A 284,109-nucleotide genomic window follows, 5' to 3' on the forward strand; every position below is an offset into this window, starting at 1 on the left:
TCACAAGTAGTCAGAGAAGCAGGCAGAGAGAAAAGGGGAAGCAGGCTCCCTGCTGAGCCGAGAGCCCAGGACCTGGGATCATGACCTGAGCCAAAGGCAGAGGCTTCAACCCACTGAGTCACCCAGGCGCCCCTGGAATGCCACTTTTATCAAAAATTCTCAAAGCAAACAGAAGTCGGTTTCTGGCCTTGGTTCATATTCTGACTTCACGTGCCTTTCTCCAGCAACGGCCACAGAAATGCACCTGGCCGTATTCTGTGGGGGCCTGACAGTGGCCACCTGGAGGACTGGAGGATGCATGCGCAGACTGCCCCCTGGGGGCTGCCACCGAGATCCACTCCGCTGTGATGCAAAGATGCAGGCCTGGTGTGGCTAGATCTTCCAACTTTTCCAGAGATATATGTGAAACCTGGTTTTCTAGAGTGATGGTGGTGATAGTTTTCAGTTTCGCACATGAACTACATTTGCATGCTGCAAGCAGCTGGTGGGACCCTGGAAGCTTCTGTTCCAGATGCTGAAATGCAGAGTAAGGCCACAGCAGGTCTCAGTGTACACCTCTAACTCTTCTCCCACCACCAGCATTAAGAAGGAAAAGGGGAAGGAAGAGTGGAGATGCAGCAGCTGGGGAGACCTGGGTTCTCTGCAGCCCCTCCCTGGGACAGGCGGGGGACGCTGTGCCTCATCTCACCTCTCCCCTGCCCGGGTCCACAATGCGGTTCCTGGTTTGCCTGGCAACCACGAGGCAGTAGGTCAGCAAGAGTGTTGGTAACATGAGTTGAGCTGGGCCTCCCAGACCCTGCCAGGGTGAGTAACAAAGGAGCAGTGCAGAGTGAGGTCCCTGCCAAGGATGGAACAGGATTCCCCCCCTCCCCCGGAACAAGTTGGAAGGTGCTGTCACCTCCTTTCTAATAATAATCATGTAGCCTCCCGGTACCACTGTTTAACCAGCAGAGGAAGGGCAGAGGCCTCCAGCTTTCGTGTGGGGGATGGGCTCCGCTGGTAGCAAGGACAACTAACTCAGCGTTTAGACAAAGCCCTTCCCACATCTTCTCTCTGGTTCTCACAACACCCTGTGAGGCAGGCAGTGTTGTCCCTTCTGTGGGTAGGGGTAGGTACTGCCCCTTATGGAGGAGGGAACTGGCTCCAGGAGTGATCAGAATGGGCTTGAATGGCTCCAGGATACGCAGGAAGGATGCACGGGGGAATAAAGACCAGACCCCTCTCCTTCCTGTGGTCACCTCTGCAGAACTATTTGTTCCCATGACAGATCCTCCCAGAACATCTCCAGTGGGCTAGGCTTTTGTCTCGGCCATGGGAACACAGCAGAACCCAGATCCAAGGCAGTGTCCTTCTCCTTTTCCAGGTCAGCTCTCCTTACCCTGAACCATGACCCAGACTGGCCCTTGCTCTAGTCTCCTCTGGCCAGAGCAGGGACATCTGGCCCATGTTTGCCCTTTGCTCCAGAGTCCCTGGCGACTGGTCACTTCCTGGAATGTACTGACCCGTTCCAGAAAGACATGCTTTGCTATTCTTAAGGCAGAGACAACTGGCAGACTCAGACTGAAACCCTAGCCATGTCTTAATTCTGGCCAACTTTTAAAGTACGTTCCAGGCAGGTCACACCATTCCCTGCACATGCTGTTCTGAGAGCCGGGATGGCACCTATGGTATTTCTTGAAGCAGGAATTAGAGAGCAGGTGCTGAGGTGGCCAGTCCCCAGGGTGTGCTGGGTCAACATCTTCTCTCATGACTTGTCCTTCATCTCCATCTTTTCCTCTGTGCCCTGTCTTTTCGGATATTGTCTGAGGAGCAGGATTTGGCAGAAGGAATGCGTACTAGAAATAGGGAGGGCACCCCCACCAGCTTCACTGGTAAGACCCCATCAGTTCACGTCCTGCAGGCAAACACACTCCGTAGTTCGTAGAACTCTGTCTCCCAGAAAGTTATGCCCAGGGCCAAACCCCTAGTACCTGAGACTAGGGAAAAGTGGGGAAAGTGTCTTTGTAAATATAATTTAGGGGAGGCTCCCGAGATGAGATCACCCTCAAATGGGGTGGGCCTTAAACCCAATGACATGGATTTGGTATCCAATGGGTCCTTCTAAGAGACGGAAAAGGACAACACACATGGAGACCCACAGGAAGATGGGGCAGAGACTGGACTTGTACAAGCCAAGGATTGCAAGCAGCCATCAGAGAAAGGCCAGAGGCACGGAATGGATTCTCCTTCAGGGCCTCCAGGAGAGGCAGACTCTGCTGACACCCCGATTCTGAACTTCTGGCCCCAGAAGGACGAGAGGGTAAATTCCTGCTGTTCTAGCCTGCCAAGACTGCGGTCCTTTGTCATGGTAGCCCCAGGTCACAGACCTCACCAGGTTTGCCCCTTCAAGCAAGGACTTCCATGGACAATTTGACTGATGGGAAGGTCTACCCTTCAAGCTCCTTTCCCCAGGGAATTTGGTGGTAGTTCCCCAAGGGCCATATGGCGCCCACTCGGCAGGTGCCTGGTCACCAGCAAAAGAGACATGGGGCCCCCTGTGAGGTGCTGGGCTCTGCTGCTTCTGGAGTGGTGGGATCGAGGTCCTCGTCCACATCAGATCTGTCTGCTGCAACCTCAGTCCTTTCTTCCTGCCCCATCCAAAGGCTACTCTCTAGCTGTTCTTCAGCAATTTCCAGCTCCTCTTCTGTTTGTAAGATGGCCACAGTTTCCCGGGGTAAGTGCGAAGAGTACAGCCCGAGTTTGGCCTTAAAACCAAACATTGCCTCGTATGGACTTCGCTGCAGGGACACGTCAAACAGCTGATTCCTCGCCATCTGTACGAATCTCAGGCCTTCAGCCCAGCAACGTGAGCGGTTACTCTGCATCCAGGCCCTTACCATGTTCTTGACATCGTGGCTGACTTGCTCCAGGGAGCCTGGGCCCTGGCCAGGGCGCTGTTTACCACAGGCAATCTTTAGGTCTGGCCATACCTCACTGAGCTCATGCACAACCTGGTTTGTGAACTCCACGCCACTGCCAGAATCTAACACACGAGGTGTACCAAGAATCGTGAAGATGTCCAAGAGGACAATGACCACCTCACGGGCCCGCTTCGCTTTCAATGGCCGTAAAATAATAAACTTGGTTAAGTGGTCCTGGTAATACAAGATAAACTTGAACTCACCGTCGGCATTTGACTGCATGTCCAGGACCTCAACTTGGCACCTGGAGTCAGTGTCCTTCGAAGGCATGGGCTTGGGGGCAAGACCTCTCTTGGGTACCGGGTTCTTCTGGTAGCACTGTTTACAGAGCGTCAGGTACAAGACGATGACTTCTTTGGTGACATTCCCGTACTTTCCTTGTAGCTCCTTGAGCATGCGTGTCCGCCCGCCGTGCCCAATGTTGAGATGTGTATCATGGAGAATGTCAAACAACTCTTCCTTATGCACGTAATACCGAATTCGGTCGCGTTCTCCGTGGGTCGCCTCAATCAGTTTCTCTGTGCCTTGCACAGAGATCACGTCGTATTTTGCCGCACGGCGGTAGTCACGCGAGGACTTCTTCCCCTTTTCCTTAGCTTCTTTGACTTCCTTTATCGTTTGAAAGTACTTTTCTTTGGAAAATACCTTACTGTTGTAACTTTTGCTTTCAACTAACTTGGTCACACTTGCAAGAAACTTTTCTCTCATGTGACATATCTCCGTTTCCGTGTCACTTGTAGTGGACACATGAGGAGGGTCGTTTCCAGGTTTCTGGGGCATCGTGGACAACTGTAAGAAGGAGCCTAAGACAGGGAAAGAAAAAACAGAGTTAAAATCCCCAATATTCCCTCTGGGAGACTTTCCCTGCCAGTTCGTCATTTTTCATCTGATTTTTGAAGACCACCACAGAAAAGGAAGATCACAGAGGAATAGTATAAAAGCAGCAACAGAACAAAGCAACTAGAAAGCAACCAAGACTGCTCAAAACCCGAGTGTGTCAAGAGAATTTAAAGTTACTAAGATATATATAGAAATATGTAGTAATTTTAGACTTTAGGCAAACAGAGAGAATGAAACTATTCGCTCATAAAGTGAAACCTAGTTAACTGGTCTTTATTTATTAATGAGTAGGAGAGAGGATACATGGAAATGCTTCAGGCAGTAGACAGACACTCTCCCTCAGTAACTTTTAAAATAATATAAATAAATGGGAGAATGTTGCTGGAAGGCACCATGATAACCGCAAACTTGAACCTGAAGTTAGCACCAGGAAGGGGCTTTTTTTTTTTTTTTAAAGATTTTATTTATTTATTTGACAGATAGAGATCACAAGTAGGCAGAGGCAGAGAGAGAGAGAGAGAGGAGGAGGCAGGCTCCCTGCCGAGCAGAGACCCCGATGCGGGGCTTGATCCCAGGACCTTGGGATCATGACCTGAGCCGAAGGCAGAGGCTTTAACCCACTGAGCCACCCAGGAGCCCCAGGAAGGGGCTTTTTTAGCTTTTCCACAATCAATGTAATCGATTTCTTGGGGCCGAAGAGTCTGTCTGCATTTTAGGAGAATCAAGGAGAAAGTGCTGGGAAATTTTTGAATGACAGTTTCCCCCTGGTGACGGCACACAGGAGTAGTGAGTGAAGACTGAGTCCTTACCCTGAGGGACCACGTTCTCATAACCGTCCAGCATCGTGTCCATGCAGCAGGCCTTCCCAGAGGCTCTCAAACACTGGCCACATTTGGCGTATCCTCAGATGTTGCTACCGCTTGAAATGACACCAGCTGGTGCCACAGGGACCATTCTCGGGGCCTGGGCTAAGGAGTGGCTGCAGCAGGACTGGGGGAGACAGTAGAGGGTACCAGGAATGAAAGCACGCCAGCATCAGTGACTCGGAGTGTGATCATGTGGCTGTTACAAGGAAGGCAGAAGAAGTAATAAATGGTCTCCTATCCAATCAGAGGAGTCCAGTTTCGTGGGTGAGGAAACAAGTTCTGCCCTCCTGGGAGGTCTGCAGGCCTAGACTAGTTTTGATTCTGCCTGAGCTGAGGCCCACATATTTCCAGAACAAAGGAGAAAGTCCAAATGAACTTGGGCATTCCAAGACCGGAGACCCCTTCCAGTACGGGCTTGACGGCTCTGACTAGAGGCAGCAGGGTCTGTCTGTTTCCAGAAATGGAAAAACTCTACCTATGTGCAGAGAGGTCTGTCAGGGGCTCGTTATGCCAAAAAGAGGTACTCCGGTTGGTCCACACCCCTCCAAGATGGGAGAATTCCTCAGGGAGAGAACTTGAGAGTCAACTGAGACTCCTTAGAACCACTCCGGGTTGTAGGATGGCAATGAGGCCAGGGGAAGAGTTCACGTGATGATAACAGGAATAATGGCAATAGGGGGGAAAATAAAATCCATGGGATGCCACCATCGGAGGGAGAGCCGAGAGGCAGGGCAGAACCCTGGAAAGCAGAGAAAGTTGAAAAGTCTTCAAAGCTCTGAGCAACAGTCTTAGTTAAGCTGAGGTTTGGAAGGTTCTCCACTAAAAATGCTTCAAACTCTCGTGCTCAGCATCACTGGCTGACCACAGAACATTCCTGATTCTAAGACTCTGCTGACTACAAAACCACTGACTTTCTGATGACTTTTTTTGAGGGGAAAAAACAGAGGACCTACGTTAAATGAACACATCCAGATTAATATATGTGGAAAACATACATTTCAGTGTTGAAGAAATAGAATGTTTGCAAATGCTGTTTAAGTGTGAGCTCAAGATCCTCAGTGTAAATGGACATTTTAAAGGCTCAGAGGGGTACTTGGGTGGCTTAGTTGATTAAGCGTATGACTCTTGGTTTTGAACTCAGGTGGTGATCTCAGGGTCCATCACGTGGGTCTCCGCAGCAGAGTCTGTTTGAGATTCTTTACGTTTGCCCCTCTCCCTGCTCACAAGCGCCCACTGTCTCTCAAATAAATCTTTTTTTAAAAATAAAAGCTCTGAGAAGTTCTGCAGTACATAAACCAGTTTGTTTCATCTACTAGTCACACTTATTTATTTATAAGATTTTATTTATTTGACAGGGAGAGCACAGCAGGGGGAGCTGCAGAGGGAGAAGCAGGCTTCCAACTGAGCAGGGAACCCGACGTGGGGCTCTATCCCAGGACCCTGGGATCATAACCGGAGCTGAAGGCAGATGCTTAATGGAGTGAGCCACCCAGGTGCCCCTACCAGTCACATTTAATCATTTAATCACGTTTAAAAGGAATATGTTATCATCCCACAGGCAAAGGTCCTCAGAAGAGACCACGAGATATTCAGCAGGATCCAGGAAAGCACTTTCCAGACTCCTCCCTGAAATCAGCAGCTCTAATTGAGTGGCTGCCCTGGCTGCTATTTGAGGCCCTTCAGGGGACTGCAAGGGAAGTAAAAGCTTCAAATTCATCCTATAAAAGAATGAAGACAGGTTGGAAGTAATTTATAGTGAAAAGATGCAAAATTTCAGCCTTTCATCTGAGATACGGTCCTCACAATATGCTAGGAAACGCCATATTTTGCGTTATATATATATATTTGCGGACCTGTTTTGGTTAGTCCATCAGTGTTTGTTTTTTGAGAAATGAGAACGATTTACCTATAGGTACAGATGGGATTTCATAGAGGAATCTTGGCTGCCCTTCTTGGAAAAGGGGATGATCTGGCCATCCTGGGAGCTTGGCTGCTTGGCAACAACTGGCCGCAGGTCGGGTTAGAAGAGCTCGCACTCTCCTGTTCCCAGCATCCCTAAGCGCTCTACTAACGTGTCCAACTTATCTGTCCCTCCCTGCGGTCGTCTCGGTTTTCAGCACCTGTTCCACAGCAGCAGGAAAGAACCATGTCGAGCTTCCTGACGCGGTCTGTGACGGCGGGGTAACTACGGATATATGACCTTGGTTAGGGAAAGCTGGAGCCATCTCCCGTCCTCACCCACCTGTGAGTCTTTGCTTCGGCGTCCCAGACCTGGAAGGCCCTTTCGTTGGTCTTGTGAACTCAGCCGCCTTCCTGATGCGTCCAGCGACTCCAGCCGATTGCCACCTCTCCGTTCTCTGGACAGCCCGGTCTCTGGAGCACTTGATCTTGTGTTCGTCGTCGACTGGTTCGGGCGTACACAACCTCGCAGGTAGGCGCTGATCCCTCTACCGGGCGGTATTCCCTCAGACGGCCAAGGATCCAGCGAGACAAAAGATGCTCAGAGGACGGTAGGCAGACGCTCCCCGTGCAGGTGCAGGGGCGAGGCCGGCAAGGGGAGGGCTGAGGGGTGTGTCCCTGCCCCGGGCGGAGTTACTGGGCTTCAGCTCCCTCAGCCACAACAGGGGGACGTACTGGTTTCCTGATGCAGACGTGGGGATAACGCAGGTGAAGCACTTAGCAGAGCCTCCCCGCATCCCCGGACAGACGTCCCGCCCGCTCCGGGAGACCCGCTGCGGGCGCCACCTCCCCTGCGCGCGTGGCCTTCCTCCCTGTACTCCCTCCCGCTCGGCCCCCTCCGCCCCGCCTCCCAGGCTCGTCTGCACTCCCCCAGCCCCGCCCACCGATCGCCGCCCCCGACCCCCGGGAGGACGGCGAGTTCAGGGGTGAACCAATGAGCGAGGCCGGGAGACGCGGGGAGGATCGACGACCGCCAAACCCAGGCCGGAGGCCTCGGCTGTGAGGGGGATGCGCCGGGGGCCCGTCCTCCCCTCCCCCGCCGCCACCGCCGCAGCCCGCACCGGAAGCCGCTCCGCGCCGGCCGGAAGCCCCGCCCCCGCCGGGCATCTTTTCAATTTCCCGGAGGGACGGGGTAGCGCTAGGGGTTTTCGCCGCCTGTCCTTCCGCGGTCCCTGGGGCTGGGGGTACCTGCGGCCTGCCCACGCGTGACCTTGGCAGAGCGAGCAGCTGACCCTGTCCCTCGCGCTGTTGCAAAGCCCGCGGTCTGGAAGTGAAAGTGAGCTGCATCCCTCATTCTGCATCTAGAAGCTTCCTGGGAAAGGAGCAAGGCTGGCGCCTCTTCACGGAGCCCCGGGAACCAACGTTTCACAGGAACGTTTACTTCGAGCTGCAACGTAAGCATTTGCGCTCTGAGGTTTTGGCGCGTTGGCACTCCGAGTGGCACCAGCGCCTGCGAGATTACGGTAAAGGATGAGCACAGCTGGGGGCAGTGGCTCCTCGCTTGTACCCAAGCCCCAGCACGTGAGCAGTGTCACTTACATGCAGCACGCCACAAGCACACCTACATAGTCGTCGCCCAGCAGCAGGGAGATAGCAGGTTCGGCGGTAGCCCACAGGTCTCTATCTGGGCTTTCCTCAGTGAGCCATGATGCCCCCCCAATTACTGCCTGCTCTAATAAGGGAGACACCCCCACTATGTTAGCGGAATCTCATTACTCTCGGTGACTAAAGAGTTGGTGCTCAAATGGGAAAACCCCCTCTACCTAGATAGTATTTTTCTTTAGCACAGTCAAGGCCCAGGATGGGGGACCTGCCTCCAGTAGCAAATGCCACCCGACTTCCCGGAAAACCCACCGGCTGGCAGGGGGGTGTTATCCCCAAGCCCCACACAAAGCAAAGGCTCTTCATTTTAACAGTTTTTATTTCAAGTCAGATAGAAGACTACTTTACTCCTGCATCTTCTCAATTGTTTCTTCCTTGTATTTGCCCTTTTCCTTTCCTACTTGGCGAGATTTGGCTTTCCGTTCCAGGATCTTTTTGCGGTCTTTGTCCAGTTTTAGTCTAGTGATAACCACCTGCAGAGAAACAAAACACTTCTAGAGTTACCAGCTTCACAAGCTAATCAAGTCATACACATTGATGTTTCTACCGTAACTTGAGAAACAAGTTGGATTATAAATGTAGCTTCACAAAACCAGAGTATAGATTCTTCTTGAGACAAATCTAATAGTTAAAGGTCTCCAGGTGATGGTAAATTTAGGTCTTGTGAAGGAAGGCGAGGAACAGGGGCAAAGAGCACTGAACCAGGTTTGGGAACACAGCAAAAGCACCAAAAAGAAATCTCTGCCATCACAGAGCCTGTACTTTGATATGGGGAGTGAGAAAACAAAGGACGTGGATATATGTCAGACTTTGATATACAGAAGTACAGGTAATATGGGGGAGACTAATAATATGCTGGTGAGCAGGGGCTAAATCCTATAGGGTGATCAAACAAGGCCCTAAAGTTAGGCTACACTCAGACACCTGAAACCTTGAGCACATTATGGTGAGAGACATCAGACAGACCAATACTGTATGATGGCAGGGATAGGTACTATTGTAAAAAGTCAACTTTTGACAAGATTAAAATGGTCAGCCAGGGATAGCAGACAGGACAGATGTTAAGGTATAAACTTACAAACTGGGGTGCCTGGGTGGCTCAGTGGGTAAAGCCTCTGCCTTCAGCTCAGGTTGTGATCTCAGGGTCCTGGGATCGATGGGGATCGAGCCGCGCATCGGGCTCTCTGCTCAGTGGGGAGCCTGCTTCCCCTGCCTCCCACCTTCCTCTCTGCCTACTTGTGATCTCACTTTGTGTGTCAAATAAATAATCTTAAAAAAAAAAAAAGCAACTTACAGACTTTTAAGTCCTACAGATATGATCAGCAGTAGTGATATATACACAATATTGCATCATAATCACTAATCTTGCTGAAAGACTACAACTCTGTTACTCCCACTACTAAAATGAGCAACTGGGAGGACAAAGCTGCTGTGTTGGTGGCAAACCGTGGACAGAATCATAAGTCTGAACACATTAGGTTTGATGTTACCCATCAGAAATTCAAGCTAAAATGCAAAACAGGCAACTGGGTGTTGAGGTCCGGGCCAGAGTCCTCTGCCTTTAGAGGTCTGAAGTCCTTAGACTGAAATAAAGAGATAAAGACAATCACCGAGCCCCAGTGAAGGAAACTTACATCCTACGCTGTGCTACCTGGAAAAGACCAAAAAGCTATCACTGGGCTGGTGACCTGGATAGTAGCTGATCTACTGGTGGGACAGACACAGGACTGGTGAAGGCCAGAGAACAGCAAAGTCCTTGCTCTCAAGAGACACATACTAAAGGAATTAGAGAGAAGCATCACCACAATGATAATCCACTGGGGGTAGGGAAGAGAGGTAAAGAAAACACAGGAAAACACTAATAGTGAATTCCAAGTGAAAGAGATGCAGGAGTATTGCCACACCAATCCTTCCAACTTTCCTGTAGTTTGGAAACAGATTTATGGCAGCATCATAAGATCTTTTAAAAACCAGAAGCAAGAAATTACAGTATCCGAGAATTCACATCCAAGTTCCCGTGGGAACTGCACAGGAAACAGACCAGATTTTCTATGCTGGCTCAGACACTACCACTATCCATGAGATCTTAGCTTGTGGGCTTCGGTTTTTTCCCCATTTGTAAATGGCTTAATACTTTACAGGGTTGTAGAACTGACATCCTGTTTACCCAGTGTTATTTACTTTTTAAGATTTATTTATTTATTTTAGAGGGATGGGGGAGAGAGCGAGCAGGAGTGAGACAGTGCGTTAGTGAGAGGGGCACAGGGACAGGAAATCTCAAGCAAGCTCTACGCTGAGTGGAGAGCCCCACTTGGGGGCCTCAATCCCAGGACACTGAGGTCACGACCTGAGCCAAAACCAAAAAGTTGGACACTTAACTGACTGAATCCCCCAGGCGTCCCTGCTTACTCAGCTTTAATACTGAGAATGAACAGGGTATCAGCTCCATTTAATAGAAAAATTACCCTATTTCCTGGATTTTAAGATTTGTTCACCATAGCTTTTGAGGAGAAGATACATTAAATATACATCATGACTGGTCAAGATGCCTTGATCTCATAAAAAATTTCAGCCTGATTTCTAGAACTCCATTCAAATACTGTGTTGGCTTTTAAGACTGGTTTCTAGAACCTCTAAAATCAGGGATTCTATTTCTCTGGGAGGGCCCTGCGAACAAACAACCACATTTGCCAACACCTCCTGTAAATTCCTTCTCTTCTCTCGGGCACTCTCAGAAACACCTACCTTGCTAGGGTGAATGCCCACATGGACGGTTGTGCCATTCGCCTTCTCTCTCTGCACTCGTTCAATGTAGATGACGTATTTCTTCCTGTAGACCTGGACGACCTTGCCAATCTGCTGACCTTTGTAGTGTCCTCGCACAACCTAAACGTTATGTTCAAAAATAACAGAAATATTAAGATTAACCTTTGGGGGCCATCTGGGTGGTTCAGTTGGTTAAGCCTCTGCCTTTGGCTCAGGTCATGATCTCAGGGTCCTGGGATCGAGCCCCACATCAGGCTCTCTGCTCAGCTCCCTGCTCCCCCACCCCCCGACCTGCCTCTCTGCCTACTTGTGAACTCTGTCAAATAAATAAAAACAAAATCTTAAAAAAAAAAAAAAAAATCAACCTTGGGAACTAGGAAAGCTACAGATCACTTAAACGTCACTGACTCGACCAGATCTGTGAGACCTTTCAATTTTCAAAGACAGGACTGCTAGCGGAAACGTGCCAATAATTCTCTCTGGCTTGAACCTGCAAATAAGCCATGTCCCCATATAAATCCGGTGATGGACAGCACATCCATCAACTGGTGGTCCACAAGCAGCCGCGGGCTTGGTAAAAGGTTAAAACACAACCCCACTTTGGCTTTCGTAGCAGGTGGACAACAAGGAACTTTACTCCGCGTCGAAGGAGGCAAGAGGCCACAAGACTAAATTCACAACCCATTAACGTGTCCAACCCAGTGTCAGGGCAGGCAGCAGCAAGGATGTGTGGGAACCAATTCTTTCCCAAAGTCCAGTTTCCCACCCCCGAGTCCCAGTGATGCTCAGTCACTCTGGAAGCATCCCAAAGTGCTTCTGCACAGATGTTTCTTTCCAGCTGCAGATTTTCTCACATTAAGAGACCTTGAGGGGTGCCGGAGTGGCTCAGTGGGTTAAGGCCTCTCTGCTTTTGGCTTGGGTCATGATCCTGGCGTCCTGGATGGAGGCCCATATTGGGCTCTCCGCTGAGCAGGGAACCTGCTTCCCCCTCTCTGCCTACTTGCGATCTCTGTCCATCAAATAAATAAATAAAATCTTTAAAAAAAATCTTGAAAGCCAAGACCACGTCCTGAAAGCACTGACAAATCTGGCACTAGTACAGTGGTAACCAACGGTGGGTGTCAACCCACACGGCCATCTGGAGACTGGCCTTTTACCTAAACGCCCGATAACCCCATCAATACTGGCGACAGGCACACGCTGCTCTAGAGCTGGGCCTCGATCCTGTCATCCCCAGCTGCAGGTTACAGCTAAGCAAACACATACAGAAATTTTCACTTGAATCGACCTGACAAGGTGTCCACAGGCAAACATAAAACCACCACGTAAAACTACGGTCCAGGGAGGGCTCCCCTATCTGGGCTTTAACTCGGACAGAGCCCGAACTGGTCCTCACACGCATCTCTGCTGACCAACCGCACCGAGAAAAAGCGCCTCACAAAGTAGTGCGTTGGTTCGGAACCACTTCCCTTCTTCCGGTTACTAGGCCCAGATTCTGGTGCTTGGGCCGACTGACACGGTTTCCTGTTTGACTTTACGGCTCCCTCCTGCCCTCCTGCTCTGGGAGCCACGTCTCAGGCGCATCGCGGCCTGAGCGCAATCCCTCTCCCGGTCCCGGCGTGCGGGCTCCGCCGAGACCCCCGCGCGCTCCAGACCTGCACTTCGTCGTCTTTCCGGATGGGCATGGACCGCACGTTGTACTTCTGCCTCAGCTCCTTGGAAAGAGGGGAGGACATGATCTTCCTGCGAATGTGGGACGGCGCATTGAAGTGCCGCTTCCGGTTCTTGCTCCGGTCGGAAGTCACGAAGGGATTGAACTTCATCTCGGCTGAAGAGGAAAGTCAGAAGCCGCGTCAGCCCTTAAGGGACCACGGTCGAGTCCACTTTCCAAACCGGTAACGGCACCACTGCCAGGTGGGCAGGTCAGAAACCCCGGGAACGATCCTAGTCTACCGCGGGATTTTCTGTATTTGTTGATGGGATAAAGAATTCCTGAGAGCCCGGGGTCTCCGTCCCTTAGGCATCCGCCTTCGGCTCAGGTTATATCCCAGGGTCCTGGGACGGAGCCCCGCGGAGCGCTCCCTGCTCAGCGGGGAGTCTGCTTCTCCCTCTGCGTGTGCTAATAAATAGTCTAAAATAATAACGATAGTAATTCCCCATCAGTAACACACCTGCTTCAGCTCACACCCTCCAACTCCTGCATCACCGGGTAGTCAAGACGCGACTCGCACCCCTGATGCGTGAAGGCAACGCAGACCCACAACTCACTCAACATCACACTCTGCAGACCGACCACCGTCCACCCACTACAGACCCGGGCGCGAGCGCGTTTAGCTCCCCACAAAAACCCATCGGCTCCTCCGTCCCCAAGTCTGGGCAGGGCTGCGCATCTCGGGTCCAAAAAGCCTTCTCCTGGGCGAGCGCGGCCTGCTAAGTTCCCTGGCTTTACCAGGTAACTATTTCCAGACCATCTCTAAGCAACTACACCTAGTAGACTTGCCTCCATCTCCAGAGAACGCTTCCCCTCCAGGAGCCGATATGCGGGGATCCCAAACCCCCCGCTCCTCCTCCCTTTCCAAGCTCGGCGGCCCTCAGGCTTGTGGGAATACAGATGGAGACCATTACGGCCCCTTTCCCTGGGTGCTATGCGTCCGCCGGGAGAGTATCGGACCCCCGGGGTCAAAAGACATCGCGCCCGCCAACGGATGGCCGTGGATTTTCTCGCGCTTACAAGGCCAAAACTCACCCACAGGAGCCTCAGCGATGGCCGCAAAAGGGAAGAGATCTACACGTTATTTCCGGTTCTGTAAGTTGCCGAGAGATCTCGCGAGACCGATCATCTCTTGGCGCGAGAGAGGCGCGGGGTTTGAACGGGTGGAGGAAACTGGGAAAGAAACTGATGACTAGTGCATCCCGGCGGCTTGGAGGGGAACTGCAGGGAACGGCAAAACCGCCTTCTCCAGGACCTGGTGCCTCCCTTGGGAAGTCTGGGTTCTGCAGGTGGGTGCTCCGGAAAGGGTCGTTCGTGGGCGGGTGGTGGCGGGGGCTGCTCAGGGTGTGGCTGTTCCGGTGCGTGGTGAAGGAGCCGGCGCCTCATTCGCCGGGAAAGGGCAGGTTTTACTAGTGGCCGCCAGGTGGCGCTGGGCCTGCGTCCGCCGGTCACTCAGGTTCCGCGCGTGCGTGGGGGCTTTGGAAGAGCTCCACCGCCCAGCCCAGCGGCGGCCGCCCGCCTTGCGGGGGCGGGGACCCGAGGTCGTCCCCGCCCCGCGCCTGGAGTCTGCACCTGCGTGTCTAACGAGCTCGCGGGTGATGGCCCGGGTTCGGGTCCGAGACCGCACTTGGAGGGAGGCCTTTGCAAGCAGAGGGCTGCGCCCCTTTCCGATCGTTACTGCCCGCTGCCCTGCGGTCTGGGGTCTGATGGAAGCGGGGGCGCGGGCCGGGGTCGCCCGCAAACGGACGCTAGGGCAGGCTGCGGGGCGGGGCGGGGAGTGCGGGAGGGCGGTGAGCTCCCGCGGCTTGCCTGGCGGCGCACCTGGTGGGGGATCCGTTTCTGTCGGATGAATAATGCCTTGTCCTTGGCGGAGCAATGCGGGGTCCTGCAGGCAAAGACACGCACGTCGTTGTAATTCATAAGACAGAGGCAGAGAGAGGCAGGCTCCATGCTGAGCCCATTGCTCGGCGGGATCTCATCATCCTGAGATCACAACCCGAGCTGAAACCAAGTGGTAGCCACTAAACCGACCGGGCCCCCCAGGTGCCCCGCCCTTGGTGCTTCTGTGTGGCAGGAATAGCAGAGAGCTTTGGGGTCAGGGAACACTTCTGGGGTGAGATCACCCTTGGCTGAGTTTGGAAGAATGTTAAAATTAGCTCCATGAGGCAGTGGGAATCGCTGGAGGGAGGGCTTGGAGATGGGAAACAGCTTGACGTAGTGTTTCCAGGAGCCAGGGCCTTGCGGCTGGAGGGAAGAACCTTCAGGGAGAAGCCCATGGGGCTCCGGGCTGAGCTGAATTCGCTTGGGTTGCTAGAAGTTCCAGGGAGCCGCTGAATGCCCCTGCCTTCCTAACCTTGTCTTCCTTTCTGGTCCTCGCAGACTTATCCTCTCTCTTGTTCTTATTAGTTCCCCCAACCCCCTCTTTTCTTTCTTTCTTGCCTTTTTTTTTCTTCTTTAAGTTTTGTTAAAGTAATCTCCGCATCCCACGTGGGGCTCAAACTCACAACCCCAAGATTAAGAGTCAAGGGTTCTTCCGACCGAGCCACCCAGGCGCCAGCTAAGCCCCTCTTCTAGGTCTCCCCTATCCTCTTCCTCTCTTCCCACAAAGGCCTGCTCTGTTCCCTCATCCTGCCCATCATTCTCTGTTGTCACCCTTCCCTCCAGAGGACTCCTGAGCTCCCTCCCCCATGCAACACTGAGTCATTGAAATTAAACCTCCAGGCCACCATTTGGAGAGCACAACCACTTTATACGGTGTGAAGATTGCCAGGGTACAGATCGTACGCACAGGTGCAAAGTATGAGTAGCCTCGTGGAGTTTTTACCGGCATAAAATGTCTGGTCTCCGTCCTGCGCGACCCTTGGGCCACCTAGCCGGGCTGCTCCCTCTCTCTTCCTTCCGTGCCTCCTACATGATTTGAAACACGTCTTTTTAACTGGACTCCTCGGGGTTGTCTCAAGGCTGGTCTTTGTGAAACCCTAAGACAAACCAGCTGTTCCACAACCTAAGTCCCTCGGACTCAACTTTGTCCCTGGCCCCCAAACCATCCCATTTGTTTCTTCTTTCCTGCTTGCCCGCCTTCATGCAGGTGTTCTTGATATATCTCTCCAACTCTTACTCGTTACCATATCGTAGGCCAGGCACTGAGATCCAGAGATCAGGAAGATCTAGCCTCCCCCTGAAGGAGCACAGTGTCTAGAAGGGAGAAATGGCTCCCTGGACAAATAGGGATAGCAAAGTGTCACTGGGAAGACAGCGGGATGGGTCAACTCTGACAGCGGTGGGGCATGGGGAGCTCTTCACCGTTGAGCCTTGAACTGCTTCTGGAAAGCTAGGGAGGAGTTCTCTGGGCAGAGATCCCCCCAAGCCAAGGCCCAAAGGTCTGTACCAGCACCACCTGTTGGATCTACAAAGAGTTTGTGTTGAGAATTATTTCGTAGCAGGTGAAAGGAGGATGCGGGAAAGTGAGGATGGGACCCTGGTATTCTGTGCCACAGCGGGACGCTTGGGTGGCTCAGTTGGTTGGGTGTCTGCCTTTGGCTCAGGTCATGATCCCAGGGTCCTGGGATCAAGTTCCTAATGGGGGACTCCCATCTCCCTCTGCCTGCCGCTCCCCCTGCTTGTGCTATCTCTCTCTTTCTCTCTCTGACAAATAAATTAATTTAAAAAAGAAAAGGTTATTGTGAGGTAGCAAAGTGTGTGTGCATAAGTAGCATGCCCTTGGACAAGGGGTGGAAGAGAGGAGCAACAGTTCATGTTTAATCCCAGGCTTCCGTCTGTCTGTCTCTCTCTCTTTTTAAAATTTTAATTTATTTATTTGACAGACAGAGATCTCAAGTAGGCAGAGAGAGGAGGAAGCAGGCTCCCTGCTGAGCAGAGAGCCCAATGCGGGGCTTGATCCCAGGACCTTGAGATCATGACCTGAGCCGAAGGCAGAGGCTTTAACCTACTGAGCCACCCAGGCACTCCTATTTGTCTGTCTCTTGATGAACGGTATCTTCCTGCAGTATCATGATGTCAGGGGGGTTGTTTAAAGTAAAAGCTTTTACCTGATGAAGGAAAGGAAGGGTAGAGAAAAACCAAAACTATCCCATTAAATGATCGGCTCAAAGAGAAGTCCAGAGGAACTGAGAAACCCTGAGTCAAGTATTAAGCTTTCTACCTTCCTTCCTGGTGTGCCTGTTCAGCAGACGATGTCACACCACTAACCAGACAAACCAGCCCCATCGAGCCAAGAGCTGACACTCTCAGCACGATGGGTAGGCGGGCAGCTCCCGAATGTTCTTGGGGCCAGAGCCTCACAGGGCAACAGGTGTGTTCACTGAAAATCTCTTTAGCATCTAATAGCATTTTTCAGTTTAATTTTTAAAAGATTTTATTTATTTATTTTCGAGAGAGAACGAGCACAGAGGGAGAGTGAGAGGGAGAAGCAGGCTCCCTGCTGAGCAGAGATCCCGATGTGATCCCAGGACCCCGAGATCATGACCTGAGCCAAAGGCATACGTTTAGCTGACTGAGCCAACCAGGAGCCCCTTCAGTTTAATTTTTGAACAAGTAGGATGTTGTCTTGTTTCAAAAAGTATCAAGGGGAAGGGGTGCCTCGGTGACTTGGCAGGTTAAGGGTCTGCCTTCTACTCAGGTCATGATCCCGGGTGCTAAGATCAGGCTTAAAGTTGGGCTCCCTCCTCAGTGGGAAGTCTGCTTCTCCCTCTCCCTCTGACCCTCCCCCATCTAGTGCTCTCCCGCACTGTCTCTCAAATGATTTTTTTTTTTTTAAGTTTCAAAGGGAAAGGGAAAATCATCCCCGTTCTGTCCCATCAGTTTCTCGTCTCCTTACCCGGTTAATCACTGTTACTAATTCTTTGCATGCTCTACGCAATTTCTTAATGCATACATAAGCACATAAGAACGTGAATTTTTATTCCCCCTCCCTTCCTCAATGTACCACACCACATTTATCCCATTGGCCGTTGTCTCTTGGAGACGTTCTGTGGGGATATACGCACGTCTATCTAGATGATACATTTTTAGGACAGGACTTGCTGGATCAAAGTGGAAGTTTTGATCACTAATGTCAAATTTCCCTTTGTGGGGTTTTCCCCGTATACATGCCCACCACCTCCCCTACTTTCCCTCAGCTTTGGCACCAGAGTGGATTTTGAATCTTTCAGCGTTTGAGGTGAAAAGAGGTGAAAAATGGTATACCCGCAGAAGTTTTAATTTGCATTTCTTTCACAAGTGTGACTGGCGAAATGTTTAAGACCCATTTGCCTGTGTCTTTGGGAGCTGTCTCTCCCATCGAATGTGAATTATCCAGAATGTCAGAGCTCAGGGCTTCCCACGTGCTTTGGCGATGTCTCTGGAAGCTTTGAGAAAATAGATAGCTTTATTTAAAAAATAGCTGCTTGGAATCTTTTGAAAATAAAAGAAGTACCATCTACAGGTCACTGCCGGACAATATGGAAACGCTGCAGGACTCATTCGAGTCTTTGTAAGTGTAACATTTTTAGTCCTTTGTAAGTGTAACATTTTAGTCTTGTAATAAATACGTTTTCCACGACTCCGCCTATATTCACCCCCCCACCCCCCAATAGTACCGATGGTCTTCTCTGGTCTTAAAAAGAGCATAAAGAAGTCCAGAAGTTAAGTGTTTTAAATCAGCCCTCCCTGGGTCTCAAATATCCCCTCCCCCAGGGGTCCCCAAATGCGCACCACTACGGGGGTTTGGGAAACAGCTAAGAGGCAAGGCCCCCCCGGGGAGGTGGTGAGAAACCACCTATCTGAGAGAGGAGTTGGACGTTTTTGTCTGTTTTTTTAATCCCAAAATAAAGATTATGGACCTTCGCGAACAGAAAACAGCTGTTGGCAAGTGACTTGCTCCCCCAGGTAAGACCCAATCCGAGGCTCTTTGAGTGGCCCTCCTCACCTAGCCCCAGCACCGTCCAGGGCGGGGTCGGCAGGACCTGGGGTTCAGCCTGTGTGGTGACAGTGGCGTCCCTGACAAGTGCAGCTGTTTCCCTCCCCACCCGTCCTCGCCCAGCCCAGCTGGGAATCCGCCCCGGGGAAACTGGCCCAACTGGTGTGACCTCTAATGAGTGGTTGGGTTATGAGGAGGAGGAGGACCTGGGCTGGGAGGGAAGTGGGAGCCCCCAGGGCTTAATTGTGCCCACATAGTTCTTCACTGACTCAAGTCTCGGCCATCAGGCTCCCCCCTGACGCCCTGCCTGCTGGTGCATCCTTGAGAACCCAGGACTCAAATTCTCGACCATTCCTTGAGGCTGGGGGAGACCTCTGGCTCTATGGGCCACTTTGCTAGCCTCAGCCCTCCGTTCCCCAGGATGACCCTTTTCCATTACGTCCCTCAGAGATCCTGGACCACAGCCTCTGAGATCAGCTTCTCCCCCAGTGAAGACCTTCCAGGCTGGTGACTTGGGGGTGGGAAGACATATGCTGGCCCAACAGTGAGGGTCGTGGATGGTTGCTGAGATCACGGGCAAGGGGCTTTTGGCCCCTGAGCCGCCCCTTTTATTCGTTCTGGAGAGGCAGCTAGAGAGGCCTGGGTGGGAATTCTGACCTGGATGAGTCCTGCTGTTGGGCCCCCCTCCAGCCACAACAGAGCCCCACCTGGCTTCAGGCAGGTCACCCAGCAGATAGGGATGGCACCTTGGGGCTGGCGACCCCACAGGAAGGAGGGGACCACCCAGCTTCCCACCTTGCTCAGTTCCTGCCTGGAGGAAGATACCAGCCCCTCTAGGGCAGGGGCACAGCTGTTGCTTCTGAGGGGGGGAGGGCACCCCATTTTCTACCGTGGCCTGGAGTGTAGAGTTGGCGTTTGGGCCCCGAGCTCAGCTCCACCGCAGGGATTGTCAGCCCCCAGCCTCCCTGACCTGACGGGAGCCGGCAGGTGGAGTGGGGGGTGAGGACACCGTCCAGGCCGCCTGTCCCCGGGGGCCTCACCCCTCCCAGGTGCTGCCCCGTACCCCAGTTCAGCCCAGGGCGGCGCTCAGGCCTGCTTCCTTACCAACAGCACCCAGGGCAGGATGGCGGCCACCACAGCCACCACGGCGACAAGGGTGATGAGCAGCAGGGCCCGCGAGCGGCAGCAGAAGGCCCGGCTGGAGCTGGGGGCCGGGGAGGCCTCGGACAGCTCAGCCAGGCTGCGCCGTGGCAGTACGCTGTCCTGCTCCCCCAGGGGCATCCCATGACGGCTGATGACAAAGATCTGCGGCTCCCGGGCCAGGCCCGGTGGCAGGTCCAAGGGCAGCGGGGTGCCCTGGCTCGGGGCCGGCCTCCACACCTGCTGGGCGGCAGCCAGGGGGTTCGTGTGGCCCAGGGTGTCGGGCGGGCCCACCGGCACAGCCAGGGTCTGCGAGCTGCGGTCCAGCATGGAGGGCCAGCGGGAGCTCTTCTTGCTGAGGAAGGTGACGTAGCGGCAGATCGGGCAGACGATGGTTCTCTGCACTTGGCCGTCCACGCGGGTGGAGAGCAGGTACTTGACCAGGCAGTCGTGGCAGAACACGTGGCCGCAGCTCAGCGTGCGGCTGGCGCCCTCCAGGTCGCGGAACTTCTCGTAGCACACGGGGCACTCGCTGCCAGAGCTGTCCTTGCTCTCCCCTTCCGACATGGCCACGCTGCGAGGGCCCTTCCGCTGTGGGAGGAAAGGGCGGTGAGCCGTGGCCAGGCCGTTCCCTCCTTCCCAGGGCCTTCTGCACCTCCCATCTCCTGCCTCCCTGCATTTCCTCCGGGGGGCCTCCCTGACTTACACCAAGACGGGGTCCCCTGGGCCCAGGCCCCTTGGGAGGAGATGAGGGGGTGTTTCTGGAATGGGGGTTGGGAGACCGATAAGGAGAAACCCCTCTGAGACTCTAGATCGAGGCGCATGGAATGTGCTGCAGGTGTAGCCTGTCAGATACCCTCCCCTCAGCCGTGATAGGGACTGCTGGGTGAGGTCACCACCTCGCCTCTTCCTGCTTTGATGCCGGAAGTGAAGGCGGGAGGACCCAGGTGTCCCCACCCACCCCACCCTGGGAAGCAGGCAGCTAAGCAGATGCTCCCCTAGACTCAGCCTGGTCTCCAGTGTGAGTCTGTTTGTTTGTTTTGAGAGAGAGAGAGAGAGAGCGCACAAGAAGGGGAGGGTCGGAGGGAGAAGCAGACTCCCTGATGAGCTGGGAGCCCGATGCAGGACTCGATCCTGGAACTCCAGAATCATGACCTGAGCTGGAGGCAGTCGCTTAACCCACTGAGCCATCCAGGTGCCCTGGAGTAGTCATTTTCCAGGAGATTCTCCGCTCCTCCTCTATCTACCTCCCCCCAATCCTGACTCAGGGACTGGCTGGTCCATTGGATGGTATCCAGCCGTGGATCACATTCCTCTGTGCTAAGCGTGGCCATAAAGCAATGACTTCTTTGAAAACAAAGCTCAGAACTTACACATCCAAATGCCTGCTGGCCCTCTGTGCAGTCACGGCCGAGAGCTGTGGGCTCGGACCTCCACCTGCCCCAGCTGGCTCATTCTTCAGATTCTTACTGGGTGCCCAAGGCTGATTAACCTTGGTAAAGGCAGATTTTCATCCTTTGAGGAGATGTCTGGTGTGCTGGAAATGGCCCAGGTCACTTGGAGCCAAGCCTGGTGAGAAAGTTACCAGGTGAGTGTTAAACATGATCGGGGAGCAAACGAGTGACCCCAAAGATTTTCTCAGCAAGGGCAGAATTGTTGGATTAAGTCCAACAGTTTCCCAAGGAGTTGACTTTGAAGGCAGACACCTGCTTGGGAGGTCCAAGTGTCCTCGCTGAAAAGTCCCCCATATCAGGGTGCCTGGGTGGCTCAGTTGTTAAGCACCTGCTTTCGGCTCAGTTCATGATCCCGGGGTCCTGAGATCGAGTCCTGCATTGGGCTCCCTGCTCAGCAGGGAGCCTGCTTCTCCCTCTCCCTCTTCCTGCTGCTTCTCCTGCTTGTGCTCTCTCTCTCCCTTAAATAAATAAAATCTTAAAAGTCCCCTTTATCACAACTGTGTGGCCTCAACTCCTCTAGATCAGACTCTTTAGAAGGAACAGTGATCTCCTGTCACTGATGTTCTCTTCCATCAAGGAGGTAGACAAAAGACCCCTGAGCACGAACAGAAATCTGGGCCAGCCTCTAGACCCAAGAGATGACCCGATGGGAACAGGGCCAGTTACTAGAAAAGACCACAGCTTCTCAAATCATAAATTTCCTGGAATCTCTCTCTTCTCTTGGCTTGGTTCTCAATGCATTTTGCCAAGTTGAAAATGTCCCATAAGGAATAAGGAGCAAAAATATGGAAAGGTGGGGATAGCGGACCTGGGACCCTGGAGGCAAAACCAAGAGCTTTTCAAGCTTTGGTCACTGGGTGATCAGTGTGGCCCTCCAGGCTGGGGCTGAGGGTTTCAAGGGTTCAGACTCTGGAAATGGGTTCAAATCCTAGATACACCCATTATCGTCTGTATAACCTCAGGCAAATTATTTAACCTGAGCCTGTTTCCCACCTTACAGGTGGGGTTAATAATATCATTTTCCTCTCAGAGTTGTTCAGGGTATTTTTAAAAAGATTTTGTTATTTATTTGAGAGAGACAGTTAGCACGAGCAGGGAGAGGGGCAGACAGAGAGGGAGAGGGAGAAGCAGGCTCCCCGCTGAGTAGGGAGCCCGACACGGAGCTCCATCCCAAGACCCTGAGATCACGATCTGAGCCGAAGGTGGGTGCTTAACTGACTGAGCCATCAGGGGGCCCTGGAGGTGTTCAGGCTATTAAATGAGCTAATTTAATTTAATTTAATGAAGGAAGAGTCTGGCACACAGTACATGCTCTACAAATGGCAGGTATCACTGTTAAGACCAGCCGAAGCCTCTCCCCTCCTAGCATTCACCCCCCTCTCCCTCCCTCTCCTTCCCAGTTGTTCCTTATTATGTAGATAACTAAACACACACACACACACACACACACACCGACAGAGGGCAGCTCCCGTCGTATTAGAATAACTATACAAGATGATGAAGATCTGTGGCTCCTGGGGCAGACTGGGCAAGAGTTCCAAGGAGAGATTAGGTAAGCGATGGGCAATAGACAACAATTAAGATGGTGATTCCAAGGTTTCTGTCATTTCTGTTTCATAGCACACAGGCAGGTGTCTCAGCTAAATGGGGATTTTCTCAAGGAGACCATGATTCTCTTAAGCCAATGGCTAACATGTCCCCCTGCATTTCAGTGTCCCACAGGCATATGGCAATTCCACCCATCCATCCGTCCATTCACCCATCCATCCATCTGTCCATCCACCCATCCATCCTTCCATCCATCCATCCATCCATCCATCTGTTCATCCACCCATCCATCCATCTGTCCATCCATCCGCCCATCTACCCATCCATCCTTCCATCCATCCATCCATCCATCCACCCATCCATCCTTCCATCCATCCATCCATCCATCCACCCATCCATCCTTCCATCCATCCATCCATCCATCCACCCATCCATCCATCTGTCCATCCATCCGTCCATCCACCCATCCATCCACCCATCCATCCATCCACCCATCCATCCACCCATCCATCCTTCCATCCATCCTTCCGTCCATCATCCACCCATCCACCCACCCTTTCATCCGTCCATCCATCCAATTATTCAACAGATAGTTATTGAGCTTCTGCTGTGTACTAGCTACTAAACTTTGACATTGGAGACAAGCAGTTTTAGAGCCTAGTGGACATGCGCAACTGTTTTCAAAAAAGACATTTTTTTTTTTTAAAGGAGGAATGGTGGTTAGTAGCTGAAGTCTTTTGGGTAATTGAGAAATAGGTATCAAGGTAGACAAGAGAATTAAAGCAAATAGTTAACAGAATGCTAGGGGAAGGAAGGACTTTGGAGGTCATTTAGTCAAATCTAGTTTTATAGGGGAGCAGACCCACCAGGTCCAGAGAGGCTTGATTGAGGTCACCTGGGAAGGTGACAGAGTGGGAGATGGCAGAGAGAGAGAGGGAGAGAGGAGATTTCATAGGTGATGTAGAGAATATTAGAAGAGTTGTGGGTAGCTATTTAGTTGAGTCAGGGAACACTACCCTCCTTGGGATGAGCAGGGGAAGGGGGAGCAGAGCCTCTCATTCTGGAGGTGGAAGAAAAGTAAAAGGGGTCCAGGTATGCCGAAGACATCCCAGGTCCCTCCTGGTGGCCTCCCTGGGCAAACCTTTCTTCCTCCTGTGCTTTGGGAGCAACATGTCACTCATGCCTGGACAGTGTCACCCTCCCGCACCTTCCACTCACCTCCCTCTCTCGCCTCCCTTTCTTGGGCTTTCCCTGCCCTCTCCCTCCTGGCGTTCCTTTCTTTCTCTTGATTCCATTTCGTTCTTGATCCTTGAGATCTTCTCATGGGCCAGCCTCTGTCTGGGGTGCTGGTGTGAGGGCAGCAGGAGAAATGCAAGGAACGTGCTCGGGCTCGGGCTCGCTCTAGCTCAGTGACAAAGTGGACATTATGTGCTGAAAGGTACACCCCCACTGGCGCCTTGGGAAACTGGGAGAGGAGGCCTGGAAAGCCTTCCTAGCTGAGGTGGGACCAGAGTCGAGCTAATAATAAATGATTATAACAGCAACCATTTATTGAACACTAATTATGTGGTTGGCATCCTTCCTCATAAAACCCTGACAACAACTCCGGGAGGTAGATATTATTCCCATTTTACAGATGAGGGAACTGAGGCTCGGGGCTTAAGTAACTTGTTCAAAGCCGCACGGCTGGGACAGGGGAGACCTAGGGAGCTAGGGACCGCCGCCTCTGGTGAGGGTTTGGATGTGTCTCCATGGAGGGTGGTCCTGACCTTGGTCCCTGAGAGCAGGACGCTGGAATAGGAGATCCCAGCCCCCATACCTGTGTGGAGACACCGATTCAACAAGCATCCATGGGGAAAAATACCTTACGGGAGCTCCAGAATCCAACTAGATATGCTAAATTTGTACAGCTTGCCTTGTGAAGGGGTTTATACATGTATATAAAAAAAGGACTACGTGAAACTTGCTTCACCCTGGTCGGGTCCCTCTTCAGAGTGACAATAAACAGGGTTGTGACTACAGCCACCTGGGAGGCAGGGGGACGACCAGGCTGGCCCAAGGTGGGGGGCTGACCTCATGAAGCCCCCAGCATGGCCCCCCCCCCGAACAGTAGCCCACCGTGAGGACTGGTTAGGGGGTATCCGCAGCCCAGGCGGTTCCCACCTCCTTCCCCCTCCCCCCCACCCGGGGACAGAGAGCCCCACTGGGCAGGGACACTTCTAGGCAGCTGGGCTTCCCTCCTGGGTTCCCAAAGCAAGGCCCCATAGCTTCGGTTGTGACTACTCCCCTAGACACCACACACACACACACACACACACACACACACACACACACACATCCTGTGCCACTCTGGTTTCAGCCAAACGCTGGTGGGATCCCGCTCCTTCCCCGCCCCCAGCCAGGCCCCCAGACTCACTTTGGATGGGACCAGGGAGAGAAGCATCCACCTGGCCGCCGCGTCCTCCGCGGAGCAGGTCTGAACCGCCCACGGGTGCTGGGCAGACAGCACGTCTTCCTGCTGCTGTCACCGCGACAGCCGCCGCAGAGGCATTTCCTAATGACTGAGCTGGTCGGGAGGACAGCGAAGGGAAGTGAATGTCGCCCAACCCGTTTGAGGTCAGGAGGCTCTTGGCGTTGCCCAGGGGTTCGGCGGCTGCTGGAGTCAGGTGATCTTGACTGGGGATGCTCAGAGCGAGGCCCCCTGCCTGAGGGGGAGCCCAGGGATGGGTCTCCCAATGGAGTCAGTGACCCAGGACCCCTCTGAACGAGGCTCCCCTCAGGTGGGTCTCCGCATTCCAGCAATAAGAAAGCTAGCCTCACGTCCTTAACCTTCTGGGACTCATTTCAGGGATCCTCCCCCTACACCCCTGCTCCCCTGCCATGCCCGGGGGGAGGGGTCACATTACCCTCAGCGAGGCTACGGCACCCAGCGTCGCATACCAATATTTGGGTGCTGTGTTCGCGTGCATTTGCCATTCCTCGAACACCCACAAGGGGCTCAGAGCTCCCAAAGACCAAACACCATGCGGATAAAGAACAGGGCCGGATTAAACCAATGAATTAGAAGCACAGACCCGCCTGGAAAGAAATCCCTGACATCATGGGATATAGGGGTAAGCTTCCAAACAGTCTGTAAAATACGATCCTATCTATGGAAATTACACAGTCTTTTGCAAGAGAAAAATCTGGAATAAGACACATCAAACTGGTAGTTATCTCTGGTGGGACTTTCTAACTTAGACATTTCTGCGGTATTTGAATTTTCACTCTGGATGTGTGCATCTTTATTTTTTTTTTATATTTTATTTGTTTATTTGAGAGAGAAAGAGAGAGAGATTGCCCAAGCAGGGAGGAGGGGGCAGAGGGAGAGGGGGAAGCAGGCTCCCCGCTGAGCAGGGAGCCCCCCGATGCGGGGCTTGATCCCAGGACCCTGAGATCATGACCTGAGTCCAAGGCAGACGCTTAACCAACTGAGCCACCCAGGAGCCCCTCTGTGCTTCTTTGTGATCAGAAAAAAATAATCAAGAATAAGGCAGGAACAAAGAGGCAGACAGTGGTAGGGACAATGGGAAACCATTTGAGGGATTCCCCTCCCAGTTTTCACATGACTGGAGGGCCAGTTCTCAAGAAGTTGGTTTTCTTCTGAAAAAAGGAGTTCCTGATCCAAGGCACAGTCAGGCCTGAGTGTGACTCAGTAGGGTGCCCCAGGATGGCCCCTCTTTGACCTGTCCCGTCGTGGCCTGGCTCCAGGGGCACCCTGAGGCTGGCCGGGGAGGGCAGTCAAGGTGGTGCACCCCGCCACCTCACCCAGGGACACGGGCACGGCTGAGTGCCAACTGTCGGGACAGTCTCTCGTGTTCTTTCCCCGGGAGCGGAAGGGGAGGAGTTCCAGGCAGTCCCAGATTTAACAGAGGGAAATGCAGACTGCCCGGGGCGGGGGGGTGGGGGGGGAATTTGTATTTCAGATAAGTAACAAAGAGTTTGAGTTTAAATGTGCTCCGTCTAGTAATGGGGACTGACGTACTAAAAAATGATTCGTTCTTTATCTAAAACCCCAATTGCACTGGACATTCTAGATAGTTCATTCTGCCCCTCCAGTCTCAGAGGGCTCCCCGGATTTCTCTCTCTTTCCATCAGCACTTCGAGGAGCCGTTCAGTAGCTTGGCTCATGACTCTGCCTACGGCTTTTAGGGGTTCCCAAAAAGGGGACTCAAATACGGGTCCTCCATACCCTGGGTGTCCCCGGGGGAGGGGACTGACCCAGGCGGGGCTGTCTTTAGACTAATGTGATGTGACCCTGGGGTAACGTTTAGTTCCCGTGTCCCCCGGATCTCTTCCACTGGACCTGCCATGAAGCTTGGCTTTGAAGTTTACTTTGAATGTATAGATATTTATGACCGTAGTCTCTCATGGTTTTATGTTCCAAAATAAGAATTCAATTTTTAAAATTCCATACACCTGTGTATACATAAATGTGTATATGCACGCATGTACACACACACACACACACACACGCCTGGGAGAGTAAATGTATCAACCAGAGAAACGTGAGCTCTACTTTCTTAGGTTGGCTCCAGCTGTCTTGCCCCGAGAGCGTGGGACATAGGACTGTTAAGTGTTGATGGGGAGGGGGGAATTAGGCATCAGGAAAGACTGAGATCACAGGTGCATGAACCAGAAGTATCTGCACTGTAGGATTTGATAGCAAGACCACTGAGAAAGAAAGACCACTCCCTCCACAAGCATTCATGCTTGCTCTGGGTCCACCTAGAGAGCATAGCATGCGCTATGTACCTTTGAGTAAGTTGCTTAATCCTTTGGTGCCTCAGTTGCTTCATCTGAAAAATGGGGATAATAGTACCGATTCTGTAGGATTGCGACGATCAGTGAATGGGGGCAAGTGATGTGCCTGGAACCACGCCTCTTGTATGTTACCTCCCACTATCATCACTGTCACCGTCCTAGCAAAAGGAGAAGGCTGACGAGGGGTGAGACTACATGAAGACTTCCTACTTCAAGGTGCCTGGTCAATCCGGTCCTGCCAGTCTCGCCACCCCAGTTTATAGTGTCCTGTCCTTCTCAGCAGAGAGGACAAAGGGAGATGAAAGGCTGGAAGGCTAGTTTTCAGCTCAGGGAGGGACGGAACCGGTGGTCTTCACTCCAGTCAGGCCACACTGGAGAGTTGTGTCTAAGTCTGGGGCCACACTGTGGGGGGGTGTGCTGGGGGACTGAAACGTGTTCCGGGGAAGAGCCCCGCTGGATGGGGTGATGGGTCTGGAGACCACGGTGGCCCCATGAATGATTGGAGGTATAGTTCTTGCAGGAGATGAATGGCTGGTCCAGGATAGAGGCTCTCCAGGGGCAGAATCACCTGGAGAACTGATTAAAGACACAGATTCCAAAAACAATCTGAGGGTTTTGAAGGGGTGGGAGATGGGAGGTTGGGGGAGCCAGGTGGAGGGTATTAAGGAGGGCACGTATTGCGTGGAGCACTGGGTGTGGTGCAAAAAAGCAATGAATTCTGTTATGCTGAAAAGAAACTTAAAAAAAAAATAAGAAAGAAAGATACAGATTCCAAGGTCCTGCCTTGAGATGTAGCAGGTCTTGGGAGGGGCCTAGGAAAATAGAGTCTATAATTAATTTTTTAAAAGATTTTATTGTCTATTTGGCAGAGAGAGACACAGTGAGAGAGGGAACACAAGCCAGGGGAGTGGGAGAGGGGGAAGTGGGCTCCCCGCTGAGCAGAGAGCCCGATGCGGGACTCGATCCTAGGACCCTGGGATCATGACCTGAGCTGAAGCTTAACCAGCTGAGCCACCCAGCCCCAACAGTCTATATTAATTTTTAAATTGGGTGAATAGGGTGGTGGCTCAGCCATTAGGCAGCTGCCTTCAGCTCAGGTCATGATCCCAGGGTTCTGGGATTGAGCCCCACATCAGGCTCCTTGCTTAGCAGGAAGCCTGTTTCTCCCTCTCTCATTCTGCTTACTTGGGTTCCCTCTCTTGCTGTGTCTCTCTCTGTCAAAATAAATAAATAAAATCTTAAAAAAAAATTGGATGGATAAATGAGTGGATAGATAGAACGTGTGGATAGTGCGTGCTGATGGTGGGATCTAGGTATTGTGTGTATGGGTTCTCCGCAAAACTCTAACCTTTGCCATACATTTGGAAATTGTCATAATAAATGCTGGGAAAAGTATTTACTTTCTTGAGTAAGTAATATATTCAGATGATTTAAAAAATGTGGGGCGCCTGTGTGGCTCAGTCAGTTAAAGCATCTGACTCTTGGTTTCAGTCTGGGTCATGATCTCATGGGTCTTGGGATCAAGCCCCACGTCAGACTCCATGCTCAGTGGGGAGTCTGCCTGAAGATTCTCTCCCTCTGCCCATCCTGCCCCTCCCCCGCTTGCTTGCTCTCTCTTGCCCTCCCTGTCTCTCTAGAATAAATAAATACATATTTAAAAAATCAAAAAACAAAAAAGAAAGAAAAAGTTTAAAGTCCTGCTGTAGAGATTCCCTCCCCTCCTTTTTCCTTTCCTGACTGACCATGTTCTGCGTATCCCAAAAGGTAACCACTAACTTGTACACATTAGAGTGGCTGTTTTAAAAAACAAAACAAAACAGAAAACCCAGAAGATAACCAGTGTTGTCGAGAATGTGGAGAAATTCAAACGTTTCCGCCCTGCTGGCGGGGGTATATAAGTGGGGCAGCTACCACGGGACACATTATGATGGTTTCTCAAAAAATTAAATGTCGACTTACCATGGAAGCCTGCAATCCCACTTGTGGGTCTATACCCCCAAATAATTGAAAGCAGGGACTCAAACAGATGTTTGCACACCTGTGTTTAGAGTTCACAAGAGGGGCGCCTGGGTGGCTTGGTAGGTTAGAGCCTCTTCCTTCTGCTCAGGTCATGATCTCAGGGTCCTGGGATCCAGCCCCGCATCGGGCTCTCTGCTCAGTGGGGAGGCTGCTTCCTCCTCTCTCTCTGCCTGCCTCTCTGCCTGCTTGTGATCTCGGTCTGTCAAATAAATAAATAAATAACATCTTTAGAGTTCACAAGAGCTGGAAGGTGAAACCAACCCATGTCCCCCAGCAGCTGAGTGGTTATACACAGCGTGATACCTACATGAAACACAGTATCAACCTTCATCAAGAAGCACATTCTGCCCCACGCTCATGGGTGCACCTTGAGGACACGACGATGAGTGTAATAAGCCAGTCACTAAAGGACAAATACCGCAGGATTCCATTTATAGGAGGTTCCCAGAATCATTGGATGCACGGAGACAGAAAGTAGAACAGTGGCGGCCGGAAACTAGAGGAGGGGGAATGGAGTGTCATTTTTTAATGCATCCAGAGTCTCAGTGTGGGGAGAAGAAAAATGTTCTGCCCACGGACTGTGGGGTGGTCGGTGGCATGGCAGTGTGAACGTGCTTAATGCCGCTCAGAAATGGTTAAGATGATGAGTTTTATGTCTTATGGGGTTTACCACAATTCTTAGAAGAGTTGACCCCTGTTGTTAGTGGTTATTCTTGTGAATCCTCTTTATCTTTATGCCTACGTGAGCAAATACAGAAATTGATTTGTATCCCTTCTCTGTCCCTCCCCCCAAATGATAGCGCACCATACACAGGCTTCTGCCTCGTGCCTGTCTTATCTGGATCTACATCTTACTTCAATCTGCAGCTCCACAATCATACGTGGACAGTGTGCTTTTGGCATCCAAGAGCTTAGCAACTTCCCCAAGGAATGTCGGGGACCCTCTGGCTTGGGAGAGGGAGGCCAGGGTCCTGGGCAACTTGGAGCTGGGCTCCCTCCTTCCTCCAGGCTGGATGGACAGGGACCGGGAACAGGGGTGGCTCTTTCAGAGACGCTCCTCCGTCCCCATCATCCCTCCAGAGCATCCCCAGGGGACTGGGATTCCCGAAGGTCCTGGCTCTCTTGCTCCCCTGGAGAGATGTCAGGTGTCCAGCAGCAGGGGCACACACAATCTCTCTACCTGCTGTGGGGATGGGGTTGGGGGGCACGAGGCAGGGCCCAGCCTAAGAGGATGGGGTCACTCCTGCCATTCAGAACCTTGTGCTGGGGCCAAAACTTTGATAAGAAGAGTAAAAGTGAGTCATCCCAAATATTGAAAGCCAAAAAGGACGGGGGATGGGCAACGGGGTGGCAAACTTGGAGCGAGAAACTGCAGGCTGCATCCTGAGGCCTTGGCGGGGTCGGGGGGAGTGGAGGGGGTGCAGGGGGAAGGAAGGAGGTGATCCAGGCGATCTGTGCTGGGGCAGAGGCTCTTGGACTTGCTAGCACTGCTGTCCTGAGAGAAGACACCTGACAATGATCATCCTCCGCTGACCATGCTCCTGTGGGGGCCCGTGAACTTGCCATATTCTGGCAGTGGAGGCTCTGGGTGAGGCTGGGGCAGGGTGGAGGATGGTGGGTGAGCGGGCTGTGCCCTGTGCATGCTCATGGAGGTTGCAATTAAATGATGCCTGTGGGCCAGGAAGGAGGTAAGTATCTCCTTACTTTGCTTGAGAGAGAGAGAGAGAGAGAGTGTGTGTGTGTGTGTGTGTGTGTGTGTGTGTAGGACCTTGGACCCTCCTCCCGCTCTGCCTCCACTCATCAGCATCTTGACTGGCCTGAGGAATGTGGGCAGATGGGAAAGCCGAGCCAGGGAGGGTAGAGGACCCCCGAAGTATGGAGCAGAGGAGCCTCTGGTCCCCGGGGAAGCTCACGCAGAGACTAAGGCATTAGTGATCCTGAGGGTGCCCTGCTCCCCTCCCCGCCACCAGCCAGCAGAGTCCGGCCACATAGGGCTCCTCAGTGAGGTCACACCCCCCACCATGCAGCCCAGGGAGGACTCAGAATGGGGTGCAGCCCTGATGGTCTCCCCACCCCTGTGCAATCAATGGTGGGACCCTGGCCTAGTTTCGTGCTGGCCAGCTCTGGGACCTGCTTTGGGGTTTCCATTTATTCTTGCTCCTGTACATTTCCTGGGCTCACCTTCTCCCCGCAAGCCCGCCCGGGGCCTCTGAAATCTCTATTTCCCCTTTTCCCTTCATCACACCCCTTCGACTCTCCCCATTTACTACATAGTCTGGGGCTGCTGGTAGCACAGGCGAAACCTGGGGCCTTTGAACAGAAAACAAAGATGCTCCTTGTCCAGTCCCCTGCCAGGGCCCCAGGCTTGGTAGGTGGAATAGGGGCTGCTTTGCATTCCCAGCTCCCCCGTGGGCCCTCAGCCCCCTTAGCCCCACTGCAGCATGGTAGGCAGCAGTCACTGAGTGTTTTCACAGGTCTCTCCCCATCCCTCCTTCCCACCCTCCCTCTGAGGTCTTCCGTGGCTCCCCACTGCCCTCCGTGCAAAGCCCGCGCTCAGCCAGCCCACAAGGCCCTCACTGCTTTTCTCCTTGGCTTTCTCATACCATGCAGCCTGGCCATGAGGCCGCTTTCAGTTCAGATCTCTTGAGGGCCTTGGGCCTTGGGGGCTCTGTGATTTTTTTCATGCTTTTTTTTCCTTCCCAGTGTGAACATCTTTCTCCTTCATCACCTGCCGCTCCCACCTGCATCTCTCTCTTTTAAGACCTTGAAGGAGGAGGTGTTGGCTCCTCTCTGTAGCCCAGGGGCCCCGTATCCTTCAAGCCCAATAAATCGATGTTTGTTAATGAATAAATCTACCTTCACAAGCCTAGCTCAAGGGCATGGGGCTGGGGGCTGGGGCGGTGTTCCAGGCAAGTTCAGGAAACATGGTTTTAACACTCTCTGCTCGACACTCCTTTGGAATCCACACGGAAGTCCCTTCCTCAAAGTCATGATGGGCTGAGACCCTCCCATCTGGCTGGAGACAGGTGACTGAGCCCACCACAGGGGGTCAGAGCCTTACTTTAGCCACTGTTCACCAATGCTGTCTTTGGAAAAGCATGGTCTCGAGCAGGTTCTGCAGGAGGTGAGTCTGGGAAGGGGAGGGATGATGGTCCGGGGATGAGGGAGGAAGGCTTCACTATCTAGCATTTTGTCGTCAGTGATTTTTGCCGTACCAAACTGCCCCATGGACAGCCGTTTACTTGATTTGTCTTGAAAAAAGAGAGTCACATTTTAAAAAAGATTTTATTTATTTGACAGAGAGAGAGAGAGGGAGCACAAGCAGGGGGTTAGTGACAGGCAGAAGGAAAGGGAGAAGCAAGCTCCCCACTGAGCAAGCAGCCCTATGCGGGGCTTTCGCCCAGGACCCTGGGATCAAGACCTCAGCAGAAGGCAGACACTTAACCTACTGAGCCACCCAGGCGCCCCTAGAATCACATTTTAAACTTAAATATAGACTCTTGCCTCCTAAGCACCCATGCCCCTGAAATCACACTTCTGACACTCTATCCTGTTTTTTGTTTTTTTTTTTTTGAAAAAAGTTTTTTTTTTTTTTAAAGTAATTTCTATACCCAGCATGGGGCTCAAACTCATGACCCAAAGGTCCAGAGTCTAACGCTCCACGGACTGAGACAGTGGGGCGGGGGACCCCACAAGTTTCTCCTTGCATGCCGCCTGAACTCATGCACATAGATAATGATGCCCTGAGACGGGGCAGAGATGGTGGCCTGGCGGGCGGGCTGGTTGGGGGCACGGGATGGGCGGGCAGGGGGAGACAGAGGCCTGAGATCTTAGAGCAGGAAAGAGGCCGCCTCAGGCTGGGTTCAGCCTGGGTTTAAATGCTTGAGAGCCCTTAGGCCCGGAAGCCACAGAATGGAATCAATGAAAAGAATCCTGAGAGGAGACACCTTGGATACGAGGATGAAACTGGCAAGGACAGGGGTTTGGGGTGAAAGGTGCCTGTGGAGGAGAAGCAGGGGTGGGGCAGCGGACTAGGCGAGCAGGAAGGCTGGGAGGCAGGCCCCAAAGGGCTGCGCTTGCGCACGAGACTGTGCACCTGCCAGGCACCTGTTCTGCGAGCCCTCCCGCCCCCTTGCCTCTAGCAGATGTGAAACTCACACAGCTGCCTTGCGGGGCACGAAACTGACACAGCTGCCTTGCGGGGCACCGACCGCAAGTGCGCAGGCGCTCTGGGACAGGTGCGGGAAGGGCGCCCTAGGTGTAAAAGAAACCTCTCCCCACTTCCTGGGGGCGGTGGCAGGAGAAAGAGAGCTCAAAGGGAGGCTTTGATGGAGGATCTGCTGAGCCTTTGCACTTTATCTCGGAACTTAAAGCCTCCCTGAGGGTTGGGAGTCCTCGGGACTTGAGAAAGGTAAGGCCAGAGTCAGGGACAGAGTCGGGAGTGAAAAAACTTCACATTTTTTTCTGATTATTAAAAAAAAACACAAAACTTGCCATTGGGGGAAAAATGTAGAAAATTGATAAAAGCGCACATGAAGAAGAAAAACATTAAAGTCTACGCCACTTCTCCAGGGAGAGCCCATAAATGTTTTAGGGTTTGTTCTTCCAGACTATTTGTATGTAATATTTACCATATATGGTGATGTTGAAATAGTGATGTATTATATAATATATGATTATCATAAGATAATAAGTGGGATCACATTGTATACTTTTAGGACCTGATTTTCTTTGGTGGTTACCTTGTGGTCTCCAATAATCTTTTATGCCCCCCCTTTTCTTTCTTTCTTTTCTTTTCTTTTCTTTTCTTTTAAGAGAGGAAGGGAGGGGTGGAGGGACAGAAGGAGAGGGAGAGAGAGAATCTTAAGCAGACTCCACACCCAGTATGGAGCCTGAGGCGGGGCTTGAACTCACCACCCTGAGATCATGACCTGAGAGGAAATCAAAAGTTGGATGCTTGACTGACCGAGCCACCCAGATGCCCCTATGTCCTCATTTTTGATGGATGTAGTCATTTATTTAATTTATTGATTGACATTTAAGGTGTTTTCAATTTCCCTTACTATAAAAAATTTCTGCAGGAAAAAATTTTCTTTCAAAGATTTTTTCTTTTCAAGATATTTCGTTTCAAGGTTTATTTATTTGAGAGGGAGAGTGTGTGTGCATGAGCAGGGGTGGGGCAGAGGGAGAGGGAATGGGGAAACAGACTCCTCAGTGGGTGTGGAACCCATCACCAGGGCTCAATCCCACCAGAGCCGAAAACAGAAGTGGTCACTCGACAGACTGAGCCAAACAGGTGCTCCAGGCAGTGTTTATATTGCAAAATCTTGGTGCTGTTTCCTTAAAATAGTTATTGAAATGGAATTGATGAGTCAAAGTATAATATGATTTTTCAAAGGATTTTATTTATTTATTTGACAAAGACATCACACGTAGGCAGAGAAGTCGGCAGGGGGTTGGGGGGAAGCAGGCGCTCTGCTGAACAGAGAGCCCAGATGTGGGGCTCAATCCCAGGACCCTGAGATCATGACATGAGCTGAAGGCAGAGGCTTAACCCACTGAGCCACCCAGGTGCCCCAGTATAATATAATTTTAAATACTTGTGATAAATGTTGTCAAATTTCATTCTGTAAATGTACCAGTTTAGACTCCCTCCAGCAGCATATAGAATTGCCTTGTCATCCTCACTTACCTTGCCTTGTCTACTATAACTCTATCTTTATCAAAAAACAAAAAATCTGAGATTTTCTACCTCTGTTGCCACTGTCAACATCCTACCTCACGACACTATCAGTAAGTTGTTCAGAGCCCTGAAAAATAGCCGCTTCATTTCCTTCCTGCTTCCCCTGCCCTCCCTCACCTAGCTCCACATGGTCATTGTTCCACAGAATAGTCCAAATTATCCTTTTTTTTTTTTTAAAGTAAGCTTCATGCCCAACATGGAGCTCTGAACCCACGACCCTGAGATCGAGACCTAAGCCGAGATCAAAAGTCAGATGCTCAACTAAGCCACCCCTGTACCCCTGAATTATTCTTTTAAAAAATGTGTACTAGTTGACTTTTGGTTATGATCAAGACAGACTGACTTGTGTCAGACCAGAATTCCTTTAGAGAACAATGTAAAAATTAGATCACTTGCATAAGCACCCATGCTCACCCACACTGATACACACAGTTGTTTTAGGACTTCAGAGAGTAGCCAACATGGACAGAACTTAAGTAATCAGGATCCTGTAGAGAAAGAAAACACTTTGAGGTGAGGGGCATCGTCTCTACTGCTTTTCTTAAAGAAATTCCTTAAGGAATTTGCTGATTTGCTTGGGAGGCATCATGGATGAGCAGAAAATGGTGGTCTAATGTCTTGGCATTGTCACAGTGCTCAAAATTTGGAGTTCAGGAACTGGCAAAAAGAAGAATCTGGTTGACACCCTGGGGTTTCAGTTGAGATGTCTGCAGGGCTATGACCTAGAACTAAGGACAATCCAGACATCAGCCAGTCCATACAGAATCTGGAAGTCTCAATCCTGATCGGATCAAACAATTTGACCCTACTCTAGCTGCCTGAAAAAAATGCCAACCAGAAATGTACATGTCTTCTGGAAAAATAACATCATTCAGAGACTTTGCAATTTCTCATTCTACCCAGCATCCAGCATTTAACAAAAACTAACAGATACACTAGAAGACAAGACTATATAAACAAAAACCAAGGGAAAAAATAAGATGGTAGAGGCAGACCCGAAGGAGAAAAAGTTAGTATTATTATACATAGACTCCGATGTATTCAAGAAAGTAGAAGATTAACTAGAAATAGTTAAAAAATTTTTAAAGGTTTTGGTAGTCCCATTTGTATGTATGTATGTATGTATGTATGTATTTTGAGAAGGAGAGAGGCAGAGGGAGAAAGAATCCCAAGCAGTCTCCATGCCCAGTGTGGTGCCGACCATGGGGCCCATACTTACCACCCTGAGACCATGGCCTGAGCCGGAATCAAGAGTCAGACATTCAACCGACTGAACCACTGAGATGCACCTAAAAATTTTATCTTAACCTGAGTATAGTTGACACACAATGCTACATTAATTTCAGGTGTGCAACATAATGACTCCACTTATCTATGTGGTATGCTACTCAGCACAAGTGTAGCTACCACCTGTCACCATACGATGTTGTTACAATGTCATTGACTATTTATTTCCTATGCTATGCTTTTTATTCTCATGACTTATTCACTCCATAGCCAGAAGTCTGGACCTCCCACCCCCTTCACCCATTTTGCCCATTCCCCTACCCCTACGAGCAATTCTTTTTTTTTTTTTAAGATTTTATTTATTCATTTGACAGAGATCACAAGCAGGCAGAGAGGCAGGCAGAGAGAGAGAGAGAGAGGGAAAAGCAGGCTCCCTGCCGAGCAGAGAGCCCGACGTGGGGCTCGATCCCAGGACCCTGGGATCATGACCTGAGCCAAAGGCAGAGGCTTTAACCCACTGCGCCACCCAGGTGCCCCCCCTACGAGCAATTCTTAAATTGAGTGGAAAACTGAATGGAAATTCTAAAACTGAGATATACAATTACTGAAATTAAAAAAAAAAAAAAAACTAGAGATGAGTTTAACAGCAGGTTAGATACAACAGAAGAGAGGATTAGTAAACTGAAAAATAGGTCAGTAGAAAATAGTCTGGAGCATGGTGTGGGGAGAAAAAAGATGGAAAGTAAGAAAAGAAAAGAGCATCAGAGAATATGCAATGTGGTGTAAAGTTCTAAATACATTTAACTGGAGTCAGTCAAGTAAAGGAGAGGGAGTGACCGGTTCAGAAGCAACAGTCGAAGAGTTACTGATTACAGATTCTACGACCTTAATGAAAGACATTAAATCACAAGTTCAACAAATGACACATCTCAAGCAAAATAAATATAAAAAAATCCCCACATAGGCACATTGTTGTAAAACTTCTGAAAACCAAAGATGAAGAGAATTTTTAAAAATTGGCTGAGAGAAAAAGACACATCAGTTTTAGGGGAGTAATAACACTATTGATAGATCATTTGCAAGACAGGTGATGGGATCCAGGAGACAGTGGAAGTCAAAGCTATGTGTTATAAGCTTTAAATGAGTGAAGGAAAACAACTGCCTATCTAGAATTTTATATAGAAAAAATATTCTTCAAAAATGAAGAGGGGGAACAAAGAGGTTTACAAATGAAAACAGACAGAACTCTTTGTCAAGAGAACTGAAATAAAAATTAAAAGGACACTTTTTATGCAGAATAAAAATGATCCCCCTGGGAGCAAAGAATGAAGGGATGAATGAATGACAAGAGATAAACGTGTAGAAAAAATACATGAATACTGACTGTGCAAAAAACCAATATCTTAGGAGTTTAAAAATATGTGAAACATTAAAATACCTGACAATAATAACCATAAGGCAGGAAGGCAATAAGTAGAGTAAAATTGTAAGAATCTCAGTTTGTCTGGGGAGTGGGAAAAGCAGAAGTTATAGTGGATTAATAATTCAAAGATGCACATAATTTCTTGATAGCAATTAAAAGAATAGTAAAAGAATGTATAATTATGAAACTAATGGGGAAAAGAGAATCATTTTAAAAATCAAATTTAAGAGGTGCCTGGGTGGCTCGGTTGTAGGCGTCTGACTTTGGCTCAGGTCATGATCCCGGGGTCCTGGGATCAATCCCCATATTGGGCTCCCTGCTCCGTGGGAAGCCTGCTTCTCCCTCTCCCACTCCCCCTGTTTGTGTTTCCTCTCTCGATGGCTCTCTCTCTCTCTGTGTCAAAGGAATAGATAAAATCTTTGGAAAAAAAAAAAAAAAGAAAGAAAAGTTGGGGCACCTGGGTGGCTCAGTTGGAAGAGCGTGTGACACTTGATCTAGGATTCATGAGTTCGAGTCCCACCTTGGGTACAGAGATTACTTAAATAAGCAAATAAACTAAAAAAAAAAAAAGAAGAAGAAGAAGAGAGAATGTAAGAAGGGTTTACCTATTTGTATTTCTATTTACCTATTTACCTATTTGTATTTCTTCTGCTATGATCTTATCTATATCTTTTGCCCAGTTTTCTAGCTGGATGCTTTCCTTTTCTTACTGATTTTGGACGGATATAAATACAGGCAAATAGAAACATATGCCTGTGAATATTGTGAATACTTTCTGTTTTAAATCTTTAAGTCTTGCTTTAAGTCAAGTTTTAAACCTTGACGTCAGAACACTAAGCACCTGTTTGGACCACTTGTTCTGATGTTGGGGAGAAGAGGACTGGCCGATTGAAGTCAGGGTTTTCACCCAGTAGGAGCTCAAGAAATGTCTATTGGTCAAACATGGGGTACTGCATTACTGCTATGTACAGAGTGAGGAGTTATCTGAACTGGTGACAGGAGTAGTGAAGAGTAAGTAGTGAACAGTGGATACCCCAGGCGGGCAAGAACTGAGAGAAACATGGAGAAAGAGTTCAGCCAGGGCTGGGGCTCGTGGCCAGGATGCTTGGAGCAGAAACATAAGCTCATACCTAAGCAGAGCCAGCAGGTGGCGCTCTAAAGATGCGCTGTTGCCCTCCAGACTTGCAGGGGGCCAAGACCTTGATCAAGCACCTAGAAGTGGAAAGTGAGGCATAGGGAACTTAAAGCCCTAACTTTTTTGTTCTGTGCTTCCTCCAGAGGTGAAATCCCCAAGATCAAAAGCCCCGTGGGTTTTGTTTTTCCTATGATTGCTCTCCCTCTGGGTGCCTGTATAGCACATCTATTCACTTCACTTTGGACCACTGTGCGTCCAAAACTTTGATGAGCAAACCAATGACTTGGGTCTTTTGTGAAAATGCAAGTTCTGATTCAGTAGGACTGCGGTGGGGCCCGAGCTTCTGCATTTCTAACCAGCTCCCTGGTGATGACTCGCGCCCAGCCGCTCTCAGTCCCATTTCTAGGAGCAGGGGGAGGGCTGTGCCCCCAGAGCTTGCCAGCTTCTGGAGTAAACTCTGGCTGAAGTGTTTCCAGTGCAAGTTAGAGAGAGCGTGGGTCCCCTCGCTGGGGGACCTTGGGCAAGCTGTGTGACCTCTTGGGGTCTCAGTTTCCTGATCTGCAAAATGGGAAGTGGGTGCCAGCCTGGCTCAGTGGGAAGAATGTGCAACTCTCGATCTCGAGGTTGCGAGTTCAAGCCCCATGTTAGTGTGTAGAGATTACTTAAAAGCAACAACTTAAGAAAAATGAGGAGAGTTACAGCTACTACCTTAGAGAGTGGTTTGAAGGTTAAAGCAACATTTAATATGGTGCCTGGCACATAGTAGGCCTCAACAAGGCTTGGGGCATGCTTAAAGGAGAAGCCAGGTGGGCACCCTGGAGGAGTGGCCGAGTGGACAGAACAGTCTTGAAGAAGGTGCCATCGTCCAAAAAGGAGGAGGTCAGGGAGGTGAGGGCAGAGAGCCAGGAGGAGGGCAGGTCTCCTGATTAGGTGCCAAGACTAAGGATTGCTTTTGAGGGAGGTTTGAGGTTGCAGCAGGCTAAGCAGGGATCTTTCTGGAAATGGTGAGAGTGGGTGGGATCTGGACTGCCAGGCATGACAAGTGTGCCTTGTTGCAGCTTTTTACATCTTTGGGGATCTTAGGAGGTTGTGATCAGAGCTAAGAGGAGCCAAGGCTCACCCTGGCCCTGCCTTCATGCCAGGCTTTGCCAAAGCCCGTTTAGCCTCCTCCCACTGCGATGGTGTCCTCAGCCCAGGCTCTCGTGCTTGCCTGTGTGCTCTAAACAGGGTAGTGTTTCCCCAGCATCTCGAGGGCCTGAGCACATTTATGGACTAACTTCCGGTGCTCTGCTGAACATTCTGGGGACACAGAGACACAGCCTCCACTCTCCCTGGGTGACCCTGGGGAGGTCGCATGTCACCACTGGAAAGGAATGGTCTGTGTGGGAACTCACTGAAGCATCCACAGACCTGCCAGGCCGGTACTGGGGTCACCTCCATTTCATCAAGGGGCAAAAGGAGACCCCAAGCAGCTCGTTCCAGTTTCCCAGCCATAAAAGGGGTGGGCAGTGGCCTTCTGCCTTCAGTTTCCGGGCAATGCCAGATTCTAGGCAGCTCCCGGCCTCGGTGACAGCTTTGCCCTTGCCCTTCCCCTCCGCATACAAGGACAGGGGCGTACACACACACAGTGACAGTGGGGAACCTTGAAGGTCTGGCTCAGGAGCCAGGACAGTACCCGATTTCTCTCTTCCCTTGCTTGGCACTGAAGGAATCGTTTCTCCTCTCTAGCCAAGCGAGGAGGCTAGCGGGTTGCCTCACCTCTAGATCACGGGGTCCCCTCCGCCTTCGCGGCCAAACCCACTTCCTGTCCTTGTACCTCTTTTGTCATATGGTGATTCTCACATTTCCTGTTGACTTCCACTTCGTTTCAGCTGGTTCAGGGCCAGCAACCGTGGGGGCTGCTGTTGGTTTGATCAGTGAAGCCCTGGACACAGGAGCAGGTACAACGGGATGGTGGCGGGGGATGGGGGAGGGGTGGGTGGTGTCCGATTCGACGTCTGGGCCAGGTGAGGGCCAGCCGGAGGCGCCCCAGAGCGGGAGGGCTCCCGGTGGTTGGTGGACCCTTTCTCTGTCCATGCGACTGGGGGCACCGTCAAAGGCTGAGGTCAGTGTTGTGAAGTTGGTTATGTCCCTGTGGGGGGGGAACACCAGACGTTGCATTGATGGTGGCATCCTGAAACCCCGTGGTCTATCCCCATCTCCCCAAGATCCCATCACCCTGATTTGTCTTTCCTGGGTACCAGATAGCATTTTCCAGGCTTGCAGACAGGGTCTCTTGGGTTCAGACAGGTTTATCTCATGTGATGCGTAACATCGCGCTGAGCTGACCAAGTTAGGAGATTGCCACCAGGAGTCCCAGCTCCTTGTCTCGTTCATGGGCAAGTCACTCCCCTCTGAACCTATTTTCTCATCTAGAAAACGGCACCATGTCTCTCTTTCGTGGGACTTCTTGTCTTAAGCAAGACAGTGATTATGAAAGTGTTTTATAAACTATAAGATGGTATCTTTTAGAATTTGAGATTAGTTTTATTTCATTTTCTAAATGGAACACCACTTTTTTTTTCCTGGTATGGTAGTTGATAGAAACCCCCCCCCCCAATACAGAGAAAGTTCAAGTTTTTGCATGATTTCATCCACGAAGATTACCATGGACCCTTGACGTACAGATTTCTAGACCTCAAAAAATTTTAAAAACGTGTTGTGGTAAAATATACATAAAATTTACCTTAGGTCCACAGTTCAGGGACACCAAGTGCGTTCACATTGTTGGACACTCATCATCGCCCTCCGGTACTAGAATTCTTATCGTCTTGCAAAACTGAAACTCTGTCCCCACTAAATACTGCGTCCCCACTCTCCTTTTCCCTAGCTTCTGAAAACCACCATTCTGCTTTCTGTTTCTGAGTTCGGCGACTCTAGACACCTCATATAGGTAGAATCACATGGTATTTGTCCTTTCATGGCTGGCTTGTTTCACTCAGCATAAAGGTCTCAGGGTTCATCCCTGTTGTCACAATTGCCTTCCTTTTTAAGGCTGAACACGATTCTGTTGTGTGAATAGACCGCGTTCTGTTCCACCGTCTGCACGTGGGTTGAACACTTGAATTGTCTCTACCTTCTGGCTATTATGACCCTGAGTTCAGCAATATCTGTGTGAGCCCCTGCTCTCAGTTCTTTTGAGTGTATGTCCACAAGTAGAATTGCCGGGATCATATGGCAATTCTATTTTTAATTTTTTGTGGAATTGTCTTACTTCGTACATAGCGACTGTGTCATTTGACAACCCTATGGTAGTGTGCGAGGGGTCTGATTTCTCTACATTCTTGCCGACACTTGTTACTTTCTGTGTTTCTGATCGCAGCCATCCTGATGGGTGTGCCCTGGTATCTTACTGCAATTTTGACCTGCATTTTCCTAGTAATCAGTGGCGTGGAACGTCATTCTATGAGGCTTATTGGCCATTTGTATACTTCTTTGGAGAAACGTCTAATCGAGTCCTTCATGCATTTTTCAATCGAGTTGTTTGTTGTTGTTGTTGAGTTGTAGGATTCTTTATATATTCTGGAAAGCAACTGGACCTTTCAAACAAATATTTCTTATGTAAAACTCTGTCATTTAACCCTTTTTTACTTGATAATATCATTTGAGTATCATCTCTGGTTAATTTATAAATATCTCCCTTGTCTTTCCTTTTTAAAAGATTTTATTTACTTATATATTTAAGAGAGAGAGAGTACTTGTGTGTGTAAGAGCACAGTGGGAGGAGGAACAGAGGGAGAGAGAGAAGCGGGCTCCCCTCTGAGCAGGGGGCCTGACACAGGGCTTGATCCCAGACCCCAGGATTGAGGCCTGAGCCAGAGGTAGATGCTTTGCCACCCTATCCTTACCTTGTCTTTCTTAACAGCTGGGTAGTATTTCAGTGTATAGGTATACAGAATTTATTGAACCAGTCTCCTACTGATGGGTGTTTAGGCTGTTTTGACCGTATTGCTATAATAAACAATGCTCCAGTAAACATCACTAAATGCACGTCTTTGCCTACTAGCCCTATTATTTCCTTAGTGTAAATCCTTACAAGTTTATTGCTGGGTGAAAAGTTATACATCTGTTTACAGTCTTGGTACTTTTGTCTAAATTCCTCGAGTAAGTATCATACTTTTTATGTGTTTCAAATTTCACATCCACTTTTATTAAAGCAACACAGAGCAACACAATGAAAAATACCAATTCCCCATCCCATCTTCCCACTTCCAAGTTTTCTTTACCAGACACAAACACTTTTTTTTTTTTAATAAAGATTTTATTTACTTATTTGACAGACAGAGATCACAAGTAGGCAGAGAGGCAGGCAGAGAGAGAGAAGGAAGCAGGCTCCCTGCTGAGCAGAGAGCCCGATTCGGGCCTCAATCCCAGGACCCTGAGATCATGACCTGAGCCAAAGGCAGAGGCTTTAACCCACTGAGCCACCCAGGTGCCCCGATACAAACACTTTTAATTATTTTAGTTGTTTCTAAAGTGACTGGATGGCTGGTTTTTTTTTTTTTCTATTTTAGTCATGATCTATTGACTTTTTATGAAAAGGAAGGATACATCACCCTATCTATAGTAATGCCCCCCCCGCATCTTCCCAGTCCTTCCTGATAACAAATTTTGCTTAAATCAGTGTTCATGTTTGTGTTACAAAAGTATGTTGAGCTGTAACTATGTAAGTATTGCTCTCTGAGCGCTCCACTTCACTATTATTCTTTCCTTCCTTTTGTCTAATTTTTTTCCCCCGGAGTTGATGGTTGCCTCAGGTTTTCATTTTCTTAGCTTTCACCCACATATCACTGCTCTCCAACAGGGCTTTTAAATTTCTCTCAATAGGATCAGACACATCAGATGATTTCCCAGTTCCCATCTTTATTTCAACTGTATATTTTATTTTATTTTTAAAAAGATTTTATTTATTTGACAGAGATCACAAGGCAGAGAGGCATGCAGAGAGGGAGAAGCGAGCTCCCTGCTGAGCAGAGAGCCTGATGCGGGGCTCCGTCCCAGGATCCTGAGATCATGACCTGAGCCGAAGGCAGAGGCTTTAACCCACTGAGCCACCCAGGCACCCCTAAATGTTCATTTTTATGATCAAGGAACTAGACGCTGATTGGAGGCTCTGGAGGGGGCAGGCGGAGGGTCTTGCTGGCTGTTGGGCTTCTCTGTGACTACTCCAGATCAGGCCAGTGGTTGGGAGACTCTCTAGATCCAGTTGGGTTCAGCTGAGAAAAACTCTCTGATCTCCTGGCTGGAGCGTACACGTCAGGCTGTAAGCATTCTGGGAGGCTATCAGGAGAAGGAAGGTAGGATCTCTTCATTCCATACACAGCCTTTGAAGGATCTGCCCTCCCTCCATTCCCCTTCTTTTTGTAGTATGGTGACTTAGCCTTGTCCTCTGGGGTGGCCCAGTGTGCCCTAATCTGGAGCTTTTCTAAACATCCTCCTCCTGCTGGGGTGGGAGAGAGGTAAATACCTTGGCTTGTCATTTGCCTGAGCTATGAAGTCAGCCTCTAAAATGCTTTGTAAACATAGGGTAGTTTCAACAGATCTTCCTGTGTTTGGCCCCGCCCCGTCCCGCCTTCCGTCCCAGCCACCACCTCCCGCTGGGGAGCCTTCTGATCTGCGCTGCTTGCTTCTGGGGGACACTGAGTCTCCTTTCCAGCCTTCTCTGATCACCCCATCAGCAGCCACTCAGTGATCTACTGTCCGTTTTACAAGATTCTGTTGACATCTCATGTCATCATTATCTTTCCTGCACTCTGTCCTCCTGGAGTTCTGCCTTTTAGAATTTTTTTTTTTTTTTTAATTTTATTTGACAGACAGAGATCACAAGTAGGCAGAGAGGCAGGCAGAGAGAGAGAGAGGAGGAAGCAGGCTCCCCGCCGAGCAGAGAGCCCGACGCGGGGCTCGATCCCAGGACTCTGGGATCATGACCCGAGCCGAAGGCAGAGGCTTTAACCCACTGAACCACCCAGGCGCCCCTAGAATTTTTTTTAAAGATTTTATTTATTTATTTGACAGACAGCGATCACAAGCAGGCAGAGAGGCAGGCAGAGAGAGAGGAGGAAGCAGGCTCCCCGCTGAGCAGAGAGTCCGATGCGGGGCTCAATTCAAGGACCCTGAGATCATGACCTGAGCCAAAGGCAGAGGCTTAACCCACTGAGCCACCCAGGCGCCCTGTCTTTTTTTTTGTGGAAGTGAGGATACAAGTACTCAACCCATCATGGTAGCTGCTGTGGTTGTCACGCCCGCCCTCTGACCAGCGGAGTACAAACGCACTGACTTCCTCATACCTCTCATAGCACAGAGCAGGATCATTTATTTTAAACATAGCTAATCTGATAGACAAGTTGTACGGCATTGTTATTCTAATTGACATGCTCAAAACTCATTAATGATATGGCCGAGTATCTTCCTACATGTTTATGGGCCATTTTTTGTCTTTTTCTGCAAACAACTTACTTTTACCCATTGTTCATTTTTTGAGCGGGGTAGGAAAAGTGCTACACTGGGATATGTGGCCAGCTCTGCAACGAGGCATAGGGTCGATCTCTTATTTTCTTGTAGATTCAGTCTCAGAGCACAGGCTTCAGAGAACAGTGGATCTTAATGACTATGTCCACATTTTTGCATGATTTTTTATTCCCTCCCTTGGATTAAGAAAATAATCTGTAGGGGTGCCTAGGTGGCTCAGTTAGTTAATTAAGCGTCCGACTCTTGATCTCAGCTCAGGTCTGGATCTCAGGGCAATAATAATGCCCTGATCTCAGGGATGTCCATTATCACCACTGCTATTCAACATAGTACTAGAAGTCCTAGCCTCAGCAATCAGACAACAAAAGGAAATTAAAGGCATCCAAATCGGCAAAGAAGAAGTCAAATTATCACTCTTTGCAGATGATATGATACTCTATGTGGAAAACCCAAAAGACTCCACTCCAAAACTGCTAGAACTTATACAGGAATTCAGTAAAGTGTCAGGATATAAGATCAATGCACAGAAATCAGTTGCATTTCTCTACACCAACAACAAGACAGAAGAAAGAGAAATTAAGGAGTCAATCCCATTTACAATTGCACCCCAAACCATAAGATACCTAGGAATAAACCTAACCAAAGAGACAAAGAATCTATACGCAGAAAACTATAAAGTACTCATGAAAGAAATTGAGGAAGACACAAAGAAATGGAAAAATGTTCCATGCTCCTGGATTGGAAGAATAAATATTGTGAAAATGTCTATGCTACCTAAAGCAATCTACACATTTAATGCAATTCCTATCAAAGTACCATCCATCTTTTTCAAAGAAATGGAACAAATAATTTTAAAATTTATATGGAACCAGAAAAGACCTCGAATAGCCAAAGGGATATTGAAAAACAAAGCCAAAGTTGGTGGCATCACAATTCCGGACTTCAAGCTCTATTACAAAGCTGTCATCATCAAGACAGCATGGTACTGGCACAAAAACAGACACATAGACCAATGGAACAGAATAGAGAGCCCAGAAATAGACCCTCAACTCTATGGTCAACTAATCTTCGACAAAGCAGGAAAGAATGTCCAATGGAAAAAAGACAGCCTCTTCAATAAATGGTGTTGGGAAAATTGGACAGCCACGTGCAGAAAAATGAAATTGGACCATTTCCTTACACCACACACAAAAATAGATTCAAAATGGATGAAGGACCTCAATGTGAGAAAGGAATCCATCAAAATCCTTGAGGAGAACACAGGCAGCAACCTCTTCGACCTCAGCCGCAGCAACATCTTCCTAGGAACATCGCCAAAGGCAAGGGAAGCAAGGGCAAAAATGAACTTTTGGGATTTCATCAAAATCAAAAGCTTTTGTACAGCAAAGGAAACAGTTAACAAAACCAAAAGACAACTGACAGAATGGGAGAAGATATTTGCAAACGACATATCAGATAAAGGACTAGTGTCCAAAATCTATAAAGAACTTAACAAACTCGGGGCGCCTGGGTGGCTCAGTGGGTTGAGCCGCTGCTTTCGGCTCAGGTCATGATCTCGGGATCCTGGGATCGAGTCCCGCGTCGGGCTCTCTGGTCAGCGGGGAGCCTGCTTCCCTCTCTCTCTCTGCCTGCCTCTCTGTCTACTTGTGATCTCTCTCTGTCAAATAAATAAATAAAATCTTTAAAAAAAAAAAAAAAAGAACTTAACAAACTCAACACCCAAAGAACAAATAATCCAATCAAGAAATGGGCAGAGGACATGAACAGACGTTTCTGCCAAGAAGACATCCAGATGGCCAACAGACACATGAAAAAGTGCTCCATATCACTTGGCATCAGGGAAATACAAATCAAAACCACAATGAGATATCACCTCACACCAGTCAGAATGGCTAAAATCAACAAGTCAGGAAATGACAGATGCTGGCGAGGATGCGGAGAAAGGGGAACCCTCCTACACTGTTGGTGGGAATGCAAGCTGGTGCAACCACTCTGGAAAACAGTATGGAGGTTCCTCAAAATGTTGAAAATAGAACTGCCCTATGACCCAGCAATTGCACTACTGGGAATTTACCCTAAAGATACAAACGTAGTGATCCAAAGGGGCACGTGCACCCGAATGTTTATAGCAGCAATGTCCACAATAGCCAAACTATGGAAAGAACCTAGATGTCCATCAACAGATGAATGGATCAAGAAGATGTGGTATATATACACAATGGAATACTATGCAGCCATCAAAAGAAACGAAATCTTGCCATTTGCGACAACATGGATGGAACTAGAGCGTATCATGCTTAGCGAAATAAGTCAAGCGGAGAAAGACAACTATCATATGATCTCCCTGATATGAGGGAGTGGTGATGCAACATGGGGGCTTAAGTGGGTAGTAGAAGAATCCATGAAACAAGATGGGATAGGGAGGGAGACAAACCATAAGTGACTCTTAATCTCACGAAACAAACTGTGGGTTGCTGGGGGGAGGGGGGTTGGGAGAAGGGGGGTAGGGTTATGGACATTGGGGAGGGTATGTGCTTTTGGGTAAATTGGAAGGGGAGATGAACCATGAGAGACTATGGACTCTGAAAAACAATCTGAGGGGTTTGAAGTGGCGGGGGGGTGGGAGGTTGGGGTACCAGGTGGTGGGTATTATAAAGGGCACAGCTTGCATGGAGCACTGGGTGTGGTGAAAATATAATGAATACTGTTTTTGTGAAAATAAATAAATTGGAAAAAAAATAATAATGCCCTGATCTCAAGGCAATAAATTTAAGCAGCTCTATGCTGGGTGTGGAGCCTACTTAAAAAAAAAAAAAAAAAAAAAAGAAAAGAAAAAAAAGAAAGTAATCTTTGTTCACTGCAGCACGTTTGGAAGACACAAACAAGCAGAAAAAAGAAAATATAAATCACCTTTTCAATCGTTACATACCTGTGACAGTAAGAGTCATTTTAATTTGTATTCGTGCTTTCGACTTACTAATCGTAGTTCATCCTCCTATTATTATACACTGTTGTATGACATCATTATTCGTGTTAACGTGGTATTCCGTTGCGTGGCTATGCGATCATTTATTGAGGCCGTACCCTACTGACCGACATCTTCGTTCTTTTGGATTAAAATCTTCATTAACAAGTTCCCCTTCAGATCATGACCCCAGGTAACCTTGTTTCCACTCTGTTAATCTGTTTAGCAATCTCTTTTTTGGGGGAGGGGAAAGGACAAAAGTCATACTTTAATCCTTTTCTGGTTAAATTGTTACTAATTCCAAAACAGCGAAAACAGACTCTCAGAAATTTTCTAGCACTTTCTGTCTTTCTTTTCCCCCTCTGTGGTTTGGAGGAAGATGGAGAAAGGTCATTCGGGGGTTCACCCTAGATTCCTCCACGGCTTTCAACCCTGGGTGGAAAGGATGGAGGGCCAGAGCACCAGGGCGGAGGGATGTTTGTAAAGAGGAGGAAACAGGGGCGCCTGGGTGGCTCAGTGGGTTGGGCCGCTGCCTTCGGCTCAGGTCATGATCTCAGGGTCCTGGGATAGAGCCCCGCATCGGGCTCTCTGCTCAGCCGGGAGCCTGCTTCCTTCTCTCTTTCTCTGCCTGCCTCTCTGTCTGCTTGTGATCTCTCTGTGTCAAATAAATAAATAAAATCTTTAAAAAAAACAAAAACAAAAACAGGAGGAAACAGAAGCAGATTGGGCAGGCGTCCGAAGAAGTTACCCCAGAAATACTAGCTTAAGTGCAAAAATCAGAAAGAATGAACTGTCCCTGAGTCTGCCATTGACTGGGTGTTCTCTGCAGGAGTCCCCACTCAGGGGGATTTCTAAGTTCCCTCGTGTCTTCCAAGGCGCTCTGAACACAGACTTTGTCACCCCTGCCTTGTGACCCGGACAAGCTGCTTGATTTCTCTGAGACTCGGTTTTCTCATCTGTAAAGTGGGGACACGAAGAGCTACTTCATAGTGTTGTCATGAACGAGTGTTTGGTAAGCACTTACCCGAGCCCTGACCCACACTAAGAATCCAATAAATGAAAGCTATTTTTATTGCGTGCCGATTGTTATGTAAGACAAGGATAATGATAGCATCCCACACCGTGTGCATGGAAAAGGACTCTGCCTTCTCAAAAGTGGTTTTCAAAGCTCAGCCTGCAGCTGGGACAGATGCCAAGGAGAGCTCAGTACAAAGTCACCACTGGCCACTGACCCTCCCTTTTGGTTCACTCTTCCCTGGGGCTTGGACGCTGTCCAGATGCAGGCCAAGTAAACATGCGACTGTTTAACACAGATAAGTGGGAGGCACGAGTGTGGGTCTGTCGGGGGAAGCAATAGGAAACACCACTTTCTAAATATAAAATATCTGTGAGCATAGCAGAGGGGACCTGAGCATCAGCTGGTTCGAGTCGCCGGTGCAGGGATGCCAGGAAGAGACACTGACATGCTGTCAAGTTGTGCCCAGTGAGGACGGAGCTGGGGCTGCAGTTTTGCTCTTTGCTGCTGTGCATTTTTGGCCAAATTACTCTTTTCTGTAAAACTAGCAGGCTGGATTCTATTTTTGTCCCCCAAATGCTGGCCTTGGTACTCCCGGAGGCATGCAGAGTGATGTTACCCGGGACAGGCATGGACAGTTGCCATCTTAGTAGTTATGGATTTACTTGACGAAATATTAGGGAAACTAAAACTGGTGGTTCATTCCAGGAGTTCATGGATATGATCGTTTAAGATGAGGCTAATGAAGGATGTAAGTCTATTTAAAAAAAAAAAAAGCAAACCAATTCAGGGGCGCCTGGGTGGCTTAGGTGGTCGAGAGTCCAACTCTTGATCTCAGCTCAGGTCTGGATCTCAGGGTCATGAGTTTGAGCCCCGGCTTGGGCTGCACACTGGGCGTGGAGCCTGCTTCAGAAAAAGGGAGGGAGTCAATTTAAAGAAAAGCTCAAAGATGATAAGGAGAAGTGGCAAATATTGTGACAGGGGTAGAATGAGCACATCAGATATGGTAGGCAGAATGATAAGCCCTGGAAGATGGCCACACCGTAACCCCCAGAGCCGTGAGCGTCTTCTCTTACGTGGCAAAAATGGCTTTGCAGAGGTGGATCAGGCTTTATTTATTTATTTTCTTTAATTTATTTGACAGAGATCATAAGTAGACAGAGAGGCAGGCAGAGAGAGAGAGAGAGAGAAGCAGCCTCCCTGCTGAGCAGAGAGCCCTATATGGGGCTTGATCCCAGGACCCTGGGATCACGACCTGAGCCAAAGGCAGAGGCTTAACCCACTGAGCTGCCCAGGCACCCCTGGTTAAGGCTTTTGAAATGGGAAGATTATTCTGGGATATCAGGATGGGCTTCATATATGGAAAGGGTCCTCCTGAGAGGAAGGCGGGGGTCAAAGTTAGACCGAGCAATCTGACACCAGAAGGGCTGGTGGACAGAGGCGGCTGCGAGCTAGGAGCCCCTGGAAGGGGCAAGGAGCCTCCTGCAGGAACCAGCCCTGCCAACACCTTGGTTTGGGTCCCTGTGAGTCTCATTTCGGACACCTGACCTCTAGAACCTGAGGAGGATACCCTAGTGTTGTTTTAAGCCACTCAGGATGTGGATGTGCTACAGCGGCCCCAGCAGACGAACACGTGGGATTTTAGATGCTCTTGGAAGTGGTCCATTCTGCACGTTCAGGGCTTCCCCAGGGCAGAGCAAAGCAAGCTCTGCCAGGGTAAGATGGTCCTCCATCACCCACCCTCACCACCCACTGAGGAGGGGCCTGACCTTCCCATGACTGTAGGGCAAGCTGGCCCCGGAGAGGCAGGGACCTCAGCTCTCCCCGAAAGGGTGCTCGGCACCCAGAGGGCAGGACCAGTCCAGACTCACAGGAGCTGCTAACAAGCTGCTCTTTTTACAGAGGAAGAAAAGGAGATGCAGAGAGGGGAAGTGATGGGCAAAATCGCCTATTGATGGGGCCCAATGTGGCCGGGAAGAAATTCCTAAGGCGGTGGGAGGGAAGGGCTCCCCGGGGCGGAGGCTGACTGCGCCCTCACACCAGGGTGGGGAGCCCTGAGAAGGGGCGTAGCTCTGGCTGGGGGTGGAGGGTGGGTCTTGCCTCCCTTTGATCACCTCGTCTGTGTGTTTGGGCCTCCTGCTCTCACAGGGCTGCCTTTAATATCTTTCTATCATGGTCTTCACAACTGTGCTGCCAACACAGGACTTTTGGAAAATCGTTGAAACAGCAACAGGCTTGGAGAAAGGGCTTTCCTGATCCCCTTCCCCTCACTCCTCCCTGGGGTTCTGCCACTGGCACTTAAATCAATGCCTGCTCCCCTCCAAAGGGACACGTATTTCCTTTGTATGGAAGGGGCATTTCTACTGTGATTGACATGACCCTTGGGCTGTTTTTCGTTTCTGCACTTTAGCCTTTTACGAGTCAAAATTGGCCTCTGTGGAACATACAGTCCTAGAAAAAGCCCGATCCGATTTCGAGCAGAAATTGTTTCTCATGCACAGCCCACAAACCCCTCCTCTGTCATTTTCCAAGTGGACATTGGGACCCATGCTGTATTATACGGTGTAGGAATTGACAAAGGCTTGTGGGCAATTTCCTCCAAGATCCCGCAGACTCGGGCTAGGTTGTAAGCCCGTTAGGTTATGATTATAAACGGTCAGGGTACGGCACCCCTTACTGAATCAATGGTCTCCACATGTGTGACATCCCCGCTATCCCACTGAAAAGCAATCCCCATTTTCCAGGTTAGCTATAGTTGACGTCCAAGGTAGTGACACCCAGCCTCCTACCCCCACCTCCTTGCTGTTCTCTTTGGAACGCTTTTGATTAGGAGCGAGCTGACGATGACATGTGTGTTAGTCACCTTGTAATTTTAAAATTTGTCAGCGGCTGCTGCTTGCTCATTCTGTTTCATTGGAGAGGTCTTTACTGGAGTTTGAATGATAAAAGTGATTTGATGAAAGGAAGGAAAAAGAGGGGCGCCGGGTGGCTCAGAGGGTTAAGCATCCGACTCTTGATTGGCTTGGGTTGTGATCTCGGTGTCATGAGATGGAGACCCGCGAAGGGCTCCACACTCAGCAAGGGGTCTGCGTGAGCTCTGTCTCCCTCTCCTTCTGCCCCTCCTGCCGCTGGTGCTTGCGCTCTCTTTCAAATAAATAAATAAAATCTTTAAAAAATATTTTAAAAAGAGGAAGGAGCAGCTGAGAGCCAGGGAAATATCTCAGAACTTAACAAACATTCAACACAAGGCATTTGTTTATGCTTCATGTCCGGTGCTGCCCTCCGTGTCCCCCAAAATACAAAATATTGAAATGTCTTGGCTTCTTTGTTTCTTCTCAGTACTTAACACTACTGGATGGGCTAATGTTTCCTTCTTTTCTGTTTCCTTTCTTCTCTGCGAGCTCGTGTCATTAACTGCTCTGTTCCTGGAGCCTAGAACAGGGCGGGCACTCAAGGCGATTTGTTGAACGCCTGCATGAATGGTCGTTCAGTCCTGTACGTCTGGTAATAGGAATTTGCCTGAAATTGCCCGATACGCCCAGCGCAGCTCGGAAGAAATGCTCCATCTCTTTCCAGCCTTGTCAGTCATCAGAAGGGTTTGGGGGTGAGCAAAACCGGTGTCACCTTGTCTCCGTGAAGGTATGGAGCAGATCTTGCTTTGGTCTGGGGACAGTCATGCTGTTGATGTAGGTATGATGGCAACTGCCCGTGAGGTTGCCAGGTGTTAACCAAGCCAACAATTAACAGTGCGGAGCCTTCCTTTCCTGGGGAGGCAGCTGTCACTCCGGGGCGTGGGTAGTGACACAGGGCTGGCTGGGAGCCAGGGCTGACAGGGAAGATAGAAGCTTGGGGGAGTGGAGGCTTTGAAGCCAGGAACACCACGAGGCTGCAGATAGTTCCAGAACGGGAGGAAGCCCACAGCTGAGGTGGGTTGCTGGGGAGGAAATTGGGGCAACTCCAAGATTCATGGGAGTGCTGCTGGGTGTCAGTTTCCATTAATAGGGAGTGGGCAAAGGCTGAGCAAAGAGTCTTAAGCCTCAGTTTACCCCCCGGATAAGGACAGGGTGGGGCCCTTTCCTCCCAGGTATGAGAGCAGCACTCTGACAGGGAGGCCTGTGATGGCTTCAGCTTGACTTGTCCTCGTTCTCGCCTGCGAGGGCTACTTCTCAGCAAGCTACACCCTAGTCCTGCCATGGAAGGATCCGGAAGCCGGCAGCGTTCTCAGACAGACACAGCGGGAAGGGAAGGGACAGCAAGGAGGTCTGGACCCTTCTGGGTCATATACCCAGCTCCTGGCTTTCTGTTGACTTACAGACCTCTAGAGTTTGGGGATGGAGGGGATAGAGAATCTGACAGGAGATGGGGTTTAGAAGGCATCGAATAGCTTTGAGCAGTTTGCTGTACTCAGTTTGATCGAGGAGCTGCTGAGCAGGCAACACAGACATCAAATGGAGCTCACCATCTCTTTGGGGTGGCACTGGGTTCTGCTCGGCTGTTCACGGCTGTCTGGCTGTTCACGGCTGTCTGGCTCAGGGGTCGGGGACCAAGCAGCAGGGGGCATTTTTTAAAATATAATTTTTATTTTCTTATTAACATATAGTGTATTATACTGGGGGTGTTTTGGAATCAGATACGAACTGGCTACCATTCTTTATCTTAGAAGGGGGGAATTTATCATCTGGTTGGAGGCTGCGCATTTTGTAGACCACACAGCAAGCCCTTTACCCAGCTGATTTTTCGAACACCCACTCTATGCCCGGCACTGTGATGGGAAGTAGGATGAGCTTCTCTGTGTGAGACACTGGCACGTATTACCATGTTCTTAATTTCACATCTCTCTTGCATTTTACATAGCAGCCTTTATCATAAGAGTCCTGACAATTTTATGGAGGAAGACAGTCGCTCCCGTGACAAAGCCTGATACTCAGGGAAAACTCTTGCCATATCTTATCCTCTTGCTCTGGGCAGATTCCTTCCTTCCTTTCTTTCTTTTTTATTTTAAAGATTTTATTTATTTATTTGACAGAAAGAGATCACAAGTAGGCAGAGAGGCAGGCAGAGAGAGAGGAGGAAACAGGCTTTCTGCCAAGCAGAGAACCCTATTCAGGGCTTGATCCCAGGACCCTGGGATCACGACCCGAGCCAAAGTCAGAGGCTTTAACCCACTAAGCCACCCAGGCGCCCCCCTTCCTTCCTTTCTAAGATTTTATTTATTTAATCAACAGACAGCACAAGCAGGCCAGACAGGGAGGGAGAAGCTGGCTCTCCACCGAGCAGGGAGCCTGATGTGGGGCTCGATCCCAGGACCCTGGGATCACGACCTGAGCTGAAGGCAGCCCCTTAAACCACTGAGCCATCCAGGTGTCTCTCTGGGCAGGTTTCTTCCTAGCATCTATCATGATTGGACAGAAAGACATTTATTTGTCTATTGGCTTATTATCTGTCTTCCCCATTAGAAGATAAGCTCTACGGGGGTGGGGTGCTGTGACTGTGATGCACTTGAATCCCCAAGTTCAAGAACGGTGCCTAGAACTTAGCAAGCGCTAAACTCACAGCTGGAGAATGAAAGACTTCGTTCTCTCTAGAAAACCACTTCTCACCTCAAGTTCCCAGAGCATAATTTTATCCCTGCCAAGAATAATTTTTAAATAAAAATCCCTATTTTTATTATAACTATTCTTTTTTATTTATTAAAAAAATGTTATTTATTAGAGAGAGAGAGCACACAAGCAGGGGGAGGGGCAGAAGCAGATCCCCCCACTGAACAGGGAGGCTGACGCAGGGCTTGATCCCAGGACCCTGGGATCATGACCTGAGCCAAAGGCAGAGGCATTAACCCACTGAGCCACCCAGGTGCCCCTGAAACACGTTTAACTGACTTTTTGCTAAAGATCTGTTGCTGAAGAATAGTGGGACAGTCAATATCATCCCAGTGCTCAGTGAGATTTGGTTCCTTTGTGGGGAGCCCAAGACACCTCCTTGACCAAAAGGCCATGTTCAGTAAGTCTGTGAACTATGCGGGGTTCTGCTTGAACTCAGAGGAAGGAACACTCATTTGGGGGCATTAGGTATCGGGAAGGCTTCCTGGAGGAGGTAGCATATGAATGAGATTTCCAAAGGCAGAGAGGAAGGTGGGTTGGCTGGGCTCAGGGAGCAGGTATGGGAGTCAGTAAGAGGCCCAGAGAGGAAGGGAACTATGTAGGGGACACAGTGGAAGGTCCAGGCGGACCCAGATTGGTGAACTGTAGGAAGTAGACTGTGAAAATGTGTTGGAGTTGCTTTGGGAGGGCCTTGAATGCTAGGTTTTGTAGTTTGTATGTAATCACAAAGGCAACAGGATGCTGAAACAACTTTTGGAGCAAGTGATGCTCTGTACACAGAGGGATTTTGGAAAGGTTATCCTGATGGTGGTGTGGTCTGCTGGGCTGGGACCAGGAGGAAATTCAGGGAAAGAAGTTCGGAAAGGGAGGGAGAGAGAGATAGGAGACTCTGAACTAGGGAGATCCAGGAGGAAAATACTGGGAAAATGGATTTGAGAGAGTTTTTGATGGGCGGGTCTCTTGGGTTTGGTGACCTTCTAGAGTGAAATGAAAGCTGAGGGAAGGAGATAATTAAGGGTGGCTTGAGGAGGCTTTTGTGCCTTAGTAACTAGGGGAATGACAGCATCTTTGTCAGAAACACGAAGTCATTTTTGGAAATTTCAACTGGGGTAAAAGGAGGATTTGTTTGGGGTTCACACATGAGATGGAGGTGGTGGTGGGACCCCTGGTGGAGGTATCCAGCAAGACTCTAGTGACCAGCCAGCCTTTGGGAGTCCCTTTGCCAGCCTGGGTACAGGAGATCTATGCCCCTAGAGATGGGCAGAAAATACCGGCCACAAAAGATGCAAGGCTGAATCAAACCTTTGCTTATCAGGTCTCTGCTCGCCTGTTTCAACAGAGGGTTCCATGGGCCCCACATCCCCTTGGAGTTTTCGAGGCAGGCCTGTGTGCACCGTGTCACCTTCCATGTGTGATGTGGCTGGAGTCCTGCGTTCTTATTAGCTTGCGCTTACATTAGTGTCCAGACTTCTTGTAAGGCAGCTGGTCAACCCCTACCTCCCAGTGGAGACTGGCCTCTGTTTCCCAAGTCTCTGTGAGTTCCTGCCAGGAAAGGTGGGATGCTTATGCCTGCTCCCAGGGAATGTGATATTGACCTGCTTTGGCTAGATCCATTCCTCATGGAAGCAGAGGAGGTAGCAACCTCTTTCATCTTTGTTAAATTCCCAAAGCCGATTTTGCAACTTTTGTTTCCCTTAGAGGCTGCTTTCAGGTCTTACTTCCACTTTACTCCCCCAAGATGGGCAGGGGAGTGGGGCAAAGGCTGTTCACTGTTACTTGGGAGAAAGCACAACAGTGCAGAGGAAGGAGATCAGTCGGGGGCTTTGCTGTTATTAACAGCCTTGCCAGGCAAAGCCCATTCATTGAGATGGGGCCAACGCATGGAGTCCAGACTGGGTAGGGGGTGTGGTGGGGCCTGGAAGATGACGCCAGCATTTTGTGCAGGGCTTGCCCTGCCATTAGGTGACTCAGTGTATTTCCCAGGACTTCAGCCAGGAGGCGGGGACAAGAGTTGCAGACTTTGTTTTTTCCTTTGGGCTGGGACTGCTGGGTCTTGGCAGGAGGTCCACAGGAAGACCTCCCTGCCTAATTACCTCTCTGTCTGTGATCTCATCTAACAGAGCACAGCTTCCTGCCAGGGAAGCAGAGCCCCAGATCCGGAAAGAGCTTCTGCAGTGTCCCCCAGGTCACTGGGCTTGGACAAAGACCTGCTTGGGTTAAAATTCCAGCTCCTCGGGGCCTCGGTTTTGTAAAAGTGTATTACTCGAGGTAATAATTGTGGCCTCACAAGCTGCTTGTGAGGATTGAAGGAGGTAATTTAATGCACCTAGCATGGTGCTCTAGCCCCCAAATATTGTTAATATTAATTAAATTAAATAAAATTATTAATAGACCCCCTGAGTGACAGTATAGTAGTGGTGAATAGCGTGGTTTCTGGAATTAAACCATCTAGACTAGCTGGATTTGGATCTTGAGTCCACTTTTTTCTAGTCGATTGACCTTGGGCAACATTATTTTGCTGACTCAGTTTCCTCACTGGTGAAATGGGAATTTTAACAGCACCGATTTCCCAGGGTCGTTTCGTGGATTAAATTATGCAAACCGAGCATTTCTCGTAATTGCCAGTGCCTACAGATGGCACAACAAAAGGGCACTTCTTTCACTGTCATTATCATGATCTTTTCAACCCTCTTTCAGAGTCTAGCTCAAGGTGCCATCCTTCCCGCAAACACCGTTCATCATGTTTCCAATTTTTATTGATTTGGACACCTATTACAATTCATTTTGCATTGTTCCCACATAGGTCTATTTCCTCAAAAACGTGACTAAACCTCCCAACCTCACCTTGCTTTCACCTTGAAGCCTGTCTTTCACATGATTATCGCGTCCAAAACCCCCACAGACCCAATCCCGAGAGCGCTGACATCAGGGGTAATTACACGGCACATTGTGCACTCAAAGTTCCCAGAGTTGTTTTCTAAAACAGCTCCGTTCTAGCTTCCGCTTCCCAAGCCGTTGCTCAGCCTCATCTCTCCCCTTTCTGAGCTGAGCACCCCTCGGCCCTCTTCCCTCCCAAGTCACCTAGGAGGCCAGGCTTCAGGGGCCCCAGGGCGATACACCCCCAAATAAATGTACGCTCAGATATGCAGAACACGTAAGTGGATGTTACTTGTATTCCCCCCAGCGAATCCATTCATTCCAACCAACAAGTATTTGAGCGCCCACTTAGTGTGCCAGCTCCCGGGAGGGAACGAGAAAGACCTGGGGGGGTCCTGCTCTCCGGGCACTTACAGTCTGCGGGGGAAGACAAGTCCAGGCACACAGTGCCCGCCGGAGGGAGAGCGCGAACAGCACGCAGATACCCGTGGGAGTGACGAGGGGGACGGGGATACCCCTGTTACTCTGCAGGGTGCTCGGGGGTGTGCTACGGGGTGGGATCAGACCCGAAAGTCACGCTACGAACGGGCGCCCGGACACACGGACACTCGAAGGACCTCGGTGGCTGAAAGACGCGGAGGCCAGAGGGTATCACCCCCAAACCCCCTCCCTGGGGCGTCACTTCCCGAACCCGCTCAGCTGTTTTGGGGGAGCCGCGACGACTGAGGGCGCCTGCGCAGAGGCCGCCGCCAGCCTGACGTCAGCGCGCCGGGTCCGGCCCGCCTCCCTCCCCCCCACTTGACGCCATCCCCGCCGCAGCCCCGCCCCGGCCGCGCGCGCGCTCGCGCGCATGCTCCGGGCCCCACCCCCGTGCGTCACAGAATGGCCTCGGACACCAAGGCGGCCCCTGACGTGTCGGGGAGGAGCCGGGCGCCGAGGTGCGCGGAGTGGAGCTCTGGGCTGCGGAGGGGAGCCGAACCGAGTGGCTGGGCGGGCCTGGCCAGGCCAGCGGAGCGGAGACGTCGGTCGAGCGGCGGCGAACATGCGCTTTTGACACATTGAAGGTGAGCGGGCGGTGCGGGGCCGCTCCCGAGGGGGCCGGGCCGGGTGGCGGCGCCGAGGCCTGTCCCCGGGGGAGCCCGCTGCGCCCGCGGGCCGGGTCGGGCCCGGGCTCTGGGGGCGGCCGGCCCCGGGCGACTGTTCCAACCGCTCTAACTGCCCCCCCAACCCCTGCTCGCCCGGGTCCGAAGTGTGGCCCAGGGAGGGGGTGGCCGGGCCGCCGGGGCGAGGGGTGCGCGGACGCAGGCCGGGACTTGGCACCGCGGGCCAGGGCGCTGGTGGCCGCGGCGCGCCCAGCCCTACCCCGCCTCTCCCCGAGCGCCCTCGGCGGGCAGGGCTGTCGGCCGGCTCGGATTCCCAGCTCCCGGGGCTTCTCCGCGCTGGGGGCGGCAGCGGCCCACGTCGGGCTTCGGTGGCATCCCCGTGACTCCCCGTCCTTCCTGGAGTTCGCAGAAGTGTCCCCAGACGGGTTCGGGTTGCCTGTCTGCTCGCCTTTTTTTTTTTCCCCTTCCTTTTTTTTGGCTGGTAAGCCACGAAGTCACCTTTTAAGTTTTGCCGAGGCAGTGCGGTTCCTTCGGTGTTGATAATTACATTCTAATTCGGCAGCGCCTTGACGCATTTCAGAACGCTGCTTTCTGTCTCGGGAGCCTCATCTCCCTGGGTGGTGCCTGATTCTGTTACCTCCATTGGACGGATGGGGAAGTTGAGCCCAGGTTGGGTGGGTGGAAGGAGGAAGTGATCTACGCCTTAGTTTGGATTTTCCCAGTTGGTGAAAGGCTTCGTTTGGATCAGAATTTACGGTTCTAGCCTCGACGTTAAGGTGTGTGTGTGTGTGTGTGTGTGTGTGTGAGATTTTTATACCCTATTCAGCTAGAAAGCACAGCAGAAAATTTGGCTTGCCGAAAATACGCCAGAAGCTAGTAGGGAGAAGATGCATTCGAGTATTTTTGAGCAGACGTACTCAGGATAAGAACTGCTAGTGGGGCGGGGGCGGAGGTGGGGGGAATGCCTGGGTGGCTCAGACAGTTAAGTGTCTGCCTTTGGCTCAGGTCGTGATGACAGAGTCCTGGAATCAAATCCTGCGTTGGGCTTTCTGCTCATCGGAGACTCTGCTTCTCCCTCTCCCTCTGCCACTCCCCCTGCTTGTGCTCTCTCTCTCAAATAAATAAATATCTAGAACAAAAAACCAGAAAACTGATACTGGGTCGTTAAGAAAATCATTCTCTGTCTGAAACGTTCATGGGTCGCTGGCTAATTGTTCTGTCTGATGAACTGTGTTGCTCTTAATCCACTTCTGAAATAGGGTAATGGCTTTGCTAAATCGTGCAGCACTAAGTCATGGGTTGAAGAGAAGTAAAGGGGAGAGGAGTAAGATAGCTCTTCTAAATTTTTTTTCCCTAAGATTTTATTTATTTATTTGACAGAGACTCCAAGTAGGCAGAGAGGCAGACAGAATGAGAGGGGGAAGCAGGTTCTCTGCTGAGCAGAGAGCCTGATGCGGGGCTCTCCTGAGACCCTGGGATCGTGACCTGGCTGAAGGCAGAGGCTTTAACCCACTGAGCCACCCAGGTGCCCCGGGAGATTGTATTTATGATCAGCTTTGAAAAGGAAAGAATTCTGTAAATGTCACCTTTGGGAGAAGTAGATTTTGTTCAAAGGCACATATCACCTACAGTGAGTTCCAGAAGAACTCTCTCAGTCTCATTAGTCGATACTACAACTTCTAATAGGATGGCAATATCATAGGGGATGTATATATATATATTTTTTACCATTGCACAAAAGTAGCTTCTGGGTAAGTGTAGCATTTTGCACAGGCTGTTTTACACCCAAATGAGTTGATTTGTCAGTTGCTGACCGTCTGAAGGTCACCTACAGTGTGATGATGCCCCATGTAGAAGTTGTCGTTACTTTTGAGATCCATCCTCCCATCTGTATGAGACACGGGATGGAGGGAATGTTTGGGTAGCAGGGGAGAGTACATAATTATCTGCTTTTATTTCAGCCTCACAAGATTATCGGTGTATCATTAAAGCTTTTTTTTTTTTTTTAAGATTTTATTTATTTATTTGACAGACAGAGATGACAAGTAGGCAGAGAGGCAGGCAGAGAGAGAGAGGAGGAAGCAGGCTCCCTGCCGAGCAGAGAGCCCAATGCGGGCTCGATCCCAGGACCCTGGGATCATGACCTGAGCCGAAGGCAGAGGCATTAACCCACTGAGCCACCCAGGCGCCCTCATTAAAGCTTTTTAAAGAAAATTTTGAGTGGTGAATTTTTCCATATTGGCTAACTTTCTGTAGCCTTAGTATCTCCAGTTACATAGTTTCAAATAACGCAGTGAACACATCCTCCCTCTGTAACCCGAAGCAAACTGAACAGACTGTCTTTACAGGCTGGAGAAGGTCTTTTGAATATCTGCAGCGGTGGCAAATTTTGTCATTTGCAAAAATTCTGATTTTTGGAAAGGGTATTCCTTTTTAGTTATTATTTTAAGATTATTTATTTATTTATTTGACACATAGAGATCACAAGCAGGCAGAGGGAGGGGAAAGCAGGCTTCTTGCTGAGCAGGGAGCCCGATGTAGGGCTCCATCCCAGGACCCTGGGATCATGACCTGGGTGGAAGGCAGAGCTTTAACCCATGGAACCACCCAGGCACCCATGGAAAGGGTATTTCTGATGAATAAAATCAGAGTGATAAAGTGGGATAAAGCAGTCAGGAAGCAGTAAGAATGAGGTGTGACCACAAAGAAATAACCCCCCCCCCCCGTTTTTAATTTTGTTCTTCAGGGCTGTTCCAAAAGAGGTTTTAAAAAAGTGTTTTCAGGAGTGGTGGTATCACGGGACTATGTGCAGCCCTATTTAAGAGATTGACTGCTGAACTATTTTTTTTCACAATTCAATAGAATTTATGCTGCATACACTATGTGCCAGGCTCTGTACTAAGTACTTTACAAATACTTATTCCCCTAATCTTTTCCCTAATCTTCATAACAGCCCTATTTTAATTATTATCCCCATTGGGCAGGTGAGGAAGAGGGGGGCACAGAGTGGTTGAGTAACCTGCCCAAGGTCATCCAGCTAGTGAATAGAGGAGTCTGGCTCCAGGGTCTGGGCTCTCCACTGCTATGCTGTGTTGCTTCTACCCGTTGTTTCTAGGCTGAATGTCTTTAATTGGTTTCTTCTGGAAAAGATGGTCATTTTAGTAAAAGGTTTCCGTTGTAAATTATACTGTTTACGGGACCAATAAACAGGTTGTAAAAGTAGCCTGTTAATGGGAAAAATTGGCGTCAACATTCGGTTTGCGTAAGATTCAGCAAGAAAATAGGAGATGCACGTGTGAAATAACACACATTAAAGTGGTTTTCCTGCTGTTTCGTGGCATCGAACTAAGGAGTTGGATAGGCAGGACACAAGAAATGGAGTTAGATACTGAAAAAGCTTCGCAGGAAACTCTGTTTATAACCCAAGTCATCAGGGAATGCCGATGGCAATGTTGGTGATTGTGTTAAGAATGTGGCCCCATTTAAGCAACAAAAATCAGGAATAAATGGATACTTTATAGGACACCCAGAAGTGTAAACAGATAGATTCCGTGGGGAACACAACTTAGAGTGGCCTCACCCAGAAAAGTTTCACATTGGGCGTGTGAATGATAAGCTGGAGGCAGTCCTGCTACAGATAGTTTGTTTGTAGAAGGATTGGCTCCATGTTAAATCCATTCAAATAAATATTAGGTGCAAGGACGGCATCTGATAGTCATTATGAACTTCCATAAGGACTCTGGGCCATGGACCACACGACCCCCCACGAGCAGTTGCTGCCTACTAACAGGAAGAGTCCTGAAAACTTCAAAAGTATCCTACCTGTGAAGAAAATGTTGAAATACCGAAGAGGCACCAGTCACCCAATTCCAGAAAGGCATACATGTCACCTAGATAAGGTGCAAAGCATGACAGCGACATCCCTGTGGGACCAAGATGGCTGCCAGGTGACTGTAAGCTACAAAGTAATATATAATCAGCAAATTAAGAATTTAATTTTTAAGTAATCTCTATCCCTAGCAGAGGCTTGAACTCAACACCCTGAGATCGACAGTCACACAGCCTCCTGACTGAGCCAGCCAGGTGTCCCCCTTGTGCTTTCATCACAAGCTCACATGGATCCCGTTTCCCAGGCTGCCTGTGACACGGGACTCCTCGTTTCCCCCGGTGCCACCCATGTAGCTGAGCGGGGGCCGGGTTTCATCTGGGGCCTTCTCTTCCTCGCGGTCCTGAGTTGGAGCCGCTGTTCCTTGCACCTGGTGCTGCCCCGGCGTGGTTTTCTCCGCCTTCTGTAACTGTCTCAGGAAGTGTGTGGGAGGTCATCCTCCTGAGTTCTTGCAGGAGAAAAAAATTCTCTCATTGTCTGGATCACCTGTTTCCGCTCAGTTCAGTAGCTCCTAGGATTTTCTTGTGTTCCTGGTTCTTCTCATTTGTCTGGTGTTTCTTGGTTGTCCATTTCTATTACAGACCGAAGGGCTGGATGGTGATTATTTTAGATAGCAAGTGTGTGGCTGTGGCTCCCAGGCTCTGCCCAGCGAGTCCCCTCTAGCCCCGTTCTTTGGGGCGGAGCCTGTTTGGAAATTGTACGAGGCTGTGGACATGGTCTGGTGTGCGTCAGACTGGCCATGTCTAGCAGGCCTGATGGAGTATGTGGTGGTGCCCCGTGAGGCAGAAATAAACTGCTCACAAGTGTTTTTTTGCTTCCACTATTCCCGAAATAGGAATTTAGGTCTTCATAAAGGAAAGCAGTACTTTAGAAAGTAGAGAGGGACTAAGGAGAGGAAAGGTATAAGTCATTTCAAACATTTGTTGAATTTCTCCCATGTTCTGTTTAATAAATCCCTGGTTCTGCCCTCAAGGAACCAGCTGGAGAGACTTCCCTTTCATTAAAAAAAATATATATATATATATTTCTTATTTGAGGGAAAGTAAGTAGCAACGAACTTTGCTTCTTGCATGCCTATGATCTTCGTAACATTTTACAAAGCCATAATTTATTGGAGTGTGTATCAGCCTCTGAGTATCATCGATGAACTGCTCATCGATACATCGTTGCCAGTGTTTGATAGGTGGTTGGAAGGATACAGTGTTGGAAGGATGAGTGGAGGACCTGTACCCATGAGGTTCTTCAGGGCTGGATTCATAGATTTCAGATGGATTTCAGTTTTGGGAAAGACCTTACAGAGAGCGTTCAAGGGACACACTGATTGTTCCCTCACCTTGAGGTGCTGCTTTGTGCAGTGATTGTGTCTTGATCTGGATTGTTAATATGCAATCTGCCCCTTCCCTCCACGAGACGGGAGGCAGGGGTCCTCAAGAGTTGTTGAAACCACGGGGTGAATATCCAGGTTTTTGGATATTCTTTTGAAGTACAAATACTTCTGTTCCTCACTAACCCCTTACTACAAACTGTAGCTATAAATAAGATCACCCCTACAGCTGGGGACATGGAGTGCGAATGGGGATCTCTGATGAAGGGGTAGGATTGTAAAATTGATCCGTAATATTTAGTAGTCACTGTGCAGGCTTGAAGAGACCTGTCATCTGCTCCAGACTCTCATGAGAGGAGAAAACGGAGACCTTGAGGGGTCAAGCGGACGGCTTAAGGAGTTGAATGGCAGGATCGGAACCCGAGAACCCAGTCCGGGCAGGCCTCCCCCTCCGTGAGGTTTCCATTTTCATGCGCTGTGGGCCCTGAGCGCATGTCCCAAGAGTGGAGTGGTCCAGCCAGGGGTGTGCCAGTGGAGGGCTGACGGCGCTGGAGGAGGCCCGCCTGGGGTGCCAGGTACTCCTCCAGTACCTCACCTGACACATAGCAGTAGATGAGTAAATGCTCAGAAGTACTCGTACTTCTCTGTGCCAGGTGTTATGCCTGGTGCCATGAGGCACACAAAGCGTGGTCAAGAACCCATCTCTCTTTTCTTTCTTTCTTTCTTTTTTTTTTAAAGCTTTTAATTTTATTTATTTATTTATTTATTTTTAAAGATTTCATTTATTTGACAGACAGAAATGACAAGTAGGCAGAGAGGCAGGCAGAGAGAGAGGGGGAAGCAGGCTCCCCGCTGAGCAGAGAGCCCGATGCGGGGCTTGATCCCAGGACTCTGAGATCATGACCCGAGCCAAAGACTAAGGCTTAACCCACTGAGCCACCGGGCATCCCAAGAATCCATCTCTTTTCAGAGAACTCAGACGGCTTGGTAATTTCGAGTAATTGGAAGATTGGCGAAGATGCCGAAAGTCAGAGAAGGTGGTGTGGTCGGAAAGATGTGGCTGCAACAGAACACGCCGGTCAGCCTCCAGCTAAGTGTGTTGAGTTACGCGTTTTTTATCACTCAGCGAGACATCACTCTCGTACCTCTTGGCACACTCACCCTGAAGCGGGAGTTTCTGGTCTGTGACTTCTTGCTCAGCCTGTATGAGTAGCTTGTGCTGTGTGAACTCTGGGTTTCTCTTAATTTACTTTTAAAGCTGCTCGTTAGTTCTTGCTGCCGAGTGTGCATTAGGTGGATTTAATTTTGGTTTCGTTTAGCTGATGTCACTGAACATCTATTGTGCAGACCCGGCCCTTGGTCGAAATAAGAATGATACACAGCCTGATGGGGACACAGGTTTCAGCAAGTGCTTTACCATGTGATAAGTCTCGCCAGGAAAGCAAGTGTGGGGTATGCTGTAAGCAAGAGCATGGCCGATTTCAGTGCTGTCTGAGGGCAAGAAAGGCTTTCTGGAAAAGATGACAGCTAGGTTTTCAAGGACACATAGGAGCTTTCCAAATGTACTAGGGAGAGCCCTTCCAGGCAGAGGAAACAGCCAGACCTGAAACAGAATGTCATGTTCAGACCATTTTGATCAGTGTTGCTGGAATACAGAGCGGGATGTGTGGGAAGGGGGTTGTAGGAGGGAGGGCAGGCATTTTGCTCCAGGTATGAATGTAGAGTGAGCCCAGTGTCCGTGGCAGTTCATTTTCTGGCCAGCCAGTTGGGGTTTTTAGGCGGTCAGTCCAAATGTGACATCACAGATATTCTCCACCCCTCCATCCCCCATGCTTTGGGAGAGCAACCAAGATGAGAGAGCGTTAAAGTTGGGGATGAGTGAGCTCGTGGAGGAAGCTTTGGACATCAGATAATTAAGTTTTTAGAACTGTAATAACCGTGAATTACTGAGAACGTGGTCCCTGACTTGCTAGTGCATCACCAGGCTCAGGCTCTGCTAGGTCTCCTGAAGCGGTTGTGCGGCAGGGAGGGACGTGCAGGGGGAGCGTCAGCTCGGACAGTGACCTTGTTTCTGTCATCTGATTCCTGAAAGACCGGCTGCTGGGGCCTGGGGTACGGGATCGTCCTGTGGGGCCGGTTCACTGGGAGCTGGTGCCTCTACCCAGAGTGCCCCACGTGCCTTTCCACCCGACCACACTGCGTATCTCCTGTCCTGATGTCATCTGTGGGCCTGGTGGGCCCTGAGTGTAAAGTGATTTATGTGTCTGACTTAGAGTCGTTATTCGCTCTCAGAACCTGTCGTGTTTACCTCCCTCCAGAATGCTGATTTAATGTCCCAGATTTTAGACTTTTAGATTCCTGTGTTCTCTCTTTGGAAATTTTTTCTTATTTCGTAGGATTTAATTTTTAACAGCCGTCATTTATTGACTGGTTGATTGTAAGCTCTCCGTGCAGTGCAGGGCTTGACACGCCCCAGAGGTCAAGAGCTGCTGCCTCCGCCACCCGAGAGCCAGGTGCCCCTGTTCTCTGTTTAACGTCAAAGGTTGTCTTTAATATTTCACAGGCTTTCTTGATCATGGATGGTGAAGATATACCAGATTTTTCAAGTTTAAAGGAGGAAACTGCTTACTGGAAGGAACTTTCCTTGAAGTATAAACAAAGGTAATATTGGAAAGCATCCTGAAAATAGGGGAGGGCATTTAGAATATGCCATTTCTAGCCAATGGATTTTATTTATTTATTTATTTATTTAAGCATAAAGCTGAATTTAGAGTTTCAGATTTAGGTTTGGGATTCTGGAAATAGTCATAGCATTGCTTTATTTAAATAGTATGAAAATGCCATAAATCTTTATTACTCAAATTTTTGTTATTATTTTAAGAAATATTTTATTTATTTATCTGGCAGATGGAGATCATAAGTAGGCAGTGAGGCAGGTACAGAGAGAGAGAAAGGAGGAAGCAGGCCCCCTGCCGAGCAGAGAGCCTGATGCAGGACTCTATCCCAGGACCCTGAGATCATAACCTGAACTGAAGGCAGAGGCTTTAACCCACTGAGCCAGCCAGGTGCCCTTATGACTCAAATTATTAAAACAATAATAAAACTTCATGTTTGTGATTTCTTTTGGTTGTTAACCTCCTTTTGTGCTTACTGCGTTTGGCCATCCTGGGCCTGCTGTGTCTGCCCTGATTCCGCCGCCTTGTGCGGTCTTTGGAGATGCCAGTGGGCTGTGTGGGGCACGCACAGCAGGGTCTAATTCTCTCCAGGCAAGCATTGTCAGTGTCGGGAGCCAGCAGAGCTGGGAAGGGGACGAGAAGAGTTTCAGGGGTATGGAGCATTTTATAAAGTCTCACTTATTTTAATTAGTTGGGGAAGCTTTACATAATGACCTTTGAGCACCAACATTTGTCTTAGATTTCTTTTTAAAACATCCTCTAACATACACACACGTTTTCCTGCTTTTGTTTACAGAGCTTGTTATCAAACTTTTTACCACTGGTTCATTGTTATTGTTGAAGGCTGTTCCTGTATTGTGCCCATGGTTCTAGAAGGCTCTCTCTGTGGCAGGAGTTCTTAATCTTTTTTATGCCATAGGTGCCTTAATAGGCTGGGGAAACCTGTGGACCCCTTCTCAGAATAACACTTTCAAATGGGTAAAATTAAATCATAGAGGGGCTCCTGGGCGGCTCAGTCAGTTAAGTGTCCCACTCTTGGTTTCTGCTCTGGTCACGATTGGGTCATGGGAGTGAGCCCCGCGTTGGGCTCCATGCTCAGCGGGGAGTCTGCCTGGGACTCTCTCCCTTCCTCTCTCTGCTCCTCCCCTCCCCACTGTGGGCACTCTTTCTCTCTCTCTCTCAAATAGAGAAAAATCTAAAAAAAAAAAAAAAAATTACAAAGGAGAACAACTGTATTGAAAAACATTACCTAAATATTAAACTACTCTGTGGTGTAGTGTATGTGTTGCTTTATTTATACCTTAAATAAGAAGGATCTAGTTGTGAGTATATAAAATGTAAGTCCTCTGGGCCTTTAAAACATTTTTAAAAATTTTTAAATTTTCTAAAAAGCCTTTATTTATTTGAGAGAGAACCCAAGAGAATGAGCAGGAGCCGGGCAGAAGGAGCGGGACTAGTAGACCGCCTGGCTGAGCAGGGAGCCCAGCGTGGGGCTTGGTTCCAGGACCGTGACCTGAGCTGAAAGCAGACACTTAACCGACTGAGGTCCCCAGGGGCCCTCTTTTGGGCCTTTTAACTCACTTTCACTGAACCCCCGAATACAGAGTCAGAACTGCAGAACAGGTTGTCCTTACTGTGTAGTGTAGGTTACGGTGGTGCCAGCGCCCAGGTCACATTCTTGAACTGGTGGTGATCATCTTCGGGCTGACTCTGCTTCCTGCTCTGACTCCTCATTCCCACGTGGTCTCTGATCAGCTTCCAGGAGGCTCGGGATGAGCTAGTGGAATTCCAGGAGGGGAGCAGGGAGCTGGAAGCAGAGCTGGAGGCACAGTTAGTACAGGCCGAGCAGAGGAACAGAGACCTGCAAGCTGACAACCAAAGACTGAAGTACGAAGTCGAAGCGTTGAAGGTAACCGCGGGGGGGGGAGCTGGGGTCCCGCGGGCCGCTTGCGGCAACCTGGGAAATAGAGCTCTTTTCTTGGTGGAGCCTCCGAGCGGCCGGTGGCAGGAAAGTAGCGAAGGCTCAAAGTCAAGTTTTTTTTTTTTTTTATGATCCACAGGTTATTGTTCTGCCTTTATTTATTTATTTTTCCCAATTTATTTATTTTCAGAAAAACAGTATTCATTATTTTTTCACCACACCCAGTGCTCCATGCAAGCTGTGCCCTCTATAATACCCACCACCTGGTACCCCAACCTCCCACCCCGCCGCCACTTCAAACCCCCAAAGTCAAGTTTTGAAATAAACTTTTCCTTTCCTGGGACCAAAGACAGGTGGCTTGGCATTGAGGCGTTCACTTAGAAGCTCTGTAGCTGTCCGTTTGTGCGTTACATTGCTGCTGTAGTATTGTATTGTAATTCCCATTGCTGTCAGAAGTGGCCCAACATGATAGATGGCCTCATTCCAGGTCCCTTAAAATTGTATTTGTATGAATTACACCTTTGTTTCATTATTGTTCATAGTCTCTCTATAGTTTTGAAGTTCAGTTGGGGTTAAAAAAAATTCCTTTTAAAAAAGGGATTTCCACGAGGGAAAAAATCAGCCCCGTTTGCTGCTGTTCAGCACCGGCCTTTGCCCAGCGCTTGAGCTGTCTCTGGGCCCGGGGGGAGCGCGATCTAGGGGAAGGTAGGGAGCTTGGAGCCGTAGTTAGCTTGCGGGGTTCTAAGGGCAGGAGTCTCAACAGTTGTACGTCTTTTCAGACATTGTTATTCGATTTCTTTCTGACAGGAGAGTTGTTGACTCTCGAGATTTATGAGTTAAGATACTTTGAATGTGGGTTTTGGATTTTTTTTTTTTTTAGTTTTAAATGTTCTAAGGAGGAGAGCGCTACTTCTCCCATCAGCTCAGATGGGGAGTGAGTTGCTTGGGTCTCCCCCACGTCCGTGTCTTGGGTTACTTCTTTGCTAAGGAGAGCTGTGTTAGTGACACCCTCGCCTTCCTGTGCCCGCACGTCCAGGAGAAGCTAGAGCACCAGTACGCGCAGAGCTACAAGCAGGTGTCGGTGCTGGAGGATGACCTGAGTCAGACCCGGGCCATAAAGGAGCAGCTGCACAAGTACGTGCGAGAGCTGGAACAGGCCAACGACGACCTGGAGCGCGCCAAGCGGTGAGTGGGACCGGGCATCCGGCTGGCGGCTGCGAGGCAGGTCTGGGTCTCTGTGCTCGGCCTGTCCCCTGGGTCTTGGTTCCACAACATCGCCCTTTGTGGTTTCACGCCCCATCACGTCAGCGCTCACCGCAAATCCTCATGTCCCCAGATGGGATCCTTTGAGGGCTTTCTCCCACTGCCCCCCGCCTCCCCCCTCGTTCCTGTTGGTTTTCCTCTGAAGCCTGTGTCCTCCGTTCCTCTGTCTTTCCCTCCGTGTTCTCAGTCTTCCCACGCTTGTCGTCGGCCCTGCGTCTGCTACCTGAAGTCTGTAGTTTCTTCCTCGCCCATCTGTCTGTCCATCCCTACTCCTCTCTCTCTTGGCCTTTCACACCAGCACATGGGTTTTTCGTGGGTGCTGCTTCCCTCACGGTCGTGTGGCGTGGCCGGAGCGGCTCCCCTGGGGTTGGAATTCATTGTTTCTTAACCATCCAAACTGAGTTCCTTTCACTGTACAGTTGTTGATACGTGGGTGACTCTTCAGTGCCTGGCCTGGTGCTAGAGGGGAGGCTGCCTTGGGTGTGACAGGTGGGGACGTTTCTCATGACAACTGCTCCAGCAGGGAGCGCATGCAGGTGGCTGTGCAGCGCGGAGGACGGCGCCAGGCACGTCTGCCACTGGTGTTGCAGCTGCCCCTGAGTCGGCAAGGAGGAAGGAGGCCAGGCGGATAGAGAGAGGGATGTGAAGGCCGAGAGGCAGGAAGGCTCGGGAGCTGTGTGTTATTTCACTTTGCAGCGCATGGAGACGGTGTGGCTGACCAGGATGAGGCTGGAGGGTGGTCGGGCCAGGGTCGGGAGAGCCTTGTCTGCTCTCTCCATTCTGGAGGCAAGGAAGGGCTCTTTGAAGAATTTGTTAAGCCAGGGAGTAGCATCAGATTCTGAGTTTTGAGAGGATCATGCTGAGGCATTGGAGGGAGGAGGACCATTTAGGAGCGGTCCAGGGTTGGGGGTGGGGGCGGTTGAGGAGCTAAGCCAGGGCAGGAGGTTGGAGGAGAGCAGGTGGAGTTGAGAGACATTTTGACAGTTGAAAGCATTTGGTAAAGTTGGCCAGAGCCTTGAGTTCAAGCTGGAGGTCAGGGAATGATGTTTCTGTAGCAAGCAGCACGTAGTGGGGTGGGGTGTGTAGTAGGTGCCCGGCAATGTCTGTTGTGAGTAAGCTGAGGGATGCAGAAGGACGAGTTGGTAGGGACCTGGGACTTCATGTTTTAAACAGATTCTTAGTTAATTCTTAATGTTCTCTAAAATTGTTGAAAAGTTTTCTTCCTGAAAACATGTAAACTTCAATTGTTCTGTGTTTAAAATCCAGTGGGGAGATACAGTGTGTAATAAATGCCTGCCTTTTAAGGAACTTGCGATGAATTTTGGTGGGAATTTAAGAGAATATATTGAATGGCCCAGACTAGTGGCAGAAATACTAAATGCTGCCAGAGTCTGGAAGGGACTGAGATCCGTTCTCGTTCAACCGGGCCAGGCTTTCTAGGTCAGGAAATGCCATGAGAGAAACTGACAGTTTCCTTTTGTATTAGCTATTTGTATGTTATTTATTTAATTCGTGGACTTCAGTTTATTTTATTTTATTTTATTTTAGGGCAACAATAGTTTCACTGGAAGACTTTGAACAAAGGCTAAATCAGGCCATCGAACGCAATGCATTTTTAGAAAGCGAGCTTGACGAAAAGGAATCCTTGTTGGTGTCTGTCCAACGGTTAAAGGATGAAGCAAGAGGTATAATTGACAACTGAACTTTTATCCTTTACCTTATTATCCCTAAGCCCAAGGGCTATGCTAGCTTCAGGATTCGCCTTGAAAGCTATGTACGTTATCTACTTTCATCAAGCACTATGGCTAAGTGCTTTTTAGTGTCTTAATGTCTACAGCGTCAACTGTAAGAGGTAGGTAGTATTATCCCCATTTTATAGGTCAGAAAACGGAGGCATGGAGAGTTTGAGTTTTTTCCAGAGTCTTAGAACTTTTTGGTTGTGGGGGGGCGCCTGGGTGGCTCAGTCAGTAAGTGTCTGCCTTCAGCTCAGGTCATGATCTTGGGGTGCTGGGATTGAGCCACCCAGGCGTCCCTATTGTGTGTGTCTTGACTGGTTTGTTTAGCTTTCTCCTTTTCGCTTATATGTAAATAATTTTGTGTTAGGCACATAATAGTAACACTGTGTCTGTGCACAGTGTTAAACCATTTCCACAGTGTAGAAACCATTTTCTTCTTTATAATCTGCATTTTACCACATACGAAAAAAAAAGGGAGGGAAGAAGAATTTTATTCATTTATTAAAGATTTTGTTTATTCAGTTGAGAGAGAGAGAGGTAGAGAGAGCACAGGCACAGGAAGAGGCTGAGGGAAAGGGAGAAACAGTCTCCCTGCTGAGCTGTGATCCCAACCTGGGGCTCGATCCCAGGGCCTGGAGATCATGACCTGAGACAAAAGCAGATGCTTAATCATCTGAGCCACCCAGTGCCCCAGGAAGAATTTAAAGGAAAGCGTATAATCATCATAGGCATAATAGTGTGCAGCAGTCTCTCTCTCCTCTTCTCCAGCCCCTGGAAACACCCTTCCCCTTTCTGTGTCTTTGAATCTGACAACTCTAGGAACCTCGCAGACGTGGAGTCACACAGTATCTGGTCTCTTGTGACTGGCTCGTTTTCACTTAGTGTAGTATCCCCACGGCTCATCCGTGTGGTAGCCGGGGCCAGAATGTTCTTCCTGTTTGAGGCTGAATAAGTTCACATTACATGCATGTACCGCATTTTCTTTATTTATCCATGGTAGACATTTGGATACATACCCAGAAATGGGGCAAGTTTGTATCCTTTTTTAACATGAGTGTTCTGTACATCAGTTGTGTAACTGGAAGAGAAAATGTTAATTTTAGCTTAAAAATTCAGTATTTGAAAGCAAGAAAAAGTTGCAACTGTTTTGAATACTTCCTTTCTAAAACGAAATAGTGCATTTTGATAATAAAAAATACCAACCCATTTAAAATTACAAAAATGAACTTCATTGATTTTGCTGTAATCCCCAAAGTGTACATCATTTCAGAATAAAAACAAATGCGGTGGAAAGAGTATTTAGTTTTGTGTTGTTGCAGGCTCACTGTGAGTTCTTCTTTGGACTCTGCCCCTCATTTTTTTTTTTTTTTTTTTAAACATATGAGCATAGTTAACTGTTCTCCTAGGTAAGAGCATTTGTATTTGATCTTAGCACTCTCAACCATCATTTAGGCAGTAGAGTTATCATTTTTATACCCCAACAAATAAAAAGTGTTCCATAGGAAACACTTAATTTATATATATTATAACCATAATTTAGGAAGGACGTCTTTATGGCATTTCAGAGGTGACTTTGCTGGATGGATTTGCTTCCTCTGGTGAGTTTTGTTATCTGTGCCCCATTTTGCAGATTTAAGACAAGAACTGGCAGTCCGGGAAAGACAACAGGAGGTAACCAGAAAGTCGGCCCCCAGTTCTCCGACCCTTGATTGTGAAAAGATGGACTCTGCGGTCCAGGCATCACTTTCTTTGCCAGCCACTCCTGTTGGCAAGGGCACGGAGAACAGTTTTCCTTCACCAAAAGGTTTGTGATGTTTTTTTTTCCTGAATCTGCGGGAGGTTGTCCAGCCCGGGAGGGTTTGCTGGGGAGGTGGGGCGAGGTGCATTTGAGGTTTCAGGGTAGAGTCGCGCGCTATGAGGTGGAAGGAGAGGTTGGTTTCCGGGGCCACAACCACACGGGGAGCAGGGCGACAGTGGCCCTGTGTAACATGAGTGCATGAGTGGCTCGGTCAGTTGCGACGTTAAAAAGTTGAAGGTTTTCAGGCAAAGTTGATCTTTTGATGCTAGCAGTCATCCACAGTCATGTCGGAAAATGGAAAAAGAAGAAAGAAAGTGGCCTTTCTGCTGTCTTACCCTGGAGGCTGACTACTGTTAACCCTGACTCTGCCTGCCATGAGAACGAACCGATCTCGGGGACTAGATGCTTTCACACGCAGCCTACCAAGACGAGTCGAGCTGCCCTTCACGCTCGTAAGACTGGCCCAGGCAGACTCGGCTGTCCTCTTACACGCCCCCGTGGCTGCCGTTTTCAGAGGTGACATTTGGCGTCATTGATGACTAGTACATAAAGAATGTTCTTTTGCCATCAGCAAAGGTGTTTTTTAAAAATCTAGATAAGCAGAAAAGCCATTTAGCAGACACTGCGTAGAACCCTAGAGAGGAACCCGGAAGCACTTAATTCAGATTTATTTCATTTTTCCAGCTTATAGATGTTTCAGCCACTCCCACTCCTTTCATACTTTTTTCTTCCCAAAATGAAGCTCTCTTTTCCCTTCTTATTTATTTATTTATTTATTTTTAGAGATTTTATTTGTTTATTTGACAGAGAGATCACAAGCAGGCAGAGAGGGAGTGGGGGAAGCAGGCTCCCTGCTGAGCAGAGAGCCCCATGTGGGGCTTGATCCCGGGACCCTGAGACCATGACCTGAGGTGAAGGCAGAGGCTTTAACCCACTGAACCACCTAGACACCCCCCCTTTTTTTAAATAAAGAGTTTTATCTTGCAGAATGATAGGTGAAAGTTTTGTCTCCAGGCAGATAGTGACCTTCTGTGTCTATGCCAGCCCTTCCCGTAGCCACTAGCCACATGCGACTGTTTACATTTTTATTAATGTAATCGAGTTAAAATTGGAAATTCAGTTTCTCAGTTGCACTGGCTGCATTTCCGGTGCTCTATAGCCCTTGAATAGATAACTCACGCTGCCTTCTCCTAGTCCTAAGGTGACATTCGGTGAGAAGTGTGGCAGTGCTGTATAGTGCTGGGTGTTGCTGTGTGTCCTCGTGCTGTTTGCTGCTGAGGACCTAGAGCAGGTCGGGTATAGAGGACGACAGTCACCAGCAGCCCTCACTGTCCATGTTTCAGAATGGCTCCTTAGGCATTTGAGGATCTCAGAATTCCTAACATTTGAGATTTAACAAAGGTTTGCTTTTAGGCGCTAGTTAGAATTCTGCAGGTAAGTTCTGAAAATGCGTTAGTCAAGCACGAATCAGTATAGTGTGGAGCTTCACTCGAGGTTAATCCCAGAGACGTGTACATCCTGTAATAGCTCATTATAGGTTTAATTCAGGGACTTGGTTCCGCTGAGCCGGGCGAGGTCAGTGGGACGCAGAGCTTGCTCACTGTGGCACAGGATTAAGATACGTCAGCCCTAAGACTGGAGTCTTGGTCCGGGCAGACACAGTTTTAGCTGGTGGCAAGGACTTTCACTAACCTGAGAGCTGCTGTGCGTTGGCTCCCGGCAACTGCGTGACGGAGAAGGCGGCACAGCGCTAACGAGAAGCAGGAGATGAGAGAAGTCAGTGCGAGACTGAGGGGCTGAGCTCGGTGGTCTGCCTGTAACTGTGTTTTACTGGTAACAGCGCCTGTTGCCAAAAAGCATTTAAAACAACTCACCATAAAAGCACAGATTTCATAATTTGAGGAGAATAAGGGAAGAAGAGATCTGGAAGTCCCTGCTGAGAAAAGTACGGCAGCTTCTGTTTATCCCGTCGAGCGCCGGTTGGATGCCACACGTTATTCTGGATGCCGAGGGGCTCCTGCTAAATTGGGCGAAGGTGCTGCCTTCAGGGTGATGATACTCTGGAGGCCAAGGACAGCGAACAGCCACAGCAGCAAAGTGACTACGAGCTGATGAGACTCTGGAAAGTGGATGAGAGAGTAACAGCTGCGTGAGAGCTTGAGTACTTACGGTGTGCTAAGCATTTAACGAGTGTATTGACGCATTTAAACTTCACAATGACTTCATAAGTGTTGTTACCAGCCCTCTTCGAAGTATGGACCACTTACTAAGGCTCCCACAGTCTATAACTGGCAGAGATGGATTTGCCTCTTAAAGTTTAGCTCAAGAGCCCTTACCCATCGTGTACAGTACCTCAAAAGTAAATTGAAAAAATGTGCATGACCGAAAACCTTTGCTGAGGGGCGTTCAAAAAGATGTGACTGTCACCTTGGATAACCCCAATTCTGAACGGGAAGCCTCTTACAGTAGCCATTATCTGCAAATCAATCAGCAATTTAAATTTCTTTTTTATTGTATTTTTAAATTTTTTATTTATTTGTTTTTAGCAATTTAAATTTCTAATAAAAGTCAACACAGGGTTTTTTAAGTTGGCAAGTTTTAAAGTTACGCTGAAGAATAAATGTGCCAAGGAGAGTTTGGATTAGCTTAATAACAAGAAGCTTTCTCCTTTAGGATACCACAGGCTATTTTAACATTGTAGCAATGAAAGCAGCCTATTTCCGGTGGGACAGACTAATAGTTTAATGGAACTAAAGTATATTGGGAATTCATGTAGGTGAAGGGTCATTTCAGCTGAGAAGAGTGTTCACGACATGGTATTAGTACAATTGGTTATCCTTTTGGGTGAAAAAAGAATTAGGTATTTGTTGAATTAAAAGGATCTAAATGTAAAAAAAAAACTAGGAAAGCATTAGGAGGAGATAGGAGCAACATTTTATAATATTGAGGTGAAGAAGCCAAAACTTCCCCCGCCTGTAGAACAGAAAGTTTGAAAGGTTAATACCACGCTGAGAAATTCAAGATCAAGGAGAGAAAGGGGGGCCATCTGTGGTGTTCAGCGCCCTTGCCCGTCGATTGAAGGAAAGACAACCCAGTATCAAATCGTAAATCATAAACATGACTTCCTGAAGAAGAGATTCAAATGTCTAGTTATTAAGGAAACAAAAGAGAAAACAAAATGACTGTCAAATTGACCAAAGAAAAAAAAAGATCACATCTAATATTACTGAGGGCATGCCGTACAGATCACTGACATTGGCATGACCTTACCAGCATTTTGGCAGAATCTCTTAAGGTGGATGAAAGGCCATATCCTCTGATCCAGCAGTTCTATCCATTTTTAGGAATCTCTTCTCTGGAAATACCTGTCTAGATGTTTTAACGATATGTGCCCTTTTAGCATTATTCGTGATGTAAAATTGGAGATCGTCTCAATAGCCATCAGTTGAAGGAGACAGTTTATGGTGTCTCCGTTTTATAGCTCGTGTCCCCAGTTTGAACACCGTATTGACCTGTCCCTGAGTGTATCCTGCTCAGGGACACCCAACCACAAAAGGGAAAGATGCCTGCAAGTGTAATCCTCCCCCTTTCCTTTCCCTCTAGCTATACCAAACGGTTTTGGTGCCAGTCCGCTCACTCCTTCTGCTCGGATCTCCGCACTCAACATAGTGGGGGACCTCTTACGGAAAGTCGGGGTGAGTATTCAGCCCTTTAGCCTGAGATACTGCCCTGGTTTTGAATTCTGAATTTGGGGCGAGAGAAGGAGAAAAAGTGTTCCTGTGTGTGGGGAAAGCTGTGATGATTCAGAGAGGCAGGAGCGTGCAGGGATCCGCTGAGACGGTGGCAGATAAACATGCCAGGGCGCCTGCAGGAGGCCCAGTGCGCTGCGCTCTGGAGATCCCTGGGGCTTTCTTTGGTTTCCCCTTGGCTCTTTCTGCCTCATGACTCCTCCATCTTTTCCTAAGGTAACTGGTCTCTGGCCTGCTGTGTTTTATCCCACTCTCGGGTCCTGTTCTTGCCGCAGGTCGCCCTCCGCGTGGCCTCCCCTTGAGTTCTGTCCCCGGAGAACTTTAGCACTGGCCCTTGGACAGGACTTTGTGCTCTTAGTCACGCCTGTCTCCTCGCTCTTGGCCGCTTCAGCTTCTGTGCTATCTCCTTGGCTCTGACCTTGGTTTCCAATTGAGCTTTTGAAGTCTTCCACTTGTTTTTCTGCTTATTCAGTTTTTGCTTGGTAGAATGCTTGCTCTTTGACCCCATCAGCAGTGGGACTCTGGGTGAGAATGAGTGAAAGCCATTCTTGCTTTCATTTCTTCCTGCTTGTTGGTGACCCTGCAGATGGCTTCCTTTGTCACTGACGACTCATGCTCTTTTTGGCCGCGGAGGAGACCCGCGGTCTGGGTCAGTCTGGCCGTCGGTGTTCGCCTTCCCTGAATCTGGATTGCAGGAAGCAGTTAGATAACTAGGGATTCATGCCACCGTGAAGTTAGCGTCTCGTGCGTGGGCTCCCTTTCCTGTTTCTCTGGGCAACTTTTACCTCTCTCTTCAGTAATTTTCCCCTGAAGCTGCCCGCTGTCTACCGCCCCTTCACTTACTTGTTTGTGAGAGGCATTTTCTGACAAAAGCAGAAATTGGATTTTACTTCACATAATGAAGAAACGGGAGGCCTTTTCTGGCTTATAAAATTATTTTCTGACCATCACATTCATTCTGAATCTGTGTTTCAAATTTGCTATAGAAAGCAACATGCAGGGCGCCTGGGTGGCTCAGTGGGTTAGGCCGCTGCCTTCGGCTCAGGTCATGATCTCAGGGTCCTGGGATCGAGTCCCGGATCGGGCTCTCTGCTCCGCAGGGAGCCTGCTTCCTCCTCTCTCTCTCTGCCTGCCTCTCTGCCCACTTGTAATCTCTCTCTGTCAAATAAATAAATAAAATCTTTAAAAAAAAAAAAGAAAGCAACATGCACAAAGTCCATAGAGTAATTTTCCCTCCTAGCATAACCATTTTTAAAAATCCTATTTGCTGTAAGAGTTGTGGTATTTGGCCCCAGAGATCAAAATAATATGCTTATTTTTTGGTATCTTACCAGCTTCAAGCAGTAAGATGAAGAATTTAACTCGCATCTCCCACTTTTTAACTCTTTGTTCTTTTGGTAATATTGAAACTTTAAATGGCATGCTTAAACCTTGTTTCTGAGTTTATTAGACCGTATCTCAGCTCCTTGCTGCATGTGTCTTTCTCTCTGTCCTGTCATGAACCCTCCATTAGTTGGCTCTGAAAAGTAACTGAAAATCATTGAGCGGCTTCTCCGGTACTCTGCTCGTGTATGGGTTGTAGGCTGCAGAATCACAGAGAGCCTGGGCTCCTGGGTCGTTTATCTCTGTCACTCAACAAATGTTTCAGGGATTTTTTTAATCGTTTACTCAGAACCATACCACATGTTTTCATTTTTGTATCAGAGCTGACTTGTATGTTTTTTCCTTCTCCTGGCATTGTTACTTACCTTCTTTTTCTTGGGGGTAGAAGAAGCCTGTCCTTTCTCAACTACGTCTCATGTCTGTAGCTTCTTACTGGTGCCCTCTCTGCCGGTGCCCTGAGGGGTGCTGCCCCAGTTCTCTGCCTGGATTACTTCTGCCCGTTCCCGGGCTTCATGTCCGCAGCAGCTTTCTCTGGTCCTTGTTTGTTTTGCTTATGACGTTACATAATTTGTTCAGAAATGGTGCAGAAAGGTGACCTTGGGAGTCCCTGTGCGTTGGTCCGTCTGGCTGATGGTCCACTTTCCGAGAGGCCGCTGGGACCTCGGGCATGTGGTTCCCCGCCAGCCCCGCGCGTTCTTCGGAGTTTCCCTCCCTGCTTCTCTGTCCTCCTCTGTCTGCTGCCTCGAGCTGGAGGCTCCAGCCCCTGCCCTGTATCCTCTTGCACTGAGAAATCAAGGCCATCTGATCTCCACCTGTCTATTCTCTTTGACTTCTGTTATTACTCTCCTGTTAGTAACTGTTTATAGCCATTCTTCCTCGTTAGCGCAGCGCTTCAAGGACCATGTTCCTGCCCATGGCTGACTTTGTCCCTCTGTGCCTTGGATCCCTTCCCTCCCTGCCCTCTCATCAGTGTCTCCTGTGCTTTTAGCCTCTTACCGTGTTTCAGTATCTGTGTGTAATCTTCATGGATTGCCACGTGTCACATGTAATATCTGTGTATTTCAAACTGCCTAATTTTTTAATCTTAAAAAGCAAAAGTAAAAAGCAGCAATTTTTTTTTTTTTTTTTTACCCTACATCTGTCTTTAGCTGTCACCCTCATTCTCTCTTCCCTTCACAGCCAAGCTTTTTGAAAGCAGGCCTCCGTTTATTGTTAGCATGGGTGACGATGTGCCTCCTCCCCAGACATCCTGGTCCGGACTCTGATTCCTGCTCCCTCCCCAGAATTGCTCATCGATGAGCTCAGCACTGTTGAACCCAGTGGACGCTGTTCTGCCCTACTTTTGCTTGGAACATTCAACACTGGCTTTTTTTGTTTTTTAATGCTTTCTTTCCTTTGCCTCTCTGATGCTGTGTCACGTCTGCCTCCTGCCTTTCTGCCCATTCCTCTGTCATCTGATTGGGTCTTCATCTGCCGCACCCTTCCCGGGTTGATATTATTCAGAATTCTGTCCTTTAATTCCCCTTTCACAGCCCTGACTTTGTCTGCTACTTGGTGTGACATCTTTTAAGATTTCATTTCTAGACCACTCTCACTCTTTTCCCCAGTGCCAGACCCAGGACTTGCCCTTGTGCATCTGTCCCACTGAGGCCTCGGACACAGTTCGGGCCTGCTCTGTGATCACGCTCAGCAAGTATTTGAATGAATGAATGTTATGAATAAGGATATTAGGGGCTTTCTAATAGTCCCCAACTCAGAAAGGGTCAAGAGACCTGGGATCTGTTTACTTGTGCCACATTTTGCTTAGTTGGAAGGTCAGGCTTATATCCGTGTTCGTCAGTAATACTGAGAGGAGTAAGTGCATTGTTCTGAGGTCCTTAGTTGGCCGGCAGCATGAAATTCCCCCTTTCCATCAGAGAGGTGATCGATTGTGGCTTGAACGGCTACTGCGATCAACAGAGAGACTGTAATTTTAATCTTGAAATAGAAATGGTTTGAAATGCAGATTTTTATGTACAGCTACTGTTTTGACAACCAAATCATTCCTCCTCCTTTCTGTAGGCTTTAGAATCCAAATTAGCAGCTTGCAGGAATTTTGCAAAGGACCAAGCATCGCGGAAATCCTATATTTCAGGGAATGTTAACTGTGGGGTCATGAATAGTAACGGCACGAAGTTCTCTCGATCAGGACATACGTCTTTCTTTGACAAAGGGTAAGTAAATCCTGGACATTATATATTTTTTAAATTTTTTATTTATTTTAAGATTTTATTTATTTGACAGATGGAGGTCACAAGTAGGCAGAGAGGCAGGCAGAGAGAGAGAGAGGAGGAAGCAGGTTCCCTGCTGAGCAGAGAGCCTGATGTGGGGCTCAATCCCAGGACCCTGGGATCATGACCTGAGCTGAAGGCAGAGGCTTTAACCCACTGAGCCACCCAGGCGCCCCAATCTTGGACATTTTAAATGATTTTTCTTTTTTTTTTTTTTTTTTTGAGTTAGTAAAGTCGCACTTTAAGTGAGCTTATTTTACTTTGAAAAGGTAAACTCAGTTTGATAAGGCTACGTGAAGCGGTATCATTGAGGTCTTAGGGGACATAAATCTGTTGTCATCTTCTGGTCCCCGTGGAGTCGGTTGCCCCTAGAACTCTCATGCTTCTGTCTTGGGAAACACTCTTGCAAGGTAGCTGTGCTAGGCTCTGGGAATTAAAGACGATGTGGTAATAGTTCTTGTTCTCAAGGCGCTTGAAGGCTGGTGGACTTGCCTGGCCGATATTTGTAAGGGTAGAAAACACCATGACCATGTGTGTGTAGATTTTGCAAGACACCTGCTGTCTGAAGATTTTGGAAAAATATGAAACAACTGGATCAGATACAGTTTAGGGGACACAAGTTTTGTATGATATGAAGATGTTTTCTGGGGAGTTGAGAGTGTAAAAAAAAATGGCATAAGATTGAAGCATTGGTATGTCCTTAATGCAAAAAAAATTTCAGTTGGTACCGCTATGTAGAAGTGAAGAGTAGATGTTTTCTGTTTTCACACTACTACATCCTTACATGTACTCTCTCAGGCAGGTAAAATCACATTTTTACTCATCTGCTATACGCTTTTAAAAATTTATGGGAATAGACTTTGAATCCGACTCTGCAACCCAGCCCCCATCATGACTTACAGGCCAGTATCTTCCTGTCCGTGCAGCTTTCTCCCTCAAGTCCAAAAACGACACTGCGTGGTTATACTTGATTGAAAGCTGTCCTGTAGCTAACGAGCGGTCAGGACCCCGTGGTTTGGCTCTGCCAACCAGGTTCCACGAGGTGGCTGTTCTTGGAACAGCATCTAGGCACCAAGCTCCCTTGCCCGGTCCCTGTTTCGAGTGGTAGAGCCCGTCTAGTCCTGTTCTCTGCATGCAGGACAGAAATGAGTCTAGAGAAGTTTCAGTTTCTTACGGGAGCTTGTATTTTCTGCTTTCCTCTGTAACCGTGGCACATTTCTGGAGGACTTGACCCGGCACACAGGCCGCTCTGAAAAGCTTCTTTATGGCCGCCCTTGTGGAGTGCGGTGTTCTGGTTTCCCTCTCTCCTTCAGGGACTTCTACCCTGAAGGGCACATGCTTCATTAAGGAGCACGTTCTGAACTGGCTTTAAGTAAGTCAGAGCTTCATTCTGACCGCTGGGTTTCCTCGGGGAGTCAACATAAAATCAGTTTTCCTCAGGTTTAGGAGTTTCAGGAAACCTTGAGGAGTCCCTATCTTTATATCGTAATGGCAAGTGGAATAAATAGATATTTCACATTCAAGTTGCCATTTCTCCCGAATAACACAGGGAAAGTTGAGGGGCAGATGAGCATTGAAAATAGTACCTAATTATTTTGTCCAGCTTGTACTTTTTGTGACGTCTAACTCACCTCCAGTGGGGCAGTTACAGGTCTGTTTCGGGAACCCTGTTTCTTGCCTCAGGTGCCCTGTAACGTGATAATGGGCAGGAACCAGAAATGGGGGGGCTGGGCCGATGCCTCTTTTGCAGTCCTCAGAGCAGTCACGGCGGGGAGGGACCGCTCTCCGGGCAGGTCCCTACTCCTGGCTTCCATGTGGCCCCAGCGTGGGGCACCTGGGCGCGGCAGGCCCAGAGATGGACCCTGTCTTAGGGGGCTGTGGAGGGCACAGAATCGCCCGGAACCAGGAGCTTTGGCTTCTGTCACGGAGTGCCTGTCCCCTGAGGAACATTCTAGATGCACGCGCAGGCTTTATTTCCTGAACCGGGCCTAGAGACGGGCTTCCTGAGAGAAACAGTTGCAAATGATACATCTAGTTTTGCTTGAAGTAGTACAAGTTTTCAACTGTACTGTGTCGGTTAAGGATTTAATAAATACACTTTTGTGGGCTGGCCTCTTCTCACGGGTTCAGGTCACAGCGGAGTAGATCGTACATCCACATTGTAGCATTGACCTTCATGAGCCACGTGTCCGGTTGCCACGTGCCCAAGGCTGGCTGGTGGCTTTGCGTGTCTGTGGATCCTTGCCGCTTTGCTTTGATTCTGGCTTCCTTCTGGCCTGGCTTTGAACTCTGGCCTTTCTCCCCGGTGGCCTGCTGACTAGATAGTCACGACGGCGTGCACCAGCCGCGACAGGAAGCGGGGGAGCGTCCCAGCCCCCACCTCCGTTATGGAGCCTGGCAGGTAGAAGTCAAAACACCATTTCCAAGTGTCCAAGCGTGTAGCTTGGAGTTGTAGCATGAGAGAAAATTCCATTTTCAAAAGCCTCCAGCTGGAACTTCCCTGCCCTGCCTCCTGCTCCCGAGGAGTGTGTCTGCAGGTCCCTGTGTTTTCCCCAGCTGTCCTAGAGACCTGGGGTGGGGTGCTCCTTGGGGGAGGTGTGCACCCCCAGGTCCTGTGACGCCTTGAGGCCTGACCTTTCCCACCAGATGCTGCCCCTCGGTAGGTGTCCGTACGTGTGGCCTGAAAACACTCTGGATGTTCTGGTGGTTTGAGGACTTCCTGCAAACAGGGTTTCCTCTAGTCTGTGCTGGCTTTTGCCAGGTTCTGGACCTCTTTCTTGGCGTTGCTCCGTGTCCTTCAACCACCGACAGTCCCTCGTGCTTGTCATCTGAGTCCCACATGTGGTGTGGTCACTGGACTTCTCTCAGACCCCCTCTACTTTCGCTGTCATTTTCATTCAGCCTCTTAAGTGTCCCTTACCCTGATTTTGTAAGCCAGTGAGGTCGGTGGGGCTGTGTGTAGGGGGGCGTGGACCAATTTTAGGGCAGGCTGTGAAAATAGGACTTGTATTACTGTTTAATGTTTTTTCCTTTTTTTTTATTAGGCAAGAAAAGGTCATATTTCCCACGTTGTTCATGGGTAACTGAATTTGTTTGCTGTGCTCTTTCTGCTTCTCTCTCCATCCCGGTGTGCGGTGTAGGACCCACTAACACACTCGTTTCACTAACGCATGGGGCTGACTCTGCTCTAACCGACTTACAGCCCCCGAGTGAGCACTCAGGCTCCGGTCCGAGCCGGCTCCTGCCCTTGTTGGTGCTTCAGCCACGCAGCGCGAAGGCAGCTCGTGGTCATGGGCCCCGGGCAGGGTCGGGGCGGAGGTGGGGGTAGCTAGCGGGCTTGGCAGTGTTCCTGGTCCAGGGTCAGCGCTGTAGCGGTGACACTGCCGGGGGTCTGGGTGTGGGGATTGTGCGTTGCTGTCAGGCCCTGGAATCCTATTTGGCTTGACGTCCTGGGAGACAGGGCTTCTTCCTGCCGTCCAGAGTCTTCTGTTAGGTCAAGGTGGGCGCCGGTGGTAATGGAGCCTCACCGCCCCCCAGGGACTCTGCCCTCCTGCTCACTCTTGGATGCCCTGCGTACAGCGGGAGGGTAGAGGGAGACGTGTGTGCATGTGTGTGTGTGCACGTGTGTGTGAGAGATCTGCCCTTCCAGGAGCGCGCATTTCCGTCTGCAGCATGGGCTGGAGCTTGTCTGAGCATCCGCTGCTCCCATCTCCCCAGGCCGGCAGGCTGGGAGGGGTTCTGCCAGTGCTCCCCACGCCTGCTCTGACCTTCTTGCGTCCTGTTTGGGCCACACTCAGCTGCACCGGCCCTTGCTGCTGGGCGGGATCTCGTCTCTGTGCTCTGCTCCGGCACTGAGGCTTCCCGTTCCGCAGACAGCTCTGTCCCGCTCTCCACATCATCTGCCGTGTCACACAGACCGCAGGCCCTGTGTGTGGCTAGATCTGCTACTTTTCAGACTTTTGAGGTAGATTTTGATGGTAAGACTGTGACATTTCTGGAACCTTCCTGCATAGATGATTCCCAGATCTGTCTCTCCCTCCCTGCATGTTCTCTCTCCACTCAGTCCCATGTCGTCCACCGGGACATTTCCCTGTGGCTCTCTTGCTGTCCCCTGCAGCCCACGTGGGGAGTGTGGCAGCGTTGCTCCTCTGGAACCCCTTCCCTGTGGCACAGCTTGGCCGTCGCGGGGAGGGACCTCACCAGACAGTTTCTCGCGCCTGGAGAGTCAGCCTTCTCCCTCTGGCCTTTCCCGTCCCACTTCTTGCCTCAGGAGACAGGTGCTGGGTGTGAGCCTGGTGGGTTTTGCTCCCCGGGCTGCATCTGGCATTCACTTGAGGAATTCTCATTTCGGTCCACGCGGGGAAATGGCCCGTTGAGTTTCTTGTTCTCCTTTTCTCTGCTGGTTGGCACTGCTGTTTGTCCCCTTAGAGCCGAGCCGCGTCAGAGTTACCGCAGGAGTTGCGGCTCGTGGAGGGCTGTCAGGTGTCCTCCTGCAGGAGGAGCCTGGGAAGGGAGAGGGGCCTGGGCACCCACTGACTCGCTTGGGGTGAGCCCAGGCTGGCATTCGCTTGCTTTGCTCTCTCCGGCCGCAGAGTGATAGGGACAGACCGTGTGTTCAGGTCTTTCCAGCTTGAGACTGCAGGGGTCCCAGCCCTAAAATCTGCGTGCGGGGGTCCTTCTTGTGGAGCTCTCGCATCCCCTGTGGACGGGCGCTAGCCACTTCCTGGTGCCAGTGGGGCTCGGCCTGATGGCCGGAGTGTAACATCCATGTTTCTGAGGCCAAGGCTGTGCGTGAGGCCTGCCTGGTTCTCGCTGAGGTTCCAGGACTGTCCAGACACATGGTGGCCGGGGGCCAGTGCCGTGAAGGCCGGAGGGGGTTGCGGGCACAGGCCTGGCCCCGGGAAGAGGCCCAGGCGGTTGTGGAGGACAGGGAACAGATGATTGAAAGGCCCAGAAAGAAAAGGGACGGTCCTGGGTGCACATCTCGGGGAGGAGGTTGTGCAGCAAGAAGTCTCATGCCTGCGGGCTGTCCTGTTGCTCTTGGCCTGCGCGGGGTTGCTTGTTTTCAGACTCACTTCTGTCCTCCGGGGTCAGTTACTTCGGACCTTAGCCCTTCGTAGTCGTCAGCTGGTTCTTCGTCTCCCTGCATGCCGGTTCTCTCAGGTCACACTTACTTCCGCAGCGCGTGAAAGCATTGTCTTTGTGGGGAATGTGTTTCTGCACCCCACCCCCCCTTTGGTTTGGTTTGTTTTGTCTTTTAAGAGAGCCTCTCTCCTTGAGCCTATACTCAAGGCCCTGGCCCCTGCCGCTGAGCAGGTGGGGGGACAGCGATGGCCTGTGGGTTTGGCGCAGCCCCCACAGTTGCCCGCACCTCCCGTATTGCTGCCAGGAGGAACCTTCCCGGGAAGGGTGATGCGTGGAAGGCTGGAGTGGCTTCCCTAGAGAGCGTCCAACACTGTGCTTTCCCCCTCTCTGCTTCTGGTGGCTGTGTGGGGCCGGCGGGTGGGTCTGGGGTGGGAATAGCAGGCTGGGCCAGGGCCTGAGGGCGGGGTTGGGAGGCCCTGCATCCTTGCTCCTGCGTGCTGGGGTCGGGCTGCGGGCTCTGGGCTGGGTGGGGGCCGGCGGGGTGGGCCCCTCACATCCACAGACACACCTACCCATATTGTCAAACAACTTAACAGAGTTATTTTTTTCCCCTTTATTAAGATATTCATGTACCTTGTAGAAGATTTGGAAAACAATAAAAAGTGGAAAGTAGTAAACAAAATTATCCACCACCCAGATGGAGGAAAAGTAACGGTTGTTAAATTTCCTTTCTAGAACATAAATGATTTTATATACATGTATGTGTGTGTGTGTGTAGCCCCCACATTCTGAATTCAGCTACACAGAAGTAAGGTCCATAAAAGAGGTTGTATGTTAGAGTCTGGAATGTCTGTCACTTACTCTTTTCCTGCCCGGCATTGAACCTATACAGTTTGGCGACTTGCTGCTTTTCCCATGTAGCATCAGTTACATTCTGAGTATTTTCCCGAGCGGTTAAAGAACTCTGTGGAGTGTGTTTAATGGCTGTGTAAACTGTAAACTTCTCATTTAGTTGTACCAGTATTTATTCAGACAGTTCCCTTTGGGCAGACATTTAGACCAGCTCTGCAGGGGCAAGTCAGGGCTGTGGTGGCGGCGGCCGGCAGGATGGAGTTGTTGAGGAGGAAGCACGCGAGCGCCTTGCTCTCCATCCTCCGATGCTGAAGTCTCTGACCCGCTGATGCCTTCCAGTCGCCACCATTCCCGGGGCCCCCGTGATTCCACCCTGGGCAGGAAGAGGACTGATTATAGAGAGCAGGTACATTTCTTGTGTGTCGAGTGATTTTAAATGACCGTCTCTCTCTTTCTCTCTTTTCTCCCCTCTCTTCCCCTCTCTGCTCTGGTCACCCCCACAGGGCAGTAAACGGCTTTGACCCAGCACCGCCGCCTCCTGGTCTGGGCTCCTCGCGCCCGTCGTCAGCACCGGGTATGCTGCCTCTCAGTGTGTGAGTGCCCGGCCTCCAGGTGGGGGATCCTGCCCTCCTCCAGCAGCCCAGGACACCCACGCCTCACCCCTCGGTGCCTGGGCCCAGCGTGGGCCCCTGCGTCCGCCTCCCTGTGGCCGGCAGAGGGCAGGCTGCATGCGGTGGCGGCTGCCGGGCCCCGCCCAGCCCCAGGACTCTGCGCGCTATCAATGCTGGCTATTTTCTCTTCTTGCCGTGGTGCCGTTGGTTTCACATGATTGCACTTTTGTGGGTCACAAGGTGATACGTACGTGTATTCCTTGGTCACTGGATGCAGAAGTACCCATTCGTCACACCTGCCTCATAGCTCCCACCCTGCTGTACCGATAGGATTTAGTTGTGTTTAAGACATGGCAGACCTTCTAGAAGTTCTCCCCCAGATCAGGTCAACACGTGCCCTCCTCCTGAGCTCCCGCCCAGGCATCTTCAGTGCTCACGATCATGTGTCCCCCAGACCCACTCCCCACAGTTTGGCCTGTTGCTGGCACAGAGTCAGGAAGGTCACTGAATTCGGGAACATTTTCTGCACCTTCTGATTTTAGTTTAGCAGTTACCATTCCATAGACTTGCCTCCTGGAGAGCGAGACGCCCATCTGATCCACAGGGAGCAGGAGCCTCTGGGCCGGGGCGCCCACGGTGTGGGGCCTCTGTGCCGTCTCCTCCTCTGTGTGGCTCTGGGTGAGGGCGGGGGCAACCTCCTGGCCAGCTTTCTGGTCCTTGAGTTAAGTGACATCTTTCAGAGCGTTTTGTTTTGTCCTCTGAGGGCCTGCGCGGTTGTGTTAGGAAAGGTCGCGCGCCCGAGTCGAGGCAGACCGGCCGCCATGGTGGTTCTGTGCGTCCTTTGGTTCCTCTCATGCTGCATTACTGTTTACATTTGTGTTACTGTACATAGGTTTGTAAACATTACCGCCCGAGGTATTTGTATATAACCTGGGCTTTGTAGCTTTTATTTATTCAGAATTCATATGGCATGTTAACGACTGACGCTGTCCGACTTGGGCGGCTGTATAGGATCATCATGTGGTTACAAGAGAAAACAAGAAAATACTTCCCCTCAAAAAAATCTTTTAATGTGGAAACAATAAATTTCACAGAAAACAAAGGATGGAGGTTGCTTTCTTGGATTCCCGCCCACCTTCGGAAGATGTGGAGTTCCTGAGCCGGGTTCCGGCGTCTGTGCTCCCGCACCGGTGGAGTGGGCACTTGGTGGCCACGAGCCGGGGCAAGGAAAAGCCTGGCGGCCTCGTGAGGAGGCGTCTCACGGCCAAAACGGGCATTCTCGGCCAGACCCTTGGGGCTGGTGCCAGGTGTGCGGTCGCAAAGGCACAGAGTGACCGGATGCAGGAGTGGCTACACTGGGGGCGTGTACGGGTGCATCAGATTCTGCACCCCTCTTCTGAAGAGTGTGGTCTGTCGTTTTAAAAGTAGAAGTAAATGAAAAGTGAACAGATTTGGCCCGGAGACCTCTCTGTGTCTGAGCCTTGGCTCTGTCGTGGAAGCAGAGCTGCTGCCATTGATGCAGGACGAGTTCTGGGCCTGACTGCTCGGCCCTGGCCCTCAACAACTCCTCAGTTGCTCCCCCGCTGAGCGCTGCTGCGATCGGCTCGTGGACGTGTGTGTCAGCCGATGGCCGGGCCGGGCTGGGGCCATGGCTGCAGGAGCCCGTGTGTGGTTCACCAGCCGTCGCCGCCTCTTTGGGCTCAGGACACCGCGGGCCAGGTCCATGCGAGGGCGGCGGTGTGCTGTGGGCTTATTCCTGGGCTCCTTGCGGGGGAGACCTCACAGGTTTGGGGGGGGTCTTCTGTAGCTGCAGCAGGCCCTAGCCTGTTATGAGAGCCTGAGGAAGCTGGCTACTTCCTGGCCTCATCTTCAGCATTTGGGATCCTGCAGTGCAAGTCACTGCTTTGTACTTGCTCACGTAGGGCCCTGGGCCACCGGGCGTGAAAAGTCGCCGCAGGCTGTTTGCAGGTGCAACCTCCTGCCTTGGTGCACGTGTTACCCGCCGGGCTGCCCGGTGCCCAGGTTAGCCCTGCGCTCATGGAAACCTCCAGGAACGTGCCCGTCCCTCAGTGGGGTCCCCGCTGTGCTCTCTCCTGGTGGAGGGGGTGCTCTTGCAGGAGCCGAAGGACTGCCCTTTGCCTCCAAGTGTTTCCACCTTGCCCCCCCGTCCCCTGCCCCCCCCCTTCCCCCATCTCCACCCCCCCCCCCCGCCCCGACCCCCTCCCTGCTCTGGAATCTTCCTGCAGGAGGGTAGGAGCCAGCGCTCCACTTCCTTTCAGCCCAGAGTAGCCAGAAATGGTGCCCCTCGGCTCAGGAGCGGAAGCTGAGGTGGGATGTCGAGTCTCATGGAAGGATGGGACTTGGGGGGCCTGGGAGCAGGAAGAGCCCACTCACCCCAGTTTACGGGAGGGAAGGTGGGCCCAGAGTTTAAGGTGGCCTGAGCTCCCCCAGCGAACGGACGGATGAGCCAGGATCGGACACCAGCTCGGGTTCGTTTCCTGCGTTATGCTCCACTTCTCCAAACCTGAGGCCTCGCTGGCCTGGACTCTGTTTCCTGCCTCAGTGGATGAGCTGCTTTGGGACCCTTAGAAATGACGGGCTACGGGGGCTGGGGCAGGGCCGTCCCTCTGTAGCAGGAGGGACAGGCTTCGTCTGCCTCTGTCTTCCGGCCTTGACTCTGCTGCTCTCAGCTGTCCCCAGGGCGCCCTTAGCCTCTCCTGAGAGCCACGTGGAAACTGGCGTCTTCGGGGAAGGGCGGGGTGTCTGGGGCGCAGCGGCGGGCTTTCCCCGGGGGGAGGGGGGCGGCCTGAGGCCACGTCTGTCCTGCCAGGCCAGTGACGGGAACAGGTCCAGGAAGATCTCAGGCCTTTTCCTCATTGCGGCTTTCCTTCCTGGCGGCTCTCCCGTGTGCATCTGCCCTGGAGTTGGGAGTGGACGGCGGGTGCTAGCGTCACTGTCCAGACGGAGGCGTGTTCCTGGGGTCCTAAAAATGGGGGCCAGCCGAGGAGGCATCTTTGTAAATCACTTTGCTATGACTTGGAGCATCTTCTCTGAAAACTGGTCCGTGACTATTACAGATGTGCTCTGTGAGCATATCATAGCCCTTCTCTAATTTTAAGGAAGAACAGTCCTCTTGAGTGAATGGGAACATAGTGACTTCCTTGGTGAAATGGTGCATCTATCTCACCCTTCATCCGTCTGTCCGTCTGTGCCCGCAGGAGTTAAATTGGGGTTTCCTGTCAGCCCTGAAGCCTTCCCTGAGGGAAACCAGACGCAGATTGAACTGAGATGAAACTTGCTTGTATAGCGGATGTTTTCTAAGAGATGGGTTTGCTGGCCCCATCCTGCCTGGGTCATGATCTGCAGGTGGCAGGCCTGGGCAGTAGTGGCCCCTGGGCATGTGCTTGGATTAACGGTCAGGTGACAGAGGTCTGGATGAGCCCAGAGCCCCACTGCGCCCTGTAAGAAGATGGTGGGCTTAAGCACTGTTGTTTATTTGCAAAAAATAATGATTGCTTTAGCCAGGGAAAAAAAATGAGCAAGTTGCACTATCATCTAGAATTTAGGGAAATAGGTACACTTTTACGTTCCTGGTGTTGCTAGATGATTCTCGGAGTCTTTGCTCAGCATGACAGTGCGATAAGCTTTGAAAACTCTTCTCTTTCTCCTTTGGGTAGAAGAGCCCATGGTAATAAGGCAAATGAAATAATCTCGAGAAAGGAACGAAAGGGTCTCACAGCCGGGGAGCGGTGGGATGACTTCGCCGCCAAGCCACTGTGGCACGGACGTGCTACTACACGCGAATGGGAGCGGTCGGGGGGAGATGGTGGGCACAGGCGAGCAACTTTGTTAAAAATAGTTAAGATGCAGATAGTTTGTGGGTTCTCTAAATTTTTGTATAAAGTTGCCCAAATTAATTTTTTTTCCCAAATTCACTGTTTAACATGGAAGTAATGAAACCATTTTTTTTTTCATTGTCCCAGTTGGCCCAAACCTGGGCTGAGAGGCTCAGAGGTTCGAGCCAGTAGGATAGAGCAGGGGCTCTCCAAGCTGCGGGATGACCGGCTGTCACCCTTGAGGAAGTTAAAAGCTGGGTCCCCCCCGGGCTCCACCCTGTACCGGCCCAGTGAGGGCCAGATTTCAGAGACTCAGACCCAGCACTTCCAAGACATGCCTGTCTTTCGCGAACCATTAAGAAAAATGTGCCCCTTAGAACTATGGAACGCTTCTCGTGAGATGTTCCATATTTACTGAAAGAACTTTTTTAGACTTTAGACAGATTTCCATATCGCACTCCAAAAATAAATAAAATGTAAGAGAGATTCGTACGACTTGGCACCATGATTCGACGCTCTGGCTGGTCTTGACCCGGAGTTGTCTGTGTTTTCCCAAACTGTCTTCTGTGCCGTGGTAAGCGCTTAGAACTTCTGAAAAGCGGCTTCCGTTGTTGGTTCCAGAAGCTGCTTCTAAGCCGCTGGTACCCATTCTGTAGGATCTCACGTGGGGCTCTTGACCTTGCTGGGAGGAGTCTGGCAATGACACCCACGTCACCATTGCCTCGTGCTGACGGCGACTGGGGGACGCGTGAGATTTTACACCTGCACGAACATGGGCATCGACGTACCGGGGCGGTACGTCGAGGGAGGTTGTGCTGTGCTGGGCGGTTTCCCTCAGACCTGGTGTGTCCTAGTCTGGTGGCGTCCCAGGACATCATTGCGTGTGGTTTCGTGGTGTCACTTGGCAGGGGCAGAGCCATTAGGCTCCTTTGAGAAAACAGACGTCACTGGCATAACAGATCAGATACGAATTTCTAGTTTCAGCAAGGGTAGAAGGACGTGATCCCACTTTTTGCGGATGTTAATGTTGGCCTCAAACGCTGGCATCGTCGTGTCAGTACACCCTTATTGAGAGTTTGATTTCCAACAAGCAGCACGGGGACACGTCGCACGATTGGCTAGTTTCCCAGATGGCAGCCGGCTGCCCCTGGAAGTGGAGCACCCGCCTGGTCCTCGGAGCCGGCACAGGACACAGCATCCCAAAGTGGGAAGGTGCTCGGTGTGGCGTTGTCCCTCCCAGAGTGACAAGAAAGCCTGTGTGTGTAGGGACTCTCCTCTGGTCTCAGCCCCGCCCGGAACTCTTGGAGATACGTCTGCCTCTGTGTGTTCCTAAAGGCCCCCATCCCATGGCCTATTCCAGCATGGCTTTTGGTTTAGGGAGGTGGTCGGGTTCCACTGGGACAGGGTGTGGTGTTTCCTGGAGTGGGACACCCATGAGCACTTTCTTTCCCCGGTCTTGACCCAGACACCTGTGTCCCGCCAACACCACCTTCAGGATGAAGGCACGACAGGAGAGACCCAGAGCCAGGGGACGTTTCCAGGGGTGGGGACGACTGATGACAGGGCTCTAGTGTTTCTGATGGCCGGGCTTCAGAACTAAGATGCTTCTAGCCCTGCTAGGAGTGTGCGTTACCCCACTAGAGCAAATGAAAATCATCCCCGGGATGTCTGCATCAGACAAACACCTCTGGGCAGGGGCAGGCAGTTTGGTGTGGGCCTGGAGGGACAGCCCTAACAGAGCCTCACTGCGTGTCCACTGGGTCTGTGTAGAGGACAGGGATTCCCTGCGCCTGGCTGGAGCCCTTCCTGATGAGGAACCAGAGTGCTGCTGGGCAGAAGCTGGCCCGCTCCTCCGAGTCGCTGATGCACTTGAGAACCCAGCACCCATGAACCCTCTTCCTGGGGCTGTCCATGCCCGGCAGAGGTTTTAAGAACCGCCTTTCCTTGGACGATGAAGCAGTGGTTTGTCGAGTGGAGGAAACTTACTTCTGATCGGTCTTTGTGGTGTCAGAACTGCAACCAGCCCACGTAGCTTAGGTTTCTCCTGATGAGGCTGGCCTGGGATTGCTGGGCTGGGGGGAGACTGCGTGGATGTTAACGCCAGTGAAACCAGCCAATGGAGAAGAATTTTTTTTTGAGAAGCTCCTCAGTTCTGCTGAATGCCAGGGTGCAGACACGTGAAATGTGACTGGCACTTCTGCCCGTTTTGCTTGGCCAAGCAGAACCGCCCTGGCCCGAGAGTATCGTGGAGTATGTGTATATATGAATCCGCGCCGTCTGCGGGATCGCGCATTCTCCTGGCGTTTCATTCCAGCCTGTCCGAACTGGCCGACACTAGAGAGGCTGCCGTTGGAGCTCCCTGAACCCTCCCGACAGCATCTTCAAAGTGCGTCCTGCCCGAGAGTGAAGGATAAACCAAAACCCTCTAGGACCGTCCCAAGCTGAGCTGGCTAGTGAGCAGAGCCCTCCCGGAGGCTTCATCCTGCCTCCCTGACCCGCTCTCTTGGCCACTAGCGTTTGGGTCTCCAGCCCCAGCGGCCCTTTCCCTCCCCGCACGTGCATGCAGAGGCCAGTGTGCCAAGCAGGACACAGAGCCAGGGCCGCCAAGGGCTACCCCATCATCCACCGGTTCCTGGGAGCACAGCGCCCCCCTGAAACCATGGGCCTGGCTGGCCGCGTTTCCGGTCTGGGGCCCCCCCAGCCTCAGACAGGCCACAGGCGGGACACAGAGAACAGAAGGTGAGAAGACAGATTCCATGTTGACGTGACTTCGTGTTTATTGAGGTGTGTTTACTGTCAACGGGTGCTTTCTCCTCCCAGTAAACAGAGCAGGCGTGAACATCTATAATGAATAAATTTATTGTCTTACAAAAATCATTGTCTAGAAATATGGGAATACAAGAAAAAAGATATTTGCAGTCAGGTGTCTGGTGATAACAGCCAGTACAGTTCATTAAGGGGAAAAGCAAAGATTCCAAACCCACGTGACATTTCTTCCTAACAGATGTTAAAGCTTTTAACCCAAAAGGTTTGTGTTTTCAAGCACATCGCAGAGGATCAAGGATTTAGAATTAACACTGATTCGCTGTCGCTGAATGTCTCTAATACCACTTTGACTGGAGAGGTACATGATACGAAGCACGGTCAGAACTTATACGTTAAATTGTTACAGAGGCAAATCATAGGTTTAACATTGTCTTAGTACTGTAGTGTCTAAGGCACTTTCTGTAATGTCAGTTTGCTTAACTATCAACCAAAACCAGAATGCTAGATGGTCACTGTAACACTGTCCGGGGAGGGATGGGAGGAGAAAGGAACAAGGATTCACATCCACTGGCGTGTCAACATTCAGGCAGATGGCGTCGGTTGGGGAGGCTCCGCGAGCCTCCCGCACAAACTTGGAATAAATCTGGGACACAAAACCGAGATTTCCATTTTGGGCTCAAAGCAGCGGCTGGTTTGCAAGGTCAGCATGCGAGCCTGGCTGGCGAGGGAGGGCCCCCCCGCGGATCGCCGCGAGTGTCTGCTGAGCCAGTGGGCCCACAGACCGGCCCCGGCCAAGGAGAGTTCACGGGGAGAGACGCGGGGACGCCACCAGCTCAAGGGAGAGGGGCGGGGGATCCCAAATGGGCGTGGCCTCCCCCGTGGCCGCCTCCCCCGTGGCCGCCCCCACCCCCATCTTGCCATAGCCCCTTTCACAGTTTGCGCACTAGGTTGTGCTACTCGTTCTCAGAGGAAAGATGGGGTTACAAGTGCAGTTCAGGTTCCACAATGTTCTAGGAGACTCGATGTGGCTGAGTCGTCGGGGGCCACACGGACACGGAACGGAGTTACCTGTCTGTAGAGAGAGCATGCAGAGCGACGGGCGGCCACCACGCGGCGGCCCTGGGACCCCCGCCACCAGCGACTGGTCTGACAAATGGTTCTCTTCTCACCGTGAGTTTGAAATGGTCTCGCGAGGACTATATGGAAAACAGATGCAATGAGGAGACTCTGTTTAACGGGCACGTGTCGGGTGTGTATATAGAAAAGGGGCGCGGTTGTACTCAGATGTGACGTGGGATACAGTAGGGTCGGCCGGAAGCCTTAAGACACGGTTGATCTTCCAGGAAGGAGTCCCAGGTGCGGGGGCGGCCCCCGGCAGGCGGGCTCGGGGGCTCATGCGTGTCCCACTGTATCGCCTCCCAGGCCTCCCGGGCTCTACTCGGACTGGGGCGGCTGTGTCTCGTTGACATCGCTGGTCTTGCTCTCCGTGTCGTCGTCCGACAGCTCCAGGGAGGCCCCCTCGATGTGCAGCTGGCGCCGGCCCGATCGGCTGGATGAGAAGCTGATGGGGCCGCCTCGCCTGGGGAGAAAGGGGAGGACGCACAGGGGTGAGGCCGGGAACACACGCGGCTCTCCAGCCGCTGAGGACCGCACCCTTGCAGCCTTTCTGCGCGTGGCTGGGGGCAGAGGCAGACGTGATTTGGAAGCCGCTGCGCTTTGCCCCTGTTCTCCAGGCCCCCTATGCAGGCCTGGTGCAGCCCGCGACCGTTGCCGTAGAAACAGGGCAGCGGGTAGAGGCCAGGTTCCCTGTGCCCAAGGGGCAGCAAGTCCTTATGGGCCGGTGGCTGGGCCAGCCACATGAGGTCTCTGTGGCACATTCCTCGTGGAATGTGGACTTACTAACATACTTCGTAAATGTAACAAGGCGCATAGCGCACTGAACAAGGAGCGGGCATACGCGGCGTGGCCCCCGGGCCGCTGTCCCCCACGCCCCAGCTGACCTGCTCTGTGGGAGGGAGCGTAGCTGTCGCCTCCACCTGCTCGGCCTCTCCCTGGCGCCAGCCACGTCCCGTGGGCAGGCGGGGGTGGGCAGCACTGGAGCCCCAGAAGCTCCTGCCCTGCTTTTCTGGGCAGCAGGTGCCTCCGCACCAGGGAGGTCCAGCAGGGAGCGAGTGTCCCTCCTCCATCCTGCTGGAGGATGACCACGGCCAGAACCCCGAACGCGCGAGTGCAGGGCGACTGCCACTGCCCGAATGGGACGCTCCCTCTGGACCAAACACCGAGCCCCTGCGTGCAGCTGTGCTTGCAGCTCTGGGCACAACCTCCGAGCCCCTGCGCCTTGTGCCGGCAGCTCCAGGTCGCTCACCTCAGCCGGTTCTTGAGTGTGCTGACCTCGCGGCTCAGGCCCTCGTTGGCCTCCGTGGCATCGTCCAGTTCCCGCTGGAGCTTGCGCCGAGATGCGTTGGCACGTGTGGCCTCCTCCTCGGCCTCCTCCAGCTGCCGCTTGAGCTGTTTCATCCTGGCGGTGGCCTTCTCCATCTGGGGGATGGCACCGAGCCCGTCAATGCCAGCCCGGCCAACTCAGTTTCAGCATGGCTGCGTCCCCAGTGTAGCATGGCTTGGGGCCCCGACGGCCACACGAGCGAGCGCACGCACGTGCACATGTACCTGTGTGTGCACACGCCCGCCCGCCTGCGCAGTGGCCCGTCAGTCACCCTGCCCCTCTCACGAAGCCCGTGTCTACAAAGCCAACTCTGCTAAAGGACACTGAATGGTCAAATTCTGTTTTCACCCAAGTTTTCTGTAGGAGAAATGACATATTCAGCACCTTCCCGAGTGACCCAGGGAGCATGAAAAGGAACGGCTGTTCCTGCAGAAACAGGAGAGCTGACAACGGGGACCGTCTCCAGCCCCAGGAGCTGGTACGGTTGGTTTTGTGCCCCCACTCAGCATGGCTGGTTTGGATGTGACGCTTTGATTCAAAGAGTGGACACTGGCCAGCCAGCGCCTCGTGGGTCCGGCTCACAGCCACCCAGAACCGCCATCGGGGGCGCTCGGTCCTGCGGGTGAGGGTCGGGAGAGTGGGTGCGCGTCTGAGTGACCTCTGTGTCCCCAGCACCCCAGGAATATGAGAGTGAACATCTCAGGTAGCATTTTCTTACTCTTGCTGCTCCAGTGGTCGCGCTGGGCTCCTCCTGCCCCAGTGTCCTTGCTAAGCAAAGCATTTCTGGGGCAGGAGGCGTGGTCGCCATGCTCGGGCTGCGCCCCTTACCTGTTCCTTATACTGGTCCGCGTGTCGACGTTCGTCTTCAACCTGCATGAAGATCTCTTTCAGCTTCTTCTCGGTGCGACGGACTAGTTTGTTGGCGGCTGCTCGTTCCCTGTTAAAACAACCCGTGCATGAGTTTGTGCAACTCTAGGAATGATCGTGGAACGGGAACAGGATTTTGTAAGACCTTTTTCTCCGGAAGAGGACAAGTGCTCGAGTGCCTCCCAAGACCTGACCAGAATCATAGAATTAACACGGCCCAGAAGCTTTTCCCTTGTGACTAAAATACGGATTATCCGTCATCTGATGCTGACAGACAGGAGAAGTACATTCATCATTTCCCCCCCATAGATGGTGAGCACGCTGGCGATCTTCTGATCGGAGCTACCTGCCCCAGGGACACTGGGTGGCTCAGTTGGTTAACCGGCTGCTCAGGTCATGATCTTGGGGTCCTGGAATCGAGCCCCACACTGGGCTCCCTACTCTGCGGGAGGCCTGCTTCTCCTCCTGCCCCTCCCCACCCAGCTCATGCTGGCTCTGTCAAATAAGTTTAAAAAAAAAATTTTTTTTTTAAACCACTTTCCACATATATTGAGTTCAGACTTTTTGAAGACAAAAACCTCAGCTGGTTATTTTGATTGGCTAACTTTTTAGCTGGGAAAACAAAACCAAGACCTAATTTATGAATGAGTGACTGTTTTTGATGTAAAATTTACTGACTGCCCACCAAGATACTGGGGGCTATTGCAGTTACTGGTGAAACAGACAAAAAGAAATCCCACACTCCCCCTTCAGTTAGAGCCAAGCATGTCGCCCTGCTGGCAGACAGGGTGCTGAGCCTCGTTGAGAACATAAAATGTCCTTTTGTTCCTTCATAAATGTTATGCAAAAACGGGCATCGAGGGAGTTCTTCCCTGAGAAGATCAAGTCATGTTAACTACAACGAATGCGAATAAGCCCTTCGCTTTGAGTGCAGCGGAGGCTGATAAGTGGGAGGTTCTGGGAGGCCGTGTCTGGCAGGAGGCCGCGCTCTGAGCCCAGGCTCCGAGGGCGGAGGCGCTCGCTGGCCCGGGCGGTCTGGGACGCGGAGAGCTGTGTCTGCATCATGCGCAGTCCCCCAGTGCCCGGCCTGCTGCCTCCCGCACAAGAGAAGATGCTGGGCTGCCCTCTGCTATGGGAGAAGGAGAGCTTTTGTCAAACCACATTTGTTCTCTGACAACAAACTAGCGTTTCATGGGACGCCGGCAACATCAACTACGGCACCTGGGAAATCATGGGGACGAGAGGACCCTTGAGTCTGGGAAGGGGCAACAGGCGAGCCCAGCCGTCCCCAGGGCTCGTAGCATCTCCCGGTCCCGCTCAGGTCATGTGTGCATGGTCCTCGCCTTCCGTGGCCTGGAGCCCTCGTGGGGCGGGCCCAGCCCGGCCCCAGCCTGGCCCTGGCCTGCAGCAGAGACGTGGGCCACTGGGGTCCGTGGCAGCAAACCCCTCTTACTTGGCTTCCTGCTCGAGCTGCTCCTCCAGCTGCCCGATCTTGGCCTCCAGGGCCGAGATGGTGGCCTTGAACTTGGACTTGACGGCGCCCTCCAGCTCCTGCAGCTTGGCCTTCAGCTCCTTGTTCTGCCGCTCCAGCTGTTGGCGCGCGTTGTCGCTCTTCTGCGCAGCGCTGCGCTCGGCCGCCAGCTCCGCGTTGAGTGTGTCCACCTGGAGTGGAGGGGAGAGCTGGGTTCAGTGGCTCGGCCCGAGGGGCGGTGCGGCCCGTCCCAGCGACAGCGCGGCCACCTGCAGCGTGGTCTTGCGGAAGCGGTCGTTGAGCAGCTCCATGTTGCTCTGCTCCTCTTCCAGCTCCTCCTCCAGCTGTGCGATCCGCGCCTCCAGACGCCGCTTCTCATCCAGCAGCGCAGACCTGGCCGGGCCGGGGAGAGGAGGGGAGGTGCCGGCTCACCTTGGGGCTGCACGGCCCCGGGACACGCGGGCCAGGGGGCAGCTCCCCACCCGGCCATGTCCTCCTCTGCCGGCTTTGTCTGGCTGCCATCCCCCAGTCCGCCAGCAAGTCCACCCCGTCACACTTCACACTTGCTGCCCTTGTCCCCCCATCCCTCCCCAGCCCTTGCCCGATCGCTGTGCCCCTGCCCGCTGGCAGCACAGACGGCAGCCGGGGTTCCCTTCTGGAAGGGTGAGACGACCGCGCGTGCCCTAGCTTGGACGGCGTGGGTTTGCCAGCGCACTGCGGTCAGATGCCCGTGCGCACCAGGATCTGCCGCAAGGCGCATAAAGCACCGTAACTGGGAAAAAGGGCTTCCTGAAAAACGCGCTCAGAGAAGAGCAGGTCTTAAGAGATCTGCTTGATCCAGAATTGAGGACTCGCATGGCAAGGTGGCCTGCAGCCTGCGGAAACTGGAGCTTCCAGACGGCTCCTCCACACCAAGTGTGGGAGTGACCGACGTGGTGGGGTGGCACAGGCTGCGTAGTGCGGCCGCAGGGTGGTGAGGCAGGTTGGAGGCCCGGCGGTTTGCGCTCACCTTCCCAGACTCGGAACGGGAGCAGATCAGCCCCTGATTGCCAGATGCGGGACGTTGCGGCCTTCCCTGGGGATGGGGTGGGCCCCAAGGGGGAGTGGGCCACAGGTGCCTGAGAGGACCAGGGCAGTGGGGGCGCTGCTATTGGTCTCTAGCCCAGCTGGCCACCTGCCTCCAGGAGACTCACTTGCCAGAGGCGCTGTTGGCGATCTCGTCTGCCAGCTCATCTCGCTCCTGCTCTGCATGGCGGCGCGCTCGCTCGGACGAGGCCAGTTCCTGTGGGAGGTTGTATGCCATTAACCATTTCCCCCGCGGTGACACCGGACTGCCCTGCTGTCCCACAGACAAGCTGGAGACCCGGGAGCATCCGGGCCCCAGGGTGCGCGGCAGCTGGGGTGCGCTGTCCGGTGGGGGGTGGGGGAGAGGCAGGGAGGGAGTGCTTGGGCTTGGGTGGGAAGCAGGGCTCTTCCTCAAAGGGGCAGGGAGCACGGCCATCCAGGCCCTGTGGCCGCGCGGGCAGCTCCCGGCAGACCAGGGCAGGGAAAGGGACAGCGCCGGGCTGGCCACTCCTCTGCAGAAGAACTGCCTCATGGCAGCTCTTCCGTACGTTTCTTTGGAAGGAGGACTTGCTGTAGGAAGCAGCTCGGTGCATTTCTTACCCCACATGGGTAAAGATGGAGAGGACAGTCGCGCTGTGTCCTCAAGGTGTGGAGAAGGGGAGCTGCCAAGTCCTAAGGCTGGTTGACAGAAACCCCAGGTTCTAACTCCTCCCGGCCCAGCCGGCTCCACGCTGCTGGCGGAACAGGGCTGCTACAAATGAGTCTGCCCGTGCGCCTGGCACGTGTGTGCACCTCTCAGGTTACTAGCACACAGGAGGCAGGTGAGGCCTGGGTTCGAGCACACACAACCCTCACACATGGGACAGGGTGAGCCCCGCTGCGAGGGCAGCCGGCAGAATGCTCTGGGCCAGACCCAAGGGCCTCCAGTTCACAAGCACCGGGTCAGCGTCAGCTCCAGCAGTACTGGCCTCTGCTGCCCCTGCATCCTGGGCCCACGCGGGGCCCTTCCTGTCCGCTGGCTGGGTGCACTGCACACAGGCTGGGGGACCCATGGGAGAAAGGGGAGGAGCCTGGGGCCTAGAAGCCGAAGAACAAAAGGGGTGTGAGGGGAGGAAAAAGAGCGGAAGGGCAGGGCAGGCCCTCTTCTCCCTAATGCCATTGGCCCTTGTCTGAGGGTCTGAAACACACACTTTCTGACAAGGCTGGGAGGGCGCCGGGCGGCAGGTGTGCACGTGGGTTGTGTCCTGGGGCCCGGATCCTGGAGCCCCAACACCTTTGGTCCGAGCCCTGTCAGCTGCACGATGCACCACACAGGTCTTGAACAGCTGCGTCCCTCAGAACCACATGCATGTTCTTTTAAGCACACCTGGAACATTCTGGAAGACTGCCTATGCCCGGTCCTGCAGCCCAGCAGTCCTAGCCACGACGCAGCAAGACCGAAATCAAGGGCAAAAAACAAGACCCCCCCCCCGCCAACGGAAAACCAAGAATCACACATTTGGAAACTTAAACCATACTTTGAAAAAGAAAACCATCACTGAGATGAGAAAAACCAAGAACCAGGGGGCCCGGGCGGGGGCTCAGTTGGTTGAGCAGCAACTCCCGGTTTCACCATAGCTTGTGATCTCAGGGTCCTGAGACAGAGCCTCGGGCTCGGCGGGGAGTCGGCTAATCAGGATTCTCCCCCTCTGCCCCTCCCCACTCTGGCATGCTCTCGAGAATAAATCCATCTTTTAAAGAAAGATTAGAATTTAAATGGCAACGCGAGCCCAGATTTTGCAGGACCCAGCGAACACAGAACTTTGAGGGGAATTTGGTTTTCTAGAAGCAGAATCAGACAAAAGAAAAGTGTGAAAAATCAGGGAGTGTGCAACTTAAGAAGTCAGGAAAAAAAATCCACAGGCAATAAAGACCAGAGCAAAAGAAGTCAGTAAAACGGAGACCAGAGAAGGCTCAGCAGCAGGAACGGCCCCTTGGAGGAAGCTCAGGGTCCACTCGGCGTTACCCAGCCCCCAGCCCTCCGCCGCCCCGACGCCGAGGGCTTCCCCTTTCTCTCCCGCCAGCCTGACCCCACACCTACGGCAGCCTTCACCACCACTGAAACCCGCCTTTCTAGGGCGTGGCATGTGGGGGTTTCTTTTTTTCTTTGTAACTGGTAACAGCGTGACCAGTTGAGGTTGCTGCTGCCTTTGAGGTTGGAAGAAACTCTAATCATGTATGCAGAAACGGGGACACACTGAGTGCATAGTCAGGTCTCCGTACAGGAGTGACACCATTGTGTGTGTGTGTGTGGGCGTGCCCACCATGGATGGAACCCCAGACCCTTCGTCAGTCCCTGCTCCTGAGAACTCACTAGAGGGACTGGAAGCATTGCCCACAAGCGGATTCCCCAAGGAGCTCAATGAGACCTACTCGTCCCCTGGGAGGTGTCCCCTGCTTGCTCCTGTGGAAGACTAGGCAGCCTTAGCACAGTTGGGTTAAATGACCCTCATGCTTAGCAACACTGGAATCTATGGCCTTTTCTGACGTAGGAAATGAAGCCTGGAAAGTCGCCTGGAGAATTACTAACCGCCCCTTGGCCTCTGGCCAGCTGGGGGACTGGACCCACGAGCCGCAGCGGAGTGCGACCGGCCTGCTTGCTGCGCTGAGGTCGGGGGCGGGCCAGTGCCTTACTAGACATGGTCATGAACTTAGGCTGGCTACCCCGGCAGCAGCACACCACTTTGACCTTGGAGAGATTTCAGGGGCGAATACTGAAAAGGCTGAGTAAACAGACCTCCTGCAGCTGAAGGACTTCGGCTTCTAGACTCTTCAATTTCTTTTCACTCTCCTTGGACTGAGCAAAAATTTCATCCCGGGACGCACGCGCTTCTTCTAATTCACGCTGGTAGTCCTTCATCTGAGCCTAAGTCAAGAATATGAAAAGGTTTTAGAGCGGTTTGCGTTATTAGTTCTTCAAACATGTATTTTTTCCAGATCAGAAAAGTCCTATCCAGCCACCAAAAATGTAAAACTGTATAGAAGTGACACAAAGTGCCACACGAAAGCATTTAGGACAATGTCCCTTATGAACACAGATGCAGAAATCCCCAACAAACCCAATGACGAATTAGGAACATAGCAGCAAACTGAATCCAGCGGCACGTAACAAGAATTAGACACCAGTAGATCCCAACACCCTGGTGGGATTTACCTGTGGAAGACAAGGCTGACTGGAAACCCCAAATGAAGGGCTATGGCCGTGGGACATCGCGATAAAGGCAGACGCAGCAACGGACTGAATCTGACACACTTTCATTATAAAAACATTCAGAAAATGAACAGAAAGAGACGCCTCCACTCTGGTAGGCGGCAGCCATGAAAACCACAGCGGATACCACGCTTCATGGTCCAGAGATGGGCTGCCTTCCCCTGAGGCCACCGGCGAAGCAGGAATGTCTGGCTTTTTCCCCTCTGTTTAACACTGTCCCGGTGGTTCTAGTCAAAGCAGTTACACCAGGAAAAGAGCAACAGAAAAACGACATCCGGATAGGAAAGGCTTTAAGCAAAGACAACCAGCGGTTCTGCAGACAGTGGGATCCGAGGTGCTGTGCATCAAGGGGAATCCACCCTAAGGATAAAGGATTTCTGCGGGTTGTAAGACACGAGATAACACACAAAGCGAACTGCACTTCTGTGCATTATGGACATTCCAAAAATTAGGGAAGCAATTACCCTTGTGAGCATCAAAAACAATAAAATATTTAGGCACAAGTTTAGCTTAAGTAGTATATGACTTGAATGCCAAAGCTATAAAATAAAGTATCACTGAAAAAAGAATTGCTAATTAAGTGGAAAGACTGTTGTGTTCGGGACTGGGAGCTAACACCGTCAAGATGGCGGTCCCCTCCACACTGTCTCCCCAAGTCAAGGCTATCGAGACTCAAGCCGGCCGCCCCTCCCCCCATGACAGAAATTGACCAGTTGATCCTAAAATTCATACGAAATTGCAGGGAACCCAGAATAGGTAAACAATCTCAAAGAAGAAGAAGAAAGCTAGAGATTCACACTTCCCAATTTCAAAACTTACAAAGCCACAGCAATCAAGACTGTGTGATACAGGCGTGAGGAAAGGCATTAGAGACCAACGGAATAGACGGAGTCCGGACACACACAAACCCACAGTCCATGGATTCTTGACAGGTGAGTCCAGAAAGTCAACCGGGGATAGAATGGTCTTTACAGCTGGCGCTGGGACAACTAGATGTCCTTGTCTGGAAGAACAAGGCTGGGTTTACACACCAAAAAAACCACACCATAAAAATGGACTCCATGGACTTAAATCAGAAAGTATAAAATTTAGACAACACAGGAATAAATCTCCATGACCTTGGATTGGGCCACAGTTCACACAGATCTGATCACCAAAGCACAAGAAACAAAACAGGAAATAAGCTGGACTCCATCAAAATTAAAAAATCTGCACTGCACACAATACCATCGAGCATGTGGCCAGAGTAGAGGATGGAAAAGATATCTGAAAACCTGTCTCACAAGAAGCACCCGGAACGCACAAAGAAATGTCACAACTCTGTTATGAAAAAGTTTCCCCAGCTGAGACGACAGCCAATGAGCGTGTGAAAAGACGTTTGTCACTGGTCATCAGGGGCTCCGGCAGAACTACAGTGAACTGGGACGTCACACCATGGGTGACTACGGAAGAAGGTAGTGGTGAATACTGGTGAAGACGCGGAGACAGCAAAATCCACATGCCCGGCTGGTGGGAACGCGAAATGGGACCGTCGCGGCGGGACGGTCTGGCAGGTCCTCCCCATGAACCAGAGCGAGCGATGAACCCGGCATCCTGCCAGCGGGTCCGCGTGGACCTTGGAGCTGAAAGCACGCGTCCACACAGGCGTCCAGGAGCTCTCGCAGCAGGACCCCCAGGGGCTGCCGACCACCGGGTCATGCTGTGGCGTGGAGATGCCCTGCAAACATGGACGGGGAGGAAGCCTGCCGCAGAGCCACCCCGGCTGCTCCCCGTACCCGACACGGCTGGCAGAGGCAGCGCTCCAGACCCTGAAAGCCAATTCGTGGGTGATTTGCGCTGGATGGAGCGGGGGGTGGGGGGTGGTGGTGACAGCGAACGGGGCACGGATTCTTGTAGAGGGAACCACAGTGTCCCAGCTTGGACAGTGGTGATGTCTGTACACCCTGCGGCTGCATGAAACACTGAAAATGCTTTAAAGCAGTAAGTTGTGTGGCTTGTGAACTGTGTCTCCGTAAAGCCGGGACATACCCAAAACCGGTGTCCTGGACATTCTCCACAACGTGCCGCGTGGCCTTTGTAATTAGCTCGTCAAAAGCAAAAGCTTTGTCCTTAGCTTTTTCAAAAAGTGTAAGGGGGGGGCACCTGGAGGGCTCAGTGGGTTAAGCCTCTGCCTTCAGCTCGGGTCATGATCTTGGGTCCTGGGATCTAGCCCCGTGTCGGGCTAGGCTCTCTCGGCGGGGAGCCTTCTTCCCTCTCTCTGCCTAATAAATAAATAAAATCTTTAAAAAAAAACTGTAAGGGAGCAAATATAAATTACTCCTAACCCTATCCTGCAGAGCTGACTTTCCTTTTACCCTTTCTCCTGAGTACGTTGGGCTACCGCAGCTGCCCGCACGGTCTTCCTCCCTCAGGCCCTGTTGTCTCCCCCCCTCAGCGTCACCAGCCGGTGGGCAAGCCACCCTGCAGCTCTAAGCTTGCATCTCAGTATTTCTCCTCCTCTCTGAATTTTGTTTGAACACATTCTTAAGGTACGGAATCGCCACGGTCCAGGGAATGGATCTTTGCTGAAAGCTTTTGTCACAACCAACCGATTTCCCCCGGGGAGAAGTTGTGCCTACATGGAGAGGGCCCACGACGGCTTGCCACCAACCATGAGTTATTCTAGAAATCCCGTGGACACAGTGACAGTGATGACCAGCCCATCATCTGAGAACAAGTACCGATTAAATCAGATTCAAGAGAACAAAAACCCGGCCCTGCACCGGGGTGCCCAACGCCCCCCTCCTCGTGGGTGGCTCCGGGCTAAGCCAAGCGTCCCCAGAGGCTGTCAGCCTGGAGAGCGTGATGGCCCTGGTGGATGCTCCCCTGCTGACCACGCCAGCACCGTCCGGGACGCAGGCGCATCCTGTAGACACAGGAGACACGCATGGGCCGTCCTCCTGCCTGACCAGAGCCCTGGCCCGGTGACAGCCCCACAGCCCCAGGCTGCTGTCCGTGGGGCCAGAGGTCACCCACCTGAAGCTTCCGGAGCTGCTTAATCACTTCATCCCTCGCTTTGTTCGCCGCCTCGATCTGGGCTTCGAGGTCCTTCAGGTCGATTTCCAGTTTCTTCTTGGAGGCCACTGCCAGCGCCCGCTGCTTCCGCTCATCCTCCAGCTCCGCCTCCAGCTCCCGCACCTGGAGGACAGCACTGGGTTAGGCCTGGCCAGACCCATGTGTCCCCTCGCAGGGCCCGGCGGCCTGCTGTCGGAGCCGGGATGCTGGCAGCTCTCTGGAGCCCAAGTGTGTCCAGGGAGGTCTTTAACCGTAATGCCCTGCAGGCACCTTCACTCTCCCAGACTACCGTGAGGGCCCATGGGAAGGCGGAGTCCTTGACCTCGAGCTTATAGCCAAGATGACGGACACAGGGGACAACCGGGAGACATCTTCTGGCAGGGACACTCAAGGGCTTATGGAAGGGCCCCGTGGCAAGAAGCCGAGGTCTCCCGCCAGGACCCTGGGCTGCGGGGGGCAGCCAGCCCAAGTCGGGCCTTGAGAAGGTGCAGACAGATCGGTTCAGAATTCAGACCCACAGAAACTGGGAGCTAAGTAAGTGCTGTTCTCAGTCACTGAGTCTGAGGTCATCAGTCATGTAGCAAGAAACGGCAAATACACGAAGTGTTACTGCCCTGGGAGTAACCAAACAGGACGGGCCCAGATCCAAGACTGGACCCCGTGAACTCCAAGGGACTGTCAAAACACAGTTAGTTTTGAAAGTGAACTTTTAAGTTAGAAATCCGACATACGTTCAGAAAAGTGTACGAATCCTAAGTGCCCAACAGCTTTTTAAAAACCAAACAAAATCATCTGGCTTTCTCCCCTTTCAAGCCTGGTGTGGTGAGGGCGCGGGGTTTGAACCGCCAAGTCCCCTGCGGACGGCTCCTCTCCTTCCCATATGTTTAAGTCCCACTGAACTCGAAGCCGCCCGCCGTCGGCTACCTAGTCACGGAGCAGCGTCCCCGCTCGTGAGCAGCAGCGGTGGTGTGGGGGGCGCAGGAGTCAGAAACAGGGACATGAACCTCAGACAACAAATACCCAGGGCAGCTGGCTCACCGCCGCTCGCATGCTCTGACCCAGCGCTGCGCTCGGAGACCAAGCGGCTCCTGCCCACCAAGACCACGCAGCCTCTGACCCACCTGCTTCACCAGGAGCCGCTTCTTCTCCTCGTTCTGCTCGTCCCTGGTCTGCAGGTCCCGCTCGAACTGGGCCTTCATGGCCTGCATGTTGACCTCCAGCCTCAGTTTGGCGTCCTCCGTGGCCTGCAGCTCGTCCTCCAGCTCGTCCAGCTGCGTCCGCATCTCCTCCACCTGCTGCTCCAGCGCCCGCTTCGATTTCTCAAGTTCGTGCACCTGCAGCACACGAAGTGGCGGGAAGAGGCCCCCGTTTGGCACGAAGGCCCCCCGGTTCCACCCACCGTGACGCCGCTGCCCCCCTCACTCCAGAGCGTGCCATCTACACGGGACGGAGCTCCTCACTGATGAGTGCCCCGGAGTCACCAAGTTATTCTCCAGTGCCTGTGAAGCCGAGCAAGCTTTGTGAGCCCAAGAGCAGGGAGTGAGCTCGGCGTCAGAGAGCTGCTCTGGGGCCCGAAGTGCACGTGGCACCTGGTGTGTCCAACGACGTGCTGGGGCTGGGAAGTGGGCTGCTGTGGGACATAGGCCTCACCGCTCTCTGGACAGCGGTCCCCGTCCCAAACATCCACCTCATTCTCGGGCCAAGTGCATCCATCCCATGGCCCCTGTGCACTCCCCTGAGACACCCCACAGGTGCCATGCCTCCCCTCTGGGGCACCCCAGGACAGCGGGAGGCCAGGTGCGAGGCGGCCCCGGGGTCTCCACAGCATCTGGTGCTTCTCAGGCTCAGAAGCAGCGTGTGTGGAACGGATGTGGGGCTGTTGACTATTCTAGCGAACGACTAATGTGAACAAGTGGACGGGGCGCCCGGTGTGACTCCTGATCTCTGGGCCGGGAGCTGCAGCCCTGTGCTGGGTGGAGAGCTTATTTGATTAAAAAAAAAAAAGAAGAAAATGAAAGCAACTGCGGGGTCCTTGCTCTATGCTCTACTGTGTGACCACGGCCGCTTCAGCTCTAGGAGGCCTCTTGCTGCTGGGGCCAATCCCCTTGGGTTCAGTGGGCTGTCAGACACCCAGCAGGAAGGTGGGAAGGCCTTCCCTCCGCCATGATGGGGCCGGGCGCCCACATCCCACGATAAACGAGACTTGAGCTTTCCAAAGCACGTGCCGTAGCCTCATGAAATGGGAGATGTGTCCTGTCCGTGACGGAACTTGGGCTCAAGAGGAAAGAGGCTTCTTCTGCCGAGAACGGAAGCTGGGGCAGAGCCGACCCCCACGCCTGGCCTGGCCACCATCCTCTGCACCTCGTGCCCTGGGGGGCAGGTGCGGGGCACGTGCAAATCATTGCCATTCACATGCTGTGTGCATGTGGTAAAAGAACAGTATCGCAGAAATTTCTAGACCGTGAACGAGTTCCCAGAGCTTTTGAAGCCTTCTGGGAAGACCAAGGGTCTCAACTGGTCAGGGAGAGCGGCAGGTGCCTCTGGCCCCCCGCCAGGGTCCCGCTGCCCCCAGTCCGAGGGGCCCTAATGGTTCTTGTGTTTGGTGACTACCTGTGACTCGGGGCTGAGGACATTGCCCATTCAGCGCTCCCCACCACGACGCAGGGAAGGCCGGGAGGGCCCATGAGGGATGCCAAAAATCGAGGCCTCCCTATCTACGAGCGCTGCCACGAGGACCCAGCAGAGCCTCTGACGGCTTCTCTCCAGGCACGTCATCCTCTCATCACGCACCGGCCGAGACACCCCCGGACCACTTTGTGGCTGGGTGAGGCTTCCCCGCATCCTTCAGGCGCTTGTGGGGTGGCCTGCCCCGCGCTGCCCCGCCCCACCCCGAGGACCGCTCCCGGGCGCTACTCACGCTCTTCCCCACATCGTCCTTGGAGCTCATGACATCTTCCATGTCCGCCCGCAGCTGCCTGTTCTGCCTCTCGAACTCCTCCTTGGCCTCCAGCGCCTCCTCGAGGGCTCGGGCCAGGGACAGGGCCTTGGTCTCCTTCTCTCTGGCCTCAGCTTCAGCGCGGTCCCGCTCCTCCGCGTAGCGAGCGGAGATGTTCTTCTCCTCCGCGAGCAGCTGTGCGGGGGGCGGCACCGGTTACTCGAGATGAGGTTTCAAGAGCCATGGAGCCACTGTTCCCTCTCCGTGGCTCGGACTTCCAGCTGAGCACAGCCCCAGGAAGGACGGATGGTGTCCCTTCATTTCTGCCTTTCTCCCTTTCCAACCCTCTACAGGTAAGTGTGGTTTTCGACTAAAATTGCTTTACTCATTATTTTATTGTAAACCATAAACCGCCAACAGCAGGGCGCTGCTGGGAGGAGACCGTGTGGGTTGCCGGGGTTGCGCCTGGGACGCGGGGCGCAGGGGACCCACCTGGTCGAACTTCTTCTGCTTCTTCTCCAGGCTGGAGGCGATCTGGCGCTGGTGGTCCAGGTCCACGGTCAGGTCGTCGAGCTCCTGCTGCAGGCGGTTCTTGGTCTTCTCCAGCTTGTCGTAGGCCAGAGCCTTCTCCTCCAGGCGCTGGCCCAGCGCCTCCACGTCTTTCAGAAGCTTCTTTCTGGCTTCTTCCAGACTCTCGATTGTCCCCAAGTCATCATCTACTTTCTTCTTGGTGTCCGTGAGCTAGGTTTTACAGGAAGAGAGATCCACGTCAGACCACCGCGCTGGTTTTTACAGGTGAGGCATGGGGAGAAAGCGAGTTCCAGATCAATACTGCGTGGCTCTGAGCAAATGAACCTTCGCCTGTCACAATTTCTGAGCTGGAAACCCACATAGGAATGACTGGGGGCAAGCGCGGACACGGCCCTGGGGCTGTTTACATGCTCCCAGCACCGTAACCACCAGCGTGGTACCACCATGGCTGGGTCAAGGGAAGGACCCCTCCTGGGCTTCGTCTAGTTCAGCCTAATTAACTGTCCTGAACGCTGAGGGAAGGATGTGACGTGGCAGGGACACGGGGCCGGCGAGGCCTCCCAGGGGGACGCACATACCTGGGACTGCAAGGCCAGCACTTGTTTTTCCAGGTTCTTCCTGGCCTCCTCCTCCTCCTCCTGCTGCTCCTGGAGGCTGTTCTTTTCCTCCTCCAGCTGCCGGATGCGACTGCTCAGGTGCAGCTTTTGGCGGGTCTCCTCCTGCAGAAGCTCCTGTTGGCGGGAAGAGGTCAAGACAGAAGCCACGTCAGGCGCCGACACAAAAACGGCTGTAGGTCACGAACGCCAGAGCCCCTCCCTGGAGGAGTGACACCTGGGGACACTAGGACACGGAAAGGACTTGGAAACGCACGTGGTGGTTTTATAAACGCCCCCACCGTAGGTACTGCAAACCCTCCGCTCTGCTCCCCTGCCCGCCCCCGCCCAGGGTCAAGTACTGGGTGTTTCTCACTAGGATTGCCCATAGGATGGGGCTGGCCCTCCACTGCCTGCCCTTTCTGCCAGACTCCTTTTCCTCAAATGTCAATGCAAATGTGTCTTTCCCTTGACTTTCAGACTAGGAAGTTCTCAAAGGCACGGATGGAGGCTTTCTGCGCTGACCAGGATGTGTCTCAGCATAGCGTGAGCCCCGTCACGCTGATGCTGCTCGCCTGACGTTTTTACCCTGTGTCCGTAGCACCTAGCAAATACACTAGGAAGTTAGAAAATTGAATCCAAAGAAGATGGAAAACTCCTAGGAAAAAGTGCTACGTTATTTTCCTATCAGAGTTATTATCCTGACTCCTCTCGGACTTGAAGACGTTCCCGAGAAATGTTTCGATACAAGATTTAACGGTAGGATTTGGTGAGCTTCAACCTCTCCTCTTACGGTAGGGCCTCTGTGAGGTCAAGGTCACGGAATTTCAGCCACAACAGAACAGTCCTGGTGCAAACGGCCAGCGATGCTTGTGCGTGCAGACGGCCACCTGAAACACTTCCCAGGAAGGACCTGTGTGCGAGTCCGGGTCCCCACCCAGGCTGCCCTTATGCCCACCAGAAAGGGACCAAGGGCTCTGCATCCAGGTGCGAGCGTCAGCGATTTCCTGAGCAGGATGATGGCTCCAGATAAAAGTGGAGCGCAAGCCAGAGGTGATCGGAAAGCTATTCTGGGACGCCAGACACGGCACAGCTACCGTCAGGGGCCCTGACCCCCAGATTACCTGCGTGTCCTGTAGCTGGGATTCGAGACTGGCTGCGTCCTTAGCAAATTTAATGCCCTTCTTCTCTGCTTCTTCCAGGAGACCCGACACGTTGTCCAGTTCATTCTACGAGTACGAGATTCCGTGCATCAGTCCACCAGTGAGCGGACAGGAAGGGCTCAGACTCTCCACTTGTAAATGCTCATAAACAGAGCAGTATTGTGCGGAGAGGGTGACCCTGCAACTGCCAAGCCCCGTTAAGGCAGGCTTCCCTCACGGGGGTTCTGCTGCCCCCCCTTAACAGCACTGGCTGCTGCGGGACAACGTCTGAGTCTCTATTGGACAGATGGGGAGGAGCGTAACAGTGGAGGCCACACGTGTAACGGGGTTCTCCTGACTCCTGTGTGCCCCCTTGTCATTTTATCCTGAAGGGACAGAGGGAACACTAAATCCTCCGGGTTAAGGTTTTGCTTTGCCGCGGGAAGAGGCCCAGAGATCAGCAGATGCTGTACTTTTGGTCCTTTTTCATGTGAAGGTGCATTAACCCTGTGTCAGAGGGTCCGGTACGTTCAACGTTCCTACAGAACTTGAGAACTTTATTATAGAGATTAAATAAATTCAACTCCTAGTATTTAGTCCTTAGTACTTTTTAGGCTTAAAAATCTGGCAGTATATATTTATCAGGTCTATTCAGCTATCTCTTATGGTCAGATTTCCTGACTAACCACCCCCCTCCAGTCCCCATGAAATCTTTCCTCAGGGACAGCGGGGCCCCCTTCACTTGGGTTTTTCCCTTGGTTATATTAGCAAAGGGGAGGCGTGCAGAGAACACGTCAATATACGTGACTCAGGCCAATAACATTTCTATTCCTCTGGAGGGCCCACTTATCTGCAGTCTTGGCAACAGCGTGGTATGGAGAGCTCTGGACTCAAGAGAGACCACCAGCCTTCAGCTCTGGCTCTGTGAGCTGTCAGGGGGGTTCCCAGAGGGTGGCCCGCCCCTAGCGTCTCTGAGGCTCCCAGATGCCCTGGGGCAGCGTGAGCATGGGAGGGGAGAGCCCGCATAGAAAGCCGGATGTGTGCCCAGCTCGCCTCCCTGCCACACAGCCAGGAACACGTGACGACAGTCACTAACACGGTTTACCATCTTGTCTCTCGAGCACACACCGTGCGGGAGGACACGCTCGTGCAGGGAAGAGTTAACTGAGGAGGCTGCAGACTGCAGCCTTTACCAGGGCCCGTGGCTGGCGACTTCCAGAAAGTGCCTACCATTCCCTAAAATAGAGAGGCTCACTGTGCCGAGCGGGCGGGTGTAAACACTGCAGTACACGGGGCACCGGCTCCCCTGGGATCTGAAGCGCTGGCAGGCAGAGGGGCCAATGGAACCGGCCCCCCAACAAGCCGCTGGGCAGAGTCTCCGCGAGCTTCCCGAGACAGCACTCCCCGCACACTGTCCCGGCTCACTGCTGGAGGAACGGGGTGCCGGAGGGGGGGGGCGAGGAGGCTGTCTGCGAAAGGACTGCTGGGAGCTTGCACTCGGTGTCCTCAGGGCCCCCCACCTCTCCCCTTTACTCATTTGCTTTGTATCCTGTCACTGTAAGAACCGTGGCTGTGGGCAGGACCACGCATGGCGTCCCGGGAGTCGGCCCGGTTGAGTCGAGGACCTGCGGGCAGTCCTGGGTGTCTGACGGTTGAGGTTCTGGGACTGGTTTTCAGCAACAGAGTGTCCATCTCCCCCGGCAATGACAATGTCCAGCTGCCGGATCATTTTTCTTGACTGCATATGAGTCCGTCCTGACCCGAGCTTACCCCGCTGAGCCACCAGGCACCTGATTCTGATTGTCTTTAAAAATAGTATTTATTGATTTTAAGTCCTCTCCACACCCAGTGTGGGGCTTGAACTCACGACCCCAAGACCAGGAGTCACGTGCTCCTTGCGCAAGCCGCCGCGCACCCTCTTGCCGTCTACTCAAGTACTCGTGATCTCACAGTGGCCCAGCCGGGCCGGGGTTCTGGGGCGTGTGCCTGCCGCGGGGGCCTGCCCTGGACTTACCTGGAGCTTGCTGGCTTTCTCGGCCAGCTCCACGCGGAGCCGGTCCCCCTCCGACACCTTGGCGTGGAGCTCCTGCACCTGCGCGTCCAGCTTCTTCCTCTTGTGCTCTGACTCCGCCTTGACCTGCTGCAGCACCTTGACCTCGCACGCCAGCTCCTTGTTGTCCGTCTCCAGGCCCTGCTTGTTCTTCTCCAGATTCGCTTTGAACTAGGAGGCGAGGGAAGGGAAATGTGCTATTTTTAGAACATTCCATACAAGGCCCTGCTTTTCCTCTCGGTGGGGTCGCGCCCGCTGCGTGGTCGGAAACCTCCCTTCTCCTCAGAGGGTGAAGTTTCTAGAGCAGGGACCCCCCGGGGCACACTGCCTAGGAGAGGAAACCCAGATACCTAGAGGCTCACTGCGCCGCAGACTTTATCCTTGTTGGTGTTGGGAGGTCGACACGGGGCGCCTTGTGTCCCACGTGCCACGGTTCATGACCTGGGACTGGGGACTGGGACTTCAAGGCCGCACTCCGGGGTTCAGTGGGGGCTCCGGGGCTGGACTCCCCGGGTTCCCTCCCCCTTGCCGCTTACTGGCTGTGCGACCCCCTGGTAATCTCTGTACCCCGCGGGCAGAGGCTACCCCACAAGGTGGCAGTCAAAGGCACTGCATGGCGAGTACTCAGTGTGACGACGGATTCATGTGGATGTCGAGGCCGTCGCTGCTGCTGTGAACGCACAGATCAGCAGGCGGCCGGGCAGGGGAGGAGGCTCGGGAAGAAGGAGGAAGAAGACTCGTCTGCCCCGGGAGGGTGGGGGGGAGTTCTAAGGGTGGAGGGGATGCAGTGTGGTCAGGACAGAAGCCGATATGAGACAGAGGGGACAGCGACAGGCATGGTGACACTGTGCACAGTGGCCTGAGACAGAGCAGGGGTGAGGAAGGGTGGCTAAGCGGCCTGGGGAAAGACAGCAGGACTCGGGGACTGGCAGCATGAGAGACTTCAGGCCACTAGAGGCTTCCAGCTCAGTCGTTGGGAGGGAACGCTGCCGGAGAGATGCCCGGGGAGGAACGTGGGATGGGGACGGCAGCCGGATGGCCCAGTTACTCTGCGCACCCCCAAGCCCTGGGCGCGTGGCTCTGGGAGGGGGCGGCCCTGCAGGGCACGCTCACCCGCTTGGCCTGCTCCAGTTGCTCGGACAGCTCCTCCAGCGCCGTGGCGTGCCGCTGTCGCATGTCCTGGATCTGAGCCTCGTGGTTCCTCGTCTCCTCCTCCAGGGCCTTCTTCAGCTCCGCGACCTCCTGCTCCCGTTTGGTGCTGCACAAACGCATTTTCAGAGAGAGCAGCTCAGGACCAGCCAGCTGACTGGACCACTTATTTTTTAAAAGATTTACTTGAAAGAGAGACAATGAGAGAGAGCGAGCAGGAGCGGGTGGAAGGGAGCAGCAGCTCCCCGCTGAGCAGAGAGCCCGATGGGGGGCTCGATCTTAGGACCTGAGACCATGACCTGAGCCAAAGGCAGATGCTTAACCCAGGGCCACCCAGGCGCCCCTGAATTAGAAAAGTACGTCTTTAAGGTGCTGCATTAGTTTTAAATGTGCTCCGTTCTCCCCAGAGCTGATGGATGTGGGCTCAGTTACGGCTCTTATGGTGCCAACTCCGGGACCTTGAACACCTGAGCTCTCCACCTCGGTGTGTCCATCTATACACAAGGGTCACCAGAGCACTGGTCTTGGGGCTGCTGTGAGGCTCACCCAAGGGAAGCACCACGGTTTGGCCCGTAACAGCCTATAACAGCCCTTGGTACATCTGGGACGTGGTTAGGGTCACAGAAAACAGATTACATGAATTCCCATGAGAGAATTATTTGACCTATTACGTTCCAGAAGGCTGCGTGCCCACTACTGTGAGAGTGGAAATCCTTCTAGAATGAGCCCAAGCGCGGCTCCTGTTCCCTGTGCGACGACGGTCACAGTGTGACACCTCTATGGGCCTAAATTTGGACCGTTCTAGGCAGCCCGGTGGCCTGCAGGCCGGGACTTGCTTATCGTGAGGTGCCACACAGGCTGCCCCAGCACCAGCCGACACCGCAGCGCAACTGGAAAAGGGGGTCCCGAAGAGGTTTCAAAAGCCAAGGGGTGGTGAGGGCCCCAGGAGTCAGGACGCTGGTCCCGACAAAGGCGGGACGGCACCCAGCCTGGGAAGGGACAGCTGGGGCGCTCCCTCCCGAGACCTCCTCTGGAGGCGGCTGAGGCTGGGGGCGGAAGGACGCTTGAGTTCTGAGGCAGGCGGAGGAGCCGCACCCCTGGCTCAGAGGGTGTCCACACTTCAGAGGGACAAAGCCCGGGCTCTGAACGTCCCAAGGTGAACTGAGGGCTCCTCTAGCCTGAACCTGGGGAGCAAAGGTCACATGAAAGTACCCTGTCTTTACACAGCTTTCCAGCACTTTCACGCTTTGCCGTAATGTGCACAGGGTGAGCTGGGAGATCAGGCAGCTCTGCTGAGACGTCACAATCTGTCCATGTGGGCACATGGCTTGGCGGAGCCCGAAACTGGCCAGGTGAACCCCCGCCTGCTCAGGGCCACAGGACGTCAGGACGGTGACTCGGGGGTGGACCCTGTGGCCACATCCGTCTCCCTTTCCCAGTGGACCGGGGGGCCCGGGGGCTGAGGTCAGCTGTGCTGAGCGGCCCGGCGCCAGCTCTGGGCTCACAGGGCAGCCGGACAGAAGGCATCAGCGAAGATTCTGTGGTCCAGCTGGGCTCAGGCTGGTGGGGCCCTGTCCCCAGAGTCTCCTTGAGAGAAAGGGACCGGCAGAGGGGGCAGACGGATGCAAGCACTGGTCCAGAGAGACGGACACCTTCCATCTGGTGACTTCAGCTCACCCCAGTGAACGACCAGCACTTCCAAGGATGCGACAGCAGCAGCAGCTCTCCTCCCGCACGTCATGTCTGGGGAAGACTTCCGCTCCTAACTCCTATGTGACACCCTGTCCAGGAGCCCTTCCTTCCCTCCTCCAGGCTCATCGACCCAACCGCCCCCGGCTCTCCAGGCCAAGTCCTACAGGCAGTTCCGTGCCGAGTGTGTGGGAGGCGCTGGGCGAGCCGAGGCTGGCCACTTTCACGTGGACCCCAGCACTCACTGCCTGGGAAGAACTGGCGGGCAGGCAGGCAGGGGGTTCTCGGTGAGAGTGGCGGGCCCGGGGCTAACACAACACAGCAGGGGCCGCTATGAGTCTCGGCACAGCAGCCCCCTGGGAGCGGAGCCCCCTCCCCGCCTGTTTGAGCACAGCCGTGGTTAGATAAATACACATGTGTGCTTTTTCCTTTTTTTCTTTTTTTTGAAGACTGAATGGAAGAAATGATCAAGGCCTTTTTTCCTATTGTGGCCAAAAGTCCAGCTGAGAACAGCTATTTCAACAAAGTCTAGCTCCGTGGTTTCCAGGTTCTGAAGTTTGGACGTTTCACGGGGAAGGCAGGACTTAACGTTGCTGGAAGCAGAGCTGCTCTGCTGCTATGGGTGGGGGGAGGCGGGCCTGCCTGGCTCAGATGGGCTGCAGCAGAGGCCCCCGGTTTCTCGGGGGACATGACCTCCATGTGCAGCCGCAGCCGCGTGCATTCACGGCAAAGCCCCTGACACACCATTAGGAACCCCCACCTCTGCTGCTTCACCACTGATCGCCCCCCTGATGCCCATAACCTGACCTCCACCTCCTGGGCAGAATCGTGACGTCACTCTCTAGCCACGCCCCTGGGAGAGCCCACCCTTGTCCTCCAGAGAGCACCCCCACACTTCTCTCCCCGTGGCTCTGTGTCATTTCCTACCTCTCTGCCCACACCTGTCTTCCTAAGTGATTCCCTTTCTGCCCTACCTGCTTTATTCCAGGCCTTTCCTGAGCTGCCACCTCAGAGTGAGGACAGCCTGCAGCAGCCCGGATAGGTGTGTGCGCATGTGTGTGCGTATGTGCACGCAGCCAGCCACATCTCACAGCCATGGCACCTGGGGGGGCCCTCCTGCCCTGGCACGAGGAGGCAGCAGACAGGAGGCCACGGCCCCGGCAGCCACGTGGGAGATTCCCAATTCAGGGCTCACAGGAGCCCCTCTGCCTGGCCTGCTCCCCAGCTTGGAGCTCTAGCTCTCCTGTGACCTCCACAGGGCTGCTGAGCCGAGGTTTCGGCGCAAGAATCCTCTCCGGCTGCACGTGCCTGTGCCTGCCGGTTGGCTCACTGGTCCCACAGCGCATGCCTCTGCCCAACGCGCACTCCAGTCCGGGTCCCTGCCCTCGCCCGTCTTTGCAAGGTGAGCATGCACCTCGCTTCTCATCTGTCCACCTGCCGCGGTTCACACCCGCTGCCGCCACCGGCTGCAGCCTAAGCATGCCCGATCCCACCCACGCCCCCCACCCCGGTCCCATGCCTGGCCACTCCGACTCTCTGTGGGGTGCACCTGCCCCCCGTGATCCCGCTGTAGCCTGGACGCGGCTTTGTTTCTGACCGCGGCTGTTTTGTTCCCCGTCCACCTGCCGGTGTTTCCAGGAGGGTGAGAAACACCCAAAATGCCAGCACAAAGGCAGGCCCCCAGCCCATCCGGAGCGCTTCTGCCCGCCGCTCACCGGAGCTCCTGCTGGGCCGCCGTGGTGTCCAGGGTGTCCTCCAGCTCCGTCTTCAGCGCCTCCAGCTCCTCGCTCAGGTCCCGCTTCTGCTTCTCCGCCTTGTTCCGGGAAGCCTTCTCCGACTCGAAGTCCTCCTGCAGCTCAGCAATCTGGGCCTGCAGCTCCCGCACCGCCTTCAGGGCATTGTTCTTGTGCAGCGTCTCATCGTCCCCCCTGCGGAGACACCCGAGGGACCATGTCTGGGCGGTGTTCCCTGGCCCCCAAGAGCCAGGAATGGCAGAGCCCACACCGGAACCAAGCCAGCCCCCTTGCCAAAGGGTGACGATTCTCTGTTAAAAGGATGGACAGCTCGTTTTCACGATCGGGACAGAAACAATCTCCTCTCAAGCGAAGCGTCAGATCGAGGCCACCGCTCAAGGTGGCCTCCAGCCCAAACTGTCTGCCTCCCATGATTCCAGGGACGCCCCCGGAACGCAGGGGGAGGCCACCGTCACACCTGCGGTCCCCTCGCTCCCTCCTGCGGCGCGTCCCTGCGCTCCCGTGCCCGTGGACCTTCTGACCGAAGGGGTGGGGGTGTCTGTGGGGAGGGAAGGGGCGCCAGGGGACGGGACAGCCTGTGTGGACAGCTGTCCTCCTAGATTCTAGCTCTCAGCTCTGAGAGAGAACACAGATCATCTGGCCAAAGTAAAACCAACTGAGACAGAGGACTGGAAAGAACTTGTTAGGAGATCTACTGCCTTGTAATAAATTATAAATGAAACTTGAAGATCCCTGACCATGCAGCCAAACGGTTATAAACCTCCGTTCCATTAAAAGTGACGCTTTAGAACCGAAAAGCAAATCACGCTCTAGGTGCGGAGGTCATCTCTGAAATTTCTGCTCAACTTCTGAAACTCATCTCTGCTGCACAGAAACCAACACGTGCCATATGGGAAACTAGTTTCTCCTGGGATGGACTCCCAGGGACCTCAGGCCATGACTCGGGATCCTGGCGTGTGAAGGCCCAGGCTGGTTTACGTGAGCTTCCTGCCAACCTAATGCAAACCGGGGACTCCCGGCTGCTCCAAGCGCCTCGTCACACCCCCAGCAAGGAGAAGACGTGGCCTCGCCCTGGGTTCCTGTCCGGCCCCAGACGTGAGACCCTGGGTGAACGCGCAGCCCGCGGTGGCGGGAGGCAGACCTGGCCAGCGCGCCCTGCAGCTCCTCCTCCTTCTTGGCCAGCTGGACCTTGAGTTCATCGATCTGTGCCTGGAGCTCAGCGATCTGATCCTGCAGGTCAGTGGTCTCCCCGTCTAGCTTTCTCTTGGCCTTTTCCAGCTCCTGACGCGTCTTCTCCTCTTTCTTCAGCCTTTCTGCAGGGGAAGAGGCCAGAGAAGCGCTTTGAAACCCATGAGCGGGTGCCAGACGAACAAACCCAACATGTGAACTGGCTGAGGTTGAACATTGCCACTTGACTCAGCAGCATGCCGCTGCCTCGATGGCCCTGGGCCCAAGGCTCAGTCATCGACACCCGTGAACATCAAATCGAAGGTGAGAAAAATCAATGGGAGGATGAATTTCAGGGAAGAAATTGGGGGGGGGGTGGTGGTTTCTAATGATGTCCCTTTGCGAGAAGTGAGCCCACCTGCCTGGAGTGGAAGTGACCCGGCCCCTCTCACTGCGCCCATCGCTGGGCAGAGCACTCGTGTGCAGAGGGCTCAGCAGAGGCGAGGACCGCATGTGTCACTGCCTATCACCCCATGCCCCTTCCTGGGAATCCCTGGTTGGAACCAGGACCACAGCTTCCAGGCAGCGGGGGAGGGGACGGGCAGAGGGTCCTGGGACTCCCTCACCTGGCCAGGGATCCTCCCCTTCCCGCAGCGGCCCTCACAACACCGTGCCCTGTGCGCCTTGGGTTCTCCCACATGACCGGCACGTGGAGATGTGGGGACAGAGTGTCACAGGCCAATCATGCAGGTCCAAAGACTGGGTGCGTGTGCCTTAGGCCCCCCCCCCCCAGCAGAAGAACCCCACATGGGCCAGAGAGACCCTCACACAGTGCCTGGGCATCGAGGGCTGTGCCTCTCCCCCCTGCAGTGCAGACGCTGGGGTCTGGCTGCCCATCCCAGGAGAGGCTACGTGCTCTCCCTGAGAGCCACCCTCTCTCTATCTCTTCTGCGCAAAGTTGGCCTCTGTTTTGTAAACCTCCCAGGATTTCCCGACACTTGTTTGCCGTCCGCATGCACTATGGCTGCCCTCGGTGGTCGCGCCAGTCCCTGCCACGCTTGGTGGCAGTAGCGGTCCCTTTGTGACTTCCCGTCACTCACGCTGCTCTGAGAGCCACGGCTCACGAGGTCCAGCGGCCCCCACAGCTCATGCCATGGAGGGCCTGGCCGGGTCCGCCCCGGAGCATGCCTCACCCCGGGAGCCAACTTAAGTACGATCCTGCCAGTGCCAGCCCGTCGCGAAAGCTTGCAGACGAGGCAGGTCACGAGAACTGCAAACAGGCCTGTTGTCACACCTGGACCCAAGCAGCTTACCTGGTGGTGCGCCTCCTACCTGTCGGCTCTGACGTCGGCGGCATGCCAACACCCATGGGTTCCCGGCCCACGTTTCTCCGAACCCAAACACTAACCTTCTAGATCCGAGATCATCACTTCCTGCTTATTCCGGATTTTGGCCAAGTTTTTGGCCTTTTCTTCCTCCTCAGCCAGCTGGGAGGAGCACTCCGCGATGCGGTCTTCCATGAGTTTCTTTTCCTGAGAAGAAAGAACCGCGGTGTTGGAGAAGGCTTCCAAAGCACACCGGAACCCTGGTCTTCCTCTGAGCACAGGCGCTCGGGTCCCCATCCACTGGCCCCCGCAGGGGGACAGTGGGCCTGCACGGACGGGTCCTGGTCACTGAGCGGGGATCAGAGCGTGTGAGATGCGCACACCAAATGTCTATAGGATCAGAAGGCTGCTTGGCAGATTTCGATTACTACATAGTTTCTGTCTTTAGAGATTTACACAGTTAGAGCCTCAGGAGAGTAAAGTACGTAAGTGAATCCAAATTCTTGAGAATTGCTCTCTGGACGCCCCTTTCACGGAGTGCATCAGCTCCGTCATGGAAATATGCTCTTACTTTGATAAATTTGGAATTCTGGTCCTCGAGGAGCAGGATCTCCTCTTCCATCTTCTTGATTTTGGCCTCGGCGGTCACCTTTTCCAGCTGGAGCTTCTGGCGCGCGCCTTCCTCCTCGTCCAGCTGCTCTTCCAGGTCCTGGGGAGCGGAGAACACAGTCAGTGTCCCCCGCCTACCGTCGGACATGTGCTCACCGTCACATGCCAACGTTTGCTTTTCAAAGTGGCAAGGACGTCCTGACGTGTCACGGCGTGAGCCCACCCCTGCCGGGTGGGGGTTCAGGGTTTAGAGCCCATGTGGTCGTAACACACCTTGCAAGTTCCCACCCTGCCTCGTGTCCCGCAATAACCAGACTCTACGGAACAGGGTTCTTTCTATACAGAGATCAACGTATGGCCAATTCCAGAAATTCACCCTGGCTGATTCCAGAATGAAACCCATGTAATGATCAACGTTACTGTGAAAAGCCCCGACAGACGAGCCAGAGCACAGAGTAGCATGCAGAGCCCAGCGTGGACGTGGCCAGGGACTCTGCCCGGAGGAGTGCTGACTCCCTCCACGTGCCCCCAGCTCCCCCCACCCCCAACTGCCGGGTCATCTTGAAGCAAATCCCAGACCTCCTGCTTTCTCTGTAAAACCTTCCAGCTGTCCCTCTGAAAGATGCAGACCTCCCGCAAATACGTCTGTTCGCCTGTGCGTGAGCCCAAATAAGGTCCACAGACGGCGACGGAAAATCCTCCAGAGACACCTTCATCTTCTAGGCTCCCCTGTGTCCCTCCCTCCCCCGCTGCTTGGTTGTTTTGAAAAAAATCCAAACAGGTCCTTTGTCCTACAGTTTCCCACAGTCCGCTGTCAGGTGGCCCCCCGCACCACACGCTCCTAATTTCACAAAAGCAGTGAACCTAACAGCGTGTTTAGTATAATGTCTGTTCTTTGTAAAGATGTAAGAGAGAAAAAGAGAGAACAAGCAAGGGTCAGAGGGAGAAGGAGAATCCCAAGCAGACTCCTGCTGAGCACAGAGCTGGAGAGGGGAGGCTCGATCTCATGACCCTGAGATCACGACCTGAGCCATAATCAAGAGCCAGACGCTTCCCTGAGCCACCCAGGTGCCCCTGTAATTTCCATTAATAAATAAATCCACGTACTCTTCTTGGAAATCTACATAAGCAGACAGAACAGCATTAACGGTGGTGATGCAAGTGAGGAGATGGGGAGTGCTGTGTTCACTAGGTTTTCTACAATAATCATTTACTGAAACTATAATTAGAGAGTTCATCTTAAAAACAAAATCACACCAAAACCAGCTCCACTAGTTCTGGCTGCAAAGGATATAGATCAGAAGGCCCTCAAAGCTGCACAGGTCAGAGAAAGGACAGAAGAGGGACCAATGAGGCCGACTTATCCCAGGGGTCGTCTGGGGACTATAGGGCTTACAGGAGCCTGACTTCTGATACACCTGCTTTCCTTGGATTGAGGTAAAAGGAAAAAAAAAAATCACCTATTTTTAGAATGTGTCTGAATGAGTTTATATGTCACAGAAAGAGATAATAAGTTCAGACAGCAGTGCCAAAAACAAGAAGTTAAGAGAGTCTGGTAAGGAATGAGACAGAAAGTACTGGAAAGGCAAAACCCAACGCAAACTTTGCACTGGTCTACGAGTACGTCCTCGTTTCCCTAAATAGACTAGAAAAATGCAAGCCTGGGGGGGCGCCTGGGGGGCTCAGTCGGTTGGGCATCTCACTCTTAATTTTAGCTCAGGTCATGGTCTCAGGGTCATGAGATCGAGCCCTGGGTCAGGCTCCGCGGTTAGCGTGGAGTCTGCTGGAGGTCCTCTCTCTCCCTCCCACCCATTCGTTCTCTCCCTCAAATAAATAAATCTTAAAAACAAATACAAGATGCAAGCACTTCCTGTGAGTGTACTAAAACTGGAGCATAAGAAACGAGGCTGAGGACACCGGAGGGGACTTGGGTGCCCTTGACCCACAGGAGTCAGAGGTTATTTCTGAGATGAGCACATGCCCTTCAAGAGGAAAGAAAATCACAACTGTGGATCATGCCCTATAAGGAGTGGTGGTGAACATTCTGGGTTCACGTGTGCTCAGATACACAGTCACGCACACGAACTTCTATGTTACAGGAATGTACTTCTACTTGGATCTTACTCTGTGTCTGCTCCTTTGCGAGTTAAGGGCTCGCCATGGAAATAAATCTTTTTATTCCGATAATAACCAGCTGGTCTTACCGTGGCTTACCAATTCCTAGCTATTAAATGGCTCCCATCGACTTATGCTTAACATGAAGCCCCAGAACTAGATTCGCCAAATGAACGAGCACTTTTTATGGCTCTGGGCTATGGCCACCCAGCGGGAGGTGTGCTGGGGAGCGGCAGGTCTCTTGCTGGCTTAATGCTGGGGTATTTGCCCAGGGAATAAGGTGGTACCTTTTGTGCTTTTGAGAAACGTCTGGATCACCCGCCTGTTGCCAACATAAGCTACGGGATGAGAAAAAGTTCAAGGAGAGACCTGGAAGGAAGTTCGATGCGGGACCCAGGAAAGGGCAGTGGCCGTCGGGACACCTGGACACCCAAGAACGTAGTTGGGACGTGGGGTGTGGGAGACCACGATGGGGGTGCATCCCGGGGGCTGCCAGGGAAGAAGGGTCCACACCGCGTGTCTGGGCGTTCAACCAGGCTGTGACTGACGCGAGGACAGCCCATGTCCCAGAGAGACAGCCTGGAAAGAGCTAAGTGTTTATTCTGACTCCCAGCCGCCTCCTGGGTCAGAGCCCGGCATGTCCCATGAGTAACGATAACACAGGCCGAATGAGGTCCTGGCGTGCTATAGACCCCGCGATGTTCCTACTCCGAGTCACTGTGCGTGCCGTAAGAGGTTACCCCGTAAAATCACAGATCCGCACTTGAAGATAGTCTATTCCTCGTGCTCTGTGCTCTGGGACTCCGGCCACGATCCCATTCCCCAGCTTCTACTCATCGACCCAGCAGACCCACTTGGGAAGCCTAAAACATAACATACCCACCTGAATATGTGCTTGCATTTTCTTCTTTTCGTTCTGGAGGATTTGATTTCTCTCCTCTTCTTCTTCAACCCTGGATTCCAAGTCATGGAGAATCTCCTCCAGCTCCTGCTTCTTGGCGGCAAGCCTGGCTCGCATCTCCTCCGCCTCGGCAAAGAGCTCCGTCTCGGCCTGAAGCTGCTCCGTGAGGATGTTCTTCTCCTCCAAGAGCTGCAATCACAAAGAGCGCCCGGCACGGTCATGCTGCCCCTGGGCCCACAGCAGACAGTCACCAGGACAACGGGGCCAGCGCTCGACACCGAAGAAACTGAGGGTTAAAAATACGCAACGTTGCTGGCAAAACTCTCAGATGGTCTGTAGCTACAGCCCAATGAGCCAGATGAAAGCGTCTGTGGCTGCTTCTATGGTCTCAGGCGACCCCGAATGACCCTCACTAAATTCAAACTATTTCAGAAACTCTCCTTCCGTGCAGATAACTGACAAAGGGGAAACAAACTAATTCAAATGTGCTCACGGTGACAATAGGCAGGGGGTACTGAGGGACAGTCCAGCCTCCGCCACTCATCGTCCTGGCCCTGACACTACCGTTCCGTGCTGGTCTGCAGAACGTGGCCTGAGGCCTGGCTCTGTCAGGGAGATGTAACCACGGGGACGGGACAGAGACTCAGGACCCGTGGTGGCCGCGGGCGGTCTCATTCTTTTTTCCCTCGGGGTCCCTTGCAAGCAGTCCCAGGGAGGGGATGCTGCTGGGAGCCTCAGAGCAGGCAGGTGTCAGACACCTGCCCCATGGCAAAGGTGACCAAGAAAGACCAAGGCAAAAACACAGAGGCCGGCTGACTTCAGCGTCTACAAACCCAACTGTGTGGGGCCACGTATCTGCTGCCCCCTTCCCAAATGCCTGTGCTTTGGGGGAGCAGTGAGGACCCGAGCAGGGTCGGAGGCCAGGGCGGGGGACGGCCCAGGTGGGACAGCATGGGGCGCGGCGGCTGCGGCACGCACCTGCTGGTGCTTCCTCTCCATCTCCTCCAGCTCGCCCTCCACCTTCGTCTGCCTCTCCTTCACCTTCAGCAGCTCCTCGTCCTTGGCCTGAAGCTCCTCCTCCTGGCGGGTCACCTGCAGGAGCGGCTTCACCTGCGGCAGAAGCGTGCGGTGAGAGTGGCGGGGTCGCGCATCCGCCGGCCTCCCCGGGCAGGAGCACGCGTGCGGGGCCCACCTTCGTGAAGACGCGCCACCACTGCCAGTGCCGCAGCTTCAGGTAGGCCGCGCAGTTCCGCTGCAGGACCTTCAGGGCGCTTAGCTGCTGCTGCTTCTTGGCGAAGGCCCTGCGGAGCCCACGACAGTCAGCGTGGAGAGCAGGCAGAGCGGGGGCGCACGTGGCTCGTGACCCCCTTCCCCGATGCTGCCGCGGGGCACCCCTCGGCCGCCGGGGACCCACATTCACTGGACCCGCGTTTGCAAGCAAGTGTGTGCTCCCGGCCACCAGTAAGCCCCGGCTTCCCCGGGGTGGTGAGGACGTGGTGAGGACAGGACCGACCTTCCCATCCTCCCTTTGCTGGCAGGCAATAACCTTCAGGAGCGACCGCTTTTCCTGCACGCCCCCTGCCCCCTTTCCCAGGTGATCTCCCTCCTCCTCCCCCGACTCTGTAGGGCCTAGGTCCGGTTAATGCCTCTCCTTTACAGACAAGGGCCCAATAAGTCAGGACGCAGATGCTTCTGGAACCCCGGTCTCGTTGCCAGGTCTGGGATTTCCCATTTTCCCACCTTCCCATGCTGCCTTCTCAGGCCGTGGGACCTGAGACCCCCTTGTTGAATTGTCCAGAATCCAGCATTTTCAATTTCTCACTGGCCTTGGGGAACAGAGCTGTTTCTGAAGCACACCCCCCCCCACCAAAACAACCCCCAAGGGCCCAGCCAAGTTCGCTGGACTGCCCCTCCTCCTAGGAGGTCACTAGTTTGTCTATGCACCATGGCACTTCCAGGGAACACAGGCTCCCCACGTCCTGCTCCCTCCCCGTTTGGCTCTGTCCCCCCACCTGGGTTCACTTGAGCTGTCCCCTCTGCCAGGTCTGGTTTGCCTGTGGGACCACATGCTACTTAAGACATTCAGATCGCCTGGGTTTCGGGGCCCTTGGGTGACCTGCGGCATCCTTCACTCTCTGTCGCAGTGAGCATGACCCAGGAGCTCTGTGGTCCCAGCCTCCAAGCCTGTGAGCGACATACTCAGGGCCCCTCAGAGTATGGCTGCTGGCAAGGAACTAACACCTCTAGGCCTGTGACGGTTCCTCTCACGACCTTCCCATAACACCTTGCGAGACTGGTGACAGGGTTCTCCCGGGAAGAGAAGTGCTTGGCGGAAATGGAGAAGATGGTAAGAATCATTTACAATCGTCCTTTCGCCGCAGCAACGACGGGTATGCACTGCGATCACGGAGGACAGTCTTCGGAACGCAAGGTTCCAGGTCTAGGGCACAAACGGCAACTTTTCACCCTTCTGCTGCCTGAAGGTCATGTGTCCTCGCAGGAATCCCAGAACTTCCGTGTTGCCCACTTGCTGGTCAGAACGTCCTCCAGCCCGCCGCGCAGCTCCCTACAAGGCCTTCGTCCTTCTCACAGGAGCCCACCAGCCGGGCAAGTTCGGGTGAGCCTGAATCACAGTAGTTTCTGCTATAAGAACAATAGTTTCAAAGTATGTTTTTTGGGGCTACAGAATAGCTTCTGCCTCCCAGTTCTCCGAGAACACTGTCAGCATCCTCCTTGCTGACAACCGCTGCCCGGTGGCGTCCGTGCGTCTCCGGGAGGAAACGGTCAGAACAGGCCAAGAACATGCCAGTCACTCGTCCGAATGAGGCAGCTGGATTTCCTTCCCTGCAACCCTCACATGAACCCGAATGCTGGCCGGGCAAAGGGTGCCACCCCGCTCTGTTCACAGCGGGGCTCGGTGACCCGCGTCTGGTACTCAAGTGTCAAAGTCACCTGTCTCCTCCCACATCTCCTGGCGGCTCCCCCGCACCTCGACCTCAAGTTCATGGACTCCTGGGCACATGCCTGTCTCTCTGCCTACTGTCAGCACGATGCTGAGGGTTCCCCGCTCTCTGCTGGCTCTTCTGAGGAGACACCTTCATTCACTGCCGGACCCGAACCCCAAGTCCAGCCCAGCACACACTTTGTGGGACCGACGGGCTACAGGCACCGAGCCACCCCTTCCTCAGCGGTAACACAGGCGTACCCGTTCTGAGTCGTGAGATGAGATCTCTGGTTCTGATGACTGGTCTCCACATGACTCTCACAGGGCTCAGATTTCAGTGAAAAGGCCGCACACGCTTTCACCACGTACGTAGTTCATTCCCCGCGCTTCGGACAGTTCTGTTTCTGGTTGCTGTCAAAGTGTTACCTGGAGGCAGCTGGCTGTGCCCCCTCACGTCCCCGCAGGCACCCGTGGGCCGCGGCTCTGCTGACAGTTACCATGCTGTCTCCCAAGGCTTTTGCTCCTTCTTGCCCAAGTGTCCTGGCGTGAATCACTGAAAATGTCACATTCTTCTTGGGGTTTCCGCGCCTCCTCCTTAGCTGGGATCCTGTTACGTGTGGGCACAGACTCACAATCTCGCGTCCACCTCGTGGGGCAGAAGCCCCTCCCGGCACCATGGGGCAGACCAAGCCCCGAGCTGTGGACCGAAGCCTCTGGGCAGACGCCGCCGGATACAGGGCCCCGAGAGCAGACTGTACCTCCTTCCCCAGCGCCGGCCCCCTGTGGGAGGAGGTGAGGAAAAGCCCATCACCAGACCTAGGCCCTTCTGATCAGATCTCGAGTCCGGCAACCACTCTCGGTCTCCATCACCTTCCTCAGGCCAGGGAGAGCCGTCTTCCCGGCATCACCCCAGAGCTGCCCACGTGGCCCACCCGATGGCCCCACTCTAGTCCGTTCTGCCAGCCGGGTGATCCGGAAATCCCAGCTTACCCGGCCATGCTCCCCACGCTCCTGCCTCACGGGGCCACAGCACCTGCTCACAGGATGGCGACACGTTCCAGACTGTGCCATGCTCCCATCACTGGAAGGCTGCTCTGCCCCCACCCCCATCCCAGGGCCACGACATTCGCGTTCTGTGGGTCTCACAGCCTCAGAGCAACCTTCACCGAGAACCTGTGCTGAAGTGAACACCTGAGCCCTTGATCTTCTGCCTTGGCCCCTTGTTTCTTTCCTCAGGGCAACGTGTCCTTGGGTGGGACATCCAGGCACGCACCTGGACGCCCATGCCGTGAGGACACGATTCCCACAGGACGGGGACCTCATGTCCCACAGTGCTCGGCAGGAGCACGTGCTTGAGGAGCATCTTGTTCGTGACCCCCACTTACTTCCTGGCCAGGTAGCCGCGGCAGACGGCCTGGAAGAAAATAATGATGTCGGTAATTTTCAGGTCCCTTTCTTCCTCCAAGTGGGCCAAAACGCCAGCTCTGAAAAATATCTTGCTCTGTCCGATTCTGTACAAGTTTGGGTCCAGTTCTAAAGCCCGGATCTGGAAAGAGAAAGAGCCCATTTACTCCTGGCCACGGGACAGACTGTCGGCGGTCCACAGAGCAGAGAGGCCCCGGAAAGCTTACCATCCGCTCACACGCCTGTTTGCCGTCCATGAAACCCTTAGGGATTGCATTGGGAGTGAGGATCTCGTACCTGTAGGAAAACCAGCCCAAAAGTCTCCTGTAAGAATCTGTGGGAACGTATGCCTCCTAACCGTGAATTTGGGTTCTCTAAGAGGCGAGGATGGGATGGGACATCATGTCACATAAGAGCCAGGACGGGACAGGTTCCTGATCCCAGAGGATGGGGGTGATGGCCTGAGACTTTCTGCAGGTCTGGCTTCTCTTTCTTACAACAGGAGGCAAACTGGTGTCCTGGTGGCTCTCTTGCGCCTCGACCTCAAGGTCAAACACCGGGTTCCCCAAGGACAAACACCGGGTACCAGAAGGTGTGGCAGAGTCAAGGCATGGTGTTTGAAAAAAACCTTACTTGTCATTTTCCCCCAGATGTTCACAGGCCTTTTAAAACACGAGGAGAACGTGGCCCCCTGTGTGATGTGTGGACGTTCACTATGGAACAGAGTAACACCCACAGGCCTCCACTTCCAACAGCAGGAGGAAGCAGGGGGTGTTCAGCACAGCACTGGTCCAGGCGTGCCTGTGCTCGCTGGGGTGTACATATAAGATCTGGGCACTCAGGTGGGTTGTACCGCAAGAAAATCACATTTTAGCAAAAAAAAAAAAAAAAAAAAAAAAAAGCATTTAAGGCATGAGTCCTGGCTGTATCACTCGGCTTCGTATTCTGGATGCCAGTTAAAGTGCTCTTTCTCCTATCAACACAAAGCGAAATTCTACCGTGTTTATCAGACAGTGGGGCCATGGTTAAGGCCTCCCGAAACCCCTAAAGACGGGAATCGTTTCTCAGCTGGGTTCCATCTGGAACGGTGTCAGAAAGCACCTTTCCTTGACCTGCGGACTTGTTTCTAAGATGGAACAGCCAATGCGGTCAGAATTGAAAATCTGATTTCCAGGAAAAAATGGAAAAAAGCAAATGGCACAAATACCTAAGGATACATAAATTATACAATACATATAAAAAAATCAATTTCTCCTCCAACTTGGAGGTCCAGCTCCCACCACCGGGAGCTCCCCTGCCACACACCCTCAGCGGCCTCTGTACAAAGACAGCGCTTGACAGTCTTGGCCACCGACATGGTAATAGTGACAATAATGATAATCATCATCATCCCTTTCCTATGCGAAATGGCAACCGAAACCATCCAGGAAGCGAGGAAATAGTCTTCCCTGTCAGCTCCCTGTTCTGAGGTATCAGGAGCAGCTCTGAAAACACCTGGGAACAAAGTCAAAGTCGGTGGTACCTCTGCCGGAACTCCTGGAAGACGATCCGGTTGGGGAAGCCCTGGCGGCAGATCCGGATCCCCTCCAGGACCCCGTTGCAGCGAAGCTGGTCCAGCACCAGGTGCGGGTCCAGTTTTCCAGCCTGACAACCAAGCAAACGACAGTCGGACCCCTGAGTCGCCGTGGCCCGACCCGGGGCAGCCGGAAAGAGCCGCAGGCGCCTGGTGGGACACGCACCCGCTTCTCGTGATTTGGGATGATGCAGCGCACGAAGTTGGGGTTCGTGTTCCGCAGCGTCGCCATCAGCTTGGCGAGAGACTCCTTGTACAGCTGCCCGACGGTCCGGAACATGCCCTTCTTGGTTTTGTAGGCAGAGCCAAAGGCCGTCTCCGTCATGCCTGTCACCTGGTCCAGACCCACGATGCGGTCCACTGGGGGGAATAAGAAAGGGACGGCAAGTAAGGCCTCAGGGACTCTTCTGCAGGGGCAGGAGACACAGCGATAGTGCAGCAGCACAAGCTTTGTGGGGCGGATGAGAGGAGGTGCCGTAGGGAGGTGAGGCAGTCAGCGAAGACACCGCACAAGCCGTGGGACCCACAGCCACACGCCCCCATGGCAGGGTACCGGGTGCTCCAAACCCCCTGCCAGCAGAGGCCTCCCGCTGACGGACGCACGGGCTCTGGGAACGGCCTGCCTGTGTCGCGTACCAGCGCGCAGGAAAGGCGCGGTCGCCACCGGCATGATTGATACACAAAGGGACACTGGGACAGGTCTCAGGGTGGGAAGCGGCCTGTGGATACACGCGCCTGCACCTGCACCGAGCAGAGCCCCGTAAGGAAGAGGCTCCGGTAGGGGGTGGGGGTCAGGGGGAGGGACCAGGGTCCTCTCTCCTCCGTCACCAGACTTTCGTGCCAATCACTCAGGTTTCAGGAACAAAGGGGGGAAAGCCTGGAGGAGGGACAGGTGTGCACCAGCTCCGTCCTCCAGGCACGAGGATGCTCGCAGCGGAGGAGCTCCTGATGGTGATGAGACCAATCGGGACGCCTCACTCTGTGGGCAGCATGGACGTGGCCGGGGACCCAAGCGGCCCTGACCCTTCTGAGCAGGACCATGTGCATAGCCGCCTTGTGGGGCATTGCGTGCGGAACGTGTCCTCACTTAAAACAGCCGTGAAGGACAGGAAAAGCATGCAAGTATCCGCTCAACGCTACACACTGATGCCCGGCCAGTCCTAACGACCACCTCCATGTGTGCGGTTTGTACCCTAGACGTGCAGCACGTGGGGATCCGGCCCTGGGGAAGAACTTTTGTGACTAAGACCTTGCTCACGTCTCCACTCCCAGTGAGGCTCTCAGGGAACAGGACACCCTGACCCTGGAGGGAGGTCCCCGAGCCCACGGGGCAGACCTTCAATGCAAGCCGGGGAAACGATGGGCTTCGCCTCCAACCCCATGCACACACCGTCCTACAACGCTGGTGAAGCAGAGCCACCGGACTTGGAGGGGGTCAAGGCTCCTCCTGCCTGTGCCCCCAAGGCAGGCCACCATCTACCTCAGAGGCTGCCAACTGCCATTCCTTCCTGTGCCTCCAACCTGTCGCTCCTCACTTGTTCCGGCAGAAGACAGCCCAGCCCTACCCCTGCACGCGCCACCATTCCGTGAACTTCCCTTGACCTTGGGTCTGCCCACTTCTTGGTCTCCTCCATGCCAAGCTTCCTTCCAGAAGAGTTCACACAGTTGGTACCCCTGTGCCTTCCACGAGTTCTTGCTCCCTGGGCACCTGACTGGCTTCCAGTCTGCCCTCCTCCCCCAGCCTGATGCCACGCAGGCAAGGACAGGCCCATGGCCAGCTGCAGACACCGCCCAGTGCCAGCCTGACCTGGGTGCGTCTGCTTGTGGGACCAGCCTCTCTCCACCCCTGGCTTCTCCTCTGGACCCCATCCCCCTCTGCAGCTACTCGGGTTTCCCGGAGCACTGCGGCACTTGCTGGGGCTCCGAACTCCACCAGGCCCTGAAACCCTTCTGTGGTAAGGCAGCCATGAGGAGAGGCGCATGCTACTTGCCCTGCTTTTCTCAAGGCACATTCTTGTCCGGGGGCCTCTCCTTTGCGACTTGAACCAGCTTTACCTGACGACCCAGCACCAGAGCGCCTCTGTCTTCGCAGATTCCTAAGTGCCCAGCATGACATCTGCGTCTGGCCTATCGCGCGTGTTGGTGAATCAACACAGCAAATGCTGAATACTGTGACAATTACTGACAACAAGAACATCACAGAGAGAAAAGATGCTGTGAAAGACATCGGGTCAGAGATCTCTCTGGAGAAGCTCTATTTACTGCCCAATGGGAAAGAATGAGCCTGTGGAGAGAGGATCGTTCCAGGCAGCGGAAACAGCATGGAAAGAGCAAGGACAGGACTGACAGCAGCCCGTACCAAGGACGCACGACACTTGGGGAGGCGTGGGGCGCCCAGTCTGGCTGTGGTGCACAGGACCGGTTGGGGAGGGGTCACTGGAGACGGAACGGCTGTGCTGGTCCAGGCTCTGAGTGAGATGGGAGGGGGGGGCGGAAGTGGTGATTGCACAGGAGAGGGAGAGAGGAGATGCGAGACATCTTTCCGTGGGAGGACTGACTCGCTCTGATGATTAAGCTGACGTGGAAAATACGACAGACGCGTCAAGAATAAGTCCCAGGGTGCTGGCTTGAGCAGCAGAGTGGCTGAGGGTGCCGCTGCCAGATGGGGGAGAAGTGATTTTTATGAGCAGGAAGACAGACTCCAAATCCTCTACGTTTGGAGCACGTAACACACCAGAACGTTCCAGCCTGTTGCTAAGAAGAAAGGACTGCACTAGGAAGGCGGATGTGGGAGCTGCCGACTCGGAGAGCAGTCACTGGACCAGATGGGCCAGCTCAGGGTAAATGGCGAGGGACAGGGGCCTGGGACCAAGCTGGGGACAGAGGAAGAGCCAGACGGGAGAAGGGGGGAGAAGGAGCTGGAAGCAGGAAGGGCGGGAGGTCAAAGTCCTACAGTGGAGAGCCTGTTCTCTGCCTCACTATCCACCTGGATCCACCTCCTCTGCCTCCCCCGGAAGGGGTATAGAGGCCAGAGACTGGGAAGAAAGAGTGCCTCGACTGCCCTATACCAGCCGCTCACCAAAACTGGTCAAGCCAAGCCCCCAAATGTCTTCCATCCATCCCTCGGTTCCATGGCCCTCGTGTGGGCTCTCAGCCCTCCCCTGGGTTCCTCCCCTGCAGTGCCGTCCAACCTGCTCCTTCCTCTTCTCCCCGAGCCACCATGCTCTTCCTTCCAAGGACACCTCTGGTTCCAGGATCACGATAACCGGTCTTTCTGGGAGACCCAACCGAACAGGTTCTTTAATCTACTGAGCCACCCAGGCGCCCCCGAACAGGTTCTTTATTCCCATACTCCAGACCCTTCCACGTCTCCTGCAGCTTGTAGGGCATGGTCCACATCCCCTGGTCTAGAAGTGTACCCGGCAATGCAGAGCTCGGTCCTGAGCCAGGGACCCCTGCCCTCACGAGCTGTGCGATCGGCTGCTCCAAGTCTCAGTCGCTTCCTGAGTAAACGGAGCCACTGTGACTGAGCTCAGAAAGATGTGAGGTGCCTGGAGAACGTTCTAGAACTCCATGAAGGGACCCCTGGCCACTCTGCCCTCCCCGGCAGCTCCATCTACAAACTGGGTGCATTTTCTCAGACACCAGACCCTCAGGTCTTGTCTTTTTCTCCCTGCCCTGAACACCCGCCCCTCCTTCCAGCCATCCTGGCAAACACGTCTTGGCTTTTAAATCCCTACTCCGTGACCCAGCTACCTCTTCTGAGGCCCCCGTGTCCACCCGGCGGCGTCCAGACTTGGTGGGCCCCTCCCCTCTCTGGGCTTCAGATCGCCGAGGCCAGATCCCGGGACAATGCCCCCAGCACTGTGTGTTCCTATTGCCTGGGGCTCCCCTGGGGACAGCTCTCCGGCACCGGGCACACGCACACACGCCCCAAGAGCTGCGGCCTGGGGTCTCTGGACCCTTCCAACCACTAGCTCAGACCATGTCCTCTGCTTTCCCACCTTGGCCTCCACATGGTGCCCAGCATGCAGGAGCCACATGATGACCTCTCCTTGGTGAGGTCACCCACAAGAATGAGTCACCTCCAAGGCCAAGGAGGAGGGGTGCCGTGTGAGGGCGGTCCTTCCCCATGCTGTCGGCTGGTGACTCAGCCCGCAGCCCCGAGTCTGGGCTGCTGCTTACACCAAAAATGGAAATCCCATCACAAGGAAACAGATCCCCAAAATAAGGGAACCCAAAACGAGGTATTTGGATTTTGAAAACATTAACGCTTTGGACTTTCAGCCTTTTTTGTTTAAAAATCTAAACGGGGCGGGGGGCGGGGGCGCCTGGCTCAGTGGGTTAAAGCCTCTGCCTTCAGCTCGGGTCATGATCCCAGGGTCCCAGGATGGAGTCCCACATCGGCTCTCTGCTCAGCGGGGAGCCTGCTTCCTCCTCTCTCTCTGCCTGCCTCTCTGCCTACTTGTGATCTCTGTCAAATAAATAAATAAAATCTTTAATTTAAAAAAATAAAAATCTAAACGAGGGTTCAGTTCTAACAATGAGCAAAACTATGTTGTGGGTAAAAGACACTTTGAGAACTTCTTTAAATGATCAAGGCCACACTAGTAATGTAGGATTTCACTCCAAGGCCCAGAAAAACCTCTATTTAAAAAGAATATTTTCTTGGGGCACTTGGGTAGCTCAGCCAGTGAAGCCTCTGCCTTCAGCTCAGGTCATGATCTCAGGGTCCTGGGATCGAGCCCCACATCGGGCTCTCTGCTCAGAGAGGAACCTGCTTCCCCCTCTCCCTCTGCCCCTCCCTCCATGCTCACATGTCCTCTCTCAAATAAATAAAAAGAGTATTTTCTTGTTGAGGGGCGCCTGGCTGGCTCAGTCGGTGGAGCGTGTGACTCTCCATCTTGAGGTCCTGAGTTCGAGCCCCACACGGGGGGTAGAGATTACCCAAATAAATAAAATGTAAAAAAAAAAAAAAGAAAAGCAGTTTCGTCTTGAAAGTGGCAAAAGCAGGTACAGAGAAAGGCAGAAAATGCAAAGGTGAGATTCTAGCAGCTCCTTGAAATGAGACCTGCTACGGCTACTTCATCCTCCCAGTGCTGCAGAGCCTGTGGCTCGGGGTAACAGAGGGTTTGGTTTGCCCCCTCTCCCCCACTGCCGACTCTCCCATCTGCCGTGTTAGGGAAGGTAGGCGAGCATTGCTGGTGGGCAGGATACATTATCTGGTTGCCTACAAGCCTGAGAGAACTTGAGTATCTCATGCCGACAAGTCATTCGTCTAAGAAAACTTAAGCAGAGGGGCGCATGGATAGCTCAGTGGGTTAAGCCTCTGCCTTGGGCTCAGGTCATGATCTCAGGGTCCTGGGATCGAACCCCGCATTGGGCTCTCTGCTCAGGGGGGAGCCTGCTTCCTCCTCTCTCTCTGCCTGCCTCTCCACCTACTTGAGACTGAAATAATATCTTTTTTTTTTTTTTAAAGATGTTATTTATTTATTTGACAGAGAGAGATCACAAGTAGATGGAGCGGCAGGCAGAAAGAGAGAGATAGAGGGAAGCAGGCTCCCTGCTGAGCAGAGAGCTCGATGCGGGACTCGATCCCAGGACCCAGAGATCATGACCTGAGCTGAAGGCAGTGGCTTAACCCACTGAGCCACCCAGGCGCCCGAGACTGAAATAATATCTTTAAAAAAAAAAAAAAAAAAGACTGAGGTCCTCATTTAAAAAAAAAATAAACTTAAGTGGACAGTGACCAATAAGATGAGTCCCACAGACCTAACACCTGTAAGGCACAGTTAGATTCAGAAGAAAAATGCAATTTGTAATCATTGGTCTCATAAAACAGCTATGAACGGTGTTTGTTTTTTTTACCGAGGAATGCTGTTTACTGCCAGAACGCTTGGCCGCTCTCGTCTAGGAGCCAGGCTCAGGGTGCAAGAGCTCCGTGAGATTTTTCACGTTCCTCTCGTCTGCAATGGCCAAATCACTAGCGCTACTGCATCGCACCGCCGTATTTAAGCTGCTTCTTCGGACACTTTTTGGTAGGAACCAAAAAAGGGGGACAGACATATCTGAATGTTCGTTTTAACAGCCAGATGATGAATGAAAACTGCATCGAATATTCCTAGAAAGGCCTCTAGGATCTGGCACTGGGCCAGACACGCAGCACGTTTTTAGGACTCCCGTAAGCAAGTCAAGACAGTTCTACTCGGGCATACAGACATGTCGCGGCCAGGTCAGCACAGGTTGGGAAATACGGAAGTGCTCTAGACCCCATATATCCCCGTCACGTGGTGGTAACACGCAGGCGCTGCTTCCACTCCTGGGCAGGGGACCAACTTGCTCGTTGTTCTGGAACGTCTGGAAATTCTCAGAAAAATTTGAGCAAGTCCCCAGGTCGACAGGGAGCATGTGATTCTAAGCATCTTCCTCCGGCTCTGGAACTCTTCTTGTTACTTCCTGAGGACGCCGGGCAACTCAGCACACCTGCCCCTCAGCTTGGTCCTGGCGCTCAGGGAACCTGGGGGACTTGCACCAACTCACCGCCAAGGACACAGTTGCTGATTTTCTGGTTTTCGTTATTAGGGCAGCATCCTCACAGCCGCGGCCAGAGGCAGGCTCACACTCACACTGGGAGGCGTGACGCTCACAGCCCTGGCAGCAAGTGTCACTGACCCCATGTGACCTCAGGGACTCACGCAGCAAAACCCGGAGGCTGCTTCTCTTGGCCCTCCCAGCTCTCAAGATTAAAAACAGAAACAAACCAGGACAAGAATTTTCCGCACAACAAAACCCTCCATCCGCTGAGAAACCTCCGTGCCGTTTAGCTCTGCACACAGACAGCGTCCAAACCGCCTCCCAGGTTCTAAACCAGGAGAGATCGTGGCTGATGGGCAAGACTTACAAGATTGAAGACTGCCATCTTATCAGTTCTGCTACCCGGTTCTACATGGAACCTTCTTTTGTGACTTCCTGGACCCAAAAAGGACCAGTTTAGCGTTTTTGAAACCAGAACATTGTCCTCTCGGTTGGAAGCATGGCTAAGGGGAAGCTTCCCCCTGAACTGTGACAAGGAGAAAGGGAAGAGCTCAGTGGACATCAGAGATGAAGGGAAACCCCCCAGGAGCCTGTGACAGACACGAAGCCCTCCTGCATGCCGGCCAGCCCCTCCCCGCTGCGTCTAAGTGAACTGGGCTCCCGCGTTCAAGGGCGCTTCCGCAACAGATTGGAAAGGAGCGGGGCTGGTGGGAGGGGTATCCTCCAGCAACTGCTCAGACCGGCTCTGGGTACCTCTCGTGTTTTCTCTGGTGGAGCCCAGCCTTCCAGAGCTGTCAGGGGCCATCTCGCACTTGTGGTGGTTCAGAAGGACATGGCAGGTGCAGGCTGGGTTACAGCCAAGGACACGCAGCCGCCCCGTGGTGCAGACACCGTGCCTGTCGTCCTGCACCCTGGTAGCCCGAACACACTGCCTACAATTTTGAGGTTATGATCCCTCCTCGCCGGCTCATTGCTAGTTTAGTTCAGAAAGTCTGGGCTTTCAAAGCAGATCTGGAAGAAAACAGACCTCTGGCTTACAGTGGAAACGTGAACGACTCCCTATTCCCTCTCTGGGGATTCCTTCCTCTCGCACACTTGTCCTCTGATGCTCCTGGAAGCCCGTCTTTCCTCCCGCCTCTCACCCTTGTCCTCAGAGCCTGCACGGCTTCCCTGCTCCACCCCTAATACTCCGCGGGAGCTTAGAAGCATAGGGTCACAAGAGCTCCGCGCCCTCACGTCTAGAGGGACACGCACTAAGTTATCGCTGCACTTAAGACAACAGGTTCACAATCTGGACACCTAGAAATCCCTTCCGCCGCCGTCTTCGGAGAATTCAGTGCACATACTAAAGCCCACATCTTTGTTTAACGCTGGCTACGCCTCTCTGGGGCTGGACTCCCTAAGCACACACTGAGGAGGAAGACCGTTTGCGGGAGACCAGACGTAGCCACGGCGGGTGGAAGACCTTTTAAGAAGGAGAGACGGAGCCCGGACACTTATTCAGCCAAATCACTCAACAGAGGACACCTCTGGCGAGGTGAGGTCATGGAGCTCAAGGAGTTGGCGGCCTGCCCGAATGACATCATCCAGGAGGGGCTCGCATGTGCTGCAGGAGCAGAAACACACCTGCTCCACGTCGTGGGGAAAGAGCCCATGCGCCTGCGCCGTGGGAGAGGTGAGGGCCACTGTGGGGGCGCTGGACAGAGCCGCCGCGTCTGAGAACTGGCTGTGGGACGCCCACCCTCTGGATCCCTCACTCAACTGCTTCCTTCTGGGGCACCGATTTCGTGCCAGTGCCGGGGAACTGACGGCGAGCCCACACTGGCCCGTCCCTGCTCTCCAAGAGCTCCATCTGGAGCGCTCTTAAGAGTTCAGACATCCAAGAGTCCCAGCGATTAGTTTAAAGAGGGCACTGGCAGAAAGTCGAACAGAGCCAGCGTTGACTCTGAACAAAGCACACGTCTCCGGCAGCCCCTTGGCTGGAAAGTCCTACCTACTTGTCTGTCCCTGTCCCCACGTCCTCGACCCGGGCCAGACTCCCCACGGGCCACGGGGGCGTGAGTCACGAGTTCCTTCTCGGGCTTCTGTGCGGCATGTGCTCCAGCTCGTGGGACCCTCCCTGGCGTCATCCCACCCGCATCCCAGCTCTGCCAGCGTGCTTCCTCCCCAGGACGAGGCCTAGAACTGAGGCGGGGGTACTTGAGTGGAGACCGGCACGCTCCTCTTCTTCCTAAGGAAGCCTTGGGATGGTCTGAGGTCTCAGCATCACTGGATTCCAAAAGTCAGAAAGGAAATTTTGTCTGATGAATCTGACTTTGTCTCTGAATGTCACATCTGACAATTTCACTACATAATTATCAAACTGGCTGATACATTCTTTCTTAGGTCGGGCTTTCACGGGGCCTTTAGTCACGTGTAGGCCGTATTTAACAACGGGGCTAGGGCCTCAGACCACAAGGTTCCGTCGTGCGGGGCTCAATTTCGGGTTCAGGGTCTGAATTCGACCCACACCTGCACCTCTGAGCCTTGTGGATCGACTCACGATCTCAAGCTCCAAACAAAAAGCCATATGACTCGATACCCACCCACGTTCCAAACCAAACCTAGCATGAGGAGACCAACACGGGAGAGAAAGGCGGAATTATCTGCTCTCCCAGCATGCAGGACTTAAAGCAAGAACCACCCCTCCCTGGAACTCCTTGGCCTCGAAAACGTAAAGGAGACCCAGAGACATGGGAGACCCTCCTTCCGCACATCCGTTCCCAGCATTCCTTTCGGGGCCCGTGTATCAAAACGGCACCACTGGCAAAGGTAGCGACGTTGCCTTTCAGTAAGCAGTGCTGTGAGCGCGGAAGAGAAGAAGCGATGTGTATGCGGTAGCGATTCAATTGTGGATGCGCTCAAACAGCTGCCTCGGAGGACAGGGGAGGGAGCATGAAATGAAAGGTTCATGCAGGTCTATGAGCGAAACAAAAACAGGAACCCAGGAACCAGCACCCCCGCCCCTGCCCAGCCTACCCCAGGCCCCTCCCAGCCACCCTGCAGCCCCCCCCCGCCCCCCTCCCCTCGAGCTCCTCCTGGGGGCTTATGTGCTTGGAAGACCTACAGGCTTTGTACATTCACCTGGTGGCTCATGAAGACCAGAAACACTGTCATAGAAAGAAGCTCTCTGAATATTCTGAATCTCTACAGCAGAGACACAGCAAAACAGGACAGAAGAGCAGATACACAAACACGTCGGTTAGTGTGAGAGACATTGGACATCACAAGTCAGCTCTGCAGTCGGGCTGCGACCCTCGTGAGTCGGGGGGCAGAGCCCATGCGACATTACCGCGCAGATGACTGCGCACACTTGGACACAGGTCCTCACTGAGTCAACTTACGTGGACTCAGAAGAGCCCTCCCCGCAGCACGTGTGAGCATGGGTTCGAATCCACACTCCGTGATCGCCCGCCCCCTGAAAACCCGGGAGAAAATTTAAGGGTGCTCAGGTGCTACTGGCGTTATCCTTCATAAAATTATCTTGCAATTAGCACATCAGGACGAGACTGAGCAAGCTGGGGCACTCTAGTGCGTGCGTTAGTGGCTTTTACAGTCCAAATTCACACTGCTGTCCACTCGGGCGTCCAATACAAATTGTGGCAATGTAATTTACTTCAAATAGAAATTAGGAACAGAAATACGTTACATGTTAATTGAAAAAAGAAAACCAAAACCATGAAACAAATAATACATTGTATGTTAATTTAAAAAAAAAGGAAAAAAATTAGTAACAGGTAACTACCTTTAAGGAAAATAAAATTCAAATTCTGTTGCAGCAAAATGTTAAAACAACTGTAAACCATCGGGTGACATGTGAATGATCACACCCTTTACCCATGAATATACCCGAGGAGGCACTTTTACATGAAAATGCAATTGTTGGCTTCCCCTCCCCCAGATAAGACCCAGGGTGCATCGTCTGTGCAGCTGGTAGAGAAATCCCAGAAACATCTTTTAGCAAAAAGTAGGGCACTATGAATCTCTAGGGCAGGGCTGCCACCAAAAATCTTAACACTCCTGGTTGGGTCTTGAGAGAACTCCATCAAACCCCTCAGAGTCTGTTTTAACACAAAATGTTTTATACCCTGGGGACTGTGCCTTCGCAGGCAAGTTAATCCACGCAGCCTACTCTCCTGGTCAACCTGTCATTTCCTGCTTCTGCACTGCTGTGGCTACAAAGAGAGAAAAATAAGGAGGTGTTCTTCCCAGGTTACTGTCTTTTCCTAAGGCCTGGCCTTATCCCAAGACTGAGCCGTGGTGAACTTTCCTCCTAGACCCCCGGCCACACTCCGTGCCTGCCGCTGACTCTCCAAACGCAACACGCGGTCCCGCAAACCGGGCAGACTGCCCTGGGCCCCTTTCTCCGCGATCCTGTCACTCAGATGAGGGAACTGACCACCTAAGCCAATGGGACTTCTGCCCATGGTAGCAAGCTCGTGGGATTTTTCCAGAGCAGAAGTCAGCATGGCTCAGTCACATTGGGGGCAGGTATGGACAAAGGGGCCACACTGGCCTCCCAGCGGCTCCCTGTAGCAAGTCCAGGCCATGCAAACACTACTGTGCGGGGGTCTGAGCCGCGGGCTAAGTTCAGACACACGAGGTTCAGACCAGCACCGGGGAAGCCTGTGAGGCTGCCGGCTGTTCTCTAAGTGAGTCAGTAACGCAGGGTCTCTGTGGACACGGAAAACACAGGAAGGCAGGTCAGGGACGCTCCTGACGTGGTCCCACCTGTCAGACAGCTCACCTGGGCTACACGGTGGGCATGGACCCCTGCGGCCCATGCCCACCCCATCTCACCCTCTGAAGGCTGACAGCCCGCCGCGGCCGCGGGCTTCTCTGGTGAGGCATGGCGGCAACGGAGAGGGATGGAGGCAGGAAGGCCGGGAAGGAAGTGGGGGGCCAAGACAGAGGCTTGCCTGTCCTACTCGGGTGTCCTGAGTCTCCCGCTGGGGGGCCAGCTCTGGGGGGACCGGAGGCACATCCCGCATCGCTGCTCAATGGACCACACATGTCACGACCACGGTGAGACAGAGGCCAGATGGCCCCATGCCAATGGATCAGGGCTTTCGCACAACATCATTTTTGGTGAAGAATTTAAAAAAGCAGTCAGAGTGGTTCAACCACATCAGAACCAGCGTTTTAGTCCAGACTCTCATCCCTTTGGTAATAATGGCCCTTTTCTTTCTCCAGTACCTGCTTCTGCTCTCACACACAACAAAGAGAGAATCCATTTTTCAGGCTTCCTCTGACCCCTGCTCCGTGGGCATTTCTTCAACACCCGCGGCCTGTCTCTCGGCCACCTTGCACTTGGTCCCCCATTTCTAGGCCCTTCGCCCCGACCCAGCCCACCGACTGCTTTCTGTCCACCTTCCGTGCCGCCCGGGGCACCGGCATGGCTCACACACCTGCTGCAGCGTGACTAGCAGGCGGGCTTCTCCAGCCTGGCTGGACCCCCTCGCTCCCAACCCTCGCTGGGCTCCCTGCCACCACCCTGGGCTCACTCAAACTGTGGCTCGGGCCCTCCTTCCGAGCCATCCTCACTTCGGAAAAGGCTCCCTGCTTTGCAGCAGCTCGTTCATGGACTCCTGCTCCCCCTTGGCCACGTGCGTTCCCAAGTCCACGCCGGGACCCCGCCTGGCACCTGGGACATGCTCGGTCAATGCCAGGCTTTGCGACTCAACAAACTGTCATCCTTCAAGGACCAGGCGACTAACTCTGTGTCCACAACCAACTTCCTCAGCTCCCTGGGCCAGAGGGCCACCCTTCCTCTAACGCATATCTTTGAAGGCTCATTCCGCCCCATCGTTGGGGCACCCATCCCAGCTGCTGCAGGACTCAACAGCTCGTGCGCATTTTCTCTTTCCTGTGCTTGGAGGTCTGACCGGAGCACCAGGTGGAAGGGAGGGCCCAGGGCTCCGCAAGTGGCAGGGTTGTGGCGAAGGGGACCTGTCCCTCACATGCTCCCCCCTCACACTGTCTGGCACTGTGGGCCCCGTGCCAACCGGTGCTCTGAGTGGTCTTGTCCACTCTGGTTCCACGTCTCACATCCCCATGCCACCGCTTCCTAGTGATGGACTCGGGGGCCCTCGTGTATCCAGCTGCCGCCAGCTGCTCTGCCCAGAGCTCAGGGAGCCCCCTCGACTGCCCGGCTCATCATCCTGACAGGGGACATGCAGCATCTGGTTGGAGACTCTTGTGCGAAGGCACAAAAATTACCAAGTCTTCCCAAGTCCCTCCTTCTAGGGTCTCAGGTGGACCATCCCTCCTAGGAACCCCGTGTGCCATGCCACCTCCCCGGCAGGCCCAGCAGGTACGCACGACCACTCTTGACTTGGGCAGCCCTTTGCCCTCCTGTTCTCAACACTCCCTCTGCTCTGTCCTTCTGCCTCCACAGCCCTCACCCCTTCTCTTTTCCCTTCCTGGGCCTCTTTGTCCTCTGAGGAGATGGCTAGGTCACAAGGTCCGCAGGTGCTACGGGAAAAGCAGAAGCGAGCCAGGCTCCCAAAGAGGCCTGACCCGGGGTGGAGGCAGGGGCAGATTCAGGGCGGATAGCCCAGGTGGCCTGAGGCTATGCGAAGGACACAACCAGGATGACGCTGCAGTGAGCGACAAACGCCAGGAGGCACGGCCTCCCGCTGTGCGTGGACTCCCGGCTGTCGTTCTAGTCCTAGCAAACCTTCCAGTCTATGACCAAACGGCCAGACCCTGCAGCTGAGGGTCGTGTAAAGAAAACCACTACGGGGGCTGGTGGAAAGAAAAGATCATCTCTGCGCGGCCTTCTCGAACTTATTTGGCAGCCGCTCCGTGTGTGAGCAGGAGGCCTGCCCAGGGCAGATGCTGCTCAGGTGAGCCACACAGCAAGCCATGGAGGGGCTTCTCTGGCCCCGTGTCCGGCGGCCCTGGAGCAACCCAGCCGGGCCCTTGAACAGTCCCTAGAACGGTCCCCACCTCCCGCAGCGTCTGACTGAGAAGGCAGGGTCGGGGGACCCAGGCGGGGTACCAGGCGGGGACTGGGTCTAGCGGCAGCCCTGCTCTAGGGAGAGCGAGTATTCCAGTAAAGTCTGCGGACACAGATCTACGTGGACCAACCACCTAGAAGCCGTAACCGGCAAAGCTCCCGGGCAGGCGTCACTGCAGACGGGGGCGCGTCCTTACCGTCCTTCCAAAGCTCCGCCACGAATCTGTCTGACGACTGGTGCAGGAGGGTGGCCACGTTGTCGTTCAGCGGGTCCATGTTCTTCATCAGCCACTCGTCCGCCTTGTAGTCCACCTGGCGGGCGGCGGGCCACGCAGGAACACACACAAACACACACAGGGAACGCTTTCAGCCTTCCGCCAGAAAGCTCGCGGGCCCGCCGGCCGGCCGGACGACGCAGGGGCCGTGCGCCGGGCACACTCACGACATGTGCACGGCACACTCACGGCACGGAGACTCGCGCATGACACGGCAGGGCGGGATCGTGCGCGCGCATGCACGCGTCTCCGCACGGCCGTCCCCGGCCTCGGGGACACGGCAGGATCTGCCGGCGTGGCCCGTACCTTGCCCGCGTAGTGTATGATGCAGAAGTCCGCTTTGTCCTTCAGCTGCCGCGGCTTCTGGAACTTGGAGTGGGAGCCTTGCTCCTGAACCAGCTTCTCCACGAAGGTTTTGTCCGTGGCCTTGGGGAACCAGCACTCTTCATCCAGAAGGGCCAGAACGCCGGGGGGGTTTGCCTGGTGATGAGAGGCAGCCACTGAGGGACCCCAGCAAGGGCCGGGAGCTGGGGCCACAGAGCGGGACGCTGACTGCATTCAGGGGCTGGCAGGGGACAGGACCCTAAAACCTCCACCAGAACAAAGTGTGGTTGCTGGGGGGCAGGGGACGCATGAGAAAGGGGAATTTTTTAAAATGAAAGAAAACCAGAATAAATGCACCCCTCAACTGGGTGGAATGCTTCCAACACCTTACACCCTAAGTGATTGCAGTTCCTATTTAAGGGACCATGAAATAAGACGCGTCCCCTCACGCTTGGCCAACACTGTAACCAGAATCCAGCAGAGAATATGAAAGTTGGGGTGAGGATCCATCAGCTGAGCGTCTGGATTTATTCCAGCCGACACTCGAGAGCCAGGCTGTTTAGTTTTGTGGGGTTGGGTCCCTGCAGAAAGGCCCAGAAAACATGGGAGAAAGTGGACCCATGCCACGGGGGGTGGGGAGGGCCCGACATCCCTGCCCAGGAGGACCAGGACGTGTGAGCAGGCGGCAGACTTGAGAACACGTGGACACCAGTGAACCAGGCCTAGGCCACTGGACTGCAGGGCCTGCAAGTTATGGCTCCATACGGAAAAAGAGCGCAGAGCCCGTGCAGGGACTTCCCTTTTGGAGGCAAGTGGGGGACGCGTGACAGCGACACAAACCGTTAAACTGTCAAGGACTAGGTCTCTGCATCCGGGTCAGCCCTCACGGTCACCCCACAACTACGGCCAGTCGGTGGGACAAGCCTCCGGGTACGCCTATGAAACCGGCCGTCTTCTTGAGCTCATGCGGACTTGGCGTCCACTAGGGAAAGGCCAGCTGTACACAAACATTGCTTAACGCTCCCAGGAGTCAGTGTGACCATCAGCCGGAAGGCCATGGCACACTGCACACCAGCAGGCAGAAGCTGTGTGTGTGGGGGGGTGTCCCTGCGATGAGCCCCCGGCAGCCAACTGCTTTAGGGCTCCTCCACCTACAAGAACCCATGGGCTTAGAGCAGCTCAAAGAGCAATCATCAGAGGTGGGCAGGACTAGGTGCCTGCCAAGCTGCCGAGATTAGAGAGGTAGGTCACTCAACGGGCCCCGCTCAGCGGACTCTGAAGATCTGTACTCACACTAATGAGGGCTCATCCGTCTTTCTAGCATGATCCTTACATTTTAATATCTTCCAATGAAAATATCCTTAAGTTCTGAAATAGGATTCTGAATGTAATTTAACCTTTTTTAAACGGCTCGGTGACAGCGTCATTATGAATGTCCCCAATTGGTCTTTGTATTTTTGCTACTTCATCCTTCAATGTCAAGCAGTGTTACCGTGTCTCCTTTCGCTGGGGATTTCTACAGAGCTGGAAGTCTGGGACAAGGTGTCTATCTGAGGCCACAGGCTGTATGGGGGTGGGGGTGGGGGACAGGTCTGTAAGTGCCTTGCTGAGCTTCCCTTCCTGACCGCCAGGGAATAGAGCCAAGTCATTAATATTTGCTTGGGATCATAAGTGAATAAGTTCTATGTGGTCCAATGTATTTCTTTTCTTTTCTTTCCTTCTTTTTTTTTTTTTAAGGTTTTATTTGAGAGAGAGAAACAGAGGGAGAGGGGGAGGCAGGCTCCCCACTGAGCAGGGAGCCTGATGCAGGACTTGATCCCAGAACCCAGGGATCATGACCTGTAGCTGAAGGCAGATGCTTAGTGACTGAGTCCCCCAGGCTCCTCAGTCCTGTCTATTTTTGCGTTAACACTAAACCAAAGGGGAAAGAACGCCTGATGCTTGCTAAGAGTGCTGTATAAAGTACACCTGCCCAGTGAAGCATCTGCCTTTGGCTCAGGTCATACCTCAGGGTCCCGGGATTGAGTCCCGAGTCAGGCTCCCTGATCAGTGGGGAATCTGCTTCTCCCTCCCCATCTGCTGCCACCCTGCTCTCTCTCTCTCTCTCAACTAAAAAAAAAAACCCAAAACAAAACCAAAAAACATGGGCCCAAAAAACCCCCAAAACTTCAAATTAGGAAAAAAAAAAAAAGAGAGAGAGAGAGAGAAAACAAAACACTGCCAAAATAAGAACAGCTTTATGCTCCCAAGGATAGTGATGTGAAAAATGAGTCTGGATGCCATGTCCTGCTCCTGGCCAAGGGCGGCGGCCTGTGTAGCCCTGGCAGGTGCGTGTAGTGGGGATAGGGGGGCAGAGCAGGGAGGGGTCGGGGAGGGTGCCTCGAGAGCGGTCTACAAGCAGCAGGCTCCCCCACACAAGGGCTGAGGGAGGGCCTGCCTGGCTGCATGCTTGCTTTTTAAATAGTTCTTTTTATTAAAGTATCACCTTCCTACATCTTTTATGTTAAAAAACTGTCTTAAGACTGATTTGGCCGGGGCGGGGACTGAGGGCTGGCTCTGTCCGCGGAGGAAGTGACTCTTAATATCGGGGTTGGGGGTTCGAGCCCCACGCTGGGCATGGAGCCTACTTAAGACAAGGAAAAGCCTACTTAAGACAAGAGCACTTGGGGGATGAGCGGCGGCAGAGCCCGGAAGTCCCGCACGGGATCGCGGCCTTACGGGTCTCTCGATGAGGTCGATGCAGGGCTGCAGGTCGAGCCCAAAGTCGATGAAGCTCCACTCGATGCCCTCGCGCTGGTACTCCTCCTGCTCCAGCACGAACATGGTGTGGTTGAACAGCTGCTGCAGCTTCTCATTGGTGTAGTTGATGCACAGCTGCTCGAACGAGTTCAGCTGCGGGCGGCCACCGGGCAGGGCGAGAACAGGACCTGTCAGCTTCTGGGGAACCCACGGGATGCCCACCCCGCGCAATCGGCAGTCCCCGTGGCCCAGGCTGGGGACATCAGCGACACATGCCGAGGAGGGAAACCAAAGGCCCTGAGCTCGGTGTGCGATGTGCGTGACCTACGCGTACAACAGCCCCGCACCTGGTGCTGAATGGTTCCGGACAGAAGCAGAGGAAGAAGCGAGGAAATAAGAGGGAAAAGGAAGGAAAAGCAAGTGGCTGCGTGGGGTGTACAGCCCTCGGCTGGGAGTGGGGAGACCATGGTGCGCTTCCTGTCCCCTTTCTCCTCAGCCATGGGCTCTGCGGCAGCTGCAGGAAAGTCCTCTTGACCTCAGGGGTGGCTGCTGAGATCCCGTTCAGGCCCCACACGAGCCCTCTGCACGTGGGAGGCTCCAGGCCGCCTCTCTGTGCGTTCCCTTCCCTTAGCAGTGTCCCTGCTGGATGGTGACAGAGGATGACCACGTTCATAGCGGTGAGCCTGGAGACGTGTACATACATCGCCGTCCCCGTTCAGCCTGCTGTGTTCACTGTACTTCCGCAGAAACGATGCTAGCGTGCTGCCCTCAGCCCGAGCAGCTTCCCCGTGTGACAGACACTGCTGTTTCCTCCTGTCAACCCTGCCCACTTCTCTACTCTAGTGGAGGGCTAGAATGGGGAAGGGTGGAGGGCTGGAGGGCTGGAGAGGTGGGAGGGTGCAGGGGAGGAGGGGTACAGGGGTAGAGGGGTGGAGAGGCAGAAGGGTGGAGGGCTAGAGGGGTCTATCTTTCACAAGCAATCACCTTACGTAGTAGAAGTTCCCAACCTTCGTTCCCTCCTCCACGCTGTCCCCGCGTAGCAGGTGCCCATGAATAACGTCTTTCATTAGGAAAAGGGATCTTCAGTTAGGGAACATGTAATCCATCTCTGAGGAACGGATTTAGCCATTCCAACTCTCCCCCCTCGGGGTGCTCTCCTGTTTCCCAACAAGGTTGTGCTCGGAGGGCAGACGACCTGCCAATGGCAGTGAGGTCTGGGCACAGAGGCCAGCCCGCTGGGGCCGACTCACGCGGAGGCGCGTGCATCGAGGATGGGAGATCTGACTGCCCGGTTTGGCCTGGGCAGTTCTGTGGCACAGCACTTCACCAAAAAGGATGTTTCTACTTCTTTTCCATGGAGCCGCTAATGGCATTTTTCTATCATCCATTCCCACAGTAGTAACGCATGGCACAGAAGGACGGACAGACAAAGAGCTGTGTTGAGAGGTCTCACGATGCCTGCTTCTCCAGACCCTTCCAGAGAGGTCTGTGCACCCAGATGTGTGCATGTCATCTTGACTTTAAATTTGTCACTGTGTCTTGATGTCTTTCCACAGATCGGTACTTTGCTGTATGCTGGGATTCAGTGACTCAGTTTCCTAACGGTGGACATTGAGGCCTTTTCCATTCTCTCCACAGGACAAAGAATGCTTTCTTAAATAATCCTGCCTTTCTAGCTTTTTTATATTTTTCTACTGTCTGTCTATTCATAGGTCAAATCTGCCCTTTTTCAAGTCCTGCAGTTTTACCGTGTTTTGTATCTTTTTAATATCTTTTTCATTTTCCAGAATTTTACCATTATTTTTCATTAATTCACTTGTCAAAAATGCCGATCCACGAGTTTTGAACACATATTGAGAGATAAAGTGGAGGAAATTCACACCTTTATGGTGCAGGCTTTTCCCATCCAAGAACAAGGCATGATTACCCATTTGTTCTTCTGTTTCTCACGGGAGCACTGGGAAGGCGCCTTCTGCTAAACTGTGCCTATTTCTTCTTAAGTGGATTCTTCAGAATCTCATGTTTTTGTTGCAATTGGCACTGGGGATCTTTTCTTTCATTGTATCTCCTGACTGTTTGTATAGGGGAAAGTGACAGACTTTTTTTTAACGTGACATGTAGCGGGCCACCATCCATGATTTCTCAAGGTTTGTTTTTTGTTTTTGTTTTTTTTTAACAGATCAGTTCCTCTTAGCGCAGTCTCTCCCAGTGGCAGCTCAGCAGGTAAGACTGCTTGGACCGCTAACATTCAGATCTCATCAGGAGAGACCGAGCATTTTAAAGTTCCTTTTCAAGCAAGACGGCTCACCACCCAGTCGCGGCCAAGGGCAACACGCATCCCCAAAGTGTGCGATTTAGTATTTGTACCTGAGCATCCAAGAGACACGTTTTTAGGAGATCAAAACTACCGTCCTTCTTGCAACTTTCACAGACGTGGGTCTCCACACCCGGGAGGGACGGATGCCGAGTGTGTGGACGAACCCATTCAGAGCGACAGTGAGAGAGACAGACAGCACCGTCAGACGCTACGGCTGGATCTCTGGGACACAGAGCACAATCTTCCGCGGTTCCTCGTCCGTGTCTGTTCCTCCTTGTCCCTCCCGGCAGCTGTGGTCTGAGCCACGCTGGCTTTCTAGCAGTTTCTAACACTTGGCGATTCTCTCCCCTACAAGACCACTGGGCTCGCTCTCATCATACTGGGGGCTTCTCCTCCTCCAAGGGTCCTCCCCTGTTAACTGCCAAGACCCCTCCCGAGACTCCGCTTCTCAAGCGGCGCCCCCTCTCCCTCCATCCCCCAGGTCTTCCTCACAGCACCCCTGCTGGACTCGACTAGAAAGGCGGGGACTGCACCAGGGTCACAGGGGCTGGCATGAACACAGACTCAAAGAGGAACAGATAAGACAGCAGGGGGAGGGGAGGAAAGAGCGAGAGAGACGGAGACGGAGAGACATACCTCAAATATCTCGAATCCAGCGATATCCAGGATTCCGATGAAGGATGCGCCCTGACGCTTGGTCCTATCTAGAGCTTTGTTGATCCGGTGAACGAGCCAGCGGAAGAGCCGCTCGTACGTCGCTTTTGCCAAGGCCTCTACCGCAAAATCCGCCTGTGATCAGACGACACCAACCTTTAATTCTGGAAGCGATCTCAACAACGCAGTCCTAGGGTCACCTGGAGTTTCATGGGCTCCCCAAACCCAAGAGCATTTGCTACCAAATCTCGTATCACTTTCCCGTAGCACCGGGGGTTTTGGTACAATGAAACTGGCGATAACTGGTTTTGGGGATGGGCGAAGGTGCCCGGGAATAAAGAGAGCCCTCACGACGCCCACGGGGGTCTGCGAATCGGCCCCCATCTGAAAGGAGCTGGCCATGAAACGGGTGCATCCAACCCCCAAAATCTTGGCGCTGGGCCACTCGCATGGGGGCCGGGGAGCCGAGAGCCCCCACTGTGGCCGCGCCCCCAAGGCGGACGACCGGTTTCCCCGCGGGAGCCCAAAAGCGACATTTCACATTTGCTTTTTAAACAAACAGTCCCTTTAAAATGTTTCTGAAAAAGAGGAAAGGGTACGAGAGCAGGACGATACATGGCACCAAGGAACACCCATGATCGGGAAGGTCTCCAGGCAACGGTGCGTCTTTCAGACAGATGTGTGCCCACAGCGGGAGCTCACCTGCTCCTTGGTCTGGGCTTTCTGCACGTAGTCTCGGCCGACCTTGATTCGGGGCGTGAGGATGGCCCGGGTAAACTCCATCACGTTCATCCCAAGCAGATGACAGAGCTTCTGTGCAACTAGGGCGTGACAAATCTCCTAAGTACGAAACCTTCACCTGGGCCTAGTCGCGACCTACTCAGTAAGAAGCCTTATCCGGACACGGGCTGAGCAAGGCTTCACGAAGGACAAGGTTTGGGTCTGCGTCCTTTCCAGTGAATCCCACTCAGTCCGAGACAGGCCGCAGATCCTTACTCCGGGCTGCTTAACTAAGTCCCAGAGCCTCGGAACCCACGGAGGATGCCCAGGCTTAAAACTGTGTTTAACATGTCAAAGCTGGAGATCTCATTGTAAAAGATAGATTTCCTTGAAAAATATCAATATTTGGCAACATGGGGCCTCTCTTCCCAGCAGGGGAACAACGGGCCAGAACTTGTACCTACAGTCCCGTTCAGATGAGCTGCGTGGGGTCTACAGTATATGCTGTCCTGGCCCCAGTACCCTACATTCCCCCCGGCCCCCCACCCAGGGCTGGGACAGTGTGTCTGCTGCCACCCCAGCTCCTCCCTCACTCAGGGACTCACTCGGCGGACGCTCCATTCCAGACGGCTCGGAGGAGCGTTGCACAAGCTCCTTCCCATGCAAACCGCCCACATGCCCAAAGGACAGCACGACGGACCACACGACACGGCGTCACCACAGGAACGCACCAGAAACAAAACCCGCACTGGTCCACGAACCTGTATTTTCCGGCATGGACGCTTGATCCGTATTCCGCTCCTTTTTGAAAGAAATATTTCCGAACTGTAGCACCGAAGACACTACTTTAAGCATTGCTTTATATGGATGTGAAAAGAAAAAAACAAAAATTATTGCTTCAAAATGTAGCAGAGACAGATCCTCATTTATCTTGTGCTAAAAACAGCTACACAGAACTTTTCGGCAACGTGGGTCCCGTAGGGAATTTGTAGGATCGGGGCGGTTCCTGTGATTCGCTTGGTTGTTTTTGGGGCTATGTCCCTCACCCCCCGTGGGTACGTCTCATCGAAGGGGCGGCAGCCTGGCAGGGAAAGCCCACATACACAGAATCTCCTCGTGAGAGAAACCCATGATGTGCATTGCCTCCATGGTCTCCTGGAAATTATCCTTGTCTTGCTGTCCCGGGATGGGGATGTAGCCATTCGAGAGGAATCTGTAGTTATTAAACCCTTCCAGGAGCAAATCCGCTGCAAGGAAAGAGAATGGGATATGGTGTACATCCCCCCTGCCCCAAGGAGCCCATGGCCGGTCACAGGGAGCAGTGGCTCGTGTCCTCCCCACCAACACACATACTTCCTGCCATGCTTTTTCTCTCTTCGTAGACGCATTTCAAAACCACACAGTTGGGGCGCCCAGGGTGGTGGGGGCTCAGTCATTAAGTGTCTGCCTTTGGCTCAGGTTATGGTCTTGGGGTCCTGGGATCGAGTCCTGCCTTGGGCTCCCTGCTCAGTGGGAAGCCTGCTTCTCTCTCTCCCACAACCCCTGCTTGTGTTCTCTCTCTCACTGCGTCTCCCTCTGTCAAATAAATAATCTTAAAACACATAGTTCTCCAACATCTACGTCAGAGAGGGAAAATAAGGGGGTCAGCTAAAAATTGCAACCGGGAGTTTTGGGGATGGTGGTTTACAGGCTCTATGAAATCGGCAGCCGGAAGTGATGGCTGTCTGTCGTCCAGACGTGGAAGGTACAGACCCAGACCACTGGCCCGACCAGCGCCCCGAAACTCTTTCTCCAAGCCGTCTGTCTGGGGTAAGTTTGCCTTTGCGAGGGCCACACAACCTGTGTGTACAACAGACTATTCTAATGGCTGCTGCATTGATCACTTGCGTTTTAGGGACCGTGGATCAGAACAGAACGCTCCCTTTCGAGAAGTGTGTTTCTCGAGAGGTGGGTGTTTCTCAGGGGGGACAGGAACAGACGGGCTCCTGAGCCCCACCCTCCATGTTCCCACGTGCTCTCCTGCAGACTTTCTGCCAAGCAGACCTTTTGTGGCTCATTTTTTCCCTGCAGGTCTCACTCTCGTTTCTGGGCTGAATGCTTTCGCAGGTGTGTGTGGTTAGCAAGAACCTGAGCCCTGGGTGACAGATGGGAGTACGAGGCCCATGTCTGTTGGGATCCCTGGATAACACACGTAATGGTCACATGGAACAAGCCCTGAATTCGAGACTCAGAAAAAATCAGGAAGTTGTACATCCTCCCCTCGCCCTCAAAGACCTCTGATCCAGCAAACTTCTGATCGGGAACTTGGCCCCCACCGGGTCCCAGAGCTTCCAGTCCTCAGGCTTCGAGATAAAATAAACAAAAGTCTACTCTAAGTTCCTTCTGGTACTTGTGGAAGCATACGTAAGTGTTTAGTTGTAAACCTGGGAATAAAAATATTTACTGAACGTAATTTTATTTGTTCTTACTTTTTATGCTTACAAATGTTGAAACAGAACTCAAAAAAAAATTCTTTGTCTAATTTAAAGCTTCTAATTTTGAATCTTTATTCATCTGAGAGAGAAAGAGAGAGCACAAGCAAGGGGAGGGGCTGAGGGAGAGGGAGAAGCAGGCTCCCTGCTGAGCAGGGAGCCCGATTTGGGACTTGATCCCAGGACCCCAGGATCATGACCTGAACCGAAGGCAGATGCTTAACCAACTGAGCCACCCAGGTGCCCCTAAAACTTCTTTTAAAGAAAAAAAACATATAGAAGCTAAGGTAACACCGCCCACAGAACTGCTACTTAAAATTGAGTATCTCTCGCATGGCATGGAAGTTCAGTCTCATTTCCATTTTGCTGTGTGGGATTTCCTCAGTGTTTCCTTCTCTAGTTTGCTTTATTGTAAAGAATAGAGCATATGACATGTAAAACACATGCTAACGGGCCGGTTGTAGGAAAGCCTTCTCCTCAACAGTTGGCTACAGGTAGTTAGGCTGTGGGGGAGTCACAAGTTACTTGTGAATTTGTGACGATGGGGGGTGTGGTGCCTCCAGCCCTGTCCTGACCAAGGGTCGGCTGTACCGTTTCCCCAAAACGTTTGCTCTCTTTCAAAAAAACTTAATATAAAAAAACATATTCCAATAAATAGAAAATAGTGAGAAACTTTGTAACTTACACTTTAGGTGTTCTCCTGCTCCGGACAGTAACTGGTAAAAGATATGAAAAGTACGCTCATCTTTTGCTTGACGAACAGCACGAGATTTTTCCAGAAGGTCTGAGCAAAGATGGTTAAGGATCCAATTGCAGAGGTGGCCAGCCCTCTCTCAGTGTCTACACAAATTTAGGTTGTAAAACACTTTGTTGGATATCTATTAGCCCTCCTGCGATGAACCATTCTGAACGATTAAAACTTGTGAGTGAAAAAGGAAAATGACGCATTTACGTCCCTTCCTCATCTCTGAGGATCGCAGAGGGAGGAAACTTAAAGGTCAGGGTGCTGCCCGAGCCCCCCTCTGCCCCACCGGCCCCTAATCTGGGTTATATTCAAAGAACACAGCACCAAACCAGGAACTCTAAGAAGTTTCTATGAAAGGAAGTAGAGCGGCTGAAAGCAGGAAAGTCTTCCAGCAGTTTATACAATCTCAGGAACAAGGAAACCAAAGCACAAAGGGGATTAAAATAGCACAGTGGCAGAGTCAGGAATCAGAGCTCGGTTGGACCCCATAACCCACACAATTGACCCTGCGTTCTCTGAGAGCCCCTCTCGGAAAGCCTCACGCTGCGGGGGTTGGGTGGGTGGGGGGGGAGGCCCTTGACAGCCACAGTGTTGCTCGGACTTTCCAAACACCAGAGATAGCCCTGACCCAATCAGCTATTGGCCTGCTCTTGCTGCTTCTCCAGAGCCGGCTGGGAGCAACCCCACCTGGGGTTCCCACTCGGCACCTGCTCACCCCCAGCCCGCTCCTGCCACCCGCACCACGGCACACCTGCCTGGGCACCCGGGGCGCGGATCTGAGACTTCACCAAGTGAATTAATTCTATATATGCCATACAGCTAGATTTTCAATTAGATCAACCCAAACACAGCCTCCACATTTGGCGGAACATACGTCTGCACGAATGCCTTAGCAGACCGATGCGAAGAAAACTCCCAAATCCATACCCGTCATTTCGCAAGCGATTTTTCTGTTTTCTAGCTCTGAGCGTATTCAGAGACGTAAACTACAATTCTGAATTAATGGGAAAACGTTGATCTCTCCCTTATCTGAGGGACTGAAACATGTATGTCTATCATGGGATCTCTCATACTTGCCAGAAGGAGCAGAGAATTGTCGCCTGGATCCTTCCTAACCGATATACCATCATTCAGAATCATCTGTATTATTACTTTACTCAAATTGATTCTATACTGAGTTACCACTCCTGAGGTCCGCTCTAGGCCTGTGACATTTCCTCGGATGATTCTATGTAGTTGACATTTGTTTTTCCTCTGGTTGTCTCCTGAACATTCACTGAAATGACTTGAACTCTGCATGCTCGTGGGGCTTGTTTTGGGGGGCACATGCCCATCCCACGGATACCAGGAGCAGACAGTCAAAAGGGGCCACCCCCTCACCCCACTGAAGAGTGGTTCTGTAGGATGGCATGCACCGGAGTGCATCGTAGCAGCCTTTCCTGGCTCACGAGCAGGCAGTCCTCAGCTCAGCGGGACTCTCCATGGCCCTGGCCACGTGAACAGGGCAGGACCCAGTGTTCAAACAACCACCACCAGCAGAACAACACCTGGGAGTTAACACTGAGTACCTGACTGAGTCATGACCTCTTCAGGCTTCCGTCCAATCGTCTGGGAGACCGAAGGGATATACAGGGGCTCGCCCCAAGGCTGGCCAGAGAGGGCATCACTCTTGAGTTTGGAGGATGCCGTTACGAAAAGGATACACGTTTCAATATTGGCCCCAACGATGTACCCAGTGACATCAAAGTTGATCCGAATAAACTTGCCCTGAAAAGAAACCATAACAGTTAAAAACAAGTAAGGACACAGAGAATATAAACAAAGTGACAAACCACTGTGCCCCGCCAAGTATCTGTGAGTTGCTTACAAAAATGGGTCGTAAATATCACCCCAAAGAGAAAGGGAAGGAAAATTTCCCCAAATTTCTGTAAATTTCCCCAAAGCAGCAACAAGACGGTTACCTTCCTGGGCTTTAGTATAATAAAAATGAGACCCTAATCATTTCGAACTCAGAAAAAAATTCTTTTACATAATCTGAGATAAGATTTCGCAGCATTGAAGGAACACTGTATCTGGCCCTATCATGACAGGCTTGAAAAAAACCGGAATAATAGAATTTCCTAGGAAAATGGAAATCTATTCAAGGAAAAAAAAAAAAGAGAGAGAGAAAACTTGAATAGATCATAATCATTAAAAATGAAATATAATTACTTTTTCTAAAATGATGGATTGGTCTGATGAAACAGTTTTGCAAATTCCTAAGAAAAATTTAATGGCGTGACTAAATATAACTATTCTAAAGAAACAGAAAACAGTGATTATTTCACCGTTCATTTCATAAAGTTATCGTAATCCTGAACACCAAAACCAGTAAAGTGATCATAAAAATGAAAAAGCAAATAAAAACAAGTATCTCATGAATTAAATGTCTTGCAAAACCACAAACCTGACAAATGGCGACAAATGGTTTATTTGCTGGCCTCTATGCTTGCTTGTTACAGAACGGTCAAGGGACTGAAGGGCTTTCCTTGGGCCATTGGACAAGCTGATTCAAAGATTTACAGGGAAACGGAAAGGACCTAAGAAAGTCACAGCGGTGTTGAGAAAGAGGAGCAGAGCCTCAAGGACTCACACCACTGGATTTCAAAAAGCTGTAAGTTCATTAGGACAGGTTGGTTGGTATGGGTAGGTCCATAAGGAGATACGGATCAGAGCATCGGAAGGGAGTCCAGAAACAGAGCACACACACACGGTCAATTTGCCTTCAACAAAAGGTCCCAAGATAATTTAACAGAAAAAGGACCAAGCTTTTCCCAAAATGGTGCCTGAAAAATACACAGAATGAAATCAAAAGAACCTAGACCCTTCCTCACACCATATAAAAAGTGAACTCTTCAGAATTTTAGCCCTAGAAGCAGGAGCTAAAACCAGAAAACTTGCAAAGGAAACAGGAGAGAATCTTTATAATCTTAAAGTAGAAAATAAAAAACTTCTTAGAAAGAATGCAAAGAGATGAACATTTAGAGTTCAGCAAATAGAATCTGATAAAGTGGATTTCATGAGAACCTTAAGCTTCTGTTTTCAGAAGACACCGCGAAGAAAACGAACAGGGAAACCACAGACTAGCAGAGAATATCTGCAAAGTACTACCTGGTAAAAGACTTATTCCCAGAACATATTAAAAAAAATACTCTTACAATTCAAGAACAAGACAAGCCAAGAAAAACACTGGGTAAAATATCCAAAGAGATTATTTCATCAAAGACGACAGGTAAACAGTCGTACAGGAAAGGATGCTCAGTGCCAAGAGTTATTAGAGAAATGCAGAATGAAATGAGCATAAAGAGACACTAGTACATACCCTGCCAAAACAGGCAACATTTTGAAGAAAGACCAGCAATGAGACGGAAGAGCTAGAACTCTCCCACGACCCCAGTAAGAAGACAAAATGGCGCAGCCACTTTGGAAAAGTCTGCGGGTTTTGTGTAAGTGAACGGTATGTTACCATATGTGCCAGCGATCTCTTTCCTGGGGAGTCACCCAAGAGAAGCAAAAGCACGTGTCCACATCGAGACTTGCACGCGAATGTCCAAAGCCACTTTATTCGCGATGGCCCTCCAAGGGCAACAACCCAAAATGCCCACCGGGTGGTGAACGGATAAAGAAACTGCGGTACGGTCACACGGTGGAATTTACTGAGTGATATAAAGGGACCAGAGAAACACCCACCAACGTGGATGGGTCCAAAAACCCCACAATGTTGTATGAAAGGAACCAGACATAAAATGCTATGTATTCTGGGATTCCATTTATTGGACGTCCTAAAGAAAACAGACCACAGAGCCAAAACTGATCAGGGGTTCCCAGGGCTGGGGCAGGCGGAGGGACCAGACGACATGAAGGTGAAAGGAAGGTTCCTGGAGTGAAGGAAATAGTCTCCCTGGGCCACGGGGCTGGCTTCACTACGGAACACATTTGTCTAACCCTAACTGTACACTTAAAAGGGTGAATTTTACTGGATGCAAGATTTATCTCAGCCTTATTTTTATAAATAAGGATCTCTTAGGATCCCTTGGATAAACACCAACAAAAAAATATAATTAAACATCATTCCTCCTATTTCCTATGAACAGATTACACACGTGGGCTACACTCTCTGCTGGGTATCCAGTCCTCTCTCCCAGCCTCTTACACGCTACGCCCCTTTATATCCTACATTTATTGCATAAATACGTGCTTTAAGTACATAAACGGAGCCGTCAGTATTGGGATGCCACCACAAATTCTGGACAGTATGGGCTGAGTAATGCTGCGGTAACGCTGACTTTTGGAACTAAACACAAAGGGAGAATTCATTAAAATCAATACCTGATTACATTTTTTTGTTCCAGATGATGATCGTTCATAAAGAACTCACCCAATTTTCCAATTTTGAAAACCACAAACTGAGCCAGGAAAACCAGGACTAGCAACGAGAAGGCACGTGGGGCTCCTGGGTAGGGGGGGAGGTACCCTACCTCATGTGACCCGAAAGCCTCACTTTACATGAATCCTATGACCATGGCCTTGAGAGAGGCTGACCTAATGCCCCCTGCCTCCAATGGAAGCAGACTCGGGAGGTCGTGCTCTTTTGACACCTGAAGGATGCCGCGGTAGGGCACCTCTAGAGGGCCAGCAGGGGCCACGGGGACACAGAGGAAGTCTCAGAGGAGGAGCGTCACTTGAGCTGAGGGAACTGACAGCTTATGAGCCGGCTGCCAGCTGAATGGTGACTAAAGGGAGGTTCTGTGCTCGTTTTCTTTAACCTCTTGGAACCAGAACCACCGTGAGCGGCAGGAGCCCGTGACACATCACAGTGGGATTTGCCCTCTTGGCCACAAGAGAAACCACGCTGTGATTTTCAAGAGACAGATCCTTCTGGCTGGCGGCAACCTGAAGTGGCCCCTGTCGGCCCCTCTGGGGGCAGCTGTTGCCCAAAATGAGAAACCCATTCGGGAAGCAACAGGCTGGCTTTCACCCAAGGCCAGGTGATGGGTGTGCGTCTCCAAACTGCACCAGAAGCTTCTATCATGAGCAAAGCAGGTTGAGGGAAGGGGTCTCGTTCCTTAGAAAATGGATGTGAGGATTGCTGGGGTGACAGGGACAGACTGGAAGTACACGGACACCCCCAGGCTGGTGTGAACAAGGTGCTAAGACTCTAGATAGGCCCAGAGGCCACGGGGTGTGTCGGGAGGGCTGCCTCAGGCTCCAGGTGATATGGCCGCGTGCCTGTTTCCTGCTGGAGGCCACACTCAGTCTCTGACACGGTCACAGTTCTTCAGTTCGGGGGGGTCTTACGGGATGAGCGGGGACTGTGTTCGGCTTTCTTACAAAACTGTTCCGAGGGCCTGCTTGCTAACGAAGGCCGGCGAGGACACAGGAGCGTGACCGAGCTCTCCTGACGCAAAAGTGCACGATACGGGCGACCGCCCAAGTGACTCCACTTGGCGGGAAAATGCAGAATGGCCAAATACAGAGAGGGACTCCCTGGCGGAAGACGGGCCCACCCCTGCCGGTCAGAAACCGGAGCCCCTGCTCTCAGGGTTTCAGGACAAGAGCTAGCTCACTTGACGTAAATCTCCCATCTGGAATGCGTGTGGCTTCCCCAGAAACACAACGGGCCTAACTGGGAACGGCTCTTTCCTGAGGGTAAAGCTCTCCTTGGAGTCCCCTCTAACACGAACCAGATGCCCGCATCTCTGAAAGAAAAGCTTTTTCAGGAAATGATTTGTCTCTACGAGATCAAAGGAATGGCAGCCAATGGATCCGAAAGCCTGCGGAGTTGATGGTTTCAAATACTTTCACCGCAAGCCTGTGTCCTATACAAAATGACTCCACCGGCTCCACTCTACACGCCCGTGCTTCTTCTCGGTGGCACTTTTCCCTCCCAGTCTGATGTGGGATGCCACTCCCCAAACCCTCTGTTCCCCGAGGAACAGAGGGTCTGGCCCACGCAAGACGCCCTGAGCTCAACTGCACAGACCCGGATGAAGGTGGGCTCCACCAGCAAGAGTGGAGGGAACCACGCGGTAACATAAATATGCGCCTACTGTATACTTACACGCTGTAACATAAATATGCGCTTCCTGTATACTTACACACTGTAACATAAATATGCGCCTACTCTATACTTACATTGATGAGTATATACATTGGCATGGTGCCAGGGACTAAGGACCCAAAGAGCAGGGAGATGGGCCTGACTGTGAGAGGCATCACACGCCAGCAGGACAGGGTAGAGCTCACCCACAGACTGTGAGGAAAGGCGAGAGGACGCTGTGCACAGAGAAACTACCTCAGATGGGGTTTTAGACCCACTGGGTATTGAGGAGAGACAGGAGGAGAACCGTGGACAGATCTGAAAGGCATTCTAGAAGCGTGGCTGACAGGATTCGCTCCAGTCTGGACACATGCCACAAGGACAGGCTGAGGACAGGAGGATACCTAGCTATTTTATTCCTCTGGGTTTCTGTGGCTTTATTTCATCTCATGCATGCACAACTGGGTGACCTGCTAGGACCACGTCCTGACAGAAGATGGAAGGAACAGATTTTTGAATAGAAAAGGTCCCACTGGAACGTGTGAAATCTGAGAGCTCCATTAAGACATCCAAATGGAAAGAACGTGAGAACCACAGTGCCTGGCAAAGGACAGGAGCTCAGTAGTTAACTGAGGGGCCTAAGAGCAAAATCTAAATTCTAGAAGATGTGACGGAAAGATGAGTCCACACCAGTTACCCTCGAATGCCTGAGAAGCAAAGTGTTGGCTATACCCACTGGGACTTGCCAAAGGGATGCCCGCAGCCAACTGAGTTCCTGTCCCCTGGCACAACCGATTACCTCACCATTTTTTATGGAACCACTAAAACCAACTACTTGCTGTGGTTTTGTGCAGTTAATGCCTCAGGATGGGTTAGTAGCTAGCTACTGCTATCTCTTTAAAAAAAATCCTATATAGCGAGGCACCTGGGTGGCTCAGTGGGTTAAAGCCTCTGCCTTCGGCTCAGGTCATGATCCCAAGGTCCTGGGATTGAGCCCCACATCAGGCTCTCTGCTCAGCGGGGAGCTTGCTTCCTCCTCTTCCTCTGCCTGCCTCTCTGCCTACTTGTGATCTCTGTCAGATAAATAAATAGAATCTTTAAAAAATCCTGTATAATGATATAAAGTTGACTTGAAGTTGACATAAAGTTGACTTTCTAAGAGCCCACAATGATACCTTTGTTTCTCCCGTTGAACGACTAGCTCTATGAGAACACTACCTCAGTGAAAAATCTTTTCTTAAAGAAGATTGACTTTTAACAGATTAGACTGAGTATAGTTGAGACTGTAATCCAGGAGCACAAGTGCTCCAGCCGAAACTGGGTTTATCGAGGATCTAGATTAGATGGGAGTGCCTCGCCGGAGTCGATCCTGCTAGAAAACTAAGAAATTAAAAAAGAAAGAAAACAAAGAAATTCTTCCTGCCAGTGGGACACAAAATAGGTTCCTACTAGAATTACTTCTATCAACCTTGGGCAGAGGATGTGTAAATAATAAGCTTGAACGAGACTCGTGGATAGTAATTACTTTGCAAATAAATTCCAAAAAGTGATGATCCTGATTTAGACTCCAATTGAACTGAGGTTTCTCAACCTCGACAGAAATGGCATTTTGGGCTACATAATTCTTGGTCACGGGGCCTGTCCTGTCCACTGTTGGATGCTGAGCAACTCCGGCCTCTACCCACTAGATCCCAGAGGCGTACCACTACGGTCACCTGAACCAAACCAAAAATGTCTCCAGACACTATCAAATGTCCCCCAAGGGTCTCCCATTGAGAGCCACAGATTCACAGTAATGCAAATTACAGCTCACAGCCTGCCTCTGTCAATATGGAAATCTCTCTAATGATCTGTGGTAGCCAACTTCCAAGATGGCGCCAATAATCCCCAATGTCCGGTGTTGCCGTCAGAGTGCATTTGTGCAGTCCCCTCCCACCGTGTATCAGGGCTGGTCTTTGTGATCAGTAAAATCCATCAAAGGCTTGGATGTACCAAGGCTTAGATGACTTCCAAGGTCATAAAGAACACCGTGCAGCTTCTGTCTTGCTTTCTTGGACCACCTGCTCTGGGGGAACTCCAGCTGCCACGTCAGGAATGGGCATCCCTCCAGAGAGGAACCAAGGTTCCTTGAGGTGAGGAACCAAGGCTTCCTGCCAAAAGCCACCTGAGTCAGCTCAGAAGAAGATCCTCCCGCCTCACAAGCCTTCTGAGGACTGTAGCCCCAGCCAATACCACCTTAGCAACACCTCCATGAGGGGCCCCGAGTCAAAACCACCATCTCGCAGACACTCTGAGGTGATACAGGTTTCAAGTCACTGGGCTGAGGACAACTTGTTACATGGCAACAGGGAACCAACACGGAATTATTTGTCCATCTGTCCCAAACACGACATCACCAGCAGGTAGATGGATCCCGACCACTCAGTAACAGACTCGCAACATTCTTTACCAAAGGGCTAGCTGCAGTTTATCTTTGCCGGGCAAAGAGAAGACCGTCACAAAATGCTTTCTCCTGAATTTCAAGTGTGGCTCGGGGCAGTGGGGGTGGGAATAGACTGGTAACTTGATTTATGTGGTAAAATAAAACATTTTCCACTCAGAATCCTTATAAATCCTCACAGAGATTCACATGCCAAAGCTGGTAGCTCGCCATATCTTCAATCCCACAACGTGGCCACCAAACACAAGGCTTTCAGAGGCAAGAATTTAGGATTTAAATGTGGCTCAGGCTCAGTGCTGATGATCTAGGAGATAAAAACTCTACCAAAGACGCATGGTGTCCCAGATCTTTTATGAACCCCAAAGTCACAGCCACGCTTCCTGCCGACACAGGTATATTTGTCATCTCACTCAGTATGTAAAAAGCTAAAATCATTACCTAACGAACTTGGGTTAAATGAATCTTCAAAATTTATCTTACTTATGAGATATTCCAAACAAATAGATCCCTATTTTGTACCTAACTTGGGAAAGCCTCTTGTACTTAAAATTATCTCTGAGGGTGTCATGGGCTGAGTCACATCCCGCCCTGAATTCTTATTTGAAGTCCTAAGCTGAGTTCCTGTCTTCAGAACAGGACTATATTTGGAGACATGGTCTTTAGAAAGCTAATTAAGTTAAAACGAGGTCACTAGGGCCCTAGTCCCACATGACTGGTGTCCTTACAAGAAGAGAACAGGACATAGGCGCACGCAGAGGGAGGTCTGTGTGGCCGTCTACAAGCCAAGGAAAGAGACCACAGAGAAAACCAACCCGGCCGCTACTTCAGTCATGGACTTCCAGCCTTCAAGACTGAGAAAATCTAGCTCTACGGTTCAGGGCCCCCACTCTGGGGTGCTCTTTATGGCAGTCCTGGTAGGCTCAGACAGAGGGTTATGTGGCTACCTGTGGGTTCACTGGGTCCTCTGTGAGCCCGTATCTGGTAGCTTCCACTAATCACCCATTCTGTGCCACCAGAGAGTCAACGTGAACGCCATGACTTCACATTCTCAGAGTTAAACCGTATATCCCAATGGTACTAGATTCTCCCCAAACTACCCATCAAAGAGTCATCAGAATAGAAGTCTCTGGACTTCTACAAATACTTCTAATATCAGGAAGGACAAAAAACAAAACAAAACAAAAACAAACCCAGAGAATTAACTCTCAACGATTTAAGTAGAAATAACTGAAATTGAAGACCCTCTCCGATCTCACTGTGGAAACAGTCATTACATCTGGAGGACTATAATTCAGGGTAAAAGATGGACGGCAGGGGGGCCCCGTTTTGCCATATATGGCTCTGGAGGGAGGTCTGCTACCGACGTGTCGACTGTGAGTGGCTGGACGGGGAGTGCAGGGTCTCTGCAGGAAGGCCGATCTGGCCATTGCCTAGGACAGCCTCAGGTACTCTGGGACTGATGGTCCAACAGATGGAGAAAGGGACGCTCTCCAGGAACTAACAGAGCCCAACAGCTAAGAAGAATTTTTACAGAGAAGGCACAGTACTGATCCAATATTCTGAGTCCCTATCCTGAAGAAACAGCGAGTATGAACGGGACAAGTGACTACACTGAACACCAACGCTGTCTGGGACCCACGGACACCCCAGTGCTGTGCACTAAGTCCCCCACACGCCTCTCATTTTGCCGCCACATCAAGCCCGTGACAAGCATTACAGATCAGCCCTGAAGGCAATTATCCGTACATATAATTATATACAGTAAATATATCACTACAATCACTACTGGAAAATTGAAAATCCCATGCGACTCGTCACGTTTCTACCAGGCAGTACTGGTCTAGCCTACGTCTGTTAGCCTCTCCCTAAAATCCAGGGAGAGGCAGTACTCCAGCTGGTTAATCACGTCAGACATCTACCCAGACGTCAGAGAAATGAAAAGGTTTCTGGTGCTTTCAAACTTACGAAGCGAGATGAATTATCATTTTTCACAGTCTTCGCATTTCCAAATGATTCCAGAATTGGATTTGCTTGCAAAAGTTGCCGTTCAAGTTCCCCCTAAAAGACATTACACATATACACATACACACACACACACACACACACAGACACACAAAGCAGATGTATGTTAATCTCATGTCTACACTCCAATCCTCAGCAGAAAATACGAAACAAAAACTTGTCTTATTCTCCTCTGTTTCCATTGTGGGTGCCACCTGTAACCTTCTTGGCTTTGTTCTTGGTCCCATGAGCTCTGCTAAAGGAAAACAATTAGCGTGTATAAAGCGATCAGAAGGAGAAAGAAAGGTCACATGGAGCACAGGAGAGAACTCTGAGGGCAGGGCACATAATCTACGTGGAGAATTTTTGAAAATAAAACAAATGGGTTTTCATGAAATGAAATCTAGCAGGACACTGCGATGAAGACAGTAATACTTACACTTCTGTTCCTTTCTACTCTGCCTTGTTCCAGGGAGGCAAGGCAGCCAGTTCTAATAATAACCACTAGGGGCGCCTGGGGGTTCAGTCCTTAAGCGTCTGCCTTCAACTGGGGTCCTGATCCTGGGATCCTGGGATCAAGCCATGCATCAGGCTCCCTGCTCCATGGGAAGCCTGCTTCTCCCTCCCCCACTCCCCATGCTTGTGTTCCCTCTCTCACTGTCTCTCTGTCAAATAAGTAAATAAATAAATAATCTTCAAAAGGCTAACTATAGAGTCTGTGATAGGCTCTGTGCTTGGCTCTGTGTCTTTACGCGCAAATCTGGCTCTACGACAGATTTTTACAAACAAAAGATGTTAAGAATATTAACAGGTGCGTTGATCATGACCCGTGACAGGAAACTGTATAAGAAAGCCTGATGCTAGTTCTGGCCACGAAAAGCAGGAGAAAGTGATGCTGTGTTCCCGGGATGTCATGTTAGAACTGCACCGCAGGGCTTAGAGAAATCTGTGTTTTACAAACACGGCTATTACCCCGGGTGTTTCCAGATACCACGGTATTCTAGACCTCAAGAAAGGATTACAACGCACTACCAAATGTGATTTTCTGAGCAAAACAGGGTCACAAGGACCCTCCCGTGGGAGTCTTAGATGGACGGCCAGATGCTAAGTGGAGCACTGTATTGGCAGATCCAGAAAGAAGAACAAATGTTTGCCATGCACACAGGCTGGGGTGGGGGAGGACTTCTTCACACAGTGGAAAGGGTGGGGACGTGCTCGGGAGGCACGGGACACAGGGAGGAACACTCCCCACCCTCCAGTGGTTAGCTGAGCTGTCCAGATCTCAACACGGCTCAAGTCCCATCTACGACTGTGCCAGAAACTTCCTTTCTCAGCATTAGACAATATGCCCCCCGCACAGGGAGTCTTCCGGTCATGGACGTCAAAACACCAGGTTATTTCTGATGTAGATCCTTCTAAACATTAGAGGCTCCCCAGATTTTTTTTTTTAAGATTGTATTTATTTATTTGACAGAAAGCACAAGCAGGCAGAGCAGCGGGCAGAGGCAGAGGGAGAAGCAGACTCCCCACTGAGCAGGAAGCCTGACACAGGACTCGATCGCAGGACCCTGGGATCATGACGGGAGCCGAAGGCAGACGCTTAACCGAATGAGCCACCCAGATGCCCCTCTCCCCAGATTTCTTAAAACAGGATATCCTGGTAACCAATTTTAACAACTAAGAGCCATCATTAAAGAACAGTAGTTATGGGGCGCCTGGGGGGCTCAGTGGGCTAAAGCCTCTGCCTTCGGCTTGGGTCGTGATCCCGGGGTCCTAGGATCGAGCCCCGCATCGGGTTCTCTGCTCTGTGGAGAGCCTGCTTCCTCCTGTCTCTCTGCCTACTTGTCATCTCTATCTATCAAATAAATAAATAAAAAAAAAAAAAAAAAAAAAAAAAAGAACAGGAGTTACAGGCATCTGAGTTTAGCTCAGGTCATGATCCCGGGGTCCTGGGATCAAGCCCCGCATTGGGCTCCCTGCTCAGTGGGGAGCCTGCTTGAGTTTCTCCCCCTCTGCCCCTTGCCCCCACCCTCTCTCTCCAATAAATAAAATCTTTAAAAAAAAAAAACAAAACTTAGCTATCATTCTGTAATCCAATAGAGGGCCTTTCTCCTGGAGGTCAGCACTTGTCTTCATCAGTGTGGCCATGACCAACACCTTGTGAACCCCTTGGTGTCCTATCTGCAAACACTGGGCTCTAGAATCCTCCTTACCTCACTCAGTCTGTGGGATCAGAAAGCGTAACTTGCATTTTCATAAATGGGGCATTATCTTTACACTAAACATCCACTGTTAGATCAAAGATCTAGAATAGAGGGCGCCTGGGTGGCTCAGTGGGTTATAGCCTCTGCCTTCGGCTCAGGTCATGATCCCAGGGTCCTGGGTTCGAGCCCCGTATTAGGCTCTCTGCTCCACCCCGCCCCCCGCCTGCCTCTCTGCCTACTTGTGATCTCTGTCAAATAAATAAATAAAAATCTTAAAAAAAAAAAAAAAAAAAGATTGAGACCAGAGTTCTTAAAATCACACACTATCTTCCTGTCCCGTCATAACAAAAATGCTTGACTATTTTACTTTTCGAATGTTTTCCTAACTTGGAGGGAAAATGTGTCCTGCATACCCTGTTTTAATACTCCCTAGACGTGGATGCAAGGACTCTCTTCTTTGTGTCAGTGTATGTGGGCGTGCTTATGTGTGCAAACTCAGATTCTGTTCTTTCTCCTGCTGGCTCATAACAGCTGGTTGTATCCCCAGGACCTGTGTGGGTCCATGTGAGGTCAGAAGGATCCCCATGAGTGTTTGCTGAAGGAATGCACAATCAGAGGTCCCCAAACTGCTAGAAGTGAATGTTAAGGGAGGGGCTGTGGGTGAGCCCAAGGCAGTAGTAGGAATCCTTGCTCTCCCCATAGGACCTGCAGACTGGGGCATGCCTAGGCCTCTGCTGTTGGGGCCACGAGGTTGACAGGGTTGTGGTACTAACTTTTCTCCTAAAGGACCGGTGACATCATCGAGACCAAGTAGAGATCTCAGTAACTCAAGAACGAATCACAAAAAGCTTGACACAAAAGCTAACATCAGAAAACACCCCAAAAGGGTCTTACATTGAGAAATTATCATGAAATTTGACCATTTTGGTGTCGTACAATTTCACATTTTGACTGAACAGCGCTAACATCACTCAACCAAATTATGAAGTCATTTATAAACCCTCAGGGGACAATGACTAAGCGTTAATCTTTCCGCTAGAATCAGATGGGAGATGTCCCCTGTTTCTAGTCTATAGGACAATAAGAAAAGTCTTTTGGGAATGTGGGGGTGGGGGAAATTAGCATTAGCTATTGAAATTATTTTCGAAGTTTGAAGAATGTAGAATTATATGATGCTTTAAAGGATTACCAATCACAATGAAAACCATACCCTTGTGGATATGGTAATACATATGTCCTTGCTGTGTAATACACGTAAAAGGACTCTGACATTAGTAAACCTCCAGTTCAGCCAGCAATGGGATGTGGGCTGGGATCGTGCTGGGCTTTGCGGGCCAGGCTGGTGGAGCTGCAGGTGTACCCACTCCCCACAAGAGGGCTGAAAACCGGTGGGAGCCCCTCACCAACGGTCCCAAGAACCAGACTTAATCTCCATGGGCAGACTGTCATTTCCATACGTGCTACTTGCCATCTGTCACCAGCCTGTCTTAGTTCAAGGTCGTTTAGGCCAGTAGCTAGGAAGTCACCCCGAAGCTGCCATCCGGATGTGGGTTGAGTCGAAAGTGGGCTGGGGAAATGGGCTGGCCTGAAGACAGTCATCCTTCAGGGACGGTCAAGTTCTAGAAATCAGCTGTTTTCAGATCTGCTCTGAACTTGGCCTGGGTTCAGTGGCCTGGGACTCTGTCAGACTGTGAGGGCCTGTGACAGCAATCTATAGGGAGGGAGCGTGACCCCCAGACCACATCCAGCTGCCTGGGGGACAAAGCCAAGCCAGCCTTAACCCCGTTAGAAGTATGCCTTGCATTTATTTATAGGTCAATGTTTGTCACTGCTTAATACTGCGACCTTCCTTTTGAAAATTGGTTTAGATTTGTTTGCATTTCCATCATGAGGATTAAGTGTTAAAGGCAAGCACGAAGGCCTGTGGGGACAGCTCAACAGAATGAAGGCCAACATGGCGACAAGATGGGGAAACTGACACCCTTGTAAATGGCTGGGGGGGGCAGGGGGTGGGGTGCAAAACAGCACCATCACTTGAAGATCAGCAGGGCGGGCCCTCAAAACATGAAACAGAACACCACCACGATCCAGCAATGTCCCAGGCGCACACCCCGGACAGCGGGAAACACAGGTCCACATGAACACTTGTACACAAATGTTCACTGAGGCATTACTCAAAGTGGTCCCCAAATGGGACCCACTGGAATGCCCATCAGCCGGTGGACAGGGAAATGGAACGTGGACTTATGCATGGTACGACACAGATGAACCGTGCAGACATCACACTGAAGGGAAGAACAGCCCAGAACGCCATGTTCTCTAGCGTTCTCTTCGTATAAAATACACACAGCGGGCAAATTCATAGGGACAGAAAGTAGTTGAATGGTTTCCAGGGGCTGGAAGGATGTGGAAGGGGATGCCTACTGGGTTTCTTTTTGGGGTGATGAGAAGGTCTTCAAGTGTACTGCAGGGAAAACTGCGTAACTCAATGTACTAAAAATGGCGATGTGGGACTGTAGGAATGCATGAATTTGATGGCATTCATTAATTAAATTAATTAATTAAGTGGCATGAATTAAACCTCAATAGAGCGGTTTAAAAAAAAACAAAAAAGAATGAGCCAAGAGACAGATAAATAAAGGAGCCTCGAAATATCTTCCCCTTTGTCCTGACGCTTCATGCTACTTTCTGGGGACAAAACACCAGAAACACATCCAAATGGTTCCTGGGACCCTGAGCGAGCTTTGCCCGTCGAGCTCACTGTAAATACACAACCCAGGGATGTCAAACCAAAGGAGACCCTCGCCAGGTAAAGGCCTGCAACACAGAGACTACTCTGCGGAGGTGACTCTCAGAAAGGGGTTCGGGGTCCCTGGGGAGGGGAGGGAGGGAGGGCAGAGATGGATCCTCCCGACACGACCCCCTCCAGGGTCGCTGCCGCTCAGGAGTAGCTCCAGTTCCTTGAGCTGGGGAAGCAAAGCTGAGAACCGGCACTCTTCTCAGGTTTCTAGAAACAGAAGCACGGCTGGCGCTGGGCTAGACAAGTGGGAAAACACACACGGGGAAAAACAGCATGGAAGCTTCTAGGCTGGGAGTTCATGCAGAAGGACATGCGCAGCAGAGAAGGTGCGGGAAAACCTGCTCCCCGGGGACTCCTGCGACCCAAAGGGAAACTCCCGGGTCGGCATGCGACTCACACACAACGGGGATCCACGCTGTAGTTTAAAATGACATCGAAACAAAATGTTAACAATAAACGATGCGCGAAATTCCACATCATGGATTTGGAAAACCCAAGTGTGCCCGTTAATCACTTCGCACCGTTTCACGAGCGACCAAAGGTCTACACGTTCAAAGGTCATGTTAGCTTGTGCCTCAAGGGCACCAAGAAAAGCTCATTTCGGGGCTAGAGGTTCCTTCTATAACTGGCAAAGAGCCTTTCAGGGCTCTCTAGGATAACGATGACTTCATTACCCCTTCCAATTTGGGTGAGTGTCTGCTCTTGCTGAAAGGACAAAAGGACATCACAGGCCTTCACAGGCAGGGGACAGCTTTGCTGTCTGACAACTTCAGAATTTTAAGAAAGATACGTGAAAATCCAGGTATCTAGGACTATTCCTGTAGATACCTATGATCATTTCTTTATATTAATAAATCATTTCTATAACATTATCTTTCCTTGCTTCCTATTTGCTCGAAACCATTCCAGTGCCGGGGAAATGTTAAGTCCAAGACAGACGTCCCTTTCCGTCTGGGGCTTCTGGCTTGGGGGCCGCCCTTCCCTCCCAGTTAGCAAGAACTCTCCAGTTAGCAGGAACACTCCGGTGGGCCATCTGTCCGTTGTTATGCTCTGGGGGACCAGCAGGGGGCGAGTTCTCTAATCGGGAAGAACGACACTCCTCCTCTACCTGCCCCAATACAGAAAATGCTAAGGAGGGCGCCTGGTGGGTGCTCAGTCCTATAGCGTCCAACCTTCTGCTTAGGTCATGATCCCCGGGGTCCTGGGATTGGGCCCTGCATTGGGCTCCCTGCTCAGTGGGGAGCCTGTTTCTCCCTCTCCCCTTGCTTGTGTTTCTTCTCTTGCTGTCTGTCAAATAAATAAAATCTTTTAAAAAAAGAAAGAAAAGAAAATTCTACCTTCATCTATTAAATCATTAAAGCTTTTAAGGCTAAAACACATAGGAGCCATAAAACATTAACTAATTAGAAACACGTTAACCCCAAAGTCACAAGTCTTCAAATTGCAGCCCCAGACTTGAAATTTAATGTTGGCACAATGCCGGCCTTCCGTGTATTTAAGGAGAATCGAAATCATTCTGCCTGGTCTCTGACACTCGAAACCCTGAGGGTTCAGGCTTCATAAACATGTGATTCAATGTCATGATAAAGGGGTAAATAAACATCAAAACTCATCTAGAAAACAAATTTGAAGCGAGGGGGCATGCTGCTTGCCAAAGAACACGTCCCTAAGCGACAAATCTGCAAAAGGAGGTGTTCACAGGGGACGTCACTCGGGACTAACCGTATCTGCTTCTAACAGAGACTCAACCTAGAGACAGAAATCAGTGCGAGCATTCAAGACTCAGAAGTGTGAAGAAAAGCACTTGCCTGATGTTTCACTGGCTTAGGCGACTCCTGCTGTTTGTTACAAACAGATAAATGCAAACGTTAGCGAGTCTGGGCCATTCAGAGCAGGAAGCCACATCCACAGAATCAGGTCAACGTGCAGCTCAGAACCATGAGAGCAGGTGTGGCTGCATCACTGACCCCTCCTGCAGATCTGCAGATGAAGGGTAGCGGGACTCTCCTGTTCGTACCCCTTTTCTATCATCAGCGGTCCCCAAATTTCTATCTCCATCTCCAGCTGCCGCGGACAGTTAGCAGCAACAGGCTGCCGTGCCACTTTCGGAAAGAACCGTTAAAGACACTTGAGGACCTTCCTTTGGTGGAATAAGACATCTTGGGAAGCAACACTCATCATCGTTAACAGTTCTTCCCGAAGCTTCGGAGAGGGATTAGGCTTCAAGCTACCACCACTAATTCCACTTGGCCTGTGCGAAAGACCTAATTAATAGCAATTTCCAGGTCAACCTGCTCCCTCCCAAGTGGAGGAAGTTTCTGGGTAGGGGGTGGGAGCAGACAAGGGAGCGGGTTCTCCCGGCAGTGTGCCAGGCTTCCTGACGCTGGCTTCTGAAATTATGAAAGAACAGCCCTGAGACACAAACAAACCAGAGAAGGCAAACTTACAGGAATATTATGGTCCTTCCGTCCTTTATGTGAAGAAGCGACGTGCGCGAGGTACTGAATGACCTTCTTCGTGTTTTCTGTCTTCCCGGCACCCGATTCACCCCTGGAAGAGGAAAGAGCACAGGCCGACTTAAAGAAAGCTGAGCTCACATATTCCCAAATTACAACGGACACAATTAACGGAGTTGGAACAAGAATTGGTAGAAAGTAAAAAGAGTGTAAGTAGGGGGGGAACCTACTAGCAGAAGTTAGAAAACGTTTTAAAAATTTAAAATAATTAAATTAACCCAAACTTTTTTTTTTTTTTTTAAGGTGCCAGTAAGACAAAGGATAGAGTCATAATGCGGTTTTTTTCCTTGGAGTTTGGGAACTCTACCAGAGAAGTGACATTTTTTATAAAAGTTCATGAAACAGGGCACCTGGGTGGCTCAGTTGGTTAAGCAACTGCCTTCAGCTCAGGTCACAATCCTGGAATCCTAGAGTCCCGCATCAGGCTCCCAGCTCCACGGGGAGTCTGCTTCTCTCTCTGACCTTCTCACCTCTCATGTTGTCTCTCACGGTCTCTCTCTCAAATAAATAAATAAAATCTTAAAAAAAAGTTCATGAAACAATTCCTCAGCCCCAGGAGCTCAGCCAACACTGGAAATAGGACTCCTAAAACAGTGAAGATGATTTTATCTGAAGATGTGGAAAGGACTCTGCGATGCCCACTGATGCTCAAATTCAAGTCCAGGCAAGGTTTTCTCAGCGCCTGCCCCCAAACCAGCTGCCAACTGCTCCTTTCCCAGTGCTACCCGTGCAGAAGTACACACCTTGTTGAACCTTCTCTCGCAAACTGCGGGCTTCGCACCCTGGGCTCCCGGAGTCAGGGAACACAACCCCGTGCAAGTGTTTACTATGTGTTTGTGTTTGTGTTAGCTTCTTTTTTAATCCATGTAACCTTGGGCAGTGTCGACACTGAGCCAGTGCACAACTGGTAGGGAAAATAAACACTATGAGTTTTGTTACAAACTGGGACAAATGTCACCGCTTCATGTTTAAAAACAAGGCTGGCACATTTTAAAGGCAGCTTTTTATTTCTACTCAAGGACTAATCTTGAAATTCAGGTAAGCTGCTAGGCACAGGGATACCTAAGTTATGGTCTTTCTGTTCAAATATCAAAGGCTTCCTAAGATCGAATTCAAAGCGAACCTATCTACACAATCAAAATCTCAATTTGGAATAAAAGAAAAATCTTCATATGTGTTTGGATTTTTCATTAAGGAAGAGAAAAAGCCCCAGAAAAAAACAAAAAACCCCAGAAACAGAAATAAAGCACCAGAAACCCCAAAATATTATTAAACCCATGGCTAGCTAATAATCCTCTAAGATTGTTTTATCCAAGGCTTGAAAGTCTAATTTTTCTAGTAAACTCTGACCCTTCCCTGGAAGTATACTCAGGATTGTACTATGAACTGGCCCCAACTTAAATTTTTCAGGTTTACTGCTTGCATTATTATCTTAATTCTCTGCACCTATACCTACAATCTTAATTGCAGAGGGTTCGGGCAAAGGGAGCCAACAGACCCACTAGTCCTATGGCTTTGAGTAAGGAAACCGTCTTCTCCAGGCCCTCACGCCACCCTCTGCACAAGGTAGGAATCATGTTAGAACCTTTCTAGATACAAGACTTGATTCTAGAAACAACCCACTTACTGGTTTATAAGCATATTTTATATATGAAGCTCCTTAACCACTGTCCATTGTTCTACAAAAAATAGTTCCCTTGTGTGTTTTACCATCTACAAGTTTTGAACTGTAGGTACTCAACAGACCTAATTCAAGGGTTTTTCTGCCTGCTGTTTGTGCTTAAAAAGGCCTTTCTTGCACCAGAATGATACCCATCTATGTTCTCATTTTTATAACATTATTATTAAATCCATCTGTATTTTCTTCAAGAACTTTGATGGTTTCACTTTTTATAATGAAATCTTTAATCCATCTGGAAAAAAAATTATAGTTTGGGGTAAACATATAATCAGATTTTATCCCCAGATGATTCAGCCCACATCCCAGTATCAATGGTTTGGCAAAGACACTCATTATCCCGTGATCTGAACTATTATCTGATATTTACTTCTACATACAGCTTAGTCTAAGGCCAGAAACGTACTGCAAGAGTTTTGAAACAGGACGAGCCACAGCAACCCTCAGCACTGGTCTTCTTTAAAACAAAACAAAACAAAACAAAACAAAACACCCAAGTAGTCTCTGAAATGTATTTTTTCAGATAAACCTCAAATAATTTTGTTCTGCTCAAATAGTTTTGTCCCTCACCTCTTCCCCCACAGATAAAAAAATAAAAGGTGGCATTCTGAACTAATATTAATATGCATGCTTTTTTTTTTTTTTAAGATTTTATTTATTTATTTGACAGATAGAGATCACAAGTAGGCAGAGAGCCCGATGCGGGACTCGATCCCAGGACCCTGAGATCATGACCTGAGCCGAAGGCAGCGGCTTAACCCACTGAGCCACCCAGGCGCCCTTTTTTTTTTTCTTTTTTAAAGGAGAGAGGACATCTTCATCTCTAGCTCTCGGGTAAATTTTGTGTTCATGACAAGCAAGCAGTGTATCTCTCTTATCATCGATCTTTGATATTGTAGGGTCCAGCACAGCAGGGGCCGAATGAATCAATACAGGTCCTACACGTTTCAAGTTTATTCCTAGGCTCTTTTTAATATTTTTTATTCCTGCTGTTAACATCCTTATATTTTCTACCTGGCTTCCTCTGGTGCCTGGCTAAGGTAGTAACTGCACTCACTCAACAAATACTTAACAAATCGACCAGTCATTCTTCTGAGCACAAGAGCCAGAGCTGTGAACCTTTGTTTCCATCCTTGCGGAGCTCAAGTTCAGGAGAAGAAAGAAGATAAACCACAAAAACAAGCAAGAGGAGTGGGGGACATGAGGAATGCCTTTAAGGCATCAAGGAAGTGGCTGGGGGGAGCAGGGGGCAAGCAGACAGGAGCGGAGGACACCGGACACCTCCCTGGAGACGCGATGTTCTGGGGAGAGCCTCCCAAAAAGGGAGAACACGCCAGGGAAATCAGGGGGCACCACGATCAGGCAGATGGAGAGACGCCAAGGTCTTTGCCAGGAACCAGGGCGCAGGTATAAACGTGGGGCTGGAGGCAAACCAGCAGCGAGGCAGAGAGCTGCAGGGACTCTGGGGGGCAGCGAGAAGCTCCCCGAGTCCCGGGAGAAGATCTGCATTTTATTCACGCATTAATTTCTCAAGAGCGAGCGTAGTGGTTTTTCTCCGTTTTGTTAACTTTATTCAAAATACTCTGTATTTCAAAGCTAATCTTGATGTTGGTGGTTGGCTTCAAACAAGTAATTTTTCTGTTAGGCGAGGAAATGAGCCTCTCATTTTGACTATGATGACTTGTCTGGAAAACAGTTCTGATTGTTCCTTTTCTGCTTAGTTGTGTCTCTGTGGTTTCTCCGCTAGCTCCGCTCCATTGGACCCGCTTCGGCATGTCCTTAACACGATCTACCCCCTCCCTGTCACACTCACTGCCAGTGCTTCAACAATGCTTACGATCTCAGCCACATTTCTGTACATTTCAGGTCTAAGGGGACTTTGACACAGAGGACATGACTGTAAAGACAGAGGTTACTAGCAAGCTCCCGAGAGGGGAGATGGGGAGCCGCACATAGCCCGTCTTAAAATGTGGCCAGTACCTTCTAAAACAGGAGCCCGTGGTGAAGAAAGAACACGGGCCATCTGAGGCCCATCATCACCGCCCAGTTACTGTCCACTCACCTGCTCGCCCACCACTCAGGGAGGGGGCACCTTAGGTTACCAAGCCCCGAATTATTTTACGAATCCATAGCGCTTGCATTAATGGCTAAGAATGTGGGTTATGGGGTGGGGGTGCCTGGGTGGCTCAGTGGGTTAAGCATCTGCCTTCCGCTCAGGTCACGATCCCAGGGTCCTGGGATAGAGCCCCACATCAGGCTCCCTGCTTGAGAGGGAGCCTACTTCTCCCTCTCCCACTCCCCCTGCTTGTGTTCCCTCTCTCGCTGTGTCGCTCTCCCTGTCAAATAAATAAACTCTTTTTAAAAAAGAAGAGTGTGGGTTATGGTGTCCAGATGACCTGCCTAGATTGAAATCCCGTCCACCGCTCTCTAGCTCCGGGCTTCAGTTTATACTCCTTTCAGTGAGAGACTAAGTACTTCACAGGCCCCGGAGCACGCCTGTAAGGAGCCTAGCTCTGCCCCCGGCCAGAAGGCTCTCGGTGAATGGCAATAATGCTAATAAGTAGGTATGAGAAGGATGAAGGTATTAACAGCAGTAAAAAAAAAAAAAAAAAAAAAACCCTAATCCCCAACGTGTCTTTGAAAGAGGTGGCAGGATCAAAGGCATAGAGTTAGAAATCTCGAAAATAATTTTTTAAAAGGGCAACAGCACGTCCGTCCCAGACAGAGGCAGAGAAATCAAAGCAGCTTGGACAGAAGTAAAGACGGGAGGGAGCCCATCAGAAAGCTTGGCAGGGGTCTCACCGAGGAAGCAGGTCAGGAGAATTCTCAGAGAGCAGAGCGACAGAACAAGACCTCGAAGCCAGGAGGACAAAGGGATCTGATCTGGTTTCCACCGAGGAGACCAGACCCATGGACGAAGGCGCTCTACACGGGAAGGCTGCTCCGTCAGTGCTGGTCCATGCACTGCCAGTGTGAGGTCAACGAGGAGGGACAGTGAGCAGCCTGCGTCTCGTGCAGGACATCAGGACACAGAAGGTCAGGGGTTTCTGGCCTGGAGGTGTTCTGGTTCTCTAGAGAGGTCTTTGGCCCTCGGTGGCTTTGCGAAGACGTGCGCAATCCCAAATACAACGTAAAAAGCAACAGCGCTAAGAAGGGGGGAGGAAGAGCGTTGACAGGTGATTGATTCCAGGATCTTTCCTGGAGACCCTTCTGGACCCTGGGTATGTTTCCCCAACGAGAAACTCCTCACCCAGATCTGAACGGCTTCTTTTCTTCTTCTGTGGATACATCAACTTCAGTGTAGTTTCAAAAACCCCCTCTGCCCCAAGGTCTCGCTTCAGATGACCTCCGTTTGAACACTAGCCACACATGACATTAGCTGATGACTGCCGACAATTTCAAAACTCTGTTAGAAAGCAGTTTATTCGTGAGAGCCAAGGTTCTGTGGTCAAGACGAGCCTGGGGTGGGTCCTCCATCCCATGAACACTAGGGTCAGCCTTGGCTACCATGGAACAGGACGACCACAAAGATTCACGGAGGGAACTCTTGCAAAGAGCTGAGTCCCTTTCCTGGCACACTTGCCAAGAACATTTTAAATTTCTCTTCACCAGCTGATCTGATACTACTTTCTCCCCTGTAACTCAGCTATCATTCAGATATACCTATCAGAATCCAAAAACTCCCCCAGTTTTAAGACTTGAGCACTTTTAAAGCAAGGACCATCTGAAAAGCAAACGGTGGTCCAGAGAAGCTGACGGTCTGGCCTGGAGTCATGGAGCTAGCTCAGGGTGGACGAGAAAACTCCAGACATCTACCTGACACCATGACGCCTTTTCGCCTACACCACACTATTGCCTTAGATGTGTGTTTTAAGTATTTTTTTTTGGAAGGCAGTTTTAGAGATGGAGAGGAATGCAGAGGTTTCCCAGCTACTCTCTGTGCTGGCACAGGCACAGTCTCCTCCATTATCAACATCATTAAAATGGGACATTTTTTTACCAAGACCCTACGTCATGATCGCCCAAAGTTTGATTAGGCTTCACTCCGGGTGTGGTTCGTTCTGTGGGTTTAGACAAATACAAACACATAACGGCGCATATCTATAACACTATATGGGATAGTTTCAGTGCCCTCAAGTCGTCTACACTCCGCCGGCTCATCTCCCCTCCCTCCCACACCCCCTGTGCTCCCTGTCTCTACGGCTGGAGTCAGACAGGATGGAACCTTCTCAGATGGGCTCCTTTCACGTGCTCGTGTGCCTTTAGCGATTCTCCAGGTCTTTTCATGACTTGAGAGCTCGACTGTTTTCAGGCCCAGCAAGACTCCATCGTCTGGACGTACCAGCACTTATCTATGCACCCTCCAGAAGGATATCCTGGCTGCCTCCTAGTTTGGGTAATCATGTACAAAGCAGGTCTTCATGTAGGCGTAAGTTGAAACCCAGTGGGTAAATACTACGGAGTGTGACTGGTGGGTCATGGTAAGAATATGCTTAGTTTTGGGGCGCCTGGGTGGCTCAAGTCATGATCCCGGGGTCCTGAGATCGAGCCCCGCATCCGGCTCCCTGCTCAGCAGGGAGGCCTGCTTCCCCCTCTCCCACTCCCCCTGCCTATGTTTCTAATTTCGCTGTGTTTCTGTCAAATAAATAAATAAAATCTTTTTAAAAAAAGCAAACGGTTCAAAATCCAGACGAGTTCAGTCAGCACTAAAATTAATGGATTTCTATAGGATAAAATTCCCGAAGAAAAAAAATCTCATCACATCTTGACAGAAGGCTGATGTGAGGCAATCACTGTTTTACAATTGTTATGTGATTAAATGCACTTAAAAGGAGAAAGACTTGCATTAACCGGCAGTTAGAAAGTTATAAATGTAAACAGATTATTCTTTAAAAAGGGAGCTTAGAGAACAGAATCATTTCCTAACCAGGGTGATTGCTCTGTAAATTTCAATTCTAATGAGAGAAAATTCAACATAAGAATACATTCTTAATAAGATTTCACTGCCCATGACACAGGATTAAGAGTAGAAAACATGGCTTTCTCGTGGTAAAGGAAACCCTGCAAGTCCTCACCAGAGGCTCTGGCAGCACAGGAGTTCAAGGACCCTGCAGGGGGCTGGACCTCTAAGTGGGGGTCCACACTGCCCAGCCTGGATCTGCAGAGGGAAAAGCTGGGTGGGTAGCAGCAGGCAGAGGAGACCAGAGGGGAAAGGAAGATGTTCATCCATTTGGAGGAAAAGTAAAGAGTAAGTGATTAAAATAGAAAGCTTAGAGAGAGGCAATCCAACAACCTAAATATATATATATATATTTTAAAAACACTGCTTCCGGGAAGCCTGGGCTGCTTAGTCAGTGGAGTGTCCAATTTTAGTATATTTGCTGCTGAAACGAGTACTTGGTAGAGTGTCCGATTCTTGGTTTCAGCTCAGGTCGTGATCTCAGGGTCGTGAGATCAAGCCCTGCGTCAGGCTCTACACTCATCATGGAGTCTGGTGAGCTTCTCTCCCCCTGCGCCCTGCCCCACCCACCGCTTTGCACTCTCTCTAAAATAAATTAATAAATCTTTAAAAAAAAATTGTTGCCTCCAACTGTATTTTTCTTTGTGATACTATGTAATAGTATCACACTATGTAATAGTATCACAAAGAATACTATTAATAAAAAATAACTACTATGTAAAATTGAGTAAATAGTTAATGTCACACAGGAAACTTAAGCAGCTTGGTTGTGTGTTGGCTAAAGTTGAAGAAATCCCAGTTATAACATTCTTGGACTTCTTTGGTGGCTACTCAAAGACACCACAGAACGGATCCTATTCTCTCAAATCTAAGATACATTGTTTCACATTTTCCTACTTCTCAAGTCACAGTGTAGCTTCTAATAGATATGAACAAGAAAAATGTTATTAAATATCACAACCAGGAGCATCCAAGAATTAAGAAAGAGTGCTGAGGCCAAAAGATCTACTGGGGAACTTTCTCCCAGGGTGACTGTAATGTTCCCCATCACGACAGAGATTCTGGTTACACAAACAGCCCTGCAGAGGTGTATTTAAGATTTGCGTAGTTCATTATACACAGATTTTAGCTCCAAAGAGAAAGATGTAAATACTGGACTTCAGTTAATGTAATGTACACTGAAGTGCTTAAGGGGAAGGGCACCAAAGTCTGTAATTGAACTTGAAATAAAGTTCAATAAACTTGAACTTGAAATAAATCAAGTGAAGGGACTGACATCTCATCAAAGCGGTATAAAAATTACTTTAAACTGAAAATATCAATCCGCAGCCATGGAAGGAAACATTACCTAACCTTAAGCACAGCCTCCTGAAAATATAGAGGCCATTCATCCCAGGGAGTGTCCTGACTGGGAAAAGACAAACCCACGAACTACAAAGTCAGCCGTCTGTCAGTATGGCATAGCCCGACAGAACCCTCCACGCTTTCTCCTTGAAGCCCTACTCTTTCTTTTTGGTCAAGCTTAGCATATAAGCCTTTTATTTCTGGATACTCAGCAAATGCTCCTCATGGAGTACTCCTGTGTGTGTGCAGATAATCGTAGTCGTTTCTCCTATTACTCTACGGCCAGTTAATTTGCAAAGCCCCAGGTGCAGGACGCAAGGTGGAAAAGGAAAAAAATTCCTCCCAGCACAAACAATAAAATGGATCAACGGATGGACAGAGGAGGAACACGGCAATATATCATATAGCAAATCCAGTGAAATATTAATGGTGGAATCTTGCTGGAGACATATATGGGTCTTGACTCAAAATTCTTTCAACTGTGCTTTATGCTTGTAAATATCCACAATCAGATGACCAAACAAGTTAAAGGAAAGAGAAGGTACTTGCTGACTGCCACTTTGTGCTCAAGAAGACAGAAGGGGACTCTCCGAGACTCACTTCAGAAATCTGACCCTATTAATTAAGGACAAAGGAGCCTAAAATTACCCTAATTACAAATGCCTGCAGAGGTCACTTCTGGGGACAACAGTAGATCAGTGTTCTCTATCTAACCTTTCATTCTATCAACAGCACTCATTCCTTCCCTGAGTGTTTCCTACATCCCAACCTTTACCAAAAGTCCTCAACAAAAATAGTCAACCCAGGGCACCTGGGTGGCTCAGCTGGCTGAGCTGATTTCAGCTCAGGTGGAGATCTCGGGGTTGTGAGTTCCAGCCCCGCACCAGGCTCCAGGTTCAGCGCAGAGTCTGTGGGAGATGCTCTCTTTCCCTCTCCATCTGCCCCCTCCTCCGACTCGTGCTCAACATGCACTCTCCTGCGCTCTCTTAAATAAATAAATAGATACATCGATAGATAGATAGTAACCCAAGCTCCAGAACCACCTGCTTAGGGAGAAGAGGTCTGCGGAGGTGCGCGTCCTGCCCCTGGCTCCCAGATTACTGGATGTGGGGATGTGGGGTACTGTCGCCAGACAGCACAGACTGGCAACACACATTCTCTTCTGCCCTCACTCATGAGCAGAATGTAGCTCGTTTATCCATTTCACGGAGAGTCCCAATGCCTAGATTTCCGTGTGACGATTAACCGATGGTGTACGATGAAGGACGTGGGTGGTCCTTGTCCCTGGTTCCTGGGAGGGAGCCTCTAAGTCCTTGGAAAGTCTCTGTCATTTATGGGGGGCCCTGAGAGCTTGTGCCAACGAGGGGACTCATGACAGGCCCCTCGATAGTTCCAGGATGGGCAATGGCCACACTGGAAGACCAGTCCAGAGATCAGAGGTTTGGGCACTTAGTCAAGGAAATCACCCCAATATCCCAGGAGGGGAGAGGGGCTGGAGGCAGAATTGAAACCCACGGCCCATGATTCAATCACTCATTCCTGCTTGACAAAACCCCTTAAAGACTGCCTGGGAGGCTCAGTGGGTTAAAGTCTCTGCCTTTGGCTCGGGTCATGATCCCAGGGTCCTGGGATCGAGCCCCGCATCGGGCTCTCTGCTCCACGGGGAGCCTGTTTCCTCCCCTCTCTCTCTCTGCCTACCTCTCTGCCTACTTGTGATTTCTCTCTGTCAAATAAATAAAATCTTAAAACAAAACAAAAAAAATGACTCTAGACTCTGAAGCACGGGGGAGCTTCCTGGCTGCGGATAAACATCCATGTGCTAGGCAGGGAAGTGTCCAGAGGATATGGAAGGTTTACAATGGGGACGCTCCCAGACCTCACCCTCGCTGTCTCTGCTTCTGGCTGGATCTGATTCGTCATCCTCGTGAATTATCAAACCCAACAGGGCAGTGACCCCCAAATACATAGCTGGCTGGTCAGAAGTGCGGGTGGCCCGGGACCCCATAAGCTTAAGGCTGGGGTCCACAGCACGAGCACTGTGTGTAGGAGTAGGCCCTGGGTGGGCAGGGTCAAAACTGCATCACAAGACACTTGCAGATCAGGTTCTAAATAACTTTAAAAAAAAAAAAAAAGATTTTATTTATTTGACAGAAGAACATAAGCAGAGGGAGAGGGAGAAACAGGCTTCCGGCTGAGCAGGGAGCCTGATGTGGGGCTCAATCCCAGGATCCTGGCATCATGACCTGAGCCGAAGGCAGACGCTTAACGACTGAGCCTCCCAGGTGCCCCAATAACATTTTTTATTAAAAAAAAATAATAACTTTTTTATTAAAGAACACCAGCCAATAAGATAAACAACAAAAGAAAGCAAAAAGTTAAAGATTACTCTAGAATACAGAATTGAAATGAAGAGACCTAAGGCAAGGATCGTGGATTTTAAAAACGAGAAAAAATATGTTAGAGGGGCGCCTGGGTGGCTCGGTGGGTTAAAGCCTCTGCCTTCAGCTCAGGTCATGATCCCAGGGTTCTGGGATGGAGCTCCGTTGGGCTCTCTGCTCAGCAGGGAGTCTGCTTCCTCCTCTCTCTCTGCCTGCCTCTCTGCCTACTTGTGATCTCTGTCAAATAAATAAATAAAATCTTTTTTAAAACTGGAAATCGGATCCTACATCAGATACTATAGAACTGATGTGGACCTTCTCAGCGTGAGGACAGCCCGCAGTTACGTGGGGATGCCCTTGTCCTGGGAAGTCACTTGAAGAATCCCAGGGTGTCAGGAAGTCTGCAATCCAGTTGCAAATGGTAAAAAAAAGAAAAAAAAAAAGCTTTTGCACATAGAAAACTGACAAGGTGAAGGGTATGCAGCCATTTAAAGCATCATTCTGTCAACCTAAAGTAGGTTTGAATTTTTTAAAAATAAAAATGTGGGGAAATGCATCAGCAAAAGTTTTTAGAAGGCTAAAAATGAAGAAAAGTGGTAAAAAAAAATTTAAATCACAGAAGCTCGGTGATGGGCATACACAGCCCACGTACCATTCTATTTCTGTGTAGCTTTTAAGTTTCAAACTCAAAATGCCTTTTAAAAATGGTATCAGGAAGGTTTTCCCTTGAAAACATACAGTATCACCAGTAATCCATACTTCAGCCTGTTGTCTTGGTTCCTACCTCATTGAGATTCGTGCTTCTGTTTGCCCTTTTATCTGTTTCTGAAATATGTTCCCTGTTCAGAGCAGGGTGCCGGGGTCTCTGAGGTTATTAAGACCAGTCGATGTAAGTCACAGTCCCCACCCTTCCGCCTAGTTGTAAAGCATGGTCTGGGCGACCCAAACAAGGAACCAAGGACGACAATGGATATAAAAGAGGGTTGGGGAGAGAAAAATCAGTGTGTGTTGGAACCTGTCATACAGACGGGACTCAATTTGAGGAGATTTCGGTCCCCGGAGGGAAGATGAGGGTAAAGGCACGAAGCCAGCCGGGATCCATAAAGTGGGCCAGACCAGAGCTATGGGACCGGCTAGGACCAGACAGAAATGTCCGACAGCGTGCCAGAAATGGGGGCCTGCAGACAGAGGGGCAAAGGACACGGTGAGATGCTGGGGCTGGAGCCCTGAAACACAGGAGCGGATGGCAGAAATCAGGAAACTAGGTGATGCACAGCACCGTAGGTTAATTGTTCCGCACGCTGAGTTCAAGCTGCCATGTGTTCCTTACTTCACACCGTATGCTGCGCTTGCACCAAAATCCTTGAAAACTGCCTGATGCCACTCCTCACCTGATGTCCTTCGTGCCTACAGGCTTCAGGGCACCTCCCTTGTCCACCTAGAACACCGATTCTTCAGGAAGCCATCAGGGAGCGTGAGAAGAATCAGGGTCTAGAAACTCATCCAGCTGCAAGCCTGGCCACCTGAGCTAGCAATGCACTGGGATCTGGAAGTACCAGGCACAGCCACTGCCCACAGAGGCCCAAGCCCCCCATCCCACCCCGGAACTCCTGGGAATCCTCCGGGCTCACCGCCCTGCCATGCTCAACCCTGCTTGGTGCCCAAGACATCGTCTCCGCGGGTCGCTTGGCATTCTCACCGTCTGCTCCCACGCTGTCCTCTCCCCCCATCCAGAACCACAACCCTGTTTCCTCTGCACACCCCGGACCCCCCTTCCAGAGGGAGCAAAGTCCCCCACACCTGCCACCTCTTCACTAAGCAGTCCACGGACCCCCCTTCCAGGTGAGGACCACCCCCCCTCCCCTCCGCGGTGCCCCCAGACCTGAGCCCGGCGTCCTGCTCGCTTTCCCTTATGGTGTCTGCAGACCCTGGCATGGGAAGGAGCCCCCAGTCCAAGAGCCCACAGCCCGCCCCACCCCTCCTCTCCAGTGGTCCTGGACTTCTGGATTATTCTCTCCCAGGGAGATCATTAAGAACAAAACCTCTCCTCTTGTTTCCAAAAATTAGGCACATTTTATTCCAAAAGAGTGGAAAGGATATGATCTTGGAACGAAGGACGCTCCACTAGGTGAAAACCTTTAGCCTTATGAAGGGCTGATGACGCTTTAGCACTCGTGACTGTGTGTGCATGTGTGCATGCGCGACTGAGCCCCTCCTCTCTGCAGGTGAGGGACACATCCCAGACCCCGCCCCTCAGCACCCTCAATTCCAGTGAGCTCCTCTCTGCCCACCGCCTCACTGCCCGCTCTTCCTGCTCTGCCTCCAGGATCCCCAGCATCATTGGTTCTACTCCATCGAGGCCCCTACGCTGTCCTGACCCGTCTACTCCCTCCCAACAGTGCGCTCCCCTCTGCCTGTGCCCCATGGGACAGCTTCTCCGCCCCATGTTCTCCGTTCCCTTGCTCTGCGCCGTCCCCCACTTGCTGCAACGGCTCCACCTTTTGATGGACGGGATCTGGTTCCACTCCGCCGCTCTCCCGCGGAGGACAGACCACAGCGATGGCCCCAACCGTCTCCACTCTTCGCTCTATCTGCTCCCCCCGCCTTGGCCCTGTGTCACCTCCACAAAGGTGACAGGAGCAGGAACTCGAACGAGGCTCATGCACTGGGGCTCACTGTCTTGCTGCTCCTGGAACCTTGCCCCTGGGGTACAGAGCCTGGCACCGCCGGCTGGAGAGCACGAAAATACGCAGAGGTAAAGGCAAGCCCCCCCTCCACAGCCAGCAGTCTGCACCCCGCACCCCCCAGAACCCGCAGCAGAGACAGGAGCAGCCCCAGTGGTGGAAACACCAGCTGAGACAACCTAGTTGCAGGGAGGAGGATTTTAAGCCATGATGTGCCAGGCTGGTTGGCTGTTCAGGAAAAGCTCACCTGCACAACCCCAGAGGCTGAACAAGGCTAGGAGAAAACGTAGGCAACAAGCAGACAGACCCATGCCTGCTACCTCCACCTCTCCTCCCCTGGCTTATATCAGATACTGGAGCTGCGACATCAGGGAAAAGAGAAGTTAGAGACGAGAAGGTTCCAGCCCCTCATTCAAACTCGCCCACGGTAAACGCTGGACCATGGACGGCAAAATTCGGTCAGTCTCCAACAACCACCCTTCACTCTCCCCCACAGTTTGAGAGCAGCAGGCCTACACCTGCGGTTTGGGATTTTAACTTTTCCACTCTTCCATCCTTTCTCGAGTGTAATCTGGCCTCTGCCTTCATCTCAGCCCCTGGTGCTGGATGGACAGACCTAGGGCCCCAGTCTCTATGGGGCTCACCCTGTCTCCAGGCTTCAGCGCTGGCAGTAGCCACGGACACACACCCTCCTGTCTCCTCAGCCTCCCTGACCTCTGCCTGACTCCTGCCTTTCCGCGGGGCTCCACACTCGGCCTTCTCTCTCCCCTCCTCTGGAGGCAGCCCCTCTCACAGGCCTGCACCTGGGGCAGCCCTCTCCTGAGCTCCACATCCAGGCGGGTAGTGAGAGAGGCCGTGCGCACCGCAGCCAGGTCCTCCCCCACACCAACTGCCTCCACTCAAGGCCTGCACTTCCCCTACAGGCCGCCAGACAGACACCCCAGCCCCTCCAGTGACTCCCCTGCACACTTGGCACAGTCACACCTCCAGCTTTGGCCTGCACCGACCGACAGCCTCCCGATCAGTCTTCCAATGCCTTTCCTGCCCACACTGAAGCCAGGCTGGTCTTTCTAGCTAACGATCCTTTTCTAAGCCAATCTAATGGCGCCCCGCCGTGGATACGGCTTCATTCACTCCCGGCGCGCGAGCATCCAGCACAGGAGGCACGTGACCGTGGGTAATGTGGACGCGCTGCCGACATGTCCAGGAGCCCACCAGGTGCACGCGGAAACTAGAGACGTAGGTATCCCAGATAAACACTGGGAATGTGGGAGACGCCCGGTGTGACCACCAAACAGCGACCCCGGATTTAAGCAACCTATACCATCTCAGTCTTAAAATGGTCACTGTAAGGTTTACATCAAATTCTTAAAATTACTGCTCTACTCTCCCCCTCCCAGACCAAATAAATAAATAAATAAAAATTTAAAAAAAAAGCAAACAACCAAGAAACAATTGCTTTAGTTTCCAACAGAGTCACAAACAAGTCGGAAAGCTCAATATTTACTTACGTGCAAAGAATTGACTGGTCTTCGCGATCTAGAAAACAAAAAAGAACACAAAAAAACAAAGTGACCATTTGCCTGTTTTTTTTTTTTAAAGACCTGATATAACAAAGTTGCAGTCGTGGCCCACATCGCGCTGGGGACTCTGCATCTCTCCCGTAACGCTTCCCTGCCCCTTCCAGAGCCCTGAAGCTGGTCTCTTTGGCCCGTGGTAATGCCAGGTGCTCAGGGGATAAACAGCGGCCCCAGCTTCGGGGGCTACATACCCTCATCAAGCCTGATGCGCAAGCCCAGCTCCGTTACTGGTTTCACCTGAGAAGTCCTGTAAACATGTGACCCCGGCCCCTCCCTCACAGAATCAGTTTCAGGCCAGCAGGGGCTGACCCGCCCCTCACCCTCTATAAAGAGGAACCCCAGGTGATTCTGACGCAGGGTCAGGTTTGCAGGGTCAGGTTTGCAAACCGCTGCCTTTCAGAACACCCACCACCGGAAAGGAACTGGATTTAACTTGACCTTAAAGGAGGGAAAAAAAAATCATCACACACTAAGTAAAGAAGGTGGAAGGGGGACAAACACTGGTGAGTCTAATGGCCGTCTCCAGTCCAAGTGGCATGTCTTCCAAATGACAAAAGAACATGCCACGGGGGAGGGAGGGGGGAATTGAACGTGATTTTAAAGTGAGGCGTGATTTGAGTCTTCAGCTAGGTTTTTCAAAGGAAAGTGTGAAATTCAAACCCACGTCCAGCCCACGGACGAAGCCGCAGTGTGGGACGTGGGACCTCCAATCACTTTCGAGCCTGCCTGTGTGCTGAACAGGTGAGAAATGTTCCTGGAGCCGGTGGGGGAGTCCGCCCACACCCCACGGCCGCCAGGGGTGAGCGCTGGGGAAGCTTCCCAGACCTTCTCCCTCTGGGTCCTCGATGCGTCCTTCTTTTTTTTTTTTTTTTCAATTTATTTATTTTCAGAAAAACATTATTCATTATTTTTTCACCACACCCAGTGCTCCATGCAAGCCGTGCCCTCTATAATACCCACCACCTGGTACCCCAACCTCCCACCCCCCCGCCACTTCAAACCCCTCAGATTGTTTTTCAGAGTCCATAGTCTCTCATGGTTCACCTCCCCTTCCAATTCTTTTAACCCTGTTCTGGAGTTAGACGATACCACCGGCTGCCTGCCCCCTAGAACGAGCTGCCCAAGTTCAGGCTGTCTTCTGTTCTTATTCCCACGGTGACAGTTAGCCTTGATTAGGGTGGCTGAATGCAGGGCACTGGACCCCTGGGTGCTGGTCCCCCTCTGTTGCAAACTCACCTTGCATCTCTAAATGTGGCACCGACACCTGCTGGCGCCAGCGCCTTGACCTAAGATACTGGGATTTTATCAGGTCCTTGCTTATTCACTGCGAGCACGAGCCCCAAACCCCCCAGAACACAAGCCCCGAGCCCCCTAGCCTCCAGGTCTGCCTGAGCAATTTCCATAGAACTCCATGATGCCATGATTTTTACGGCTTTTCCAAACTGGGTCTCATACTACAAACATCAAAATGCATATAAATTAACCAAAATCCAATTGCCTCCTAATTAGTTCAGATGGCTTTCTTCCTTCCAGCTGGAGACCTGCACAACCACAGCCCACCCTTCAATTCTGCAGCATCCTTCACTCCCCATGCTTCTCACCCCCCGGCCCAACAAAAACCAGAACAACGCTGCTGGCCCCACTTATTGGCCCTCTGTGTTTGTCCGTCTGGTCTTGTATGGCTTCGGGCCTTAGTTTCCCTAGCTGTGCAATAAGGGTATGGGTTTGATCACCTCCAAGATTCTCTCCAACTGTGATCCCAATATCCCTTTCTTCCTTTTCCGCATCATGAATCCTCGTTATCCTTCAAGGGCCAACAAAAGCACTATAATATTGCACAATGACCTTGACCTCTTAAAAACCTGTAAATGGAAACAAAGCCTCCCCCTGGTATATCCGGGAAACAATTTCACTTTTAAAAATGCAACTAGCCTGCTGAAGATTACAGACTCTTTTCCTAGCTCAGTGCTTTCCAAAGCAACCCCAAGAAATCAAAGAAATGGGAGCAGGAAAAAGAAAAAAAAGGAACCAAATTCTGGATCTTAAAGAAAAATCATACAATCAAAATCATACCTCTAGGTAAACTGATCAGGAAAAAGACACAAAATACCAATATCTGAGAATAACTACCCCAAATCCCAGCCTGACAACCAGGATGAAAGGGACAATTTTTTTAAAAAGATGAAATCTGCTAAGGCTCATTCCAGAAGAAATAACTTGATTGGCCCTGAATCTATTAAAGAAATTTAATCTGTGGAACTCATAAAATGTCCACGATACCTCAGTTAAAAAAACAACAGGATGTGTAATTAAAAACCTTACCACAAAGAAAACATACTTCACCGGTGAATTCAACACAACATTTAAGGAAAAAAATCTTATCAAACTTTTCAGAAAACTGAAGAGGAAGGAGGAGCTCCCAACCCATTCTCAGAGATAAGCCTCACCCTGACACTGTGACTACAGAAACATGATAATACAAAAAAATGGCAAATATCTGTCATTGGCAAGGACACAAGAATTCTTAACATGCTAGCAGATCCATTCCAGCAATATACAGAGAGGAACACAGGACTAACAGGTGACATCTGTCCCGCAAGGCAACATTAGTTCAGTGTCCAAAGGCACTCTTACTCACTGTATCCACAGGCTAAAGAACGTCACCTAGTCATCCAAACAGACGGAGAAAAACATTGGACAAAACTCAACATCCATTCAAGATTTAAAATGCCTGAGCAAACCAGGAATACAGGAGACTTTCACAAATTTGGTTAACGAGCAGCCTTAAAGGCAGAAAATGGAATGCCGTCCGTCCCCGAGACCAGGAACGAGCCCAGGATGTCTGCTGTCCCGTCTATTCAACAGCACGAGGCCCGAAAAAAATCCAAAGTGTAAGATGGGAAGGACATGGTGATGTCTCTGTTGGCAAAGGACACGATGGTCTCCACGGGAAATCCCAAACACTGGACCCCAAAAACCTTCCAGAATAAGTGACTTTGCCAGGTTGTAAGATACAAAGCCAATACATGTACTTAGAAATATTTCTATGTATCGACGCTGCGCAACTGGAAATTTTTAAGTTTAAAGTTCCACTTAGTTCTAAAAAACATGTAATGCCTACTTACATTAAGGTATTATTTTATGCAGGTATAAATCTAATGAGAAAGGAGTTTGTGATTTCTGCCATTAACTTTGTGTCCGAGAACTCTACTTTCATTCATTCATTCAATGACTGTTTCTTGAGCACCTACTATGTGCCAGACACACTCTGCATTTTATTAATACAGAATCCCCGAGAATCCAAACTTAGGGAAAAAGGTAAGCTCTCTTCTGTTTTTGTGCATTAAAGCAGCAACTGATTGGTGGGACCCTATGCTCTGAATCCTCCCCTGGTTAGCAGTTTTGCTCACATTGGTAACTGGAAACCTACGTGAGCAGCTTTGGTAACTACCGTGAGCCATACTTTGATGAACGTAGCATGTGTCCCAACCCAACTGTGTTATGTAGGTCATTGGCCTGTAGCCCTGACCTACAGAGTGGAATGCGATGGAATTGTTTAGAAGGGGGTTTTTGGTTAGTATTTTGTGTCACACTTTTCGATTATTATGTAATCAAAGCTATCAACTAATCCTTTTTTTTTTTTAAGATTTTATTTATTTATCTGAGAGAGAGACAGTGCACATGCAAAAGCAGGAGGAGGGACATAGGGAGAGGGAGAAGGAGACTCCCCGCTGAGCAGGGAGCCCGATGTGGGACTCAATCCCAGGACCCTGAGATCATGACCTGAGCCAAAGGCAGACACTTAACCCACTGAGCCACCCAGGTGCCTCTTTTTAATTTTCATATCGAATTTTATTATGGTAGAAAAGAAGATGTCCCACTGCCTTGGTTTTGAACCCTAGTTCATTACCTCTTACTACCTACATTTTCTTGGGTCAAGTTTTTTACTTCTTTGTGCCTCCATAAAGTACAGACAGCCAATTCTTTTGACTTTAGACAATGGCTGTTGTAGATTACATCATACACATAAAACGTTTAGCCCAGGGCCCGGCACACAGTAATATTCAGTAAATGCTCATTCTGGCATTGATGATGGTATCAGTGATAATGTGATATGCTGGTAAGCTACACTCTCCTTGCTCCGTAGGCATGTGGCTGGTCGGGCAACCCAGTAGTGGGACGTTAACATTTAATCACCCTTAACTATTTGGTCAGATTCAATTTTCCCATTCAACCTGTCAAGATCACTTGAAGAATTCTGTTTCTTTTCATCAACTGTATTTACTACATTGAAGTTTCACGTTATCTATACATTGTACGGCAGGCATCCTGCATCAAGTATACGGATAAAAATGTCCCAACGGGATCCTGCCGGCGGACACCCTGACAAACTAGACAGCTTCCGTCTGCAACTGGCACCTCCGGGCACCCTTTCCAAAACAGCCACGAGGATGTCACAAAAGACCATGGAATGGCATGGGGAAGTCCCGATTCTCTCTTAATACTGTCCCCTGTAATTTCCCTTCCCACTGAGCTAAATGGGGCTACAGATTCTAGAACCTTCCCTGGCAAGTATGTGAAGCTCAACAACCTGAAACTTCCTGGCCTTTTGAGAAGTTAGAATGGTCACGTGACCACCACCTCCCCCGCCCCCTACCGCCTTCTGGAAACTCCCCTTCCTGATAAACACGTCAGGGACCAGAGAGGGTCAACCATCCCAACCGGGAGAATGGACTCGTTTCAATGGGAAATACGGACTCAATGAGAGAATGAATATACTTTGTCCAGTTTCTTCTCCCCTGTAAGGCCAAGGCTGCTCATTCCTACAAATGCTTTTCTGCGTATATAAGGCTTCTTCTTCACGCAGACACAGAACCGAGAGCAAAGCAGCTGACCATCCTCTCTCCACGATCAGCAACTCCCCATGGCTGTGGACCTTTCTCAGGACTCTCTGGCCCTGAAGCTAAGAAAGAGCATTAAACGTCATCTTTTTTCAGCCTGAGCGGATTCTGGATATTCCCCTGTCCTCACCCATGGATGACGCTCTCCTAGGTTTGAAGTACTTCTGTTGGCCAGGGGTCTGGTCTCATGCACAAATGAGCAGTGGGGGATGAGCAGTGCACTTGGTGAACGCCCTCACACTGCCCTTCAAATTCAGATCCAGCCTCCGCGACCCGCAAGACGGTGACATGCTGACATGCGGAAGCAACATATCCCGTTCCCAAAGATGACCCAACTATTTTGTAAGAACCGATAGATCTGAGACGCCTGGGTGGGTCAGTCGGTGAAGCGTCTGCCTTCGGCTCAGGTCACGATCCCTGGGTCCTGGGATCGAGCCCCATGTTGGGCTCCCCGCTCAGTGGGGAGCCTGCTTCTCCCAGTGCCTCTCACCCCACTCTCTCAATCTCTCTCAAAAGCATAAATAAAAAAATCTTTAAAAAAAAAAAAAAAAGAACCAATAGGTCTTATCACACTTTATTCAGTTTCTTTCTGAAATGATGAAAGGAGAGGGAGCGTTACTACAGGAGAACTCACACGACACCAGGAAGGCCCACGTTTAATGCTGTCTTTTCAAGTGATAATATGAAATGTGTTCGAAACTGCTACGTTCTGGCTTCCAGGAAAATGTCCCCCCATAAACATCGCGTCTAAAGGCATGATGCAAATGAATGACTCTTCCCATGTACATTTTATTCTAAATCCAAAGGGGAACAGTCGAGAACAACCGACTTACCCTGTGCTTTCTAACTTTCGCTGTTTTAAGACAGAAATACTTTATAACCTTCCTTTCCCCAACGCGGCCTCTACCTTTTCTGTTATTCCTCCCGTGGCTCTTCCTGTGGGTTCTAATTCCTAGTGCAAGAGAGCTCTAATCACACTGGCTTGCGCTGGTTGGAGAGCAAATATACACAAAAACTAGATGCTTTTTCATGAAAAGACGAACATGGCGTAGTTATGATGGCAATCCTAACTTCCTCCAAAAAATGACCACGCTGCCCGTTCCAATCTTAAGAATTCAAAATTTTTCTACAATAAACATCTGTTACACTTTTATTTATTTATTTATTTTAAGCTGAAAGCCCTTTGGAGAACAGATTGACACACACACACGGAAAACCGACCTGTCCTTCGAAACTGTTTATCTGGGCCCCGGACGCTCCCACTTACCCTGCAGCATGCACCTGTAAGCAGATTCCGAGATTGCATAGATGTGTGGCGGCATCTCGTGGCGTTTCTTCCCTCGGTACATCTCAATAATGTTCTCAGAGTAGATCGGAAGATTCTTGTAAGGATTTATGACTACGCAAAAGAGTCCAGAGTAAGTCTGGAAGAAAAACAAAATAGTGTTAAAAAAAGAAAACCCAAAACCCCTGAACACATCAGACAGCCAGAAACCACACAGCACCTGGAGCAGGGGCCTTTGATGATCTGAAAAGGTAGTTAGTAGAGAGATTTGCAAAAATGTTAAAACTTCTCTAAATTTTTTGCTTCGGAAAATATAGGTTTTTTTTCATGAAAGATAAATTACTTATGTTACCTTTGTCATACGTTTGTTTGAAACGCATTTATTTAAAGAAAGCAATGGTTTACTTTTTTTAAGTGAATTTGTAAATATGTTTTAACTTGACTATCATTTCGAATACAGTGAGTACTGATGAACATAACCCACACGGAAGCTCTTTGGGGAGAGCCTCAATTGTTATTTTTTTTTAAGGTTTTGCTTTTAAGTCCTCCCCACAGCCAGCGTGGGGCTCGAACTCACAACCCTGCGATCAAGAGTCATGTGCTCCACCCACTGAGTCAGCTGGGAACTCATGGGTCCTCAGTTTTTCCGAGCACACAAACCTTTCCTGATCAGCACGATAACCACTTTTCAGGATGGACACTGAGTGCACTTTTGATTTGGGGGTTTAAGTTCCTTAAGAACGACTTCTGAAAAGAGTGCGCAAAACTGTCAGCCCCACACCAGGGTGGTGGCAGGAGGGCCCGAGGCATCTGGGTAAGGGCAGCCCGTGGCCCCATGATGAAGGCCTTCTATTCAAGGGGAGCTGGGGGACCACATCTCCAGAAACTGGGGACTGATGGTGTCCAGCGCCAGGGCCCGCTTCCGCAGGGACAACAGCTGTGCTCACACAGGCAGGAACCCTGGGCAGCTGCCACCAGAAGGCTCTCGAGGGACCACCGGACTCTGAACATTCGAACAGGGGAATGCAGGCCAGCCCAAAGAAGGTAAGTGGTCAGAACCACATCCAAGCTGCTCCCCCGCAGCCTCCCTAGAGTCACAGTCATGGATCACGCCTCCCACTGGGGGGAGGGGCAGAGAGAGGACAAAAGGCAAAAGGCTCTGGCCCCCATTCACCGGAAGCGGGGCACCTGCCTCACTTCTGAGCTGACGCTGAGCCTGAGACCCTCATGGGTGAGGGATGTCTGTCCATCCCTCACTGACCTTCGGGGCTTCAGACCCCGGCTCTGTCTCGTCCGGGCAGCTCAGGTCCCCCGAGAACCCTGGCCAGCTCCAGGCCTCCCCACCGTGGCACATGCCCCCGGCCAGCCTCCCTGTGCTGCTGTAGGCAGAAAGGCAATGGGAGGCAAGAAACACAGGGGTCTCAGTAAGGGTGAGGAAACTAAGGCCAGGCAATCTTGATTTCATATTTTATCGAGTTTAACTTGTATGCAGACAAGTAGACAAGCCACAACGATCTACCTCAAAGAATTTTTCTATGTACCTCACCGCTGTTCCATTCAGAATGAGATCACAGGCTGTCACAAAGCTACACTTTCACTTTTTTAAGATTTTATTTATTTATTTACTTGACATTTCACTTTTTTTTTTTTAAAAGATTTTATTTATTTATTTGACAGAGAGAAATCACAAGTAGACAGAGAGGCAGGCAGAGAGAGAGAGAGAGGGAAGCAGGCTCCCTGCTGAGCAGAGAGCCCAATGCGGGACTCGATCTCAGGACCCTGAGACCATGACCCGAGCCGAAGGCAGCGGCTTAACCCACTGAGCCACCCAGGCACCCTGACATTTCACTTTTTAAAGATTTTATTTATTTATTTACTTGACAGAGAGAGAGATCACAAGTACGGACGGGGAGAGGCAGGCAGAGAAGGGGGCGGGGAAGCAGGCTCCCTGCTGAGCAGAGAGCCCGATGTGGGGCTTGATCCCAGGACCCTGAGATTATGACCTGAGTCAAAGGCAGAGGCTTAACCACTGAGCCACCCAGGCGCCCTACATTTCACTTTTATAAGAGGTAAATTACAGGGACGCCTGGGTGGCTTGGTCAGTTAAGCGTCTGCCTTTGGCTCAGGTCAGGATCCCAGGGTCCCAGGACTGAGTCTCACATCGGGCTCCCTGCTTCTCCTTCTCCCTGTGCCTCTCCCCCTGCTTGTGCGTGCATGCTCTCTCTCTCTCTCTGTCAAATAAATAAATCAATCTTAAGAAAAAATCTTAAGAAGATCTTAATCAATCTTAAGAAAAAAAAAAAAAAAAGAGGTAAATTACAGACTGGCCAAAAAGAAAAAACCACAAACCAAACAAACACACAAACAGTAAACCCCCAAGAAAGTAAAAATGTGGAAGTTCGGTCTAACATCTCACAGCATGGGTGGCGCGGTAGCAGGTCTTAATGACACTTAAATCAGAAATCATTCCAACATATGTGTCTCCCACGTTGGGGGCGCTCTTCTGAGGTCTAGGATTACAAAGATGACTCAGTCTCACAAATATGAGTCCGTCATCTAAAAACAAGATTAAATCACCATCGGTATCCTGTGCCTGCCAAGCAGGGGGAGTAAAAAATGTTTCCAGGCAAAACAATATTCAACCTTACAGCTTCAAGAGCTGCCTTTGAACTATCTGGAAGTTGGCTCCAGTACCGGGTTCCTGTAGAACTGATAGATAATGGGATCGATACGGTGTCCCCCTATCTTCCCCAAGGCACATGGCAGGAGGGCGATATGTTGTTAAAATATGTTTCTGAGACCCTGACGTTCCAATCAGACCTAATTCAGTGCCTGAACACACGCATGAGACATTACGCACCTTCAAGAAATACACACTCTAGGTACAAAGACAGTAAATGTGCACTCAACAAACACAGAAAATAAGGCACAAAAAAGAAAGTGGTACAAAAAGAAAAGGAGAAAGGTGAACAGGATTATAAATAGGACAGAAACTCTGGAACAGAATACACAACCAACCCCAGACCCTGAAAGTCAGGGCCATCTCGTCAGAAACTGTAAAACGAGGTATGAAATTCAGGCATCGATGGTCTCCGAGGTTCTTTCAAAGGCTATTTAAAAGTTAAAAGAAGGGATAAAAAAAATCGTATTAAAACATAAAATTGGGTGGCAGGAGATAGCCAAGGCAGAGCGAGAAGCTCAGCGTCCCTGTAAATAGTTTGTGTCATGGAATGTGCTTGGCGGCAGGAGCTTAGAAAGGCTGACTCAACAACCTAGAGTGTGTCCTGCATAGGGGATCTGCTAGCAGAGGTTCAGGGGAGATGCAGGAAAGAAGCATGTTTGTAAAGTGTAGATCGGGCAACTCCATGGAAAAGATACCAAAGGGCAAGAGATGAGGAGTGGGGAGTGGAGACTACTGCACCAGTCCCAGCACAGTGACCGGGCCCCAGTGAGAGGGAAGCGGGGAGTCCTGAGAACACTGAGGTGGGAGGGAGACTCAAAGGCACGCAGAAGCTCAGAGTATAAAAGCCACGGAAGACACAAGCTAACGACAGCCCCACATTTTCAAGCTTGAGAGGCTGGAAATGTTACTGATGGATGGGAAGAATGATTTGATGCGTGGGTAAGATAGCGAACCCCCTTGGAGCATTCTGAGATGGCGGGATGCTGAAAGGGGATTCACTACAGCAGGCAAGCGCAGGAGAATACCCAGTGAGAGCCGGACGCACTGACTGCCAAAGCCATGAGAACATTCTGAAGAACCACAAAGGCCTGAGGGGTGTGTGCACAGCCTTTAAGACCCCAGCTCCTGTTGTTGCTGAGCTGACCTAAGGGAGACAGAGTAACACATCTGCACAAAAAGCCTGCCATTTTTCAAACACGCTATGCTGCTTTACGCCTCTAGGCTTGTATGTACGCAGATCGCTCTGCCTGGAATGCCCGTTTCCCATCCAGTATCAGGAGGTTCTCCCCACCCTGTGAGTGCCAGGCCTCTGTTTAAGACAGGAATGTGCATACACATTATTTCAAGGTTTGAAGGATGCGGAACCAGGAAACAAGTGAGCATGGAGCGAACATGGGACGGAACTGGGGCTCTTACATATGCCACTCCCCACCCAGAGATCTCAGGGGGACATCAGGCCACCACCCAGAAGGAGAGAGATCACCCACACCGTTTGCAAACACTGTACCCACATAAATTCACATGTGTGTTTAAGGAAAAAAAACGAGCCAAAACCTGATAAAAGAAGGAAAACATCATCAACCAGAGGCTTCAGAGAAAGCATTCACCTACGGAAATCACCAGTAAGATAAGCTAAAAGAATATTTTCAGAAACAGAGTTAGAGCAGGGACTCCATGTACGAAAACAGAAGCACATGCGGGAAAAGCTGTGGGGAGTGATCCGAGATAAAAAACCAAAACTCCACAGCAGGGAAAGTAAGGAGTAGAACGGCATCTGGAAATGCAGCGACAGACCCGGCACGTTTATCCCGGGAGCTCCCTTCGCAGTAAGAAGTAGGATGAAGGTGCATAATACAGAGAAAGGAGGCACGAGGGTAAAACGACAAAAATACTTCAAGGACAGATGAAGACAAAGCAAAGCAGAGGTCACTAAAACAGGAACCACTGTGGCTTTCTTGGGGGAACAAAGGCCAAAATTCTATAAAAAGAGCGATCGTCCCAAGCACATGTGAAACTGCCCCGTGCATGCGTGTGTGCGCCTGTAAGTGTGCAGGGTGGTGTGGACGCACACCCCAACAGAAGCCATGGAGCCATCCAACACGGGGGCGCGGGCTCCGACGAGATGATGCATGTGGACAATGCTCCCCACTGGTGGCCTGACCCCCCGGAGGAACGGCAAGCAAGGACACGGCTACCGCCAGGACAGGGACAACGTTTGGATTACAGGAGACACAACGCCTAATTGCATAAGGTGAGCACGCCCGGACCTGGATGCAAACAGAACAAACCAACCACGCTCCACGTTTACGAGAAGGATGGACCATGTGACAGCGACCGAGTGTTTGATGATCCAGCATCATTCTTCCTGTCTTGTCTTCTGCAGACGGTAGTTACAAACCCCAACGCTGTGGCAGGGAAGCAAGAGGCCGGGCAGAGTGATTAGCAGTGCACAAGGGCCAGGAGGAGGGTGGACACCCCCAGCTTTCCCCCCCAGCCCCACCTGGGCTGCTCACGGCTACACCCCAAGAGTCACGGGCGTCCCAGGAACACCGGGCCTCGCACAGCACAAAACCCAGCGGCGGGGGGGGATGCCAACCCCTGGCGGGCTCCTGGTGCCCATCCCCTTTGCCTGACTGCCTGCCCAGAGCGGACCTCTAGAATGGGCTTTGGGTCACCAAGAGCGGCAAAATCACGGTCCCGGTTGGCAACCGATGGAGGACGCGACACTGATGACTATGACCGCAGGCTACCCCCGCGTTCCCTATGAGTCCGTCTGTGCTGCCCTGTGTTATCATCTCGGATGTGTTCAGGTGAATGAAAAATGGATCGAGAATTCTGCTGGAGAACTGGGAACCATTAAAAGAAAAACCCTAAAGGAGGAGCTATAAAAATAAGTAAGTAAATAAATACATAAATAAAAAGCCTTTAAAAAAAATTATAAAAAGAAAACACCAGATAAAAACTGCAACACAGGGGCGCCTGGGTGGCTCACCGGGTTAAAGCCTCTGCCTTCGGCTCAGGTCAGGATCCCAGGGTCCTGGGATCGAGCCCCACATCAGGCTCTCTGCTCAGCAGGGAGCCTGCTTCCTCCTCTCTCTCTGCCTGCCTCTCTGCCTACTTGTGCTCTCTGTCTCTCAAATAAATAAATAAAAATCTTAAAAAAAAAAAAAAATACCGGTGACTCCATGGGGCACAATGAAAAGGTGACCCGAGAGCATCTGTGTCCGCGGAGGAGAACAGAGGCAGGTGGCAGAAGCCGTCTCCGAAGAGACAATGGCTCTGGATGTTCCAAACCTGACTAAAGGCATCGAGCCACAGGCAACAAGCCCAAGCCCCAAGCCACATCTAGAGAAGAAAACTCGGCCCGAGCACATCGGAGCTGAACCTGCTGGCCCTGCGGCAGGGCACGCAACTCGTGGTCTCAGGGTTGTGGGATCGAGCCCCACTCGGGCTCCGCGCTCAGCAGGGAGTCTGCTGACGATTCTCTCCCCCCAACCCTGCTCCTCCCTCCCTTCTCTCCGAAAATGAGAGAGACGGAAATGTATGTGAAGACACGGAGAGCGGCCGCAGCACACGGGCCAGGGGCTCAGAGCCAACTCACAGCCTCGACAGGGGGCTATGATGTGTCTGGGCAGCGTCGAGGAACAACGAAGAGAAGGACCAAAACACATCCCGGGGGTAAAGGCAAGAAGCTCCAACAGTAACAAGAAAGGTGGCCTCATCAGGACGGGGGGGAGGGCACAGAACTGGCCGGACCAGGAGGAAGCCAGGAGTCAGATGGTCCATCTCAGTCAAACTGTACATGTACATAAGCTGGATATTCTGATTAAAATGCTGATATTGGGGGCCCCTGGGTGGCTCAGTGGGTTAAAGCCTCTGCCTTCAGCTCAGATCATGATCTCAGGGTCTTGGGATCGAGCCCTGCGTTGGGCTCTCTGCTCGGCGGGGAGCCTGCTTCCCTCTCTCTCTCTGCCTGCCTCTCTGCCTACTTGTGATCTCCATCTGTCAAATAAATAAATAAAAATCATTACAAAAAAATTATTTAAAAAATCCTCAACAAAATATTAGCAAGCAGAAGGAATCTAGTAGTATATAAAGAGACTATCTGTTCCTTCTCAGGTCATTTAGATACTCAAAAATATATATAATTCACCACGATAACAAAATAGCCACACACAAAAAAGAAAATCACACTATCATCTCACTGGGTGCTGGAAAAACATTTGATAAATTAACATCAATAAGGATTTTTAAAAAGTTCACCCATTCAGGATAAAAACTAGGCACAGAAGGAAACTTCCCTTAATCTGATCAAGACCAGAAACAAAACAAAATGGAAACAACCATCATTCTTAATGGGGAAATGCTGAAGCTTTCTCTCTGGGATCCGAAAAGACACAAAGATGCCCGTCCGTGATCACCACTTCTCCGAGGGTCCTACACAGCACAATAAAGCAAGGGAAAAAATGTGCCAGAACTGGAAAGGGAAACAGAAAACTGTCATTATCTGCAGACAACGTAAGTGTGTTCTCAGAAAATCCAAAAGAATCTTCAGTTAAACTGTTACAACCGATTAAGAGGTCTTGGTAAGATTTTGTTTGTAAAAAACATGACAACGGGGTACGCCTGGTTGGCTCAGTCGGAGGACCGAGTGACTCCTGATCTCGGGGTTGAGTCTGAGCCCTGTGTCGGGCAGACAGATTACTTAAAAATAACATCTTTAAAAAACAAAACATGACAACAGTATTTCTACATAATGGCACCGATCACGAGACAATGCTGGGCTCCTGGGCGGCTCAGCTGGTAAAGCCTCTGCCTCCGGCTCAGATCATGATCTCAGGGTCCTGGGATGGAGCCCCACATCGGGATCCCTGCTCAGTGAGGAGTCTGCTTCTCCCACTGCCCCTCCCCCGCGCATCTGCGCTCTCTCTCAAATAAATAAAATCTTAAAAAATGAGAAAGAAGAAAAAGAAAACAATGCTGAAACCACCATTTAATAGCATCCAAAAAACCAAATACCCCAAAATAAATCTAACAAAAGATGCACTGGCCTCTACAGAGAAAACCAATCAAACACATTGTGAAAAATTAAGAATGAAGTCAGTGGGTATACGTGAACCAGAATGTCAAATATCTCAGTTCTCTCCCGAAGTGATCTGCAGAATCAACAAAATCCCAAACAGAATCCCAGAAAGGGTGGGAGTGGGCAAGAAACTGACAAGCGGGTTCTAAGATTAATATCCAAACGCAAAGGTTTTGACAAATACAGCGAGACCCTAAAGAATGGCAAAAATAAGCGCAGGCCACGCTGGACAGCAGGACTTACCAGAAAGCTAGCATGACCGAGACAGCGGGATCTCAGCCAGAAGACGGACGCATGGGCCACATACAGAACTGTGGGCTGAGCATGAACTTAGGAGCACATGACATGCCGTGGAGAAAAGGGCTCTACCAGGAAATGGCACTGGGTCACCTGGACAGTCATCTGGGAGAAAGATGAATCTTGTCCCCATCTCTCCCGCTGCAGAGACTTCAAGTCCAACTCCAAGTGGAACCGGGGCTAACCCCAAGAAAGGCAGCATCACTTTCCCCTCTCAGACCAAGAGCGGGAGGAGAGTGAAGTCAGGACCTTTGCCTCCAGCCCGGCCAGGCCCCTCCATCTGGGTGGTCAGGAGGCCCCAGCTCTTAGGCGGAAGACCTCCCTCCTACAGCCCCCCTTCCCCCGCCGAGGCAGCAGCTCGGGCCCATCTTGTCTCTGAAGATGGAGGTTGTAGCACGGGCCAGCCACCACCAGGCAAGGACCCCGCCAGGCCCGGCCCGCACCTGTCTGCTGAACTCTGTCCACGTGTGGGTAAACTGTCCCCTGGTTGAGCTCTCACCACACCCGGTTCGAGGACCTTCTGTCTCCCGCTGGAATTCGACTACATCAGGCTTTACCCAGAAAAGCTGAATGCGTGGGTTAGACAGACGTGTACCTCAGCACGCAGGATTTCCCTTCCTTATCCACAGAAAGGTGTGCCTGTGTGCCCCAGGGACGAGCCCCGGACTGGGAAACACAGATGCCCAAAATGTGCTGAACTCACAAAGTGGGTCAAGAAGCTTGGTACTGTACGCTCTAACAAGGGGAATGAAATAACTCAACCTTTTTAATTTCAGGGCCCTGGGACCCTCTTAGAAATCAAAGACTTGGAAAACTTTTTGCTTTATATAACTATATATGTACTGCCAAGTTTTTGTAATTGTGTATCTCCTCATTTTAGAATAACAATACATGTTAACATAAATAACATTTCTCGTGAAAAATAACCATGTTTTCTGAAACCAGAGTGAGAAGGGTGGTGGTGTTTCATGTTTTTGCTGGTCTTTTTTTATTATGGGGCTTCACAAAAATAGCTCCATTTTCATATGTCTTCACATTCAATCTGTTGTGCTATGTTGTCTTGGTTGAAGCGTCTGAAGAAAATTAGCCTTACAAAGATACTTAGTTGGAAAAGGAAGGTGCAGTTTAACTGCCTTTTCACACGACTGTGGAGCTACGTCCTTGATGCTGCATCAAAACCCCAGAAGTGAGAAATTGGTTCAAGATCTGAGGCAAGGTGGCATCTGAAATCCTAACCATGAACTTGCATGCTGTTGACCTACATCAAAATCCAGTGGCTTACCCTGCCTGTGGAAAGACTCTTTTACCCCTGCATGACTTCATAACAATGTACACATCATTTGGAAAACAGTGGCTCAGGGGCACCTGGGTGGCTCAGTTCTTAAGCATCTTTGCCTCAGGTCATGATTCCAGAGTCCTGGGATCGAGCCCCATGTAGGGCTCCCTGCTCGGTGGGAAGCCTGCTTCTCCCAATCCCCCTGCTTGTGTTCCCTCTCTCGCTGTGTCTCTCTCTGTCAAGTCAATAAACTTTTTAAAAAGATCTAAAAAACAAAACCATTGTCTCAATGACTTATACAAGTCTTCCTTTTTCTTTCTTTCTTTTTTTTTTTTTTGAGATTTCATTTATTTATTTGACAGAGAGAGACACAGGGAGAAAGGGAACACAAGCAGAAGGAGTGGGAGAGGGAGAACCAGGCTTTCTGCCGAGCAAGACGCCCGATGTGGGGTTTAACCCCAGGATACTGGGATCATGACCCAGGCCAAAGACAGATGCTAAACCAACTGAGCCACCCAGGCGTTCCTAGGCAAGTCTTCCAAATGATGACATTTTACTATTTGACATTAAAAAAAAAAAAAAATCAGTCATTAATATCACTATCTATCTCATCAGCAAGGGTTTCAAGTGATGACAAGCTGTCACATTCACAGTGATAAAACAACTTCTCTAAAGCCTAATTTTTTTTAAGATTTTTTTTTTTTTTAATTAGAGAGAGAGAGAGTGCATGGCAGGGAGGGAGGGACAAGCAGACTCCTTGCCAAGCACGGAGTCCAACGTGGGACTCCATCCCAGGACCCTGGAATCATGATGTGAGGGGAAGGCAGATACTTAACCGACTGAGCCACCCAGGCGCCCCTCACACAGTGTATTAAAAAAACGTGTACTCCAGGATTGACATTTAATAAAATCGATCATCTCTCCTGCTTTCTCAAGGTCATTCTCACTTGCAATGATTAAAATGACCATTGGTATAGTCCAGGGTCCCTGCCTCTTTTTGTGGTAAGATAAATGCGGTTTCCCCATCATCACTCTTCTACCATCTTTTGCATCACCAACAGTGGAAAGGGCAAATCATGTCTTCAAATCATCATAAGAACAGTTGTGCCCTCACGGGCCCCCTGGAAGAGTCTTAGGGAAACCTTGAGGGTCCACAGGCCACACCAGGAGAACTTCTGAATTATACCAAAGAAAAGCAATAGACATGAAACTTAAAAATTTAATACTGAGTGAAAAGGAAGACACGAAAGCCAAATACCATGAGACTCATTCCTGTAAAAGTTCATAAACAGGAAAAACTAAACTATATTGGTTAGGGGAGGCATACTTAGTTGAGAAAACACACCAGGGGATTTGAAGACACTTCTCAGTAATTAAGAGACCAAGCAGAGAAAAATTAGCGAGGAAGATCTAAACAGAATTTAAGAGCTTACCCTGATGGCCACAGACGGAATCCCATAACCAACAATAACAGAATTAATGTTCTTTGCAGATACAGCGAACGCTCATCAAATGAGACGACACATTGCATTAAAGCCTCAACAAAAACAAGGAATGCTATTATGTGAACTACATTCTTTGACTGCAATGCAATTCATTTAAAAATCAGGAGCAAGGGGCACCCAGGTGGCTCAGTTGGCTGAGTGCCTGATTCTTGGTTTTGGCTCAGGTCATGATCTCGGAATCCTGGGATCGAGTCCCGTGTGAGGCTCCACACTCGGTGGGGAGTCTGCTTGTCCTTCTGTCTCTCCCTCTGCTCTCTCTCAGAAATAAATAAATAAAATTATTAAAAATAAATAAATAAAAATGAATAAATAAAATAAAATCTTTTAAAAATAAAAAATAAAATAATAAATTGTTATTTACAAATAAATAATAGTAAAATAAAAATCAGTAATAAGATAACTTTAAAAACCCACATTCAGAAATTTTTACAGTATCCTTTTAAAGGGCTCACAGGTTAAAGAAGAAACCCTAACAGAAAACAGAAAATATTTAGGACCCAGTAATAAAAATGCCACACATCCTAATGTGTGATGTGAGCTAAAATCATTATTAGAGGAGACATTTACGCTTTTCATTAGGAAAGAGGATGAAAATTCATGACCTGAGAAGTTGGGAGGCCAGCGAGAATCCATCCAAAGAAAATACAAGGATTTAATGAAAGTACACCTGTTAGCAAAGTAAGCTACATAAGTGAACGCATGGTAGAGCTCATCTCTGGAAAGGGGTCCAAAAGGCCCCCCCAAGTTACTACGGGCTCTACATCACCACACCTCTGCTGTTCCACTTGACCTGACTACGGAGTCCCAATGCCCAGGTCACATCCCTCGCAATCGTGGTTTCCTGCAGCCCCACTTTCTTACCAGGATTCTTTAAAGTCAAGTGCTCGAACGCCAGTCTCGGGTGGGAACCCCTTCTCCCACCCCCACTAACTGTACACACCACTGCTCCAAACTCCAGGCTCTGCTGGGACCTTAATGCTTCCAGAAGAACTCAGGTCGTCCTTCTGTAAAGAGTAAAGGGGGGGGCATGCTTTGAAAAGAAACTCAGACATCATTTGGGGTTCCTGAGTTCAGCTGGAAAAAAAAAAATCAAACTCAATAAAAGACATCTGCAAAGTCTTCGAATCATCTGGAGGAATGGCCACAGTGAACAGAAGTATCTTTTTGTCGATTCCTTCTCTTTGGCCCACAGCCGCCTTCCCTTTTGTATTTTCCTTCTCTCTCCGCCTTGCAGGAAGCCACAAGGTCCAAAGTGGGGAGTCAACGGGGAAGGGGCTGGCAGAAAGAGCCTGGGCTCCCTTCCACACTGCGGATCCCCCCAACCCCGGTGCAGTCTCATTTCCAGCCCCAGGCAGCACCCAAAACTCATCCTCCCACCAAATCTGAGCCATGAGCTCCTGATCGGAAGCGTCGCACTCCCTCACTCCACAGGCGGGGCCGGGAGCAGTGCCGCACACACCTTGGGGCGTGGTCTCGGCCGGTCCCAAAGCGGCTCCCCTGTGCTGTCCTTACCAGCGGCTTCTCCTCCCCAGACCTCTTCCTTTCTCAAGCTGTCTTCCCAACCCTGCTGCCTTACTCCGCTGTGCCTGACCTCACGGAGGAAAAACAAAAACGAGAGGCCATGAGGCTTGACCGTGCCTACTTTGGCAAAGGTTACGGAAGAACTACTCAGTTCTCAGAGCTTCCCCTGGCTAGCTGCCTCCTAGCAGAAAGATTCCGGCCCTAACACGATCTTCTTGAAGAGCCCTTCGTGGGCCCATTCGTGGGTCATTCCCCTACTTACTCTACCCCACATCCTGGCTTCCCTTCCTTATAGGGTGTATCTAGAAGCAGGGACCTGGCCTGTCCTGTTCTCCACACCCTCCCCAGCACCTAGAACACAGGTACTCAGGAATAGTCTCTAACGATGCTAATTTCCATGGGAAAACTGGCCCAATCTGCAGAAGTTCTGAAGGGCCTCAAGCCCCAGCTGCACACCCTTCATAAAAACCCAACCACTCTTCTCCAAATGCGGACCAGTACAAAGCCACCTCTTCTCTCTGCTTCTTCTCATTCTACGTCTAAGTTCTTGATCGCCTCCTTTAAATTGCTGCACCTGCGTTTAAGAGCCCCTCAAACTCATTTTGTTGTTCTAGAGCTTTCCCGCATCTGGCTGGCATCTTTCCACTCTCCCTCGTCCACCCCAACCCCCAACCCCAGTAAGTTCGATAATTTCTTCCACACGGTCAGTGGCATTGTCCGTGACAACAACGCGTGTGTCAACCACTAACCACAGGACAACCCAGTCTCAATCCCGCTCCGAATGGTTTCCTCTGAAAAACCTCAGCATCCCTGTTCCCCACTTCCCCACGCCGGGGAACCCCATACTCGCGCTCCTGGATGAACCCCCGGCGCTGGCTTCACGCCACATTCCTGGACACACGCGTGCCACCTGCATCCTGTTTGTGCAACTCTCACCCCAGCCCCTGATCTTTCCGCCACACGCTGTCCCGGTCCTATCACGTCCCTGCAAACCCTTCCAACAGAAGTCTCCAACTACCACATGCATACGCTCAACTGAAGATCAGATCATGCATAGTTACGTGTGACAATGTAAGGCGGGGCAAGACTCAGGTAAGCACGGGACAATCGGTCTCTAACGCACATGGCAACACGGGGCAGAGCACCCAATGGGGTGGGTGCTGCCCGCTTTCGTTGACTCGGCCCGTCTGTGTCAGTTACACGAATTCCATGTCAGTTACACAAATTCCCGAGCGCGACCAGTGGGGCGTACTCACATAGATCAGTCCCGAGTAGTAGCGGTCCTTCAGGTTGTGTAAGACAGAAGCCTCGTTCAAGCACGTCAATTCTGCCATGTCCTCCACCTTGGAAAACTTGGGCGGGTTCATCTTCTGAATATCGTCTTTGTTGACCATCGCCTTTTTCCCGTTCTCGGCCAGTTCCACCATAACCTCATCTCCCCGCTCTTCCTTGATACTTGCTGCCTCAAAACCATGGCGCTCGGATGGAATCCACACGAGCTTTTTAGCCGTCCAGTCGGCCTGGGTGGCAGGGTTGTAGATGACCGCCCTGTCCACAAAGAGATACCTCTCTGGGTCTTCGAGTCCAGCTCTCTGGGCCATTGTAAACAGGAGGAGTCAACTACAATTGTCTCTAGGAGAAGAGGAGGAGGAGGACAAGGTTAGAGGTTCAAAAACATACCATGATGCGCAGATTTTCACTCTTGGCAGGGTTTTAAGAGAGAACCTTTCCGTCGAGGAGCAGGGGTGATGGGCTCCACCGCCGCACTAACCGAGTGTCCCGGGGGCATTTCGGGGCTGACCACAAATCGTGCCCATGGTCAGCTAGAGACCACGCGAGATGCGCCCTCAGTTACCAAGGGCTGAAAAACAAGCTGGGGGAAGGCAGAGCTCCAGGGGTACTTTCATCCTGTCTTGCACCCTAACCAAAATTAACCAGGGTGTTAAGAAGGCAAAGGGGATTGAGGACAAAGAAAACAAAGGTGCGAAGTAAAGATCCAGGCATGGCCACGAGGACGGAGCTAGGAAATGCACGGCCAGGGAAGGAGAGAGAAGCCTCAGGTCTATGCTGGCCCCCCTTCTGCCTTCATTCAGGAGACTCAGAGCTCCTCGATACAAACACCCCCAACTCCATCCCCCGGGGGGCTTCTCTGGCGGTGCGAGTGGTCTCGATGCCATCAGATGATGCCACGGTGTGACCTGGCTTCCTGGGACAGCGATGCAAGCACATTATGGGAGCTCTCCAGGCCTCACCCCTACCCTGCAGCTGCTCCCCTTCCCCAGTTCCCCTGCAGCGAGCCATCATTCATCAAGACTCCCTCCACCGCCCTGCTTTCTTGCCGCGTAACAGACTCCAGTGTGCCCACGCGTGCCCCTGCAGGCCGTGGGGCTTAGAAGCAAACACTGAGTGTTCCCGATAACGATCTGACCCAGGCAGAAGAAAGAAAACAACTAACCTCAGCCCCATTGAGAAACGCAGTTTCTGGGGTGTTCACAATGAATGCACCTCAAGACCTAACTGGTTTACTGAGCACTCGTTTGCCATCCGCCTGCTCGTCTGTGGCCCCAGACACGCTAGTCTCAGCTACCTCTGGTCCTGACCTTCTGGATCAAATGACGGCATTTTACAGCCATCACTCACCTTTCCGAGGTGACTCAGGACTCCTGCCTCACAATGTCTTTTTGGAATCTGATCCCATCATTAAACACTTTTGTGATCACCCCAAATTCCAGGGTAGTACAAATCTCAGAAGCATGGTCTCCAGGACCTCATGCAAGGCCAGGCAAGAAGCCAACTGAGTAACTAGTTTTGTTCTGTTCACATCTTCCCGGTTTTGCCGCCAGCCCCCCCACCCAATGGATGAGGATTCTTACTAGGCAAAAGACAGAAGGCTGCAAGGCTAATCATGGACTAGCCCAGGGGCGCCTGGCTGGCTCAGTCGGAAGGGCACGGACTCTTGATCTCGGGGTTGTGAGTTTGAGCCCCACGTGGGGTACTTAAAAATAAAATTTTAGGGGCGCCTGGGTGGCTCAGTGGGTTAAAGCCTCTGCCTTCGGCTCAGGTCATGGTCCCAGGGTCCTGGGATCGAGCAAGCCCTGCATCGGGCTCTCTGCTCATCGGGGAGCCTGCTTCCCCCCTTTCTCTCTCTGTCTGCCTCTCTGCCTACTTGTGATCTCTGTCTGTCAGATAAATAAATAAAATCTTAAAAAATAATAAAATTTTATTTTATAAAATAAAACATACTTTATAAATAAAATATATTTTTTATTTATTTGACAGACAGAGACACAGCGAGAGAGGGAACACAAGCATGGGGAGTGGGAGAGGAAGAAGCAGGCTCCCCATTGAGCAGGGAGCCCAATGCGGGGCCTGATCCCAGGATCCTGAGATCATGATCTGAGCTGAAGGTGGACACTTAATGACTGAGCCCCCAAGGTATCCCCTAAAAATAAAATCTTAAAGAAAAATAAAGTAGTCCCAAAGTTATTATGAAGCTCTCAGCCCACAAACTTCAAGCTCCATAAAGTCCCTGAAATGGTATAAAAATGGACACTTTAGAAAGGATTTGCTATAATATAATGTGTTATAAACATGCATGGTTTTGGTTCTCAGACACTGGTGTGGGCATGGGCGTCATGTAGGAGGCTTACAGAAGCACGGACTGGAGCCCCTTCCCCAGAGTTTCCAATTCAGCAGGGTCTGAGGCAAAGCCTAGTAATTTGCATTCCTAACAAGTTCCCAGATGCAGCAGAGGAAGCTGGTCCTGGGACCACACTTTGAGAACCATCATTCCATGGTTTCCGGTTGCCATGGTGAGCCAATGTCATTAACAGGTATGCTGGGATAGGAAAAAAAGGGTTGAAAACCAATGTTCTAGACTAATTCCTAACCTGATTTAAGGGCTATATGCTCAGGTTTTTTAAATGATGGACTTGAACAAAACCAACAACAACAAAAAAATGAAACCCCCCAAAAATCACAAAAAGAGGTAACAATAAGACTTCTACAAATAAAAAGGCTAACACATTTTCTAACTCAACTTTTATTTGCCTTTTTAGGCATTCGCTTGGGGAGACGGAACTGGGAATTCAGAAAATATTCCCAGGGCACATGTACATTCTGGAAAATGGTTTCCAAAGCCCATCATTACCTCTAGGGACTGGCTTTCATAAGACTATTAACACACTTTCTGTCTTTCCAAACTTATACTTTGCAAAACTGCTCAGGAGAAGGGAGACATGACTCTAAGGTGGGAATTGTCCTAGATAAATCTGGACACAGACAACAGGACACGCATTCCGCCTTTAAGATGGATGGCCTTCTAGAAGAGAAAATTTCCCGTGATCACAAAATACGGTAACAAGTTACTCTTGTCATTAACAGGTAGGAACTGTTTATCTCACACGACACCTCAGAAGAGGTCTTGTTGCCAGCAGGCGTGTGCACACACATTTCTTTAATTTTACATTGGGAATATAATTATATGCTTAAATTTCGTGGATGGCTATAAATTAGAGCAGCTCAACAGGTCATTTCTGCGGCAGGCTTAAAAAAAAAAAAAAGTAAATGATACATTTAAAAATTAGTTCACCAAATTGGTACATTTAAAATTTATCGGTATTTTTTTCTAGGTGAGGAAATTCTTGTAATTTCAGGGAAAGAAACCAACAGGTCGCAAAAAACGTAACTGCAAAATGCTCCCACCTTTGTTGGGGGGAGGAAGGGAGAATTACACATGCATGTGCTTTTTTTTTTTTTCTTAAAGGAATAGATAAATAAATAAATAAAATTAAATAATATTTTTTAAAAGGAACAGATAGTCATTGGGTCTCCACTGGGTGGTGAGATTACAAATTACTTTTACTTTTGCTTTTCCAGAGCTTTCTATGACTGATCAGACACTGAGACGACAGCTTCCTGTTCCTGGCTACCTGGTGAGCATCTAGATGGCTCCTGGGTCCTCTTGGGATTGGGGGGACCTCCACCTCCTGACCAAACCTCACATGCATGGTCCCCACCCCCACAGTAAGCCTCAACTTCTCCACAACCAAACACCTACCCCCTCCTCCCATCCTGCCCCAAATGCCACCCTGAGAAGTTCTTTTCAGGTCTGGTTTGACAGAGTTCGGGATGCCTGTGAAGAGGTTTCCTTCACTTTAACTCTTCACCTGTGATCGCCTGATATGCAGTATTTTTTCCATGCCATTGTACATGCGGTACCTGAGCTTGATAATGCCAGTGTTTAACAGTGAGCCATGCCCAAATGCCTCGCTTTACAACATGGTGGGGGGGGGATACCACGATTTTAAAAATAGCAAATAGTGTTCTGTACCATTAATTATGGGCAGGCACTATTCTAAGCAGTTTACCTTTACTCAGTCCTCCCAAAAGCCCTGTGAGGCACGTACTATTAATATCTCTATTCTACAGATGAGGAACCCAAGGCAGAGAGAAAGCCGGTAGCCAGCCCAAGGTCATGGAGCTCACCAGCAGCAGAGCTGGGCTAACCCCACAGTTCCCGCAGGAATGCAGCCTACAGCAATGGTAGGTGAGGCCGGGAGCGGATTTTGCAGGGCGTAGAGTGCTCCCCGATGCCTTTCCACTAAATAAAAATCCTATCAATTACGGTTCCAAGAATGGAGGCTTAGCATTGAACACACCAGCACCATCTGGCAAGGGTTTTACATTTAATAGAAAAAACACCTCTATATTGGAAGAAAGGGAGTAAGAAGCAAGGTCTTTGCTGCAGACAGAAAGATAACCTGAAGGTTTTTGGTTTCATCTGAAACGAGCCTCTGATTATAGCTAAGTCATTCACGTGTCAGGAAGGAGCCCCCTACAGAGCCAGAGCCCATCCCCTTCATTGGTTTTGGACACACCCTGGGGCTCTGTTCCCCACCCCACCCCCATAGCCAATTTTTTTTTACTTCCAGTGAAAATGCCACCAGGGAAACTTCTCTGCTGCCTCCCAGCATCTACTATGGGTACAGAGAGGGGCAAACAACCCACTTTTGAGAATATCTTGTGTATAACTAGCCAAATAAAAATGATGGATCAATTACCCGCGACAGCACCGCCCTCTATAACAGAGCAAGTACACCGGAATTGTCCCACTGGGTTTACCACCACCACTGCAGCCACTCAAGAGGACAGGGACCTGCAAACCTATTCATCTACCCAAATTCATCTCAGCCAAAAGAGCATGCACACTCGCACACACACACACACCCCAAACGCTAAAGGGCACCATCTCTCAGGGAACATCTGCAGGATGGGTTAAAATATTTCCAAAATGCGGACGCAAGGCCAAGAATTTCAGTCCCTCCTATAGGATGAGAAAGGACACAACCCTGAAAGGACACAACCCTCTGAAGCACAGGGTCTCCCCCAACCCCCCGCAATGTGCCCTTCAGAATTCCGTTCATCTGCTCTCCCAGTCTGTCTGTCTTCATTGTGATGATTTCCCTAAGGAGCCCAAATAAAAAGCCAGCCTCTGGGGTCACATCCCTTCGCTGTCGAACCTCGGGCTGCATATCGCACAATGACAGCATGTGCCGTCTCCAGATAAGGACAGGCAAGAACCAAATTTAAGATGCACGGAGTCAAGCAATGCATCAAATAAAATGGCCACTTTTCCAGAATCCGAGACATACAGGGCATACTTCAACGTCAAAAGCGCGGGACTACAAGAATACTCGGTCGGGGCAGACCGAGAAAGGAAATAAAACAATAAACAGATGAGAGTTTCCCAGACTGAGAGACTACGGAGAACGATGGAGCCCGACTCAAAGAATCCTCACTTCCAGCGTTTAAAAAACACCAAACAAACAAACAAACAAAAAAAAAAAACCAACCAAACAAACAGAAAAACCCCAAACCCAAAAACCAAAATCTCGGCAAAGCCGAGGTATTACATTTAGTATATTATATTATTCAGCGAAAACAGCAGCCTTTGTTCGGTTGGCAGGCTAGATCTACCCCGCCTGCTCTCCCCTACCCCACCCCACCCCACCCCCTTGCATCCACCGCAGTGGGCTCGCAGGGAGCCGCAGAGGCCCGAAGACACAGATAACGGTCACAGGCGGAGGCCACGCCAGCCCAGCCTCACCCGCGGAGCCGAGACCCGCCGCGTCGCCAGCCTCCGTCCCCAGGCCCCGGCGCCCAGGCCGGCCAGGCTGGGGACCTCCCGGGTCCCTGGGCCGCACCCGCCCACCGCGGGCCCACAAAGCGCCCGCCAACGCCACGACTCCGCCGCTCCCACTTCGCCCCGACCCCATTCCAGTCCCATTTCACGGGATCAGGGTGTGACCCCAGCTGCAGAAAGCTAGCAAGGGAGTCCGCGGCGAGCCGTGCCCGGATCGCTTACACAATAAAGGGATCCCGAGGCGAGGGCTGACCCTCCCCCCCCCCCCGGCCCGGCCGCCCTGCCGCAGCGCGCCCCCGCCACATTTCCCGCCTCGCCCCCCCACCCTGTCCCGGCCTCGCCAGGCGTCCGGCCCCGGTCCCCGGCGGCCCCCTGCCGCCCTCCCGCCCCCCGCTCCTCCGGAGCCAACCTTCCGCGCCGGCCGCGGCACGGACCCTCGCCCGCCGCGCGCTGCCCGGCGGTGCGGAGGAGCCCCTGCCCTCGGGTCCCCCCCACCCCACGGGGCCGGCAGCGCCGTCCTCCTTGCCAGCCCTGAGAACCCCCGACCGCACCCGGACTGCCCGGCCGGCCTAACCCGCCCGAGAACCCACCCAGGGGCCGGCCCTTCCTGTCCGGCGCCCCCCACCCACACCCGGGTTGCGCTTCCCAGCCCGTCGCAGGGCTCCCTCCTCTCCCCGGAGCCCCGAGACCCCCACCAGGGCACTAGGCCTCCCCGTCCCCCGAGCCCCCACGGACCCGACACGCCGAGGACCAGTTCCCTGCATGCCCACCCCCCCAACCCCGATCTCCATCCCTAGCCCCCAGAGGTCGTCCCCCAGCACACCCAGGCCCTGATCCCTGCAGGGGTCTCAAGCTTCAGGACCCCATTCCCCGACCCTCCAGAGCTCTCTCCACCCGCTGGGGTCGCTTACCTACCCCGCTTCCCTCCCCAGGGTCGGTTCCCGCATGAATCTCCCGCCCCGCAGTGCGAGCCCTCCACGCAGAGCCGCCCGGGCGTCCCCGTGCTCACGCTTCTTCGGCTCCGCTCTGCCCGCCAGAGTCCCTCCCTCCTCCGCCCCAGCCCGGGACCCTTCCCTCCCCGGCCGCCGTCCCCCCGCCGGCGGCCGCGGCGCTCTAACCCGGGCAGCCGCACCTCTCACCTTCAGCCGAAGATGGTGGCGCCGGCGCACGTCCCCAGGCGCGACCACAGATCCGGCCCCTCAGTCCCAAACCCACCGCTGCCTCCGCCGGGCTCCTTTAGCACTGCCGCTCCGCGCCGCCCCACCCACTCCCACCCTCATTGGGCCAGCCCCACGCCCGTCACCGCCGCCCCCAGACCCACTGGTCCGTTTGCGCGCCCATCTCCAAGGGAAGACGTTAGCAACCCGAGCGAAGCTACCTTCCCGAGGGCCGCTCCCTCCACCCACCTGGAAGGGCGCTCATTGGCTCCCGCTGCCCGCCCCGGCCGCCGGCGCCCCGACCTCATAGGCCGCCCCGCGCGCCCGTCATGGACTCCGGGAGGTGCGGCCGGGCCGGCGGCGGGCGATTGGCCGGCGCCCGCGGAGATGGACAGCCGAGGCCGGCCGGGCGCCGGCGAGCCGGCGGGGCAGCCGCTGCGGACGCCGCGGGGGCCTCGGCCGTGCGGCCGCTGCGGCAGGTGACCCGCGGCGGGAGCCCCGAGCCGCGCCCGGACGCGCCTGTGCCGGCGTCGGGCCGCCTCGCCGGCCCCTGTCCCCGCCGCCGCCGGCGTGTCCCGCAGCGGCACCGGCTGCCACCGCCGAGTCGCGGGCCCCCGGCGCTGCCTGCAGGGGCGGGGCCGGAGCGCGGTCCAGAGGCCTTACGTCACCCCCGGAGCCGCGGGGGGCGGGGGCCGCGGCTCTGCGGCTCACCTGCAGTGGCGGGGGGGCGGGGGCGGGGCTCTGCCCTTGCGCGCGGGCTTTGCGGGGGCCCGGGCCGAGCTCCCGTAGCGGGGTGACGGTGCCTGGGCCGCGGAGCGCCGGACGCCTTGCTCCGCTGCGGCAGTTTCGGGGTTTGCGAGGGGCGGAGCCTCCCTCCCCAGGCTGCGGGCTGCGGGCTGCGGCGGGATTCCAGACGAGGGGCGAGCGGCCTAGGACAGAAGATGTGGGGGAAAGGACTTCGCTCACCTCATTCATTCGTTCCTTCTTTCATTCATTCGTTCATTCATCACGCGGAGCTCCCTACGCGGGAGGGGCCTGTGAGGAGGTTTTGCCGAGCTGTCCTCACCCCTGGGGCCTATGAGCCCCTCGGAGGCCTTAGAAAACGTTTGAGAACTGGGGGGGCTGGAGGGGGTCTGGAGGGGGGCGGGTCAGGCTCCAAAATAAGGAAACTGGAAAAATAAATTTTAGTATATGTGCTGCCGAAGCGAGCATTGGAAAAATAAATTGAAGTCAATGAATAGTTAATGAAATATCCGCAGAAACGAGTCAGCTGCAACAGGGCTCTTATATAATGACATATACATATAATAAAGTGTAAGTCACGAGATCAAAATGAATTATAAAACCTGCACATCATCAAAAACGTCTTCAAAAATTTTTACAGCAAAATGCAGTTATTTAATGTGGGAAATGGGTGGATTTTAATGCATGTGATATGATACATGGAGACTTCCAGTCTGGTAAAAAGTGAATAAGGAAAAAAAAAATCAGGAAATGATAAGGAAGGGTTGGTGGAATTCAGAGAAGGCTCCAAGAGGCAGCTGAGTGCAGAGTCCTTCTTGGGGAAGTCGGAGTCAGGTCCTGTGTCTGTGCTTTGTCCTAGTAGAGTGACTCTCGTCCCTCACCCCCACCATCATGCTGTGGGGTAAACTGCCCCTTGTCCAGGCGTCTTGTGACTTGGCCCCATGAATTGGACTGCCCTTAATGCTGTGTGCGTATGGAGTATGAGTGAACTGTACAAAATATCGGAGTGATATTCCTCTTCTGAATCTTTTAGTGTGTTCAAAGAGGACGAAAGACTCCGTCTGTAACCTGTCTCAGCTTGTTGGCCACTGGACATTTCCCCATGCAGTGTTCCAGGCCAAGACCATCCATCCACACACACACAGCCCTGTGAGCCACCAACTCCAGGGGTGCTCACAATTTGAAAACAAATCCTGGATCATCAGAGAGGGCAGGAAACTCACCAGAATTAAACATCACAAAGATGTTAGTCTTAATGAGAAACCAGTCATAAAAAGAATGTCCGTGAATGTATGTCTAGTCCTGGTGACACTCCCAACACTTGGGCCCGATGTTTTTAACAGTCTGGTGGAAATCTCTACCTGGATGAAAGGGAAATTGCAAAGCAGCGAACCTCATATCTCTTTTCTTCCCATTTCCACTTTATCCCGTCACCCAAACTCACCCTCTCCTCAACTTCCCTTTGTCTGTTAATGAAACCAACCTTGAAACCCCTGATTCCTTTGCCTCCAATGGCTCCAGTACCCTGTCCCTCTCTACCCCCATAATCCAGCCAGCCAGGCTCCTCTGTATCTCACCCCACAGACATCTATTCCAGAATGTGCTGCTATTTGGATGAGGAAGACACAGGATTTTTGAACCAGGTAAACCTGGCTTTGAATTCATCTCTGCCATTACTAGATGTTGAAACTTAGACCAGTTCCTTACTGTCATCTTTAAAAAAGGGATAGGGGCGCCTGGGTGGCTCGGTCATTAAGGGTCTGCCCCCCTGCATCTGGTTCCCTGCTCAGCGGGAAGCCTGCTTCTCCCTCTCCTACTCCCCCCTGCTTGTGTTCCCTCTCTCACGGTGTTTCTTTCTGTCAAATAAATAAATTCTTTAACAAAAATAAAAATAAGTAAAAAAGGGGATAGGAATGGAGACTTCAAAGACTCATTCAAATGGATATTAACAGGATAATGTAGTGAGAGTAGGGGGAAAGGCATCACGAAATGCAATAGGTTGAAACTTGTTTCTTAGTCTACAAGTTCATTTACAAGCGAGAGAGGTCTTTCTCCATAGTAATTTTTCCTGGCAGTCTAGGCTGCTTTGCCCCCAAAAGAGAAAGTTCATAGACCATTGTTTTGCACAGTCTAGGTCATAAGTCCAAACTCTTTCCCTCTGGGTGGTTCCAGCCCGTGAACCTGTTTTGTTCTAAACTGTTTTGTTCCATCTGCACAGGGCTGATATGAAGCGTTTTTTTTTAATTTGAATGGATTCCAAAATTTGTAAATCAAGAACTATCCAACACCATTAGCCGGCAGGGAAACACAAACCAGAATCATAAGGAGATACCACTTCCTACCCACCAGAATGACTAGAATCAAAAAGACAGACAATACCAAATGTTGGTGAGGACAAAGAGACATGGGAATGCTCAGTCGTTTCTGGGGGGAATAGAAAATCGTGCAGGCACTCTGAGAAATCATTTGCCACTTAAAAATAAAAGCTTCTATTTATTTATTTGACAGAGACACAGCGAGAGAGGGTACACAAGCAGGGGGAGTGGGAGAGGAAGAAGCAGGCTTCCCGCTGAGCAGGGAGCCCAGTGCTCTGTGGGGCTCGATTCCAGGACCCTGGGATTATGATCTGAGCAAAAGGTAGATGCTTAATGACTAAACCCACCCAGGCACCCCCACTTGCCACTTTCTTAAAAAGTTAACTATAGGGGCATCTGGGTGGCTCAGTGAGTTAAGTGTCAGACTCTTGATTTGGGCTCACATCTTGATATCCTCGTCATGAGTCCAAGCCCCAAGCTTGACTCTGCCCTGGGCATGGAGCCTACCTAGAAAAATAAAAGGAACACAACCGTGTGCGTGAACCTTGAAAACATTACCCTCAGACACAGAAACCACATTTGTAGGATCCCATTTATATGAAATATCTGAAAAGAACTAAACTTGGGAAATAGCATCACAGTAGTTGCCTGGGGTGAGGGTCAGGGTGGGGAAAGGAGCGACAGCACGGGGATTAGCAGGAAATAGACATGAGGGTTCCTAGTGAGATGATGAAAATGTTCTAAAATTGACTCATCGTGATGGTTGCCCAACTCGGTAAGCTTACTAAAAAAAAAGCCAAACCACTGAATTTTATACTGTGAGTGACATGATTTGCAAAATAAACCTTATTAAAGTGCTTTTTTAAAAAATAGGGGGGAAAAGAGCTATCACATGAAAATCCACATTTCCGGTTTCCCCTGAAAAATCGGAAGATCGGGAAATTCGAGGACAATTGGGTGGTGCCTGAGCTGCCGCTCATTCTTAGACAAAGCACGTGGTCCCAGCGCTCCTCAGCCACCACGAACCCCGTGGTGCTTTACTCAGTGACATTCTTTGCCTGGTCTTTTTAAGTATCGATAGACGTTTTCAGTCCTTGTTATTCCTGTTGAGGAATTTCAGGCCAGATCACTCCAGAGAGATAGAAGAGTGGTATTTTTGAGTTGAAAAGCCGTTTCCCTGGGGGCACTGGCCGGCTGGGTGGGTGGAGCACTCGACTCTTGGTCTCAGGGTCCTGAGTTCGAGCGCACGTTCGGCGTGGAGCCTACCGAAAGGAAAAAGAAAAGAAAAGAAAAAGAAATGTTCCCCTGATGATGGTGAAGAAGTCAGAGGTTTAAATTTGAGTGTCCACAAGAGGTACTGATAGGTGTCCCTTTTCAACATGATTCCTTGGCCGGGAGTATCTTGGGGCACAAACTATTGTAAAGACCACGACACAGTTCTCCTGGGGAATAATGCCAAATGGATCTGAGGGTTCAGTGCTCACCTGTGGACATCTTCAATCAGCACGAGTAAAGGGAAAACCAATGCAGAGACTCCCATGAGCTGAGAAAGAAAAAAACCTTCTAGAATTTTCTTGGGTCTCTTACACTCTGGAATTCTGAGGGGAAAGAAAAAAATCAAACGAGCCTGAAATTTCCTCATGTAAGACTTCTGTCCAATCATGCAGGATAAGGCTAAGTCAGATCTAATGTGATTTAGAAAAATGAAAGCATGAGAGTTCCTGCATCCTAATGTCTTAGGGCAAGTCACATCTGCAGCAAATGCTTTTTTTTTTTTTTTTTTTTGGCAAATGCCTATTGAGTGTCTTTTGTGTCTAGGGATGGTGCCAGGTACCGAGGAAATGACTATGTCAACATAGGCACAGTCCCTACCCCTAAGGAGCATACCGTCTAGCAGGAAATATGAGCAAATAGGCAGATAATTTTAATTACAGATAACTATATAATTATAGAGCAGGGGTTTTTAATCTGGAGTCCATGGAAACCTAAAGAATTTAATTCTATAAAACTTTGAATCATATGCAACGTTTGCTGCATGCTTTTGTCTTTTCTTTTTTTCTGGGAAGAACTACAGATTCTCAGATCTTCGCAGATTCTCAGACAAGCCTCTGGTCCAAAGAGTTTTGTGGGAATGCAACATGGTATGATAAGTACTATACTATGGGAAATACAACAAAATCCAGGGACTCCTAAGAGGGATACTTAACTCAGAATGGTGGCAGGGTGGGAATGGGGAAAGTTCCAGAAAGTCTCCCTAGAGAAATTTTTTCTTTTGTAAATATAATCTGAATATGACATGAGCCAGACAAACAGAGGAGGAAAATTCTTTCAGAGAAAACAGCAGGGGACGACGGTAGAGTTTTAATTTAAAGAGTAACGGAACCCATGACTGGGTCTGTGTTTTGGAAGGATCACTCTGGTTACAGTGTGGAGGGTAGATTGAATCAGGGTACGAGGCCGCTGCGCCAAGGCTGAGAGATGCTGGTGACCTGGTCCCAGCAGGCTAGAAAGATGTGGTGGGTTGTGGGGATTGGTGGTGCCAGGATTAAGGGAGGTATTTTAAATGCCAACCAATGCATGAGTGGATCACAGTGCCTCGTACAATGCTTGATGCATCATAAATGGATTGATTCCCTTACTCTTTCGTGTCCTGAACTAAAAACACTCCCTCACTGAATCCTGCACACACATTTTTATGGAAAGACCTATCTAAAACTCCTTACGCCGTTTTGCCTTTGTCCCTGTACCCTCCACCAAGAACAGTGCTGTCCCATCAAAATGAAGGTGAGCCATCCACATATACCACATACGTCAGCTTAAACTTTCTAGGAGCTGTATTCCAAAACTAATGTGAAATAACTGAAGTTGATTAATTTTTTTAAAGTAGGCTCCATGCCCAACATGGGGCTTGAATTCATGACCCTGAAATCAAGAGTCTCATGCCCTACCGAATGAGCCAGCCAGGCGCCCCTGGAATTAAGTTTAATCGTGTATTAACTCACCATGGAGAGAATATTACATCTCCACATGTAGTCAATTAAAAATCATTACCAGGATGTTATACATTCTTTTCCTTGTGCTGAGAGTTAAAATCCAAGTGTTTTAGACCTACAGCATATTCCCGACCTGCCACACTTTAAATGCTCAAGAGTTGTGGCGTCTGGGTGGCTCAGTAGGTTAAGTGTCCAACTTTGGCTCAGTTCATGATTTTGGCGTCCTGGGATAGGGCCCCACGTGGGGCTCCACGTTCAGCGGCACATCTGCTTGCCCCTCCCACCCCTCCCCCAGCTCATGCTCTCTCTGTCTCTTATTCAAATAAATAAATAAAATCTTAAAAAATAAAATGCTCAAGAGTGACCTGTGGCTAGCAGTAACCATAGAAGACAGAGCACAGTGCTAGATGGTAAACTCCTTACAGACAAGGCAAGTGTGTTCAGCTGGTGTCCCCAGGAACTAGCTCAGGGCTTGATACAGAGTCAATGTCCAGGAACTGCCTGTTGGACAGAAGGATGGTTGCATGTATGGAGGCATGGATGGAAAGATAGATGGATGGATGGATGGATGGATGGATGGATGGAAGGATGGATGGATGGATGGATGAAGGATGGATGGATGGATGGATGGATGGAAGGATGGATGGAAGGATGGATGGATGGATGGATGGAAAGATGGATGGATGGATGGATGGATGGATGGATGGATGGATAGAAAGATGGACGGATGGACGGATGGATGGATGGATGGATGGATAGATGGATGGATGGAAGGATGGAAGGATGGATGGATGGATGGATGGATGGATGGATGGAAAGATGGATGGATGGATGGATGATGGATGGACAGGACAGATGGGTGGATGGATGGATGGATGATGGATGGACAGATGGAAGGACAGATCCATGGATGAGGACATCCTTTCCAGCTTCCCAGATGTCACTTCAGCTGAGTCAGAGAAGGTGGGCAGGATCGTAGCAGTTGAGAATGGTGGGCTGCCAGAGCCAGAAAGCAAGGGACCAAAGCACAGGTGAGGAAAACCAGTACGAGGAAACAGTGGGAAGTAACAACATTTGACTAAAGTATGGGCAGCACGTACTTTTTACCAGAAAAGAAGGTGGGAGGTGATCTTGGAGTTTGCTGAAAGCTGACAGCCAAGCCTACACATCTGGAGATTCTCAAGCTGTTTTTTTTTTTTTTTAAATTAAAGGCATATTTTGTTTAAAATATCCTGTCTGGGGGCTCCTGAGTGGCACAGTCGGTTAATTGTCTGATTCTTGGTTTCAGCTCAGGTCCTGATCTCAGGTCGTGAGATGGAGCCCAGCATGGGGTCTGCCTGGCATTCTCTCTCCCTCTCCCTCTGCCCCTCCCGCTCATGCTCGCTCCCTCTCTCTCTTTCTTCGCTAAAATAATAAATAAATAAATCTTTTTTATAGATTAAAAAAATAAAATAAGGGCGGCTCAGTTGGTGAAGCATCTGCCTTCGGTTCTGGTTATGATCTCAGGGTCCTGGAATCAAGTCCTGAATCAGGCTCCCTGCTCAGCAGGGAGTCTGTTTCTCCCCCTGCCTGCAGCTCCCCCTGCTTATGCTTTCTCTCCAACAAATAAATAAATAAAATCTTTAAAAAATATATATCCCTCTGATACAGGAAAGATCCTTAATCTCTCTGAGCCTTAATTTACTTGTACGCAAAACAAGAACACCACCACCCACTTCACAGGGTTGCAGGAGGGTTAAACACAACATGTGGCCCGTGTGAAGCTTTCAGCACCAATTAGCAGACAGAAATACTGCTCCTTACTATTACAAGCACAGTCGTCATCAGTATCATTCCCTTTCTAAAAGAGTTATACACAGCCTTTCCCCAGGAGTTGACAGCATTCCTCCCATGGCTCTCCACGGACGTATGTCAAAAAAGATACATGAGGGAGCCACCTGGGAGGCTCAGTTGGTTACACGTCTGACTCTTGATTTCAGCTCAGGGCATGATCTCAGGGTCATGAGATCGAGCCCTGTGTTGGGCTCCAGGCTTATCAGGGAGTCTGTGAAAGATTCTCTCTCTCTCTCTCTCTCTCTCTCTCTCTCACCTCCTCCCTCCCACTCTGCTTGCACACTCTCTTGCAGGGAGAAAGATATATGATGAATACACAACCAGCAGAGAAAGAAAACCATCTAAAGCTATCAAAGTTCTTACAAAAGGTAAATGAGGAATGTAAGATAGACAAACATGCTAACTAGAAGTAATATGCAGACCCGGACCACACAGACAGTGGCTACACAAAGGCCCACTTTGACAGACACACAGATACCGCTACACACTTAGGAGCATTTGCTCTGCATATTTCAACAAGAGAAACATGAAGGGGTAAACGATAACTCCAACATTCACAATGCACCTTGATGATGCATGGGGCCTTTCACAGCGAGTAGTGTAACACAGTGGGAGACTGTCTGGACTCAGCCATCAGTTGAGTTGACTCTACCCCTCACAACGACGTGACCTTGGCCAAGTGACACGGCCTCTCAAGGCCTCAGCTTTCTCCTGTAAAATGGGGAGGATGATAGCATGGAACCCACAGGATTGTAGACAATGTTTGCAAAGTCTTGGCTGAGCATTGACTACTAGAAAGTCTTCTCAATAGAAGCTAGCTATTTGGGGCGCCTGGGTGGCTCAGTTAGTTAATCGTCTGCCTTTGGCTCAGGTCATAATCTTGGGGTCCTGGGATCAAGTCCCGCATTGGGCTCCCTGCTCAGCAGGGATTCTGCTGCTCCCTCCTGCTCCTGCTCTCGCTCTCAAATAAATAAATAATCTTGAAAAAAAATCTAGCTATCTTGCAGTGCTCAAACTGGGATCTGATCAAGTCTCTGGGCCCAACCATCAATTTACAGAAAACACAGGGGACAGAAGAACATGTTAAACCACACCAGAAGAATGCAGTCAGTAAAACCCAGACTGTGGGCAACACCACAGGACAATCCAGCTGGTTTTCTTCAGCAAATAAACTGCAAAGAAAAAAAATACTCAACAACAAAAAAATGAGGCTTTGCTGTAGATTAAAAGAGATCTAAAAGGCATATCAACCATGCAAAATGCGTAAACCTTTTCTGGATCCTGAGTCAAGCAATCAAACAAACTCTATTTGACATATGTATGTACATATGTGCATAATATAAAATTTATGATCCGAGTAGAAATTTTAATGTTGATTGCATACAGGATGATTATGAATTATTATTAAATTTTTTATGTGTGGTGGTGGTATTATGGTCTTGTAAAAATAAAGAGTCCTTTTGTTTTAGAGATGTGCATGGGAATATTTACAGATGGAAGAATATGGTGTCCGGGACTTACTCTAAGATGACAAAGGTGGGGAGGCACCTGGTGGCTCAGTTGGAAGAGCATGGGGCTTTTGATCTTGGGGATGTAAGTTCAAGCCTCATATTGAGAGTAGTGATTATTTAAAAACTTTTAAAAAAAATCTATGGGGCGCATGGGTGGCATCAGTAAAAAGACACTCAGTTTAAGCATCTGCCTTCGGCTTAGGTCATGATCCCAGGGTCCTGGGATCGAGCCCTGAATCAGGCTCCTTGCTCAGCGGGGAGCTGCTTCACCCCTTCCCGTCCCCCTGCTTGTGTTCTCTCTCTTGCTGTGTGTCTCTGTCAAATAAATAAGTAAAATCTTTAAAATAAATACATAAATAAGTAAAAATAAAAATAAATTTTAAAAAAATTTAAGAAAATAAATAAAGTGGCAAAGGGACAGAAGAGAGGGTAGAGATGATTTTGTCCATGAGTTCCTGAGTGGGGTGCTGGGCAGAGGGGGTTCATGATTATCTCTCTTAGTCCAGTCAGGCTGCTCTAAAAGGATTCCATAGAATTGGTGGTTTATAAACAACAGAAATTCGTTTTGCACAGTCTGGAGGCTGGAAGTCCAAGTCAGCAGATTTGCTGTCTGGTGAGGGCCGCTTCCTGGTTTGTAGACACCAGTCTCCTGGCTGTGTCGTCACATGGTTGGAAGGGCAAGGAGCTCTCCGGGGTCTTTAAAAAGGGCACTAGTCCCATTCCCAAGGGCTCCGCCCTTCAGACCTACTCACCGCCCAGAGGCCTGCTTCCTAGCCCCATCACAGGAGGGCTACGATTTCAACATACAAACTTGGCAGGGGAGCGTAAACATTCATTCGGTTGTACTACTGCTCTCTCTGCATTTGCATATATTTGAAATCCTCCATAACTAACATCTACAGATCATTTCTTTAAAAAGATTTTATTTATTTATTTGACAGAGAGAGACACGGCGAGAGAGAGAACACAAGCAGGGGGAGTGAGAGAGTGGGGGAGCAGGCTCCCCGCTGAGCAAGAAGCCCGATGCGGGACTCGATCCTAGGACCCTGGGATCATGACCCAACCCCAAGGCAGAAGCCCAACAACTGAGCCACTCAGGCACCCCTCAAAAGTCATTTTTGTTGATATGACTTATACTGGGAGAGTTGGATCTTAGGGGAAACGATCTGAGATCCTAGAGAAAATAAGAAAATTATTCAGCGTGAAGCTCACAACCCTACCCAAGGTGGTCTCAACTTACCTGTCCAAATTCTTGTCTCCTACCCTTTCAACAGGGTGGTTTTCCCCATAATGGCCTCTCTTTGGTCTTCCCCACCCACTTTGCTTCCTTCTGGCCATTTTCTCTCCTTTGCTGGTGCTGTTTCCCATTGGAGAGGCCCCTTCTCTACTCAGCCACCAGGCCAGGTTCTCCCCAGTGTATGGGCTGAGCCAACTCCCCTCATCCCCGCAGCTTCACGCAACACTCCAGCCAAAGTTTCTTTGAGTTCCTGTTGTCCTTAAACCTACTTTGTTTCCTGCCTGCTCACACCTCTCCTCTAAATTACAATTTAAGCTTCTTCAGGACAGTATCATCCCTCCCTGAAGGCAGAGCACAGAGTATGGCCCTGTCCTCCAAATACGTAATCAATAGCCAATAATTGGTTCATCTTATCATCCCAAATCCCCTGTGTTGCTCTGGTATTCTCATCTCCACCTTGTCCTGATGACTCAGCAAACTGGATTAATCCTAATTCCTCGAACATATCCTCAGGCTTGGCCACCAACCATCCTGATTTGGTCTCAATGTTTTCTCTCTCTTTCCAGGGCCTTCCCCAGATCTGTACCTACCGAAATTCCGTCTATTCTTGGAAGCTTGTCTCTTGTGCCTCCTCCTCCAATGGGCCTCACCTCAGCTCTCCATCCCCCCTCCCGCCCAACCAAATGTAATTATTATTTTTTTTCTTTTTGTTTCTAGAGGCGCAAATTCTGCTAGAGTTTTGGCAGGAGGAAATCACCGCACACTTTGAGACTCCTCCGGGACCTGTGGACAGTCTCTCCTCACCCTTTGAAGGCACAGGTGCACACACGATGTCATAGTTAATTATGTGAGGGAGGCTCATGGACCCAGGTTACGTTCCTGCTGGGTCCCTTCCTTATAACATTGATCATAATCTTTCTAGTGCTCGGGTTATTCAAGACTTTTTTTTTTTCTGGATTATGAGCATCTTCAGGGGACAATCAACAACAACAATACTCCTTGCTTAACTTCATATCCCCAAGGCACCTGGCAGGTTGCCTGAAAGGTCCTGTTGGGATCCCGTTTGTATCTGAGCAAGAATATTGCAGGCCCCCTAACTCATTTTCTTCTTGAAAGAAGTCTGGCCACAGATGGCTGCGAAGCCATCCAGGGGATCACGGTATGGTGGGGCAGGAAGCCTTGCGGAAACTCTCCTGGGTGAGAAACACCGCTGGGGAGCTCACACGAACGCCCTCACTACCCGCCCCCCCCCAATGTTAAAATCAAGTTTTCAGAGTTCGTTGTGCAGCATTTTGGGTCTACTAGGAAATGGTAGTTCCTGCTCTGCCCTTAGATGTGCTCATAAAAGAAGATTTCCTAATTTCCTTCTATTGAGAGCATCAATGGCTGTGAGCCCACTCATAGCAATAGCAACGGGACTTTCCGTTGAAGGAATCTGGACCTTTACGGGTGGTAGAGGCTGTAGGAGGCCCCTGGTCCTGGGTTCACAGATGTGGTGCCAAGTCAGAGCCTTGCCTGGGAGCTCACAGCAGGTCAGGCTGAGCCAGGAATCGCCCTCAGTCGCTTGCCCACTCTCCACCCGCGGTTCTCTGTGCGTCGGCATTGTTGGCCGCAACAAATTTGTGGTACACCTACTGTGTGCAGAGTTCCTACTGTGTGCAGAGCTCCTACTGTATGTGGAGAAAAATAGGGCAGAGCATCTCAGGAAGGGTCACAGAATTCCTGAGATGCTAATATGTTTAGGTGGGGGTTGGGGAAGGTTGGGAAAGAGCACAGGGAAATGGCGTTGATGCTCAGTTTGGACAGAAGTATGGAGAAGTGGGCAAAGAGCATTAAGATAGTGGGAATTACATTGAGAAGCCTGAGGAAGACTCAAGTAGAAGGATGTCCATTCTTCTCCCCCAAAGTGTCTATTCGTGAATCAAAGAGACCTCCAGTTATCTTCTCTTCCCTACAATGCCTGACAGCCTGTGAAAATGCCTAAAACTTCTTCCAGATCCCCAGCTGGGGGCCAGACGCTGGGTTTGTGCTAGAAGCAGGTAATATCCAGGGAACGTTTAGCATACTGGTTAAACGGAGACGCTTTGGAGACACAGCATGAGTTCAAACCTCAGCTCGGGAGGGACTTGAACTTGGACAAGTCCCTCAGCCTCTCTGGGTCTGCATCAACTTCCTGCATGTCAGGGTCACAATGTAGGTTCAGGGGCAGGTAAGCCCGGTGCCTGGCAAGCAGGTAACCCCTCAGTAGATGACAGCTATTGTCATTCTTGCTCCCCCGTCTCCCTCATCCCAGTTCCTGAGTCAACAGGAAGTTGGCCGAGAGACAGATGAGCTCTCCTGGACACACCTGGAGTCAAGGTCTATTAAAAGTTCCTCTATCTCTCTTCATAGCTACATCTTTCATTGCAGGGGGCAGAATTCGGAGGAGCTAAACTGGGAACGGAAAATCTGCATCTGACAAAAGGTATGTGCAGACACATGTTTGTGAGTGAGGTCAAGGTTTCAAAATACCCCTGCCCTGACAGATGAGTCAAGCCCTATGCAGCGGTCTTACTGTTTACCACGCATGACGGCACATTCTTGCAGCAGCGACGGATGGGGTCGCTTGCCAGGAGTTATATTGGATGGGGTTACTCATTGGAAAATGTGGCTCCGATGGAGATCTGAACTTGGACGTCCAGGGATTTTGCCCAAAATAAGCTGAATTCCTCAGTTATAATCATCAAAGAAACATAGCCAAGGGCTCTGGGGGCCAGACTGGCACAGAGCGGTTCCTGCTGGGGAATGTGGGTCCAGGCAGGGTATACTCGTGGCTTTCAGCAGGAGGACACGGGGCACTGGGCTCAACTGACCCTCTCGTGGCGCTTACCATGACTGCCGAGGTCAAGGACGGTTGCCATTGGGTTTGCCCTTTGTCCTTTGATTCCGTTTTCACTCCCTACCTCCGCAACTACTTTGTGATCCCCTAATAATGACGGCTAGCGTGTGCTAGGTACTCCTTATGAGCCCGGCCCTGTGCTGAACCCCTCGTCAGTGTCAGCTCCTATCATCCTTCCAACAGCTCTAGGAAGTGGTATTGGGAGACAGCAGGGCTGACGTTTCTAGCGCTACTGCAACTGAGAAGCGTAAGAAGACGGAAATGTGTTATTCTGTCTATAACGAATGCGGTCTTCTTCCCGAGTCCCCGACTGGCTCCATTTACCTGTGATGGGGTGAAGTGAATTAATCCAATGGACTCCCTGAGGATTTAAATAGTCCTTGGGGGCGCCTGGGTGGCTCAGTGGGTTAGGGCCTCTGCCTTCGGCTCAGGTCATGGTCCCAGAGTCCTGGGATCGAGCCCCGCATTGGTCTCTCTGCTCAGCAGGGAGCCTGCTTCCTCCTCTCTCTCTCTGCCTGCCTCTCTGCCTGCTTGTAATCTCTGCCTGTCAAATAAATAAATAAAATCTTTTAATAAATAAATAAATAAATAAATAGTCCTTGGCGGGGGGTGGGAGGGTGGGGGGGTGGGGGGGGAGTGGCTCAGTTGGTAGGACATGTGACTCTTGTTCTTGAGATCCTAAGTTCGAGCCCCATGTTGCGGCAGGCGGGGAGTCATTATATCTGGCAATGAATTCCGTTCTCCTTCGAAATCTCTCTTCCCTTACGGTTTCATCAAACTGCTTATATCTTTTGTTGTTGTTGAATTGTTCAAGCTCCTTCTGGGGATGCACGGATGTTGCCTATATTCTGTTGAGTTCTGCAAACTGAATCCAGAGTCTAGTCTAGAGAAGGATGGCAGGTGTTGGCAGACAAAAAGGCTCATATCTCTAATCTATTAGGAGCTTCTTTTTTTTTTTAAGATTTTATTTATTTTTTTGAGAGAGAGAGCATGGCAGGGGGAGTTCAGAGGGAGAAGCAGACTCCCCATGGAGCTGGGAGCCTGATGTGGGACTCAATCCCGGGACTCCAAAGGCAGTTGCTTAACCCACTAAGCCACCCAGGCACGACAACTTTTAAAAAATTTTGATCATACAGTGTATGCTGTATACATATATATGTGTATGTAATAAATATTTTATAGATTTATAGATTTATAATATGTATTTTTTATATTATATATATTTAAGTACCCAGAGGGAGAGAGAGGGATTGGGGTCGAGAGACAAGGAGAGAAGTTAGGCTTTTCTAAATATACTTTGTTTTGTAGATACGATTTTGGAACCAGGGAAATACTTGATATAACTATAACCAAATGAAAGTTTTGGGCAAGAGTCATCACTAAAAATCTATAGTAGATAGGGACGCCTGGGTGGCTCAGTTGGTTAAGCAGCTGCCTTCGGCTCAGGTCATGATCCCAGCGTCCTGGGATCGAGTCCCGCATCGGGCTCCTTGCTCAGCAGGGAGCCTGCTTCTCCCTCTGCCTCTGCCTGCCATTCTGTCTGCCTGTGCTCGCTCTCCCCCCCCCGATAAATAAATAAAATCTTTAAAAAAAAATCTATAGTAGATAAAATAAATTAACCTAACTCTTTGTCCAAGGCATAACCACATAGAGAAAAGTTATTTGAAGTGATTCGAAAGCATAGAAACTTGAGTGTACACTCCTAGGAGGATAGTCCAAGGACAAATGTATTGCCAGAAGAAGGAGGAGGAGGAGGGGGAAGGAGAGTAATCCTGAACCATCTCCATAATCACACTGTCGATGGTAGAGTTGATGCTCGGTTCAGCCATGTAAGGGCAACTCTGTTACATTATCCCAAACTAGGATTTCCGTGTAGGAGATCCATGCAGGTTCACAACAGAAGACAGACAAGGCTAAGGAAACACGTTGCAATATTGACTTTGAATCAGAAGTTTTAGCAAGAATTGATGATAATATTCTGTCATTAAAAAAAAAAAATACAGCTGACCCTAGTACCATGGAGGTCTGAAATGTGTGGATCCACTCACAGGTGGAATTTTTGGATCAACACAGTACAGTTCAGTACGTGTATTTTCTCTTCTTTATGATTTTCTTCACATGTCCTTTTCTCTGGCTTACTTTATGTAAGAATACAGCAGAGAAATGTAGGATATACAAAGTATGTGGTAGTTGACTGTTACTGGTAAGGCTTCTGATCTGCCTCGGGCTAAGCCTCCATTACCTTTCTTGGGAGTCAAGAGTTATGTTAAGTGGGTTTTCAACTGTAAGGGGCTTGGGTGCCCCCAACCCCTGCATTATTCAAGGGTCAGCTGTATTTCCTGGCTCTGCCCACCAGAAAGGCCGAGAAACAATGAGCACACCCGGGAGATACAAACTGCAGTAAACACACACCATTTCTCATTAAAGAAAGCAGGGCTCCTTGGAGAAATGACCCCTTCCAGGTCAGAGGCAGAAACACACAAGATGAACTTGGAAACAAAATATCAAAGACTAAGGCTTCGGCAAAAGGACTCAGAATTAAATCAGGAGGCACGATTCAACTCATCAGGTGTCCTGATAATGATGTCAGTGCATCGAAACATGTTAAATACGAATTTAGATACATGAGTTCACAGCGATGAAAACAACCAAAAAAAGGGAATTCATTGGTTAACTGTGAAGACTTAGGTAAGCGAACAATGTCACAATTTGGAAAACAGAAGTCAAATAGAGGTAAAAAAAAAAAAATCAAGTGTTCCTCTTGCCTTTCCTTGTACAAACCGCACCTTGGGAGGCAGCCTAAGAGAGGAGGAGGGAGACGTTTTCTCTTTATAGAAGTATCGCAGTGAAAAAACGACAAAGGATTGATAGAGCTGGAATGGTGCTTCTTTGCAAGCCCTGAAGATATCGGATGGAGGCAATCGTCGTCAACGGATGTGAAGTCACATAGAGGAAAGCAACCCATCTTGTGTCTCGGGGTAGAAGTGTGCGATCCAAATAAAATATACACTGTAACGTCATACGTATATCACCAACCTAAATGCAGTCGAGCTTCTGGGCCTCACTATCAGCTTACCAGAAATACAAAGAACAGACACGAATGTTAAACATCACCGCAGGAAAGCAATCTGCAAGATTCGTGCAAGTTTGTAGGACCGGGGACCCAGTTTCTTCAACAATAAATTGTAAGGAAATTGAGGAGAAAGAGAGATTGTAAGATCGGTAGGGCAGGGTCAAGAGAGGAAACCTATCAGTAATCACAACTTATGGACCTTTTTGGAACTTGAGTCGAATGAACTGTTAAAAAAATTTTTTTATATATAAATATATGTTAAAAACATAGGTATGTGTTTACGTTATATTTATAAAATTGGGAAAAATTGAACACTGATTGGCTATTTGATGATAGTAAGGAATCATTGTAAATTTTTTTCCAATTTATTTATTTTCAGAAAAACAGTATTCATTATTTTTTCACCACACCCAGTGCTCCATGCAAGCTGTGCCCTCTTCATTGTAAATTTTTTACGCATGATCTTGATGTTGTGTGTTTGAATTTTTCCATAATACAGTCAAAAATAAATAAGGTTCCAAAAAGGTATTTTTGATTACACGAATAGTGTGCGCCTTTGGAAAGATTTAGATACTGTAGAAGTGGAGAAAGTGAAAAGCACCACTTCCTTCACTCCCCAGCACCACGACATCAGGAGGAATGACCAGGGCTCAAATGGCTTCTGGCATTGTGTTTTGAATTACCGCTACACATTGTCGCTGTGCTGCTCTGAGGAGGGGACCCATGCCCGCTCCCTACTGCTGTCGGCTTAGCCCTGGACTCGACTGACCAATGAACCAATGAGCAGAAGTGAACAGTCCGATGAAGAACCAGCACACAGCTCTCTTTTCTCTGTCACAGGAGCAGTGATGGTCCAGAAGAAGGTTGAATCCCCGAGCAAAGACGACAGAGCCACACCCGCACGCGATACACTGGGATACACAGTAAACCTTTACTGATTCATCACAGGGATCTATCCTCCCCTCTCCCGGTTGATACAGTTTCCTTCCATGCCTTTTGCTATGCAACCGTACAGGAAACTTTTCCCACAAATGTTCTAAGTGTTGCTTTCTGGTTTGCTTTTATTTCTTGAAGCTCAATAATATATCATGGGCATTTGAGTCTACCCGGAAATAAAACGCATCTGAATTCTCAAAGAGCCCCCAAACAGTTTCTTAATGCCAGCAATTTCTGTTTCTTTGAAATAGGGGTCAGTGGGGTGCCTGGATGGCTCAGTCAATTAAGCGACTGATTCTTCATTTTGCCTCAGGTCATGATCTCAGGGTTGTGAGGTCGAGCCCCGTATCGGGCTCCACACTGGGTGTGGAGCCTGCTTAAGACTCGCTCCCTCCCTCTCACTCTGTGCACCCCCCACCTCTCTCAGGAAAAAAAAAATGAAAAAATAAAAAAGTTTTAAGTAAAAAATAAATTTAAAAAATTTAAAAGAAGTAAATAAATAAAAATGCATCCTCTTTAAAAAGTAAAATAAAATAGGAGTCAGTGGAGAGGTTCTCCAGCAAACGCTCGTGGGGAACGCAAGCTAAGTGTGTCGGACGGGGGGCTCTGACATCAGAGGCCTCCGTGTCAGTGGTATGGCCGACAGCAGACTCTGCATTTACAGGATTCCACATGCTTTTCTTGCCCAACGAAGGTTGGAAACCTACAGAGCTGATGCAGTGCCTGCCTTTCTCTTTGTCATATTGAAGACACTGCCTGTGGTCAGAGCCAAATTCTGGGTTTCCGCAAGAGCTCGGAGTCAGATGTGACTGTGTGATGCCTGCAGCCGGGGGACTCCTGACACCCGACTTCTCAGTGATGCTGTCAAGCTCAATCGACACCGGCCTGCTCGGTCCCCTCTGTCTGACGGCGGCACCACCGTCCTGCCCGGTACACAGAGTGGGAACGGCAGTGTCTTGTCTGCACTGCAATCCAGCAGCTCGTAGAGCTCCGAGGGAGCAGGGGTTCTCTCTGTTTCCTGCTGTGTCCCCCCGACTGTGACATTGCCTGGCACATGGTGGAGGAGAGACTAGGCACTTGCCCGGGTCCTGTGACTTCTCCCTCTCTGACATATCTTTAATCCGTCATCTGTCATTCCCACTGTTACTACCTGTGGTGATGAACGATGGCCATAATTTGTTTTTAAAGATGACTTATTTGAGAAAGAGAGAGAGAGAGAGAACGAGCAGGGGGAGGGATAGTGGGAGAGAGAGAGAGAGAATCTCAAGCAGACTCTATGCTCAGCAGGGAGCCCGACATGAGCCTTGATTTCACGGCACTGACATCATGACCTGAGCCGAAAGCAAGAGTTGGACTTAACCGACTGAGCCATCCAGGTGCCCCAGAGATGGCCGCGTTTCTGGAAATGCTCCCACTGGGATGCAAAGTCTATGCCCCCACTCCAGGGCAGGGAGAGAGGGGGACAGAGAATCCTGGGCAGACCCTACACCCAGGGTGGAGACCAGGGAGGTCTTGATCCCCGGACCAGAGAGGACACTGTGTTACTTCAGCTAATAGAATACAGTAGAAGAGATGTTGTGCTTGTCTCCAGGCCCAGGATTTAAGAGGTAGGCAATGCCTGCTTCCTGTCTCTGAAAACACTCTCTCTGAGAACTGTGGGCTGCAGACAGACCCTGAGACTGCATGGAGAGGGAGGGGGCCCAGCGGAGATCAGCCCTCCAGCCACTCTTGCCAAAGAGCCAAATTGAAGTGTGAAGCTCTCTGGGACAACTCCAGACCTTCCAAGCCCACTGGCTGAACCCCCCTGAGTGACTTGGGCTGGTGTTATGGGGACCGACAGGCAGCCTGGGCGGGTCTGTGCACCTGTAGCTAAGCCCGAAATCCTGATCTCTAAAACTATGAGATATAATAAAACTGTTATCTTTAGCCATTAAATGTTGGGGTGATTTGATGCAGCAACTGATAACCAGAACATTCCCCCACCTGAGTGGGAACTTACAGCTTCTTACCCACAACACCGCTCCCTGTTTAGTCTCCTGCCCTTGTGACCATGCTCTAATCAGTGTTTGCTTCTGGGGACACCATGCAGGACTCCTGCTTTAAAATAAAAAGTTACTGTCGGGGCACCTGGGTGGCTCAGTGGGTTAAAGCCTCTGCCTTTGGCTCAGGTCATGGTCTCAGGGTCCTGGGATCAAGCCCAGCATCAGGCTCTCTGCTCTGTGGGGGGCCTGCTTCCCCCTCCCCCTCCGCCTGCCTCTCTGCCTACTTGTGATCTCTGTCAAATAAATATATAAAATCTTTTTTAAAAATATAAAGACAAAATAAAATAAAAAGTTACTGTCAACAGAATGCAGCCCAACCCCTTCTGCTGGCCTCACTGGTTTTCCACGACCTGTCCGTGAGCCCAATTTTCAAGGCTGTTTGACTACCCCCTCAGATTTCTTTCTTTCTTTTTTTTTTTTAAGATTTTATTTATTTATTTGACAGACAGAGATCACAAGCAGGCAGGGAGGCGGGCAGAGAGAGAGGGAGAAGCAGGCTTCTCACAGAGCAGGGAGCCCAATGCGGGGCTCGATCCCAGGACCCTGGGATCATGATCTGAGCCGGAGGCAGAGACTTGAACCCACTGAGCCACCCAGGCGCTCCTCCCCTTGGATTTCTTATGTTTCACGGCGTATAACTTTTGGCCTGCCCCCTTTGTCACTTTCTGGTTTTTATTTTGTTCAGGCAGTTCCTCCTCTGGGAACGAGCCTCCATTTAACATTATAATTTGGAAACATGCCTTTAGCGTTCCTCATAGAGCAGGGAATCCTTGCAGACAGGGCCCCCATCTTATTTACTTACTTTATTTTAAAAATTTTATTTTATTTAGACAGAGAGAGAGAGGGAGTGTGAGCGGGGTGGGGAGAGGCAGAGAGAGAGGGGGGAGACAGAGTCCCAGGCGGGCTTGCACCTAGTGTAGAACCCAACAGGGCTCGATCCCAGGCTCCTAGGATCATGACCCAGAGTCAGATGCTGAAGGAACTGAGGCCCCCAGGTGCCCTCTTATTTTAAACTCATGATCGAAATGAGCAAAAACAGTAATAAAAAGATAAAAAGAAACTGGCAAAGAACCTGGCTCTGGGAAGACCCCGCATAAGTCTTTGTTGGACAGACAGGTGGACAAAGGGATGACGGGGGTCTCATTCTCTTGTCACATCCCTGTAAACTACTGGTTCCCCTCCCCCAGCCTGGCGGGGCCAGATCCATCCTTCCCCCAAGCCTATTGCCAGGCCTGGGTTCTCTCCCGTTTCTCAGCCCCCTTTTCCTCCGTCTTGGTTTCTTTCAGAAGCAGGCGCTCCCAGGTGGCGCCACAGATGGGCCCCGGCAGCCTCACACGTACACCCTCCCGGTTTAGCAACCCCCGCGGAAAAGAACGCTTCTCTGTACCAGGAGTTCCAGAAAAAGTCTAGGGATGAGGATCCACCAGACACCCGGGGAAGCCTTTCCGGAGCCAATCGCGGTGGCCAAGGGGAGGCTGGACCGCGCGGATGGCCCTGGTCTGGGCTTTTCAGGGGATGCCCGGAGACGGAGCGAGGCGGTCGTGGGGGGTGATGGGGTTGTCACCGAGGGAATGGGCCCTGGAAACAGGGCAGGGAGAGCAGCAGATTCTGCCTGGAAGGGGATGGGAAGCTGTACAGAAAGAGAGTAATCTTCTTTCCGACTGGCCTTGGGCACCTGCTCTTTATTTTAATCACGGAAGCATAGGTAACAAGGTCATGTTCGGCACCTGTTCTTTACTGGACCCATTCAAAAGAGCTGCCTGCCGGACCAGGGGACAGGGTGTCGGGGCTGTGAAAGCTCTGCACTGGTGCTTCCTGCCTCCTCCATCCCTGCTCCTTGTCCAGACTATGTTGACTTGGTCTCTGATTTACCCCCGTGCACCTACCATGCTTTGATCTCACCTTTCCTGGCTCTTAGCATCTATGAGCAGGCAACACTGGGCCTCCCTGCCCAAGCCTCCGCGTCCCATCCCGGTACGCTCACACCCTGGGGCATAGAGCCTCTCTGAGCAGTCAGGAGACCCCCAATGACATTGCTGAGCCCCTCAAGGCAGCCATAGCCCCGTAGCGGGTGGACTTGGCGTTCTCCATGAAGACACAGTGAAGCCCTAACTCCTGGCACCTGTGTGACTTGACTTGGACATTAAGATCTTTGCAGGTAGGATCGAGCTCATCGGAGGCCTTGTAAGAACGGTCCTCGTAAGAAGCAGAGACAGATACTTAGGGAGAACGCCATGTGATAACCCAATGTGTGGTCATTCCTTCGGGCTTCCTCGGAGGAAACCTACACCACTCCTGTGTTTCTTTTTTCGCTAAGGGGTAAGGGCTCAGCCCCCCAAGTCTGCCGGGCAGACTCTGCTTCTGATGCACCTGCTAGAGATTGGAGGCTCCAGCGACCCCTCCTTGGGTTTGAGCACTTTGCTAGGGAGGCTCAGAGAACTAGAGAAATCTTTTATTTACTCGATTACCGGTTCATTATAAAAGGACAGAACTCAGAAACAGCCAGATGGAAGAGATGCAGAGGGTAGGTGTGCGGGAAGGGGCTCAAACCTTCCATGGCCTCTCCAGACCCCTCCTGCTCCCCAAACTCCATGTGTTCACCAACTGGGAAGCTCTCTGGAAGCCACTCTTTCCTGGTCTTTACGGAGGTGTCATTACAGGCAGGACTGATTAAATCCTGGGTCTCTCACAGTTGATTCAACCTCCAGCTCCTCTCTCCTCCCCAGAAGTCGGTGGTGGGGGAGGCGACTGGGTGGGGGGGATGGAAATTTCCAGCCCTCTAATCACGTGATGGGTTGTCCTGGCAACCAGCCCCCCTTCCTTAGGTGACCTAGGGGCTTTTCAAAAAAACGTAACAAGACACTGTTTATGGCTCTCATCACTTAGATCATTCCCAGCGTTTTAGGAGCTTTGTGCCAGGACCTGGGACTGAGACCACATATATAATTCTTATTGTAAGTCATAATTTCACAGCAGCCCTAGCAAATTAATACACCTCTCGTTTCCTCCCCTGTCCTGTGACCCAGTGAATTCCCTGGTTTCTGTTACCGCTAACGTCCTAAATAACACACCGTGTTCCCTACTTTTTGTTTTGGAGATACAGGGACAAATTAGGCTCTGTCCCTACCTTTCAGCCATCCACCCCATGGCTCTCAGCTCAGCACCATCTAACATCACTGGGGCCAAAACTAGTGAGGAGGACAAAAAAAAAAAAATCCCATATTGTACCGGAAGGCCATTTCTTACCCCTGATTAATGACAGTAATTCACCAGGGACAGCTCAGACTCCTATCAAAAATGTTAATAGCTTCCTGTCCCATGCAAGACAAAGGCCAAACTTTGCATCCTGGCACTCAAAGCCCCAGGCTGTATTTCCACCATCTCCTACTACACTTGGCTGCCTCTACCCCGTTGCTTTTGTTCCGGCCATAACCAATTAATAATTATTCCACGAGGACCCCTTCTGCATTCAAAAGTCGCTATATTTGCTCCCAGCCGCTCTGTCTTTCCTGCCTCTCAGGGTCCTACCCAACCACACTGGTTTCCTAGGACTGCTGATCAATTACCACGAGCGGCGGCGGGGGGCAGGGGTGGCTTGCATGGACAGAAATTTGTCTTCTCGTGGTTATGGAGGCTGCACGTCTGGACCCAGGGTTTCAGTAGGTCTGTGCTCGATCACCCTGAATGCTCCAGGGGACAATCCTTCTGTCCCTCTTCCTAGCTTCTGACGGCTGCCGGTAATTGTTGGAGTTCCTTGGCTGGTACACATGTCACTCCAACCACGGCCTCCGTTGTCACATGGCATTTCCCTCGCATGTCTGTGTCCGTGTCCAGATTTCCCAGTCATTGGATGGGGGCCCAGCCTAAATTTCGTGTGATCCCCTCTCTTAACTTGATCACACCCCTGCAGAGACCCGATGTTCACCCAAGGTCACACTGGCAGGTATGATGGTGAGGACTTGAGGAAAGCTTTTTGGGGGGCCATGCTACCTCCTGCCGAGGTTCTCAGCACCTACCTGGGGCTCAAATATCTGGGGCTGCTGAGAAGCCCCGTTGCAGCCTTGTCTCGCCGCCTCTGCAGTATTGGCACTTATGAACGCCCTTGCACCCGTGAGCCTCAAGGACCGGCATTCAAACCTCCGCTCGATGCTCCAGAGCCCTCTGCAAGTACTTCTTCTACGAGTCAGCAAATAATCGAGAAGTGTTTGTCATTTCGAGTTGAGCTGATAAAGGAGAACAGCGGTAAGATGAGAAATGAGAGAGTGGCCGTACCGGGCAGGCTAGGGCAGTTTTGAAGCCATCGGAAGGGAATAAAGTTAAGTCGGTCCTAATAACTGAAATGTCCATTTCTCTCACCCTCTTTTGCCTGCCGCTCATCAACCCCTGTTCCCCACTTGCATCCTCTGGGTCAGAGGGCTTTGGAATGCCCTGAGGGCCTGGGAAGAGTCTTTGAGACCCAAGAGGGCCCTTCTCCGGCACGGAAGCTCAAGGGTGAAAAATCCCCCCTCCCTATGACTCCGTGACAGCCTTCAGTCCCAGCCTAGTTGAAAACCGAAGATCAAGAACACAGCAGGAAGACCCGTGTGCCGTACCGCCCGGATGGGGCCGTGTGGAGCCCACGATGCTTCACCAGGAACCTGGGGCAGGTGACAGGGCCCACACAGGGCTGCTCCCAGCACTGAGCCGCGATCTCCGGCCCCTGTGGTCTTCAGCACGAAGGGAGGTGGAGCTATTGCTGTCTGCCTCAGACAAGAATAACACCGCGGAGACATACTCATCCTGAAATAGCTGAGAAATTGTCACCCAGTTCCTTGACGCCTGTCTTTCGGGAGGAGGGGGGAGACTTGCAGAGAGTGGTCCAGGAAAACACAGCCTCATTTACTCCTCTTCATTAGAATATTTCAATTAGACCTCGAATCAGGCTGTTGGGGGGGGGTGTTGCGCGGAGGGGTAGGGATGGGGCGGGGAGGGGGGCTGCTCAGTTCCACCAACCTCTCAGGGTTTCTCTCCGGTGTTTTGGTGGTTCATGCTCAGTTGGACCGTTGATGTACGATCCTAAATTAGGGTCTGAGAGCCCCAGGCCTCCCTAGGAAAACTACCAAAATATTCAAGAGGAAAAGGAAATATTAATAGCAATCCTAATATAGCACTGGCATGGCCTTATCAAGAACTATTTCAAGCATTTTCCTTAGGTAGGTACTGTGGCAGACTGGTAGGATCGCCCCAGATATTCTCTGTCCCTCCTTGTGGGAGAATTCTATCTCCCCCACTACATGGACATCAAGTTCAGCCAAGGAAATGCAAACAGAAGCGACACAGGTAATTTTCAAGGACAAGTGTAAGAGCTATTGCGCTAATGCACTAGCGACCCCCATCCCCACGCTGCCCTACCACCAGCAACCTTCCGAATAAGAGCTGCTCCTCAAGTCTCGCCCCAGGGGAAGAGCGCAAGCCAGCCTGGAATGCACATGTGATACGAGCAAGAAATAAACCTTTATTTCTTTTGTAAGCCACGAGTGTTCAGAGCTGTTTGTTACAGTAGCACAGCTTGAGCCTAAGGTTTTAGTCTCGTGCCCACTCCACAAAGGAGAGAATGAAGGCGTCTAGAGACTGTGCGATTTGCCCGAAGTCATGCAACCCGCACTGAAATCCAGGCAGCCCGGCGGAGTCCACACTCTTGACCACTTCCCCATATCGTCACCTCCGAAAACGTCTTGTCGGTTTCCTGCAAGACTCCTTTAGCTGCCAGGATTCCCGTGCACACTCTGTTTTTCCTCATTTCCCAGGGAGGTGATGAAGACTAACCAGCAGATCATTTGGTCCTTGGGGTTTGACAGCAGACCAGGGAGATACAGACTCTGAGCAATAAAACACAAGTGGTTCTTGAGTGAGCCAGACTCATCGGTACAGAAACAGGAAAGAACTTAATTTTTTCCACGCTCAGGAATCAAGAAACGATTTCATCATTGGAGATTGAGCATCTGAAATCAAATTTTTGCATAAGAACTCTGATCCATTTAAAATCTTGTCTCCTGCCCCAGGTTTGGGAATCTGCAACAGGGAAAGGGGTCATGGTGTAGGGGTGGGGGGGTCCCCCTGATTTCCTCAGGCTCTTGTAGACTAGCTTTGGGTGTGGCATGGGGAATGAGAGGTGGCGGGGGGAGGTGTCATTCTTGGCTTTAGTTTCCTCAGCTTGTGGCAGGTGGTCAAATGCCGGCTTTTTGTGACACGGATCTCTCGCATGAGTTCCCTAGTATCCCACTGGGGACAGCCCACAGTGAGACTTTCTGGCCTAGATAATGGTCCACCTGGTTAACCACTGAGGACTTAGCCCTCTTCTCCACCAACTTCTTGCTCCCACCTCTGTCTGCTGAAGCAGAGCTCTCCACAGAAGACCCTCCTACCCAGAGTCCTTTTTTGGTTAAACAGCTTTATCGGGATGTAGTAGGCAGAGAGGCAGGCAGAGAGAGAGAAAGGAAGTGAAGCAGGCTCCCTGCTGAGCAAAGAGCCCGATGTGGGGCTCAATCCCAGGACCCTGAGATCATGACCTGAGCCGAAGGCAGAAGCTTTAACCCACTGAGCCACCTAGGCGCCCCAACTCACCATGATTCTTTTTAGGTTCTTTAGGGAGGCCCATTTCAAGTCATGTAAGCCTGGCCACTTTCCAAGGGAAAGCCCACTCACCAGTGTCCTATCACACGGTCTAAGAGCGGCCCCTCCCAGGCATCTGTGCCACCGTCCCACCTTCATTTTCGAGGTGTGGCAGGCTCCGGGGTGAGGCCGCCCCGGGGACATGGCCAGGCTCTTGAAGTACGTGAAGATCCATCTTGCTTGGCTCATGGTTGCATCCGATCCTAATGACTCTGGTGGAACATTCCCCATCCAGTGTCCCGTGCATAACTTAGCCCCCCCTGCACGACCTGCAGGGACTGATGCTCTGAGGGTCCCCCGACCAGTTTCTCAGATCCCTTTAGTGAGCTCTGCATGATGGAGCCTTTCTTTAGAGGATGGGGGCACCTGACATCCTATGTTCTCAGCTTGGGGGGCTCAGAGATGACAGGAGAAGTTGCAAGTTAATGTCCCATGTGACAACTTGGAGGATAAAGAATGCCCTTGTGTAGCAATGCCTGTGTAAGCGTTCTGCACCTGATACTGACATTGGGGTGTGTGTGGTGGGGGAAGGGGACCCCACACTAACAAGTAATTTTCAGACACCAACTGGGTATCCTACAATGCAACTCAGTTCGGACACTAGCCACAAGACAGTCCCCTCCTCCGTGACTTGAGATACCAACGGCAAGTCCAAGTTATCCTCTGTGCTTCTGACCAACCTGCAGGAGATCGGAGGTTCCAGTGACCCCCCTCCTTGGGTTCGATGAATTGCCTAGGGCAGCTCATAGAACTCGGAGAAACATTTTTATTTACTAGATTACCGGTTTATTGTAAAAGGACAGAACTCAGGAACAGCCTAATGGAAGAGGTGGCGGTGGCGGGGGAGGTAAGGGGTGTGGGAAGGGGCTCAGAGCTTCCCCATCCTCTCCGGGCACCTCCCTCTCCCCGAATCTCCTCTACCTGTTCACCAACTGAGAAGCTCTCTGAAGCCCATCCTTTCGGGATGTTACGGAGGCTTCATTACAGAGTCATGCTTGATTAAATTATAGGCCTTTGGCAATTGATTCAAGCCCCAGCCTTACTTCACCTCCCCCGACGTGGGGGTGGGAATGGAAGTTCCAACCCCCCAATCCTATGGCTGGTTGTCCTGACAACCGCCCCCCTCACAGGTGTACTCCCAGGAGTTGCCTCATTAAAACCAAAGACACCTTTTATGGCTCTCTTTACTTAGGATATTCCTAGAGACCAAATATCTATTTTATTATAAGTCACAATATCACAGCCTTTAACCGTGATGCCTAGAGCTGGACTTGAACCCCAAGTGTGGCAGATGTCACCTGCTCAGGAGGTCACATGGCACTTCAATCCCCAAATTCCAATAGCCCAGGGACCCTGCCTCCCTTACCGCAGACTTTTACCAGGTTTCCCTCTGCAAGTTTTCTAGGACTCCAGAAGCATTCCTCACAAGAACTACAAATCTGTCCTGATCCCCAATTCCATCCCAGCCAGCCCTATGACTTGAGGTCACTCCTTCACTCCCTTCTCTCCAGGACCGCCCCTCCCTTAGTACAGCTTCACCCAAAGCATGGTGTAGACCTCTCCCTCAAGGGCCCCTGGCAAGGCTGAGCCAGACTTCTTTGATATTTAACACCGAAAACTTGGAGGTAATGGAAGGGACAGTATGAAGGGTCTTCCCAGAGGTTCCCTTCTTAGGATCGCCAGATTTAGCAAATAAAATTGCAAATTGCAGTCAAATTTCAACTTCAAATAAAAAGCAGATGATTTCTCTTGGTGTAAGTACATCCTATGCAATATTAGGAACCACGAGATACTTGGAACGTACTTATGCTAAAATATTATTTGTTATGCACCCGAAATTCGACTTTAACAGAGCATCCAGCACTTTACCTGGGAATTCTGTCCCCTCCTGGTGTCTTTCTGTGGGCCTTATTTCTGTCCCCCATGTCAGATTTCAACTCAACCTGCCACAGCAGGAGTGAATGGGAGAAACCCTCCTTCCCCAGGGTTTAGGCATTTCAGTCCACAAGGCTCCAAGAACAAGAAATGTTTTCCCCTTGGAAAGCCTAAGGCTCTCCTTCCAAGTTCCTATTTTGGGGGCCCCCAGGACCATGACTGATCATGGGGACATCTGTTCCTTTTAGGGGAAACCCCATCCACACCCAGAGGAATGGGCTCTTGTCCTTTGTTCCCAAGGGTTCTGGAGTCAGCACATTTCCTGATGTCTAGATGCCACATTTGTTCTAGAATAATCTAACTTATATTATAAGGAATTATAAGGGGTGCCTCCGGTCATGCCTGTCTCATTGCCTTTAAGGGACCTCTGTCACCTGACACTGAAGATAAGCCTCTGGGCATCCCTCTTGGACTATCTGATAACTGTTCCCAGTCTTGGACAAGAACGTACCAGGCATCTCCCCAGAAGACACAATTTCAGACCTGCCTTTCCGCAGCTCTGTCCCTGAGGGAAGACACTGGTTCACATTATCATGCAGGGAATTGAAACTCCCCATTCCCTGGCAGGTGACACGGTCACAGAATCAAAGACCCAATTAGAGCGTTTTCCTTACATCAATGCAGCAAGTCGCCCTGGGGTTAAAAATCTCAGTTTCAGCCTACACCAGAGGATGGTCTGCGCTTTGAAATGTTGGTTTCCCCTGCACAGAACCATCGACATTTCTTCAAATCTAGGAGTTAGTCTTCCCCAAGACATCACCTCTCCCCTGCCCCCGTAGACACCCCTGGGCATTCATCCACTTGATAGATATATTTTTTTTTTTTAAATCTCTGAACGCCTTGCTAGGCTTTTTCATTCAAAACATAACAACGCTTCTCTCATATAGTTCTGCTGGCACTCGATTCTTCAAACACAGGTTAAGTTTTCCAGGTAACTGAGGCTCATCTTTACAAAAACCAACACTGTTCATTTTAATTTCGTTTTGATTGGGGTCTGTCAAACATATTACAGCACAGTGCTACGTGGCTTTTTAGTAGTTTTTCTGTGTCCCCTATTCCCTAGGCAACCAGATGGTTTAGCGCTGTCTCTATCAAGCCCTCTCCCTGTCACTCTGTTGAGAAAGATGTGTTTAAAAAAATAAATAAATAAAGGGTAAATAGAATTTCCAGGGCTCTTAAACACTTTTCTCACAAATGAAGCTCTGGTCTTTAGTACGGGACTTAGTGAAGTTTATCTAGGGGCTCTCGGGGTGTTGTTTGGCTTTGTGGCTTAGTTTTACATTTCCGTCATTTTGAAAGGCTAACATTTCTTCCCTTCTAGATCAGGGAGATGTTATTATCATAAAATCTGCAAGTTCCTTTAGAATGAGCTTGGGTAGGCTATAAAAGTTAGAGCCGTTGCCAAGGGAACCAGGGAAAGCTTGCTTCATGTATAAACCTGGTTATTATATTTAAAATTCAAGTAGTAGCCAGAGAGTCCTAACTGAAAGAGGGAAAACTCTGCTTTTGAAGAAGAAAGTGGGAAATCACTCCTGTCTCAGCTGACAGGACAGTCCCTGAGGCTCATCATTGGTGGCCTGAAGGCAAATGTAGGAGACCACTCTTTCTTTTGTTTCTAAGGAGGACAGGACTGAAAGGCAAGCCACCCTTCCAGGAGGGACCAGGAAGAGAGGATACCAGCACCCCTGCCTTCCTGATTAGGGAGGGAGAGGCAGTCTGCAAGTTAGACACCAGCTCTGGAGATTGGGCCACTCTAAGAAAGGGAGAGCTGTCCCGAAGCCTTTGGAACCCGAAGCATGAAGGTCAGGGAAAATGCTAACTATCATTTTCCCCCTTAAAAGGAAATAGGTCTTTAAAAAATTAAGATATTGAGACGGAAGGAAAACAACAGTTAAGTTGCCCCTACTTGCATGCTTGTGTCTTTGACCCAGACTTGCCCCTTTCCCCCTCCCCCCATGCTCCATCCAGATGCCACATCATGTGGGAGGGGGGCCCCACTGAGTCCGAGAATCTCAGCTTGCAAGAGGTCATCTGGTTCATCACTCTTAATTAGCCACTGCAGAAACTAGGACCACAGAGGTCTTCATCAGGGAGGAATGTGAGTTCTAGCTCCTAACCTGGGATGCCTTTTCTCGGAAGCATTTAAGGCAGGAATGTCCTTGGAGAATGTTCTCGCTTCCTAGTGCCCCCCCCCAGAGCTACAAAGAGCCCGGTTTCCAAAGTGTGTTCCACGAAACACTAGCTTAAGAGACGCTCCAGCAATCACTTCTGGACATACGCCCCCAAAGGATTGAAAGCCGGGACTCAGACAGACTCTTGGTCACCGGTGTTCACAGCAGTGTCATTCGCCATGGCCAGAAAGGTGGAAACAAGCCGAGGACGGATGAACGGACACAGGAAATGTGTTTTGTGTGTATAATGGATATGATGCGTTCCACCTTAAAAAGGAGGAAAAATTCAGACACAGATCAATGTCGGGGACATTCTGCTGAGTGAAAGCTGCCAGTCACCAAAGGACAGATACTATAGGATTCCGCTTACAGGCGGTTCCTAGACGACTACAGATTTGTAGACACAGAAAGAACAGTGTTGCCAGCGGCTGGAAGGGGGAAGGGGGAGTTACTGTTTCATGAGCGGTGTTTCCGTCTGGGGAGATGAAACAGTTCTGGAAAGGGATGGTGGTGATCGTTATACAATGTGATTTCCCCCCCACCCCCGGCTGTGTCTGCCTTACCGCACACATATAGAAAGAGAAGCTCCCCTACTTAGGGGTATCACGGAATGACCCAGCTGGAGGAGCTCTACGTGCCCCCCCCCTACGGCCCCCTCCTCCACAGCCTCTGCCCTGGCCAAGCACAGTGCATTCATAAAGGACTCAGAGAGATCCTAAATCAAAGACTGTTTAATTCAATTTAATCAAGCATTTCCTCAACAGAATACAGACCCTTTTATTTTCACGGGACGCTATTCATAGCCTGCATGATGGGCCACACTCTGGGAAATGCTGGTAAAGAGCTTCATAGCCATTCCAAGTACTTCTATCACTGCCAGCAAGCCCTAAAGATAGTCCCTAACAGTCAGACCTCAGTAATATTTACTGGTTACAGTACAGTCGGTGAGCTTGGGAATCGCCCCCACTTTCCCGCTGAAGAAATAGGGCTCAGAAAAGTCCCACTCTGCCTCGAAGCCCCCCCAGAGCGACTCTGCCAAGATCAGTGGCAGAGATGACCCAGAACTCCTGTTTCTTAGACCCTGGTCTGGAGTGTGTCCTCCAAACCCCATGCTGATCACCTGTTGCCCTTCTGGGTTCCCGGTTCTGTGAGCAAGTTCATCAAAGAGACTCAGAACCCCTGGGCTGCTGATCAGCCAGTGGGAGACCCTACGGGGGACAGAAAGACCCCAGCATGGCAGGCTTCCTGTTCCTGACATCACGGAGCCCCACAAGGCTGGTGCTCCCAACATTTCCTCCTCTCTTTCTTTCTCCAAAACAAGGCAAGGGGAGTTTGGAGATGCCCCATCCCTTCCGGCAATTCCTGAATTTTCCCGAGGTAAGAATCATGGGGGTCCCAACTAAAACAGAGTCCAGGGAACTAAGACAAACCGGAAAACATTGCACGATCTCCCTTACATGTGGAAACTAAAACCCACCAAATTCCTAGGAACAGAGATCAGATTTGGGGCTGCCAGAGATGGGGGTGGGAGGTGGAGGAACTGGGTTGAAGTGTCCAAAGGTACATACTTCCAGCTAGAAGATGGATGAGTTCCGGGGGGTGTCATGGACAGCAGGGCTGTAGCTAACTATGTCGTAGACAGTAGATCCTAAAATTTCTCATCACAGGGAAAACAGAAGTTTTTTGTTAACCTACTGTGATCATCACTTTGTAACATGTATATACATCGTGTCCTTCCGCTGTGCCCCTTGAACTTGCATGATTCTGTGTGTCAATTATACCTCCATAAAGTGGGTTCAGTAATAAATAGAGCTCCAGTACCCCTTTCTGCTAAAAAGTTAGGTATGTAATAATATAAGACACAGATTCTCAGGCCCCTTCCCTGGAGACTCTGACTCTGTAAGTCTGGGGTTGGACTTGGGAAGGTTTGAGCATCCCGGACCATAAGACTGAAAGGATTTCCTTGGTTTCGTTCTCAGATATGAACTTCCACAGAGCTAAAGTGATCGTCCAGATCCACACAGCTACTTTTTCTAGCTGCTTTTAAAACAGACACAGAAGCAGAATATGTTTTTCCTTGAGGAAAGATACAGGCTTGTCAGTTTCTGGATACAAATCCATCTGTAGGGTTCTCTCCATCCGGCCCAGCAAACCGACACCGTTCCTTCCCTCCCCGCCCAGGGGAGACCATCTTTCTCTCTAGGTTCCCCTGGAGGTCCAGCCACCCCAGGAAATGTCCCGGCTGCCATCGTCCTTGCTGCAGACCCAGTTCTGCCTGCAGCGTTGACCCAGCGCTCTTCCTGCGCTCTGATGGAGACCACATGGTGTTTGGCTCTGCTCGCCCACCCCACTTCCTTCTGAGCACACAACTATGTCAGGCTTGAACTATGCTGCAAGAGGGAGCTGGCAGCCTGGAGCTCCCCCTCCCCCAGGAGCTCACCCCCACCCAGCCCGGCTGCAGAACCTGAGCCCCAGGCCGATGCAGGACGCCGGAGACAGATGAGCCGCGACGAGGCTGGGCACACGCACAGCATTCCGTGGTCACTTGGCAGAGCCTCCTCGAAGAGCAGATGGAAAAGTCTGAGGACACTCAATTCTCCAAATTCCTTTTCTGAGAGCTCTACCCCGGCTCAGTCTCAACAAGTTAGTGCATTTCAACCCTGCGCCTCCCCACCCATATCAACACGAGTTTTCTATCCTTTGGCTCCCAGGACAGGGGCAGCCCAGAGATCCATAGATCACTGGCTGTGCTGTCTGCCTGTCTTTGCCGGTGGGGTCCCTGCCGCAGATATGAAGAGCCCAGGCTCAGAGCTTCCCTGTTTGTGGGGTCTTCCCTGTGCGGGCTTGTCCCACTGGGGCCTCGATGCTGCATGAGGTCCTGGAGCCCCTGCCAGGAGGAGGAACATGGCTGGGAGCCGTAGACCTGGCTTCCAAGCCTGGCTTTCTGGCTGCCTGGGGGGAGTGCTGAACCCAGCTACGGCTGTTTTCCCGTCTGTAAAATGGGGATAACAGTATCTGGTTCAGGAGGAGAGTATTAAAGGAGAGGCTGTGTCCAGAGCTTGGTGCCCCGCTGAATGCTCCCGGGATGATAGTGACTACAAGTTCCCCTGAGCTCTCAGGACATGTCTCACTTCTCCACGGCTCCCCTTTGCCACAAGGAATGCCACCAAGTACGCAAAGATGGGCCCTTGACTACACGTATCACAGAGTCTAAATAATGGCCATCCGGAAATATTCGATTCATTTAACTAAAAATTTACTGCACACATATACACACATGCAGGCCATCCAGGGGGTCTTTTTCTTTTCTTCTTCTTCTTCTTCTTTTTTTTTTTTAAAGATTTTATTTATTTATTTGACAGACAGAGATCACAAGCAGGCAGAGAGGCAGGCAGAGAGAGAGGGGAAAGCAGGCTCCCCGCTGAGCAGAGAGCTTGGTGTGGAGCTCGATCCCAGGACCCTGAGATCATGACCTGAGCCAAAGGCAGTGGCTTAACCCACTGAGCCACCCAGGAGCCCCATCCAGGGGGTCTTAATGTGTGGGGTTTCCCATAAAATAAAAACGGGGAATATAAGAATACCTAGAATTTGACCCAAGAATGTGCCATTTGATCTGTATTGCTAAATCATATTCCAGAAAGGTTGCGTCCATTTACACTCGGGCATAAACCTGGGAAAGTGCCTGCGTCCCTTCTCCCTCTTCAGTGTTGCTTATAGGAGGACCACTTGGCTGGCTCGTAAGTTCCCCTCTTGATCGTGAGGGCGTGAGTTCGAGCCCCATGCTGGCTGTGGAGGTTACTTAAAAATAATACCAAAAAAAAAAAAAAAACTTTAAAAAAATAATGCCTGGGGGCAGCTGGGTGGCTCAGTGGGTTAAGCCTCTGCCTTCGGCTCAGGTCATGATCTCAGGGTCCTGGGATCGAGCCCCACATCGGACTCTCTGCTCCGCAGGGAGCCTGCTTCCTCCTCTCTCTCTGCCCGCCTCTCTGCCTACTTATGATCTCTGTCTGTCAAATAAATAAATAAAATCTTTAAAAACAAAACAAAATAATGCCTGCAGCAACATTTTTAAAGGCATCACCAGTTTGACAAAATATCTCAGCTGTCCTGATTGGTGAACCTGCGATTGATTATTGGTGTGGCTGAAGGTTTTTCAAATTGACCAGACTTTCATATTTCTTCACTTGTGATTTTTTTTTTTTTATCCGTATCCGTTGTTTGGTTTTCTGAGGCTTTTTCACTTATTACCAAATTACAGTATTGGAGTGCCTGGGTGGCTCAGTCAGTTAAGCAGCTGTCTTCGGCTCAGGTCATGATCCTGGGGTCGGGGGATGGAGCCCCGCATCAGGCTCTCCGCTCAGCGGGGAGTTTTCTTCTCCCTCTGCCTCTGCTGTTTCCCCTTCTTGTACTCGCTCCATGCTCTCTGTCTCTCAAATGAATGAATAAAATCTTTTTTAAAAATCTAAAAATTTTTACAATATTAATTTCCAATTGATTTCTTAATGTATAATCATCATATATTAAAAAATGAACCCTTTGGGCACCAGAGTGGCTCAGTGGGTTGAAGCCTCTGCCTTCAGCTCAGGTCATGATCCTGGGTCCTGGGATCGAGCCCCACATCTGGCTCTCTGCTCAGCAGGGAGCCTGCTTCCTCCTCTCTCTCTGCCTCTCTGCCTACTTGTGATCTCTGTCAAATAAATAAATATAATCTTTAAAAAAAATAAAAGATGAACACTTTATCTGTTATATGTGAAGTAAATTATGTTCTTTGTCTTTTAACTTGTCCTAGTATATTTCATGTATTCTGGCTCAACGTTTTTAGGTAGTGCCATGTTTTCTTTTATGATTTTTGCTTCTGATATGATACCCCAAGAATATATTTTACTTATATTTTATTCCAGTTTTATACATTTAGCCCGTCTAGAACTGTGTTGTTCAGTACGGGGGCCCCAACCACAAACAACTATTTAAATTTCCAACAATTAAAATGAGCAGTTCACGGGGGATGCCTGGCTGGCTCAGTCAGTCGAGCATGTGACTCTCAATCTCAGGGTTGTGAGTTCAAGCCCCATGTTCGGTGCAGAGATGACTTAAAAATAAAATCTTTTTAAAAAAGTAATTAAAATAGAATAGAATAGAACAGAACAGAATAGAATAGGTAGTTCAGGTCCTCAGTGCACTAACCCCACTTGAAGTGCTTGATACTTAGGTGGTCAGTGGCTACTACAGATACAGATTATCTCTGTTATCACAGAAAGTTTGACTGGACAGGGCAGATCTAGAATTTATTTTGTGAAGGATGGAGAATGGTAGGAAATCCAACTTTCTTTCAAAACAGTTCAGGTAGTTGTCCCAACATGTCCTAACAACTCCTTGCTTTGCTCCTGATTTGAGCCATCACATTTATACTATCTGGACGTCTGGGAATGAATATTTGGGCCCATTTCTGTATTTCTTGTTCTATTCCTTCATTTTCCTAATCTTCGCCAGAACCACACGATTCCCAACCACTGCGATTCTATATTGTAATATTTAGCGAAGCAATATTTCTTCTTTCCTTGTTCTCCTTCAGAAAGGTTGGCAATCCTCACACTTATTTTTCCCGGCGAACATTGGAGTCGCTTCATAGTTTTCAGCTGGATTTATGTCCTCACAATCACGAAAGGTTCTTACTGGACTTCTGTTTTCTCAACATCATCTCTCACCAAACCCTATGCTCTCACTAGCCTTAGCTACGTGTCCTCCCACAAACACACTCACACTCTGCTCCCCATCTCTGTGTGCTGTGTCCTCCACCTGGAAGTTGCTCTCCTGGTCCACTCGGGACTCTGGCTCTTTTTCCCAGCTCAAAGCTCCCTGTCTGGGAAGCCCTCTGTGATGGCCATGGGCAAATGTGTTTTATACATTCCTATGATGATGATTGTGCATCTGTTAACAAATTCGTCATCTCACTGTGAAAAACAATTTGAAGACAAGCACTATAACCTTTCAACTTTGAATTGCCATCACTTCCACTGCATTTTGGCTCATGGTCTTTCCTCAAAAAAAAAATATATATATATATGGAATCAAAGAGCATCACAAAAGTAGTGCTGGAAAAATTGGCTGGCACATGCTGTGGAAGGCATAGAACATAGAGATCGGTGGGCTGTGAGCTGGCCCGGGCCAGGCCAGAGCTGTACTGTGTTCATTCCATCTGGCAGAGAGGCGGTGACTTAATTGGAGAACAGAAGCAAGAGAAAGCCAGGAGACCCGTGAAGGGCCCATTACAAGATTTCAGGGCAGACGGAGTCAGGCCTAAATAAGGGTGGGTGGCTGGGGCTTGGAAAGGAAGGGACATTGTTGAGAGATGATGCAGTTAGAATTACCAGGAGATTGAGGACGGGCAGGGCCAAAACTATGACCAGGAGCCGAAAATTCTCACGGAATTTTCAGTGCTTTTAAGAATTTTATGTCATTTGCAAACATTACAACAAGTTTTCCTATAAAACATAAGTGAATTATTGTAATGTTACCAATGATGGTTCTGGAACCAGTGGGGTTGCCTTCACCAAGTCTTTGGAACTGTTTCCTGGCTTGTGAAATGGGAATCATCATGGCACCTCCCCTATAAGGATGGCCTTGGAGCAATGCCTTGCACACAGTAAGCACTCCATAAGTGTTGGCCATTAAAAAGAGATTATTCGTACCTTTCCATATCTAAGTAGCTCCCTACTTGTGACAAAAGCAAGTAGTCATCCAATGGCTCATGGAGCCTCATGTGGGGCAACTCATCAAAAGCTTTCTGAAAGGTGTGATTAGGGGACTAAGGACCACATAGACGAAGAAGGAGGGGAGGTCCCCCCAAGCAAGACCCACTCATATCCCACGAGCAGAACGGGATGCTATTTTCCCACATGGCTCCCCATGTCAATGGGGAGAACGTGTGTTAAACAGGAGGCATGGGAACCCTTAGGTCGCTTGCTCTTCCTACCCGTGGAAAAGGGTGTGGGAGGAGCCACGATACCCTATTAGTTAGAAACTGCTGGTATCAGCAGATTTTATCATCACCAGGGTTCAGGTCACAGGTGCTCTGTGGACTCCTCAGAACTGGTGTAACATTGGCTGTGTTGGCTTCATGCTACCCATTTCTACCATGCATCCTGCCATCTTGCCCATAGAGAAAGTGAGATGTAGCACCGTGTGTATTAGCTCTCATCATCTCGCGAGAAGAATGCAAACCATCCCAGGAGATGTCTATTAGAGATTCCACCATCTTGTTCATGACAGAAGTGAACATGGCTCCGTGTTTGGATTCTGGTCCTCTTGCCCAGATCAAGAGTGACCCACGGTCTGCATCCAAGCATCCACTGGTCCTCCCTGTGAATGGAGGCTGAAGTGGCAATGAGTCTGCCGAGCTATTCTGGAAATCTCTCTCCATCCGTTCTGCCCTTGCCTTCAGACTTGCTGGCCTCAGTTCTTGGGGATGGGGATTCTGACGCGTTAAGGTCTTTGGCTGGCGCTGCCATGTTTGCGAGGGGTCACACTCACAGTTAATGCCTTTGTGTTGGAACAAGGTCTCCACTGTGCCTCTCTGGGTGAAAACAAAATCCCTGAGACAGAGAGCTGACTTCCAGAAAAGGCTCCCGTGCTCAGTCAGCCAACAGACTCCACAGCTAATTGGAACCAGATGTGAGTACTTTCACTGAAATGTATTGCAGGTCACAGATTTATTTTCTGAGAGTACCTATAATAACAATTAAAATCATAAAATGTGTTTTCCCTAGATATTTTCTCCTAGTCAACCAAGCAATATAGTCTGATAAGTTGGGGCTAACCTACGCCAAAACCAACATATTTTCTTTGTTAGAAATATGCAGAATGTGTCTGTCTGCGGAGGTGTGCACTGGTCAGGCTAGGGACAGCTGCCAACATGTGAACAGTTTCCCAAAATATCCGTGCACGCAGGAATGATAAGCAGACTCCATGGATTTGTGGCTGAGAGGTGGGGAGAGAAAAGCCTGGGGGAGAGGCACAAAGTAAGTGGCATTAAGCATAATTCATGTAATGTGGCAGATACTTCCTGTGTTTAAAAAACGGGGTCTCCAAAGAGCCCTGCGGCTGACAACATTCTCCACACCAGCCTCTCTGCCAAGGTCAAACGCTGGGCTGATGGCCACCTCCGGGAAGCATGACTAGCAAATTCTGGGGGTTGTTCCATCAGAGAAAGTCTTGTACCAAGACAAGGGTTTGCTTTTTTTTTTTTTTTTTTTTTTTAGACACTGTCCAGTTTTCCCAGGAGCTGATCCTCCCTCCCTGCTCTCAGCCCTGGGTTCCACTGGGGTCAACGACACCCACCCCTAACCCGTATACATGCCCAGGCACCTTGTGGGGTTGGGAGCGCACATGCCCTAAACCCGGCCAAAGTTATAGTGATGGATTTGATGAAGTCACATGATTGGGAGGTTTAAGACTTCAGGTCCTTTTATTTTAAAAAAAAAAGTTAGCTTTTCTTTTTTTTTTTCTTTTTAAATATTTTATTTATTTATCTGAGAGAGAGAGATCACAAGCCAGGGGAGGGGCAGAGGGAGAGGGAGAAGCAGACTCCCCGCTGATGAGAGAGCCCAACGCATGACCCGATCCCAGGATCCTGGGATTATGACCTGAGCTGAAGGCAGACACTTAACCAACTGAGCCACCTAGACGTCCCAAGAGTTAGCTTTTAAAATAGTTAATACATTCACCTGGTTCCAAAAAGAGTAACACTTAAGACACTAAATAGTAATGAAATAGGAAACTATGAGTCTGTACGTGAATAAATGAATACCTTGAAAATGTGAGATGGCACAGGACATTTACATGGTCTCAGAGGATATCCCTACAAAATATTCATTACAAAGGGATAAAGAGTAAGTTTACGGTGGAGAATCCTGGCAGATGGCACCTTAATGAAGTGGTTCAGGTTAATGACGACAAATCACGTCACCAGGGGCCACCCGGTAGAATGCAATGATGAGACGATCACGTATCCCTTTGGTGATAGTCCTACGCAAGATGCAGACCCCAGATCCGTGCCTGAGGAACATCAAAGACACCCACATCCGTAGACCTTCTGTAGGATAACTGGCTGTCATCTTTATGACTACGAGAGCTGAGGAGACAAGAGAAGACTACTCCAGACCGAAGGAGACCAAAGACACAGGACCACTCAAAGTCACACATGATTATGAACCAGATTCTTTGATTTTTAGGAAGGACATTGTTGGGTGAGACGTGAGTGGTTGAAACATGTGTAATATTGATTTCTTGATTATGTTGATGGTGTGTAGCTATGTCAGAGAAGGTCCTAGTTATAGGGCATCCACACCAAAGTGTCCGGGAATGAAGAGCATCTGATCAACAGCATAGTCTCAAAAAAACAGTTTTTTTAAACCTACTTGCAGCTTTTTTTTTTTTTTTAAACATTTGAGATTGTTGCAAAATCCAGACCTTTGAAATTACCTAGTAAAAATTTTGCCTCTGATCCCTGACCCTCTTCCCGTCCCTAATAATAGGTAATCATAGATCTTGGTATATTCTTTAGTGATTCTCTTTCCCCTGGGCATATAAGAATGGAGAAGCCAATTCCCACAGCTTAAGAGGCACTATTCACTACCAGGGTCTCCGAATTGCGATCTGCTAGAGATCTTAAAGCTTGGCTAGAGATCAAGACCTGGTTCTGGGGACCTTGTCCCTCATCCCCGTGGCCCTTGGGGACTTCCAGTGTGGAATGGGGAGCACCCAGCTCACAGCTGACCCCACCCAGGTCACACTGTACTCTTCTTCAGTCCTCTGGCTCTCTTCTGTCATCCAAAGTCACACAGGCTTGCAGAAATAAAAGAGATTCCCACTAAAAGAGTTCTTCTGTCCAAGACCACCAACCCATGGGAAACATATAGTATGGGAGAAACTCCTTTGGGGACATGGAAGGACATTTAGATTTTTTTTTTTTTTTTGAGACCGACATTTCAAAAAGTTTGTATTGTACCCAACCCATCAACCATATCCAAACTTTGCTTAATGTTAGGTTACCGCAAACAAGTAAAATCAGCAACAAGATGTTTTCCCTCTAAGTGATGATAGAGACAAGGACATGGAGCTGAGAGAGAAAGAGGCTGAGAGACTATTTTCCACACATGCCCAGGTGGGAGCTCTGCCGGGCTCTCCTGACAATGCTGGCTTCTAGCTAATTCTTCATGCGTGACCTGGGTTTTGGGGAGAGGGGATTTCTCAGAGGCTTTTCCCACAGCCTCTCCCATAGCAGAGCTTTCTCCGTACCTCATCCGTGATAATTCTTCATGGACACTCACTTCAAGAGCTGGATGACTGTTCCTCAGGAAGGAATTCCTCGTGGGCACCATCTCTCCCATCATGACACAATTTGTGTTTTTATTTTATTGTTATTATTATTATTAGAGAGGGGTGAGGGGCAGAAGGAGGGAGAGAATTGGAGCCTGACACGGGCTTGATCCCATAACCCTGAAATCATGACCTGAACTGAAACCAAGAGTTGCATGCTTAACCACTCAGGTGCCCTAACAGATCATTCTTAATAAGAAGATAACCTTGGGGCACCTGGGTGGCTCAGTGTGTTAAGCCTCTGCCTTCAGCTCAGGTCATGATCTCAAGGTCCTGGGATCAAGCCCCTCATCGGGCTCTCTGCTCAGTGGGAGCCTGCTTCCCTCTCTCTCTCTGTCTGCCTCTTTGCCTACTTGTGATCTCTCTCTCTCTGTCAAATAAATAAATAAAATCTTTGAGAAAAAAAAAAAAAAGAAGATAACCCAATTTTAAAAACGAGCAGGAGACTTCAGTAGACACATCCCTGAAGAAGATATTTGGATGGAAAATGAGCATAAGAAAAGATGCTCAACATCATTAGATGTTAGGAAAACACACCTTGAAGCCACGATGACATGTTCCATCAGAATGGCTATGGTAAAAAATTTGACTGATGATTCCAAGTGTTGACAAGGATGTGAAGGAACCAGAACCCTCAGCCATTGCTTGTGGGAATCAAAACGACACGCCCACTTGAAAAAGCAGTTTGGTAGATTCTTAAACATTGTAACATAAACTCCCCAGATGACTCAATAATTCCACTCTCAGGTGTACACCCAAGAGAAATTAAAGCATGTGTTGGTGCCAAGATTTGTACCAGAAGAGCAACGATTTTCCTAACAGCCAAAACCTGGAAGCCACCCAGATGTTCATCAGCTGATGTATGAATAAACAAAATGTGGTTATGCCCATGTCGTGAAGAACTACTCATTAATAGTATGAACACAACATCAGTGTGAAGTACTGATGTATTCTACAACACCGAAGGACTGCAGAAATATTATGGCAATTAAAAGAAGCCCCATTATATAGGATTACATAGAGTATGATTACACTGATATGAAGTTTCTAGGAAAGACAAAACTACAGAGCCAGAAAGCAGATCAGTGGTTGCCTGGGGCTGGCAGTGGGAACAAGGGCTGACGGTAAGTAGGCACAAAATAAACCTTGGGGTGATGGAAAAATTCAAAAACAGGGCTCTGGTGATGGTTGTACAATTGTATAAATTTTACTCAAATTGTCTGACTGTACCTTTAAACTGCGTGAATTCTATGGTATGTAAATTATGCCTTAATAAAGCTGTTTGTTTATTTTTAAAGATTTTATCCATTTGTTTTAGAGAGAGAGAGAGAAAGGGAGAGAGATAGCAGGAGAGGGAGTGTCACAGCGAAGACAGAGAATCTCAAAGTCCTCACTGAGCATGGAACAACCCAACATGGGGCTTGCACCCAGAATGCTGAGATCATAACCTGAGCTGAAACCAAGAGTCAGATGCTAAACCGACTGTGCCACTCAGGTGCCCCTTAATAAAGCTATTTAAAAAGAGAAAAGTCATTCACGGGGGGGCAAGGTTGAAGACAGAAGACTATTTAGAAAACTCAGAGTACCTTCTCTGGTGTTTGTTCCTTCGACTCTCATCTTCAGAAGTCAAGCTCCTTTAAAAGTAAACACGAAACCACCTCTCCGTAGAAAGGCCAGAGTCGTGGCACATCCTTATGCAGCCTGACTCAGCAGACACAGAATGTGGCACAAGGAAACCACCACAATTAGCAAAGCATTCAGGTTGTGCGAATTGCTCAGTTGGTGTAAGAATGGGTGGGGTACCTGCTTTATTCTTGCGTGACATGGGGTCAATTCTAGTGTGTTTTTCCAAGACAAACAATGACAAAATGCAGTTCGCCTCAAAGAGAAACTGCAAGCTCCCTCTTCAGGAACAGAAAAGTTGTTCCTAATTTTTAAATTGCAGTCCCCACTCCCACCCCCTCAAAGTTTCTAAATTCATAGAGTCTCTCCTCCACCCCTTCTTCCGCCCCTACTCCTCACTCCATCCTGCAGAGGGAAGGCAATGACCAAGCATATATCAAGGACCAAGCTGAAGGTCCCACACCCTGTTCTTCTCTTCCTACCCCCAGCTCCATCCTACACCATGAAGCGCCTCATGTACACAGCTGCGGACACCCCCACCTTCACATCCAATCTCCACTTTATTACACTGCCATCCCTACAAACAATCTCACCTTGGCCATCCCTCAGACCTTGGGCCACACAGCACCCTGGTGACCAGATCCATGCTTGAGGGCACAGAACCAGGGAAGAGGCTGTCGTAGACCCTGGAAATGGACTTAGGGCCATCTGGGCATGTAGTTTTGGAGCCCCGATACCGAAAGTGTGGTCTAATAGGAAGGAGGAACACAGGGCAGGTCTTCTTGGCTGAGAAGGGAGCAGGGCTTCCTTATTCCCAACATAACCTGGCGGTCAGGGTTGGGGGCTCTGATGTCGTGGTCCGAGGGCAGTACTGATTATCTTGAGAGATTGTATGAATAGGCTTCTGATATTCATCCATCCTGGTGATTCTGGAATGAACCCTGCTTAGTCATGGTTTTTGATATACTGTTGGATTCCATTTGCTAATGTTCTACATAGGAATTTTCCATCCGTATTCATAAGTGACATTGATCTCCCGTCTTCTTTATTTGTGTTAATGTTGTTGGGTTTTGATATCAGGGATATGCCAGTTTTGTTAATTGAATTGGGAAGCTTTCCATCTTTTTCTGTGTTCTGTAACAGTTATTTTGTTCCTTCTAATATGCTAGGCATTTATAAAAAACATACCCACTGTAAAAAATTCAAACCATACAGAAAAAGCAAAAAATTCTCCTCGGCTCTCCTTTCATACCTTATGCCCCTGCTGAGAAGTGACCCGTTATCGATTCATTGTGTGTTCTCTTTCTTTCCATACATTCACGTATCTATATATAACGTGGTACTTTTATTTTTTTTTACATAAATGGGATTAAGTTCTACATACTGAATTGCAAATTTTTAGGTTTTATGTTTTCTTGTTTTTTTTTTTTTCTTTATAACTTCACATCTTGGAGAACTCACCATCAAGTCAGTCCATATAGACCTATTTCATCCTTTTAAAATTCTATGTAATAGTTTTTAGTATGGGCATATTTAAAACTATTTCCCATTTGAAGGACACTGAAGTGGGTTGGAACTACTTCCATGAGTAATACCCGAGAAAATTCACTTCCTCTCTGGCCAGCATCTGCCATGAACACATGTAACTTTTTGCTCAGTTTAGGAGCGAAAGAATTGCATCTTCTTGCTGTTCTAATTTGCACTTCTTCCTACAGCCAATCATGTGTTTATGTGTTGGCCACGTGGAAATCCTTCTCTTTGGATGACTTGTTCCCGTTTTTCTCCCATTTCCCACTTAGCTGCTCATTCTTTTCTTATTTGTTTGCTGGAGATTTCCCTTTGCTTTGGAAAAAATTGTGGCCAATATTCTCTCCAAACCTGTTGCCTTTCCCTTAATTGTGTTTTGAGTCTGCATGAAATCCATTATATTTTAATGAGTCAAACTTGTGAGTTTTTCCTTTATGCTTTTATCCCTTAATTTGAATGTCTACTATCAAACCCAGCTCTACGAATAATGAGAAATTTTCATATTCAGTCATCAAGAGGGCCCTTCCAAAGTGCTATTCTTTAAATACTTATTGGGCTTTTATTAAGAGGACAGAAAGAAGCTATTTTTCTTTTCTTCTCATTATAGTGGAACACAGCTTTCTTCATATACCATATAAGGGATTTAGCCCACATGCTGCATGTCACAGAGCATCTTAGCATATAAGCATTATCTGTTAGTCTTCTTTTGCTCACAGACTCCCAAAAGATGAACATGACCTACAGGATTATATAAAAGCCAGTTTCAAGGCAGGGGGGCTCAGGACTCCGAGGAAAATGGGCACCCACAGGGTCCATGGGAGCACAGACTACCAATGTGGGCGGACATTCTAACTCCCCGCTCTTCCTTATTGGCACCATAACCGGTATCTCCCAACTACGTTTGTTTGGGGGGACAAGGCACTAAAACATGGATTAGGTGTTGGATTTGAAGTTTGTTTCTTTATTACAGTCAGAGTTTGGGTTCCATTGTCTAAACTTTTAAGCCAGCAAATTGAACTTCTTTTATTTCTCTCTTGACAATGCCTTCCCAATTTAAGTTAGCGCTAGGTGCTCAGTAGCTACCTGGCAACAACTCCTGGGGCACCTGGGGACTCAGTTAAGCATCTGCCTTGGGCTCAGGTCATTACCCCAGGGTCCTGGGATCGAGCCCTGCATTGGGCTCCCTGCTTGGTGGGAAGCCTGCTTCTCCCTCTCCCACTCCTCCTGCTTGTATTCCCTCTCTTGCTACTCTCTCTGTCAAATAAATAAATAAAATCTTTTAAAAAAGACAAAAAACAAAAATGGAAAAACAACTTCTCCCTCCCCTCCTCTCTCTCCTCCTTCCAGAAAATGAGCAGCCCTTTTGAGGAAAGTCAGTGGTTCTGAACCAGAAGATGCACCACAGATTCAACTGAGAAGTTGAAAAAAAAAAAAAAGAAAGAAAGAAAGAAAGAAAGAAAGAAAGAAAGAAAGAAAAGAAAAGAAGAAAAAAGAAGCTCCTGGGCTCTACCCTACATTTGCTGAAACAGAACCACCAGGGACAAAGACATGAATTCTGGAATGTTTAACATGTCCCCAGGTGACGAACGCTGCGCAGCCAGGGTTGAGAAGACCCAGCACTTGAATTTGAATGTATGATACTCTCCTTGAAGAGCGTTTAAATCACCCAGTGGGGATACAGTCAGCCAATGTGACAGATTCTGCAGGACGGATGACCCAGTTTCTTCAGCAATAAATGACATGAAAACCAGAACAGGGGAGTGGAAAGTGTGATAAGTGAAAAGATTTGAAACATGTCAGTTTGATGCTCTGTGCAGACCTTGCCTGGGCCTCGATTCAAACAAACCCCAAATAGACATTTCCTGACACAACTAGAGGAAACAGCATGGATTATTTCATAATAACGAATTATTGTTAGTTTCGTTGGATGTGATATGGGTATGACGGTTGTTTAAAAAAAAAAAAGTCCTTATCTGCTAAAGATAAATACTGACGTATTTATGGATGAAATAATACATCTGAAATTTCCTTTAAATATTCCAGAGGAAAAAAAAGAAAGCACGTGTGGAGGGAGTGATGAGGCAAGAGCCCCAGAATGTTGTTAAGTATTGAAATGGAACGGCATGTACGAGGGGGTTCTCTGTACTATTTTCTCAACTTTCCTATTGGTTTGAAAATTTCAATAATGAAAACGTTTTCAATTTTTTTTTTGTGTGTTATTTTTTTTTTCAGTTTTATTTATGTAAGTAATCTTGACACCCCACATGGGGCTTGAACTCACAGCCGTGAGATCAAGAGTTGCAGGCTCCCCTGACTGAGCCAGCCAGGTGCCACGTGAAAACATTTGGACAATTGGGGGGTGCCTGGGTGGCTCAGTGGGTTAAGCCGCTGCCTTCGGCTCAGGTCATGATCTCGGGGTCCTGGGATTGAGTCCCGCATCGGGCTCTCTGCTCAGCAGGGAGCCTGCTTCCCTCTCTGCCTGCCTCTCTGTCTACTGTGATCTCTCTCTGTCAAATAAATAAATAAAATCTTAAAAAAAGAAAAGAATTCATTAAAAGGACAATTGGGGTGGTGGGGGTGGGTAGGAAGGGGGGGCACCTGGGTGGCTCAGTCGGTTAAGCACCTGCCTTTGGCTCAAGTCAAGATACCAGGTCCTGCGACGGAGCTCTGAATGAGGCTCCCTGCTCAGCTGGGAGTCTGCTTCTCCCTCTCCCTCTGCCTCTAGCCCCTGCCCCCACCCTGCTGCCATGTGCTCTCTCCTTCAAACAAATAAAAAAAAAAAAAAAGAATAGACCATCGTATCCATGAGGATCTGGAGACCAGAGCTGCTCCCATGCCTGGCATTCCTGAGCCCGCCTCACCTGGGCCTCACCAGTACCTCCATTCTCTGGGTGAACCTGGTTCCTGAAGCTTTAAAGGAGTTCCTCCCAAAGTTGCCTTACCTATTTCTTCCTCCTCCACCCAGGGAGGTGTCTTGTGGCTGACATTTCCCATTCTCCATAACATACTGAGACCCTTGTCTGCCCTGGAGCAAGAAGCCTCATGGTCAGAACCATGGCAAGCATTGGCCCCTTTGACCTTCAGACCTGACCTTCAGACCTAGCCTATGGTGTCCCCAATGGCCTCCATGCCTCCATGCCTCCATGGCCCCCTCCACTGGCTCCTTTGGTGGCGCTGCAGAAAGTGCTGGAGTGAACAACGGGGAAATGAGTTCCAAGGATGGCCAAAGAGCTGAGCCACAGATCTCTCGGAGGGGAAGGAGGAGTGTGGCCAACAGATCAAGTCAGTGAGGCAAAAAGGCAGAGTTGCCTCGTGCTGGAATCACCGAGGGAGGGAAGGACAGGAATGTGGGAGTGTAGCCTTTGTGCACCGGGAACCAGGGGCGTCTGTGTCTTGCCTTGTAGGGGTCTTGTTTCTCAAAGTCGGTTTCTTGATTTTTAACTTGTGCGTCGTACGTGTGAATGCTTCCTAAAAATGACGAGAGGGGAGGGTGTTGGATTTGCAGCGACTGTTGGAACACCCCGACACGGGTCCCGCTGGGGCTGCCTGTCCTCCTTGCAGGCAGAGTACCGTCAGGGGCCATCATCCACCTCTTGAACTCCCACCTCTCACGTCTAAGTCCACTGAGTCAACAGATCACACTTGGGAGAACCCGTTCCCCTAGTCTCCCTCACCTGACCACTTGCCTTTTCCTGGACTTCGGGTGCCCACACCCCGGCTTGCTGCATCTGCCCTCACTCCCTCGTGACACTACCTTCACCTCCAACTCTCTTCCAAGCTCAGATTCCTCCACCTTCTGATTTTGCTCAGAAGCAGGTAGAATGGGGAGTTGCAGGACTCAGGGAGGCTGAACCTACAGGCCCCCCGACTTTCTGGGTTGGCGACAGGCCTCCTGTCCACTTGGCCATCCTCCTCTGGTTTGGTTTTTTTTTTCTTTTCTTTCTGCTGGGCAGAGAGGGGCTGCGGTCTTCTCTCAACTGGCTGACGTCATCTCACCTTTGGGCCAACCATTGTTTCGTGCGCTGACTCTGTGGAGAAGCAAGCTTTGAAACCCCTCGTCTGGCAGTGCACGGTGGAGGGCAAGGGGGAGGCACCATGCGGTGTGTACCAAAATCGAGCAGTGTAACGAAAGCATTTCTCTCCACGACCTCAAGCATCCTCCCCGAGCTGGTCCTGCCTGGGTTAACCTTGACATCCCCGAAAAGACAACCAGCAATAAGTCTGGGGTGTACCCACCAATTACGTTCAGGTGCGTAAGCTCTGGAATTATGTTCCTGCTACCGCACGTAGGTAGTGTTGGTGGGACCTCGGCCAAGTGATTTAGCTTCTCTCAGCCTCAGTTTTCTCATCTTTAAAGTGGGCAGATTAGTAGGTCATGACATGACATGTCCTCAGCCTGCGGCATCGTGGTGGGGGCATGGTAATTGTTCAGTAGCGTTACCACGATGGAAGTCATCTCACCGGTCTTCAGAGAACTGCTCTAGCTCCAGAGTCTGTGGTCAAAGAGACGGAGGTTTTAAGAAATTCGGAGCATTGAGTAGGGGCCTCTGGGAATTCAGAGCAGAGACGGGTGGGAGTCCAGGGCTCAACCTTCCTGGCTTCACTTGGGGGACCTGAGGCTGGTCCAGGCTGGGGGTTCAGGAGCTGGTGGGCTTGAGTCAGATGCCCCAGGAAGAGCCAGCTTGCTTTACAGCCGTGCACACAGCAGATCGTGAGGGAAGCTGCGTAGCTGTAGATCACAGCACAGGACCGAGACCTACCCCAGGCCATTAGACCAGAATGTGCCAGAGCTGGACACCCACAGTTTATAATGCTTGTCTTTGGTTTCTCAAGTCAGCAGGACAGGGCACTCCCTGTGTACCCGAGACTCAGGGCGTGTGGTCCTGGAAGAGGCAGTCCTTATTGTCTGCAGGGATTAGAAGACAAGGGGCACCAAAGCCATCCTTCATCCTGAGCGTGCTCTGAGGCTGGCCTCTGGACACCTGAGTCTGGGGCTCTGGAGGGCGCCTCAGAAATCCTGGACCACGGGCTGGAAGAAGACAGTGACGACCCCTGCAGTGGCTCTGGGGGATCGCTGACATTTACGATATTTACGTGGGTCTCTCGGAATCCCAGGGCTTGGCTTCCTGTCCTGATTCTTGGGAGGCTGAGCCTCCAACCTCTGGCCAGGACAGGTTCTGGGAGCTGGGGGATGGCGTCTGCGGTGGCTCCCCACTTCAAATCCTGCCCAGTCTCGGGCTCATCGGCACCTGGCCAGCCTCACCTGGGCTGGAGGGGTGCAGGGAAGAAGCGTCTTCTGGCCGGGGCACAAATGAGGAGAGCCAGCAGAGGCGGCCCTTGGGGGCGGCGGCGGGATGGGAAAGATTTCAGGGGGCTCGGAGGGAAGAAGGGGAGAGGAGGCGGGAGGAGGGAGGGTCACGGGATCCACGAAGGGAACTAACTGGCCAGCAGATCTCTTCCCCCACATTCCTCCCGGAATTTTTTTCGTTCCCTTGGTTATAGAAGAATAGCAATTAGCAAATTCAGTAAAAAGAGCCAGAAATGGAGACTGTTTGCGCGTTCGGGGGGCCAACGTGCGTTAGTGGAGGAATGTGACAGAACTATATATAACCCCTCTCTCGGCCCACCCACCTGTCCAGCGGAGTGAGCGATGGTCTGTTTGTTCTGGGCTGGTATGTGGCTCACTTCGCTCTGGGAGCCCACCATCTGGGCCCGAGCCTCGCAGCCAGTAGCTCTCGGTGACCATATATGGCAAAATGATATATGTGATAAAAAGAAGCCAAATTCTCCAATTGCGTCAGCCCCCGGAGCACGCAGGCTGCCTGGCTCGAACCCCTCCCGGGACGGCTCCCCGCCTCCCGCCCCCCAGCCTGGCTCCGGAAACCCCAGCGGCTCAGCGATTGGCTGGGGATGCGGGGGAGGTGGCGGGGGCGGGGCCTCCACGCCTCGCCCCGCCGGCCAGCTCAGGCCGGGACAGACTTCGCTGCGTGATTGGGGTGGGGACGGTGATTAGGGGAGGCCCCACGCTGCGGCGGTGTGTTTGATCCTGGCCCTAAACCAGGAAGATTAGAAGTTGGGTGATGAACCCACATTCTTTCCGGAAAACAGCCTAGTGTGGGGTCAGTGCGTATGTGGGTAATGGGTCATGGGGCGGGCACAGTCACCCCCAAATCCAAGGATATCATGAACCCCTCATTCCTCGGACATCTCTGCAATCCCCGTGACTTTAACCCACCAGGAGAACGTTTACGCTAGATTGCTTGGCTGGGGGAAAGAAAAAAAAATTTTTTTAACCTTCTCTAATTCTTTCTTCCCCTCTGCCCTGTCTGCAATCGCCAAACCTCACCGCTAGGCTCACCCCGGCGCGCTGAGTCCCCACTCTGGGCCAGGTGCTACTGCTGGGCGCTGGGGGAAGGTGACCAGCGCAGAGGAGGGCCTGGCCCTTTCCAGCAGCTCGCCCTGGGGCAGAGACATGTCCCTGACCGTTGCTGTCAAAGGACATGGAGCCCAGACACGGGGGCCGAGGAGGGTCCTAGGAGGAGGGGACACAGGACAGGCACTGGTCTCCACGCTAAGGAGAAAGAGCAAGAGTCCGGTGAGTGTGGGGAGATGCAGACAGAGGCCCGAGCAGGGAACCTTCTCCAGGACGCACTAAAGGGGCTGGACCTCTGCCTACTCCCCAGCCTTCTGTGGCCCCTGAGCCCACGTCCCCGAGCACCGGCACGCACCCACGGCCCGGGGCCAGCACCCGCACACGTGCACACGCGGGCGCGCACAACACAGGACTGTGCGCCGAGACGCGTGCTCATGGCCACCCATTGCCCCGTCGTCGCGTGAACAATGAACTGTAGCAGAAGGACGAAGGGCACAATGAAGTACAAATGAGAACCCGGGAGAGAAGGCAGGCCTGGGGAAGGCGCTCTGCCGCCGCGTGGGCGGGGAGAGCCGAGGTTGGAAGGGGACTGACATTCTGGCAGGCTCCTCCGGCTCTCCCTTTGGGGAAGGCACAGATGGGAATGGAAACAGCTGGTCAGCAGAGGTGGGGTGGGGGGCCTGAGCAGAGGCTAGTAGCCCAGCCTCCCACCACTGACCAGCTCAGCTCAGGATGTGTGTGTCTGTGTGTGTGCAGGGTGGTCCCCTTCTCTGAGCTATGACAGAGGCTGGGACACTGGAGGAAGGAGGTCCCTGAGAAGCTGTTGTGTGTAGCCCCACAGGAAAATAGGGTCTGGGGGCCCTGCCTGGCTTTCTGCCCACCAGGGTGCCTACCCTGACCAGATGTGTCCCTGGACACTATTGAAGGCATGAGAGCCTGTCCTGAGGGGTAAGTGTCATCACTGACCATGCCTTCCGATACCCAGGTCCCCTGAGCATTCAGAGAGAAGGATAACATTTTAGGGCTGAGGGGTAAGTGTCATCACTGACCATGCCTTCCGATACCCAGGTCCCCTGAGCATTCAGAGAGAAGGATAACATTTTAGGGTATGGTTCAATTGCTGCTTCTTCCAGGAAGCCCTCCTTGGCTTCCCAGGGCTAGGCCCTGCCCCCTTCTCTGGGCTCATTCAGACACCACAGCACAGTGGGATGTTCCCAGCTGTTACAAGGGGCAAAGCTCAGGATCTCTTATGACCCAGACTAGAAGTCAGACATCTTCGCCTCCGCCGTACCCCGTTGGCCTCACGGAGCCACCTTGATAGGATAAGGGAGGGGAGTACATACAGGCACAGTGACCAGGAAGTGAGGATCTTTAAGGGCCATCTTGGAGGTTGGTTACCAGAGTCACCGAGTCTGGGGTAATTTGTTAAGCAGCCATAGATAAGGAAACGGTGCATGCCCTCGCAAGGGGACTTGGGCCCAGGGTGACAGGCAGATAAGGTTGGGTGGGACTATATTAGATGGGATTCTTCCCATTGCCAGAGGGAAAAAAAATTCACTTTGAGACGAAGAATAGAAGGCAATTTGTTGGTTCACGTAACAGAAAAGCCCAGAGAAATAGTCCTGGTTTCAGGAATAGCCGAAAGGAAGATTTTAGGAGAAATCGCACCATAATTGCCAGAGGGCAGGCACCGGCAGGTCAGAAGTGTTTGGAGGAGGAAGAGGTCCGTCTGAGAGACAGAATGCCGGGTCTTGGAGCTTCACTGCGCTATTCTTCCATTTCTGCATGGATGTGTTCAAATGTCTACAACGGGAGTGAAAACCGGCCCCCAAAAGTCAGATCAGGGTGTGTCACAGACACGAGGGTGTCACTTTGTGGGTCTTTCTTGGTACACGCACGGTCAACCACAGTCCTGTGCACACAGTTCTCTCAAAGCACAGAGAGATTCTCAGCATTGTTGCCCCAGAAACATAACTGGACACATGCCCTCTTTCCCCAGAGTCCCCAAGACTTTCCTGATGACCAGCCCTATGCAATGGCCCTCTTCCGTTACAGGAAGTCCATTTCCCTCTGACCCCCCATATCTGTTCCGTCTGTCTGCTGCTACCCAGTAATTGGTTCCGATTGAGGGCATCTACCTTGCCGAAGAGGTTGGGCCACTTGGCTTCTTTGGATGCTGGAACAGATTCTGAGCACAAGCGTATCGTCTGTCCTGTTGTCTGTGCTCTGTGCGGTTCTCGGGACTGGGCTTGGCACACAGCAGATGCTCCGTAAATATTTGTTGAATGAATGAAATATTTTCAAGAAAAATGGAGTTGGGAGGACACAGTAGGTCCAGAGCTAGAACAGGAAGGCAGAATGGAAGCAACCCCAGGGACCACTAAGGTGGTGTTACAGGCTTCCTCCCTCCTACCGCAGCTCACTCTAGGTTCCCGCCATCCTACAGCCTCTCCCCTGCTTCCTCTGCTGGCTTGTCTCCCCCACTTCCGATTCTTAGGCCCCGCCTTCCAGGAACCCCATAGCGTCCCTGACCCCCTTCTCTTACGTATTTAACCACTTCTTCCAAACTAGCCTCTTCCCATCGACATCTGAACATTCCCTGGGTTCTCCTGCTGACATAACAAACAGGTCTTCTCTGAATACACGTCCCGTTCCAGACACCACCCACCTCCCCTTCCCAATCCGAGTCTTCAACGATGTCCCAAGATATTCTTTGTTCTCTTCCCCACCTCACACTCAGTCCTTCCTCGTTTCGTTCTGGCCTCCCCCTCTGCCGCCTCACTGGAATCCCAGCGACACCCTAGTTGCCCACATCCCCTTCTTACACGAACCCTCAATTGCGTTAGACGCGGCAGAACCATCTGTTCCTGAAGTCATCTGGTCCCTCTCCCATCCCTCCTTCTCAGCCTCCTTCCCAGGCTCTTCCCTTCTCTCAGGCTGGCGGCATTTCTCAAAGCCAGGCCCCCGGGCCCCCGTGTTGTCTCCTCCGTCCTCTCTCACCGGTCGGATCATCTGCATTAGGTATTAAGGCTCTTCTGTTACTATGTGTACGTCTGTGACTCCTGGGATGGTCACTGTCCCTTCTCCTCCCCTTGCTGAGAACACGTTAGGACGTCTCCATCTCCTCGGCACATGGTTGTGAACTTGAGCATGAGTGAAATACGTCATTTCAGGGCAGAAGGTTTAAGAATCAGTATGCAAACATTGAGCACCTGACTCCTGATTCCGGCTCAGGTCGTGATCTCAGGGTTATGAGATCAAACCCCACACTGGGCTCCATGCTGGATGTGGAACATGCTTAAGATTCTCTCTCCTGCTCCCTTGGCCTCTCCCCACCCCAATTGCTCCCACGTGCTCTCTCTCTCTCTTAAAAAAAAGAAAAAAGAATCGGCATGCAATTTACCATTTCTCTGTCTTGATCCTAGTGAAAGCATGTGTTGTCAAGATGGGTGCTTCATCAGTCTGGGCCTGAGGGTCTATGACAAGCAAAGCCTTCCTGATGACCTATTTTGGATATATAGGATAGAAGGAAATAAATCTTACTGAACTGAGATACGGAGATCTGAATTCTATCCAGCCGTCCAACTGTCTACCCATCTGTCCATCCATCTGTCTACTTATAATGTCTTCATTAAGTTTTGGTGTGGGGTATTGATGGCCTCATAAAATGAATTGGAAAGTGTCACCTCCTGGTTTTTTGTTTTGTTTTGTTTTGTTTTTTCTCCTGACAGAGTAAGTTTAGTGTGACTTCTTCCTTAAATATTTGATAGAATTCACCAGTAAAACTGTCTGGGCTAAAAGGTGTTTTTCATTTGTTTGCTTGTTTTTGTGGGAAGGGTTTTGACAATTAACAGACAAAACCATTTGGATTTTCAGTTTCATCTTGTATCATTTTTGATCAGTTGTAAATGGTTAAGCAGTGTGTCCCCTTATCTGTGTTGTCAAGTTTATTGGCATGAAGTTGTTTACAAAGCTTTCTTCCTATTCTGTTGTCTCATTTTTATTACAGGCTCTGGGTTGGTATCTTCCCTTTTATTTCTTATACTCATAATTTATTGTCCCTCTCACTCTTTGGCCAATCTAGTTAGGAATTTGCAGTTTTCTTGATGTTTTCGATGACTCAACTTTGGGCTTTGTTCCTTTTCTGTTTCTCTGTTTTCTGTGTCACCAATAGTTGCTGCCTTTGTTATGTCCTTCCTTCCTTCTATGTACTGTAGGTTGACTCTGTTCTTCCTCTAGCTTGAAATGGAATCTCAGACCATTGATCTTACATCTTTTGTCTTTTCTAATAAAGCTAGATATTCTCTCTTGAGCACCCCTCGAGCGTATACTACAAATTCTGATGGATTCTATGTTCATTTATCATTCAGCTCAAAATATTTATTTCCTAATTTTCCTTGTCTTAGAAAAAAAAGATGTTCCAAATGGAGTCACTTATGCTAAGCCCCATGCCACCAAACCGAGATTTAACTTAATTACAGTCTTGGTTCTCCCAGAAATGGAATCTTGATCCAGTCAAGAATCACCTGATAGCACTAGCTGGGTCAACTGCCTGGTAGACCCCCAGGCATCCGTTAAAGGAAAGGGACCTTGTAATGGCCAGCCTGCTTTTTTCCAGTAGAATTTCCTTTCTTCTGCTCTGCATATGAAAGTCCTTTCTTATGTAAGGCAACTCAGAGCTCCTTCTATCTGGGGAAATCCGGTTCACAAATTGTTGACCAAAGCCCATAAGATCTTTTGAAATGTACTCCGTTGAATTATGTTTTCTACAAGAAGCAGGTGCCCAAATGATGTGAAGGGAGGCAGGGGGAGGGTGGGAGCCCATGAAAGGAGAGAGGGAAGGAGGAGCTTCGGGCCACACTGCAGTCTCGAGAGTGTCCCAGCCAGCAGGGTGGCTCACTGTGCTTGGTCACTGGTGAGGAGTTTCTCGGGGAGGGAGTGGCCTTGGTGTGAACACTGAGGTTGATCTGAAGTTGGGGGCTTTGGGCCAACTACGTTTTTCCCAAGAGGGCCTCTAGAAGGGGACAGGTGACTAGTCACTCTCCAGGGACACATGCCTTCCTAAACTGGATCACGGTCCTCTGTTTTTCCGTTTGTAAATTTAAGTTAATTTTACATAAGTTCTATTAATTAACATAGAGTGTGACATTAGTTTCAGAGGTAGGGGTCGGTGAGTGATCAATCTTATAGAACACCTAGTGCTCCTTTTATCACGTGCCCTCCTTCGTGTGCATCACCCAGTTACCCCGTCCCCCACCCCCTCCCCAGCAGCAACCCTCAGTTTATTTCCTAGAGTTAAGAGTGTCGTATGGTTTGTCTTTCTCTGATTTCCTCTGATTTTATTTTCCCTTCCCTTCCCCTATGCTCTTGTTTTGTTTCTTAAATTCCATACAGGAGTGAGATCATATAATGGTCTTTCTCTGACGGACTTATTCGCTTCGCGTGACACCCTCTAGTTCCCTCCACATTGTTGCAAATGGCAAGATTTTGGTTTTTCGGATGGCTGCATAATGTTCCGTCGTGTGTATACACACTGCACCTTCTTTATCCATTCATCTGCCGATAGACATCTGGGATCTCCACAGTTTGGCTGGAATCACATTCCTTTGACCACACTGCCATAGAACCACGTTTTTCCCTTCAGAGAACTTACTTCGGTCGCCACAAAACCACCTGCAAGCATGATTTGTGTTTAAAGTTTGTCTCTCCTTGAGAGAGCAGCGCCTGGGAGGGAAACGGAAGCGTGAACAGATGACAGTTCAGTCTCTCAGAGTCCCTGAGGAGGCTACATCGGGGAGGGGAGCTCTACAGTACAAATTTGTATGCACATGAGTATTTCTAGAATGGATATCTCGGAACCTCCTCAAGACCTTGCGTGTCTTCCTTGTAAAGGGGACCTCCATTGGACTGGTTCCAGAGCCTGGTCCCCATTGTGGGAAACAGTGTAGATGTCTATGAGTCCCCATCGGCCGGAACCCGCCACAGGCCCTCATACCTGATTTTATATACACATAATGTGTCCCCTTACTATCCCCGTTCCTTCCCCGCAAACCTGCCTTTTGTTCTGCTTTCTCTGAGCTGTGTCAGCCGGGACAAAGGCCGCCTCTCAGGGTCAATAACCTCTTTCTGGAACTTACTAACATGGGATGAAAAGTAGCTGCGTGTTAAGAATGTAGGCTCTAGACTCAGATCCCAACTCCACTCCCAAGCTGTGGGATCCTGGGCAAGTCACTTAACCTCTGTGAGCCTCATGGAAATAGCAAAATGGCAGAAACAAATGCCATTATGAAGGGTTAAGCAGAATGTCTGTGGCTCTCTAGTTGGGGCTCATCAGTCTTTGAAAGGCTCTGAGCAATCCTGCAGGAAAGAAATCCAGCTTCCCCCAAACTTACTGGACAACAGGTCGACAAGGGCCAAGTCCACATGTGATCCTATGTCCCGTGGGGAGCACTGCAGAAAACACTGCTGTAGAGGGGCTAGCTCTCATCTCTAGAATGCCGTGGCCCTTCAGAACGATCGCAGATGAGATCCAGACAGGCTTGGCCTCCTGCGGAACCATTCCGAGTTGAGTTTGGGGGTTACACCTCTGGGTTTTGTTGAGGGGTACCGGAACTCTAACGTGTCCCACGACTGTTGTTCTCAGGGTTGTTTGGATGACACTGTATGACTGTCCTCTCTTTAACGCCAAAGGGACCACTTCTCTGGTAAAGATGGCCCCATTCATAGAGGCATGGGGGGTTGTTTTAAGTGGGGTGAACCGCGGGGTTGGAAGCCCTCTTGTTCCACTATGCATTTTATTTATTTTTTTTTAAAGATTTTATTTATTTATTCGACAGGCAGAGATCACAAGTAGGCAGAGAGGGAGGTGGGGGGAGGGGGAGAGGGAAGGGAGCAGGCCCCCTGCAATGCGATGCGGGGCTTGAACCTAGGACTCTGGGATCACGACCTGAGCCAAAGTCAGAGGCTTTAACCCACTGAGCCACCCAGGCGCCCCAACCCACTATGCATTTTAAACAGGGAAAACCGCTACAAAGTCAAGTGACTTGCCCGAAGGTGCATGGAGGTAAGGGGCAGAGCCCAGGGCGCACACCCAGCTGCCTGCCGCATACCACAGATCACGGATGGATGAAAGGATACACGGAACATGGTACAGTCCCATCATGGGTGTCACAGAGCGCTGGGCTCTGAGGAAGATGGCGTCTCCTTGGCTAGAACGGGCCAAGTGAAAGGCCACCGGGTGGGGACTAGGAGGTCCCTTGGCTTCATCCCCCAAAGTGGCCACGTGGAAGGAGGTGACAGGAAGGGTTAGGGCTGGAGGTTGGGGGTTAATAGGCCTGAGTCCAGATGGCAAGCAGCTGGCCGGGGAACAAACCAAGAGGGCTTCCTCCCCTTCTGGTGATTGCAGAGATGAGAAGACAGGGAAGGAACTTGCCACAGATGGGAGAGAGACCAGAGGAATTTGGAACGTGTCCAAGGGGCCCAGCTCGGAGGCTGTGAGGGCAAAACAATTTCTGCTCGGAGCGAGCGTTATTTACAAGGAGAACGGGGACCAGGTCCTTCCCCAGGGAGACTGGTGGGCTCTGGCTGCGGCTTCCTGGCCATGACCCATCATACCAACTCCCGTATCCAAGACAACCGGAGAACCAGATAGGAAGAACATGAATGGTGATAAGAGGTGGCTGCCGCGGGCCAGGCCAAGCCAGACAAGTAGAGCTCAAAGATCAGAAGTTTTGAGGCCAGTTCTAAATTTAGAGTCCAATTTTGGAGGGAGCCAAAATGCGCTCTCCCCACACGAAGTGTGTCAGAAGAACAGAAGATACAGATCCCGGGCAGCGAGTAGGACGGAGGGGGTGGGGAGGCCCCTTTCAGCCAGAGATGCTAAGAATGAGATCAACCAGGCTCTTTCCTGTTTTGTTTTGATTTTTTTTTTTTTAAACTCTGTGTTTTCAAAGTAGGAGCGCTGAAACAGCTGCCTATCTCATCCCTCTATCCTTCTCACTTCCCCACTACTTTAAAAAGTGTTTATTACACAGAGAGACCCTCAGAGCAACTCTGGGTATGTGTGGAAATGGCAAAATGGAAGCCTCCATGTCCCCGTCCACACCCAGACCCCATCTAGCCCCCCGCTGGCCCAAACCCCACTCCTTGGGGAGGGAACAGTGCCTGTCACCCACCGGGGCAGGCTCTTTCTGTTGGTTCAAGATGGGTCATGCCCTCCTTGCACAGTGCCCCGCACTGACACCCATACCGGGCTGATGCCAACGTACCCTTCAGAGAAGTCAATGGAGCCCCAACCTTCCTGCTTCCCACCACGAACATGCCATGGTGCTTGAATGGACTCTGGGTCCAAAGGCCTGGACGCGGGGGCCCCACCCCCGACATACACTTCTACCCACTGGCCTCTTACCTTCCGCCGTTGCTAGCTGCTTTGGTAAGTGAGCCTCCCAGAAGAGCGTGGATCTCCCAGAGCCACGACTTCCTCACCTGTAAAATACTGGGTTGCTGGGTTAGGTCAGACCCACCCCATGATGTTTCCTGCCTTCGTACTTGCCCCTCTCCTCCCGTCCTATGCTCTCCAGGTCCAAGAGCATCACGCCCCCAGACGGTCTGCATTTACTGGGTGGCCAACCTCCCAGTCTCCCGAGAGCACAGTCCAGGACGAGTCACTCTCCTGCTCTGGACCTTTTCGTAGCTTCCCACTGCCTACAGAGTCAAGTGCAGCTAGCCCAGCCTGGTGGTCAGGATCCCCCACGGTCTGACCCCAGCCTTTTTCACCCCGTTCTTATCTACCAGCAGCCGGAACAATGACCCTCCAGAGGTCACGTCTCTGGGCTTGAACACACATGCTTCCTTGTCCTTCCCTGTCCTCTTCCACGTTTCTGCAGGTCTCACCTGCACCCTGCGGATGCCCACGGCCTCATTCTTAGCAGGATGAACTTGAGCAAAGTGATGTGAACCCCGTGTCTGTGTAAGGATGGTAGCATGACCAAGGTGGGGTTATTGATGGTTTCCTGCGACACAGGGGCTGGGAGGAGGAAACCGGTCCATCTGGGTAAAGCACGAGAACACTGTCAGCACATCGTAAAGTCACAGTGAATGTCAGCTCCCTGTAACCTCCAGTGATCTTGCCTAGACCTTTCTTGTACATCCCCAAGCCCCCCCTCCCCGCCGACCCTGGCACGCAGTAGGTGCCCAGTAAACACAGCTGAGTATCAAATGTCCTCTCCTTCAGGAAGTCTTCTCTGATCTCCTTCCTCCAGAGGGAGATCACTCTCCATCCCCATGACCACTGTCTCTGTCAATGTCCCTCCTGGGGTGCAGATTACATTCAACCCCAGCTCTGGCTGTCGGTTTCCTCTGGAGACTATAAGCTCCTTGAAGGCAGGACCTTGCCCATCATACAGGACCAAGAAATATTTGTCAAGTGAATGAGAACGGGGAGCAGAGCCAGCTGCCCTAGCAGCCTCAGCAGACTTACTGGCACTGAAAAGGAGATCAAGGGGTGCCTGGGTGGCTCAGTGGGTTAATCCTCTGCCTTCGGCTCAGGTCATGATCTCAGGGTCCTGGGATCGAGCCCCGCATGGGGGTGGTGCGGGTTTCTGCTCAGCAGGGAGCCTGCTTCCCCCCACCCTCTGCCTCTCTGTCTACTTGTGATCTCTGTCTGTCAAATAAATAAAATCTTAAAAAAAAAAAAAGAAAAGGAGATGAAGAAAGGTGGGTTTGGGCCCCTCTGAGCTTCCTCTTTCTAGCTGCAATCCTGCAGCTTTTAGGTCTTCTGGTCCCATCTATATGAACTTTATCCTCTAGGGCAGGAGAGAAGCCAACTCAGGACTCTTGAAGGAAGCCTCCCAATTTCCTGCCCCGAGAGCTGGCTGACCCCTCAGGCCACAGAAGGATGGGGTGTGATGTCACAGACCTGGGAAGGAGCCGATGACCCACCCCAAGTCCCTTCCCATTGTTGACGGATGCCTGTTCCACCGCAAAGTGAAAAACAATGGATTCGTAAACCGTGGTTCAACCAGATACCAGTTTCTCATCCCTAAGGTTTCCCTGGTCCAAAGAATCTGTTGGAGTATGAGAGAATGTAGGATTCTGTCTGGTTCAAAGACAGAAATGACTTATCTGAAAAGCCAAAACATGCAGAATCAGATGGGGCGGTAGAGTTTCCCAGGTAGGGGAGGGGTGTACCATTGAACTCAGAGGTCGGCCCCCTAGGTCACGTGGCACCTCCCTTGGGTCGTGGGGTCACCAACAGAGCAGTGATAGGGCAGAGGAGAAGTTGTAGGATCTTAGAAGAGTCAAGAAGGCAACACCCAAAATGGCACTCAAAACGAAGTTGAGAGTTTCCTTGGTGAGTGAGATCTTTAAAGATTTTAAAATATAAGTATAGATAGTTTAAGGGATTCCAAATCACAGCATTAATATTTTTTGGTAAAAGGATCTCTGCACATTTGGTCTTTCTGTATTTAGGGCTCAATAGGATTTAGCCTATTTAGAGCAAAAATCTTGGAATTCCGGGACACCAGCTGATTCTATCAGAAGAGCACGCGACTCTCGATTTCGGGGTCATCAGTTTGAACCCCACTTCAGGCGTGGAAACTATTCGTAAATAAACAAGCTTGAAAAACATCCTTGGAATTCCAGTGGACAATGAGTACGTATGTCATGGATTCAGAGTCACAATTTTAAACTGAAAATATCTTAAACTTTACATCTAATATCGGAGTGTTTATGAGAACGTGAAGTTCACCATATTTTTAAGTTCGGTGGTTTTTTTTTGGACGAATAATTTAAAGGTATATACTTGGAAAGATTTTGTTTGTCTCGTCAGACGCGAAAGCACATCGGAGGAAACCAAACACAATAAATGTTTACATGCAATTCAGAATGTTTGAGTGAGTTTAACTTCGTCCCTGGATCACACATTCAAACTCCTTTCAGAACTGATAGTTAAAATATGTTGGAAAGAAATAGAGTAAAAGTTGTAAGCCGAAGCTTAAGGAAGAACTTAGATGTTCTGAATTGTAAGGTCAGCAAATTAAATACGAATTTTTAAAGTCAGTTAAACCTCTGAATCATCTTTGTCCAGAAAATGAGATTTACGGGAAAACCCACCTCGTAGGATTATGGAGAGGATTACATCCGAGACACTGGGTTTAAAGGGTTTGGCATCGTGACCGTTACATGGAGAACATTCTAGATGGCACGCCAGGGATTATTAACCCTTTCTTAAAGGACAGTCTAACAATGTTCAGAGGTAAGAGGGATGTTCGGAGACGCAGGATATGAGTCAGAATGTCATGGTGGCCAGAGTAAGGGCCCTTGGTCCCTCTCTGGCCAGCAAGGTTCGCTCTCACTGTGTCTGGGGGTCCCCCCAATTATGGCCAAGCTCTCCAGCAGGAGTAGCGTTCCACTCATTATCCTTACATCCCCGTCCCAGCGTCCCCTTTGCCAGTGCTCGCAGGAGGCATTTCTCTGGGCTTGCTCCTTCGTTCCCTTACTCACCGATCCTACAAATGTCTCCTGATGTTTGCAACCAGGCACGGGTCTAGGCAGTGGAACATTGCAGCCAACTCGGCTGACAACCCCCTGTCATCATGGGGCTCACGTTCTGGTAGAGGAGATGCACGCTACTCAAAATCAACAGGCAAATCCCACAGTATGTTTCGAGAGGTTTCTTTACGGAGAAAAATCTGCGAGGCTGGGGGATGGGAGTGCCGGGGGTGGGGATGGCAATTAGAGAATGGGTAACCGTGGTGGGCTCCCTGGAGGAGGAAACATCTGAGCCATTTGAGCCAGGACTTTAAGGGGGTGAGAGGGAATCGTGCACACAGGGAAGAGCAATGGCACAGGCTGGGAAGGGGCAGTGTGCGTTGGGTAGTTGTGGAAGGCGGTGGTGAGCCTGGAGAGGCATGGACAAGGGGAGTGTAGGAGAAGAGGTCAGAGAGGTGATTGGGGGGCAGTGAGAGCTGACCATGGAGGGCTTCATGCCTCAGCCAGGACTTGGTCATTTACTTTAAATGAAGGGAGGAGGGTGCCTGGGTGGCTCAGAGGCTCAGTGGGTTAAGCCTCTGCCCTCAGCTCAGGTCAGGATCTCAGGGTCCTGGAATCGAGCCCTGCATCGGGCTCAGTGCTCAGCAGGGGGCCTGCTCCCCTCCCCCTCCCTGCACCTGCCTCTCTGCCTACTTGTGATCTCTCTCTGTGTGTCAAATAAATAAATAAAATCTTAAAAAAAAAATAAATGAAGGGGGGGACCGTTGGGATATTTGGGGGAGAAGTGGACAAATTCGTAAACTGTATTTTAGATATTATTTAATCTAAATTTAAATTTAATTTATATATTATTTAATTATTAATTAATTGAATTCAATTAATTATTAGTTGTGTCAATTCCTAATTGAATTAGGAATTGATAATTCCTAATAAATTGCAGTAAAATTCTTGTTTTGTGTTACTGTGTTAGTGTTCTCAGAAAAACATGCCGAAGTATTTAGACCAGAAGGGTCCTGATGTCTGCAACAATTTTCAAATTATTAGGAATAACAGGGGAAAAAAAAAACCCTAGTTACACGTAACAGTGGTCTACTACTGAGCAATGAGCTCAGACTCAGAGGCATAAAACAGTAAGATCACACATGTCGTATGAGGAATTCTGGGATTCCCACTGTAAAACAGTGAAGAGGCAAAAAATGAAGAAAGAGTATTTTTGGCCTGGACTGTGAATCCAGCCGAGGTCATGTTCGAGCTCCTGCACGCAGAGTTGTGGAGATCCAAAGATCATCATAGGTCCTTCCATGAAAGAATATACACTTCATTCATTTGATTCATCCCACAAACACTTAATGAGCACCTACTGTGTACCAGGCACAGCTCCAGACCATGATTTCACATCTCTGAGTAAGACAACCGTTGTCCGCTCTCACGGAGCTTCATTTACAGCAGGGCTAGCTAAATAATGAACAAATAAGGACATTAAGTCATGATAGGCAGTATAAAAAAATACGATGCACTTAAATCCTAGAGAGTGAGCGGATAACTGCTTTAAATTAGGCTGTTAGCCAAGAAAGGGCTGAAAAGGAAGGTCGCAAAAAAGAAAAAAAAAAAGCCAACCCTCCTTCGCGCCCCCAAAATGTTATTATCTCACTTGATTTTGGAGGGTCTGGAATCTGGAACCGCTTAGCAGAGGGATTCTGGGCCAGGTCTCTCCTGAAGGGCAGTCAAGGTGTTGACCAGGGCTAGAGGCATGGGGTGACTCGTTGGAGGCAGGAGCACCCACTTCCAAGACCTGCAGCACGGCTGTCAGTGGGAGGCCTTAGATCTTCGCCCTGTGGACCTCTCCGCGGGGTCCCTGAAGTGTCTTCACAGTGCGATGGTTGGCTTCCCTGCCAACTGAATGAACCCAGAGGGACAGAAAGGAGGAAGCCATGATGCTTTTTATGACCTGGTCTTGGAGGTCTAAAACCATCCCTTCTGCCACAATTCATTCTTCCGGAGCGAGCTGCTGAGTCCAGCCCATCCTAGAGGGGCAGGGGGCTCCAGCCACATCTATGAGGAATGAGCAGAGTATCAAATAACACTCTTTGCAAGTCCTGTACAAGATTTGTGATTTTTTTTTTAAGATTTTATTTATTCATTTGACAGACAGAGATCACAAGCAGGCAGACAGGCAGGCAGAGAGAGGAAGGGAAGCAGGCTCCCTGCCGAGCAAAGAGCCCGATGTGGGGCTCGATCCCAGGATCCTGGGATCATGACCTGAGCTGAAGGCAGAGGCTTTAACCCACCGAGCCACCCAGGCACCCCAAGATTTGTGATTTTGATAATTATTAGCATGAGTGTTTTACACCGCTGGTACCTCCCAGGAGGAGGGGTACCGCCTAGACCTTCCGCTAGCCCAGGGGATCCTGACAGCGTCCGCAGGAAAAGATTGTGGGGAAGGACAAAAGAAAGGGCCAAAACCTGGCCTAGAAACAACCATTACCCTCTGTCTTCATCACACCCACTGTGCCCCAAGAAGGAAGAGGCCACTGTGACATTTTCAGTGACTGCTTCTCCCTAGGATGGCCGGGGCTGCCCAGTGGGGTGGGACTCCGTTGTCTCCAGCATCTGCTCTCTGGCACCTTGCAGTCGCGCTTGGGGGGTATCAGTAGGTATGTGGTGGGGGCCATGCTGTAGATTCTCACGCTTGCTGTCTGTGCACATGGCTGAACCCTCCTGTGTGTTCATTCCTGAGGCTCGCTGTTCTGTTAAGGACCCCAGTGTTGCTGGAGACAGGCATCAAGAACCCCTCCTCACCAGCATAGTGAAACAGAATGATGCTCCCGAATTCACCCAGTCGCCAGAATCACAGGGACAGAAAACACCCCACACTTGCTGTGTCCCAGGTTCAGTGCGAGGTGATGTACATACGTAATGGAAATAATCCTCAGAGCGACCCTGGGTGCTGCTTGCTGTGATCTCCATTTGCAGAGGACACAGAGGCACAGAGGTGCCTGTGGCTCAGAGGGCTGAGCACCTGCTTTAGCTGGGGTCACGATTTCCAGGTCCTGGGATGGAGCCCCATGTCGGGCTCCCAGCTCAGTGGAGAGCCTGCTTTTCCCCCTGCCTCTGCCTCTCCCCTTGCTTGTGCTCTCTCTCTCTCTCTGTCTCTCTCTCTCAAATGAATAAATAAAATCTTAAAAAAAAATATGCCCAAGGTCATGGCATTCAGAGCCTGATCCAAGAATTTGTGTGCAAAACCATCACGCTAGATTGCCTCTTAAAAATTGCACAGGTCACAGGACACTGGCTGAGCCCGTCAGAAGAGCCTGGGACGCTTGATCTCAGGGTCATGAGTTCAAGCCCCACATTGGGTGTCAAGATTACTAAGAAAATAAATAAAATAAAATAAACTTTAAACAAACTTGCACGGTTCATCTTTAGCATAAATTGCAAGCAGGAGGTGGCACTGAAATCACCTATAAATCGCATATATATAATTGAGCATTAAGATTTAGGAAACTAGAAAGCCCACACAGCGTACAACACTAAGCAGGCAAGAACACAGGAGATGCTGTCCCAGGATCTGCTGTGGGGAGCAGGGGAGGTCTGTGGCTCTCCTCCCCCAGGTCCCACCACAAGACCCCATGGGGGTCTATCACACATTGTTCCTCTGCTGATGTCCAGGTTTGCAAAGGCCACCGCAGCAGGCCCAGGCTGCCAGGGACACTGGTGGCCGGCTTCCAAATGGGGAAAAGGCGGCGTATGTTCCTGGGACCCCCTAGAGGCAGAAGGGCACTTACAGAGGGGAGGCAGAGGATTTCTGGTCATTGAAACTCAGGTGAGTTTTGTGCAGGGAAGAAGCAACTGACTTCCGTCCTGCGGCGGAGACCATTCTTGGCGTCTGCGAGCAAAGTAGCATCAGCTTTCCAGACCGTCTGTCTCTGGGTCTGCTCTTGACATTCTCCTTTGAACCGGGTCATACTGGGTCCTTCAATGGAGGAGTTCAATGCAATCTTGAAGATGCGTGCATTGCATATTTAAATGGCAGTCATGTTTTTTTTTAAGTTAAAAAAAATAAAGTTTCCTTTATGAATATAGTCTCCTTGCAGCCACTCTGGCCACCCTCCTTTTGCCCCACCTAGTCCATTCTATACCCACAGGAGGCAGAGACCGCTTTTCCCAGGGCACATCCAACTGTGCTCTGCCCTGGCTTAAGACTGACATGCTGTGTAGACCACGGACAGTAGTGGGAGCCGTCATGCTGAGCCGGGCACCCTGCCTGGCATCAAACAGTGGGGCAGTCCCCAGGGAAGGCGTCCCATCTGCTAGGATGAGACCCTGCAATGCCCCCTCCCCCCACCCCATGAAGCTCAGATTTCACCGGACTTACCTTTCTAGCACAGGACAGAGAAGGTTCGCGGGTTTTGTTTTGCTTTTCAGATCTAAAGGTCTACTCCCTTAAACCTCATTTCCCAGATCCTTGGTTTGGTGCCAAACTGGGCTTTTTTTTTTTTTTTTGAGATTTTGTTTATTTGAGAGAGAGAGTGCAAGCATGAGCAAGGGTTGTGAGAGGAAGAGGGAGAGGGAGAAGCAGACTCTCTGCTGAGCAGAGAGCCCGATGTGGAGCTCAATCCCAGGATGCTGGGATCATGACCTGAGCCAAACTGGATGTGTACCCAACTGAGCCACTAAGGCAGCCCCCAAACTGAGCGTCTAAGCCTCTCGCTATAGAACCAAAACCAAGTAAACTTTGACTCCGAGGTCAACCGCTGGCCTTTTGTGTTTAATTTCTTTCTTTAATACAGCCCTCTGTGTGCTCTTCAGGCTAGAAGAAAGCACAGGGTCCTTGGAAAGACCTTCCCAATGGCCCCTGCGTGATCCGGGACTACCTACCTTCTTCCCTCCCTCTCTCTGGTGCCGCAACACCGGCCTCCTGAGTGAGCCATGCCTTCCAGATCCGGGGTGTTCCCATTTTGCATCAGGACAGCCTGACTCTGTTCTCACCACCGTCTGCAAAAAACCCCAATATCCATCCCTTAAGTCTCCTCCCAAACATTACACAGCACCCTCAGAAGGGTCTGGCTGGTTCTTTGCCCCCTTCTGTGATCCTGGCACCCGCCACTTCTTGACAGCTGCGGAGTCATCATTATTTAGTTATTTAACTATTTATCACTACTGGTTTAACATCTCTCCCAAGAGACCATAAGCCCCAAGAGGCGGAACCCACACCAACTGTTGCCAAATCTGTCACCTTCGCTTCCCTCTGTGTTTGGTGTACAGGAGGCGATCGGCTCTTTGCCAATCGGCAGGAGGGTTCTGAAGCCCAGATGTGAGGGTAGCACGTGGGGGCTGTGAAGGGAACTATGGGTAGGGCTGGGTGGCTGCCTGGTCCCTACCTCGTGGTCCAGCCTCCTTCCCCGGAGCCTGGCCAGCCCATAATCAGGTGTTGTATTCTTTGATCTCCAAGTGCATTCCTGGGTCCTTGTTTCATCAAGTCCGGGTTTTCCTTCAGACTCTCCCTCCCCCGCTGACCTTTCTTTCTGTGAATTGGCTGTTAATCCTTGACATGAAAGTGCGTGTCCCCAGAGTACCTGGACATGCAGCCATTCCAGACAGTTCGGCATTTCCTAAAAAGGGGAAACAGAGTTACCATCCAAACCAGCAAGTCTACTCATGTGAGCACATCCCAAGACAGAGGACAACCCACATCCACAGAAACGCTTGCCCGGGAGTGTGCACAGCAGCACCGCTCACAGCAGCCAAAAAGGAGAGTCAACCCAAATGTTCGTCGGCTGATGACTGGGTATGGAAAATGCGGTATATCAATACAGCGGAATATTACTCAGCCATGAAAAGGAACGACGCATCAATTCACACGACAGCACAGATGAACCTTGGACACGTTGTACTAGGTACATGAAGCCAAAGGCAGGAGACAACAGTGTACTCCACTTCCACGAAATGCCCAGAAGAGGCAAATCTGGAGAAATGGAAAGTAGATTATTAGTTGTTTAGCGCTGGAGGTTTGGGAGAAAATGGGTAATGGGTATGGCGGGTTTTTGGGGGAGAAGGGATGGAAATGTCTGGAACTGGCCAGGGGGATGGTCGTACCATTCCGTCAACCTACTAAAGACCACTGCAATGTATACTTTAAATGAACGAGTTATACGGTGTAGGAGTTCTACCTCAATAAGGCTGTTCAGTTTTTTAAAAAGCAGTACGTCCTCACCTTGTCACGTCAGGAATCTGAGAAGAACCTACCAACAGATGTGGACTTTCTCTTGCCTCTGTCCCCCAAGTCCCTCACTCATGAAAAATCCCTAGATGCGAGTACATAAAAGCTTCATCAGACATCAGGAGAGTCCCAGATGGATTCCTGTCCACTCATCAACCCCTCAGAGGGCAAGAAGCCCCAGGGGAATGCTGTATGAGACTATCACTAATACACAGATAATTGGGTCAGGTGCACAGCTCAAAGATTTCCTTTCCTCCACACCTCATCTTGGCCTTTGACCCCTCCCTTGCCACAGTCCCTCTTGTCCCCTCCCCTTCCCTTCTCAAGCTGTTTTGACTCCTTTCTTGATCAAGGGCAGAAGGCAACGTTTCAAGATGGCACCCACAACCTTCACGCCCTGGCGCTACTCCCATATTCTGTGGTAAAATGAAGATCATCTGGATAAAATTCCTCAAATGACCACTCGCCCTCTTATCAGTCCTGGTCTGTGGTGGGAGCTGTCTCAACGTCCAAATGTTAGAAGTTCCAGAGAGGGAAAGCACATGGCCCTCAGTGTGGGAGAAGGGGGAGAGAAGCCTGGAAGAGTCCAGAGCGCCTCCAGCTTGCACAGAAGATGTGGGACCCTGGCCTGGAGTCTGGGAAGGGACAGAGAGGGTAAGATCAGGTGGGTGGATGAGGGGGGTGTCCTGATCTCGAGGGCCAACAGCTAATCCCACAGAAGCATGGACTGTCCAGCTACTTGAGAGAGAGAGAGGTCGCTCAGAGAATCCTTCAACTCTCTGTTCGAATCCCGTCCTCAGCTTTTGGGCCATCAGGGGCTGTGTGTGTATTGTGGCCTTACACCTGATGGACATGAGGATGTCCGTCTGCCTGGCTGTGTGCAGGCCGGGCTCCTTTTTGTTCCCCTCCTCCCCTCCTTTCCATCTGGAAGAGCTAACAGATCCCACGGGGAATGGTGTGTTCTAACCCAGAAAGGGAGTCTACGAAGGTCTCCCTTCCTCTTGCCTCCCTTTACCCATAAAACACCCAGAGCCCTACTTCCTGCCTTTGCTGACCAGAACCACTCATCTCGGGAACAAATTCGTTCTTTCTGCCTCAACAAGCTGGTGTCTTTTCTTGTTGCAAACGCTCTAATCAGGCCCTTTACTCCATCTTTTTCTTGGAAGGTGGCCTCCTGCGTCTGGGAGCCCAAATCTGCCCTAACCACAGTCTAGGGCTTCTTTCTGTGGGTCCTGGGCCCAGGGTGGATGTGCTGACGGGCTGGGGAAAGGCGTGGGGGTCTGTCTGTGGCGGCTGCTCTCCGCTGCTCCTCAGTGAGAGGTTCCAGGGAACCCGGGGCCTTTCTGCCCCTGTCTGTGGGCTGGGGAAGGAGTCTGCGGATTTGTGGCTTTGCCTGGAATCAAGAAATCTGCCTAGACTCACAGAATTTCTTCTTCCCGGCCAGGGCTGGGCCCCTTTGGAACCCTGAAAAGTGCCGCAGTATCAGAGTGACTTAGCCACACATGTGTGAACACGTGTGGGGTGAGATAAGCCTGTGTGTGATCTCAGGGATTCTAAGTGTGACTCTATTTGCAGCCCCCCCACCCTTGTCAGTCAAGCAGGAAACCTGACACTCCAAGGGTGAGGCGTGGGAGGGCCAGGAGGGAGGGAGAGGAGGAGGGAGGGGAGTATAAGAGGAGAGGGAGGAGGAGAAAGGAAGGGGGAGAGGGAGGGGAGGGGGAGAAATGAAGCAGAGAGGGGGAGGAAGGGAGGGGAGAGGGGAAGGAGAGGGGAGAGGGGAGAGGGGAAGGGAAGTGAGAGGGAGGTGAGGGGGAGGGGAGGGATTGGGGGAAGAGGGAAGATAAGAGGTAGGGAGGGCTGGAGGGGCAGGGAGGGGGGGCCTGGGCCACGGCTGAGGGCTTCCAGGCCCGCCCAGGAAGCGGGTTCAGTGCTGGAAGTCTGGACATCTCAACCCCCACCTTACAGACACAGCAGAAAGGGGATTTCTGTGTTGGGGGAACCCTGTGTCCCACACCCTCTCCTACCCCAGGACCCTCGAAGGGGAGGGCAGGTAGTTTAGAGGCACACCCTTCCCCCCCAAACCTGTTTCCGGATGCGAGCCTCTCATTGGAAGGAGATGGAAGTCTGATGCCCTGACTTCCGTCTCCTTCCAATGAGAGTCTCGACCCACCCCCCACCCCACCCCACCCCCAGAGCAGCACTCCTGGACCTCGCCCTCCTGCCCTCCCAGCTTTCTGGGATGGCCCCTGCCTCTGGCCCCTTCCAGAGAGAAGTCCCTTAGGCCAGGAATGCCACCTCCGCAGCCCTCACCTGTGCCGCAGGGGCGGCTTGAGATAGGACTGCCCTGTAGTTCTGAGTTTCTTTTCTGGGTGTTTCAGGTGAGGGGGCCTGGGGGTCCCAGTGAGACTCTGTGTAAGTTAGTGCAGACAAAGCCCGGGCTACCTGCCGCCCCCAGCGGGATCCCCCCACCCAACGCAGGGACACTGCCCCAGTGCTCCCGGCGGGGATCCCACAGG

At 50.7% G+C, this 284,109-nt stretch overlaps 5 protein-coding genes and 1 long non-coding RNA gene across 16 annotated transcripts; 1 reads left to right on the forward strand and 5 right to left on the reverse strand.

Annotated features, from left to right (window-relative positions):
• Positions 1-105: 105 nt before the first annotated feature.
• On the reverse strand, positions 106-5,696 carry KRBA2 (KRAB-A domain containing 2). Its single transcript, XM_044249058.1, is given in 5 exon segments — positions 106-3,763; positions 4,610-4,699; positions 4,702-4,755; positions 4,758-4,795; positions 4,797-5,696. Coding segments are annotated over 5 exon segments (1,500 nt in total). The 5' UTR covers positions 4,859-5,696; the 3' UTR covers positions 106-2,507.
• Positions 5,697-6,147: 451 nt separating this feature from the next.
• On the reverse strand, positions 6,148-7,423 carry LOC122906744. The gene is made up of 3 exons (XR_006384604.1): positions 6,938-7,423; positions 6,573-6,851; positions 6,148-6,384 (listed from the first exon to the last, which is right to left on the reverse strand). It is a non-coding gene; the product is annotated as an uncharacterized LOC122906744 (long non-coding RNA).
• Positions 7,424-8,528: 1,105 nt separating this feature from the next.
• Positions 8,529-13,839, reverse strand: RPL26 (ribosomal protein L26). Its single transcript, XM_044249059.1, has 4 exons — positions 13,740-13,839; positions 12,649-12,821; positions 10,973-11,113; positions 8,529-8,700 (listed from the first exon to the last, which is right to left on the reverse strand). The coding sequence occupies exons 2-4, from the start codon at positions 12,814-12,816 to the stop codon at positions 8,572-8,574; spliced, it is 438 nt and encodes a 145-aa protein (XP_044104994.1). The 5' UTR covers positions 12,817-12,821; positions 13,740-13,839; the 3' UTR covers positions 8,529-8,571.
• Positions 13,840-19,707: 5,868 nt separating this feature from the next.
• On the reverse strand, positions 19,708-21,148 carry RNF222 (ring finger protein 222). The gene is made up of 2 exons (XM_044250608.1): positions 21,135-21,148; positions 19,708-20,352 (listed from the first exon to the last, which is right to left on the reverse strand). The coding sequence occupies exon 2, from the start codon at positions 20,326-20,328 to the stop codon at positions 19,708-19,710; it is 621 nt and encodes a 206-aa protein (XP_044106543.1). The 5' UTR covers positions 20,329-20,352; positions 21,135-21,148.
• A 19,820-nt stretch (positions 21,149-40,968) lies between these two features.
• Positions 40,969-88,835, forward strand: NDEL1 (nudE neurodevelopment protein 1 like 1). 6 transcript variants are annotated; one of them, XM_044249062.1, is made up of 10 exons: positions 59,090-59,141; positions 65,361-65,468; positions 66,954-67,051; positions 68,821-68,974; positions 70,023-70,171; positions 71,798-71,934; positions 73,616-73,789; positions 77,387-77,478; positions 80,977-81,128; positions 87,626-88,835. In XM_044249062.1, exons 2-10 carry the CDS (start codon positions 65,409-65,411, stop codon positions 87,717-87,719), a joined length of 1,110 nt encoding a protein of 369 aa, XP_044104997.1. In that variant the 5' UTR covers positions 59,090-59,141; positions 65,361-65,408; the 3' UTR covers positions 87,720-88,835. The 6 variants fall into 6 exon arrangements, with proteins under 6 accessions (XP_044104998.1, XP_044105000.1, XP_044104997.1 ...); XM_044249061.1 differs by lacking the exons at positions 59,090-59,141; positions 65,361-65,468 and adding exons at positions 62,911-63,127; positions 84,230-84,264 and having other exon boundaries at positions 87,626-87,684; XM_044249063.1 differs by lacking the exons at positions 59,090-59,141; positions 65,361-65,468 and adding an exon at positions 40,969-41,053.
• Positions 88,836-94,321: 5,486 nt separating this feature from the next.
• On the reverse strand, positions 94,322-213,970 carry MYH10 (myosin heavy chain 10). 6 transcript variants are annotated; one of them, XM_044249067.1, is made up of 42 exons: positions 213,911-213,970; positions 206,617-206,992; positions 192,978-193,134; positions 186,741-186,768; positions 172,117-172,219; positions 164,630-164,722; positions 155,849-155,912; positions 154,086-154,184; positions 152,033-152,176; positions 151,691-151,786; positions 150,912-151,030; positions 150,192-150,344; positions 147,218-147,391; positions 144,482-144,655; positions 144,098-144,212; positions 140,024-140,086; positions 130,533-130,726; positions 130,316-130,437; positions 129,021-129,090; positions 128,775-128,935; positions 125,638-125,746; positions 125,424-125,555; positions 124,428-124,634; positions 121,392-121,529; positions 120,904-121,027; positions 119,470-119,641; positions 118,290-118,502; positions 114,850-114,994; positions 113,701-113,907; positions 111,669-111,773; positions 110,530-110,682; positions 109,913-110,161; positions 109,403-109,615; positions 107,607-107,819; positions 106,447-106,608; positions 102,958-103,086; positions 100,310-100,398; positions 99,386-99,509; positions 99,099-99,307; positions 97,607-97,715; positions 96,701-96,873; positions 94,322-95,914 (listed from the first exon to the last, which is right to left on the reverse strand). In XM_044249067.1, exons 2-42 carry the CDS (start codon positions 206,959-206,961, stop codon positions 95,770-95,772), a joined length of 5,994 nt encoding a protein of 1,997 aa, XP_044105002.1. In that variant the 5' UTR covers positions 206,962-206,992; positions 213,911-213,970; the 3' UTR covers positions 94,322-95,769. The 6 variants fall into 6 exon arrangements, with proteins under 6 accessions (XP_044105002.1, XP_044105001.1, XP_044105003.1 ...); XM_044249066.1 differs by lacking the exon at positions 213,911-213,970 and adding an exon at positions 213,644-213,758; XM_044249068.1 differs by lacking the exon at positions 213,911-213,970 and adding an exon at positions 213,420-213,525.
• Between the last annotated feature and the right edge of the window lie 70,139 nt (positions 213,971-284,109).

Source organism: Neovison vison, chromosome 5 (assembly GCF_020171115.1).
Source record: "Neovison vison isolate M4711 chromosome 5, ASM_NN_V1, whole genome shotgun sequence".
Lineage (NCBI taxonomy): Eukaryota > Metazoa > Chordata > Mammalia > Carnivora > Mustelidae > Neogale > Neogale vison.

Excerpts from the sequence above, each read along its gene's own strand:
- RPL26 (XM_044249059.1), bottom strand. The coding sequence starts at position 12,816 with ATGAAGTTCAATCCCTTCGTGACTTCCGACCGGAGCAAGAACCGGAAG. Across the intron at positions 11,114-12,648 it reads GGAAAGACGACGAAGTGCAG|GTTGTGCGAGGACACTACAA; the intron begins GTCTGGAGCGCG and ends CATAACGTTTAG. Across the intron at positions 8,701-10,972 it reads TGGGCATTCACCCTAGCAAG|GTGGTTATCACTAGACTAAA; the intron begins GTAGGTGTTTCT and ends GTTTCTCTGCAG.
- RNF222 (XM_044250608.1), bottom strand. The coding sequence starts at position 20,328 with ATGTCGGAAGGGGAGAGCAAGGACAGCTCTGGCAGCGAGTGCCCCGTG.
- NDEL1 (XM_044249060.1), top strand. The coding sequence starts at position 62,927 with ATGGACCACACGACCCCCCACGAGCAGTTGCTGCCTACTAACAGGAAG. Across the intron at positions 68,975-70,022 it reads ACGAAGTCGAAGCGTTGAAG|GAGAAGCTAGAGCACCAGTA; the intron begins GTAACCGCGGGG and ends CCGCACGTCCAG. Across the intron at positions 71,935-73,615 it reads GTTAAAGGATGAAGCAAGAG|ATTTAAGACAAGAACTGGCA; the intron begins GTATAATTGACA and ends CCCATTTTGCAG.
- MYH10 (XM_044249072.1), bottom strand. The coding sequence starts at position 206,961 with ATGGCCCAGAGAGCTGGACTCGAAGACCCAGAGAGGTATCTCTTTGTG. Across the intron at positions 151,787-152,032 it reads CTCTCACGAGGAGATTCTGT|CAATGCTTAAAGTAGTGTCT; the intron begins GTATGTGGGCTT and ends ATCCATATAAAG. Across the intron at positions 113,908-114,849 it reads AACTGGAGCAGGCCAAGCGG|TTCAAAGCGAATCTGGAGAA; the intron begins GTGAGCGTGCCC and ends CTCGCCTCCTAG.